Source organism: Aedes albopictus, chromosome 3 (genome assembly GCF_035046485.1).
Source record: "Aedes albopictus strain Foshan chromosome 3, AalbF5, whole genome shotgun sequence".
In the NCBI taxonomy this organism is placed as follows: Eukaryota; Metazoa; Arthropoda; class Insecta; order Diptera; family Culicidae; genus Aedes; species Aedes albopictus.
This window is the reverse complement of record NC_085138.1, coordinates 219,211,906-219,464,291: the sequence shown is the minus strand read 5'-3', so window position 1 is coordinate 219,464,291 and position 252,386 is coordinate 219,211,906. Positions and strand designations below refer to the sequence as shown.

General features: G+C 40.4%; 8 protein-coding genes and 2 long non-coding RNA genes across 13 annotated transcripts; 5 read left to right on the top strand and 5 right to left on the bottom strand.

Annotated features, from left to right (window-relative positions):
• The first annotated feature begins 14,494 nt into the window (after nt 1–14,494).
• On the top strand, nt 14,495–63,324 carry LOC109406730 (metabotropic glutamate receptor 8). 2 transcript variants are annotated; one of them, XM_062858959.1, is made up of 14 exons: nt 14,495–14,850; nt 33,164–33,978; nt 37,001–37,171; nt 37,260–37,404; nt 37,463–37,714; nt 37,773–37,947; nt 38,005–38,261; nt 53,719–53,852; nt 53,906–54,096; nt 54,153–54,287; nt 54,501–54,663; nt 55,133–55,346; nt 62,745–62,896; nt 62,970–63,324. In XM_062858959.1, exons 2-14 carry the CDS (start codon nt 33,223–33,225, stop codon nt 63,165–63,167), a joined length of 2,943 nt encoding a protein of 980 aa, XP_062714943.1. In that variant the 5' UTR covers nt 14,495–14,850; nt 33,164–33,222; the 3' UTR covers nt 63,168–63,324. The 2 variants fall into 2 exon arrangements, with proteins under 2 accessions (XP_062714943.1, XP_029733036.2); XM_029877176.2 differs by lacking the exon at nt 14,495–14,850 and adding an exon at nt 14,998–15,262.
• A 142-nt stretch (nt 63,325–63,466) lies between these two features.
• LOC115268955 (myotubularin-related protein 10-B) lies at nt 63,467–74,780 on the bottom strand. The gene is made up of 10 exons (XM_062858960.1): nt 74,626–74,780; nt 74,468–74,538; nt 72,154–72,205; nt 71,889–72,037; nt 71,669–71,824; nt 71,467–71,591; nt 71,171–71,399; nt 70,755–70,985; nt 69,939–70,691; nt 63,467–64,073 (listed from the first exon to the last, which is right to left on the bottom strand). Exons 2-10 carry the CDS (start codon nt 74,519–74,521, stop codon nt 63,657–63,659), a joined length of 2,166 nt encoding a protein of 721 aa, XP_062714944.1. The 5' UTR covers nt 74,522–74,538; nt 74,626–74,780; the 3' UTR covers nt 63,467–63,656.
• A 947-nt stretch (nt 74,781–75,727) lies between these two features.
• On the top strand, nt 75,728–92,277 carry LOC109406732 (V-type proton ATPase subunit D 1). Its single transcript, XM_019679775.3, has 5 exons — nt 75,728–75,887; nt 75,961–76,078; nt 76,150–76,513; nt 91,694–91,788; nt 91,849–92,277. The coding sequence occupies exons 1-5, from the start codon at nt 75,847–75,849 to the stop codon at nt 91,969–91,971; spliced, it is 741 nt and encodes a 246-aa protein (XP_019535320.1). The 5' UTR covers nt 75,728–75,846; the 3' UTR covers nt 91,972–92,277.
• Nucleotides 92,278–101,898: 9,621 nt separating this feature from the next.
• Nucleotides 101,899–141,105, top strand: LOC109411942 (ras guanine nucleotide exchange factor Q). The gene is made up of 5 exons (XM_029877177.2): nt 101,899–102,107; nt 102,181–102,249; nt 133,149–133,680; nt 137,582–139,876; nt 140,811–141,105. The coding sequence occupies exons 3-5, from the start codon at nt 133,475–133,477 to the stop codon at nt 140,887–140,889; spliced, it is 2,580 nt and encodes an 859-aa protein (XP_029733037.2). The 5' UTR covers nt 101,899–102,107; nt 102,181–102,249; nt 133,149–133,474; the 3' UTR covers nt 140,890–141,105.
• Nucleotides 114,588–116,706, bottom strand: LOC134289476 (uncharacterized). Its single transcript, XR_009998540.1, has 3 exons — nt 116,453–116,706; nt 116,161–116,394; nt 114,588–116,006 (listed from the first exon to the last, which is right to left on the bottom strand). It is a non-coding gene; the product is annotated as an uncharacterized LOC134289476 (long non-coding RNA).
• Nucleotides 117,073–117,762, bottom strand: LOC134290612 (uncharacterized). Its single transcript, XM_062857780.1, has one exon. It carries the CDS (start codon nt 117,760–117,762, stop codon nt 117,073–117,075), a length of 690 nt encoding a protein of 229 aa, XP_062713764.1.
• On the bottom strand, nt 125,240–125,965 carry LOC134289475 (uncharacterized). Its single transcript, XR_009998539.1, has 3 exons — nt 125,703–125,965; nt 125,553–125,645; nt 125,240–125,483 (listed from the first exon to the last, which is right to left on the bottom strand). It is a non-coding gene; the product is annotated as an uncharacterized LOC134289475 (long non-coding RNA).
• A 31,522-nt stretch (nt 141,106–172,627) lies between the features above and the next one.
• LOC134289468 (uncharacterized) lies at nt 172,628–174,760 on the top strand. Its single transcript, XM_062855315.1, has 2 exons — nt 172,628–174,513; nt 174,574–174,760. Exon 1 carries the CDS (start codon nt 172,790–172,792, stop codon nt 174,302–174,304), a length of 1,515 nt encoding a protein of 504 aa, XP_062711299.1. The 5' UTR covers nt 172,628–172,789; the 3' UTR covers nt 174,305–174,513; nt 174,574–174,760.
• Nucleotides 174,761–177,036: 2,276 nt separating this feature from the next.
• On the top strand, nt 177,037–197,479 carry LOC109406738 (ubiquitin-like modifier-activating enzyme ATG7). Of its 2 annotated transcripts, XM_062858962.1 has the most exons (14): nt 177,037–177,052; nt 177,135–177,214; nt 177,273–177,503; nt 177,564–177,759; nt 192,880–193,235; nt 194,744–194,938; nt 195,003–195,147; nt 195,213–195,371; nt 195,435–195,623; nt 196,534–196,698; nt 196,759–196,874; nt 196,938–197,106; nt 197,182–197,298; nt 197,356–197,479. In XM_062858962.1, exons 3-14 carry the CDS (start codon nt 177,307–177,309, stop codon nt 197,386–197,388), a joined length of 2,037 nt encoding a protein of 678 aa, XP_062714946.1. In that variant the 5' UTR covers nt 177,037–177,052; nt 177,135–177,214; nt 177,273–177,306; the 3' UTR covers nt 197,389–197,479. The 2 variants fall into 2 exon arrangements, with proteins under 2 accessions (XP_062714946.1, XP_062714945.1); XM_062858961.1 differs by lacking the exon at nt 177,037–177,052 and having other exon boundaries at nt 177,062–177,214.
• Nucleotides 197,480–199,317: 1,838 nt separating this feature from the next.
• LOC109406727 (probable ubiquitin carboxyl-terminal hydrolase FAF) lies at nt 199,318–251,412 on the bottom strand. Of its 2 annotated transcripts, none has more exons than XM_062858958.1 (19): nt 250,967–251,412; nt 225,882–226,018; nt 225,670–225,818; nt 224,616–225,601; nt 215,347–218,553; nt 213,065–213,511; nt 212,883–212,977; nt 212,493–212,808; nt 212,277–212,430; nt 212,060–212,210; nt 211,550–211,855; nt 210,199–210,316; nt 210,026–210,135; nt 209,610–209,961; nt 208,379–208,638; nt 208,072–208,301; nt 203,187–203,533; nt 202,832–203,119; nt 199,318–199,674 (listed from the first exon to the last, which is right to left on the bottom strand). In XM_062858958.1, the coding sequence occupies exons 2-19, from the start codon at nt 225,962–225,964 to the stop codon at nt 199,495–199,497; spliced, it is 7,779 nt and encodes a 2,592-aa protein (XP_062714942.1). In that variant the 5' UTR covers nt 225,965–226,018; nt 250,967–251,412; the 3' UTR covers nt 199,318–199,494. The 2 variants fall into 2 exon arrangements, with proteins under 2 accessions (XP_062714942.1, XP_062714941.1); XM_062858957.1 differs by having other exon boundaries at nt 212,883–213,019; nt 213,086–213,511.
• Between the last annotated feature and the right edge of the window lie 974 nt (nt 251,413–252,386).

Here is a 252,386-nt window from a genome sequence, read left to right as displayed (position 1 = left end):
ATGCATCCAAGTGCATTTGTTGGCCAGAAACATTAGTTTCGCGGACTTTTTCAGGGAAGTGACTGCAAAAAGCTCGCTGCTGCTGCATCCCAGTAATTGTCTTTCTGTTCATCGGCTCGTGGTTTTGCGTGTTTGTATTTTTACGGTTTATCAGTCGTTGGACGGTCTGAGACTCAGCGAGTAGTGTGAACGAGTGAACATTCAATATGGTTTGGAGGGCATTTTAAACCTATTGGATTAATCCAAAAAAAACAGCTGCAAAGGATTATCATGTGAGTTCATTCCTTGCTATTGTCTTTTCATATTTAAACATGACATATAAATCCTGTATCCGCAATAACCGGGACACAGAAGTACGTCTGTAGCTCTATAATGAATCGGTAAAATTGGCCAAATAAATGACTGAGAACTCTTGGTGTATGTTTATTATTTGTACCAAATTTCATAAAAATCGATGCATTACTGTGGATGAAAAACAAACAGACATGGTTTTAAGCATTTTGTACAATCATAACCAATTTTCATTCGCATAGGAGATGGTTCATTTGCGCTACAGTTCAAAGTTCGGTGATGATAAGTATGAAATTGTGTTGGCAGTTGTGATACTTACAGAGACACTTTCTTGCAAAATTTCATCAACTTTAATCAATTCTTTTAAAAGCCACTGGTGTTGATAGGGGTGAGTATTAGTGAAAATTGATCGTGTTTTTCATGTGCGATGTTTGGCTATTCATAACTTTTGAATTTCTCTGCTGATTTTCATGAAATTTTCGTAGAAGGTAGTTGATTATGTGACACATTATACCGTGACGTTACAACGTTTTGACGTCTTTTTGGTAAGACGTACCACTATAACTCGTAAATTCGACGGTAAAGTCTCATTTTCATGATACTTTTCCAATGAAAACTAACTATTCAACAGATCATACTCATTGGAAATTTTACAAGGAATCCAAATATGCAAAAATATTTGAGGGTTTACGGTCGATTTTACGAGTTATAGTAAAAAAATTGACCGCAAAGGCGTCAAAACGTTGTAACGTCACGGTAGAATATGTCATGTCATGTGTATATTATGTCTGCAATATTTGATGATTGTTTGGTATACACCCAAACCTTATTTTACGTGCACTATTGGCTTAGCGAAAAAAAATTCTACCGACAAAATAATGATCAAAATACACATTTTTATATTTTTGTACACTTCTCCCAATCACGAAGATGTTTAAAAAAATATAAAACTGTTGAATTTGCTCATTGTCTTAGCGGTAGAATTTTTTGTCGCTTAGCAAGCATGGACGTAAAAAAAGGACGAGGTGTAGTACTTTCAATAGTACAATCGATTTTTTTGAAATTTTCAGGGCTGTTACAACAGTCGCGGATTTCGCGGTTTTCGCGCAAATCGCTATTTTCGCGGATTTGTTGCGGATTTATGTGCCACGACGTGGATTTCGCGGATCCTTCAAGTTTGGTCGCGATTTTCGCGAATTTGTCTGAATTTCATCGAGCATTTTGCGCATACTTATCGGTATGGCTTTTAACAATTTAAAACTGCATCGCAGACGCGTTCCAGAAAATGTAGTTATAGAGCTGTTTTTAATTTCTCTCAAACTCATTTCCTTCGAAGCTTCTGTTAAACATCTTTTGCAGCTTCTGTGTAGTTTCTGCTTTAAGATTTTAAGGTGCTCAGGGCTTTTCAGACTCATAACATCTTCGATTATACTGCGTATCGTGAAATCAGGCCAAGCATTTCTAAAGGTCCAATCTGCAGAAGAGAGGCTCTCTTTGGTATCCCTTCTTCTTCCTCTTGGCGTAACGTCCTCACTGGGACAAAGCCTGCTTCTCAGCTTAGTGTTCTATGAGCACTTCCACAGTTATTAACTGAGAGCTTCCTCTGCCAATGACCATTTTGCATGTGTATATCGTGTGGCAGGCACGAAGATACTCTATGCCCAAGGAAGTCAAGGAAATTTCCTTTACGAAAAGATCCTGGACCGAGCGGGAATCGAACCCGTCACCCTCAGCATGGTCATGCTGAATACCCGTGCGTTTACCGCCTCGGCTATATGGGCCCTTTGGTTTCCCTCTCTTTCGTTAATATCTCAGCTATTTATTTGAATTATGATTGTCTCCTTGCATGGAACGATGGTCAAAACAATCGTCTTTTGATTTGTACTGCAAAAGTAGTTGAAAAGTGTACCATTATATTGCAATAATTGAAAGAGAAAGTGAACAAAGAGAGCCTCTCAAATACAGATAGGACCTATTGAAATGTTTGGCCTGAAATATCGGTATTTTAGACCCAAACTATTTTAAAAATTTGGCTCTGAGACATTCCAACTTTGGAAAAAAAAAGTTATACCGAACAGATCATTTGGCAAAGTTGAACTCGTGTGATTTCAAAATCATTTTTATTTCCTAAAAATGTTATGATTAAAAACCCTCCCCTGGATATTCGATCTTGACGCGATGGGAGGGCTTAACCCATTAGCACTTTAGCACCAGTTCATTCACCACCGCTTGGACTTTGAGCTAGATATATCTAGTTTACGAGTTGAGCGCAAGTGAAGGAATCGCCGTTAGTGCTAATGGGTTTCCCCTGGACGAAGCAAAATTTGCTCCTCTTTGACCGACGCTGTTCAACCTAGAGCGGTAGCTGTATACCTTCATTGGCTAACATGCTTCAGAAGCATGAGCATGAGCAATTAGGCCGTCCCTTATTTTTCAAAAATTCGAAATGTTATAAATTCGTTGTTGGAAAATGATCGTTTTAGCTAAGAAATGATCGTGTCAAAATTTGAAGTCCGTATCTCAAGGCTAAGTGGTCCCTCAAGGGGCCTAAAGTTGTCAAAAATTGTATGGGACCAAAAAAATATGAAATTTTGTTCCACCAAAAAAATACATTATTCTACTGAAACCGGTGATTTCAGGACCCTAAAGGGCCAAAAATGTGCTTAGAATTGCGATTTCTCCACTCGTTTTTAAGTTATTTAGCCAAATATGGTAAATTTCCTTCGGGAACTAATAAAACGATCAAAAATGCTGATTTTTCGATCGTTTTTTCTCAATAACTCAGAAACGAGAAGAGATATCGCAATTCTAAGCACATTTTTGGCCCTTCAGGGTCCTGAAATCATCGGTTTTAGTAGAACAGTGTATTTTTTTCGTCGAAAAAAATTTCAAGTTTTTTTGGTCCCATACAATTTTTGACAACTTTAGGCCCCTGAGGGACCACTTAGCCTTGAGATACGGACTTCAAATTTTGACACGACCATTTCTTAGCTAAAATGATCATTTTCCAACAACGAACTTATAACATTTCGAATTTTTGAAAAATAAGGGACGGCCTAATGAGCAATCAATTTTATTACTGAGAGTGAGAAACGGTGGGGCGTGGTGGCTCTCTGAATCTTTCTCTTCGCCGGCGTATACGGCAATGAATATACTTAGTTTTTATCCCGTTATTACAATGCAAATAACATAAACTCAAATTAAATCGATTACAATAGTCACGTACAACATTCCCATACCAACAGAATGATTGTTTTTACAAATTTTGAGCAACAAATAAAACCACTGAATCATTTCCCCATCTTCACACTCACCGCAGCAACTGAGCATGAACGATCACCAGTTAGGGGCTGTCCATAAACCACGTGGTCATGAGGGGGGGGGGGTTCGGACAATGACCATTTTGTATGGACAAATAAAATTTTTTGTATGGACTAATGACCATGGTGTGGGTGGTCTGTTGAAAAGTCCCAAAAAAATGACCACGTGGTTTATGGACAGCCCCTTAGTTTGCTTCACAAGCGAAACGACCGATGAGGAATAGCAGTCGCAGTTGGTTCGGGTTTTCTTCGCTCCTTTTACGTATTCGTTCGTAGTGGGTGCTGGCGCTGATAACTGGTCGTTTTCTTCATATTCACTCAATTTCAAGCGCTGATGGGAACCAATGGAGTATCCGTTGTGCATTTATCACAAGTCAAAAACAAGTTATAATTCAGCTTGCATAGACCTAATCTTTGCATTCTTTAAATATTCTCAAATTTAACAATAATTGTTAAATTTAACGTAACGTAACGTAATCATTCATCACTTGAATTCGATAGTACACAGGACAGGGAACGCTAGGATGACATACATACATTACAGGTTCCATTAGACGTGACAAATATTTGGCCAAACAAGCCCAACAAATGACCAACACAACGTGAATCATAGCAACCTTGGATAAATGTCAGACTTCAACGGCAAATGACAAACAGTGTAATGACCCTTTTACAGATTATTTTTGTATTTCTTATTTTTATAGACGGTATTATATCACTGTACAAAAAAGCAGGAATTTAGTTCATGTTTCTTTAGGACTTAGGACGGTTGACAATGTAAAGGGTTACGGTGGATATAATATTACTACGGACTGAGATGATCACAGATATGCAGAAGACGACTAGCGAAATTAGGAACACAATTTGACACTTTATAGACTATATTTTGACATAAAGGGTTTGCCTAATTTCTTTACAACATCGAATGGAAGCTCAAAAAGTGTTATCTAACACTAATATGAGAATTATTTGGGGATGATGCTGGTACTGTCAATGACTAACATCGGTTATTGACACTATTGGTAATCAGCTTGAAATAATTTTCAGAATGTATTATAAAATAACTTAGGATATTATCTGATTGTTGTTTGGGGAAGCTGTCAGAAAAACTACAGGGGATAGACAAAATGATCGGGACAGGCAAAATTTTCACTTCTCAAAAAATGTTCAACTAGCTGTAACTTTTCGAAAAGTGCATCGAATATTTTCAAATTTTTACTGTAAGTTCATCAACTAGTTGTGTATCAGTGTTACAAATTTGGGAAAGATTGGGCCATTTTTCACGAAGTTATAAAGATTCTTGAAAAAGGTAAAATTATCCGATAGCCAATTTTGAGCTATTATATCTCCGGATTCAATGAACCGAATGCAATGAAATTTTGACCATTTATGACTTATATAATGAACTCTGAAAAACATTTGACTCAACTTAAAATTCTCAACAAGAAAAAAGGTTATAGCGATTTTATTTTTTTCACGATTTTTTTAGCAAATTGATCTATTTTTAATATGTCTTCCATTACTTTTTCAATTTGTTGGTGGCTATGTTGTTACTTTCTTTGAAAACACATTCATATATATGTGATTTAGAAGGAAGTTAAATAAACTATAAGGGAACGTCCATAAATTACGTCACGCAAAAATTGACCATTTTTAAGCCCCCTCCCCCCTATGTCACACTTTTTTGTATGAAACCTCTGAAATGTGTGTATGGGTCGTCACACTTTGCTGAACCCCCCTCCTCCCTTAAAGCGTGACGTAATTTATGGACGTTCCCTAATTTGCATCTTGAATTTTGAAACGATGTTGAAGTTTTGGATAATTTGGCGTTTTATTAGAAAAATAATCAAATCGTTGTAATTTTCTTCCGTGTTAAGAATTTTAAGTTAAGTCAACGGTTTTTCATAGCTCATTATATAAGTCATAAATGGTCAAAATTTCATTGCATTCGGTTCATTGAATCCGGAGATATAACAGCTCAAAGTTGACTAGCGGATAATTTCACCTTTTCCAAGAATCTTTATAACTTCGTGGAGAATGGCCCGATCTTTCCCAAATTTGTACCACTGATACACAACTAAAGCCTGTATCCACAATAATCGGGACACAAAAGTATGGCTGTAGCTCTGCAATGAATCAGTGAAATTGACCAAATAATTGACTGGGAACTGTTTGGTGTATGTTTATTATTTGTGCCAAATTTCATCAAAATCGATGCATTACTTTTAACTGTAGATGAAAAACAAACAGACGTGGTTTTAAGCATTTTGTACAAACATGACCAATTTTCATTCGCATAATAGATGGTTCTTTTAAGCTACAGTTTAAAGTTCTATGATGATAATTATGAAATTTCGTTAGCAATTGTGATACTTATAGATACACTTTCTTGCAAAATTTCATCAACTTTGATCAATTGGTTTGAAAGCTACTGCTGTTGATAGGTGTGAGTGTTAGGGTAAATGTATCGTGTTTTTCATGTGCGATGTTTGCCTATTCATAACTTTTGAATTTCTCTGCTAATTTTCATGAATTTTGACAGAAGGTAACTGATTATGTGTATATTTTTCCTGCAAAATTTTAAAATTATTGGTAAAGTACTTTCAATAGTACAATCAAAACAATGAAGGGTGCTGACTAATTGCTTTCGGAGGGGCTAAAATCACGTTCAGTCCCAATACATATTTCGACTATAAAATTGTTGATAGTGCATCGATTTTTTTTGAAATTTTGCCTATGCAACAAATGCAGATTGAGACGTTTGTGTTCAAAATTTCAGCCATTTCCATTGCAAAATTCAAAAGTTACAGCGCTATCAAGCTAAACTAGGGGCTGTACAAAATTCATTAGCGCACATTCTACTCTTTTATTGCTACAACAAAAAGTACTACTCCAATTCACATGAAATTTTGTAGGTGAAATGAACACATCTTAATATGTTTTTAGGCCAAATTTGAGAAATTTTCATGTATATATTGCAGAGTTATAGCTGTATTTCTGTGTCCCGATTATTGCGGATACAGGCTTTAGTTGATGAACTTACCGTAAAAAATTGAGAATATTTGATGCACTTTTCGAAAAATTACAGCCAGTTGAACATTTTTTGAAAAATGACAATTTTGCCTGTCCCGATCATTTTGTCTATCCCCTGTAGTTGCCCATATCGGCTAAAAACGCTAGCTCTGACACATTGTTTTTTCTCTTTGCATATTTCTCAAGAATAGTACTCTGAAGACGTTAGCATAGACAGCCTTTATGCTCTCTTGAATGTTGTCCAGTGACCTCGGAGATTTTCGATTTTTGAAATATTGTTCAATTATCCAATCATCTTTGGTGCTCCCATTCGATCAAAACACTAGTGCTATGGGAATAGTTTAAAAAAAAACAGTATTTTTAAAAACTACTACGACCCAATGCTAATTACTACACACTTTGCTCAAGTTGACGACATCGTCTAGTCCATCGTGAGTATTGGTCCTAGCAGGGGGAAAGTTGGGAAAGGGTCCAGGCTTTGCTATTAGCTGTTCTGCAGCTCCACCTGGCCACTCTACAAAAAAAAAAGAATGTTATGATTAAAAACCTTATTTCGATAAACGTAGCAGTAAGATAGCACAAATTTGAGGATCTGCTTAATTCCAATGATCATTACAACTTTAAAATGTCCTCCTGTGACTAAAATTGCTCCATTCAAAATACCTTCTTCTCGAAAATAAGTTTTTTTTGCCCAGCAACGTCCTTATCGATTTCTAGTTAACCAAGGTTAAAAAAACGTTGTCCTTATTCAAACTATGACGACTTTTTTGAATAAGATCGCTACACTGAAAGGCGGCTTGCAGTAATGACAAGCATAACAATGTTTTTAAATTTACCATGGCAAAACATGATCATCGAACCACCAACGCTTCTTGTGTGCGTTTTGTTTCTTCTCACTTCAACCGGTTCGATAGCCGAGTGGTAGCGTGCGAGCCTGGTGATGTCAAGGTTCTTGGTTCGAATCCGGTTGCCAACAGAAACTTTTTTAAATTGAAAATCTAGTCCATGGTAAAATTGAAAACATAATTCTGTTGAATTGAAACGAAAATCAGTCTGCACAAATTTAGTGGCGTTGTGTATTTAAATTGACCCTCAGAATAGCAATTTTCACCACAAGCCGCCGTTCAGTGTAGAATATAAAGATGACCATTACATTGGCCGCCTTTCGGTTTATTCTTTAAAATAATCTTAAAATACTACTCGTTGGTTCTCTTATTTTTCTTTTAGCTTAACCAAACTCAACCAAAACACTGCGTTTCTTGTTTCTGAAATAAGATAGGTATATGGTTTTTCCTCGGCCCTGAGCCCTTCTTTGGTATCTCAACAAACTGCTCTTTAAAAATGGAGCTAAACAAATATATGGGCAGTCAAATCATATCCAACTGGAATGCACTTCCCTATACGAGCCTGTCCAAAAGGCTCGTCATGATAAATCCCAAGAAAACACAAACACTTTTAGGTATCAACAAAAGAGATCTCAATACCTACACTGAACGGCGGCTTGTGGAAGAAATTGGTTCGAAAATTTCGAAATTTTTGATTTTTTTTTCCTTTGGTTCCCCCTTGGAAGGAATTGGTCCGAAAATTTCGAAATTTTTGATTTTTTTTCCTGTGGTTCCCCCTTGGAAGGAATTGGTCCGAAAATTTCATTTTTTTTTTATTTTTTTCCTTCGAAGAATTTGGTCCGAAAATTTCGAAATTTTTCAAATTTTTCCTTTGGTCCCCTTACCTTACCTTACCTTACCGGTCAGGCTAAGGCCGGGGTGGCCTCTGCTGTACATAGTAGCCGCCTCCATTCCACTCGGTCCATGGCTGTTTGCCTCCAGTTCCGCACTCTGCGTAGGGTCCGCAGATCGTCCTCCACTTGGTCGACCCACCTAGCTCGCTGCGCTCCACGTCTTCTTGTACCGGTCGGATGACTCTCGAGAACCATTTTAGTCGGGTTGCTATCCGACATCCTGATGACGTGACCCGCCCACCGTAGCCTCCCGATTTTCGCGGTATGGACGATGGTTGGTTCTCCCAGCAGCTGATGCAGCTCGTGGTTCATTCGCCTTCTCCAAGTCCCGTCTTCCATCTGCACTCCGCCGTAGATGGTACGCAACACCTTCCGTTCGAAAACTCCAAGGGTGCGTTGGTCCTCTGCACGTAGGGTCCATGTTTCGTGCCCATAGAGGACGACCGGTCTAATCAACGTTTTGTAGATAGTTAACTTCGTGTTACGGCGAACTTTATTCGATCGTAGAGTTCTGCGGAGTCCAAAGTAGGCACGATTTCCTGCCACAATGCGCCGCTGAATTTCTCTGCTGGTGTCGTTGTCGTCGGTCACCAGTGAGCCCAAGTACACGAATTCTTCAACCGCCTCGATTTCATCACCGTCGATATGAATTCGGGGCGGCGGGCGCGGTGATTCCTCCCTGGAGCCCTTTGCCATCATGTACTTTGTCTTCGACACATTAATGACTAATCCGATTCGCCTGGCTTCACTCTTTAGTCGGATGTACGTTTCCGCCATCGTCTCAAATTTACGAGCAATAATATCAATATCATCGGCGAAACCAAGCAGCTGAACGGACTTCGTGAAAATCGTCCCACTCGTGTTTATCCCCGCTCTTCTTATTACGCCCTCCAAAGCAATGTTGAACAGCAAGCACGAAAGACCATCACCTTGCCGTAACCCTCTGCGAGATTCGAAGGGACTCGAGAGTGTCTCTGATACTCGAACTACGCACATCACTCGATCCATCGTCGCCTTGATCAACCGTATCAGTTTATCCGGGAATCCGTATTCGTGCATAATCTGCCATAGCTGTTCTCGATCGATTGTATCATACGCCGCTTTGAAATCGATGAACAAATGATGTGTGGGCACGTTGTATTCGCGGCATTTCTGCAACACCTGGCGGATGGCGAACATCTGGTCCGTTGTAGCGCGTTCACCCATAAATCCAGCCTGATATTGCCCCACGAACTCTCTTGCAATTGGTGATAGACGGCGGCATAAAATTTGAGAGAGTATCTTGTAGGCAACGCTCAGTAGTGTGATCGCGCGGTAGTTCCCGCAATCCAACTTGTCGCCCTTTTTGTAGATGGGACACACGATACCTTCCATCCATTCCTCCGGTAATACTTCCTCCTCCCAAATCTTGGTAATGACCCAGTGTAGTGCTCTCACCAGTGCTTCTCCACCGTATTTTAGAAGCTCGCTTGGTAGTTGATCTGCTCCAGCGGCTTTGTTGTTTTTCAACCGGCCAACCTCCTCCTCAATCTCTTGAAGGTCAGGGGCCGGAAGTCTTTCGTCCTGTGCACATACTCCTAGATCTGTTACCACGCCACCTCCGGTACTTGCAATGTCGCCATTGAGGTGCTCATCGTAATGCTGCCGCCACCTCTCGACCACCTCACGCTCGCTCGTGAGAATATTCCCGTGATTATCTCGGCACATGTCGGCTTGTGGCACAAAGCCTCTGCGCGAGCGGTTCAGCTTCTCGTAGAACTTTCGTGTGTCCTTAGCGCGGTACAGCTCTTCCATCGCTTCGCGATCTCGTTCTTCCTGCTGGCGCTTCTTCATCCGGAAGACTGAGTTCTGCCTGTTCCACGCCTGTTTGTAACGTGCCTCATTCGCTCTCGTACGGTGTTGCAGCATTCTCGCCCATGCTGCATTCTTCTCGTTTTTCAACTGTTCACATTCGCCGTCGTACCAGTCGTTTCTGTGATTCGGAGTCGCGAAGCCTAGTGCTGTAGCCGAGGTACTACCTATGGCGGATCGGATGTCCCTCCAGCCATCTTCAAGTGTAGCTGCGCCAAGCTGCTCTTCCGTTGGTAGGGCCACTGCTAACTGCTGCGCGTAGTCTTGAGCCACTTCTACGTTACGCAGCTGCTCGATGTTGAGTCGCGGCGTTCGACTTCGACGCGTGGTGATAACTGTCGAAAGTTTCGAGCGCATGCATACAGCAACTAAGTAGTGATCCGAATCTATATTCGCACTGCGGTATGTGCGGACATTGGTTATATCCGAGAAGAATTTACCGTCGATTAGAACGTGGTCGATTTGGTTTTCTGTTTGTTGGTCGGGTGATCTCCAGGTGGCTTTGTGGATATCTTTGCGGGGGAAGAAGGTGCTTCGGACTACCATACCACGGGAGGCTGCAAAGTTTACGCATCGCTGGCCGTTATCATTCGATACGGCGTGCAGGCTGTTTCGCCCGATTACCGGTCTGTACATTTCCTTCCTTCCTACCTGCGCGTTCATGTCGCCGACAACGATTTTCACGTCACGCGGCGAGCAACCATCGTATGTTTGCTCTAACTGCGCGTAGAACGCTTCTTTCTCGTCATCGGGTCTCCCTTCGTGTGGGCAGTGGACGTTGATGATGCTGTAGTTGAAGAAACGGCCCTTAACCCTCAACATGCACATCCTTGCGTTGATCGGCTGCCACCCGATCACGCGTTGTCGCATCCTGCCCAACACTATAAATCCTGTTCCCAGTTCATTGGTGGTGCCACAGCTTTGGTAGAAGGTAGCCGCTCGATGCCCGCTTTTCCACACTTTCTGTCCAGTCCAACAAAGTTCCTGCAACGCCACGATGTCGAAGTTGCGGGGATGTAGTTCGTCGTAGATTATCCTGTCACATCCTGCAAAACCTAGTGACTTGCAATTCCATGTTCCAAGTTTCCAATCGTAGTCCTTATTTCGTCGCGTGGGTCTTTGCCGATTGTATCGAGTCGTATTTTCTCCTATGTTATTCGCAATGGGGATTTTTACGGGTGGCTTATTGGGCCTACGCCAACACTCCTGTCTCGCCGGAGGGCCATCGTGCCAGTTCTGTTTAACGTCCCAACCAACACTGGGACGACCACGCTGATGGGGCTACCACCTTGGATCTAGCTGGGCGTGGTGCAGCGTTTCTTACTCAGCCGCTGGATGCCAGAACAGACGCTGTTTGAGCCGCACCTCCTTGGTGAACAGACACTCGGATCGTACCTCCTCAATCTAGCTGAAGTCAGAAGGACAACAGTGCCCAGGCTGCACTACCAGCAAAGCACACAACTCTTAGCTGGCGGTCTTTGTCATCGCTTGACCCGTGGAAGCATGAGGTAGGAACTTGTGAGGACCAGAGCTATATTGGATGCTCTCCTTATCGACTCACCGTTTTGCAGCCCATCGCTTCTCCTTTGGTCCCCCCTTGGAAGAATTTGGTCCGAAAATTTCGAAATTTTTTGAATTTTTATTTTGGTCCCCCTTGGAGGAAGGAGGTCCGCAAATTTTCAATTATTTTATTTTTTCCCTTTGGTTCCCCTTCAGGGAAAAGGGGTCTACAAAATTTTGAATTTTTACCTTTGGTCCCCCCCTTGGGGAAAGGGGGTCCGCAAATTTTCAATTTTTTAATTTTTTTCCTTTGGTCCCCATCTTGGGGGAAGGGAGTCCATAAATTTTCAATTTTATGAATTTTTCTCTTTGATCCGTTGGGGGAAGGGGGTCCGCAAATTTTCAATTTTTCTCTTTGATCCCCCCTTGGGGGAAGGGGGTTCGCAAATTTTCAATTTTTTGAATTTTTCCCTTTGGTCCCCTCTTAGAGGAAAGGGATCCGCCAATTTTCAATTTTCCAACTTTTTCCTTTGGTCCCTCCTTGGGGGAAGGGGGTCTGCAAATTTCCTTTTTTTTATTTTTTTTCCTTTGGTCCCCCTTTGATGGAAGGGGGTCCGCAAATTTTCAATTTTCGATTTTTTCCCATTGGTCTCCGCTTGATAAAAAGGAGGTCTGCAAATTTTCAAGTTTTTGAATTTTTCCTTTGGTCCCCCCATGGGGGAAGGGAGTCCGCAAATTTTCAAATGTTTGAATTTTTCCCTTTGGTCTCCCCTTGGGGGAAGGGAGTCCGCAAATTTTCAATTTTTCCCTTGGAGGAAGGGGGTCCGCAAATTTTCATTTTTTTCCTGGTCCCTTCTTGAGGGGTCTGCAAATTTTAATTTTTTGAGTTTTTTTCCCTTTGGCACCCCCTTGGGGGAAGGGGGTCCGCAAATTTTCAATTTTTTTCCTTTGGTCCCCCCTTGGGGGAAGGGGGTCTGCAAATTTTCAGTTTTAGAATTTTTCTTTTGCTCGCCCCTTTCAAAATTTTTCAATTTTTTCCTTTGGTCCACTCTTGGAAGAAATTGGTCCAAAAATTTCGAAATTTTAGAACTTTTCTTTTGGCACCCCTTTGAAAGAAATGGGTTCGCAAATTTCGAATTTTTCAATTTTTGGTCCCCCCTTGGGAGATGGGGGTCTGCAAATTTTCAATTTTTTTAATTTTTCCCTTTGGCCCCCTTTTGGTGGAAGGGGGTTCGCAAATTTTCAATTTTTTGAATTTTTCCCTTTGGCCCCCCCCCCCCTTGGAGGAAGGGGGTCCGCAAATTTTCAATTTTTTCCCTTTGGTACCCCCTTTGTGGAAGGGGATCCACGAATTTTCAATTTTTTGAATTTTTCGAATTTCGGTCCACCCTTGGTAGAAGAGGGTCTGCAAATTTTAAATTTGCTACATACTTCCGCAAATTTTCAATTTTTTCTTTTTTTCCCCCCTTGGGGGAAGGGGATCCGCAGATTTTCAATTTTTTTCCTTTGGTACCCCCTTTGTGGAAGGGGGTCCGCAAATTTTCAATTTTTCCCTTTGGTCCCCCCTTGGGGGAAGGGGATCCACAAATTTTCATTTTTTTCCTTTTCCCCTTGGGAGAAGGGGGTCCGCAAATTTTCAATTTTTCCCTTTGGTCCCCCCTTGGGGGAAGGGGATCCACAAATTTTCATTTTTTTCCTTTTCCCCTTGGGAGAAGGGGGTCCGCAAATTTTCAATTTTTCCTTTTGGTCCACCCTTTTGGAAGGGGGTCTGTCAATTTTCAATTTTTTTGAATTTTTCCCTTTGGTCCTCCCTTGGGAGAAGGGGGTCCGCAAATTTTCAATTTTTCCCTTTGGTCCTCCCTTGGGGGAAGGGGGCCCACAAATTTTCAATTTTTTTAATTTTTCCCTTTGGTCCCCTCTTGGAGGAAGGTAGTCCGCATTTTTTTTTTATTTTTCCCTTTGGTTCTCCCTTGAGGGAAGGGGGTCCGCAAATTTTCAATTTTTTGAATTTTTTCCTCTGGTCCCCCAATTAGCGAATGTTATTTGTTCGTTGCAAGATAAAGGTGTTACAAAGAGCGAACGGCCGCTGTAGATGATTTCTTATAAAAATATAACGACTGGCCGTTGGATTTGCATCTCTAAAACGGTAAGTGTTTCCATTTTATCGTCAAAGAACGAAAGAAACAGCATTAGTTTTTCAATTTATAAATGTTTTGTTTTTAATAATCTATGATACAGACGGTACATTTATCAGCGTTTTTAGATGTTTTTTCACGTTGTATTTTTATTAGATTGCTCGGAGGCGTCGATTTCACTTAAAAAAGTTCATTCTACAATGCATTGTTTTTTGAGAAATAATTTAGTGAAACATGAGATGTTTTGTTAAATTTTGAAAATTCTTGTAATTTCATCTACTTCCGGGAAAATAGTCAAGTATATTTTTTTTAAGTCCATATATGATGATATATCCCTCACCTCTAGCTCCGGTGAAATTTTCATAAAAATCGGAGACCCTTCGGCCCAAACCTGTTGGGTAATGAAAAACAATTCCCTTTATTCTGTGCAACCTCTGGTTGAACACGGTGTTCTTTAAATAGTAGTCTCCTGTCAAAAATAGACGTAGGCCAAATTTTTGTCATTTCAGACCTCCTGCCTCTACAGTTTCAATGGACGTCGTGCTACGTAGAATGCGACTCTGTGCATTGCATTGCTTCCAAACGGCTCAACACAAGAGTAAGCTGTGCCTTTGTAGGCGAAAGCTCGTATCCATCACGTGTAAGGATTAGAAAGCTCTGCTTTCCTACTGATAAAGTGTGCGTAAAAGCCTATATCCTTTATCATCATATCGATCAAAACAACAATTATTTCCCTTATCGAGTGCGGCGGTGTTCGGGCGTAGAGATATCTTTTCTGAAATTTTAGTGTAGTAATGCTGGGAAAGGGTGATTATCCTTTATCAGTGGCCCATTATGCAAGGATAAACTTGTTTTTCATGTTATTGCATACACTGGTGTGAGTGATAGAGAGACTCAGTGATAAGAAAGTGGTACGAATGCTGGAAGAAAAAAATATCATCTGCATTCCATATGCGGTATTTGCAGTGCTGATAAGCCTAAGGTATCGTAATGGGTTGGACCATGCTAGTTCTCGATTTTTCAAATGATTTTTTTTTGTAATAAAGGGCAATAGTTCTACATTGTTAAATAGATAACAAGTGAGTTATTGTTAAGAAATAATAGAAAATTGCAATTTTTAAAACTGATAAAAATTGCATGCACATAATACTGAAGAAAATGTGAGCTTGTCCGGGCATGCGTCCTGCGTGTCCTTATTGTATTGGTGTTTACACATAGGACGAAAGCGTTTTTCATGCTGTGGGTGCTCTTATGTACTAGCAAAGATGATAAGAACATATAAACTGGGAGGTGATCGGTCTTATCAGTTCACAAATTTTCGGAAAATTTTCTCGCATTGAAACGCATTTTCCTGTTCGGCTGTTGTAGATAAATGTATTTTAAAGTTTTAGTTGGTGAGTACTGCGGAAGCATGACTAATTAGTTTTGTAAGAAGTGTGTTATCAATAATCACGCGGAAAAGATGCTGCGTTCATAGTTTTCTGCAGCCACAAAGAAAATTAGGTGACAATGATATCAGCAGCGACATTTTGGCGTGAAAAATTGTGATCCCATTGGGAAAGTGTGACGTCGCGATAAGAATAAAACGACTTCCTGCGGTAACCGTGATAAGGAAACGCACTGGAATATGAATGTTCAATGTTCTATGCAAGGATATGACAAAATCGTATATTAGATTTTTACGGTATACTGCGGTAACAAATCCGTTCTTTTGATTCTTATCAGTGGGAAAATACAAAGGCAAACAGATGCATCGTCCGAATGATTTTCGCAACGCGGCTGGTTGTGCGGATATCTAGTGCTATGATACTAGCACGAGAAGAAATCACTTGAGAGCTCATGAAATCTTCTTTGATACGTATTTGAAACGGCAAAATGTGCTTACATCCTTGGCACGTTTGTTAAGATACACGCATGAAGTGAAGAAGAATAACAAAAATAATGCAATTTATGGTCAGTGACCATTGGTCAGGCATTTTAAACACTCAACAGATAAGCATTTTGCATTATATAAATTTGTAATATAATTGGTTTGGAATTTCCTCAAGCTTTACAACAGTAATCATTTCACCAGGTGCGCATTCAAAAAATCAAAAACAGCCTATTTCTCAACCGAATTCTATCAAATTGTGAACCCCTCATCGCTAAATACTCTAAGTTTTGAAAATATATGGGATCAACATTTTCAACTTCTGGAGTAAGGCCTGTGGGTCACTGGATCAGGTCAGATGAAAAAATGACAAATTGCGATTTGCAAGTATTCCCGGCTATCCCGAGTCGTTTTCTGAGGTTTACCAAACATATATCTGGCGCACGAAATGCTGCATAAAGCTAACATTTTGACTGATTGCTCAACAAAGTCGGTATGACAAAATGTCAAAATCTTAGCATTTTTTTCGCCAGATATTCGTAAGGAAGCTTCCGAACGTGACTTCAAAGTATTTTATCGAGAGTTAGCATAAATATTGAGTTGCTAAATATGCTGGATTTGCCAGAGTTAAAAAAACTACTCTCTTGGGTTTCCCAAAACATCTGAAAAATCGAACGTATACTGTTATTATTTTTAAATGGCATGCAACACGAGACATCATAGATATCTTGAGAACACCTGTTATCACTTTACCTTCTTTCTTACCGGTCAGCCTATGGCCTGAGTGTCCACTGCTGTACGTAGGCGTCGTCTCCATTCTACTCGTTCCATGGTTGTGTGTCTCCAGTTCCACACTCTGCGAAGGGTCCGCAAATCGTCCTCCGCTTGATTGACCTACCTTGCTCGCTGCGCACCACGTTTTCTTGTACCGGTCGGATGGCTCTCGAGAATCATTTTAGGGCGTGACCTGCCCACCATAGCCTCCCGATTTTCGCGTTGTGGACGATGGTTGGTTACTTCAGCAGATGGTGCGCAACACCTTCCGTTCGAAAATCCTAGGGGGCGTTGGTCTTCTGCACGTAGAGTCCATGCTTCGTGCCCATAGAGGACTACCGGTCCAATCAGTGTTGTCGAGGCCAACAGCTTACTACCGGGGTGAAGTGCACCGAATTAGTAGATACCATGCCTTATGCTGCCAGGCTACACTACAGCTCCGTCCCGTTTAAACTTACTTTCCTCTATTATCGCTATAGATCAATATTGCTATTGTTTATTCTCAGTATTGTTTTTCTTTGTTTGAAGATCCCATATTGAGATATTGTATAACAGTTTATAAACAATCTTCTATTCAACATTTCTATACAACAATACGGATCCAGAGCATTGTAAACCATGTCAATAGGGTAGAGCCGCATATAAATAGGACACCATGAATCGTATGAGAAAAAAAAAAAAAAAAAAAAACTGAAATAAACTGTTGAAGAGAAAGTTTATCTTTTTTGTATTCCTCCGGATAGCATCAGCAACAACATTTCTAGACGAACATTTGAAAAGGGCCTATTTGCTTTGCGTAAACAAACATGTTTTTGTCTCTGTAGGGCCTATCTGCATCCACCCACGCACAACAACACCCTTATCAGAAAGAGTGTTCTTCAAGCTATCTGTTAAGGGTGTTGATGTGCGTGGGTGGATGCAGATGGACCCTGCAGAGACAGAAACATGTTTGTTTACAAAAAGCAGATAGGCCCTTTTCAAATGTTCGCCTAGATTTGGCGCTGTAGACAGGATGCTAGTCCGTAACTAACATTCTAGTGAATAGGTGAAGTGAAATATCGATCAGTCAACGCGTAGTATCAATTGTGTAAAATCGCGTGAAGCATACGAAGTTCGATTCATCATGCAGACCCACCAACCGGAGCCGATCCCCAGTAAAGCTACAACCAATATCGAACATTCGGCTGCACAGCAACTTTGCTCATCGCTACGCATCGACTACTCCACACGACCAGCTGGCAGTAGTGTAACGCGGAAAATAAAGCCATCATTCATCACGCTCTAAGTAAATCACCATCCTTATACCACTAAGCCGAGCATTGCCGAAGCGACTGCAAGTACGTCAACGCAGTTATTGCCTTCGGGTTGGCTATTACAACTACTGTCTGCGGAGCGGTTTCAATGGACACAACAATTCGTTGCCAGAAACTGCTGCCTACAAGATTGTCCATCACATCTCATCATTGCCATCGCCAAGCAGGTTCGCTCTCGATAATTCGTCGTACGAAGCCTCTGCCTTTGCATGGTATCCGTCATCTGCCACCGAAACGTTTGCCATCGTCGAAGCAACTGCGACAAAACCACCAATCTATTGGTTGTAGTTACTGCCTTCGTGATGAACTGCAATCGAATTGCATCTCTATCCTTTCGTCGGAGCAGTTTCGGTGTGTGCAACATCCCGTTGTCCGAAACTCTTGCCTCCGAGAGTACCACTCACATCCTTCGTGCACCACGTCGAAGCAGCCTGAACAAGCGCTACTGCCTTCGACTTGGACACAGCTGCATATTTCCTCCTTCCACGGGGTTTATCATATAACGCTCGCCATGCAAAACCACTCGCCTCAATCGCCAAAGCGATTTCTGTCAACTAGTGACTATTGCCTTTGGGATTCTTCATCACCGCCAGCATTGGTCATCGCCGAAGCAGACGTCAACATCCAGCATCTGAACCTTCAGGATCTGCAGGCTCCCATTCGTGCATGCACACAATCCATTGCACAAATCATCTACTCGACGTTTGCCCATCAACATCAACCATCGCCGAAGCGGTCATCAACGAAGAGTGGCTCCTGCCTTCGGGAATTACGTAAAACCATCAACCACTTCTCGTCAACAAATCGTTTCAACGCATCAGTGCATCACGATCAGTGCAGAACGTCTTATGGTGGGCGGCATGCCAGTTCATCTCTAGTAATCATCAAGGAAACAGTAATCGTCATCAGAACAATTTCCACCTCATCATCGCTCAAGTCAACTTCTGCCTATCAGCCAGTCAAGGTGAGCGGCACTATACCAGTTTGCCCAATCATCACTATGATCAAGGGTCAAATTGTGACCAATTTGGTGGGCGGAATGTCGAGGCCAACTGCTTACTACCGGGGTGAAGTGCACCGAATTAGTAGATACCATGCCTTATGCTGCCAGGCTACACTACAGCTCCGTCCCGTTTAAACTTACTTTCCTCTATTATCGCTATAGATCAATATTGCTATTGTTTATTCTCAGAATTGTTTTTCTTTGTTTGAAGATCCCATATTGAGATATTGTATAACAGTTTATAAACAATCTTCTATTCAACATTTCTATACAACAATACGGATCCAGAGCATTGTAAACCATGTCAATAGGGTAGAGCCGCATATAAATAGGACACCATAAAATGTATAAGAAAAAAAAAAAAAAAAAAAAAAAAAAAAAAAAAAAAAAAACTGAAATAAACTGTTGAAGAGAAAGTTTCTCTTTTTTGTATTCCTCCGGATAGCATCAGCAACAACAAGTGTTTTGTAGATAGTTAACTTAACACGACCTCCTTAACCGTCTCAATTTAATCACCGTCGATAGAAATTCGGGGTGGCGGGCGCGGTGATTCCTCCCTGGAGCCCTTTGCCATCATGTACTTTGTCTTCGACACATTAATAGCTGATCCGATTTGCCAGGATTCATTCTTCAGTGTACGTTTCCGCCATCGTCTCAAATTTGCGAGCTATGTTACCAATATCATCAGTGAAGCCAAGCAACTGAACGTGAAAATCGTAGTTAAGGCTACGGATCGAAAATTCGTAGACGGCGGGTGTAGTGTATCATTGTACTTGCCTCACAATATACTCATTCATGCAATGGCAGGCAAAGAAAGTCCTTCAATTAATAACCGTGGAAGTGCTCAATGAACACTAAGTTGAAGCGAGGCAGGCCAAGTCCCAATGGGGACGTAAAGCCATAACGAAGAAGAAGTAACGTCCCAAAAATCCCACGAGCGCAGCCATCATTACACTGCCCCATGTAAGGACGACGGTAGTTCTGCTAGCCACCACCAGGTTGCACAGGACTGCACTAATGGGCGGCCATGGGGGTGGCGAAATGGGCGGCCATGGGAGGCGAACTGGGTGGCCATCATGATGGTCATTGGCCAAAGGTTCGGGGTCAACGAACTTGAATCCAACAGATCATTAGCCTGTGATCTTCGGTGATTCTACGGCTTTTCGGGCCCGTATGAAGTTGATCACCAATATTAACTTCTTTTCCCGATCAGCCTAGATAGCTGTGTAGTGTCGGTAGCGGTTAGTTCAACTGGCTAAGAATAGCACTACGGACCGCCTGTTCCAGTGGTAGGAGTCCACTAATCAGGTGACCCCTAATTCAAGGTGTTATGCGGCTTTACGCTAGCCGTGCCTAGGAATGAATCACGGGGGTGAATCTTCATCACGAAAAGATCCGCTCGTTTGATTGCTGGACACTAGCGAACCTGGTGGTGGAAAGCAAGCTTTTTTGTACAGCGAGCATAGGGCGGGAGCGAGGCACGCTTTGATGTTTTTTTTATTTCTCCAAGGAAATTCATTCTAGTTCTCCAAGTGCAAATTTTACGACTTCCACCTCGAAACTTCAAATTTGTTCGAAGATACACATCTGTTCTGTGAATGAATGGTTAGGGGGGTCTTATAAAAACCTAATCGCAAACGGAGCCTGTGGAGGACCAGGGTACCCTCCACAGTATTTGCCCTTACTGTGCTAACCGGAGCAATAGCGCGGTGGACCTTGTGTTTCTCCGAGCAATCAGCTGCCCTTCTTCAATCTCATACTTGAGGCTGAATATGGGCGGGATTATGAAGATGTTATTAATTAGTTCAAATTTTCACCTATATGGCTTCGCATTATGCGTTTTACACAGTGTATTCTGTGCATCCTCGCCTTTGGCGCACTCAAATCGATACCGATTTGGCTTTATTGTTGCTGTTCTTTTTTGTGCTGTGATTGTTAAGAGTTTAATCTTGCCTAGTTTGGGTAATGGCTACAGTTAGGATAGTTCAGATCAATCTTCAGCATAAAAGAACAGCAACGATCAATCTTTGTAGACTTATGCAAAATGGTACAGCCCAAGTGGCGTTAGTCCAAGAACCTTACTTCTGTAAGGGGAATTTCTATCTAGGAAACCTTGTGAATCCGGTGTGTGCTACTTTCAGTAAAAATGAAATGGCAAACTCACGTGTCATGCCTCGAGCATGTGTGCTTGTCAACAACGCAATCGTTGCTACACTCATTTCTGAACTAACTACTAGAGATGTATGTGCTATCACAATCGATGTATCTGTTGGAAACCTCAACAGGAAATACGTTTATTGTTCGGTTTATTTACCGCATGATAAACCATCCCCTACGGATACTTTCAAGCAAGTCATTGCATACTGCACTTCAAAAGGCCTTCCGCTAATTGTTGGCAGTGATGCTAATGCTCACCACATAATCTGGGGCAGCTCAGACATTAATTTGAGAGTTTCCAGTTTGATGGAATACTCAAGTAGTACAGATCTTGGATTACTTAACATAAGCAATCGCCCAACCTTCATGGTAACTGGTAGAGAGGAAGTGTTAGACATAACGCTTTGCTCTAGCAGAATTAGTCACGAGCTGAGCAATTGGCATGTGTCATATGAAGAATCTTTATCTGACCATCGCTACATCTTGTCTGAACATGGGAATGTTACTTCGCAAACTTTGCGTTTCAGGAATCCCCGGTCAACCAACTGGGATCTCTTTACAGATTTGGTTGCAGTCAAATTTCATGGATACTCACCATCAATTGACACTCCAAGTGATTTAGATGATGCCGTTGATACTACAACGGCCTTCATCATGGAAGCTTTTGAAGAAGCTTGCCCTCTGCGGTCTGTAAAGACCATTGTAGTGTATGGATGCTAATTATTATGAAAATTTTATAAAACGTGATGTGTCTATTTGCAAATTCAGTATTGATTTTGGTGTAACCGCTTAGTCGGGATACGTTACACCAAAACCAACCATGAACAGCTCGCGTGCTGTCTGGTAGTCCACGCACACATGCATACAGGCGTCTTCGGTACAGCATTGTGCGAATGAAACTGGGTTGATGTATGATGGACGAATGAATGAGGGAAGAGTTTCGCCGGCAGAGATGAATGTTTGTGTTGGTGTGTATAGGTATGGAAAAAAGCGGGCTCGGAGCTCTTTGAATACAGGAGTTCAGTTTGTTAACGACTTTTAGGACGAACGAACGTCTGTTAGGAAGGGTCAATGTTTTTGGTCGGATTTTTGCAATTTTTGCTTGATTCGGCTTGTGTAAACCTTGAGTTTACTATATGGCGCAGCTGGTAGGTTTGCATAGGAAACTATTAATTGATTGCATGTTAAAAAATAGAATGTAGAGCGAGCAGGACTCTACGTAAAACGAATTCCAGAGCGAGCAGGTCTCTGAGGCATTTTTGTTTGATCGAATGCTAAAAAAAAAAGTAGAGCGAGCAGGACTCTACGTGACAAAAAAAATCCAGAGCGAGCAGGTCTCTGACGCACTTTTTTTCGGTGATCGTGTGATTTGAAATAGAAAGTAGAGCGAGCAGGACTCTACATGACACACATTCCAGAGCGTGCAGGTCTCTGGGCCATTTTTTTTTTCTTATGAGATCGATTGATTAAGAGTAATAAGTAGAGCGAGCATGACTCTCTACGTGAAACGAATTCCAGAGCGAGGAGACATTTTTTTCTGTGATAGAATGCTACAAAAAAAGAAGAGCGACTCTACATGTTACAAAAAAAAAATCCAGAGCGGGCAGGACTCTGAGGAAGTTTTCTTCTCTGTTTGAATGCTATACAGTAGAAAGTAGAGTGTTCAGGACTTAACGCAAAGAAATTAAAAAAAAAACAGATCGAGCAGGAATCTCAAGTTTTTTTGAAATTGAATGTTATAAAAAAGAAAGTAAAGCAGGACTTTCCAGAGCGAGCAACATTCTGGAGTTTTAATCGTTTGAGATAATAAAAAAAAGTCAACAGCGCAATTTGTTCGTGGTGGAATATTACAGAGACAACAGTACTGTGACCAAGATTTTACATAATGAAATCTACAGAGTGATAAGAGCTCTGCGAAAAAGCACACTGGAAATAGGAACGTCATGTAATAAATGTCAGAGTTAGACTTCGAATCTTATTCTGGACCTGACGCTTGATTGGAGACATTGAGCCTGAACACCTCCATCCATGATAGTGTAGTTGAAGTCATCGCACAAAATCTCTTATCAGAAAATTATTCTGAAAAATAAAAGATGGGGTGGATTTATGACTGGAATTCTGTTGGATTAAATTTCAATTTGATTTGAAGTAATTTTGTTTAGGTTTGATTATTGATTTGATTTCAACGGGATTGGATTACCATTGAATCTGAATTAGATTTGGAATGGATATTGATAAGAATTGGATTTTGAGTGGGTTTAGATCGGATCTGGATTAGATTTGGAATTGATTTGTAGTGGATTTGGATAACCTTAAGAGAAGGCTAGATTGGGATTTGGAATGGACTTAGATTGGATCTGAATGGGATTTGGATAGGATTGCATTTGAATTGAATTTGAAGTGGATTTAGATTGAATCTGCATTGAATTTGGAATGGATTTGGTATGAATATAAATTGGATTTGGATTCGGTTTGAATTGGATTTGTATAGGAATTGGATGTGGAACGAGCAACCCTCTGATGTATTTATGTTGTGGTCGGCAAGATTCGAGAAAATAAAAAAAAAATGATGATATGCTCTTACCGGGAAGAAAGAAGAGTGAAATGGATGAGTGATGATTGATGAAGATTGCGGGATTTTTTCCTGTTGGAGTGCGACAGTTGTAAACAAAATATATCAAGACTTGATGAAGTTCCAACTGTCAAGTGATAATCACGTAGTAATATTAATCGTGGAGTGTGTATTGTACAAATTGTATTCCTGAACAATTGAGACAGCGTATTTTTTTCTATTTAAAAAAAAAACTAGTGGAAGGGCTAAAATAAGCTTCAACATGGTTTAAGAAAATAATAGAGAAATAAACAACCAAGAATGCAAATTTTGTGAGGATCAAAATAGTTCAGTTTTATATCTAAACCAATTTGAAAAAAAAAATCATTTTGGAATTTCATTGTTTTTGGATTTGCTATGGATTGAATTTTATTTGGATTGATTGTTAATTAGATTTAGACTGAATTTGCTTCAAAAGTGGATTCGAATTGAAATGGATATAGATTATATGTATTTTGATTTAAATTGTGTTGGAATTAAATCAAAATTTGTTTGAGATCTAACTTGGAAATATTATTTTTGTATAACTTTAGATTTTAAATATGTTTAAACCGGGATTTCAGCTGGAGCTGAAAATATATTGGATTTGAAATGGATTTGGATTGGATTTGTATTATATTTGGTTTGGATTAAGATAGGATTTGGATTGGATTTGGATTGGATTTGGATTGGATTTGGATTGGATTTGGATTTGGATTTGGATTTAGATTGGATTTGAATTGGATTTGGATTGGATTTGGATTGGATTTGGATTGGATTTGGATTGGATTTGGATTGGATTTGGATTGGATTTGGATTGGATTTGGATTGGATTTGGATTGGATTTGGATTGGATTTGGATTGGATTTGGATTGGATTTGGATTGGATTTGGATTGGATTTGGATTGGATTTGGATTGGATTTGGATGGGATTTGGATTGAATTTGTTTATTTATTTATTTATTTATTTACCATCATCTTCAACACTAGGTTGTACAGACTGTTACCTAACTTATAAATCTTATCCTATTACTAAAAACACTTTTGGAGATGTTAAAATCGAACACATCAGCAACTTCGTTAAATAATCTACAACTAATGTCAAACGGATCAAAATACGCATAGTTCGTGCGATGAGCAGGAATCCACAAAAACGAACGATTACGGAGAGAACGCACAGGAGCATAAAAACATAGATTTTGCAACAAATAATTACAGTCAATACGGTTAACAATTAGGTCAAAGATAATCAGTCTACGTAATTTTTTCCTGCGGTCAGCTAAAGATTCAGGTTGATCAGTCTACAGCGATTTTCATAGGCAGATAGTTCAGTTGGGTTAGACCAAGGAAGGCGACGCAACGCATATCTTAAAAATGATCTCTGAATGCTTTCAATTCGGTTTATCTGTTCGTTGTGATACGGCGCCCAAACCTGGACCGCGTATTCCAGTGTACTACGCACTATTAAACAGTAAAGAGTTTTCAACGCATATACGTCTTCGAAGGCTGCTGTGTTGCGCCGGATGAATCCAAGTAGAGAAGTTGCTTTAGCGGTCACGGTTGAAATATGTTCATTGAACTTGGCTTTTGAGTCAATCAATACCCCAAGGTCCTGGATTTTATCGACTCGTTCTAGGACTTCGGATCCCATTTTGTACGAGAAGGCGGTCGAAGACTGTTGTCGAGTAAAGGATATCACCTTACATTTCGAGATATTCACCTGCATACCATTTCGTTCTAATTTGGATTGGTTTTGGATTGGGTTTGGATTGGATTTGGATTGGATTTGGATTGAATTTGGATTGGATTTGGATTGAATTTGGATTGAATTTGGATTGGATTTGGAATGGATTTGGATTTGCATTGGATTTGGATTTAGATTGGATTTGGATTGGATTTTTATTGAATTTGGATTGGATTTGAATTTGGATTGGATTTGGATTGGATTTGGATTGGATTTGGATTGGATTTGGATTGGATTTGGATTGGATTTGGATTGGATTTGGATTGGATTTGGATTGGATTTGGATTGGATTTGGATTGGATTTGAATTGGATTTGGATTGGATTTGGCAATCCAATGATTTGGATTGGATTTGGATTGGATTTGGATTGGATTTGGATTGGATTTGGATTGGATTTGGATTGGATTTGGATTGGATTTGGATTGGATTTGGATTGGATTTGGATTGGATTTGGATTGGATTTGGATTGGATTTGGATTGGATTTGGATTGGATTTGGATTGGATTTGGATTGGATTTGAATTGGATTTGGATTGGATTTGGATTGGATATGGATTGGATATGGATTGGATAATATTTCTATTGGATTTGGATTGAACTGGGTTTGGATTGAATTGGATTTGGATTGGATTCCAATTTGGATGGGATTTAAATTGGATTTGATTTATATTTGAATTGGATTTCTATTTGATTTCGATCAGGTTTTAGTTTGATTTTTGGATTGGATTTGAATTGGATTCGCATTGGATTTGCATTGGGTTTGGATTGGATTCAGATTGGATTTCGATTGGATTCCAATTGGATTTTGATTGGATTTGGTTTCTACTTGGGTTGAATTTCGATTGGATTTCTAGGATTTCGACTTGGATTTTGATCAGGTTTGGTTTTGATTTGGATTGGACTTCAATAAGATTTATATTGGATTTCGATTGGATTTCAATTGGATTTGGTTTAGATTTGGATTGAATTTAAATTTAATTTGGATTGCATTTCGATTAGGTTCTGATTAATTTGGATTTGGATCGGATTTGGATTGGATTTGGATTGGACTTGGATTGAATTTCGATTGGATTAAGATTGCATTTCGACTGGATTTGGGTTGGATTTCGATCAGGCTTGGATTTGATTTGATTGTACTTGGATTGGATTTGAATTGGATTTGCATTGGGTTTGGATTGGATTTGGATTAGATTTTGAATTGGATTCGGATTGGATTTCGATTGGATTTCAATTGGATTTCGATTGGATTTGGTTTGGATTTGGGTTGGATTTTGATTCGGTTTGGATTGAATCGGATTTGGATTGGATTTCGACTGGGATTTTGATCAGGTTTGGATTTGATATGGATTGGATTCGAATTGGATTTTGATAATATTTCAATTGGATTTCGATTGGAGTTGGTTTGGAATTGGATTGGATTTTGATTGGATTTGCATTGGAGTTGTATTGGATTTGTATTGAATTTCGATTGGATTGGGAATGGATTTCTATTGGATTTCGAGGAGGTTTGGATTGGATTGGACTTGGATTGGATTTAGATTCGACTTGGATTGGATTTGGTTTAGATGGTGCTTGGTTTGAATTTTAAATAAATTCATATTTGAACTCTACGCATCAAAAGAAATTGACTTTTGAATGAATTCCAGTTAACTAAAGGTAATATTGGTAAAGCGCATGAAAATTCTGCTCTTTGAAGCTACACCATCAAGCACATCATAAACTAGAAATATTTCCATCTTATCAGATAGAAGGATGTTAAAATATTGTAAATGTCATTTCGAACTGTCAAAAAACCGCACCGCAGAGCCACACGGAGCGCCCAAAGAGATTTTCACCCGGGTGAAAACACTCTAGTGAATTTCACTTTGAGCAGCCCGTGCGGCGCTGCGGTGCGGTTTTTTTACAGTTCGAAATGACATTTACAATATTTCAACATCCTTCTATCTGATAAGATGAAAAGATTTCTAATTTATGATGTGCTTGATGGTGTAAATCCAAAGAGCAGAATTTTCATGCGCTCAGTGCGGACAAGCCTGACCACAAGAGGAACCCCTTGGTGGAACTCTGATCTGGCGAAGCTCAGAAAACAATATAGAAAGAGTTGGAACAGACGACGTTCGGCTGGATCGGAGGCATTCAGGTTGGCTCGCAAGGCCTACCAGAAAGCTCTTCGGTCTGCTGAACAATCCGGCTGGAAAAACCTTTGTACAAATGTTTCCAGTCTGAGTGAAGCCAGTCGATTGAACAAAATCCTTGCAAAATCTAAGGATTTTCAAGTGAACGAACGTTTGCCAAATGGTGATTTCACTTCCTCTGATGAGGAAGTTTTGGAATGTTTATTCAGTACACACTTCCCCGGATGTGTGGATATTACATCTTCGGATGAACCTGATGTCTTTTCTTGTAGTTATGATTCTTTAGCTTCGGCTAGGAGTATCATAACTTTAGTATCGATTGAATGGGCACTTAATAGCTTTGCTCCTTTCAAATCTCCTGGGGCATATGGGATTTATCCTATTTTGCTTCAGAAGGGATTTGATCATTTCAAACATGTTTTGAAGCAACTACTTGTTTGCAGTTTTGCTACAGGGTATATTTCCAAATCCTGACGGGATATTACTGTAAAGTTTATTCCGAAAGTGGGTCGCGCGTCGTATGAAGAAGCAAAGAGCTTCAGACCTATCAGTTTGACCTCTTTTCTTCTGAAATGCTTAGAACGTATTGTCGAGGTTCATCTGGCCAATGTGCCTCTTCATGTGAACCAACATGCTTACCAATCTGGAAAGTCCACTGTGACTCTTTTACACAAAGTTGTTTACGATATCGAGAAGGCATTCGCTCAAAAGCAATCCTGCTTGGGTGTTTTCTTAAATATCGAGGGTGCCTTTGACAACGTGCCTTTCGATGCCATATTGGAAGCCGCACGGGGTCATGGTATATCACCAATGATTTCCAATTGGATTCACCAAATGCTCAAAAACCGACATCTCTTCTCGACATTGCGTCAAGCGGCGATTAGGAAATTGAGTGTTTGTGGATGCCCCCAAGGGGGAGTCTTATCACCACTTTTGTGGAATCTCGTAGCAGATACGCTATTGAGGCAACTCAATAATAGCGGTTTTCCTACTTATGGTTTTGCCGACGACTACCTAACATTGTTAGTCGGTATGTGCATCAGCACCCCTTTCGACCTGATGCAAAACGCTCTTCAGGTAGTTGAGGGTTGATGTCGCCAATATGGCCTATCGGTAAATCCGAGTAAAACATCTATTATTCTTTTCACGGAAAAGCGAAACCGTAATGGTGTTCGACCTTTACGTCTCTTTGATTCTGAAATCAATGTGACTGAACAGGTAAAGTACGTTGGAGTCATTCTTGATTCCAAGTTTTCCTGGACACCTCATGTTGAGTTCAGAATCAAGAAAGCTTGTATGGCCTTCGGGCAATGCCGGCGAACCTTTGGTACAACTTGAGGTCTTAAACCCAAGTATATCAAATGGTTTAACACAACTGTTGTTCGTCCAATATTGGCCTATGGATGTCTTGTGTGGTGGCAAAAGGGCGGAGTGAGAACGGTCCAATCAAAATTAGGCCATCTCTAAAGGATGTGCTTGATGGCGATGTCTGGAGCGTTCTCTTCAACTCCTACGGCAGCGTTCGAAGTGCTCTTTGACGTTGCCCCACTACACATTCATCTCAAACAAGAAGCAGTTTCTTGCACCTACTTGCACTTACCGCAGTTCAACACACACCTCGTTGTTTCCACTTTTGGTGAATTGGGATAAAGTTGTCCTTGCTCCAAGTGATCTTACAATTGCTTGTAATTTTCCATATAGGACATTTACCACGAAATTCCCTTCCCGGGAAGAGTGGACATCTGGTTATCTGGAGAGAAGTATTTCAGACGGCATCGTATGTTACACTAATGGCTCCCTTCTCGAAGGTCGAGCAGGTGCTGGTGTTTATCATCGTGAGCTAAGGCTGCATCAGTCTTATTCACTTGGTAGACACTGCACCGTTTTTCAGGCCGAAATCTTGCGGAGTGAAATCAGCACTTCAGTAGCACGTAATGGGCAAAGTAATATACTTCTGTTCAGATAGCCAGGCTGCTATTAAAGCACTTGCTTCGGCCAACTCCAAGTGTTGGGTGAAGCTTCAGATTGACACCTGGGCGGCCACTCAGCACAAACAATACAGGAATAGTTTGGAGTCATGTCGTCAAACAAAATTGTCTTGTACTGAGCCATCTCTAGGGGTGACAAAGTATCTAACAAATCTATCAAAGCAGAATTGCAGCATGCTGGTCAAAGCATTGACTGGCCACTGCCGACTCAGTGATCACATGGCGAATATGCAGCAAGCTGATTCATTTGCCTGTGATAGCTGTGAATCCGATTATGGAACTTCGTATCATTTAATATGTTACTGTCCAGTTTTTGCGCAATTGCGTTTCCGAGTACTCGGGAAACATAAGTGAAACTGACTTCAGAAACTTGCATCTTCAGGACGTTCTGTTGTTCTTGACCCGCTGTAGTAAAGAGCTATAGGCTCTCTTTACGCTTTATGCGTTATCACAGTGCCCTTCTCAGGGCGATGTTTGAACCCATTGTGGTACGCTTATGCGTTATTACAGTGTCCTTTTCAGGACGCTATGTGAACCCATTGTGGTACGCTTTTGCGAGTATGACGATCCTATTCCCTTACCTGTCCTTTCCCATGTCCTATCCTTTTTCCTTCCCTTCTCCGTCAGGTGAATGATGAATAGGCTCGTGTTCATGGCGATGGCACAAATTTCCCAAATGGAGGAGAACGTGCCTCTGGAGCCGACCTACTGATACCTGATACCAGGCAGCACAGGACTGCACGAATGGGCGGCCATGGGAGGCGAACTGGGTGGCCATCATGATGGTCATTGGTCAAAGGTTTGGGGTCAACGAACTTGAATCCAACATCTTCAGAGCCAACAGTCGAAGTTTTGAAAAGTTATTAAAAGCAGAAGAAAAGTGAAGAACGTAAGATATGACTAGTCCGTAAGAAAGTGGGAGGCGTCGTCCAGTGTTGAGGACGGGCGCCAGGAAGTTAGGAAGGGAGATGATAGGATCAGAAGGCCGGCTCCAGAGGCACGTTATCCTCCATTTGGGACATTTGTGCCATTCTTGCTGGGAGTAACGCGGCCCTTGCTCAGTTACAATACCTTCCATTGTTCTGGTAAAACTTCCTCCTCCCAAATCTTGAGAATGACCCAGTGTAGTGCTCTCACCAGTGCTTCTCCACCGTATTTTAGCAGCACGCTTGGAAGTTGATCTACTCCAGCGGCTTTGTTGTTTTTCAACCGGCCAATCTCCTCTTCAATTCCTTGGAGGTTAGGGGCTGAAAACATTTCGTCAAGCGTACGTACCCCTAGATCAGTTACCACACTACCTTCGGTGCTTGCAACGTTGAGGTAATGCTGCCGCCACATCTCGACCACCTGACGCTCGCTCGTGAGAAGATTCCCGAGATTGTCTTGGCACATGTCGGCTTGTGGCACAAAACCTCTGCGCGAGCGGTTCAGCTTCTCGTAGAACTTCCGTGTGTCCTTAGCGCGATAAAGCTCTTCCATCGCTTCGCCTTCTCGTTCTTCCTGCTGGCGCTTCTTTCTCTGGAAGACTGAGTTCTGCCTGTTCCGCGCCTGTCTATAATGTGCCTCATTCGCCCTTGTACGGTGTTGTTACATTCTCGCCCATGCTGCATTCTTCTCGTTTTTCAACTGTTCACTTTCGCCATCGTACCAGTCAGTGGTGTCATTCGGAATCGCGAAGCCTAGTGCCCAGCCGAAGTACTACCTATGGCGGATCGGATGTCCCTTCAGCCTTGAGCCTTTCGTAGTCTTGAGCCACTTCTACGTTACGCAGCTGATCGATGTTGAGCCAGGCTGTTCGACTTCGACGCGTGATAATAACCGTCGAATGTTTTAAGCGTACACACTAAGAAAAAAACACCGACTTCGGTAATGTTTTACCGAAATCTCAACAGTTAAGTTTGTTTTACAGGAAAAATTTGGTAAAGCTTGCAACTTCTACCGAACTTCATTAGAGTTTGACAGATAAACGATAACATTTTACCGAAATTTTGTAATTTTTTACAGAATTTTGGTAAAAATCCATTACCGAACGCTCAGCCACAGACAAACAGACGTAATACTTGCGAAATTTCCATTGACCACGCTTTTAACGATCAATTTAAAATTTCATAGTTGTGGCTTTCACAACCAGAGGCGTGTGCATCGTTTTTCTATGCGTTTGACGTTTCACACTAGCGCCTTCTGTTGACGATATTGCACAACACAGTGATTCGTGCAACTTTTCCACCAGATGATGGTAGTGTGAACTGAACGATGGATTTCCATAATAATCGTTCAAGGTGTTACGTCTGTTTGTCTGTGGCTCAGCGGTTGAGATTTTGGTAAAAATTACCGAATGTGATTAGCTGTGTATGCATACAGTGACTAGGTAGTGATTCGAAAAGATTTTACCGTCGATTAGAACGTAGTCAAATTGCACTTTAGCAAATTGGCTTCTTTAGCGGTGTTGAGATAATTCCATATTCTGAATCTGCTTGCGAAACTGAGCCGAAATCCAAATTTTCATGAATTTTGGTGACCGGGAACCTATTTAAAAATCAATTTGAAGTTTGTATGGGAGCGATTTGTCGAATCACCCCTCGTCGCATTTTGTACTGGGTGGAGCTGTCAAACAGTTACCCAGCTGTCAAAAGGTGATTTAAAAAAATCTCTTTGAAATTAATTTTAGGTACCAAAATAAAGTTCTAAAAATCTGAAAAAAATCATAGCGGCTCAGAAAAAGGTGCTCTTTCGTATAAAATCAAAAAATCAATACATTTTTCTTAATTTAAAAACCCAATTGGGTTTTCTGTTTGATGGTCGGCTGATCTCCAGGTGGCTTTGTTGATATCTTTGCGGAGGAAAAAAGTGCTTTGGTCGGACTACCATACCACAGGAGGTTGCAATGTTTACGCATCGCTGATCGTTATCATTCGATATGGCGTACAGGCTGTTTCGCCCGATTACCGGTCTGTACATTACCTCCCTTCCTACCTGCGCGTTCATGTCGCCGACATCGATTTTCACGTAACGCGGCGAGAAACAATCGTTTTTTTGCTCTAACTGCGCGTTAACGCTTCTTTCTCATCATTAGGTCTCCCTTCTTGTGGGCAGTACGCGTTGATGATGCTGCAGTTGAAAACTTTAAACCCTCTGGAAGCTTATTGAGAACACCCTTCAATAACCGTAAACACCTTCCAAATTCCCCAGAAATCCCATAAAACCACCAGAAAAGTCTTAACATGTCTAGAAACTCCTCTGAAAACTCCGTGAAACTTCCTTAACCTTTCAGGACGGCCGCAATCAAACAGCTGAAACTGCACCGCGCTCGCGCTGCATACGATGAGTGAGGTTTTTTGGAAGTGCTGTACTTTTTTACAACGGTGTGCGTCCTGAAGGGTTCCTTAGGTTCCAATGGAAATCCCTTCAGAACTCTCCTGAAATTCCCTGAAATGCCTCGATACGCCTCTGAAACATATCTGGAAACTTCCTGAAACCCTCGGAAACGCTTCTGATTTTTTTTACGCTAACCTTTTGGTTCAATCAGTATCGATTGAAAAGCGTATAACCTAGTTTTATTTTTAGTTTACTTTATGATGATAGTAATTACTTATTAAATTACTATATTTTTAATTGGCTAAGTAAGATTCAGCAGTGTAATAAAATCGCAAGATTATTATGTAATTTTCACAACTTAAAAAAAACATAAATTTTTACAACCATTAATTAATTTCTTGTTTCAGATTTTTCTGCATTCCAGCAATGTTTAACCAAATAAACGTCTCCCTAGAGTAAAAAAAAAATGAAGCAATTGGTGTTGATCATCAATGTTGATTTTATTTTATGTTTGTTGAGCTATTTGACGCACGTCGATGGACGTGAATTGTTACATCACGGATATGGCAGAAATCGTCAGAGGTACCATTACTACAATCTTGATGATTGCGGCCATGAGATCAAATTTGTCGAGAAACATGGCAACAAAAGCAGCAGGCATGCTCAGAACTATCGATGTCAAAACATGTTTTCCCTGAAGCACAAACGGCACGGCTTCCAACAATTCCACAGAAATCGGTACTTCGTGCGCCATAGTACGGGTCCCGTCGCTGAAGAGCGTAATAACACCAAACTTCCCCATGTCATCCATTGGCCAGTTAAGCGCGAGGCAGTTGTGGAAGGTGACCTTATTCTGGGCGGCCTAATGATGGTTCACTCCCGAGAGGACTCGGTGACGTGTGGGCCCATAATGCCCCAGGGAGGCATACAAGCGTTGGAGACTATGTTATATACTTTGGACAAAATCAACATGGACAATCTTATACCCAACGTTACTATTGGAGCCCATATTTTAGACGATTGCGACAAAGACACGTACGGGCTAGAAATGGCGGTGGATTTCATCAAAGGGTCAATCAGCAATATAGACGAAGCAACCGATTACAACAACTGCAGCAGCAAAGGACACAAGAAGAAGGTCATCTCTGGAGTTGTGGGAGCTGCTTCATCAGTGACTTCCATCCAAGTGGCCAACCTGCTACGACTTTTCAAAATCCCACAGGTAAGTTATTGTAATTCAAGCGAAAACCAACACACGTTTTTAGTGTTGAGCGATAATGTTTCCGTATGTTGTATGTTTGAAATAATAAATGTTCCAAGTGTTATATGTATTCGTTTGAGCTTACCTAAACCATTTGGCTTTCTAGAACTAACTTATTGTTCAAAAGGTTCAAAGTAAAGTGCTATATCTCATGGTTTATCCATTATACCGGTGACGAACATATCCAGGGCGAAGATGCACACTAATGAAGGCATAATAATAATTTATCATAGGTATCATATAATGGGAGCCCTAAATTGATGGTAACTACCTGCGACTTTATTTTTGGCATTCATTGAGCCAACTTCAAACTACTCCGAGCTTTAATGGCTTTAAGAAGCTTAAATTTCCTACCTCGATTACGGTCGATGCTCGCCAGTGTAGTGTCTACCTAATTTGTGTACATATAATATCTACCTACATGAAATACTATTCATGAAGTACCTAAATGTCTAGGTATGATTCATTTTGTCTACCTAAGGTAGTATAAATACTGGCGGTCATTGGACCACACAGCAGAGACTGCACAAGCCTTGGACTTGTTAACATCTTTATTATTCTTCTTTTGAAGGATATAAAAGTGGCGACGAGGATCAAGGAACGTGTGATTGAGTTATTCGGAGATTTTTCCTTTTGGTTTTCAGGTTGTTGTAATAACGAATTGTTATTTTGCGGAGAACGGAATTGTTCTTTTATGGTAGAATTGCCATTATGTTGTGAACAGAATGTTCTGTTTTTTGGCCGATGTTGCATTGACGGAATTGTCTTTTTGTTTTGGTGATAACGAATTGTTATTTTTTTTGTGGTGAACGAAATTGTTCTTTTGTGGCGGAATTGTCATATATTATGTTATGGTGTATGAAATTGTGTTATGTGTACTTTTTGATAAAGTTGCGATAGCGAAATTGTCTTTTTGTTTTTGTGATTTTTGTGTTTATAAATTTTGTTAGTGAACAGAGGTAGTGTTTGAAAGTGACAGACTCGTTATTATGTTATGGTGTATGAAATTGTGTTATGTGTACTTTTTGATAACGTTGCGATAGCGAAATTGTCTGTTTGTTTTTGTGATTTTTGTGTTTATAAATTTTGTTAGTGAACAGAGGTAGTGTTTGAAAGTGACAGACTCGAATTGAACAATTTGTTTTTAGTATTGTTATGCTTTTAGGAGTTTTCTAAAGGGAAAGGACTGTAGTGTCTACCTAATTTGTGTACATATAATATCTACCTACATGAAATACTATTCATGAAGTACCTAAATGTCTAGGTATGATTCATTTTGTCTACCTAAGGTAGTATAAATACTGGCGGTCATTGGACCACACAGCAGAGACTGCACAAGCCTTGGACTTGTCAACATCTTTATTATTCTTCTTTTGAAGGATATAAAAGCCAGATCACGCTCTAACAATTGGACTTAAGTCCACCCATTTTGATCGCGCTGCTCCTCTTCTGCACTTTCTTCTGCAGCCCATAGTATGCACGACTTCCACTTAAAATGTGCATTGGCATTTCCCTACTTACTTACACCGTCTGCCGTTAGTAAGGATCTGAGATAGACGCATTCCTCCACAACTTTAAAGGTATCTGCCTCTACCGCTTGACATTACTTCCTAGGCTGTTCGGTTTCCCAGATCCTGATTACCAAGACAGGTGGTCAGGTTTCTGGGCCCATCGTGATACCATCCATCTAGGATTTCCGCGCCATTCATTCAGAGGCTCATCGAAGAGCTGCTTCCACATTTCAATCACCTAACGTCCGCCCGTCAAAAGGCTTTCGTTGTTAGCGGGACGCATTGAGCTATTGGAAAACTTGCGCGTTTCTTGGGAACGATACTTACACGCCGCTTCTTCCAGGTGGCATTACTCGGAGTCTATGCTTTAACATTACCGCCCGCACTGCGTTTTTCTCCTTCAAAATTGCTCTACACTCCTCATCAAATCATTCGCTTCGTCGACTCCATTCCACGTCGTTTATGGCTGCTTTTTCAGCAGTCCTCTGAAAGACCGGGGGGAACTCGCTGTTATACGGCGATTCAGCTTTGAAAATCGCTCTAGGTTGTACAGTGACGGTCGCCGGTACCGCAAATTGTTGATGACGGAGAATTTTTGGGTGCAGCTTGACCATCACCATGCGGTGGCGAGAGTCGATGTAAGCGCCACGTCCTGACGTCGACAATGTGGAAGACGTATCGTTCTGCAATCAGAACGTGTTCGATTTACTATTCCGTTTGCTGTACTGATCCCCAAGTGTAATGATTTTGGAGACTATGTTGGAAGAAGGTGCTACGAGTGGCCATTAGTCATGTTCTTAGAGGCGGTAAAATCGATGAGTCGTAGGCCGTTTTGTTTGGCAGCCGGTGGGTGCTGAACTTACCAATCGTCGTTCTGAATTCCTCCTCCTGGCCTACCTGAGCGTTTGGGTCTCCGGAAGCGGTCGTACTCGCGTTCGAGCTGCACGTAAAATGCGTCCTTGTCATCATAAGTGCTTCTGATGAGGGCTGCGCATGTTGATTGTGGTTAAGTGAACGAATGGGCTATTGATTCTCAACCTGCAGATCGGCAGTTCCCGGTATCGAGCTCCCATTTGCAAGTCCTCTTTGTTCGCTGGAGTTATTGCCGATGATTTCAGTTCATATTTTTGTCTTGCTGACTTACCGCTGCCATTATTTTTAACGATTGACTGGTAGGGTCGGACTTCGGACACTAACCACCTAACTTGTCGGAGGATCTTGGTGCATAGTCTAGCTTAGAGTTCATCACTGGCTCTCGAACGTCGATCATTCGCCTCTAACCAGGGAGAACACACGCTGTTGTAAGCCACTCCTAACCTGTAGAACAGGCGCTCAGCCTTGCATAAGCAAACCCTTTTTTCCTATCAGCCCACGACCAAAGTTCCCACCGTCCTTTCTCGCAGCCTTCTGTAAATTTTTTGTAGAAATTATAAGCAAAACTTGTTACAATACGACATTTATTTTTATTTCAGGTGTCATATTTTTCCACGAGCCCTGAGCTGAGCAATAAACAAAGATTTGAGTACTTTTCTCGAACGATACCATCTGATCATTATCAAGTTAAGGCAATAGTAGACATCGTCCGGCAGCTGGGTTGGAGTTATATATCCATAATTTACGAGGAGAGTAATTACGGCATAAAGGTAAGGCACAAATTTGTCAAATGGACTACAGCAGTGTTGGTATTTCTTGGAGAAAAGGTTAATTGATGCATCTCAATTCTACATTTAGGCCTTCGAGGAGCTAGATGATTTACTTTCCAAACATGGTATTTGCATAGCGATCAAGGAAAAGTTGGTAAAAGATTCTGGCGTTGCAGAAAAAATAGCTTATGATAACATAGTTATCAAGTTGCTAACAAAACCAAGAGCTAAAGGTATGTGAATTTTCAACTATGTGGTCCACCATTACAGTTTTCGTGTTTTCCTCCACAGGCGTGATAATATTCGGCTCTGACCAGGAAGTAGCTGAGGTTATGAGAGCCGTTCGACGACAGAATGTCACGGGTGTGTTTTCGTGGATAGGATCGGACGGTTGGAGTGCACGGAATCTAGTATCTGATGGCAACGAGGCCGAGGTTGAAGGAACGTTATCCGTTCAACCTCAAGCTAACTCCGTAATAGGGTTCGAAGAGTATTTCTTGAACTTGACAGTCGAAAGTAACTCACGAAATCCTTGGTTTATCGGTGAGTCCATACAAAAAGTTTTGATTGCTGTGTAGTGAAACTCTTAATTTCTCTGCAGAATTTTGGGAGGATCACTTTCAATGCAAGTACCCCAATTCTCCACCCACACCATTCAACAAAAACTACACGAAACTTTGTTCGACGGCGGAAAAGCTATCAAAACATGCGCTGGATTTTGAAGATCAGCTACAGTTTGTAAGCGACGCAGTCATGGCGTTCGGATATGCATTCAAGTATTGGCCCATAACGCAACAGCTAGGTTCATTTCCATAACTCGTTCTTAATTTCAGGAACATGCATCAAGAGCTGTGTGGCAGTAAGCCAGGACTGTGTGATGAAATGAATCCCACAAAAGGAGCCGATTTGCTAAAGTACCTAAGGAAGGCAGATTTTATCGGTCTCAGTGGCGATCGGTTCAATTTCGACATCAACGGAGATGGTCCGGCCCGGTATAATATAATTCACTTCAAACAGTATGAGCCCGACAAGTACAAGTGGATCAAGGTTGGCGAGTACTACCAGGGGGAACTACGATTAAACATGGAAGGTAAGACCAACAGTAAAACTATTTGTTCTTATATTCAAGTCACGGTAAAGTTGTTATGTAGTACACAACGTCAAGTATTTAACAAGAAATGAATCAAGGAGTGAATGAAATTCTGATTACACAGTTTACAGCCTTTTTGAGGTCGATAAACTGATGATCCTTTTCTGCGTATCATGAAATCGTGCCCAAGGCTACATTTGAAATCGATTTTTGTTCTATTTGAGCGAAATTGATCACCTCATACATCTCATTCTCATTTATTTTTGGCTCATTTGATTAATAAAAAACTTTACAGAGCCGATATTCGAATAGAACAATTTGTTATTCTACAGGTTCAAAGAAATTCAATATAACTAATCATTTCATTCGCGCGCACTTTTTCTTCGGTCCTAAACCGGATCAGCCGGTGGATTATCCAATACCTCCTTAACCGCTTTAAGGTGATACGGGACGCCGTGTTATTTTTCTTATCTTCGCTCTCTTTCTAACAATTTGCCTCGCGATTTTGAAGATAATCTAAAGGTAATTGAAGGTAATCTCTGTTTCTATCGCACGGCAGATGCTGAAAAACATAAGCACTGCAAGTGAGCATACACAATGATAAGTTTTTGTTGCAAAATATGAAGTAGAATCTGAGATTACCATCTTAGTAGGCAGTAGCAACAGAGCAATGGCGGATATTTCCTCGGCCGTCCCGTTCGCCTTAACTGCGTTCTCCACTTGTTTCGCTGTTAGCTTCCAACTGGTACTTCTGAAGTATGGTCCTCGTCGATCAGTTCTTCTTCTTCTAATATCTCAAGGATTTCTGGGTCCTCCATTGATTCCGGCATAATTTGCACAGCTGATACAGGTACCTTTCCCGCCACGACCCCGGCATACGACGTTGAGGACAAAAATTCTTCCAGTGTCCCTCTGTGTTGCATAAAAAGCACGTGTCCTTCAGATCCTCGTAGAATACTCTACCTCCCAGACCAGCATTGGTTTTCGTCGGTGGAATTCGCTTCTTGACCTCCATATACACACCACGTATTTTTTTTTTTATAGAATGAGAAAATCTGCAACAGATACCCAAGAGGTGGTTCCTCGGGTTATGTGGGGATCGACCCACTAAAAACTCATTCTCTCTCTTTCTTACCTTCGCGGTACGCCCGTTAGGGATGACTTCGAGAAGGGGGGGGGGGGCGTACATGAGTACACTCTAATAGTAAGCGTTCCACCAGCTACCGCCTTAAGTTGTTCACTCTCCCCTGGAGGCTCGGGTCCTGGCTAGTACTTAGACTACCCGTTGAACTGAAGCTCCTGGATGGGGAAGGGGGGCCAACTCAACTAGCTGTTGTTCGGCTCGCCATTTTCTCTGTAGTTCAAGTACGATTCGAGAAACCGTGGAAGTAACGGAGTCCCACTTGTCCGCCCCCGTACACATCCTTTCAACAATGTTGTCACCAGTGTTGGTAAACTCACACTCAAAGCACACTCATGAACCGCTTCCGCGTGAGCAAACTCGCCCGCGATTCTGAATAGTTTTCTCACGCGCGAGAATTTCATGCAAAATCTCGCACTCACGAGTCAAGCGCCGAAATCTCGTTCGCTTGTAAAACGAATCCAAATCAATTTGAACGGCATTCAATGTTGTTGTACGCTAGATTTGCTTTTGTTCTATCATACAATCCTAAAAACTTCGATGTAAACATTAAGAACACCAAGAAATATAGAAATGAGTGAAATCATGAGTCAACTCATGCATGATTTTTTCGGCGGTGAGTTTGGCGAGTCAAGAATCGCGCGTGAAACAACTCAACCATGAGATTTGAGAATTTGAGTTTTTATCAACACTGGTTGTCAGGCGTGATATCTCTACCGCATACCTCCTGCATACTCGACCTTTGCTCCACGAAACGTGGACATTCAAGGAGCACATGCTCCGCAGTCTTGTCGTAGTCTGCACACTCCGGAATCTGTGCAGATACCACCTAAAGCACCCATGGCCTGACAGAAATTGAGTCAAGTGAAAATTCACCTCGCCATGGGGCCTGCTCGTTTACTTGGACACGCTCGGTATGAACCTGTGTGTCCATCTACCCTTGCTGGAGGGATCCCATTCTGCCACTTCAGCATAGACGAGGTTCTGGCGATTCGCCTCGCGCCTCTTATGCCACGTCGCTCGAAGCATTCTTCATCCTCTGCCACCACTAAAGCTATGGGCATCATGCCCGCTAGCACACATACCGCGTCCTTTGAGACCGTGCGGTATGCGCTCACCACCCTAAGGCACATCAGCCTGTGGGTACTCTCAAGTCGCTTCACGTTTGGATTAACCACTAGCGCCTTCGACTATGCAGCGGCGCAGTATGGAGACCGCTACTGCCGCGAGCAGCTTACGCTTACTCGAGACTATTGCCGAGCTATTTAACATTATCTTTGACAATGCCATTATCGCCATGCTTACCCTTTTGCATGCATATTCTACGTGGCTTCCGAATTTCAGCTTATCGTCGATCATGACCCCCAATTGCTTCAGTGAGCGCTTAGAGTTGATCGTGCATCCGCCTGTGGTGACCACTGCCCGCTATTCAGATTTGCGGTTGTTTACCACCACCACCTCCGTATTGTGGTGCGCGAGTGCCAAATGTCTCGACCTCAACCAGTCCTCCACTACGCCAATTGCGTGAGTTGCAGTCAGTTCCACTTCCTCTATCAACTCGCCGTATACCACGAGGGTAATATCATCGGCGAAGCCGACCAGCTTTACGCCCGGTGGAAGTTTGAGCCTCAATACGCCATCATACGCCGCGTTCCATAGTACCGGGCCCAGGATGGACCCCTGAGGTACCCCTGCGGTGTTGTAGCTCCTCTCGCCTTCCTCGGTGTCATAAATTAACACCCTATTCTGGAAGTAGCTCTCCAGTATCCGGCATAGACTAACCGTGACTCCTAGGTGGTGTACTGCGCACTCGATGGCGGCCCAGCTGATGCTGTTGAACGCATTCTTAACGTCCAGCGTGACGACCGCGCAATAGCGGATTACTGTTCGCTTTTTTTTTTTGAGCGCTATCTCGGCCGTTTTGGTTACAGCCCTAATAGCATCCACCGTCGATCGACCCTTCCGGAAGCCGAACTGGTTATCCGAGAGACCAGAATCATCGGGTTTCTCGGTATAGACCATCAGCCTCGACAGAATGATCCGTTTCAACAGTTTTCCGGCGGTGTCCAGCAGACAGATAGGTCTATATGCCGACGGGTCGCCAGGTGGCTTCCCGGGTTTAGGCAGTAGAACCAATCTTTGCCTTTTCCACCTCTCCGGAAACTTGCCTCTGTCTAGGCACATCTACATAGCCATTCTGAACATGTCAGGGCTAGCCTCGACGCGGAGCCTTGTTCAACTTAAGCGATTTCGCTATTGCAATGAGTTCGTCGTTCGTCACCGGGACTACCTCGCTATGGCCGGTTTGGCTATAGGGAACGGGGGCCCTTGTATCGTGGCGCGGAAACAGCGTTTCCACGATCTTCTGCATCATCTCTAGGGAGCGTTCTGGGGGGGGGGGGGGGTGCGGACGCGCCCTTTGTTTTGGCCATGACTACTCTGTAGGCATCACCCCATGGGGACGTGTTGGCTGCCTGACAGAGATTTTCGAAGCACGCCCGCTTACGTGATTTAATCTCTTTATTCAGTGCCAGTTTAGCCGCCCGCCTCACTTCGTTCCATTCTATCCTCATCGGTACGAGCCCTTTGCATCCTCCTTCTAGCTCTTAAACAGGATGCGCGGAGTTCTGCGATTTCTGGACACCACCAGTACACCGGTATGCCAATGTGCATAATGCATATGGTCCAGACCCAAATCCGCAGGGAATTTCTCGCGGACCACTCGTTCAACCTTTCCATATTCTCCTAGCACCGCTGATAAACGATCATCATTCAGCTCTGGCGGCAGATCGAAGATACGAACGTACCGCATATAGGCACCGGCAATTCGCCTCCAAACGTCATCATCCCACCGCAAAATCGCTAGCGTAGAACGATCGACGTGCCACCATTTTTCGAATGTTGGAGAGCACAGCTGTACCTTTTTCGCGGTGTTGCTTCACCGTAAACAACACCGCGAAGAAGATACCTTCACCCTCCACTATTCGAAAGATGGTGACGCGTCGATCGTTGCAGTTTATCGTTTGACAGTCAATTGCACCGTGTTCAAAAACATCTCATCCATGATGATGATGATTGCACATCGAGCGATGAGAAGTAGCACAAACAACCGTCAACAAAAACGTCCGGAAACAATGCAAAAGCGCGAGGCGCGGCACAAGCTAACAATAAAAATCGCCGATGAGCGAGCACATTTGCACGTCTACAATCGACGGCCGTAGCGACAATAGAGTTAATAAACGGGCTTGGTTAAAAGACGGGCTTGGTGGTCTAGTGGCTACCGCTTCTGAAGCGGTTCTGAGAAGGTCATGGGTTCAATCCCTGGCCCGTCCCTTTCATCCTACTTTGTATCTTTCTATCCACTTCCTCTCTCTCTCTCTCTTCTCTACATATACAACTCATGGCAGCGAGCACGATCAGAGGAAGAGCGAAACGAACGGCGGGTGGTGTTCGCCGCTGCAAAAGCCGCGCTCAAGACCGAGATAAGAGCAAGCAAAAAGGCCTGCTTTGAGGGTCTCTGTCAGAGTGCCAATACGAACCCGTGGGGGTGACGCCTACAGGATCGTTATGGCCAAGACGAGAGGTGTGATGGCTCCTACAGAGCAATCTCCAGAGATGTTGGAGGGGATCATTGGAGGACTTTTTCCGCGTCATGATCCTAGTCCTTGGCCTCCTTTCGTAGGACAGCCGGGGACTGGGGCTGGCGATGAGGAAAGGGTCACCGATGTGGAACTTGCGGGGATAGCTAAGTCCCTTAGCGTAGGTAAGGCCCCAGGTCCGGACGGAGTTCCGAACCTGGCCTTAAAAGTAGCTATTGCAGAAGCTCCCGAGATGTTCAGGTCTGCTATGCAGAAATGCCTGGACGAGGGAGTTTTCCCAGAAGCTTGGAAGAGGCAGAGCCTGGTACTATTGCCAAAGGCGGGGAAACCACCCGGAGACCCGTCGGCATATAGACCAATATGCTTGATTGACACGGCGGGGAAGGTGCTCGAAAAGATCATCCTCAATAGAATGTTGAAGTTCACTGAGGGCGTAAATGGTCTCTCGAGCAACCAGTATGGCTTCCGGAAGGGGAGGTCCACCGTAGACGCTATCTTGTCGGTTACAAAAACCGCCGAGAAAGCACTCGAGCCTAAGAGGAGGGGAATTCGCTTCTGCGGGGTAGTGACTCTGGATGTAAGGAATGCATTCAATAGCGCCAGTTGGGCTGCTATTGCCGATGCGCTCTTGCGTCTGGGGATACCGGAGTACTTGTACAAGATTCTCGGAAGCTACTTCCAGAATCGCGTACTGGTTTACGACACGGAGGTGGGTCGGAAGTGCTTTCACATAACCTCAGGAGTCCCGCAAGGTTCCATCCTGGGTCCGGTGTTATGGAATGTCATGTACGACGAGGTGTTGAGGTTAGAGTACCCAGTGGGAGTGGTGATTGTCGGATTTGCTGACGATATTACGCTCGAAGTCTACGGTGAAACGATCGAGGAGGTGAAGTTGACTACCGACCACTCGATCAAGGTTGTGGAGGCGTGGATGCGGTCCAGAAAACTGGAGCTGGCTCACCACAAGACAGAGGTGACGGTTGTTAACAACATGCAGTCGGCGCAGCAGACGGAGATCAGTGTAGGAGAGTGCACTATCCTGTCGAAGCGCTCTGTCAAGCACTTGGGCGTGATGATCGACGATAAGCTTACCTTCGGTAGCCACGTCGATTATGCCTGTAAAAGAGCCTCCACAGCTATTGCGGCACTGTCCCGGATGATGTCCAATAGCTCAGCGGTGTACGCCAGTAAGCGCAAGCTTCTGGCTAGTGTTGCTACGTCCATACTTAGGTATGGCGGCCCGGCGTGGGGTACCGCGCTAAGTACTGAATGCTACCGACGGAAGCTGGAAAGTACTTACAGGCTTATGTGTCTGAGGGTTGCAAGCGCGTACCGTACCGTGTCACACGACGCTCTCTGTGTCATTACTGGTATGGTGCCCATCAGCATTCTTATCAGTGAGGATATGGAGTGCTTCGAAATGCGCGGCACAAGAGGCATACGCAAGACTGTCAGGATGGCCTCTATGGTCAAATGGCAGCGCGCGTGGGACAGTTCCACCAAAGGAAGGTGGACCCATAGGTTGATACCGAGGGTAGATAGTTGGATTAATAGGCGCCATGGGGAAGTTTCATTCCACCTGACACAGGTCCTTACAGGTCATGGTTGCTTCCGACAGTATCTACACCGTTTCGGGCATGCGGATTCTCCCGAATGCCCAGTGTGCAATGGTTTAGAGGAAACGGCGGAACACGTTTTGTTCGTGTGCCCGCGTTTTCGCACAATGCGTGACCGCATGCTTGCCACATGCGGGGAGGACACAACTCCGGACAACTTGGTCCAGAGAATGTGTAGGGATGAGATTAGCTGGAATGCCGTTTCAACGGCTATCACCCATATCGTCTGGGAGCTACAAAGGAGGTGGCGCGTGGACTCGGAGAATGGCTAGTCCAGATGCAGTACAAGAGGTGGTCCAGGGGTTCGAAGTCGGCTTCGTAGGTCATACCGGTGCCCTGCGGTCGAGATCGACCCTTACAGCGATTAAGTGGCCGCGGAGAGGAAGTCCCGGTAGCGGTGCTGTCGTGGCGTCGGTCTACTGGGTTGGATCTGAGCCCGCGGTTGGAAAGGGGTCCCCGGCAAGGGTCGGGGTAGGTGAGATCCTGCTGTCTGCAACCTACGGGTGCATCTGATAGGGCCTGAAGGGTAGTGATACCCTTCCTTTGCGGGCAGGTCAGATCGGGTTGCACGTGGGCATCAGTTCTTGATGTCCGCTCAGCAGTAGGGCGCGGGCGGGGTTGACCCTGCCCGCCTTCCGAGGACAAAGGGAGTGGCGAGGACCACTCGGGAAACTGGCTAAGCGCCAGCATGCTATCGTGATGGACTCTCCAAAGCGAGTCATCGATGTTCGTTGCTGCTAGGCTACGGCAGCTAACCTTGAGGGTGCGATATGCACTAGCCCCTCTCTGAAGCAATACCTTTTTGGTGGTTCCGCAGAGACGTAGGGTTTGGCGACCATAGGAATGTGTTTTAGTGGGTCGAGGAAAGAGTAGTCCTGGCTTCTACCGGCACCGTAGAAGACGGCCTCATCCCCACACTACCCTAACCTTCCTGTTAGGGTGTCTGATGAGCAGATTTATCCCCCTATGGTTTAGAAGGAAAAAAAAAAAAAAACAACTCATGTATATTCATATGTTCATAGCCATCGCTAGAACCAGAAACGAATCGTAAAAAAGTCGTTTCCCTTCCTTCCAACTTCCACTCACAGCACAGTGTATATAACGCCTACAAGTTATGCAACCAAAAAGCGTGCTGTGCCGCTTGACCTTATTCACCTTATTCACCACACAATCTATCACCTTACGAACACTATAAATAACCCCTATCCATGGATCGCATCACCGACCCAACGGTGACTCCCAGATCTCCCATCCTTTCCGTCTAACAAATACCCCAGTCCGTGCTGGTTGTGGGGATGCAGAGGTGATCTCGGTCTTTAGTAGCAACAACCAGCACACTCTAACATTCCTCTCCCTTCCCAACTGACTATAAGGACGTGGCCGGCGCCGTTATTGATCCAAAATGTATGAGCTTTTTTTTTTGTTTTTATTTTTGTGTATTTTAACTAGTTGCTAATTCTACACTCTGTGGAATGTATGAGCTGCTAGAATTGCACTTTGAGAATAAGTGGAGTGTCCCAGCCCTTATTCAATTGGATCTCAGTGCAATTGGTACCAGCTCAGATCAATCACGGAGTAGCAACCATTGACATGTGTAGTCAGATTTGATCGTTTGATCGTTGATCGTATAGAGGACGAAAGTCGCTACTGCTCCCTTTGTTCTTGTTCGCAAACATGCCGGGTATCTATTTGTCAAACTGCATACTTTCTCGCTTTGACACTTATATCCCTCCCTATCTCCGCCAGCGGCCCTAAAGGTGCAGCGGCGACGCCAGCGACATTCGTCCTCTATAGTTTATTAACTATATTGTAGCGACAGAACTAAATTAAGCTGAAATTGCTGAAAATTAATGTTGGAAAACAATGTTCTACCTAGTTGTGTTTTTGTCTTAAAAAAATACATGTCTCCTTATTTTATTTTATTTTTTTTGATAATTCTGAAAATTTTAGGGAGATCGTCTTACTTTCTCGCCAATAACACACATTTTATTATTCATACGCAAAACTTAGATTCAGATAGTCCAAAGATTTATATTCAGTTTTCTTTTCGCTCTAAAAGATTTGAAATTGTTTCACTACAGCGCAAGATATTTGAATGATAGTAAACTCCAAACTTTTGACGAACGCTAAACTTGATTCTCAGCAATTACTAAAAAACTGTTCTATTAGAAAAAATCGGGGCGAAAAACGCGATATTTCAAATTTTGAATTATGATCTAAATATCATTTATCATCATCTAAAATCGATTTAAACATGTTTTGGATGACGATTCTTTTTAAATAGCATTTTTTTCTTTTCTCACTAATCCATGAATATTAGAGAGAGTATTTTACATTATTATTTAGCATCGGCAACAAGAAAATCTCTTTTTGATGGGTTCCGGGTCACACAGGAATCAAGGGAAATGAAGAGGCCGATCGAGCTGCAAATAGAGGAAGATCTTCGCGATTATCTGTACATGACGTTCCAGCATCGGATATTGCCAAATGGGTTTCAGAAGAGCTTTGGAAGAATCACCAACATAAATGGACTAACGAACACCACCATCATTTAGCGTCTATTAAAACGCAAGTTAGGAAGTGGAAGGATCGACCGAAACGGAAGGAACAAATAGCTTTAACAAGATGTCGTTTAGGACATTCGAGAATAACGAAAAGCCATATTTTCAGAAAGCTTACACCAGATGTTTGCGAAACATGTAATGATGAACTAAACATAAACCACATATTAACGAGATGTAAAAAGTTTGATAATATAAGGGAAAAATTAGGAATTAGGTTAAATCTACAAGAATCATTAGGAAATAATGAAAAAGCTGAAACCAAAATGCTAAAATATTTAAAGCTAACTGGATTGTTACAGGAATTGTAGAATAGTTTGTTGGAGGCGAATGAATTAAAATTAATAAATTTAAAACCACAAAAAAAAAATAAATAAATAAAAAAAAATAAAAAAAATATTATTTAGATACGAAGCATTCTAGGTACTAGGTACTAGGTACACTATCGCAATAAATGTCGACTTTTGACCGTACGCCAAGAAATTTGCTACATTTGAGAAGAAGTTTTCAAAGTTTCAAGTACTATTCGAAGAAAATAAGTAAATATCTTCATTTTAGTACACAAAGAATCAAAATTGACAGCAAGAGCCCGGAAATATCGTTCAACGAAGTTCAAAAACCGCGGTGTAGAAGTGCGGGCAATGTGTTATTTGTATATCCATGTCAAGTAGCATATGAATTCATTAAATACAAAACTAAAATCTATACATTGGCCAAACATTTCAATAGGTCCTATCTGCATTTGAGAGGCTCTCTTTCTCTTTCAATTATTGCAACGTAATGGTACACTTTTCAACTACTTTTGCAGTACAAATCAAAAGACGATTGTTTTGACAATCGTTCAATGCAAGGAGACAATCATAATACAAACAAACAACTGAGATATTAACGAAAGAGAGGGAAAACTAAGAGAGCCTCTCTTCTGCAGATAGGACCTTTAGACATGTTTGGCCTGATTTGGAATCAAACGATTGCTATCGCATGGCATGACAGATATAAGTTCCAAGGGCTGTAAAGGCGTGGAAATCTAGTATGTATCGGCAATGACCATGCTGGGGGTTCGATTCCCGGTAGGTCCAGGTAAAGCAAATATCCTTGACTTTCTTGGGCATTGAATGTTTTCGTGCCTACCACACGGTATTCACATGCAAAATTATCATTGGCAGAGGAAGCTCTCAGTTAATAACTGTGGAATTGCGCTTAGAACGCTAAGCAGTGAAGCAGGCTTTGTCCCAGTGAGGACGCTACGCCAAGAAGAAGAAAATATGCGTTCCACTCATGACACGTCTTCGAATTACACGGTTCTCGTTGTTGTAAGTCGTTCGCCAAGATCCGAGAAAGATAAATCCTCCACCAGCACAAAAGTATCTCCAGCGTAACACCTTTCCCAAGGCTTGGTCTGTCTCGCCCTGTTTTCGAAGTACAAGCAGTCCAATTTATATGCTATTGCTATTTCGATGAAGACGAACCGTTATACAAATCGCTGAGCTAGACTGGCTGATCGTGCGGATTTCGTAGGGTAATTCGCCAATTGTTGAACGGTTAGCACTGGCATTTTTGTTTTCGTTTATTTTTCCGTGCATAATTTCACTTTAGTTGAAAAATATCCAGTGAACGTCTAGATCCACTCGTTCCTTATACTTCCCAATGAATTCAAATTCCCTTAAATTCCATTTTCTAAGAGAAAATAGAACATTTGTATGGGAAGTCTGTTACCCAAATGTTGAACGCTTCCTCAAGCTAGCTCATCCTAATGTTGGACGATTCTCGTTAATTGTTGAACGATCCAAGCTTTGTTCGAAATTGATGACGTATAACCCGACATCAACCTATCATTGACCTGTTTTTATTTTGGCTACCAAACCCAACATAGACTCTACAGTTATCCGATGTGGGTCCAACAGTAGTCCAACATGTGATAAATTTTGACCCGACTTTGACCCGACATCCGATAATTTTTCACTCTGGCGGTTTTTTTCCGGGTTTTTCGTGTTTTGTGGCCAGTAAGTCATTTGAAAGGCAATTTATTCAAATGACAGGGAATCGCTTCTCATTTGAAAGAGCTCTAGTGGACTGAAATCGTTTTAAATATGACTAGATGTTAAATATGACTGAAAAGATTTGACTAGAAGCGAAAACGATTGAAGAAAAGAACGCCTTTGAAAGTCCCTGAAACACTCCTGGATACCCAATACCCATGGGACCCAGTCAACCCCCTAGAACACACCTGCAACGACTCTGAAATCCTTTGCAAACTCGTGGATCGCTCCTAAACTCTCTGGAACGCTCTGAAATACTCCTGGGATCACCTTAACACTCTGAATCCCTCTGGAACACCTCTGGAACGCCTTTGAAACCCATTGAAAACCCCTGGAACCATCCCGAAGCCCTCTGCAACACCCCTGGATCATCCCTGGAACGCCCTTGAAACCCCATGACATGCACGATTAGGTAAAGTGGAACAAAAATCTGGCAGTCATGCTAACATTGTAGGTTATGTCAGTGTTCAACAATTGGATCCTAGATGCATAATGATGGTGTGATAAGAAAAATATTTTTTACAAATCAAATTACAATGAAAATGTGATTTAAAACAATGTTAAACTGTTAATGACATCCTTCCAGTTCTTGTAACTATTGTGTGACTTTGATATTTGTGGTCGATTTGCCAGCAAAGCTTATTTCGTAAGATCAATTTCTTAAAATTATCTTAAGAATTGTGCAGTTTTCGTGTCATCAGCGGTACAAAATTTACAATCAATATTTTTGACGTAAGATATGTATAATTTTGTAACTTAATTGGATGAATATCGTAACACACATGTATACGCATCTACATCATACGTTTACGTTAGGCAAAAATCACTTAAGTAAGATTTATAATCGAATTTTCAGAAACTGTTCAACATTTTGGTGGTGTTCAACAATTAGCGAATTACCCTATGTAACATCGATTCAGAGGGTTTCGCTGCACTGAAATAAATTTTGTTGTCGTTTCCACCGAATCCATGGTAGAATTAAGAACTGTACCAACAATTTTCAACCGAATGCAAAATTCTGTTAATTGTACTGAAACATTGTCAATATTACCATGCGTGTATTACTGTTGACTAAAAACATTCTTGGTTCTACTATTTGGGCATTGTAATTTCGACCATGTAGACTTGAATGTTGCGCGTCTTAGATAAACATGGTCAAAAATACAATGTCAAAATAGTAACATCAAGAATGTTTTTAGTCAATGGTACTTCACGCATGGTAATATTGACAATGTTTCAGTACAATTAACAGAATTTTGCATTCGGTTGAAAATTGTTGGTACAGTTCTTAATTTTACCATGGATTCGGTGGAAACAACAACAACATTTATTTCAATGTGGGCTTGCTGTCGATCAACTAAACACAAAAAGGGCGGCCCGCGAATTCCATGTGTGGAATCGATCCGGAGGAGTTTGCTGTGTTTGTAGTACGGAGCGGATTGCGTGCTGGGCGTCAAAATTAGGTTTTTTAGCACAGCACAACCAGTTGGCTGACTGAGCGATTCCATTTGTTGTGCCGATTTTCCGGGCTAGACGTAGAGTCATGCTACCTCTAACCACAGACCAGACGTAACACCTTGAACGATTTTCATGGAAATCCATCGCCCAGCTCACACTAACATCATCTGGTGGAAAAGTTGCACGAATCACTGTGTTGTGCAATATCGTCAATAGAAGGCGCTAGTGTGAAACGTCAAACGCATAGAAAAACACAACTATGAAAATTTAAAATGATTTCTATTTATTTGCCGTCTTTAGTTAGAAAAACTACACAGACCGATACTTAATCCTATTTTTAAACTCTATTCTACTAATATTAAAATCAAATTCGTCATAAACAGCATTAAATAATTCACAAGACCTGTCCAGAGGGTTATTACGTCCATAATCAGTTCTATGTCCGGGAATCCATAAAAGGCTAGCAACGCGGAGTTGTCGGCTGGGTGCACGGAAACTGATTCTTTGGAGCAAGCAGCTACAGTCGATGCGGTTGGTCAGCATGTCAAAAATAAACATTCTCCGCAGGAAAGTTTGTCGTTCCGTTAGAGTCTGCAGTCCAATTAGAGCGCACCTGTGTTCATACGGTGGTAGGTTTCGGGCATCAATCCAGGGCAGTCGGCGTAATGCAAATCGGACGAACCGTTTCTGAACATTTTCGATTCGTAGTTCGTGAACACCGCGATACGGGGCCCAGATTTGAACTCCATATTCAAGGCCGCTGCGAACCAGCGAACAATACAATGCTTTTAGGGCGTAGATGTCATCGAAATCAGCGGTATTACGGCGCAAGAAGCCAAGCATTGAATTGGCCTTCGCAATCGTCTTGGAAATGTGCTCATTAAACTTCAGTTTGCTATCTAGAGTTATTCCAAGGTCCTTAATGGAGTAAACTCTCTGCAGCAAAAGCCGGAATCACCCTACGCCATAGGGGCAATGTCGTTCAGCAGTCTCGGCATCGTGATGACATTTTTTGTGGTTGGAGTTTTCCTGAAGTATGATGTGTTTTATTGCTAGAAGAAAACCTGATTAACATAACTTAATTTTTCAGGAACAACGATACTCCCATAGTTAGAGCATCAGGTAGAGAACTAAGTTATGTATTGTTAAGCGGCATACTTCTATGCTACGGCGTCACATACGCACTAGTGTTTAAACCGAATGATATTGTCTGTGGTGTCCAGAGGTATGTATAGGATCTGTTAGAAATGGATTTAAGTTATGTAAAATACGTTCCAGGAGTAAAGGTTTGATTCATATTACGACCACTTCGAAATACGAATCAGACCCATATCAAGGATCAACAGATGGAATGATCGTTAAAAGCGTGGTGGATGAAAATGCGGCAAGTGTTACGTCTGTTTGTCTGTGCTCTAACGTTCGGCGGATCAAAGCTCACTCTTTCCGCTTGGTCTTTCAGTTCCGGTACGACGTTTACGACATCGAACGCTGTTTTGGTCCGCTTTTCATCGCACTGAGTACGGTCAGAACCATCCTCTTGAAAGGTGTTTTAATCTGTTAAATGAGATCGATTTTACGTTTGACTTCCATCATAGTAGAAATAGTTTTAGAAATAGTATTAGGCAATTAGATTAAGATTATTTAGTCTGTGCAGCATAGCTGAAGACGGTGCAATAAAAAAATAAATCTTCGTTCGGTTGTTCCCAGGTTTCCCTCCTTTCCCATAACGCTCCGGATAGTAGATCTCGCAGTTTGGCACATCCATTTTGCGTCTACTATTGATCTATAAATCTTGTGGGTTTTCGGGAAAATCCGTTTTCGTTCATAAATGTCCATGATACGGTCCAGTCACGGTCGCCATGTAATGTTTACATCAACATCAACGGATAAGGCACTGCTCACGACTCGAAGTACACAGTTTGGTTGTTGGATATTAAATGATTTTTTATTAATTAGAAAAGTTGCGCAGATTACACACAACCTTAGGACTCAATAAGGCATGTCCATACGAATTAATGCTGCTTGGTCAATTTAAGCTGCGCGTGGAGTGTTATAGTGACATCATCCAATCAGGTAATCAAATGTTGTCACGTTGTCGTTTTGCAGACCGCATATTGTAAAAAATCGTGGGAAATAATGAATTTGCGATACAGAAAAAGGTGTTGTGTAAAGTTCCACTACAACAGCTTGATGACAGAAGATGATATGGAATGGCTCTTTGTAAGCACCTTCGTCCGGCAACGCTGCTTTGAGATTCTGCGCGAGCAGTGAGTTCAGTCGTTCTCTTGGTCATAACGAGGCGATCGTCTGTACCGTACTTTATTGATGGCGGAAAGTTTTGGGAGCAGTTTGACTATTACCGGGTAGTCTTCAGAGTCGTTGATAGCGTCACGATTGGTCCTGGCGGCTATAATGTGAGAGAAGTCCCGGTCATCAATGCTTTTACGACAGATATGGTGATCTTCATGTGTAACAAAAAGGGATGTCAATGTATCGTAGGCCGTTTTCGTTTGTCAGCTGGTCTTCCTGGCCTACCCGAGCGTTTAGGTCTCCTATGAGTATCTTGATATCGTGGCAGTGATCGTATTCACGTTACAACTGTCCATAGAATGGTAGAGTTTTGGGAGCAGTTTGACTATTACCGAGTAGTGGTCAGAGTCGTTAATAGCGTCACGATTGGTCCTGGCGGCTATAATGTGAGAGAAGTCCCGGCCATCAATGCTTTTACGACAGATATGGTGATCTACATCTAGGCTGTTTTCGTTCGTCAGCTAGTCTTCCTGTCCTACCCGAGCGTTTAGATCTCCTATGAGTATCTTGATATCGTTGCAGTGATCGTATTCGCGTTCCAACTGTGCATAGAATGCGTCTTTATCATCATTAGTGTTTCCTTTTTGAGGGCTTAAGTTGAATAATATGATCCTCAACCTACACATCCTCAACAACGCAGCCAAGGGCTGAAAGTCTCTTAAATAAAGACAAATCAATGAATCAACCTCAACAACCTGGCTTTCCACTGTTACCACCTATCTTTTGGTTCTAGATATTCAATTCGGCATAAAGAACCCCAGCGCACCAGAGTCGGTGTGCAGTCGGCCGTGCGAACGTGGTCAAGCGAAAAAATATGTCGAAGGTGAAGGCTGTTGTTGGCATTGTTTCAACTGTTCTCAATATCAGGTAAGATAAATCTGCAGGATCGTTCAATCACTACAACTCCGCACCGTTTTCAGATTAGCAATCCTGCCGATGAAACACACTGTATAAACTGTCCCAGAGGAACCATACCGGATATTTATCACGAAAACTGTCAGCACATTCCCGAAGACTATCTGAAGCCGGAATCACCCTACGCCATAGGGGCAATGTCGTTCAGCAGTCTCGGCATCGTGATGACATTTTTTGTGGTTGGAGTTTTCCTGAAGTATGATGTGTTTTATTGCTAGAAGAAAACCTGATTAACATAACTTAATTTTTCAGGAACAACGATACTCCCATAGTTAGAGCATCAGGTAGAGAACTAAGTTATGTATTGTTAAGCGGCATACTTCTATGCTACGGCGTCACATACGCACTAGTGTTTAAACCGAATGATATTGTCTGTGGTGTCCAGAGGTATGTATAGGATCTGTTAGAAATGGATTTAAGTTATGTAAAATACGTTCCAGGAGTAAAGGTTTGATTCATATTACGACCACTTCGAAATACGAATCAGACCCATATCAAGGATCAACAGATGGAATAGTCATAAGAAGCACCTTTACCTCCTGATACTACCTTCTCCGATCACACCATTTTCATCACATTTCATTGTATGTACTTCCACAGATTTTGGTCCGGCTTTTCTTTCACTGTAGTTTACGCAGCGCTTTTAACCAAAACTAACCGGATTGCACGAATATTCAATGCAAGCACAAAATCCGCCAAGCGACCTTCCTTTATTAGTCCCCACTCACAACTAGTAATATGCGGCATACTCATATCGTTTCAGGTAAGTCTGTTTCCGACAGTCAGATGAATGAACATTGTTCCAAACATTTCCCTTTCCATATGTTTATGATTTACACAATACTTATATCCTTTTTACCAACTCCAGAAATGTCAAACTATGTCTGTATAAAATTTGTTCAAAAACACTGTACAAATATCAGAAATTCTGCAAATTTGGTTGTCTCGAATAAATCTTAACCCTCGAGTAGTCGCGTCTTCTACTACCTGCAATTTCACACCACGTTCACGCTGTGTATCACAAGCGTGCATTTTTTTTATGGTGCTTGTACTCAGTACACGACGCGACCGCTCCCGGGTTAAGCTCGATTGGAATAGGTCGTAATTGGGGCAAATCGAGCTTCAGAAACAATAGATTAAAGAAAAAAATCTTGAAAATTATGAGCGGGAAAGGATTTCACAGAAACCTAATAGACAATTCAAATTGCTTACGAAACTCTTCTGCCTTTCAGATATTGATCAACGCCGTTTGGATGGTGGTTTCCCCGGCCCATGCCATGCATCACTATCCCACGAGGGAAGATAACCTGCTAGTTTGCAATTCGTACACCGATGCGTCGTACATGGTTGCGTTCTTCTATCCCATATTCCTGATCATAGTTTGCACCGTGTATGCGGTGCTTACTAGGAAAACACCAGAGGCTTTCAACGAATCGAAATACATAGGTAAGAATCATTGTGTTGTTGAAACAACAACAGTGGAAATAGGGCAGCGCCGACATCCATGATCGCTCCTTCTTCAACCCTCCAATCCTAATGGATACCCAGGGTCTATTGGACCCTAGTTTGGACCCCATAAAAAGTTTGGATTGACATATTGATCACATTTTCACAATACCTTCAAACTACATTACGATGAGTAAAAATAGCAATATTTTCATAGCGTACTATGGATCATTTTTTATGTCAAAGTTGAACCGGGCGATTTTATACCCATGGGGTCCATTGGACCCCACGACACGAATGACTGCATCTTTTGATCGTGACTTCCTATAATAGTGCTGTCTTCAAAAAATTGTTCAATAGACTAAGGGCGAACTAATGACTTCAATGACGAACAAATTGAATCTGGATTGGCTCAGTAGATGGCGCTAGTGTGTATTCAAATTATGGGTATTTATAGAAAGTTAGTGGCTTCAATATATTAAGGACTATTTTGTAATGAAAATTATTTTGAAGTTTCTCTACAAGATGGCGCTATTTACTGATTGCCATGCATCTTTAATATTCCGAGCGACGAGTGTCGTCCAATGAGGACAGTTCTTTTTACGTTAGAACTAACTCACCAGATGACACCATTTAAAAATGTGATGTGTATCTTACATTTCTTACGCTGAAATCTCGATCAAGAGAAAATATTTGAAGTTGAGATCTTCGGATGATTATACGATCACATGTGATACGATGTGAATGTGAATGTTTCGGGTCCTGAGTATCTGTACAAAATTTGAGCACGATCGGTTGCGTCTACACTTTGCGCATTGACATTGAAATTTGTATGGGACTTTGTATGGGAAAACATACTTTTTAGCATTTTTATCATAAGTTGAAAAAGTTTGTCTGAAACTTTTTAACCGATACTGTAAAATGATAGCCTAGGATGTTCTGAAAAACTTTGTTGAAGACCGCAAAGCGATCCGATGCTTGTAAAAATAGTTATTACCAACGAACTGCATGCATGTGTTTATGTTTTAACATGTAAAGGAATAACAATAGCAACAAAATCATGCTGTTTCGCCAAGCAATGCCAACGCAACTTTTTTTCATAAGCATCAAAACACCTCGCGGTCTTCGACAAAGTTTTTCAGGACACCCTAGGCTATGTTTTCACTTTATCGGTTACATGGTTTTAGAAAAATTCGAGCTTGTTATGAGAGAAATGCAAAAAAGTGTGCTTTCCCATGTAAAACCCCATACAAACTTCAAACGCGATGCGCAAAACGTAGACATAACCAATCGTGCCCAAATTTTGCACACTCATTTGCGTCCTGAAATAGGATCAAAAAAGCTTTGATCTGATGGGATACCATTGAATTTTTAGTTTTTCCATATAAACGATGATCCAATCTAGTGGGTATTATGATTCCTTGCCTAATTTTATGCTGTTTGAGCAAAACTTTGGATAACTACCCGCATAATAAAATACAGTTTGTGTTAATATCCACACAGTATGTCTCCTTTATCTGTTACTGTTACTGTATCTCAAACAGGTGCTTTGATGTTGAAACTATGAAACTCGAAGTATTCAATCATAAAGAATGGTCTATGTAACGCATACAAAGCTGTAACAATATGCTATATTGTACAGAAGTTGTTGAATAATATAGTGATGCAAACTCAGGAGGCATGGTGGCAATATAGAATGACCTTTTCTCAAACGGTTTGTGATTTTTTTTGAGACGCACTTAAACATGTGTATATCACTGTATGCCACTTAAATTGAACAGTTTGCCATATTGTTGCACACATTGGTATTTGTGAAAACCGAACATTTCTGTTTGCAGCTTTTTAGAAAAAAAAAACGTGAAGTCGCTCGCGAGCTGAGTGAAAAAAAAAAACAACTAAAAACTTGCTGCGGTAAACGAGCTGTAGTGTCTGGAGCGGTCTGGTTTAGTCAGGGGTAAGTTTTTCACGATTATTCCATTTTTTGTAGTATAACTAATCGAATGTAAATTATATTGCAGAATTCGCGAATTTCCCCTACCAACATGAGCCTTATCCCGCCTGAATCTTATTGCCTGCGAGGGATCCCGCAAAATGAAAGTGAGAAGGATCCCTCCTGTTATATGCAGAAACTGCATGGAATCCGCCCCATCCGGAAGAAGACCCGGTAATCGTCGTAGGTGCCTTCACCGGATCAAGGATGCCTTCAAGTCGATCAATTCCGCCGCGGGAAGGTCGACAAAGTAATTTGCTTTTAAGATAAAGTAGAGGTTATATATTTATTAAATAAAAGAATCTCCGGTGAACGCATAACAGACTTTTTATTTTAACGGTTCAAATGCAGTAGAACCATATATCATAAGTTGAATTTACTATAGATGACCATAAATCAAAAATACCACATACATTGTTCATTTTCAACCCAGATTTATTGTTTTACTGTTCTCTAACCAATTGCCATGCAGTGAATTGTCTGAAAAACTGGATAATAAATTGATTATATCCTTTACTGTTTTGCGAAAAATTTGTTCGAGAAAATGAGCGATTTTTTATGGTAACCTATCTTAACCGCCTATTCCACATACTGTAATTTGGCGGATTACCATTTGTCAAACTGGCAAATCTGTACGTGGCATGGTTAGCTTATTGTTATCTCGGACAGCTTGAAAAATGGTTAAATTACTATTTTTAATACTCATATACAGTATGAGAAACGCTGCATTTACAGTTTGTGATTATGCGGGTATGTTGTTAATGTTGCATGAAATGGAGAAAACAACAACATTGTTGCCCAAAGTTTTGCTCAAACAGCATCAAATTAAGCAAGGGATCATAATACCCACGCTTTTTGCACCATTTCATTGCCGTAACGGAGGATTGACCTTCTCACCATACTAAAATTCAGATCATTACTACAAATCTAGTACTTCACCGATATGTCCTATGGGGAACGTTCAGTGTGGTACTAGATTTGTAGTAATGAGATGAATTTTAGTATGGTGAGAAGGTCAATTCTCTGTTTCTGTAATGAAATAGTACAAAAAGCGTGGGTATTATGATTCCTTGCCTAGTTTGACGCTGTTTGAGCAAAACTTTGGGTGGTGTTTGTCTTTTGACAGTTATACTAAAGATGATCGTTATTATCACACCGCCTACTCAGCGGTCTGCGTAGTTTTTCAAAGGAAAATGTTTACTTTAGCATCAGTTACTTATAATAGGTACTTTATTTTGAGACAGTAAGGCTCCATGTGTGCGACTGGTAGAAGTGCGTATCGTATTTCCGTTTCTTTGGGTTTTATTGCATGCTAAACCAAATGCTACACGCTAAGAAAATGTTACTCTAAAATGAGTAAGATTCACACAAAACTGAGCTAAACTGGAACAGCTCAAAAAATGAGTAAATTGCATTTCCAGCGATAGCGCTGGCCAAAGTGCAAAAATCCAAACAATTTAGGCCGTATAATATTCTTCACATCAGCAAGAATATTATACGACTTAAACTGATAAGATTTTCGCACTTGTGCCAGCGCTATCGCTGGATAAATAATTTACTCAATTTTGAGTTGTCCCACTTTAGCTCAGTTTTGTGTGAATTTTCTGACCGTGTAAACTATATGCTATTTCTTACTACGGGAATGAAATTCCGTAGCTCCCTTCAAAAGACGAACTTCTCAAAATGTGGAGTTTCTGATCAATCAAATCGTACCGCCTAGTCGGTGGAGTCGGAATTGCCATATCTCCATTTGTTTTAAGTTGGGCCGACTTCTTAACAAAATTCCCAAGGTAAACATTTCTATAACCGGACCCACTGTATTCCGAGTCACATTCCAATCTTGATTCCAATCAGCTTCGATTTCCTACGCTGGGTTCTTGTTTCTCGTCGCCAATGTGGTGTTTGTCTCTTGACAGTTATAATAATAATGATCGTTATTAGCACACCGCCTACTCAGCGGTCTGCTAAACTACCACACTTTGGATAACTATGTTCTTTATGTTGCAAGAAATGGAGATATTGTGAATTGGGTTTTTAAATTTTGGAAAATGTATTGATTTTTTGATTTTATACGAAAAAGGAACTTTTTCTGAGTTACTATGATTTTTTTCAGATTTTTAGAACTTTGTTTTGATACCTAAAATCAATTTCAAAGAGATTTTTAGAAATCACCTTTTGACAGGTGGGCAACTGTTTGACAGCTCCGCCCAGTACAAACTGCGACGAGGGGTGATTCGACAAATCGCTCCCATACAAACTTCAAATTGATTTTTAAATAAGTTCCCGGGCTCCAAAATTCATGAAAATTTGGATTTCGGCTTAGTTTGACATGCATATTCAGAATATCGAATTATCTCAACATCGTTAAAGAAGCCAATTTACCGGCTACTTGTATTCTACCGGTCGCTTCAGTATGGCCTTCAAAGTAGCCGTTTTATAAAAAGAGCAATTTAAAAATGTTTTTAAACTTTTTTATTGTATGCGCTATTCCTCGTTGCCACTAGCTACTATGCGACATTCATTTTTTAACAATCAAGTTGATTTTTATATGAAAACGGCTACTTTGTAACGGCTGCTTGGGTAACCGGTAGAATACAAGTAGCCGGTAAATCCACAATAACATCAACACTGTTGCCCAAAGTTTTGCTCAAACAGCATTAAATTAGGCAAGGAATCATAATACCCACGCTTTTTGCATCATTTCATTGCAGAAACGGAGAATTGACCTTCTCACCATACTAAAATTCAGCTCATTACTACAAATCTAGTACTTCACCGATCTGTCCTATTGACTTATTGACTTTCAAGGGCAAAACAAAACATACTGTTACCCATCTTTGTTTCGGTAGCGCAACTACCGAACTGATGATGTTTACCTTTTTTACATACCTATCAACATAATCTGTTGGGGGAATCATTTTATTTTTCCTACTTAGGGGGATTAGGGGCATAATGGACACCCTAAGCAAATGAGTGCGTTAGACCTGTATAACGAAGAAAAACTCAACATATTATCAGTTGACTTACAATTTTAACCTGTTTCCTCCGTATTTCAATCATTTACAGCAGGTGGAATGTCTTTATTGTGAAGAAATAACGAATTTTAAATCGTGTGTTTTTTAGGGCTGGCATTAAAGGTACGGGGCGAAATGAACATCCATCGGGGCATAATGGACACTCCTGCATATTTGATGCTTATTCTTTGGTTACATCGATCAGTTAAGTAATCTGCCTACGGAGATCAATGCCACAGATGTAATACTCCATCTTAGACGAGTTTACATAACATCAAAGTTAATTAAGTAAACTTTAGGCTAAAATAATCGGATTGATTTTTTCCAAACTATCTAAAACGCCTAACAGTATGCAATGCACGTACATCCATTTGTAATTGCCGGGGTTCATTTCGCCCCGACCCGACTACAACATTAAAATTGCTATTTTAAGTAAATTCTGATCAAAAATAAAATACTTCATCCATTGCTAAATCTCCGTATACATGTAGATAAGGTAACAATTCATTTGTTTTTATGGTGGACTCACTCCAACACTCGTAATATCTTATTTGCTGCTGCTTCGAAATTATAAGAATTTCACCATATGACGAACATATATCAATTTCAATGATATTTTGATTATTTTGGAGCAATATAAATGGTACTTTTGAAAAATAGAACCATGACTTGTTGCTTTGCACTTATACATTAAAAGTTTAACATAATAGTCAACGGTTTCGGCAAAAACAGGGGTGTCCATTTCGCCCCGGGTGTCCATTATGCCCCTAATCCCCCTACAACCCACATCCGACATTTTTTTTAAGTGGGAATGGTAGAACTTTCAATTCCCTAGGTCGCACGTACATTAGTTTTGCATTTTGTTCCACCATTTCCGTGAAAAATGAGATCCGGCTTGTGCAAGTGAGGAGTTGAGGTTAGAATTGTAGGATATTCTAGGTTAGATTTGCTACCCACTTCGCCTGAACGATTTTCAGACCCAGAAATATCGTACTTTTAATTAGTTTTCACTGCCGTAAAAAATACTGTTATGCTCAGAATAAACAGTTATACCTTCGGATCACACTTATTTACTCGTAAATCTCAATCTGACTGTAAAAATAATGAATTTCTTTTCAATGTTTTGAAACCCCGAACGAATTTGACATTGCTTTCGGGAAGCATCATCACGACGACGACAACACTCCCAAGCGGTCGAATCGTCGTTTTGGGGGTGAATTGCGCCGAATTCTCAATCCAACGACATAATTTTGGAGCCTCATGCAAAGATACTCGTCTGGCTTAGCGTTGCCCGTTGATAGTTATTGGTGATAAATTCTCCTACCAGGTGGTGTTGGGAGTGAAAATAATGGATCATTGAAGCCGACTTTTCCGCTACTCACCGCATCAAAACAAAAGAGCCACCGTATTTGGACGATAGCACAGTGACAGCACTCGAGTTACGTCAAACACACAAGGCTACGGTGGCGCTATCTACTCATTTCATAGCGACCGTTATAGTTATTTTAGTGATCCATTACCCTCATTCTTGTTTACGGACGTATCGTCTATCGAAAGTATTTGATTCGTTCGAAGCCGTATCGCATTTAATTTTGTTGGCGTAAACGGGAATGCGAACGATTCACGTTCGAAAGTAATTCGTTCATTCGTTGAGATTTGTGCGTTTGAATTTCTGATCTGTTCTGATGTGCTGTTGAAGCGGGATTTCAAGACGTTTGTCCTTAACTAATGTCATAAATAAAGTATGGTCCACTGCAAGAATTTATGCTAGCCTGCTTACTCGCACAGAAAATTTTACGTTTGGGAGGTGCGGGCACCGCTTAAACGTCAAATTTTCGGTGAGAGTAAGCAGGCCAGCATAAACTCGTGCAGGGGACCATAATGCATCTATTAAAAATATCATTTGCGAGCTTTTTAGTCGAAATAGTGTTTTTTTTTGTTTTTATTAACGTGTAGGGTATGTATTGTATCAGTAATCTCACGCTCCTATATTAATCCTATTTGAAAACAAGCGATTACGGCACCGACTGATTGCGTTCTTTTTGTTTCCATGGGTACTCACTTCTAACATAAAATACAAAAATAAGAAACAAACAAACATCCTTTGTTTTTCGTAGGATGAAAATGGGAGCCACATGCTTAAGAAGGGAACCAATACCCTATTTTTACATTGAGCTAATTCTACACTTAATTAGTGTTAAATTGTCACTATCACCACTATTGGTACTACCTCCACTAAGGGAGCGTTTACCCTATAAAGTTATTTAAAGCTTCATTAATACATCAAGAGTCACCAGAATTTGAAAAGTAAATTCGTGAAAAAAATAATATTACTTCAAACAATAAATCAGATGCATTAACTCATGTCACTCATCTTCTCTATCTTCCATGTAGGCTTCACGATGTATACAACTTGTGTTATATGGCTTGCATTCATCCCGTTATATTTTGGAACCGGAAACAATGTTCAGCTCCGTATAGCATCCATGTCCGTAACGATAAGCCTATCGGCTACGGTTACCCTTGTTTGCTTGTTTTCACCTAAGGTAATCATAGTATAGTAATAAACTCATTTAAATGTAGGAACTAAGTTTATTTTGTTTTTTTTTTTTCAAACAGTTGTACATCATTCTAATTCGACCGGAGCGTAATATACGGCAAAGTATGATGCCAATACGATACAGCACCATCAACAAAACAACCGGATCGGCACAGTCGTCGGTGATGGCCGCAGTGATAGTTACCGCAGCAACATGCAATGAAAACGAAAAAGTGATAAAAAATGTTTCAAACGAAAATATTACAGCCGCGTACTAGGAAACTACAATAAAAAAAAAACAAGCATTGCACTATAATAACAAAACAGGGCCGAAAATTCGATACAAAAACAGCGAGGAAAACAAAACGACAAAAGAGTTATTTTAACAGACTTGTATGCCACGTCATACATTGAAAATAAAATTGAATACCGAAACTGTGAGTTGTGGCGAAGCTATTGAAAAGCATGGAGGAAGATGAATGAACTTGACGGGTACTTGGAATATTTATTGTCTTCATATTTTTACTATCTTTGTCACTACTGGCGTTCTCTATATTATCCGAATTTATTTCATGTCTTGACTGTAATAGTAATGTATTTCCACTTAACTGGTTCTGCGGTTTAAATATTTACATTTAAAATAGTAAAATGTTTATCAAAATTAACTGCATAACAATGTTTGGACTTTGATTTTCTAGTTGTTTTACGTGTGCACACGTATAAATTTGCAGTGATGACGCGTAACGATGCCCCGAGGCAAACAAAAATCAGTAATTCAACGAAGCTGAATCAAGAATCGAACCGTCCGGCAAAAACTCCCCATTGGTCACCAGAATATCCAGCAGCTCTTCGTTGTTGCTAACGTTGCTGGTGAACGGGAAAAACGAGTTAATAACGGGTATTTTAACACCATCCAAGTCTTCGTTGGCGTTGGCGGCTTCCTTGTTCAGCAAGTTCTCCTCGCTGTTGGCTCCGCCTAGCAGTATGTTTTCGTTAGAAGCCGTCATGGTGCCCGTGTTTATCACTTTCATCAGTTTGCTTATGTTGTTCAGCACCGATCTATTGAAGAGATCAACTTGCGGATAGCCACCGTTCTTTATCTCTAAAAATGGTATCCAACGGAAGTAGCACTGGTGCCAAATCTCCATGTCCCTCACTGTACATTGTGGTTCCAGGAAAGCAGTCTGCAAAGAAAATGATATGTAATAATTGTAAGTATCTCTTGTGGAATTGACGGGACTCGTATTTCTTTAACAACATATGGTAAGTGGGGGCAGGATGGGTCACCTAAGAAATGGATCCCTATAACTTTCTGAATATAAATCGCATTTCTCTGTATTCTACCACGACTCTAAGATACACTATAGTCAGCTATGGTATAAGAGCATAAAAAGGTTATAAAGTTTGAAACCTGCGTCTTGACAAACACTTTTCAAAACATGACCCATCTTGCCCCACCTCATTTTAACGGGGGCAAGATGGGTCAGCTATAAGAAAACTCGATTTTCCTCCAACAAAAAATACTATATCTTCTAGTTTTTCTCTATACATCTAAGCTTCATAGACGTACAGATTACATGAAGAAAGTGTTGAAACATATCTGTAGATTATTCTCAGAACTAGAAGATTTTTGTTCGGGTAGCCATAAACGGACTTTGAAAACCTATATTTTTTTAAGGAAAATTTAAAAAATATGTTCTCAAATTTTCAGTGCTCCAATTGCTTCGATAATGTAGGTCACAGAATAGCCTTTCCATGAAAAATAAAACATTTTCAAAAACTATGCAAACATACCGAAAAATTAGGGTGACCCATCTTGCCCCGTCTACACAATACACGTAGTCATATGGAATGTATAGCATAAGAAGTTTAACGAAAAAATATTTTATTTTTTTCTGTGCGAGGAACGTATAGAATATTCAAAACAATATATGCACCACTTTTTGTGTATCCCCGTCGTTCATCTGGGAAAAATATTGAAAGATTCAAAACTTATATTGTGCGATTGAAAACGGTACTGACCCATCTTGCCCCCTGACCCATCTTGCCCCCACACACCATAATTATTATGAATCGGAACTATATGCAGAGCTTTAATGCAACTGCCAATGGTGCGCACCAGAAAACTGCGACAATGCCCGCCACTCACAATGATCGGTTAGGACAGACAAAACAAAGGTGGCAGCAAGGATGAAGGCGCACTTTGAAGATGTCTTCTGTTTCTTGGCGTAACGTCCCAACTGAGACAAAGTTCTTTTAGCATTTCCACAGTTATTAAATGAGAGCGTGTGGCGAAGATACTCTATGTGCAATGAACTGACCCTGTTCGGGCAAGGTGCAGATCTCTAACCGTACCATTACTATTACACAATAGCTATACTGCCCCCACTCGCATAACAGTCCCATCTTTGCTGGATTTCCTATCCATACGGGACTGTTTTGCGAGTGAGGGCAGTATACATGTATCAAGAAATGTATTCAGTAGTAAACACAGCGTAGGCCAATCCACTGCATCCGCAGTGCTGTTAATAAATCATGTAATACTTATGACACACATGTGATACAGGAATCACTGTACAATTGCGCTTGAAATGAGTGCCATACTGAAAATTCTTTCAGTTCAAGTCAGTCTTGTTAGAATTTTCTTGACACTGCGTACCGTTGTACAGGAATCACACTCGTATCACATGTCTGTCCGGGGTATAACCATTTACGAAGTGTTTCAGTTCTGAGAAAAAATGTCGTTCTCGAGCCTTGTGAACTTGCGCGATCATACCTAAATGGTGCCGTGACCTAACGCGCGACAAATCTTCGATGGATTGAAAGTTAAACAGTTCAATATGTTCCGTTCTACAACCAACCTCTTCAGTCTTCACTGATTACAACACTCTATTGTTCAATGCAATGGAATCAGTACCGAACCAACTAGCTGCTTTGTTCAAATGTTTCGTGTGCTATCGGTGTTATCCCGATCCCAGCGTTCATCGTAGCTTCGCCCTGGTATTAGATGTCACTGATTGGAGGTGAATGTTTAATTGTGCTTCCTACAGCGTTATTCCAGAGCAGTCTTCACTCTCTGGCGGTACACCCCGTAGTCTCCAATCATCGAAGAACAAGACGGCCATGTTGCATGAAGTTCCGTTGCGGCAAATGGGCCCCCAGCGGCAAAAAATCATCGGAATAATAATCTCATCGGGTTCTTGCGTGATCTGAATACAACCAGGCTGCAGTGCATGATCGTTACATTTTATTCTGTTGAAGTAGTTACTTCAAGGTAGGTATGTTCGGGCAACGGTGCAGATCTTTAATCATACCATTACTATTATACAATAGCTATATGTATCAAGAAATGTATTCAGTAGTAAACACAGCGCACACTAGGGCAGAATGCTGTTATAGACAGACAAAACCTCTAGTGCTCTGGATATCCAATATAGAGGTTTGGTGTCATCAGAGACACCACATTTCAGGGGCCTCACAAAATTTCATTTCACGAAAAAAAATGTGAAGCGAGAAAAAAAGTGCAAGAAACTGCTGTTGATTTTCTTTTGCCATAAGAACTTCAGATTAATGCCTACTAGCAAGATGTGTGTGATATTTCGTGATTCCTTTGAGAAAGACTACAGTGATTTGTCCAGCTATTTATGAAATTTTAAATGTTGCCCCCTAAACATATTAACATGGATGTTTTTATGTGCAATTTCATAAGAAACTTACTGAAGATCTTGAATAGAATATTCGACTGAATTCTAGAGGATCTCCAAAACTATATAAATTGCAGAGTCAAAAAGTTCCTGCTAAGGTTGTTTGTGTCTCTTTCTGTTTGCAACTGGTAAATTGAAAATGGTGGGTTTTGTCTCTATTACTGTCGATGAAGCTTTTCTCCAATAGTGTAAGTTGCAAACAGAAAACTAAACAGTGCCTAAAACAAGTTGAAGAATTTAGTGACGAGAAATTAACAATTAGCAACGAATCACTAATTCATCACGTTACGTCCAAACCAATATGTGTAATCGACCAAGATACATTAATTGCTTTAGCTCGATGTACAAAATAGTTAACCAGACCCCGACAGTTCTATGCAGAACATTTGACGAAAAACGATAATAGCGATTGTAAGTTAGATTCATTAATTTCAAAGTACAAAAAACTATACAATAAACTTTCCAGAACCCCTGAAAAAGACCAAAAAAGTGGTTGAAACGTTGGTTAAAATCAAATAGTATCGTTTGATTTCCTCGAGACTGCTTAGCCGTTTCCGTAGCATAACTATCCCATTCAGTCGAACCCTACCAATCCATTCAAATATTTTTGTATGGAACGTAAGATTTCTCCAACTCCCCCCCCGGCGCTATCCACGGGTTGCAACGGATTTTCAACAGAGTCGCATCAATCTTCGATTTCCATCTGGCCCGGGAAACTCTTCGCCGGAGATTCTCTTCGTTTTTTAACAGTAGAAACTATTGACTACGTCTGTGTTAGAATTTAAGCTTGTATTTTATCTTTTGACATGTCTTTTGTTTCGTTTGCTAGCATATTTCTCTTTGTATTATGTATATAATTTTAACACCAAACATCATTGGGGCAGGTTGCTGCCTGTTGATGCACACACAACAAATAAACAAATAAACAAATAAACAAAACCCTTACGTAATTAACCTTCCAGGACGCGCGCCATCAAGCAACCGAAACTGCACCGCGCTCGCGCTGTATACGGAAAGCGAGGTTTTTTGGTGGTGTTGTACTTTTTACAACAGCGCGCGCGCTGAAGGGTTAATGGACAGCCCCTAAGTCAGTATTACTGTTGAAGCTTACAAACAATTATTTAGTAATTATTTGTTCATATGCAACATTGTAAAGACGTAGGGTCCAAATCAATATAAATAGCATATCTAGATATACATTATCATAAAATATACTGGCCGAAGAAGCACCAAATATTATTTTTATTATGTTTGTGCCAAGGTTTGTGGTGCGCCTGAGGCACCCTACACACCTGTCAAACGGTTTGACCAACATTGACTCCGCCCCCTGGTTGGTGTTGAAGTTGGTGCTAAGTTTGACCGTGTGTGATACTGTTTGACGAACCGATTTGGCAGTTCGTCAATCCGATTTGACGGTTGACGGTTTGGTCGACAAAAATCAAACCAGTTTGATTTTACCCAATCCAACGGTGGGCGGAGCCAATGTTTGACGAACCGATTGTACCGTGTGTAGTGTTGTTGCACAAACATTGACTTATCCACCGGTGAAGCGAATTCATCGCGGTCCGAGAATTTTGACACTAGAGCGGGGCCGTTTCCAATCATAATTGGACGATTCTGATTGGAACAGACCCCGCTCTAGTGTCAAAATTCTCGGTCCGCGATGAATTCGGTTCATCGGTGGATAAGTCCATAGTGCGATTTCATATGGGAAAGTATGTTGAAGCAACCAAAGTGACATGTTGGTGCAACACGATTTGGCAGCTCGTCATACGGTTGTAGAAACCGTAGAAACATTCGCTGGTTCGACCAACCTGGAGGCGGTGGCAATGTTGGTCAAACGGTTTGAGTAGTGTGTAGGATGCCTCAGTTATTAAACAGGCATGTTACATTGAAAAATAGTCAGAAAATTGTTTCACATCATGTTTGGAGTTCAAAAAATCGATTTCAACTGTCAATTTTCATTTATTTTTGTGATGATTTCATACTAGTGTATAACAAAAGCCCCGAGTTAGCCCACTTTCTTTTCCCCATAATAAATATCGATGCTAGTGGTATTGACATGTGTTGGCCAAAAATTTAACTGTCTCCAGCTGCTGCTTCATGAGTTATCAAATAAATTGTAGATCACCTTCTTTAGCTATTTTAATAAGAAAAACCTGAGCCACGTCCACGTGTCAAATCCATCCGATGCCCATGTCGATCCAGAAAGTATTGTACGAACTTTCGATCCGACTCATTCGCGCCGATCGGTGGGTGCTTATCGAAAATAATTTCTGCTTCCCGAAGTGATCCTACATCGGACGACTTGCACACCTCTGCTGCACACTCGTTCTGCTGAGCGTGTTCGAAAACCTCATCACTACTGCCGTCGGGTGGTGCAGGTACGACAATAGGGTTTTTTATTGCTTGCTTCTGCTGTTGCTGATGCTGATGCTGTTGCTGATGCTGATGAGGATGCATTTCCCCGGGCCATGACGGAAATGACGAATACAGCCGCTGATCCACCTGACGCTGGTGCAGATCCTGTCCAGCCATTGACGCTGAATGCTGGCACTGGGCTTGTTCACTCCACCCGAAGTCCATCGTGTTGCCGTCGGCCATCTTCTCCGCCGCGGAAAACTTAACGTGTCGCGGGTCCTCACCGCACGCACGATTTCTCGTCGCCACTGTTACGACCTGGAGTTCGGGGTGGCCGGGAGACATGACAGTCTATTTAAACTCCCAGGTGTAGCGAAAAAACACATTAAAACATACTTTATTTACACTATAAAATATACATTACAACTGACGATACGTTACTACTACATTACTTCTAATTAATCTCTGCGTGCGATTGTGCATCGACCAAAGGCATAACGAAATGCTATCGGCGAGCACGCAGAACGACGAGAGCATGAGACCCAATCCAATGGTTCTCAACATTTGCATAAGGTTTTATACGCTCGTGAGCGATTATTGAAACACGAGCGGCTTCTCTTACAGAGGGTACCACGCTAGAACTTAATTCAGTTGCCAGCAGTATCAGCCATCGGAAGGGGGATGAGGATGTTTATTGTGTACCCTCGTTTTCGGTGCAGTACATGTTTGTCGTTCGAAACTTGCGCCTGAAAACTGTATACAGTAATGGAGCAGCGTTATTTTCGATTTCAACAACTGACGAACATATTGTCTAACTTCATCGCGAAGTTTAGAATATTGCTACATAGCAGGGTACGTTCGGCATTTTGCTTTCCTGGACTCTTACCCCAATTAATGGGAGTATGGAGTCAATGTTGAAATAGATGATTTGTTTTAGACATGAACAAATTTTACAACTAAAGGAAAATATTCAGATTTACTTACCGAAGCAGTATTCTGCTGCTGAGAGTCAGATGTTTTGGTGGAAGGTCTAAGAGCTGACGCAATCGTTTCCGATGGATGATGCATCGCCAAATTATTGCTTTCTTTCAAATCGTCGATACAAGGAAGACGAAACGCCGTCGGTGGTAATCTTAGCTTCTTCTCAAGCGCGTGTCCCGTGTCCGGAGGTTTTTTATACAGCGGGTTAGAGAACAGTGCTATGTCTCTGTCGCTGAACTGTTCACCCCAGTCCCAGACAGGCCTCAAAATAATACGGTCATTCAGTTGAGCAATCTGCCTTTCAGTCTCCGAATTGAACATGAATGTGTCGAATACAGGAAGGAACACTGAGTCCCACAAACTTGTGAGAAAAGTTTCGGAAAACTCGAATTCTTCCGGGAACTGTTGCAACAGTTGCCAAACACAGTCCAGGAAAAGTAAAAACAGCGGGCTCCGCTCAATCGAGTTTCCGTTGTAGATGTGCCCGATACGATCGCTGAAAGGATGTCCCAAGTTGACCCATTCCTTTTGAATCAATGTCTGAAAACCGGTGATTGTTCGGAAGCTATTATCGAGCAACAGTTGCACCAAGCTGGATATAACACTGCACATGTCTCGGCCACTGATTTCCTGTAACACTACGGTGCGGCCACTAATTAACATTTTAGCGGCTTCTACCGAATTCTTCAGGCACACCGATACATATAGGAGCCAGTAGGTTTTGTCGAGTAGTGAATGAAACCTGGAGTCTTGTTGCTGAAATGATGAAAATAAGTCATGCGTTTATTGTTCTTGATCACCTGCATTAAGATTACTAACCATGAATTCCCGGTCGTTCTCCGGTATGCACAGTTTTCTCAGATTGAGGTAACTCAGGTTCACATCTTGAATACTGGGAAGTAGTTTGGTAAGCTCCATTAAATGTATGGGCTTCTTTGAAGGATCACATCTGCGCACGTGTTCCAACATTGTGTTTTCAATGGTAGAGCTGGCAATTTCCGGGTTCAGTTCCGCCATCCGTACCAGTGCAGCATTTTGAATACTCCAAACCTAAAATAAATTATTGTGTTTAAGTATTGCCAGTTTCGATTAATGTTTTTGAAATGATAGCAAATAATCATACTTTTGAAGAATGCTGTATGAACAGAAGTCTACGAGGGGAAAGGGGGTGTCTAAGATGACCAAAAATGTGTCTACATGGTTTATGGACAATGCCAAAGATAGATCTTACTTACCCATATTGCACAACGACAATTCCTAAAGCTCTTGGAATTGTTGAGGTATTCGATATCCGTTAAATGCTTAGGTATTACGTAATGCATGGGCAGGGTGCTGTTGACTTCCATGTTATCCTTGGAAAATACTCTCCATCCGGACTCGGCGCCACATCGTTTCAATTCGTTGACCCAGTCACATTTCTTGTTAAACATGCAAACCGATCGGCTCGAATGATAATACTTCTCTCTACAAAACACCAATACAGGTTAGTGGAGATAGCTGAGGGTTTGACAAACAAATTTTCTTTTCATACTTGTAGTTGTAAAGGAACAGAAGACTGTGTTTTGCGGGGAAAGCAAATTTCACTAATGCATCAGCAACGTATTTTCCCTTCCCTACGCCAGCTTTTCTGAACCCAAAGGTAAATATTCTAAAATTCTGTGAGGAGAAAATTTTAGGTTAGTTAATAATTATATTCAATTTCAAGCCGTTCCAGTTCCAGGGCAGTTACTAACCTTACATACGATTTTGATAATCTCAATCTTACTGCTGTTTTTTGACTGTGGATTTACCACACGCTTTTTCTTGTCTGTTACCTGATATATTTTATCTATATTCAGTAAAGACACATCGTATTTACCGAGGAATGTGTTTTTCTGGTAGGCTGAGAGCTGTAACAGAACAACACATCATGTTTGAAAATTATGTTCTATGCTACTCTATGGTCATTATTACCTCTTCAGCCTCGCTTTCAATGCATAAAAAGGAAAGGCGAAAGTTGGTAATGATGATGGCTCCTTCCTTCTCATCGATGTTTTTATTATCTTTAATGCAATGTGTTGTGTACATGCACACATTGTTAACTCGGGCAGCCTCAATTTCACCTATGAAAGACATAGAGTTCCTTATTCTAGGGTGACGGATTTTGAACCGGTTGAACCGGTCAATGTGAAATTGGCTAATTTGAATTTATGGTTGCACAATGTTACAGGCGACTTACCTGACAATAATTTTGGTTTGAATTCGTCCGATGCAAAACTTTCGTTAAAACCCTGTGGATGTTAAATAATGTTCAGTACCAAGTTTTACTCAAGTTTTCATTTTTCATTTTCATTTTGCAGCATTTGGTGGCGCAATGAGAGCGCAAGTCAGTCCAAAGCCGATGATAAGGAGGGGTAATGAATAGTCTTTGCTGACCACACAAACGCCATGGGATAGGAAAAGGGTATTTTGGTGTGGGATTAGGGTATTGGTACAGACTTGACAATATCAGTGCTATTCGGATGCAAAATAAAAAAAATAAGGCATAATAGTGAATCGTATAGGTACCTTCCAAAACCAAAAAGTAATAATCCACAAAATAACAAGCAAGTCATAGAAATAAGAGCGTCCGACTGTTTGTTTTGTCAGTTATAACACTTCTACCCTCTCCAACTCGCCAGCCACACCGGAGAAAATGTTCGTAAGAATCAGTCATTGCCATACGGTTGTGCTACTTTCCCCGAATGTCGATTCCCCGAATGACGTTTCCCCGAACGCCAATTCCCCGAATGCCATTTCCCCCGACTGATCCTTTTCCCCGAATCACACTCTTCTTTATTTTATAGGCGGTTCTTTTAAGTTCTTTTGCTCCTCGGACCTGCTGGAACTCTGCTGAATGAAGAATGGTAATATGACTCCTTCTTTCATTTCTGCTCGTTGTAGCCGAGATAAACTAGCCTAGGGCTAAAAATCTCGTTAATACATATAAAAAAAATCTTCTCGTTCTTTCTAGAACTAAATTGACTCTAACGACTTGTCAAATTATGCTCAGTTAACTTTTGGAATAACCAAGTCCCCAGGATCACAAACACGTTGTGGCAAGTGATCATTTCGAACAAGAATGTAATGTAGTCTTTTCGGGGAAACGGGTCATTCGGGGAACTGACGTTCGGGGAAACTGGCCTAATCGATTTGCGACGAGTTCTGACATAGGTGGGTAAAGGAGTACGCACTGGTCATTACCCGCAGGAGCAAATGGTTTGCGGAAACGCGGGACATGAAAGTTGGTGATCTGCATGGTTCTTTTTGTTAGTGGAACGGCGCGTCATCAGTGGGTTCGCGGACGTGTAGAAAGCGTTATATCCGGGAGAGACGACCGAGTACGTCAAGCACAAGTACGTACAGCATCAGGAGTATTCTGAAGATCCGTGGTGAAGCTGCCTGGTGGCTAGGTATGTGGAGTACGAGAGTAAGTCTCGGCTTCATAAAAATAATTCGCTCTCACTTGTAGTTAGTGGGCACAAACAGGAGTGTGTTGTGGATTGACATCTAAGCCGAAAGAGAGATGAGTTTGTGAAATAGGAGTGTTCACGGTGCGGCTTCGGAGTCAGTTTGGCTTTCTATTCCGCAGAACCATTACCTGTTATGTGGCTTAGTTGGTTAAAGCGCCGATCTAGCGAATACAGATTCGTGGGTTCGAATCCCACCAGAACGCGATTTTTTTTCACAAATTTCATCTCTCAATTTGTCAATAATTAGCAACATTTCGTGCCTTCTAATTACAAGTTTTTCCAGTATGTTTTAGAAGCATAGGTTGGGTGTTTTGGTGATAGTGCCTTGCAATCTAAATCAGCATAAATTATTTTTTACTACAAGAAAATTAAAAAATATTGAATAAAACTGTAATCAAATTTAAATATGTATTGAATTAAATTGTAATTGTAATTTATTAGAGAACGATAGCCTGCTAGATACAAAACTTTAGCTTAGGTCAAGGAACCGGAAAAAAACATTTTTTTTCACACGTTTGATGAGTTTAACAAACTATTGAGACATTGCACGCCATTTTAATTATAGTAGGTAGGGCCTGTCCATAAACTACGTAGACTCTGAGAGGGGTGGACGGGGGGGGGGTCTGGTCAAAGTCTACTGTCCTTACAAATTTCGAAAATTTTGTATGGACGAAAGTCTACGAGGGGGGAGGGGGTGAGATTGCCAAAATTGAGTCTACGTAGTTTATGGACAGCGACTAAGAAGTTATTTTTAAATAATAACTGAGAAAAACCCAGCGGGGCAGCAAAAGGGAAAATCAGTAAGGTACTCAAATTAGGTCAATCGTTTACATCTAGGCAGACCCCCCAGATAGGCTCTAGACTAACTAAAATTCATATCAACTCCAATGAAGATATTGAACTGGAATGTTTCTTCTAGATTGAAACCGAGAACGATTTTAATGTTCAATTTTTGTAGAGTTAATCGATTAAATTATCAATCAACATTTCATTTTGAGTGCATTTCCAGGGAATAATAAACCATAAAACATTTTTGTTTACCTCCTTGACGTAACTGGTGAAATTTTCCTTCGGCTTGTGACGAAGCTCATTCATCCTGCTGCAGTATTCCTCTGAAACGGGGTCACGCGACAATAATGAATCCAGTCAATTATCACTGTTGTTCATCTGGCCGACGAGGAAACAAAAACACAACTTACCAGCTGTTTTCTAAATGAAATAAATACAAATTTCACGAATTTCACTTTTTAAAACACGTCCAACATTCTCCGAACAAAACTTTTGCGAATATGGCGAAAGGTGAGCGATTTCGATTTTCCTTCTAATCAAAACATGTCAAACTAAACACACTGATTGCGTTTTAGTCCTTTTGGGCGGTTGGTTGCGCAAAACTTCAATCCTGCCACTGCACGAAAATGTGGCGCTAGTTTTTAAGTGGATTTCCAAATCACAGATAAAAGACGATAGCACAGAACAAACGAACATGAACATTAGAGTGGGTCATCGTTTATATGGAAAAATGAAAAATTCAATAGGTAAAACTAGTAATCCTACATTATAGAGATATGCGGAAGCGGCCATAGACAACTCCAACGGAAGCTAACGATCCCTGCGCATCTGGTGGCAGGAATGAGAAACCTATGAAAAGAGGGGCTCCGCCAAAATTTGCAATTGCGCAGCATAGGCAAACTGCACTTTTTTCACTTTTTCATATCGAATTCCGCATCGTAGAGAAACAAACGAGCACTTTTTGAAAAGAAAATCTAATTCTCTTTCAGATGCGCTTAGATCCGGTAGGTACTTACGAACAACTTATGTGATTAATTTGAGGAGCTCTTGCTATGCCTCCGGCGGGCAATCTTCCGGATTTTTTGTTTGCTGGCCAATCCGGTGTCTGTCGGCGTGGGCATCAAGAATGATGATAATGGAAGCCGTTGCAAATGGAAAATAGCAACTTCTAGAGCAAAAAATGAGTAAAATTTGACGACTTGAGCACTTTGCCTATGCTGCGCCATGTGAAATTTTGGCGGAGTCACGTTTTCATAGGGTTCTTATTCCTGCCACCAGATGCGGAGGGATCGTTAGCTTCCGTTTAATTTGTCTTTCGATTTCGATGAAGTATTTTTGTTCGTGCATAAACGTCTGTTCTCTGTGGCATTTACTAAAAGCTAGTTTCTGATTCCACCACGACATGAAAATGTGGCGCTACTTTACAAGCGGCTGTTCACCGAAGTGTGTCCATACTGTAAACAGAAACAGCGCCTGTTTGGCCTTCAGCGTCAAGTTTCAAAAGTAGCGATCCATCAAAATCACATGACATGTGTCAAACATTGAAAACACAAAAATTCACTTTGATCTTGTGACCCGTTTTGCGCTGGTTGGTTGATTGGTGTTTCAAGAACCGAGGAAAACTTGCAAAAATGTCGTCCAAGGATCGAATTCCGATTTTCCCATCCCGAGGGTAGGTTTCCGATAGTTGAATACATGGAATGTGGATGAGAGCGAATTGAATAATGTTGTTTATTTTTGTGCAGTGCCCAGATGCAGATGAAGGCTCGTCTGGCTGGAGCTCACAAAGGTCACGGGTTGCTGAAGAAGAAGGCCGATGCCCTCCAGATGAGATTCCGTATGATTCTCAGCAAAATTATCGAGGTATGTATTCGACAGCAGCTAGGTTTCATAGTTTAGGTATGTTACCGTTCCTGGTGTTCCGTCCATTTCAGACCAAGACGCTGATGGGTGAGGTGATGAAGGAGGCTGCCTTTTCGCTGGCCGAGGCCAAGTTCTTGTCCGGAGATTTCAATCAGGTGGTACTGCAGAACGTTACCAAGGCTCAGATCAAAATCCGCACCAAGAAGGACAACGTCGCGGGTGTAACTTTGCCCGTGTTCGAGTCCTACCAGGATGGCAGCGATACCTACGAGCTGACGGGTCTGGCCAAGGGTGGTCAGCAGATGCAGAAGCTGAAGAAGAACTACCAGAGCGCCGTCAAACTACTGGTAGAGCTCGCGTCGCTGCAGACGTCTTTCGTAACTTTGGACGAAGTCATCAAAATTACCAACAGAAGAGTGAATGCAATCGAGCACGGTGAGTCCTATATGTACTGTGGATTCTTTGTTTTACCTACTACAGTTAATCATCAATGTTATTTTGACTCGCTTTGAGAGCCTCTGGTCTGCTAAAAATCTGGCCGCAATCTATGTCCAGTTTCTGGGAAGTTAAAATCCCACTACACAAAATCAAATACATATTTGACCTAAAAGAAAGCAATGCTCAAACATCTTGTTTGACTTGATCGAATTTTCATTAGTGCAAACAGATGTTGGATCCTTAGGGTGTCATTAGACCGTTCGTCGTAATGCCAACTATTTTTCATTGTAGTCCGTTGTATTTGCCTTTTGTTGGGCTTGCTTGGTCAAAACATGTGTCATGTGTAATAGGACCTTTAGTTCATTTCTTGTCAAATATTTGACCCTGTGTAATTGAGGTCTTAGCCGGTCTTAGCGAAATTTAAGCGAATTACTTTGAATGTTTATTCAAATTGCTAAAACTTCATTCAATTCATATCAATTCAAGGTCGAAACGGTCTTAGGATTTTGGGATATTCAATTTATAATCCCAACATGTGTATAGTACACACAGAAAATTTTACGATAAGATTAACCAAAATCAAAAATAATTTGACTTTGTTTTTGCATTCCGGTATTGTTGTTCCTCTACTAGTTTCAAAAACAGTTACATTTGATTTGCGACAGCCTTGCATGACTTGAAAATGATCCCTTTTCCAGCATTTGCAAAGTATAAATCAGGCCAAACATTTCAATAGGTCCTATCTGCATTTGAGAGGCTCTCTTTGTTCACTTTCTCTTTTAATTATTGCAATGTAATGGTACACTTTTCAACTATTTTTGCAGTACAAATCAAAAGACGATTGTTTTGACAGTCGTTCAATGCAAGGGGACAATCAAAATACAAATAAACAGCTGATATATTAACGAAAGAGAGGGAAACCAAAGAGAGCCTCTCTTCTGCAGATTGGACCTTTAGACATGTTTGGCCTGAAATGTTTTGCAAATCATACACTGCGAAAACTGATCTTAAGAAGGTCATAAGTTTGTCTTATGAAATTTCGACATAAGAAAAAGTTTTGATTTCCATAAAAAAAATCTTATGATATCATTTTATAAGACATCTTATGAAATCTTTTTTGCGCAATATAAAACAAAATCGTAGGTATGTCATTTTGATTGTCTCTTATCAATCCTCACCAGTCTGAGTTGTCAATTGTTTCTTAAAACTGCTTTTTAGGTTGACTAGGTACATCCAGTATCGTTTTAGGTGTAAATTTAGGCAGCTTTCCAGAAGAAAATTTATTGTCTTCTTAGCAAATGTTTCGATAATTAATCAAAAAGTATGAAATTTGATCTTCAATATCTAAAATCCTCTCATATTAGGATCAAGCAGACATTTCTTCAAAACCATCCATCGGCCGCAATGACGTCAGGAGGACCAAACCTTGCCAACAAGCCCATGAATTTGCTTTTTACGTTAGTAGCATCGGTACCGTATCTTATGTAATCCACGTTCAGCTGTTTCTAAATGGCTGACGACTTGTAGGGAAACTTTTTGCTGAAGGTAGAATAAATCTGCATGGATCCTACTAAAGGCTAGAAGGACGACTTGTTGGAATCCAGCTGGTTTTTGATGAGTTCTTTGAAACAACAGACATTTTACTACAAATTCGGCAATGGTTTACACAATTTTTCAATATCGGTTTGATTTCCAACCAGTAAACCGACCTTCTAGCACACTGTTTTAACTTTAAACTTGTGTGAAGAAGTTTTAATACAGAGTGTTGCAACTTTGCCGGAACTACTGTGCGATCTTGAATCAACATAGACCGTTCCAGAAATTATAAGCAGTGCCCCCATTTCGGAATGTATGCAAGAATAAACTCTATTTTCACACATATCCTGCTCTAATATATATATATAGGGTAGGTAATCATGAATTGAACCAAATTGCGGCTTTCTGAAGCAGCGGCACTTTTGATCGATTTTTTCATCCACATGGAAATAATTTACTACGGTAAGGTCTCACGTATATGAAAGCCACGGGTATAAGCTTTCCGTAAAGTGGCAAAAAGTTAATATTTGCACCAAATTTCATTGAGAAATTCAATTATTTGTCAATAGTGATTTTAATCTTAATTTGAACCATCGTAATCATAATTTGAACCAATTTTAATCTAGATTTGAACTAGTGGCGGCAGCAGCTCGAGCAATTCCCGCAACAGCCAATTTCATGCTAAACAACTAAAAATCACATGGATCTGCTAATTCTCATAACTCTTTTTCATTAGGCAGTGGAATTTCAGCTCAGAATGTTCGGAATCCTTCAGGAATTCGAAAACTAAATTTGGAATTTTCCATCGCCCAAGAGTAAACAAAGCAACCACTAGCGCAGTCTGCAGGCCAACACTGGAAGCTCGCCCCCATTCACTAGTTCAAAGCTAGATTTCAAATGGTTCAATTCAAGATAAGATTCTCAAAGTAAGAATTGCTTAAATTTGATAATTTTATGACAAATAATGCTGAATATTATTCGGTTGGTCGATTCTACGATAAATAAGCTTTCATTTGACGTGTTCACTTATTGCGTGTGATACAATGCATGAGCTGTACGAGTGCACCGAAAATGTGCTTTATCTGGGGGGAAATGGGTGGAATCTAAGTGATTTTTCAATTGCCTGTTTTCCATGACAAAAACGCATTTTACAATGCTTTTAAAGTCCATGTTATCAGGTTATATTACGGGAAGCTGTTTACCATCTTTTTCGGGACAATATTTGCCTAAAAATACGTCGTTTTAATGAATTTTGAAATGGTTCAAATTAAGATTACAATTTGACTAGTTCAAAGTTTGATTTCTTACCCTACTAGCTGTACCCGGCAAACTTTGTCTTGCCTACTGCGTTTTTTGACGTTTCAAGTCCCTAGCCAAGCGCCCAAGTCCCCGTTCAAAATGTATGAAAACCCGATTTTCAAAAACTCTCAATTTTCCCATGTTTTAGGCCTCATAAACCTTCCTTGGGTGAAAACTAACAGAACAAAACTTAGACGACCCAAATTGGACCACCCGTTCGCAAGTTATGCGCGGTCCCACGTATGCCACTGCATTTATATATATATATATATATATATATATATATATATATATATATATATATATATATATATATATATATATATATATATATATATATATATATATATATATATATATATATATATATATATATATATATATATATATATATATATTAACATCAAATTACGGCGATCAAAAGTTACATTTGACTCTTGGTTTGTTAGTGGCGGAACATTCCTTACAGCATAGGTTCCCAAACTTTCAGGTCGCGCGACCCCCTTTTGCCAGCACACGTATTTTTCGCGACCCCCCATAGCAATTCCCTCATTTGATCTCTGTTACAGTTAAATATTTTACTGTCCCTCGCGACCCCCTAGATAAAGGCCGGCGACCCCCCTGGGGGGTCGCGACCCACAGTTTGGAAAACCATGCCTTACAAGTACCTTTAAACGTTTTGCACAAATTGCACTATTTTTCAAAAACCTTGTTTAACAATTTTTCTTCTATGTAAAAAATTACAGCAGATAAAAATTTAAAAAATATATATTCATGAATGTAAATAATAAATATAATAATATTATACGTATGTATCAGACAATCAATAGTTTTAGTTTCAAATATTGACTTTTGGAATCCATTCAAATTAAAAAAAAATGTTTTCCAAAAACTATTTTTTTACAATAGCCGAAACAAGTCGCACAAATTATACTAGGATATGTTTGAAGCAACAATTCAATTTAAGTATAATTAAAAGTAATGCCTAAGCTTTATTGTGCGTAGAGTGAAATATTTTTATTGTTGTAGGACATGTTTGAAAAATGCAAAATCTATGGAGTTATTCCTTAAAAAATGAAAAAAAAGCTGAATTTTCAAGTTTTCTCAAAATTTTTAAGTGTCCGTAAGCACGGACACAAGATTATTTTCTAAAAAAAACATCAATCAAGTATATTAACCCTCGAGCGATCGCACTGTTGCTCCATTTTGAAAGATGTGGGTCATTTCCTGAAAACGACCCCTAAATATCAGTTTTTTCATTGTAACTTTTTTCAGACATTCTTAAGAATTTTTAAATGTTCTACGAAGTTATTATATATGATAAAATACATGTTTTCTTTAAAGGTGACAAAGTTCTATTTTCAATACTTTTTTATTTCTTTGAAAATTTCAGTTACGAACTAAAATATTTCACAGCTCAATTTTACTGTCAAGGAAGCAAGTGTCCAGCTTGAGTTGAAACAAATTATTGAATATCTCAAAAACTATCAAAGATACTGTTCCCGATCGTCAGAACAAACACCGTTCTTTCAGTTGCAAACTTAGCAGCTACAAAGCTGTAATTTTATTTAATCAAATTCAGTCGAGTTTGGTGGGTTGTCAGTTATCAGTTAACAGTAAATACTTACAATTTCGGTATTTTTCGGTCACTTTTCTGGTGTGTCGGTAACCGGGAATAACGTGGACAGTACAATCTTGACTAACTGGATTTTTTCCTTACTGTGCGGTGCTGACTTTGTCCGAAACTACTGTAATTTTACTGATTTTAACTATCGAAATAATCCACTGAATTCACTTGCTTGCCAAAAACGCTGCCTAATTGTGTACTAGCAAAATCTAAATGAATCTGTCTGTCTTTGTTCTATCAGCTGCTGTCTGATCTGTCAGTCCACTCGGCGAAAGCCGCTCAGTTACGAGGGAACGGACGGTGGTTTCACCATCGTTTCGCGGTCAACAGTGTTGCCGGTAACATTCCCCGCCCCGTGAACCACTTTCGTTTCCGGTGCGACTCCATCCGCCTTCTTATCGTTGCTCGCCACATCCAGGACTGCCAGCTTCACTGCCGGTCTGGCGAAGACTCCTCGAGCTGTCTGTACTACTGCACGTCGAACTTGGCCTGATTTGTCCGGAAAGACCTCCAGAATCCTTCCTCTTTCCCAACTGTTTCGTGTCTGTTCATCTACTATCACGACTAGATCACCAGGCTCCAAAGGTTTCACGTTCTCGAACCACTTCGTCCTCCTTGTTAACATCGGCAAATACTCCAACACCCATCTGCGCCAGAATTCGTCAACGATGTTCCTAGCGACTGACCAGCTGTCTCGAAGACTGACTGACTGATCGACTGTAGGCTGCTTTATGCCGCTCGAACCGTACAGCAAGAAGTGATTCGGAGTGAGCGCTTCTTGATCGGCTACTTCTAAGGGAACGTAGGTCAGTGGACGACTGTTAACGATCCCCTCTGCTTCCAGCATTATGGTTTCGAACACCTCGTCACTCGGATGATGCGGACTGTCGGATATTGATGCCATTGCTACTTTTACAGACTTCACCATCCGCTCCCACGGTCCTCCCATGTGCGGAGCTGCAGGAACGTTGAAGTGCCACTGCGTACGGGCGTTAGTAAACGTAGCCGCACAATCCTCGTTGATGGTTCTAATCCTCTGGATCTCCTCTGACAACTGACGACTGGCTCCCACAAAGTTGGTACCGTTGTCCGAGAATACTTGCAGCGGAGCTCCTCGCCGATTAACGAAACGCCTGAACGCCATTACGCAAGACTTCGTTGACAGACTGTGTGCTAGCTCCAGATGAACTGCTCGAACTGTGAGACACGTGAACAAACAGATCCACCGCTTCACAATACTGCGACCGACTTTCACTTCGAAATGACCCAGGTAGTCAACGCCGACGTACGTTAACGGACGAATGAAGGGAGTCAAACGAACCTTCGGAAGCGGTCCCATGATCGGTGGAACTGGTGCTGCTTTCTTAATCTTGCAGTACTGACAGCTACGACATACGCTCCGCACTACTGTTCGCATCCTCGGAATGTAGAACCGTTGCCTCAATTCGTTGCACACTGTCTCGGTGTTCGCGTGCAGGAACTGCTGGTGGAAGCTGAGCACAACGAGGTATGTGATCCGATGACTTCTCGGTAGCACGACTGGATGCTTCGCATCGCATGAAATCGATGGAGCTTGTTCGATTCTGCCGCCAACCCGTAGAAATCCTTTTTCGTCCAGGAATGGAGACAGCGCACGAACTGAACTGCCTTTTGTCACACTTTGTCCTTCTTCCAACAGCTTAACTTCTTCCGGATACGCCTGTGCTTGCGCCTGTCGCCAAAGTGTTTCTTCAGCTTTCGCAAATTCACTCTGGCTCAGAACTTTAAGCGATCTTGTCCCGCTCGTTGAATGCTTCCATACTGCTACAGCTCGGTGAACATATGCTGTCGCACGTAGCAGTCGGTTCCAGTTGGAAAATCGTTCAATATCTATCACTTCCGCTACTGTTCGGTGTACTGCAACGAGGCGAATTTCTTCAGTTGTCACATCTGCTTCCGCTGTATCTCCTGGCCGTTCCGTAGGCCACTGACTTTCCGGATCTTGTAGAAATGCTGGACCCTGGTACCAACGGCAACTCGGGTCGAATGAAGGCCCCCTATTCCATTTTTTGGCATCGTCCGCTACATTTTCGCGAGAAGGAACGTAGCGCCATTCATCCACACTAGTCAGCGACAGGATTTCACCAACACGGAAAGACACGAACTGATAATACCGACGAGTATCGGAGCGAAGCCAAGCAAGAATTGTTGCTGAATCTGACCACAGGAAACGCCTCTGAATGTTGATGGTTAGGGCCGAGCAGATGTTTTGTAGTAAACGGGAACCCATCATGGCAGCCTGTAATTCCAAACGTGGAATAGAAAGTGCTCGAAGAGGCGCAACTTTAGTTTTTGCTGCGATCAGCGAACACTGACTTTCTCCATCTACTGTGATTCTAAGGTAGGCCACACACGCACAGGCGGACACGCTAGCATCCGTGAACACATGGACCTGAATATCGCTGACTTGCTGTGGGCAGAAATCTTTGAAGAAGCAGCGCGGAACGTTTACTTCTTTGATCTGCTGATACTGCTCCATCCACCTTGTCCAAAGTTCGCGTGGTTGCTCCGCAATAGGCTCATCCCAGTTTGTACCTGTCCGCCAAATCTCCTGCATCAGAATCTTCCCTTGGACGACGAAGTGTGCGATGAATCCCAAGGGATCGTAGAGCTTCATCACAATACGCAGGACTTGGCGCTTCGTTGGTATCGCCCAATCGTCACCTAGAACTTCCTCTAATCCCTGGCTATTGAATGTGAAGGCATCTTCCGACGGAATCCATGTGACGCCCAGAATACGTTCGTATGTTCGGTCTTTGTCTACTGGCAGTGGTTTACTGATCGCTGTACTCGTCTCTCCTAGTCGGTCTAGCACTTCCTGCTCGTTGGACAGTATCTTCCCAAACTGGAAACCGGCTGCTGCATGGATATCCTTAACTTGCTGTACCAACTGTACTGCTTCTTCCACCGAGTTGACGCTGTCGAGGAAGTCATCCACGTAGTGGTTCTTGGTCACTGCTTCCACTGCTCTGGGGTACCGTTCGCTGTAGTCAGAAGCATTCCAGTTCTTCACAAACTGCGCTGTACATGGCGAGCTGGTTGCACCGAACATCGCCACGTTAATCACGTATACTTGTACTTCTTCCTCCGGACTACTTCTCCAAAGAAAGCACTGCGACCATCTGTCTTCATCACGGATGAGGATTCGGAGGGACATTTCCCGAATATCGGAGCACACGGCGACTTTCCCCTGTCTGAATCGCAATAAAACGTTTACTAGCGGTACGAGAAAATCCGGACCCTTCAGCAGCATATCGTTGAAGCAGACTCCATAAGCTCTCGCGGCCGCATCCCAAACCATCCGAATTTTGCCTGGCTTCTTGGGATTGATCACCACTCCCAGCGGCAAATACCAGACTCGTCGAGGATCCAGACTGCTAACTTCTTCCTGTGATGCTTTACTGATGTACTGCTTTTGCTCGAAGCTTTTGATCTGCTCGTTCACTCTCTGTCGAAGTTCCGAATCTCTGGACAGGCGCTTCTCCAACCCCAGGAGTCTGTTCATCGCCATCTTGTAGCTCTCGGGAAAGTGGATATTGTCCTTTCGCCACAGTAAACCAGACTCGATTCTTGATCCTCGGCGAATTGTAGTTGTCTCCAAAATGCTGCGCGCTCGTTGATCTTCGTCGGACTCTAGATGCTTCGTGACCACAGCTTCTTCGATGGCGAAAAACTTCTTCATCGAGTCGTACAGATCACTATTACTCATCTCCTGTTCGACGTGCAGATTTAGCTGTTCCACGGATCCTTCACTTCCAGAATTTCTTCCGTAGACGCACCAGCCGAGACGAGTTTTCGTTGCGACTGGATCGCTTCTGCCGCCTTCGCGAAGCTTCAGACTGGTAAGGAGATGAACGTGCTCGATGCCGATGATCATTCTGGGTTTCGCATTCGCATAACTGCTGACGGGAAGACCTTGTATATGTGGATAGGATGCTGACAGATCGGAATAGTTCAACGTTTGACTGGGAAGTCCTAGCTCACGCACCGTCCGTACGTTGCTCAACTGGAAGGTATTTTGTTTCCCAGCTCAGGAAATCTCCACGTTGACCCTTTTGGAGCTTTTCTCTTGTCTGCTGATCTTCCCTGTCCATCCTAACCAAAGGTTGTCCGGCTCTCCATCAATCCCCAACTGAACTGCAACTGCCTCTTCCAGTAACGTCGACGATGATCCGTCGTCCAGAAACGCGTAGATTTCTACTTGTTTTCCGTCTCCGTAAATCGTGATTGGCAGATAACGGAAGAAAGAAAACGACTTCGTGTGGTGGTAGTTGTGCTGTACCGCTTCTGTTGGCTTCGTTGTCTCAGCGGATTCGCCTCGGCTAAACTGGTTACTATGCAGCAGCATGTGATGACGAAAACGACAGCCATCTACGCCACACTCCTTTTTCGAGTGGCATGGCCATTTCCGATGCGGTACTAAACACAGACGACATAGATTCTTCTGACGCATTGCTTTCCACCTCGCTCCAATATCCAAAGACTTGAAACTGGAACAGTTCAGGATCTGATGATTGTCCTTTCCGCAATACGAGCAGGCTTTTGAAACAGACCTTTCTGTCGACGTGTCCTTTTCCTTCCTAGCTTCATCGGACGATTCGTTGGCGTGAGTGAACAACTTCTCCCTTGGCTTCGGCTTCTCCGCGCGAACTTGTTTATGCTGGTTCTGTGCGCAGTCCACGTCGATAGTGAGCTCCGACGCTAAGTTCACAAGGCCTGCCATGAAACCGTTGAATGTCGCCAGGTTGACATAAGCAACGCCTTGCTTGTAGGTTCCCCACTGCATCTTGAGAGATGTGGGCAACTTATCGACCAACTCCTGAAGCAGCATTGGGTTTGCCAAATGTGCTTGCTAATCGGCCAAGATGATGTGGTCGACCAAGTTCTGAATGGCCAAACCATAAGCCACAATCGAACTCAGGTTCTCCGCTTTGGGGGCTGGCACGTTCCTCACTTTCTTCAGAAGCGAACTGATCAGAATTTCCGCTCGCCCGTAGAGTTTGTGGAGCGTTTCAATCACATACGGAACTGACGCTGGTAACAGCAGGCGACTTCGTACGGCTTCCAATGCAGAACCTCCCAAACTTCGCTGTAGACGGGCCAAATTCTCTGCATCGGTATATCCGCATACCTCCGTAGTGTTCTTGAAGGAACTGTAGAAGATAGGCCACTCCTGGGGATCGCCATTGAACTTGGGCAACTCACGGGGCATTACCTGTCGCGCCGCAAGTTGGGCACTAGTTGGTCCCACTGCAGGACTCGATTGAGTTGCATTCGGCAATCCGGCTCCAGCCGATGATGGTCCAAAGGCATTCATTACTGGAGAGGTCGACGAATAACCTAAGGGTGCATTCCCGTGGAGAACTGCTAAATTATGCGGAACTCCTGGATGTGGAACACTACCGAAACAGCTTTGCGATGAATTCATTCGAACAAAATCTCCGGAAGCTACTGCATTCGTTGGTGCTAGATGCGCCATTAGAGCGGCCGTGTAGTACGGATGACCTCCGTAAACTGTTGACATCAGACCGCTGGAACCAACACAGGATTGCGATGCTGTACATGGAGCTGAGGACACTACTGTATCCCGTGCAGCGAAAGTGACTGTGGGTAACGTCACCGCCACAGAATTGGTGTTTCCGACTCGAATATCCAACAATCTCGGAAGAATTGCGCTGATATCTGACGAAGCTACTGGTCGTTGCGGGACTGAAGAAACGAAACGTTCCGCTGCTGATGCCTGAACAGACGACACCATGGAAACTCCTTGCCCAGATAACAGCTGTTCATAGGATTTCGCCAGCGTTGGAACATTTCCAATGGTTCCCGAAGCAGGACACAGTGGATTCACGTTCGACGGAACAGAAAACTGCGACGAACTATTCGGCAATGAAACTACTGGTAATTCCGACTCTCTAGTCACAACGACCGGCTGAACTGATTCACAAACTGTATGAACCGGCAGGGCAGCTTGATCTCCGGACGACGATGGCTTCGACTGTCCAACTTCATCCACCACAGCTCCCTTCAACCACTTCTCCAACTGGTCACGTTTACTTTTCACGCTTACTCCGGTTCGTCGACTTTTTCCGCTGACTCCACTTCGCTTACTAGATGCATCCTTTTCGTCCGCTATCTGCATCAACAGAGTGTACCGCTGCTTCAAATATTCCTGCTCTTCATCCAGCTGCTTCAACTTCGCTGCTTCTTCCATTTGCAGCTTCTTCAGCCGGGCTTCTTCATCTTCTTCTTTTTGTTTCATCTGCAGTTCCTCTTCCGCCCGCAACTTACTCAGCTTACGTTGCTCTTCTAGATGCTGCAGACTGAGCTGCAATCGTTGAGATGCACGACTACTACTTTTACTCACTGACGATTCATTAAACGACACTCCCGATTTTGATGTTACATCGGTGCCGTCCCAATCGGCTAGACAGTCACCGCACTTCCAGCTCTTATCCGCGATTGACTGATTTACACCCGCGCACTGAAAATGTACCCACGATTCGCACACATCGCAACAGACCCAATTATCATCTCCCAGTATTTGATTGCATTTTTTGCATGGGTTATCAATTCCCCCCGTGTTGGTAACATTCTTGCTCTTTTTCGACATAATTTAAACTAATTGCCCTAGCTCAACTGTCTACCAAACAAGCTTACTAAACTGCCAAACTGCACGGGCCACTACTGTGGTGCGGGATCCGAGATGGTAGCAAAAAGAAAACTGTATACTGACTTGTTTCACTGCAATCAAACCCCCGGCGGCGACGACGACGGCGGCGGCGGTGTGATGTTGATGGTCTTCAATCGTGGGTCGTTCAGGCGGCGGACGTCTTCCCGGTTGTTCTCCTCGGCAGGGACCAGCGATGATAACAAACGATCATCCAACTTCGGACGAAATTCTTTGTAGAATGTTCCCGATCGTCAGAACAAACACCGTTCTTTCAGTTGCAAACTTAGCAGCTACAAAGCTGTAATTTTATTTAATCAAATTCAGTCGAGTTTGGTTGGTTGTCAGTTATCAGTTAACAGTAAATACTTACAATTTCGGTATTTTTCGGTCACTTTTCTGGTGTGTCGGTAACCGGGAATAACGTGGACAGTACAATCTTGACTAACTGGATTTTTTCCTTACTGTGCGGTGCTGACTTTGTCCGAAACTACTGTAATTTTACTGATTTTAACTATCGAAATAATCCACTGAATTCACTTGCTTGCCAAAAACGCTGCCTAATTGTGTACTAGCGAAATCTAAATGAATCTGTCTGTCTTTGTTCTATCAGCTGCTGTCTGATCTGTCAGTCCACTCGGCGAAAGCCGCTCAGTTACGAGGGAACGGACGGTGGTTTCACCATCGTTTCGCGGTCAACAGTGTTGCCGGTAACAGATACAATGTTGCCGTCTTCAGAAGAAACACGTATTCTGTCATACTAAATAACTTTGTAAAACATTTGAAAATTCCCAAAAATGTCTGGAAAAAGTTATAACAAATAAACTAGAAATTGCGCAGATAGAGCAAAAGTTTGTTCGGCAAGTTTTCTCATAATGACATTTTCTGCAACTTTGCTGAAGACATAAACACGCTATCTTCACTTATGAAAAAAGTTGAATTTCTATCTCACTTTCAGGTGGATTAATCACATTAGTGATACAGTCGGAACTCGCTCGTTGAGCCACAACCTCCACCCAACCAACGAATTCGATTCGCTAGTTGGGTGAAGTGACATCAGCACAAGGGGCGTGCGCATTGTTTTTTTTAAATCATGTTTAGTTTGGAAGTGTAAAGTAATTTTTTTTACATTTAGAGCAAAACTGATACGTTTTGCAAGATACATATATGGCCAATGCGAGAAATAATTATTTTCACCCATTTTTAGCCGGTGAAGTGAAAATATAGATGTTTATGAAACCACCCGGACCAAAATGCAAGCACAAAACTCTTTCATTGATCGACAAAATAAAGATTGCCGATGTTTTGCATTTGTTTCGAAGTAATTGTACTTATTGTTTTTTTTTTAAGAAATATGAAATAGAAATTCTTCTCGATTATCAGTAAAGTTTAAGAAACCAAAACTCATTAGCTCGCCCCTCGGAATTACAGATTGGTTGTCATTTTCAGTTTGACATTGAATTATGACATCCAGGTGCTTTTTAGTTGGCTGACAGCTCAACTAACGGAGCCCCAACTAAAAAGTCACCCAACTATTAAGCCCCCAACCAGCGGGTCATGACTGTACTTCCAAAAGAAGGGCTCTGATATACCAAACAACTTCTTCGAAAATCTCTAAAATCAATTTTTCATGCCCAAAACAATTTCGATCACGAAATTGGGCCTTTGAAAACAGTGTGCGATCCTGAGAAAAAAAATGGAAAAAAAATATTTACAGTACACGAATTCAGCACAAATATAAAAAAGTGGTTTGTGCAAAGAGTTAAAAAGTAGATTTTTTGTAATAAACATTATGGATATAAAAACTCGTTTTGATGTATAACCCTGGCCAAGTTTGCAGGGGTTGGCGGTATTAAAGTGAAGGAGTTTCATTTTGATTATTGTAATGTAGTGTTCTTTAGTGAAACATATCACCTTTTAACACTTTAATGCGCCTCCAACGGTTCATCACGAACCGGCGGCCGCAGATGGAGTATGGCTGATCATATGTATCAGACATGCTCGATAAACATGGAGGAACCGCCGGGGCTCATTAGAGCCTATTCCCAAGCAATTGTTCCAAGTCGGTTGGATTTGAGAAGGTTTTGATGATCGTTACAAATCCTAATAAAAGTTTTATAGGATTTCTGACAAGTTTTGGAACCTTTTACAACCAGCTGACTTCACTTTTTCATTGCACTGACCACTGCAAGTGCCTCTAAGTGCAAAACTGGATGCGATTTTTGAGCATCGTTTAGTGAAACCGAAGTAAAACTTATTGGTCATGCATCTTTGTCCCGGAATCCCTATCAAAAAACTTAGAGTACAAAACACTTATACATCTTCCTTGATCACCAAATCTGCTTCAAAACTTGATATGGGAACAGGTAAGTTACTGCCAAAAACCTTCGAGTACTTACTTTTGATATCTTCAACAACCCTGTCCTCCTTCATCAATATATGCCTGCCGCATATAATTCGTGCATGATGGTCTCACACAGGGTTGCCACTATATTTTTGAAATTATCTGGCAAATCGGTAATAAAATAATCTGGCAAAATCTGGCGCTAATTTGATTAGCTGAATGTGCTGACATTACGAACATATTCAGCTTTGATTAAATTTTAATAACTATTTTTTAGTAATTCTTGATACATTAGGTTTGAATACGTTTGAAATAACTTAATAGAAAATAAATTTTAAACAACTAATATTTAAGAATAGTTACAATTATTTTTAAATATTTTTTGGCTTATAAGGTTTGAATTGTATTCAAACAAAAACAACTACATGAAATGACAAAAGATAACTAGACTATCCAAAATTTCTACTTCCATATTTACTTCGAGAAGCAGACGTCTGTTTGACGTTTGCTTATTATTGCCATCTAGTGAGCGCTTGAGCAAAAATATCGTAATTGGGTTGTTTAGTGAATAACATAAAGCCATTTTCTTTAACCTATTCCAAAGAGCTCATTTTTCTGAGTATAAGGTGATTTTATTGCGTTCCAATTCCTTTGGTTAAATAAACAAAACAGTTTTAATTTCCGTGGACAGAATAACAGTTCAATCGATAAAGTGACAGCTCACCCCGAACAAAAAATGTTCCCCATACAAACTTTAAATGCATTTTAAAAATAGTTCCCGGGCACCAAAAATGATGAAATTTTGTAACGAAGATTCCGATTATGCAATAATCTGGATACCCTTAAAGAATCCAATTAGGGCAGTTGATGACCTTTTTAATTGTTATTTGTGTAAAGCGTTTCGTCTGTTTTTCTTTGTGGTAAAACACACAAAATATAATACATATCATTCAAACTTGCTAGAAATCAACAAGATATGTATAAGTTAAAAGAAAATCGTGTTAAGTACTGTTCCTTTGAATTCCACTAAGAATTTGCATCCTTTGACAGATACGTATTTCGACCTCAACTGTAAGGTCGTCTTCAGTGTCTTGCACTTGACTCGACTGAAGACTGTGATAAAAGTTTTGATAACCCAAGAAAGAAAAAATACAAAAATGCTTTAATTATACCCCGTCTAAAGGCGAGGTTGGGTATTAGAGGGTTAATGGGGCACGTTCGGTGTAGTACTAGATTTGTAGTAATGAGCTGAATTTGAGTATGGTGAGAAAGTCAATTCTCTGTTTCTGCAATGAATTGGTACAAAAAGCGTGGGTATTATGATTCCTTGCCTAATTTGATGCTGCTTGAGCAAAACTTTGGATAACTATGTTGTTTATGTTGCAAGAAATGAAGAAAACAACAACACTGTTACCCAAAGTTTTGCTCAAACAGCATCAAATTAGGCAAGGAGTCATAATACCCACGCTTTTTGCATAATTTCACTGCAGAAACGGAGAATTAACCTTCTCACCATACTAAAATTCAGCTCATTACTACAAATCTAGTACTTCACCGATCTGTCCTATTCAACTGTCAAATGTTGAATATAGACCATTTTTAGGTATTATAGTCATAACCGTACCACACGTCTGATAATGAACGATTTCTACCCGTTTCCAGTCATTATTCCTCGCATTGACCGTACTTTGGCTTACATTATTTCCGAGCTGGATGAGCTGGAACGTGAAGAGTTCTACCGTTTGAAGAAGATTCAGGTAATTTATACAAAAATTGAAGTTTACAGCACCATGTGATACAAATCTTTTTAATTTTAGGACAAAAAACGCATTGCAAAGAAAAAGGAGGAAGCCCGCAAGGCAGCCCTCTTGCAGGAAGGAATCGACGTACGAGTTCACGCCAACCTTCTGGACGAGGGTGATGATGACATTTTGTTCTAAGATTTCTGTTTCCCAACGAACAGCGTACAAGTTTGGTGCAAAACAAATACTGCAATCGCTATTTCCAACAGAGCTGATTGTTAATGCTTTCAAAGGAAAATCCATTCCCCTAAGAATAGATCAACAGTAAACGGTTTTGAGTAGGTCAAGAAGCTTAACGGTTTGGAGGGCGTATATGTATCTATCATGTGTATTTTTTGTTTTCTTTTTTCAAACTAGATTAGTAAATTCTAATTTGCCTATTATGCGCAATGGTACACCATATAAAATATAAACGGATTATGAAATAAATGTTATCGATAAACATGTTTGTTCTATTATTTCAAAGAAATTTCTACATAACTTTACATTTATTTGCACAACTACATCTTACATATTTAAATTAACACAATGCTCGCCAAATCATGTCCCACCTGACCCACCCGGGAAATACGATCAGTGGTTACGGTAGAGGCTGGGTATGCTGCGCAATTCAGATCCCATTGTGATTCACTAGCCTCTGCCCAGCAACTCCTATCCCTACCTCCGCGTGGTACCGCAGCCGTACAAAAACCATTGTACCGGAAAATCAGCAACAGAATAATACGAACCGAGACCAACGGCAACGACCCCAGACTTGCGATTGGAAACTCGGTACGTGGAAGTCTCAACTTCATTGGGAGCACCCGCATTCTCGCCGATCTGGATCTACTGAAGGACCGCGGGTTCGACATCGTAGCGCTGCAGGAGGTGTGTTTTTTTTTTGTAGGGTTACTTATCACTGCGACCATTTCTCTGATCTATTGTGATACAACTCAGGAGGTGTGTTGGACAGGATCCATGGTGCGAACGTTTTGAGGTAATCAGACCATCTACCAGACAGAACTGTGCAGCCTAGTGTGCAGCACACGCGAGCTGGGAACAGCTTTCATCGTGATGGGTGATATGGAGAGGCGCGTGATCGGTTGGTGGTCGATCGGCGAAAGAATGTGCATGTTGAGGATCAAGGGCCGATTCTTTAACCGTAGTGTGGCCAGCAAAAAAAAAAACACCCGTAGAAGGCCGGCAGGGTACCCGGGTACCCACGAAATGGAAATGATCATATCTCAGCGATTTTCCACCGATTTTAAAAGTTTTTGCCTCATTCAACTCAGAAACTCATTATCTATCGAGATCGTATTTGGTTAGGGCCCATATAGCCGAGGCGGTAAACGCACGGGTATTCAGCATGACCATGCTGAGGGTGACGGGTTCGATTCCCGGTCGGTCCAGGATCTTTTCGTGAAGGAAATTTCCTTGACTTCCTTGGGCATAGAGTATATTCGTGCCTGCCACACGATATACGCATGCAAAATGGTCATTGGCAGAGGAAGCTCTCAGTTAAAAACTGTGGAAGTGCTCATAGAACACTAAGCTGAGAAGCAGGCTTTGTCCCAGTGAGGACGTTACGCCAAGAAGAGGAGAGAGGAGGATCGTATTTGGTTGGACCGGTCCGATCACCATAGGTACCGGAAAATCCAGATTTCCGGATCCGTGTTTTTATACAATACAATATACGGGATTTTCGGTAGGTTAGTAGCAATTTCGGTACCAAGCATCGTACAATTGCTTTGGCATATTGTATCTGACCGGCTTGGAATCATAAAACGTGTTGACTTTGAAACTGTGATTTCGGAACACGCTTCCCGTGAGGCCATGGTTGACCATAAACACTTTAAGGTATCCTAGCCTTAACAATGTGGGTTTCAATATGGTATAAGGACATGCTCCCAAAAATATGGATTTTCCAAAAACCACGGTGATTATGTCGGTCTAACCAAATATTTTCCCGATAGATGATGAGCTTCTGAATTGAATGAGCTAAAAATTTCCAAAATCGATGAAAAGTTGACGGAGATATGATCATTTCAATTTCGTGGGTACCCGGGTACCCTGCCGGCCTTCCACGTAATAAAAAATGCAGGAGCCTCTCCCCCTGCCCCTCCTCACCTTAAAATTTGGTCAACCCCAGTAATAGCTGTATATTCACGAGTTCTAAGATCTAACAGAGTTCCAACATCCTAGTCTCAATAACCATTAAAATATCGAGATTTGAAATTGAAAAAGGTACCCGGGTACCCTGCCGGCCACATAAGTGTTAACTTCAGTAAAATTGGCTTCTTAGCGGTGTTGAGATAATTCCATATTCAGAATCTGCATGCAAAACTGAGCCGAAATCCAAATTTTCATGAATTTTGAAGCCCGGGAACCTATTTAAAAATCAGTTCGAAGTTTGTATGGGAGCGATTTGTCGAATCACCCCTAGTCGCATTTTGTACTGGGCGGAGCTGTCAAGCAGTTGCCCAGCTGTCAAAAGGTGATTTCGAAAAAAATCTTCGAATGCGATTTTAGGTACCAAAATGAAGTTCTAAAAATCTGAAAAAAAATCATGGTGGTTCAGAAAAAGGTGATCTTTTTATAATATCAAAAAATCAATACATTTTTCTTAATTTAAAAACCCAATTAACGTGCATTGTCCAAACTCCGAAAGCACTGATGATGACAAGGACGCATTTTACGCACAGCTCGAAAGCGAGTACGACCGCTGCCCAAGCCACGACGTCAAGATCATCATAGGAGATTTATCGTTACACCTGGAGATCACCACAGCAGACGGAATCTCAAATCGACCCTGTTCTGATTGCCGGACGGCATTTCTCCCACATTATCGACGTCAGGACCTGTCGTGGTGCCAACATCGACTCCGACCACTACCTAGTGATGATCAAACTGCGCCCAAAACTCTCCGTCATCAACAATGTACGGTACCGGCGACCGCCCCGGTACAACCTAGAGCGACTGAAACAACCGGATGTCGCCTAAGTATACGTGCAGAATCTCGAGGCCGCGTTGCCAGACGAGGGCGCGTTCGATGAGGCCTGCTGTAGTACAGTGAAAGCAGCCATCAACAACGCAGCCGAGAGCACCATCGGGTAAGTGGGACGGAATCGACGGAACGAATGGTTCGACGAAGAGTGCAGAACGGTTTTAGAGGAGAAGAACGCAGCGTGGGCGGTAATGATGCAGCAAGGGACCCAACAGAAAGTGGAACGTTACAAACAGAAGCGGAAACAGCAGACCCGCCTTTTTCGGGAGAAAAAGTGCCGCCTACAAGAAGCGGAGTGCCAAGAAATGGATCTGCTGTGCCGTTCTCAAGAAACACGGAAGTTTTACCAGAAGCTCAACGCATCCCGCAACGGCTTCGTGCCGTGAGCAAAATATGCAGGGATATTTTTTTTTAATTCCTTGTTGGGTATATAAGTCACTGCGACCAGTTTTTAGATCTATTGTGACAAGTGCTCCAGTTTTATTTTGCTATGTCAAGTTTAAGTATAACCATTGGTATTAGCAATAATCAAACCTTGACTGTTAGCGTGATCCCAACACGGTGCTACAGTTCGAATGAAGGGAAGCCGGGATAAGAACGGAGGCCTCTTGACGGACAGACGTGAGGTGATCGAAAGGTGGAAGCAGCACTTCGATCAGCATCTGAATGGCGTGGAGAACGTAGGCACGGGAAATCACGGCAACGGAGGAAACGACGACGCACAGTGCTGCGCCCCATAGACAAAAGTGAAAAAATCGACTTCAAAATTTTGTTCAATCTAGTATGCCATGCTGTTCATACATGCTTGAATTATGTTGCTCGATCATCATAAGCTTGAATATCGTGTTTATTATACCAAAATAACCTAGATTACTAAACAGTGTTTTCTTTGTCTAAAGAAAAATCATATTTTATAAAACAGATTCTTCTTTGGCCTAGCTCAACATTATTAAACGTTTAAGTTTTCAGTGAAAATCAAAATAGAAGGTCTATAACACATCAGTAGAATCTATTTTTTCGTTTAGGATGACAACATGTTTTGATATTTGTGAAAATAAAATGTCATAATGTAAGTACTATTTGGCGTAGAGGAAAAACGACCCCAAAATTCAAATTGATAAAACAAAAAATGACCTCAAAAGACCTCTCTGAATTTTTCACCATGTTTTCTTTATAGTATCCGCTGAATACTAAATTCGACTCCAGCTGCTTTTATTTGCTAATTTATTAGTGATCGGTCTTTTTCCGAGTGATGTATTTATAGTCAAAATCGAAGATATGTTTGACTAAGTGTTTTTTTCTGATCCATTCAAACGAAAAGTGTATCAGTTTATATTATTCCCTCGGTTTCTTATGAAACTGCTGATTTCTAAGTAGAATTTCAGGGTAAACTTCAACGATTTCACCATTTTTTAAGTATGCAACTGGACAAGAAATGGTCAAACGCACGACCTTTAAGAAACAAAATGCTCGGTGAGAATAAAGTTTGGTGAATAAGTCATTATTGCTATTACCTATTGATGATGATCTATATGTTTATACAGTTGCCTAAACTGCATTCTAAAAAAAAACCAGCAAGATTAAGATAAATTGGCGTTTAAGATACTTAAGCGATTATGAATTATACATAGGACATTTATGCAAATTGTAGCTTTTATCAAGTTTGTCAACTTCACCGAAGACCGAAGACACTATTGAGAAAAAATGTATGGTACGTTAGCTATGATTTTTGTCCTGCAGTTCCATACATTCGCAGCACTGTGCGACGCCGATGCAGCGGAGGTCAGAAATGAACCAACTCCCACGCCGAGGGAAGTTGAGGATGCCATTCACCAGCTCAAAACCAACAATAGTGTGGGGCGGGGCAAGATGGGTCACCTAAGGATGGATCACCATAACTTAGTAAATACAAATCGTATTCGTTTGTATTCGTCCGCTACTCTGTAATACACTAGTTAGCTATGCTAAAAGTTGATAAAAAGTTCATTCAATACAGAATATGATGTTAAACAAGCAGTTTTGAAAAGTGATCGATTTTGCGCCGTACAAAAAGTGCGGGGCAAGATGGGCCACCTTTTAAGTAATTCACATTTTCTCAACGAAAAACGTCAAAATATAATATTTGTTCCGCATTCATATATGCTCCATATCCATGCAGAGTAAACAAGAGCTACTACCCAAGTAACCACAAGCATTATATCATTGAACGAATTAGACTGAATATCAACCTTTGCAATGCGAAATGCAGTAATTCCACACTTGTTATGCAATAATCCATTAGATTGGCATTATCAATGTAATGATGCATTACATTTTTCTTTACATTAGGCGATATTAAAAGCTGATATACGATAATTCAATAATTCAACACTGCAAAAACTAAATAAATGCAATGTACAAACTAGCAAAGGTTGCTCTAACAATAGTCCTGTTCAACGACGCAGGTTGAACTTGCTCGAAGTTGCTGCAGCTTGCTCTTACCCATTTGTCATCAAACGCGTAAGAGTGGGATGCAACAACTTCGAGCAAGTTCAACCTACGTCGTTGAACAGGACTAATACAATTATAAATGCTTGACTCTAATGGTAAACAAAACATTTAATGTATTCAAGAGGAGTGAACAACTTTACTCTAGCCAGCGGTCATCAAAACTTCTGGTTCGACTCCCGACCAACTTAATCCCCGTTTGAACCACCGATCGACGACTTGGAATTGGTTGACTGTTATTGAAGAGTGATAGTGACAGTAAATCTACCGAAGTCATAAGAACCACGTGAATATTCCTCGGAAGTGTGAATGCGCTATCGGGTGCGTGACGAAATTGGCTAAAGTGCATTAAAAGCGAAGTTAACGGAATACTTCCGAAATACCGTAATTCCCGCGTATACAGTGTGGCGAAGCGACCTACTACACCATTAGAGTAAACCATCACTCCATTAGGGTAAACTGTTGTGAACCAGGCGTCCAGCATCCGACTGCAATTGGGCCGTCATACAGTTAGGAAGTTCAGGTTAGGCAGCCCCTGGGATGAGACGAAGGTAAGTGTGCATGATTTGTACTAGCCTTGGCAAATCTCAGATTGTAATATTTGGCGTGTGATGTCTTCAAAGAAGTTGTTTTCATATGTTTGCTGCAAAATGTTTCAAAAAAAAAATTGATTATGGTGGTCCTCATCTTAACTCAAATCTGGAATGGAACTTCTAATTTTAAGTCATATGCGATCGAGTACTTCATCAAAGTTGTAGGTAATGCTATTTCGAGTAACTCTTGTCATTCAAATGTTATGGGCAATTTTTACTTAAAAACAATGTGAAGTTATTTAAGCGGCATTTGGAAAGTCAAATATGTATGTATGTGTGTGTGTGTGTGTGTGTGTGTGTGTGTGTGTGTGTGTGTGTGTGTGTGTGTGTGTGTGTGTGTGTGTGTGTGTGTAATCTGAATTTTGTGTAAGGAGTATTTCATCGGCAGCACGAGTGGCAATAGCGTGGCGCTGCAATCGGTTAGTTTCCCATACTAATTGAATTCACCACTTGAAATGTTTCAATTCAACAATATGTGGCAATATGGTGTTTGGCGGCGTTAGTGTTGTCATCGTGTATTGGTTTCTATTCTATTCTATTCTATTCTAGCGCTTGCACAGCCAGTATTGAAAAGCATCCTGGAAATACCAAAAATTCTTCCGGTATTTTCTTGTCAGCATTAATATTTGCAGCATATCAGCGATATGATACAAATATTAAAATGGCCAGGCCCACTGTGCAGTCTAATTGGGTTTGAAGGAAATTCAAAAATATACGGCATTCAGATTGTCCACGTATGAATAACATGATTGACGTAATGTTTTGAATTTGATAAAGGAAGAAACGGGGACAACCGTACCAACCGTTTCATTTTAAGGGAATGCATTGTGTTAATAGAATCGTTGGAAGTGGCGTCGCTAAGAAGGTTAATGCGCACTCCTTTCTTGCTGGTGGGTCTTCTCCTGGGATGGGATACAGGTATTTTGGCCATATATCCTGGCTATAATGCCTAGGCTAGAGCGCCTTTGCTCGCTCTCTGAAACGAGATTGAAAAGAAAAACCTATACACGCACTAAGCGAAAATTTGTACATTTTCAACGTTATAACCACTACATAGAAATCCAAACAACATATAAACATGATACAAAAATGACAACGTGTTCAAAGAAGTGCACTACAATTTGATTTTCAAATACTATCTTAATACCGGAACGAACTCACCAGTTACATAAAAATGGTTCAATCATCCGAAGAACAAACAAGCGACTTCCTTTTCAATAATCTCCGCACAAGTCGCCAATCATCCCAAGCACGGAAGCTGATGTATGGCGAATTGTTATATCATATACAATTTCCACAATATGTTTTTTTCGAAAATCACCACGAATATCACTCTTTCCTCCATGATTAATTCTAGAAATTATTTTACGCGACAACTTCGAAAGCACTTTGAAAACCAAACCCCTTGGGCGATTCATTCTTTCACCAACAAACCAACTTTTACAACACAAATAAATTCCTCCCGGATTTTTTTTTTCGCACTTGATGGTCCTAAAGCCGTTTTCACTGGTTTATCTGTAATTCTGTAGTTCTGTAATCTCAACGAGCCGTTTTCACTAGTTTATCACTTAATTTTTATTTACTAGTGATTTTAGAAAATTTTCACTTTCAGTTGGGACGCCACCATCCAAATCTCACATCGCTCCATGGTGAAGCGCTCCCAATCTATTAGCCAAAATCTTCATTTCACTCAAATAAACTAACACCACTTGCGCTGGTTTTGAAATGGATTGTCAAAACAGGTTAAAACTATTTCTCAATTGACTCTGTTCACCATTTTCACAACATTTTAATTTTGTATTCCATCGACCGAATTTGATTTTTTCCGTGACAGCAAAATTTTAGAGCAGCCGCTCGCGCGCGTCGCTTGCTGCGATCTCCCGTGTTGTCATCGTGTATTGGTTTGCAACTTTACTCAAGTGAAGATACAAATCCTTACACAACCTTCTGAATGAAATTTATTCTAGCCTGGATGTCCGTTCTCTGTGCTTTTATCACAGAGAACAGACATCCAAGTCCGGTTCTGAAACTGTGTAAGGAATTTAACGGCCATTTGAAATCGGCAACACAAGTGGCAATAGTGTGGCGCTGCAATCGGTTAATTTCCCATACTAATTTAATTCACCACTTGAAATGTTTCAATTCACCACTGACTGTGGCAATATGGTGTTTGGCGGCGTTAGTGATGTCATCGTGTATTGGTTTGCAACCTTACTCAAGTGAAGATGCAAATCCTTACACAACTTTCTGGATGAAATTTGTTCTAGCCTGGATGTCTGTTCTCTGTGCTTTTATGGAAGAAAAATGTCTGCGACTATTTTCTGACATTAACTTTTACCCATCGACGCAAACAGTTTTAGTCCTGGAGGTGACAGCTCTACTGCACATCCAATGACCCATTTCAAGTTTGCCTGGACTTGCACGTACATTTTGAAACAGTAAGCCCCGCAACAGCATTTGGAAAGTCAAATATGAAGCCAAATTTGGAGTAAAAATTACGAGCACGAGAACGTTAAATTGGAATAAATAGACTCCAAAAATCCCCTTAAAAATCGAAAAACTACATATAACTCATACAACTTTGAAGATAGCGTCAAACTGTCTTCGGAAAAAAATGTAGGTTTCCCATACACGAGATTTTTTGTAAAACGTGAAACAGAAGCTTGAAATTGATAATTTATTTCTAAAGAATATAATCGCTCTGATTTCCAAGAAAAACATGGCATGTACCCCTAAGAATAAAATGTAAATAAACGTAAACAAAAGTGCACAATTGCATCAAATCGAGTTTGACGTCTTCGGCGCACTATTTCTTCGATCAATGCTGAACAAATGCTCTGAAGACTCCGAGTTGAATTGATGCGTACCGTAATCTGAGGGTGGTTTATCACTTTTCCTCTATTCTTTTCAATAAAATCAGGCACAATGCATTTGATTCTCAACAAATATTTTTAAAACATGTACTGAGTGGACCAGTATCAAGTTCCGTAAACGGAATTCTTACAAGACACTGCTACATTTTGTAAAAATGTTCAAATGGCCAAATTTGAAATCTTTTAATCCGGGGTTGAGTTGATCAACCAATGACAGAGCATTGTAAGATTGGAAAATTGTTGAACAAACAGTTACTAAATTAATCTAAGTTCCTAAAATTCGTACGACTGGTGTATTTTGTGTGTTAAAAATAAAATAGTTTTGTAAGTTACAGAATGACCTACATTATGATTTTTTGAAAGACAATCTTTTTACCTAGTGTTTTAACACATCCAAAAAAGTTTATATTTTTATGTAAGATCTGACACAATTTGCATGAAAGTCTTCAAAAATTCTCCAAATAGGGTACGAGCGCCATGAGCAATCTCACGCTCCCATATTCATCCTATTCGAAAACAAGCGAAGCGATTACGGCACCGATTGATTCCGTTCTTTTCGGTTTCATGCCTGCTCACTTCTAACAAAAAATACAAAATACAGATACGCGTATTTTGACTACCACTTGTAATCTTCCTCAGTGTCAGTTATACATTGGATAAATAACTGATACTGAGGAAGATTACAAGTGGTAGTCGAAATACGCGTATCTGTCAAGGGATGTTGGCGGAAAAAGGTATAACTGAATACACTCATTTGAAAAGGGAAACAGTTGTTTTAATCGCATAAATAGTTAAACCTTTTCAAAAAATTCTGGCGTTTGATTTGAAAGGTCGTGTCTGCATAGGCATCGTAGCAATCTTACGACCTATTCAAACGAACGCCAGAATTTTATCCAGGTTGAAAGATTTGAGAGAAGATGATGATAATTTTATTAGCTTCATTTTTTTTTTCAATAATTCCCAATTGTTTTTTTATTTTCAATTGAAAAAAAAAGAAGTAAAACTTTGAATATTTGAAGTTATGCATTTTTTTTATTTAATTTTTTTAATGTTTTATGAATATTTAAATCATTGTTCGAAGTTACTCTTACCATATCTACCTTTCGATGTATGTCTCTTGACGCGCATGCGCTTGCTTTTTTTCTCATATGAATTGTTGAGGAGTAAAGTTTTGGAATTCTAATAGCTTCGATTTATTTGTATCAAAAATTGGTTTAACAGAAGTAAAAATTGTAGAAAAAATGTGTCTAGTGGAGAAACAATTGGTGGGAAACCGGATTTTCAACTTGCTGTTCATTCAAAGCATATGGTTTATTGGAATTGCGAAAGTTGCAGAAGGTAGGTTTTATGCTTCAAAAACCACTGTATTGCTATGTTCAAATATATATATTTTTTATTTTTTTTGACAAAGGAGCCTACGGGAATGTTGTTTCCCTGCCTGGAGAGTGCCGTGATATGAACGGGAAAAAAGTGGAGCAAGGTAAGTATCATCGCCCAAAATTTATCGAATGTTTATCAATCTGGAGACCAAACAGCTGTATGTGACAGGGGAGGTCCCCTATCCAATTGGAATATTTTTGCAGTAGCACCAGGGTCAATGTTCAGATTGAGCATAGAAATGTTATAGGATGACTACTTGTGCAGTGAACCTCAATTAGTGGATACATTTGAATCTGGTATGAAGTTATTAAAATCAATCTGGGGTATTCGTCTGGATAAGTAGTGCATACATAACACTAATTGAGAGAACACTAATCACAGAATGACGGAGAGGAAAAGAAAAGCGTTGTATCGATCCATATTCAGCTTCAATATTTGGAACTCATGTTTTAAAAAATGCGTCAGTGATATACGATGTACTGCATTGTACTTAGTTCTGTGGGTCGTATTAGCATCATGCTAGTTTTAAATATTGTAAATTATTTTGATAATTAGCTTCTTTAGCGGTGTTGAGATAATTCGATATTCTGAATCTGCATGCCAAACTGAGCCGAAATCCAAATTTTCATGAATTTTGGTGCCCGGGAACCTATTTAAAAATCAGTTCGAAGTTTGTATGGGAGCGATTTGTCGAATAATCCCTCGTCGCATTTTGTACTCAGAACAAGGTGCTCTTTTGTATAAAATCTAAAAATCAAAACATTTTTCAAAATTTAGAAACCCAACTGAATTTTTATCTTTTTTTTGCGTATTATATTGAAAATTTAACTCTTCACAATAATTTGCTATTGTTTGTTAGTATCTAACCAATCTTTAATACACTTTAAAACTGATTTTGGGCTTTCCATCATAGCCAAGATAAATAAAATACGCCAAACGAGCAAAGGATACTGAGGGGGATTAGGGGCATAATGGACACCCTAAGCAAATGAGTACGTTAGGTCTGTATAACAGAGTAAAATTTAACATATTATCAGTTGACTTACAACTTTAACTTGTTTCCTACGTCTTTCAATCATTTACAGCAGTTCCCAGTGCATTTCGTAAGCTTGACGTAAGTCTGACATCAGTCTTACGGTCAGTCTTACAGAGCTTGACATCAGACTGATGTAAGACTGACGGTCAGTCTGATGTCAAACGATTCTGCACCGTTTGCGTCAAGCTGTCGGGCTTCGAACATGCGAGCTGGAGTTCGACGAATCAGACTGGCGTAAGTCTGATGTCAAGCTAGAACGTCGAACCCTTGTCAAGCTCGTTTTTACGGGGTTTCTTCTTCTTTTTTGTATTGATTTTGTGATTTCAGCACCAACATTTCAAAAGCACGTAACTGTTTTTTGTAAACAAGAGCGCGATTACTCTTGTTTACAAAAACAATTACGTGCTTTTGAAATGTTGGTGCTTAATGATTAAAAAAGCAAGAAACCTGCAAGAAACTTTATTTTATTTATTTATTTATTTAAAATAATATAATAACATTTAGGTGAATAAGTAACTTAACATTTATAGATATACCGTGAGGATCTCGAGAGAAGAATTGGTAATTCTTTGAGATACAGGGGGAATGCACATAAAGATTCCACGAATAAACTGGAGATCTTTGGCAATATTAAAAAGAATCCTTACATATCTGAGCATTTCTAGAGAATATAATAATTCTTGGGTATACCAAAATGATTCTTAGGATTCCAGAAAAAGTAAGCTTGCCATTCTTGGGAAAAGCTGAAGACGTTTGTTCCCGGCCATTTCTATAAACTCCCTCGAGAATTCCTCGAAAATTCTTCAAGAAGTTTCTCTAGAATTCTTCCAGAAGTTCCTCGGGAGTTCTTCCAGAAGTTCATCGGGAATTCTACCAGAAGTTCCTTGGGAATTCTTCCAGAAGTTCCTCGCAAATTCTTTCAGATTTTCCTCGGGAATTCTTCGATAAGATTCTCGGGAATTATTTCAAAAGTTCCTCGGGAATTCTTCCAGAAGTTCCTCGGGAGTTCTTCCTCATATTCCAACGGAATCATTCCAGAAGTTCCTCGGAAATTCTTCCAGATTTTCCTCCGGAATTCTTCCATAAGATTCTCGGGAATTATTTCAAAAGCTCCTCGGGAGTTCTTCCAAATGTTCCTCGGGAATTCTTCCAGAAGTTAGTCGGGAATTCTTCCAGAAGTTCCTCGGGAATTCTTCCAGAAGTTCCTCGGGAATTCTTCCAGAAGTTCCTCGGGAATTCTTCCAGAAGTTCCTCGGGAATTCTTCCAGAAGTTCCTCGGGAATTCTTCCAGAAGTTCCTCGGGAATTCTTCCAGAAGTTCCTCGGAAATTCTTCCAGAAGTTCCTCGGGAATTCTTCCAGAAGTTCCTCGGGAGTTCTTCCAGAAGTTCCTCGGGAATTCTTCCAGAAGTTCCTCGGGAATTCATCCAGAAGTTCCTCGGGAATTCTTCCAGAAGTTCCTCGGGAATTCTTCCAGAAGTTCCTCGGGAATTCTTCCAGAAGTTCCTCGGGAATTCTTCCAGAAGATCCTCGGGAATTCTTCCAGAAGTTCCTCGGGAATTCTTCCAGAAGTTCCTCGGGAATTCTTCCAGAAGTTCCTCGGGAATTCTTCCAGAAGTTCCTCGGGAATTCTTCCAGAAGTTCCTCGGGAATTCTTCCAGAAGTTCCTCGGGAATTCTTCCAGAAGTTCCTCGGGAATTCTTCCAGAAGTTCCTCGGGAATTCTTCCAGAAGTTCCTCGGGAATTCTTCCAGAAGTTACTCGGGAATTCTTCCAGAAGTTCTTCCACAAAGTCTTTCACAAGTTCCTTGGGAGTTCTTCTAGAAGTTCTTCGGGAATTCTTCCAGAAGTTTCTAAGGAATTTTTCCAGGAGTTCCTCGGGAGTTCCTCCACAAGTTCCGCTGGAATTCTTCCAGATGTTTGTCGGGAATTCTTTCAGAAGTTCCTCGGGAATTCTTCCAGATGTGTCTCAGGAATTCTTTTCGTAGTTCTTCGGGATTCTTCCAAAAGATCCAAAGTAATTCTTTTAAGTGTTTCTTCGGAAATTCTTCCAGAAGTTCCTTGGGTATTCTTCCAGAAGTTCCTCGGAAATTCCTTAGGGAGTTCCCCAAGGATTCTTTCTCGGAAAATAATTAAATAATTCCTGAAAATTCCTAAGGATTCTCAGAAATTCCCAGTCATCTGGGATGTATCCTACGAAATTAAGAAAATATTCTCAATCATTTATGTTAGTCAAAAGCATCCCGGAAAATATTTAAATAATTCCTGAAAATTCCCAAGGATTCTCAGAAATTCCCAGTCATCTGGGATGTATCCTACGAAATTAAGAAAATATTCTCAATCATTTATGTGAGTCAAAAGCATCTCGGAAAATATTTGAATAATTCCTGAAAATTCCTAAGGATTCTCAGAAATTCCTAGTCATCTGGGATGTATTCTACGAATTTAAGAAAATATTCTCAAAAAAAGCAACTCGGAAAATATTTAAATAATTACTGAAAATCCCTAAGGATTCTCAGAAATTCCTAGTCATTTGGGATGTATTCTACGAATTTAAGAAAATATTTTCAATCATTGATGTGAGTTGAAAGCATCTCGGAAAATATTTGAATAATTCCTGAAAATTCCTAAGGATTCTCAGAAATTCCCAGTCATCTGGAATGTATTCTACGAATTTAAGAAAATATTCTCAATCATTTATGTTAGTCAAAAGCATCCCGGAAAATATTTAAATAATTCCTGAAAATTCCCAAGGATTCTCAGAAATTCCCAGTCATCTAGAATGTATTCTACGAATTTAAGAAAATATTATCCATCATTTATGTGAGATAAAAGCAACTCGAAAAATATTTGAATAATTCCTGAAAATTCCTAAGGACTCTCAGAAATTCCCAGTCATCTGGAATGTATTCTACGAATTTAAGAAAATATTCTTCATCATTTATGTTAGTCAAAAGCATCCCGGAAAATATTTAAATAATTACTGAAAATCCCTAGGGATTCTCAGAAATTCCCAGTTATCTGGGATGTATCCTACGAATTTAAGAAAATATTCTCTATAATTTATGTGAGTCAAAAGCATCTCAGCAAATATTTAAAGAATATCTGAAAATTCCTAAGGATTCTCAGAAACTCCCAGTCATCTCGGAAAATATTTGAATAATTCCTGAAGATTCCTAAGGATTCTCAGAAATTCCCAGTCATCTCGGATGTATTCTACGAATTTAAGAAAATATTCTCAAAGAAAGCATCTCGGAAAATATTTGAATAATTACTGAAAACCCCTAAGGATTCTCAGAAATTCCCAGTCATCTGGGATGTATTCTACGAATTTAAAAAAAATTCTCTATAACTTATGTGAGTCAAAAGCATCCCGGCAAATATTTAAATAATTTCTGAAAATTCCTAAGGATTCTCAGAAATTCCCAGTCATCTGGGATGTATTCTACGAATTTAGGAAAATATTCTCTATCATTTATCTGTGTCAAAAGCATCTCGGAAAATATTTGAATAATTCCTGAAAATCCCTAGGAATTCGCAGAAATTCCCAGTCATCTGGGATGTATCCTACGAATTTAAGAAAATATTCTCAATCATTTATGTTAGTTAAAAGCATCTCGGAAAATATTTGAATAATTCCTGGAAATTCCTAAGGATTCTCAGAAATTCCCAGTCATCTCGGATGTATTCTACGAATTTAAGAAAATATTCTCAAAGAAAGCATCTCGGAAAATATTTGAATAATTACTGAAAACCCCTAGGGATTCTCAGAAATTCCCAGTCATCGGGGATGTATTCTACGAATTTAAAAAAAAATCTCTATAACTTATGTGAGTCAAAAGCATCCCGGCAAATATTTAAATAATTTCTGAAAATTCCCAAGGATTCTCAGAAATTCCCAGTCATCTGGGATGTATCCTACGAAATTAAGAAAATATTCTCAATCATTTATGTGAGTCATAAGCATCTCGGAAAATATTTGAATAATTCCTGAAAATTCCTAAGGATTCTCAGAAATTCCTAGTCATCTGGAATGTATTCTACGAATTTAAGAAAATATTCTTCATCATTTATGTTAGTCAAAAGCATCCCGGAAAATATTTAAATAATTACTGAAAATCCCTAGGGATTCTCAGAAATTCCCAGTTATCTGGGATGTATCCTACGAATTTAAGAAAATATTCTCTATAATTTATGTGAGTCAAAAGTATCCCGGCAAATATTTAAATAATTTCTGAAAATTCCTAAGGATTCTCAGAAATTCCCAGTCATCTGGGATGTTTTCTACGAATTTAGGAAAATATTCTCAAAAAAAGCAACTCGGAAAATATTTAAATAATTACTGAAAATCCCTAAGGATTCTCAGAAACTCCTAGTCATCTGGGATGTATTCTACGAATTTAAGAAAATATTTTCAATCATTGATGTGAGTTGAAAGCATCTCGGAAAATATTTGAATAATTCCTGAAAATTCCTAAGGATTCTCAGAAATTCCCAGTCATCTGGAATGTATTCTACGAATTACGGAAAACATTCTCAATCATTTATGTTAGTCAAAAGCATCCCGGAAAATATTTAAATAATTCCTGAAAATTCCCAAGGATTCTCAGAAATTCCCAGTCATCTAGAATGTATTCTACGAATTTAAGAAAATATTATCCATCATTTATGTGAGATAAAAGCAACTCGAAAAATATTTGAATAATTCCTGAAAATTCCTAAGGACTCTCAGAAATTCCCAGTCATCTGGAATGTATTCTACGAATTTAAGAAAATATTCTCAATCATTTATGTGAGTAAAAAGCAACTCGGAAAATATTTGAATAATTCCTGAAAATTCCTAAGGACTCTCAGAAATTCCCAGTCATCTGGAATGTATTCTACGAATTTAAGAAAATATTCTTCATCATTTATGTTAGTCAAAAGCATCCCGGAAAATATTTAAATAATTACTGAAAATCCCTAGGGATTCTCAGAAATTCCCAGTTATCTGGGATGTATCCTACGAATTTAAGAAAATATTCTCTATAATTTATGTGAGTCAAAAGTATCCCGGCAAATATTTAAATAATTTCTGAAAATTCCTAAGGATTCTCAGAAATTCCCAGTCATCTGGGATGTTTTCTACGAATTTAGGAAAATATTCTCTATCATTTATGTGAGTCAAAAGCAACTCGGAAAATATTTGAATTATTCCTGAAAATCCCTAGGGATCTCAGAAATTCCCAGTCATCTGGGATGTATTCTACGAATTTAAGAAAATATTCTCAATCATTTATGTGAGTAAAAAGCAACTCGGAAAATATTTGAATAATTCCTGAAGATTCCTAATGGTTCTCAGAAATTCCCAGTCATGTGGGATGTATTCTACGAATTTAAGAAAATATTCTCATAAAAAGCAACACGGAAAATATTTAAATAATTACTGAAAATTCCTAAGTATTCTCAGAAATTCCCAGGCATCTGGGATGTATTCTACGAATTTAAGAAAGTATTCTCAATCATTTATGTTAGTCAAAAGCATCCCGGAAAGTATTTAAATAATTACTGAAAATCCCAAGGACTCTCATAAATTCCTAGCCATCTGGGATGTATCCTATGATTTAGGAAATATTCTCCATTATTTATGTTAGTCAAAAGCATCCCGAAAAATATTTAAATAATTACTGAAAATCCCTAGGGATTCTCAGAAATTCCCAGTCATCTGGGATGTATTCTACGAATTTAAGAAAATATTCTCTATAACTTATGTGAGTCAAAAGCATCCCGGCAAATATTTGAAGAATATCTGAAAATTCCTAAGGATTCTCAGAAATTCCTAGTCATCTCGGAAAATATTTGAATAATTCCTGAAGATTCCTAAGGATTCTCAGAAATTCCCAGTCATCTCGGATGTATTCTACGAATTTAAGAAAATATTCTCAAAGAAAGCATCTCGGAAAATATTTGAATAATTACTGAAAACCCCTAGGGATTCTCAGAAATTCCCAGTCATCTGGGATGTATTCTACGAATTTAAAAAAAAATTCTCTATAACTTATGTGAGTCAAAAGCATCCCGGCAAATATTTAAATAATTTCTGAAAATTCCTAAGGATTCTCAGAAATTCCCAGTCATCTGGGATGTATTCTACGAATTTAGGAAAATATTCTCTATCATTTATCTGTGTCAAAAGCATCACGGAAAATATTTGATTAATTCCTGAAAATCCCTAGGAATTCGCAGAAATTCCCAGTCATCTGGGATGTATCCTACGAATTTAAGAAAATATTCTCAATCATTTATGTTAGTTAAAAGCATCTCGGAAAATATTTGAATAATTCCTGAAAATCCCTAGGAATTCGCAGAAATTCCCAGTCATCTGGGATGTATCCTACGAATTTAAGAAAATATTCTCAATCATTTATGTTAGTTAAAAGCATCTCGGAAAATATTTGAATAATTCCTGGAAATTCCTAAGGATTCTCAGAAATTCCCAGTCATCTCGGATGTATTCTACGAATTTAAGAAAATATTCTCAAAGAAAGCATCTCGGAAAATATTTGAATAATTACTGAAAACCCCTAGGGATTCTCAGAAATTCCCAGTCATCTGGGATGTATTCTACGAATTTAAAAAAAATTCTCTATAACTTATGTGAGTCAAAAGCATCCCGGCAAATATTTAAATAATTTCTGAAAATTCCCAAGGATTCTCAGAAATTCCCAGTCATCTGGGATGTATCCTACGAAATTAAGAAAATATTCTCAATCATTTATGTGAGTCAAAAGCATCTCGGAAAATATTTGAATAATTCCTGAAAATTCCTAAGGATTCTCAGAAATTCCTAGTCATCTGGGATGTATTCTACGAATTTAAGAAAATATTCTCAAAAAAAGCAACTCGGAAAATATTTAAATAATTACTGAAAATCCCTAAGGATTCTCAGAAATTCCTAGTCATCTGGGATGTATTCTACGAATTTAAGAAAATATTTTCAATCATTGATGTGAGTTGAAAGCATCTCGGAAAATATTTGAATAATTCCTGAAAATTCCTAAGGATTCTCAGAAATTCCCAGTCATCTGGAATGTATTCTACGAATTACGGAAAATATTCTCAATCATTTATGTTAGTCAAAAGCATCCCGGAAAATATTTAAATAATTCCTGAAAATTCCCAAGGATTCTCAGAAATTCCCAGTCATCTAGAATGTATTCTACGAATTTAAGAAAATATTATCCATCATTTATGTGAGATAAAAGCAACTCGAAAAATATTTGAATAATTCCTGAAAATTCCTAAGGACTCTCAGAAATTCTTAGTCATCTGGAATGTATTCTACGAATTTAAGAAAATATTCTTCATCATTTATGTTAGTCAAAAGCATCCCGGAAAATATTTAAATAATTACTGAAAAGCCCTAGGGATTCTCAGAAATTCCCAGTTATCTGGGATGTATCCTACGAATTTAAGAAAATATTCTCTATAATTTATGTGAGTCAAAAGTATCCCGGCAAATATTTAAATAATTACTGAAAATCCCTAGGGATTTTCAGAAATTCCCAGTTATCTGGGATGTATCCTACGAATTTAAGAAAATATTCTCTATAATTTATGTGAGTCAAAAGTATCCCGGCAAATATTTAAATAATTTCTGAAAATTCCTAAGGATTCTCAGAAATTCCCAGTCATCTGGGATGTTTTCTACGAATTTAGGAAAATATTCTCTATCATTTATGTGAGTCAAAAGCAACTCGGAAAATATTTGAATTATTCCTGAAAATCCCTAGGGATCTCAGAAATTCCCAGTCATCTGGGATGTATTCTACGAATTTAAGAAAATATTCTCAATCATTTATGTGAGTAAAAAGCAACTCGGAAAATATTTGAATAATTCCTGAAGATTCCTAATGGTTCTCAGAAATTCCCAGTCATCTGGGATGTATCCTACGAAATTAAGAAAATATTCTCAATCATTTATGTGAGGCAAAAGCATCTCGGAAAATATTTGAATAATTCCTGAAAATTCCTAAGGATTCTCAGAAATTCCTAGTCATCTGGGATGTATTCTACGAATTTAAGAAAATATTCTCAAAAAAAGCAACTCGGAAAATATTTAAATAATTACTGAAAATCCCTAAGGATTCTCAGAAATTCCTAGTCATCTGGGATGTATTCTACGAATTTAAGAAAATATTTTCAATCATTGATGTGAGTTGAAAGCATCTCGGAAAATATTTGAATAATTCCTGAAAATTCCTAAGGATTCTCAGAAATTCCCAGTCATCTGGAATGTATTCTACGAATTACGGAGAATATTCTCAATCATTTATGTTAGTCAAAAGCATACCGGAAAATATTTAAATAATTCCTGAAAATTCCCAAGGATTCTCAGAAATTCCCAGTCATCTAGAATGTATTCTACGAATTTAAGAAAATATTATCCATCATTTATGTGAGATAAAAGCAACTCGAAAAATATTTGAATAATTCCTGAAAATTCCTAAGGACTCTCAGAAATTCCCAGTCATCTGGAATGTATTCTACGAATTTAAGAAAATATTCTTCATCATTTATGTTAGTCAAAAGCATCCCGGAAAATATTTAAATAATTACTGAAAAGCCCTAGGGATTCTCAGAAATTCCCAGTTATCTGGGATGTATCCTACGAATTTAAGAAAATATTCTCTATAATTTATGTGAGTCAAAAGTATCCCGGCAAATATTTAAATAATTACTGAAAATCCCTAGGGATTTTCAGAAATTCCCAGTTATCTGGGTTGTATCCTACGAATTTAAGAAAATATTCTCTATAATTTATGTGAGTCAAAAGTATCCCGGCAAATATTTAAATAATTTCTGAAAATTCCTAAGGATTCTCAGAAATTCCCAGTCATCTGGGATGTTTTCTACGAATTTAGGAAAATATTCTCTATCATTTATGTGAGTCAAAAGCAACTCGGAAAATATTTGAATTATTCCTGAAAATCCCTAGGGATCTCAGAAATTCCCAGTCATCTGGGATGTATTCTACGAATTTAAGAAAATATTCTCATAAAAAGCAACACGGAAAATATTTAAATAATTACTGAAAATTCCTAAGTATTCTCAGAAATTTCCAGGCATCTGGGATGTATTCTACGAATTTAAGAAAGTATTCTCAATCATTTATGTTAGTCAAAAGCATCCCGGAAAGTATTTAAATAATTACTGAAAATCCCAAGGACTCTCATAAATTCCTAGCCATCTGGGATGTATCCTATGATTTAGGAAATATTCTCCATTATTTATGTTAGTCAAAAGCATCCCGAAAAATATTTAAATAATTACTGAAAATCCCTAGGGATTCTCAGAAATTCCCAGTCATCTGGGATGTATTCTACTAATTTAAGAAAATATTCTCTATAACTTATGTGAGTCAAAAGCATCCCGGCAAATATTTAAAGAATATCTGAAAATTCCTAAGGATTCTCAGAAATTCCCAGTCATCTCGGAAAATATTTGAATAATTCCTGAAGATTCCTAAGGATTCTCAGAAATTCCCAGTCATCTCGGATGTATTCTACGAATTTAAGAAAATGTTCTCAAAGAAAGCATCTCGGAAAATATTTGAATAATTACTGAAAACCCCTAGGGATTCTCAGAAATTCCCAGTCATCTGGGATGTATTCTACGAATTAAAAAAAAATTCTCTATAACTTATGTGAGTCAAAAGCATCCCGGCAAATATTTAAATAATTTCTGAAAATTCCTAAGGATTCTCAGAAATTCCCAGTCATCTGGGATGTATTCTACGAATTTAGGAAAATATTCTCTATCATTTATCTGTGTCAAAAGCATCTCGGAAAATATTTGATTAATTCCTGAAAATCCCTAGGAATTCGCAGAAATTCCCAGTCATCTGGGATGTATCCTACGAATTTAAGAAAATATTCTCAATCATTTATGTTAGTTAAAAGCATCTCGGAAAATATTTGAATAATTCCTGGAAATTCCTAAGGACTCTCAGAAATTCCCAGTCATCTGGAATGTATTCTACGAATTTAAGAAAATAATCTCAATCATTTATGTGAGTAAAAAGCAACTCGGAAAATATTTGAATAATTCCTGAAAATTCCTAAGGATTCTCAGAAATTCCCAGTCATCTGGAATGTATTCTACGAATTTTAGAAAGTATTCTCAATCATATATGTTAGTCAAAAGCATCCCGGAAAATATTTAAATAATTACTGAAAATCCCTAGGGATTCTCAGAAATTCCCAGTCATCTGGGATGTATCCTACGAATTTAAGAAAATATTCTCTATAACTTATGTGAGTCAAAAGTATCCCGGCAAATATTTAAATAATTTCTGAAAATTCCTAAGGATTCTCAGAAATTACCCGTGATCTAGGATGTTTTCTACGAATTTAGGAAAAATATTCTCTATCATTTATGTGAGTCAAAAGCAACTCGGAAAATATTTGAATAATTCCTGAAAATCCCTAGGGATCTCAGAAATTCCCAGTCATCTGGGATGTATTCTACGAATTTAAGAAAATATTCTCAATCATTTATGTGAGTAAAAAGCAACTCGGAAAATATTTGAATAATTCCTGAAGATTCCTAAGGGTTCTCAGAAATTCCCAGTCATGTGGGATGTATTCTACGAATTTAAGAAAATATTCTCATAAAAAGCAACACGGAAAATATTTAAATAATTACTGAAAATTCCTAAGTATTCTCAGAAATTCCCAGGCATCTGGGATGTATTCTACGAATTTAAGAAAGTATTCTCAATCATTTATGTTAGTCAAAAGCATCCCGGAAAATATTTAAATAATTACTGAAAATCCCAAGGACTCTCAGAAATTCCTAGCCATCTGGGATGTATCCTATGATTTAGGAAATATTCTCCATTATTTATGTGAGTCAAAAGCATCCCGGCAAATATTTAAATAATTTCTGAAAATTCCTAAGGATTCTCAGAAATTCCCAGTTATCTGGGATGTATTCTACGAATTTAGGAAAATATTCTCTATCATTTAGCTGTGTCAAAAGCATCTCGGAAAATATTTGAATAATTTCTGAAAATCCCTTAGGATTCTATGAAATTTCCAACTGTCTGGGATGTATTGTAAGAACTATGAACACAATTTATAATTATTTATAGGGGTCAATAGCTACATAGATTTTTTTTAATAATTCTTGAAAATCACTAGAGATTCTCAAAAATTTCCAGTCATCTGGGATGTATTCAACGAATAAAAGAAAATATACTCCATCATTTATCGTCAGTTAGTCAGTTAGAGATATCATTGGAGGAATCTCAAAGGGAATCTTATCTTAACCTTTTTCTTCCCACGATTTTCAACAACTATTTCTATGCCAAAAAGCATTTATAAAATAAGCGCACGAACAAAAGTCAATGCAACTTGGTTCAATTTATCAAAATAAGAACTTGGAAAAGACGTTTATTTGCATTTGCAAAAATATAATCTTTTTTATCAACGGTAATACACAATATGCATGACGACACAGATGAGGATTCGTTTAAATATAACGTAACGCTAAGAGGAGAGGGAGGGGGTCCAGCGCTGCGTTACTCTTCATAAAATAAATTCCATACGAAAGTTGTTACGTGGAAAACGAAGGGGGTCTAAAACTGGCTAATTTTGCGTTACGTAATATTTGAATGAACCCTGAATATTTCCAAAAATATTGCTGCATACCTATTTATCTTTATTCCGTTTGTCCCGAGTTCGTCGAAAATCGATGAAGCTCTAGAGCAAGCATGGTAAGTAGAGAGTTGAAGCTCGAAATACCTTTAGAAATCTTTTGCGAAGAATTTTTGAAAGGAATTTCTGGAGAAATCTTTGGAAGAATTTCGGGAGTATTAACAATACAAATTTCAAAAGAAATAATCTCTTATTTATCCCGGAGATAATCCATGAAGAACTTCCTATGGAAATGCTAGGAGAAATGTAAAAATTCCTGAAGAAATGTTGGAATAGTGTAATCTTGCTCTGAGTTGAAACTCAGGAGAAAATACTATAAAGAATACTGGGACAAATCCCGGTAAGAATTCTCGGAGGAATCCCTTGGGAAATCATTAGAGGAATCACTTCATAAAAAAATGCCACAAATTTTGCTTCCTAAAAGAAGTTTCACCCTGCCGCACCAATAAACCATGAAAGCAGAAGTGCAATTATTCATGGTTTATTGAATCCAAATAGGGAAAGTGACGTATTCCCGGCAGATTTGATTTCTTCGTCATCTTTTTATATCGATTAAACTCAAAGTTGGCGTCAAATCTTTCCTAACCAAGCTGAATTGTACAATCAAGTTTCAAGAAATTTGGCCTGCAAAAACCCCCCTTGACGAAGAGAACAAACATGCCGATAATACCCTTAGTCACCCTACATAATGTACTGTCACATGCATACCATTTCAATACGTACGTTTAAAATACTTATTCTAAAGCCTCCTTCCTACTTCTCGATGATCGAGATTTTCATCGCTTGCGTCGGCGTGAACGTGAAGCCCTCTTGCATCGCAGGCGGCCCCGTTGTAAATTTCACAAATGCATATCATGCCGGTTGGGCATCATAGTACTGGCCGCTTCATCGGCATCGGAATTCTGCTTTCAAGATTTCTTGTCCTACGGGTGGACCGGCTTGGATGCCCTTCGGCTGTTCATTTGTCTTGGCAATCACGTCACTGTCGATCTTGGTCTGTCGCTGTCAAGCTGGTTAATGCGCAATCGTAGTTCATAGAACGGGAAGCCTGCATGGTTCGCGTTGCGTTGGTGGCTCTTGCGATTTTCTTGAAGACGAGGCGACGATGTCAAGAATTTGACCGAACTGACAAAAAGAAAGCATAAAGCAACTTTTTTAACTTTGGTGCATCATAATCATCAGTGATCTTTACCCGACAATCCAGAGGAAACGGATATTGCTCCTTCGGCTTGGCGGGCGCTTTTGGTTTCAGTTTTTTGTAAATTGTTTCACCACCTACCTTTTCATTCGGCCCGGAGGCAACTTTCCATTCGGGTTGCGCCGCATCAGAGGGAATCGCATATGTGGAGACATCACCGTTGCCCGCATGTGTGGCATTGGCCAAGGCATCATCGACATCGGACCTATTGGTGGACCTCCGAATCGGCCATCCAGTTGCAGTCCCGACTTGAGGGCCTACAGCTCCCTTACGACGACCGGCCAGCCGGATTAGAAATTTATTATTTTCCTTGACCTGAAAATAGTTTAACTGCTAGGCTTACGTTAAATCTAATAAAAACAATACAACTTACCCTTCTTTAGGGTCTTGCGGATGTTGCATTTGTGGTTACGGAAGTTGTTCTAATACCGGTACTCGTACGGATGTACCTACTTCTAAAACCGGTTATTCGTCTCCACTTGGTACCGCCGATCTTCTTCACAACTAGGCAGAAAATTTTCTCGCACGTACTGCTTTCGCTGTCGACGCCCTGCATCCGACAGGGACTTTCCGGCGGATTTTTTTTTTCCACAATTTGTTCGCCTTTTGGGACCACAGCGGTGAATATTTTATGGGCCTTTTCATTTGACGTCTTAAATCAGCTGATTTTTCGGGCGTTTGACAGTTCTTCTATGAAGATGACACTTTCTTGTTAGCATCTGTTGTTCAAGCTTTGTAAACAAATGCATGCACGGAACTGTCACATGAAAAGGCCTATTACACAAATTCGCGAAAATTGAAAAAATAAATCAAACAAAATATAATAATTATTATTTTGCTTTTGTTTCCTTTTGTTGCAGCAGCGACGCAGGCTTTCTTCTTCTTCTTCTTCTTTCTGGTCTCAGGCGCTCGGGCCTGACGGGTATAGGGCCAGTTGCTAAGACTATATGCCCTACTGTTATTGTCACCGGTCGACTGACCACAGCTGGGGTTTCACAAATCCAAAGCTGCTTCCTTCACGAAATCCGTAACTTCTTCATACATCTTCAAGTTTTTTGTTTTGAACAAATCGATTAGCTTGGTGAAATGTCCAAAAGTGTATTTGGCACGCATATTTTGATACTTTGTACAGTGCAGAATTAGGTGTTCGGCTGTTTCTAGTTCACCACAAGTTTCACAGTCAGGGCTATCAGTTAGTTTCATCTTGTGTCTCCAGAATTTTGACCAGTCGTGGCCAGCCATTAATCGATTAAGGAGGCGGATCTGTTGGCTAGTTAAGTTTAGCCCAACAAACCATGGCTTTGGCTTGAAGTCCTGTTGTATTTGGAAGAACTTCTGCCCTTTGTCCTTAGCATACTCTTTATACCACTCGTCTGTTCTTGATGCTTTGTTACTTTTCAGGATCCAGTATGCGTCCTTGTACGATATTTTATTTTGAAGAAAGACTTGGCCGTCCGTGGTACCTCTTTTCGCTAAATGGTCCGCTATTTCGTTGCCGTTCACTCCAACGTGGCTGGGTATCCATTGTAAGGATACTCCCCATTGAATCGCCTTTCTCAGGATGTCGTCCAGTAGTTCTTCTCGCTCATTCTGTCCTCTCGCTAGTTCCAAGATCTCACACGCGGATCGGGAGTCCGTGTAAATTACCGCATCCGTCAGTTGGTCATCCTCTACGATATCCATGGCCACTCTGATTGCTATCAGCTCAGCTCCTGTGGTGCTCACCTCGTTTGCGAGCCTAAAGGAGATCCTCTTGTTTGTTCTTTCTACGTATATGTACTCCGATTCCGCATTTCCGCCCTTCCTTAGAAGCGTCGGTGAAAATCCTTGTTCGTCCTTTGTATGTCCCGTTGAATGCGTAGAGTACGAGTTGTTTGAGTCGTTGTGGATTTGTGTTTCCCTTTGACATTATCAGTCCTTCCAAACTTGGACTGATTGTGACACCGGGGTATTGTGGACATTTTCTTATTATGGGCATTATAGCGTCAAACATCTGGAAATGTTTGAAGAAAACTTTTTCCATAAAGCTGATCTTATTTTCTTCTGTGTTATTTCTGATTGCTGTTCCGATAAGCTGTTGTCCAACTGCCGTTTGTTGTGCGATGTTCCGTGCTATCTCTTTTCCCGCTATGTAGTCGTGTCTAATCGCCAAGGACTCCAGCCCAGATATAGCCAGAAGTGTGTTTAATGGTGTACTTTTCGTGCATCCTGTTGCTTTTCGAAGGCTCTGATTGTTGATGACTCCTAGTCCAGTTAAGTTCGTTTTTGCTGCATTGTTGTACACCGTAGATCCATACTCCAAAGTGCTTCGAATTAATGCTTTGTGGATGTTCAGCATCGTTTCCGGATGTCCGCCAGCCTTAACTCCGCTGATCACCTTAACCATGTTGAGTCTGTCGTTAACCTTCTCTTTTAGCTCCTTTGTGTGTCGTCCAAATGTGAGTGATCTGTCCAGTACTACACCTAAATAACCATGGGACCTGACAGTTTCTATAACTGTCCCGTTTATTTTATAATCGAGTGATTTGTTGCTTGCTTGGAAAAGAATTGTTTTGGTTTTTTCAGGGTTAATTGTTAGGTTGAGGGTAGTTGCTGTTTCCACAAAACTGTCCAGGTATGCTTGACCTTTTGTTTCCAACATTTCCAATGATTTAGCCGTGACAATAATGCCGAAATCATCGGCATATTGGACCAACTCTACTCCATCGACTTGAATTTCGTGCATTTGGGCCGTATATACGTTGAAAAGCGTGGGAGACAGGACATCCCCTTGTGGAAGTCCTTCGCTTATGATTCTTGTCAACTTTTTGTCATTTGTTTGGAGCACTATTTTCCTATTCGTAAGGAAATTCGTGATCCAACAGTTTAATTCCGAGGGGACTCGATTCTCCGACATGATCTTCTGCAATGTGTCCACCTTGACGCTGCAGAAAGCGTTGCTGAGGTCCACAAATATGATACTCGTCAGATTTCCATCCCTCCTGTTTCCCATGATCTTGTTGATGACATATGACACACATGTGTTTGTGGACAACCCTTTTCGGAATCCAAATGATTTTGGTGGAAGTATATTCCTAGCTTCCAAAACGACTTTAAGCTCTTCCAATACCGCTGTATTTACAACTTTGGTACAAGTTGGAACCAGGGATATTGGTCGTTTTCCCTCTAACGTCGACTGATCCTTTCCGATTTTTGGAATGGCTACGACCTTTATTGTTTTCAGCATTTCTCCAGGATAACCTCTTCGCCATTGTCCGTTGAGATCCTCCAGTAGTATCTGCACTACCTCAGGTTGCAATTGTCGAAGCATTCCGTGCGTAATCTTGTCTTCTCCGGGTGCAGAGTTCGAATTTTTAGATTCGATAATGTTTTTCCACCTTGGTTCATCGAGAATGTCGTAGGTAGCAAACGATCCTCCTAGACCGCTCATATCTACCTGGTTGTTTTGACCAAAATGTAGATCCAGAAACTTTTCTGCTAACTCCGAGTCGTCCAAAAGCAAATTATTTTCCTTCCTGTGGGCTTTTTTGCCTGTTAGCCTCCCGATTTTCTGCCAAAGTTCTTTGGAACTGGTTAATGGACTTATTTGTTCTACGAATTCCTTCCACTTGGCTTCCTTTTCCACCTTCTTCCGCCTCTGGAATAGAGCCGACGCTTTTTTGAATTTTATCAAATTTTCCAAACTGCCAACTTTGTTGAATTCTCTTCTTGCTTGGGTTTTCGTTTTCCACGCTTCCTCTACCTCCGGTGACCACCAGTATTTCGGCGTCCGTTTATCACGTTTTCTGCTATTCTTGTAGATTCGTTGCACCTTTCCAGTTAGATCTTCCCAGGAGCGAACCTCCGTGTGGTCCAAGGTCGTTAGTTGGTCGTAAATTTTCTTCCTGTTGCATATCCATTTGTCTCCTTTTGATGACTGCTCGTGATTCGCAGCGATTTGTATCGCCATGTGCTCGCTACCCACTCCATACTCCAGTACCGTCCATTGGAGCTCTCCGTACAGATCGGCAGAGCAGAGTGATACGTCAATTGCTGTGCTTCGTCTGTTCAGTTGTACGGGTACAAATGTGCTCTGTCCGTCGTTCAGAACCAGCCAGTTGTATTGGTTCACCAACTCCATAAATATACCACCTTTTCTATCGCAGCTTGCGTTTCCCCATGCGATATGGTGAGCATTCCAGTCACCGCCTATAATAACTTTTCTGTAGTTTCTCAAGGATTCAAAAATTTTTGTGATGTCTTCTTCGAAATCTTCAGCTGTAACTGATGGAGCTAGATATACGGATACTACTACGATTTGGCTCTTTGGTATAGCAATTGCTACTGCCTGACTATTCCCTGACAAATTATCGATTACCACCTTCCTATAGTTAAAACTGTTTTTTATGAAGATCGCTGATCCACCATAACCATCCTCTCGCGAATCAAAAACACTATGATATCCTGATATTTTATAACGAGTACTAGTCTCATATAACTCTTGAGTCCACGTTTCTTGTAACAACGCTACTGAATAGTCTTCCCCTATCAACACTCTTTGTAACTCCTCTCTATGTTTTTTCAAACTTTGGATATTACACTGTATTATTTTGATTTTACCCTCCATTGAGACACTTATTTTCTTATTTATTTCCCTAGTTGATACGGTTTTCAATTAACTCTAAATTATCGTTTGCTTTAGTTCAAAATGCTTCTGTACTGCTTGCTTTACTTTTTCCTTCATTTCGCAGCTGACACTTTCGTCACTGATAAGCTCCGAATAGAAGCTCATGGCTTTGTTTTGGTATTTGTTGGTAACACTTGCTTCAATGTTCCTTCTGTTGTCCTGCAACATGGTCTTCCATTTCTCCATCTCGTACACCTTGTGCGGGTTGTGCAATGCAACTCCGTTCTCTTCTTGGTTGATTTTCGACGTGCCTGACGGTCCAGGCAATGGCTCTGGGGAGTCCATCGTTGATTCCGTAGTTGATGATCTCTTTCGCTTGTTCTGGGGTTTCTTCTTTTTCTCCGTGTACAGCTTCACCGCCGGTGTGATTGGTACTCTTGGGTTGTTCGTTTGTTGCCATTGTGCTTCCAGATCGCTGCTTCCCGATAATGTTTCCGCCAATGTCGGCATATCTTGCAGTGAGTTCAGTGGTTCAAAGATGTTGTTCGAGGTGAACGATACCATCTCTCGTGCTTCGACGAACGTGTAGTTCTTTTTCGCCATTATGGATTTTATTTGCTCCTGTCGTAGTCGCTCTGGGCAACCAACGCTTCCTGTGTTGTGTGGTTTTTTGCAATGCAGGCATTTCTTCTGTTGTTGGCAGTTGTCGTACGGTTCCTCTTCGTGTCGCTCGCTGCATGTCTGACATCTGCGGAAACCCTTGCAGTTTTCAGCTTTATGGTTGTACCTCAAGCACTTTTTGCAGAAAACAACTTTCTGCACAAACGGTTGGATTTTGCTTACACAGCAAAACAGTCTAACTCTTTCTGGCAGTCGGCTCGCTCGGAACGTGATTGAAACTCGGTTTGACGGTTGTTTCTCTCCATTGACGTAGCGGTTTAGACGGTAAACGTCGACGACAGGAACTTCGCTCTGAAGGTCCGTGAAGATCTGTTCAGTGGTGATGTCGTTCGGGATTCCTGCTATTACTCCTGATATGCAAACGACATGCTTTGGAATGTACGCCGTGTACATACCATTTTCGTTGTTGATGAATTCCACGATAGCATTCGCCTTGATGTAGCTGTTGAACACAACCATGATTTTGTTTCTTCCGATCTGCTTCATGTCGATGATGTGGTTCTTGTATCCCTGCAGTCCACGCAGCATCGATCCCAGCGAGAATTTGTTAATTCGTCCTCCTTGTGGTCCTTGTTGTGGTCCACCTCGCAGCTCGAAGTAAACACGGTATGGTGCCTCGTCCCTGATGGTGTATTCAAACTTCACTCGTTGTTTGTTTTGCCTCCCATTTTCGTCACTCCTTCCACTTCTTCCTCCGGTATCCGGAGGGTCTTCTATCTCCCCCATAACCTCACTTCACTCTTCTTCTTCTTCTACCAAGATGGCGCTTTTTTTTTCACGGGAAAGGATTGATTTTGTTTGCTTCAAAATCACTTATTTTTCTTTTATATCACTATTTCTTCACGTTTTGTATCCCTGCTACTACTCTCCTGATAAATTTCAACACTTTTGGTAATCTTCACAGCCTTTTCTTCCTCGCAAAAATCCGGTTTTGTTCTAGAACAGCCGCTTCGCTTGAAAGATAACTTTGGAATGAGCGACGCAGGCAGCTGACGGACGGGATGACTGAACGAATCGAAATGTCAAACCGAGTTCGAATTTCAAATGAGTGAGAGAGGATGTTGAATTTCAACATTCAGTCTCTTTCTCTCACACGCCGCAAAGCCAAATGTCAAATTGATCGAAGCTTGACGGTTTGATTTTTTGTCGATATATTCGGCACTGGGTTATTGCGGAGATTCCACCTGTTTAGACTCCTGCGCGAAAATTAGTTGCGTGGATTTTTCTTGCGTGGGCCCACAGATATAAAACCAGACCGCGTCCTGGTGAATATTTTACGCTGTGTTGTTAGGTAGGGTAAGGGAGGTATTTTGGACCCCTTTAGGAAGTGGATGAACAATTCAGCGAAAAAAGAAAGTTCCCACTTCAAAATATGGATAATTTCAGTAGGCATCACGTAGAGCAACATGTTTTCTGTCGAAAAAGGCCAAACAGAACTCAAAATTGTTGAAGTAAATACAAGAAATATCAAAACTTCTGAAGGATCTCGGGCTTCTATTTTGGACCACCTGATTTTATTTTGGACCACCAAGTGTACATATTTTGGCCCACCAAATTAAACTTCAATTGATTGATGAAATGAAAGCCACCTCAGCAAAAATTTAAACATAGTTAAAACTACGTGAAGTTTACATCTTTTCTATTCATTTTTTGAGGCAGGGAACGTTTAAAAATTACGTAACGGTAAAAAAGATGACATTTTGTTGCAATTGCCAGTTTTTACGCATTGTAGTATGATGTTTCATAAAAAATGTTACGCAAAACGTATATTTATTAACTATTGCATGACGTCAGTCGCCATGCATAAATTACGTAACGCTTCACATAAGTGTGAAAGTCTAGAGATTTTGCTAAACATAAAGGCGTTCCACACATATTGTAATGAGTGGAAGGGCCATCAAAAATAAAGTAATTTGAATGATACGTAAATTGTCACTGACATTGTCTCAGTCATCAACTGATTGCCGAGAAGGACAACTTTTCTAAACTGGATGACTGAATACCTGAAAATTTCAACTTGTCGAAAAGTTGTTAGGACACAAATCGAATCGAAATTTTTAACTAGGCGAAAAGTTGCTAGAACAAATCGAACCCACAACATAAACGTATACACGCAGAAAAATCTATGTTAAAATCAAAAATATTTAAGGCAAATTCAAATAAATTGTCAATTTGTTCTGGCCACAAAAATAAAACTGTTTGGAACAAATCGAACGTCACATTTGAAGCTAATAAAATCCATGTTTGAAACAAAAATGCATCTTCTGACAGATTATGTTAGAAATAAATGTAAATATTTTTGTTTTTTTGTGGCAGGTCGGCCCTACGGATATATTTGTTTTCCCATTGAACTTATAAAGTCATTTCCTTCGCTGGAAAAATCTACCTCCCGTGTTGTATTTTCAATGCCAACATCATGTATACATCTATTAGATAACATACGCTCCCGAAAACAACGAAATTTCGTGAAGACTTTCGGTGAATCTTGCCTTTTTTGCAGGAGGAAATTTTGTTTGATGTTGCAGCTGGAACTTGTGAGTTTTGTTTATGTTCTCGACGGCGGAACGGGGGGCTCCTCAATGGATACTGTCGCAATAAATGTGTAATTGAGTTAGCTTTAAAAATTAAAATTTTAGTTTTAAACATTTTATCAATTTACCGAATAAACATGAATATTTTTGTTTCAAACGAACGAAATTTGTCTCCGTGTAACAACCCAGATCACGGGAGGTCCAAACTTATTCTATTTATCTGTTTCTAGAGTACATTACATTGGCATGAATATTTTCTCTCTTTAGAAGGAACTGGAGAGATGGATCTGACAGGTGGTCCAAAATATATTCACATCTGATTATGTTGAACATATTTTGGCCATACCTCAAACCACCATTTTAGTAAATAATATCGCTCCACCGAGGTTAAGAACAGTTTATTTTAAGTTCTTAGAAGGCCCTAACTACATTCACATGAAATAAATATTTATTTTTAAAATTTAATACCTCTTCGAAGCCGACTACAAATTTGTCACCTTCTCTGTTTTTGGTGATTTTCCGTGCGTTTCATTGGAAGTGAAAACATTTTCTCTATTTTTGATACTGAACAGCATATTTAACTGACATCCAAAATAAAGGTCATCACATAGTTGAATGCTTTTCGAGTTCCGATAAAAATTTACCAAGATTTAGTAGAGATTATGTGATAAATATCATAAAACTCCCTAGGTGGGCCAAAATACCTGCCCGGTCCAAAATACCTTCACTACCCTACAGATTTGGTGATAGTTTTGCATTGTAAACAAACATATATAATGCACCTACGCTGAAAATGAGCCTAATCATTTATTTGCGTCGGAATCTATAAATCTTCACAACGGGCAATAGAATGCCTTTATTATGAAGAATTGTTAACCGTGTGTTTTTCAGGGCTGGCAGGAAAGGTAACGGGGCATAATAAACACCCCAGCATATTTTATACACGCTCATTGAAATCTACTCAAAAGTGAGTAGAATTCGACTCACTTTGGTAGAAAGTGGAACAGCTCAAAAGAGAGTAATCAGGCTTTACTCTCTTTAGAGTAATTTGCGAATTTGTCCAAAAGTGAGTAGAGAGTGAGTAACTTTAAAACTGCGATTTGTAAAAGTGGGTAGATTTCCAATATTATGAATTCGACTGGAAATCAAAAAACTTTTTTTAAGAAAAATATTTTTGCTAATTTTGAGTTGTTTACAACATACATCGGAAGTGACGTATATGATAGTGCATCATTGAACGCACACAGCGCACCCCACCCGGTACTGAAAAAAAGTGTCGCTAGTCGAAAAGTGTCGCTAGTCAAAACGTCGCTATTCGGTTTGGTGCTGGCGCTATAATAAATTATTTTGGTAGGTTTTATTCGTAAAATTAATAAAAAAAAATACAAAATAATGAAAGAACATGTTTATTCATATATTTAAAAGTAATTTTACAATTAATGATTTGTTACACTAATTCGAGCACTAATTCCAAATCTGCAAAAACATATTCCATTTCGATGATCTATGATGAAGGGGATGGTATGGAATGGTTCTCGGTTTTCGAGCTGGTCGGCCTCATACTGGCTGCGGTGGAGGTTCCGGAACTAAAATCATTTGCATATTTATTAGTTTTCGTTGCAAGGCACAATTTTCAACAATTTTAAACAACTTACTTAAATTTTGTTGCCATGATCATCACTTAGCAGGAAAAAATAAGTGGCATCTTGTCCGTCAACTTGGATCCGCCGCTCGACATCAATAACAACCTTGAATATTTAAAATTATGTTTCAAAACAATATCAAATTTAAAGAAAACTACTAACCTTGTAATGCAGGAGTGGTTATCGCAAAAGATGACAACAAATTCTTTAAATAAATTAATCCGCAAATTTCATTTACGGCAAACTGCTGACCGTTACCGAAGATGAATTTGAATGATGCTACTCAAAAGTGAGTTCATCCCCAAACTAATGCAACTGAGTAGAAATCTACTCTCTTTGGAAAAATAATGTCACTCAGTTTTTGACATTTTCGATTAAATACAAAACTGAGTAGAATCCTACTCACTTTTGAGTATGTTTCAACGAGCGTGTACTAATTCTTTGGTAACATCGACCAGTTAAGTAATTTGCCTACGGAAATCAATACCGCAGATATAATACTCCACCTTAGACGAGCGTACATCTATTCGTAATTGGCAGTGCTAATTTCGCCCCGAATCGACTACAACAATAAAATTGCTATTTAGTTGAAAAATTGAATTTAGTTAATTCTTATCAAAAATAAAATACTTCATCCATTGCTACATCTTCGTTACATGTAGATAGGGTAACAATTCACTTGTTTTTATGATGGACACACTCCAACACTCGTAATACCTTATTTGATGCTGCTTCGAAATTATAAGAATTTCACCATATGAAAAATTATTTAAATTTCAATGATATTTTGGTTATTTTGGAGCAATATAAATGATACTTTTGAAAAATAGAGCTCCTTTACACTTTGCATAAAAAGTTTTTCATAAAAGTCAACAGTTTCGGCAAAAACAGGGGTGTCCATTTCACCCCGGGTGTCCATTATAGCCCTAATCCCCCTAGTTACCACCTAATTGTCTGTGGATTTCTTCCAAACAAATACTGTTTGTACATTTGTTTTTGTATATTTAGTAAATAATTACACTAGTTTACAGCATTTTTGAACTCGGTAAGCTGATGATCATTTTTGGTGTAGAATCATGCCCTGAGTTCGAAAGCGCGAAGGAAAAAAATTACAGTAGAGCGGAAATTTTTTCGACTTTCCATACAAGGTTGATGATTTGAAATCGATTTTTGTTCTATTTTTAAGCAAAGTCGCTCACTTCAAACATCTCATTCTCCGTAATCAATGCTCCGATTGAACTGAAATTTTTACTGTAACTCGCCTACATATGATATGTCAAATAAACGTCGAGAAAGAATTTTTAAATTGTTTTTTTCTTACTGAAAAAACTACATTTTTTCAAAAATTTTTGGGAATTTTGCTAAAATTTAAGGAGATCGTCCCTAAAACACGCCAATATCTTGAATTTCATCAATCTGACGCAAAACCTGTATTCAGATGATCGAATGGTATTGTATTCAGCTTTTAATTTATGGAAAAAGATTTAAAATTGGTTGAACAAAACGCAATATATTTGAATTTTAGTAAATTACATATTTTGAAAAGTTGTAAAACTCGATATTGAGCTAAAACTCAAAAACTGTTCTACTTAAAATTTTTTGAAGGTCGGTTTCTAAATCATCGCTAAATTGTGCTTCAAAAATTTTGGTCGTAGACAGAAGTTCACGACTTTCGTTTTATTTTGTAAACTAGTGTTATTCCCATTATAAAATGCGTTAATATCTTGTGTAATTTTCTCCGCTTTAAAAAAGGCTCACAATAATGAATTCTTTATTAAACAACGAAATTGCCGCATCCGTCAAATTTCTACGCGGTTCTACTTTCTGGCTCTTTATGGAGATTACGAGAAAAAAAAAGTTGTACAATGTTTGAACATTGTTCGAACATTGTTTTACTTGTTCTGTTTATACTTGTGAAAAGATTGCCAATTTTAACGGTCATTACAGACATTTATAGCGTAAAAATTTGAGATGCAGTCTTTTTTAGTTGCCTACTTTTGGACCTATTTTTTTTCAATTATTTGCTAAAGATTTATGTAAACCGTTCCCTTAACACGGCCATCACATTATAGAGGTCGAACAATTAAACCCGAATTCGAATTATGATTACAAATCCTAGTCTAGCCAACTACGAATGCAGCAGCAAAGACTGTGAACAAAAGGATGAATAAAACACAATTCCAAAATGGACAGAAGAATCCAAAACCAAAATCAATAAAACCTCGTAATCATGTGATCGGAGTTGTTATTGATGTGGGGAACAGGACACAATTCACATTTGGTATACCGCATTTAGTTCACTACTGGACTGCGAACTGCGACTTTATAAGTGCGAAAACGTAAATAAAAGTGCGCGATTGCATCAAATCAGGTTGATGTCTTCGGCGCACTATTTCTTCAATCTATGGAGAACAAGTGCTCTGAAGACACCGAGTTGATTTGATGCAATCGCGCACTTTTATTAGCGTTTTCGCACTCTTGAAAACTTGTGCGATAGTCCAGTGGTGAACTAAATGCGCTATATTGTGTATTGCCAATTTGTGAAGCTGTTTTTTATCCTGATATTTAGAACGTATCATGCACCGTGGTCATTTCATTTATTTAGTTAACATCAAATTCATGATAATACTAAATCAACAATTTGCCGCCATAATACTCGATTTGCAGCTGCAGCTCTCCAACGTCCGTCACGCCCAACACTCGCCAGATCATGCTCCACCTGGTCCGCCCATCGTGCTCTCTGCGCTCCACGCCTTCTTGTACCAACCGGATGGTTAGCAAACACCAACTTTGCAGGGTTGTTGTCCGGCATTCTTGCAACATGCCCTGCCCACCATATCCTTCCGGCTTTGGCCACTTTCTGGATGCTGGATTCGCCGTAAAGTGCAGCGAGCTCGTGGTTCATCCTTCTCTGCCACATACCGTTCTCCTGCACACCGCCGAAGATCGTCCTTAGCACCCGTCGCTCGAAAACTCCGAGTGCTTGCAGGTCCTCCTCGAGCATCGTCCATGTCTCGTGTCCGTAGAGAACCACCGGTCTTATTAACCCTAAAAGGGATACCTGGGGTCCATTAGACCCCAGGCGCCTTTCAGAGCTCGTCTTTGATGGAACACACTCAGCGAGGTGACGAAACTGAGGCCATGAAGGTATCCCTTTTAGGGTTAACGGTACATTTGGTGCGGGGGTGAGTCTTTTTTGACCGCAGTTTCTTCTGGAGCCCATAGTAGGCACGACTTCCACTGATGATGCGCCTTCGTATTTCACGGCTCACGCGTTATTGTCAGCCGTTAGCAAGGAACCGAGGTAGATGAATTCTTCTACCACCTCGAAAGTATCCCCGTCTATCGTAACATTGCTGCCAAGACTTATCCTGTCTCGCTCAGTCCCACCTACCAGCATGTACTTTGTCTTAGACGCATTCACCACCAGTCTGACCTTTGCTGCTTCACGTTTCAGGCGGGTGTACTGTTCTGCCACCGTTCCAAATGTTCTATCAATAATATCCATGTCATCCGCAAAACAGACAAATTGGCTGGATTTCGTGAAGATCGTACCCCGGCTGTTGAGCCCGGCTCGTCGCATAACACCTTCCTAGGCACCAAAGTCCATCACCTTGTCGTAGTCCCCGTCGAGATTCGAATGAACTAGATAGTTCACCCGAAATCCTTACGCTGTTCTGCACAGTCCATCGTTGCTCTTATCAGTCTAGTCAGCTTCCCGGGAAAGCTATTCTCGTCCATAATTTTCCATAGCTCTGTGCGGTCGATACTGGAACCTGGTATTCACGGCATTTCTGGAGGATTCATCGTACGGTGAAGATCTGGTCCGTTGTCGACCAGCCGTCGACGAAGCCGGCTTGATAACTTCCATTTTAAACCCCCTCCCTCTCCCACGTAACAGCTTTTGTATGGAAAATTTTGAAATTTTGTATGAAGCGTAACACAGCGTTAGACCCTCTCCCTCCCCCCTCAGCGTTACGTAATATTAGATCCAGTCCTTAGGTGACAGACGACGGAAGATGATCTGGGATAGCACTTTGTAGGCAGCATTCAAAATAGTGATCGCTCTAAAGTTTTCACATTCCAAATGGTCGCCTTTTTTGTGAATGGGGCAGATTATCCCTTCTTTCCACTCCTCCGGTAGCTGTTCGATTACCCAGATGTTGACTATCAGACGGTGCAGGCAGGTGGCCAACTTTTCTGGGCCCATTTAGCTGAGTTCAGCTGAGATACCATCCTTACCAGTTGCTTTGTTGGTTTTGAGCTGATGAATAGCATCCTTAACTTCCCTCAGCGGTGGGAGGTGGTTCATTTCCGTCCTCCGCTGCACTGGTGTCTCGTTTCCTCCGTTACCATGGTCTCCCGTGCCTACGTTTTCCACGCCATTCAGGTGCTGATCAAAGTGCTGCTTCCACCTTTCGATCACCTCACGTCTGTCTGTTAAGAGGCCTCCGTCCTTATCTCTGTACATTTCGGCTCGCGGCACGAAGCCGCTGCGGGATGTGTTGAGCTTCTAGTAGAACTTCCGTATTTCTTGGGAACGGCACAGCAGTTCGATTTCTTCGCACTCTGCTTCTTGCAGGCGGCGCTTTTTCCCGAAAGAGGTCTGCTGTTTCCGCTTCTGTTTGTAACGTTCCACGTTCTGTCGGGTCCCTTGATGCAGCATTACCGCCCGCGCTTCGTTCATCTCCTTCAAAACCGTTCTGCACTCGTCGTCGAACCATTTTCTCCTTCAAAACCGTTCTGCACTCTACGTCGATTCCGTTCCACGTGCCCGATGGTGCTCTCGGCTGCATTGTTGATGGCTGCTTTCACTGTACTCCAGCAGTCCTCTAGGGGGGCTCATCGAGCTCGCCCTCGTATGGCAACGCGGCCTCGAGATTCTGCGCGTAGGTTGAGGCAACATACGGTTGTTTTAGTCGCTCTAGGTTGTACCGTTGAAGGGCCCCTATAGCCGAGGCGGTAAACGCACGGGTATTCAGCATGACCATGCTGAGGGTGACGGGTTCGATTCCCGGTCGGTCCAGGATCTTTTCGTAATGGAAATTTCCTTGACTTCCTTGGGCATAGAGTATCTTCGTGCCTGCCACACGATATACACATGCAAAATGGTCATTGGCAGAGGAAGCTCTCAGTTAATAACTGTGGAAGTGCTCATAGAACACTAAGCTGAGAAGCAGGCTTTGTCCCAGTGAGGACGTTACGCCAAGAAGAGGAGAGAGGAGGTTGTACCGTTGCGGTCGCCGGTACCGTACATTGTTGATAACGGAAAGTTTTGGGCGCAGTCGATGTTGGCACCACGATAGGTCCTGACGTCGATAATGGCGGAGAAGTGCCGTCCGTCAATCAGAACGTGGTCGATTTGAGATTCCGTCTGCTGTGGTGATCTCTAGGTGTAACGATAAGGGAGGCTGTGTTGGAAAGAGATGCTACGTATGGCCATGTTTTTGGAGGCGGCGAAATCAATGAGTCGTAGGCCGTTTTCGTTCGTCTACTGGTGGGCGCTGAACTTTCCAATGGTCGGTCTGAATTCCTCCTCCTGGCCTACCTGAGCGTTTAGATCTCCTATGATAATCTTACTCGCGTTCAAGCTGCGCGTATAATGCGTCCTTGTCATCATCAGTGCTTCCGGAGTGTGTGCTGTCCACGTTTATTATGCTGAAGTTGAAGAATAGGCCCTTGATTCTCAATCTGCACATTCTTTCGTCGATCGGCCACCAACTGATCACGCATCTCTGCATATCACCCATCACGATGAAAGCTGTCCCCAGCTCGCGTGTGTTGCCGCAGCTCTGGTAGATGGTATGATTATTTCTAACGTTCCCACCACGGATCCTGTCCAAGACATCTCCTGCGGCGCTATGATGCCGAACCCGCGCTCCTTCAGTAGATCGGCGAGTATGCGAGTGCTCCCAATGAAGTTGAGAGATCAGCAGTTCCACGTACCGAGTTTCCAATCGCAAGTCCTTTTTGTTCGCTGGGGTCGTTGCCGTTGGTTTTGGATCGTATTATTCTGTTGCTAATTTTCCGTTACAATGTTTTTTACGGCTGGCTCGTAGAGCTGACACCAACCCCCTACTTTCTGGAGGACCATAGTACACAGTTGAGCTTAGAGTCCTTCCCTGGTACTCTGACGTTGATCCGCCGCCCCTAACATGGGGATCAGACGCTGTTGTAAGCCGCTCCTCCTGGGGAACAGACGCTCAGGTTTGCAGAAGCAACCCCCCCCCCTCTTCCCTGACAGCCTACGACCATAGTTCCCACCAGGGTTGGTTACCCGATCTTTCCTAAGGTTGCTTGTAGTTTCCGGCCGGTACCACGAGAAGGTAGGGATAGGAGTTGCTGGGCAGAGGCTAGTGGATCATAATGGGATCTGAATTGCGCAGCATACCCAGCCTTTACCGTGCCTTCTAATATAAACAGTGCCGGAATTAGAGGGGGCAGCGCTCCGCACACACCCCCCTCCCCACATTACAGGGGGTCCTATAAAATTTCGTTTTACGATAAAAATGTGAAGGAAGAAAAAAATAGTGCAAGAAACTTCTCTTGCTTTGTTTTTTTGTCATTAGATTTTCTTCTGAGTAAGACCGCAACTATTTGTCCAGCTATTATTTATGACATTTAAAATTTTTCCTCCAAACGTTTATTTAAGTGTGCGATTCCTCAAGATAAATTACAGGAAATCCCGAAGAAAACTTCGACTGAAATCTACAGGAACTCAAAAACTGCATAAATTGAAAAGTCAAAAAGTTTTTGCTGAATATGTTCGTTTTTTTCTCTCTAAATTTTTGAAAACATTTTGAAAGAATTAAAGTATTTAAAAAAAAAAAACTTGTAATAGTTTAAGTACTCTTGCGAAAGATTTTACTAAGGCATCTTACAACTTAATTAAATTGGAGAGCACCAAAACCGTTGATATTTTTTTTTAGAGGAAATCTGGTATAAATTTAAGGTTTTTTGGAAGAGATTTAGTCCGAATTTCTTAAGCTGAAAGATTTGCTTACTGAAATAAAGATGATTCTATGAAAAACTCCTGATAAAATTCATAGCTACCCTGAAAAACTTGCAGAGAAAATTTGTGGAGAAATTGGCTAAACATTTGTCTGGTTTTTCCGCTAAAGATTTTCAAGAAATTCAATATGTAATTCTATGTCGGAGTGTTGGTAAGCTATGGTTGGCAATGGGCTCGCCCATCGGTGCATGCCGCATGGAAGCCAGGCGTAAGGTCATAGATTAGCGTATTCATTACTCTGTGAAGAAATTGCGGCACAGTTCGCATGATTGCAGAACTCGTAGGCGTTATATGATAGATTGACATTGTACTAGGAAAGTTGGAAGGAAGAGAAACGGCTTTTTCAACCTGTTTCTGTTCTAGGCTCTGAACTTATTAATACACAATACACATGAATTGTATATGTAGAAAAGAGGAAGAGATAGAAAGATACAAAGTAGGAGGAAATGGACGGGCCAGGGATTGAACCTCGGATTGAACCTAGGACCTTCTGCGTATGAATCAGAAGCGGTAGCCACTAGACCACCAAGCCTGTCAAGTGTATATAATGTATGGTAAATTATTTTTAACTAACGCTACTCGCATTTTGTTCACAGATGCCCACTACGTTCCACCGGGAAACGATCCTTGCCGGCTTTGTCTGTGCGACAACGGCCATCCGAAAGCATGCAAAGCTGTGCTGTGTACTCCTCCGCACGATTGCAAATCATTTCAAATCGGAAGCTCGTGCTGTGAATTCATCTGTCTCGACGACACGCTAGCAAACTCATCTGATAAGAGCTATGACTTCGGAATGTGACTAGTCGCCAGCGGTGTAACCGCCACCCTATCGTTGACTCTATTATTCTTCCTCATCAACCGGTTGCGTCGAAGGAAAACGCAACTGCGGGAAGTGCGGCAGACTATCGAAGAACAACGAAACATGGGCAGCATCGGTTACATCGGTGGCAACATCGGCTACCTGGGAACAGGCGCCCTGAACATGGATTATCCCTACGAACACGGGACAGCACATTACCAGCTTTGGAAACCACCGGGTAACTATTTCACCAGAGGAGAGGCGCCACCACCATACGAAGAGGCTATTGCGTTAGCACAGGCTGAATCTCTGAATACTTGTACAGTGAGGTAAGTCGGTCGTTTCCAAGCGCCCTTTCCCTATATACACTTCGAAATCCAAAGTGATTTCCGCAACATTCGAATACTCGTAGTGTTCATAGATACTCCTCAATAATCAGCAAGTTCCAATTATTTAGTAGAAAATCTTTGCAATGATAAGACTGAGTCAATAATTCTGCGTTACACAACACGGTTTGCAGATGTGCTTCCTTTCAACCTCGCGTCCAACACTCGTTACATTGTTCTTATCCGTTATCCTCCATGTTATCTTGAACATCCGGATCTTGTTACAAGTTTTATTTTAATTTGTAAATATGTCCCTGTTCGCTAATCGCTATAAGAGCATTTGTAGCGCTCTGGCGTAAGATATAGGCTCATGAGAAGTAGCCTCAACATAATTGCCAACTTTTGGGCTATTTCGGAAATCGATCAACCGTTCCCTGTCACTGACATCAAAATGTAGATGTCTTATAATTAAAATTAGAATCCAATTGTCCTCTTAGAAATTCCTTGACAAAACTCAAGCTATGAATGCAGCTAATGCTGCGAACTGCCAGAGAAAAATATGATTACATGATAAACTGATGGACCAACAACAATTATGAAACCTCGTTATCCTGGGATCGGAAATTGGAGTCTTAAAGAGAACCATTTTCTGAGCCACTATGATTTTCTCAGATTTTTAGAACTTTATTTTGATACCTAAAACCAATTTCGAAGAGATTTTTTCAAATCACCTTTTGACAGCTGGGCAACTGTTTGGGGTCTCCAGTTAGCCTAGCGGTTAAGGCTATGGATCGCCAATCCGGAGACGGCGGGTTCGATTTCCGTTACGGTCGGGAAAATTTTCTCGACTCCCTGGGCATAGAGTATCATTGTACTTGCCTCACAATACATACACAAATTCATGCAATGGCAGGCAAAGAAAGCCCTTCAATTAATAACTGTGGAAGTGCTCAAAGAACACTAAGTTGAAGCGAGGCAGGCCAAGTCCCAGTTGGGACGTAGAGCCACAAAGAAGAAGAAGAAGAAGCAACTGTTTGACAACTCCGCCCAGTACAAAATCCGACGAGGGGTGATTCATCAAATCGCTCCCATACAAACTGTAAATTGATTTTTAAATAGGTTCCCGGGCGCCAAAATTCATGAAAATTTGGATTTTGGCTCAGTTTGGCGTGCAGGTTTAGAATCTGGAATAATCTCAACATCGCACAAGCCAATTGTTATTCACTAGAGTAACAGGGCAAAATACATATGTGTTCTGTGTTGTATATGTCCAAATGTGCTATCCTACACGGTAAAAAATCTGCACTGTGATATGAACTGATTGACACTTGAATTCGCACTACTGTTCAATCAGTTTGTTATTAATTACATATCATTTGGCAAAGAACATCCAATGCCTCTTCAATTTTAATGGAACTTCACATCAATTTGTTGTTGACAATGTTTTGATTTCAAAACTAGAACTAAAAAAAATGTGTTCAGCCACAGCCAGATTCGATACCAGGACCTTCAGAGTCACGATCAACTGTTTTACCACTACACTACTTCACATCTGTTGGAGAGGTGTGAATCGAAGCGAAGCACTTTCTACCACCTGTCATCTATATTTACTTTCATGCCCAAAACAGTCATCACCGAATCAACAGCTTTTCACTTTGGATCGTATTGCTTTTTACAGTAGTGCAAATCGAAGGGATTTTCAGTTGATTTCTCCGGTGGGTTTATTTTGGTCCTCAAATCAACACTGACAGCATTGCGATCTCAAAGGAAAAGCCTTTCTGATCATGTTGATTAGGACATTGAATAGTTAAGGGATTTTTCCCTTACATCGAGCGTGCAGATTTTTTACCGTGTATTTTTATTACAAATAGGGTGCGGGCACCGGTTTTGGCCAGTCTAAGGGTAATCATTTTTTATAAAAATAACCAATAATCCAATGAAAACTACCAATGTGTTAAATGAAAGGTTTTGATCTATACTTTATTAGAAAAATGCAGAAATCAAGCTAATACTTGATTTTTGTATCAAAAGTGGCACTGGCCAAAATAGAAGCCTTGCCGCAGTTTTGGCCATATTCTCAGGTTTGGTTTCTGTTTTGGCCAATCACGTGTATTTCTTATGGGAGTGGCCAAATTAGAAGCACCCTGGCCAAAATAGATATATGGGAGCTGATTTTTTTAAGGAAAATTATTTTTTTTCTTCCAGTTTTTAATCAAAATGTATGGTTGTAACAGCTGCAATCATATTATTATATTAGAATCTACTAGTAAAAAATAAATTTATGCCAATTAAGATCGTTACAGGCTGAATACCGCACGATGGCCAAAACTCCGGGCTGGCCAAAACTGAAGCTTCTACCCTAGTGCTCCGTTATACAGATCCCAATGCTCAAACATCTTGTTTAACTCGATCGCATTTTAAGTAATGACAAACAGATGTTGTTTCTTGAGTTTGTTGACAGACGTTGTTTTTGAGTTTCTTGACAAGGAAAGTAAAATATTTGACCCTATGTACTTTATAACCCAAGATGTCATATATTCTAAAATGCATTTGTAGTGTTTAATTATATTTTTCGTAATAATCTCTTGTTATAATTGGTTTGCAGGGTTGCTATTCGGCATTCTTGCAACGTACCCTGCCCACCATGTTCTTTCGGCTTAGGCGACCTTCCGGATGCTAAGTTCAAACTGGCGATCTCTCGAAAGTCTTACACTTCAATTTGATGCCTTTCTTGTAATTAGGGCAAATAACAACGCAGTCGCCGGACATTCGGCAATTCAGGCCAAACATTTCAATAGGTCCTATCTGCATTTGAGAGGCTCTCTTTGTTCACTTTCTCTTTCAATTATTGCAATGTAATGGTACACTTTTCAACTATTTTTGCAGTACAAATCAAAAGACGATTGTTTTGACCATCGTTCAATGCAAGGAGACAATCATAATACAAATAAACAGCTGAGATATTAACGAAAGAGAGGGAAACCAAAGAGAGCCTCTCCTCTGCAGATTGGACCTTTAGACATGTTTGGCCTGAATTCTGATATTTGACGGCGGTCGCCCGTTAGTTATGGGAGCAGATTGTTGTCATGCAAATAGAGCTTTTCGCTGAAAATGCATGTGTATTAAGTTGTTGTTGGTACACTTTTTGCTGTGTTAGTGTGTAATTTAGCCATTTGCCGTATTGCGTAAGCCTTTGTTGCAGGAAAACGTCATGTTTTTCAGCGGAGCAACGAAAGCTTTCAGTGAAGAAAGCAATATGATTATGCCTAAACCTTCGTATGGATTCCGTCCAAAACATCCCCATAGCGCCCAAATCGCGGTTCTGCAGTCCTTTTTCATCGCTATGATCTGGGTCGTGGGGTCTTGTACCATTTGGGCAGGTGTATCTATTTTGGGCACTTGCCGCTATAACTAAGTCAATTTTATACCTAATCACTTAATTTTTGGCTCGAGGTGAGATGCGTACAGTATCTAACCCTATACAAAAATTCAAATCAATTGGTTTAAAATTGACTTAGTTATAAAGGTGCCCAAAATAGGTACACCTGCCCAAATGGTACTACCCTATTCTTCACGTTCTTTGTTTTCTTTTCGCTGCTTGTGGTTTTGCGGATGGCTAGCAGGGCCTGATATCAACTGGAAAATAAGCTTACCTTCCCGCTTTCCTTCCTAATGCAAAACCCTTAGCTTCCGCGGAAGCTAAGGGTTTTGCATTAGGATTTCCTCCAAACGCAGTGCTACATAGCCAGCCTCAAGCGCGAATCTTCTACCCTACTAGCTTTTTAATTTCCGCTCAGTAGTATTTTACTTGGGCTTCCACCGCCAATGAATATTCATGAATGTCTAATCTTACACAAGTATTTGAACCAATCAGGAATAATGTTCCATTAATGTTTGATTACAGTGTTGCCACCTCAACCCAAAGACAGTATCCCATCGGTATAGCAGAAACGGAGGCTTCGCAGACTATTACTGCAAATACAACGAACCTGATTAATATTAATATCAACAATGGAGGAAATTTGACTGCAATCGCAACTGGCGAAAACCACGTAATAGGTAGTGAAATTACCCCAGAATTGCAAACCGAGCAAACTGATGCTGCATCTAATGCTAACGTCACTAACACTAATGCAAATAGTTTGGAGAACCACGAGTCATGTGTGTCATTTCCTACTAATTACTACACTATCCCCTTAATTGCATCCGAAGTATGCACAAATCAAAATTGTGATTTAAATGTTGGTAGTAACTGTAATTATTCGATGCCTCATGCTCCGAATGTTAAAGAAGTTCAAACGTACCCTAGTCATAACGCTACAATAATGTCCAGCTCAACAATACCGAAAGATCATAGATCTTCGGAAAGGATGATGGAGAATTGCGACAATGTGATCAATCGTACGATTTTGCCACCGCCGATATTTGACAGTATTACAAATGAATCAAGCACTGCCAGTGAAAATACAGTCTCCACAAGCAAGTACCGCACTACTGCCGGAAAGCGTCATCATAGAACTATTCCAAGACAGTTTGCGGCTGTTGATCCGATCATAAATCCACTGAAGAATAATCGTAACAACATAATACCATCCACTGCAGGACATCTTGCATGTAGTGGTACCGATAACAATAACAAGGCTGATCGCGTAGATGGTGCTTATAATGGACCTAAGAGATTAGCTTGTCAATGCCCAGTGCAGCATATGCCCATGAGCTATTTGTCGTCACAAACGTTAGGGTTGGCCCAGAACAGTAATGACACGGTATCGACAGCGTTGATCAATTCTCAAACGCCGATTCAAATGCCTACAATGAAGAAAAGAATCTCCAACGATGTGAGTAGGCATATTAATTTATCACATCATAATGCAACAGCTCAAATCAAGCCCGTTCAAATCTCCAGCGCTCACTGTAAAGGAGGAACACTGAAGAAAAATCATGAATCCAGTGATATTAGCGAAAGAAACGTATATTCTAATAGCAACTACAGTAAACAGCAGCATTTTCCGACCAACGACAAAGTCTTGGTTGATGACCAACCACGCGTAGAGAGTCAGATGAATCTGAAAAAGCAAAATTCTTTACCGAGAAAAGCTACTTTCATTGATGCAAATTACGGGGTGAGCTCTATGCACAAAACAGGATCTGAAAGAGGTGAATTGCAAAACTCGAATACTGCTGCGATGGACACAAACATGCATATTTCCACAATTATTCAACAACAATCAAGTTCTTCAACGGATCGCGACATATTGCATCGTAAATCATACAGTTCGTCAAAGTCTGAAATGTGCATTGAACCAAATCCAGAACTTCCACCGAAGATGTATAAGCATAATACCAGCCGTTTATCTGGTGGAGCACATCAGAAGTCATATTACAGCAATTCCAAAACGCATGCCATTTCCAAACCATCCAGTGATGGCTCAAAGTTTTCAATTCCCGCCACATCGAATACTTCGAACAATTATAAAAACGCGAGTAAATTGCAGAAGAATAACTATTCCAAATCATTGCCAAGAAATGTTATTTCAGCCAGTCACGAATATGCACAAACTTCTAGAAGCACAACACAGTTTAACAGTGGTTTAGAAAATAGCAGCTCAAACATTAACTTCAATACTTTGCCAAAGAAAACTAACAAAATAAGTACTCGTAGTTCTAATTTACTAACAGAAGTAGTGAATAAGGTACCATCAGTAATTAACATTCCATCGCCATTGCAACCACCGCCATTAGCGGTTGGCCCAAACATTGATTGCATACCAGTGCAGCATCTAACGTCTATCATTTCTTCAACCAACAAAAGAGTCCAACAGGTGTCATCGACCGCAAAGAGAGCATCCAATCAAGATCAGCCGTCGCGCAAATATCTTGAACAAATGAGTAACAATATTACTGACATTACTAACAGCAAGAGCGAAAAACCGCTGCCCGTTTTGACCACCTCCACTAATTGTGCTAATCCAAAGGAACATTTTCTTCCGAACGATAACAGCCTCGACGATGACTACTTAAGCGAGTGCGAAAACTGCAAATCGGCTCATGGTTCACGCTACTATCTGGAGGAGGAGGTTGACGATGCTCCCCAGGAAACCATGACCCTTCAACGAAAGATGCCGGAAACCGAGGAGGACCAGCAGAACTACTACCGTGTTTCATCCACCCTGCCGACCAACACTAGCAGGAAAACACCGTAAGTATTAGCTCGTTGGATCTTCTTTGTAGGATTTATCGTGGGGACGATATTGATTAATACCGGACCAGTCCAGTCTTACTACCTTGCCGGTAGCGACATATCTCTTCAAAGATATTGGTGACTCTTATGCCGATCATTATGCTTATGCACATCTTTTTCAATCTAGAGATATCCAGCAGAGACTGCTTCAAATGGAAGCTCACCTGGCCATGCCTACTATTTACCCACGGCATAGCGCACGAATAGTTTAGGCTCCTCTCTGGAGCCACCAATGTTGCAGACGAAACGTTCAAGTTATTTCGCTTATTGTCCCAACTGGAGCGAATGCTAAATGTACGTGACTAATAGTCTTTCGCGATCTTCTTCTTTGTAGCTTTCGAAATCAGGTCTATAACACAGACAAACAGGCGTAACTAAAAGAATAATTTTCGTGAAAATTCAATGTTCAGTTAACACTACCAACACTTGGTGGGCATGTTGCACGACACATTGCGTTGTGCAATAACGTCAACAGAAGGCGCTGGTTTGAAACATCAAACGCAATGAAAGACTATGCGCGTGCCTCTGGTTGTAAAAGCCACAACTATATAAATTAAACATGATCTTTAAAAGTACGGCTGATGGAAATTTTGCCAGTGTTACGTCTGCTTATTTGCGTCTATTCCTTTGAGTTCTGTTTTGTCATTTCTTCCTCTATAAAGTTGAACTTAAGCTGTTATGCCTGTTTTCGTTGGGTGTGGCGTTTTTAGATAAACGTTACTTTGATTGATTGATTTGTCTTTATTTAAGAGACTTTCAGCCCTTGGCTGGCCATAAACGTTACTTTCCAAAGTTACTGCACATCGTGGGTTTGAAAACCATAAGTCCAAAACCAAAACAGGCATTCGTTACTGTTTGTAAATATGTTAATATTTATGTTTGAATCTTTCAGGACCACGAAAAATCGCGAAACATGGTTTACCACCATTCCGGCAAGTTCGTCATCCGAGGAGGAAGAAGCAGTAGAATAAATATATTTTGATGACGATCTCGATTTACAATTTTTCAGTCAGTGTACATCTTATATATGTAAGAAATGTTTTCAGTATTTTACTTTTGTGCTGGTCACGTATATTATATTTTACGTTTATTACTTAATTTATTACTACCTTGTTATGCCACAATTCTTAGTCATAGTGAAATGTTACTATTATAAATGATAATATATGTGACAATTCGACATTCCACTCAGAGTCACGGTGTACTAGAAAGAAAGCCGCGTACAATAAACAAGTAAAATTAATTTATTTTACAAGATGTCTACATGATTCTATAACATTCGCCAAAAACCATTCTCCAGAAAACCAATCCCCAGAACTCCATTCCCCAGAAAACCATTTCCCAGAAATCCATTCCCCAGAATGTACCATTCCCCAGAAATCCATTCCCCAGAAAACTATTTCTTACAACGCGTCATTATCCAGAAAGGAAAAAAAACTATTAATTTATTTCTAATCGCTAAAAATCAAATATTTATTCGTAAAAATCATCGGAAGAAACATCCTGACAAAAATTCTCATTTGAAATGAAAAACATTGGAATAAGCATGATTTTCCTTCACAATTTAGGCTATTAGTATAATTATTGGCATCGCAACTGCTTACTTTTTCAACAAACATTTTCCCCTCTTTTCTGAATAGACTGTTCTTTCGAATTGCACTTAACAGAAAATTATCGGCATCAAAACTTCTTACATTTTCAACGTAGATTCTCCCTTCTTTTCTGCATAGGCTGATGTACTTTCGAGTTGCACTGTTCAGGTAATTATCGGTACCACAAGCACAGGTGTTAAGAAATTTGAAAAAAAATATTTAATACATATTTTAGCAATTTTAACACCGGTGGTGGCTGTACTGCTGTGTGAAACATAGTTGTCCCATGTTCTATGGGAATACCTATTAACATGGGACAACTATGCTGCACAAGGCAGTGTATTGCTCATAATTTCCTGAAAAGTGCAATTCGAAAGAACATCCTATGCAAAAAAGAAGGAAAAATTTATGTTAAAAAAGTAAGCAGTTGCAAGGCCGATAATTTCCTGATAAGCGCAACTCGAAGGAACAACCTATGCAAAAGAAATGGTTGATGAACATAAATATAAGCAGTTGTAATGCCAACAATTCTTATAACGACTCAAACATATTTTTAACGAAGAGCATGAGCATTAGACTGGCCCAATTACAAAAATGTCGAAAAAATCCACGGGGCACCCTCTAGAATCGTGCCTTTGTATGAGAACAACAATCTGTGAAAGATTCAGTTCAATCGGTTAAAAACTGAGCTGGCGCAAATGTGTTGAAGATTTGTATGGGATGTTCAGTCCACATATATGGAAATTTGGATGAACTCCAGTCTCCCATTCAGCACGCCGGTTTGGTGAGTTCGATTTGGCTCTGAATTGAAAGAATGTTAGTTGAGACCCTAAGGAACATCTTTGTAGAAGACCATATCATGATAAAACTTAATTTAGTTGCGGTTTCAGCTATCGAAAGCAGGTTGTTATATGCAGCACGTGTTTGTCGGTCGAAGCTTGCGCGCTACATCATAGGCAGCTATGTAATTCCTAATTGGCGATTTGTTGCTGCATAAAGAAGAAGAAGAACGATTGTGTTTTGAAAAAAATCCTATCCCTACAACACAGGGGAAGTTTTTAAAATGCCTCTATAAAATCTAATGTCGTTTTCGTTTTTGCGGCGGTGCTACACCGCTTCGTGCTACACTTTTCACTGCAAAAACGAACATTTTTGGTGCAGTTGCATTGGTGTGCGTGAATAAAAACCAAAATATTTACAACTTTGCAAACGTTGATTGGTGGACACGGTGTACACTCGCTACACTCTCGAATTTTTGAGTGCTGCACTATCTTGAGCGGTGCAGAAAAAGTGCTACACCGGTGCAGCACGAAAATCAAAAACGAACACTTTCGGTGCAAAAGTGCTACGCCGGTGTAGCACTACCGCAAAAACGAAAACGACATAAAACAAAATCTAATTAAAAACGGTTTGATGTACGGTGTTAGACTTTGGACGGACTACATATTGAACGTATGTAAGTGTTGGTTATTTTGTGTCGTGAGTGTTACCGAGAACTTCGTGATTTGTGATGCGTGAAATGTACAAATGTAATATGGCAGGTAATACTCGTGGTTAGTGTAGGTGTCACCCAGCTAAAAAGCTCCCGATAGGCTAGACAGGATAAAGCCAGGCTCCACCACCCTAAAAGCAACCATCAGCACGCTACACATCATAGTTCGAAAACCCACCACCAGATGGACTGGTTACCAACCATTGAGCGGCCATGAGGGGTGGCGTAACGGGGCCATTGAGAAATGGGATGGCTGGAGAGGGCAATGACCGAGGAACGAGGTCATGAACCTCAAGGCAGTCAACGATTCGGTATGCTAGCACTTGCCCAGAGTTCGTCGACTAAGACAGTAGTAAAAGTTTGGAAAGTTTGGACAGAAGTAAAAGTTTGGAAAGTTTTATGCAGAGTTATTGGAGAAAGTTGAAAAGTGGAAGAAGTGTCAGAGAAGTGGACTACAGTCCGGATTCGCTGGTTGGGTCACGACTGCGCCCCGATTAGCGAATCATGTTCGTTCGTTGGGGCAACTGACAACTTATCAAAATGCTTTAGACACACGCAAGTGACGAGAAATACGTCACGGAACACTCACATACTTGCGCAAACGTTCTGTATACAGGAGCTGTGATGCGACGGCGGTCAGACGTCAAACTCGTTTTGACATCTATTTTGACATTGACAGTGCTTTTTAGTTGGATTTTGCCCCAACCAGTGAACATTCAACCATCGAGACAGCCCATCTAACGAGCTCTCAACGAACGAATCGTCACTGTACAGGTAATAACAGTAACCGTAACATTTAAAACCTGTGAGTAATGCCCTCTCTGTACTACAGAACCTCGCCGTTTTTGACGTGAAAGTGCACGACCGATTTCCCTACGTCGTCTCAGTGACCATCTGGGCGAATTCCGGCAAACAACTTGCCGAAGGCCGATCCGTCACCATATCGGCAGGACCGAGACGCGTAGGAGGTTCAGGAACCCGTGTAGTGCCACCCCAAACCCGTAGGACGTCGCCATCGCTGATAGCGGTGTGAGAAGTACCGTGCGCCGCCATCGTGTGCGCCAGCACCAGGAAGCTGTCCGAAGGCCTGTGCGCCGCCATCGCGCACAGTATCCAGGAATAAGCAGTGGAGGACAGGTGTGGTGGAGTGTTGCTGACAAAGAGGCCCCCAACGATAAGGTCAGGTTAGATTAAGAAAGTGGGAGATAGAGGGAGTGTAAGGAAGTGCCAGAAATACAGACCAGTTAGACCGAATAAAGCGTAGTTGTCCGTGAAGTGCTGTTGTGGTTCCCTATTTTAAGTGCGAGAGTTCCCTGCCCGCGAGTTCCGTGACGTGAGCGTGCCGACCCTGAGGCTATTGTGTCGGGCAGTCTCAGTACCGCTCCCGACCGACTTACCCGATAATTACACGTATAAATTTAAATTTAACATTTTTTCCATGATAAGGTACAGTGACCCCACAATTTATGAATCGGCAAAAATGACCACAGTTTATGGATCACTCATTTGATCGACATGGTGATTCTGTAAGTTGGCTATTGGCCTTTAATAGTAGATAAGGAGCATGTGACTTACCTGAGTCTCATCCCAGGGGCACCTAGCCTGATGAGAGTGAGTTTGGGGAGCTACGATGGCCCACACCGTCGTTGGTCGCTGGTCGTCGTTTCGCTGGCTGGAACACACCCACTTCGCGCACTAACCAGGCCAGGGTTCGGATAGGCTTGGATCTTAGGATTTCCTGAGCACTCGCGGATCACAGGCTTTCGGGGGTCTTGAAGCTCACCCGTATGAAAACTGTCGCCCGATTTGCCGCCACTGATTCACCTGGCCCTAATCACCACCACGTGGGAATCACTTCCACTCCCCCGAGTCGCGGGTAGAGGATCACTCCGTTTCAACGGTTCACTCCCACACTTTCGCGCCGCGGGGACTAAACACGTCCACTGGTCAATCACGGATTCGCGGGACAACGATAGCCTCTTCGTCGCACTACAAAATTACTTGACTCTTTTTTGGTTTTAGAGTACTAATGGCTTTTTCTCCAACACTCGGAGCACACACCTGATCGCTTTCAGCGCACAAACCAAAGAGGCCCGTTTCGCTGCCTCGGGCTCGGACCCGAATCAAGCTGGCTTCACTCGTCTAATCTTTTCTCCTTTGTGCCTCGTCTAATTGAATTTTTATTGCACTCTATGGGCGCATGTGGGGGGGACTGATGCAACGACGGTGTACAAATTGGGCGTTTTAAGGGGAAAAGTTAACAATAATAAATCTTGCTCCTAACAAAAAACAATTTACATAATTTATATATTTATTTTTAATTTTATGGGACATGCACATGTTACATTTCCCCCGGGGTACAATAAAAAAATGTATGAAATATATTTTTTAACGATAACAAAAAATAACCAAAAAAAACAAGAAAAAAAAACGGAATAATGAAATAATCAACAACAAAGAAAGTTTAACAAAAAAAACTACAGTTATTACTACAAAATTGAACAAATGCAACAACCAAAAATTTATGGATTTATTGAGTGCTCGAGTCGGGTTCGCGCAATTGGGGGACTCCCGTGATCTGGCACGCCATCACGGTGGGTCCTAAGTTGGTATTCTCGGACTCCTCGAACTTTCGTTTGGCTTCGCATGTAACGAGAGCCGTGCTGGGTAACTAATTATCTTCGTCCCATCTAAACGACCCTAGTAAGTCTCATGTAATCCATTCAACTATTTCCTACTGAGTTTACCCGGTGGACCACAACATTTTCTTTATACGCGATTGGTTCTCACAGCTTGTCTTTCGAAGGGATTCGCAAATCATTCCATTAAACACTTATGGAGGGCAATAGGTTAAGTTACACGTCTTTCCTTGTGAAAGACACACCTAGTTCCTATTCACCTGTGTTCATCTCAAATTGATGAGATATTACTTTTTCGGCCGGCCTTAATGGTCATTGATATTGAAATCAATGGGAAGTATTCTACTCAATGAGTATTGATTCTCCTAGGCTTTCCTATTCACCCTACTCCACATGAGAGGGACACTGGACACTACAGGGTAGAATCAACACAATCACAACATGCAATTTTACTCTCTCTGTGCACTCGAGAGAGTAATTTACCTGTGGATGAGAGTAAGCGGAATTTAAACTCTCTTCGGAGACAATCATAATCTAACCAACCGGAGACAAGAACGATAACAGTGATACACATAAAAACAGAGAAAATAGGAGAATACGCAAGAGAGTCACATGATTACGGTTTTAGATGCTCGGCAGGCCATACGCCTATGTTTTTGCCATCCTCGTCCTCTAACTCGTAGGAACTACTTCCTCGCTTAACCACTACACGACAGGGCAGGTACATGGGGGCAAGCTTCGCATTGTAGTACTCTCCTGCATTTGAAGCTTTGAAATTTCGTCTGTAAATTAGCTGTCCTGGTTGGAAGTCCTCTGGGCGAGATCGTTTCCGCAAATTGTAACGATTTGCGCTCGTCTCGTAGGCTTTCAACAGATTTTTCTTTACCAAATCGTAGATCTCTTCGCTGATCTGTTTCTGATTGTCGGCACGCAAATCCTCTGTATAATCCTCCTTTCTGCGCATCCGCTGATGATCTTCGCCCGCCAGAGCGATTTCATGGTTGCGTGTGATGAAAAAAGGTGTAAATCCGGTTGCGGCATGGACAGTGTTGTTAAAAACGTGTTCGATTTCCGGAATCCTGACATCCCATCCCCGTTGATCCTGCTTGCAGTACGTTCTAATGGCCGCGCTGAGGGACCTATTTAAACGCTCCACCGGGTTTCCTTGACTGTGGTGTCTGGCTGTTGTCCAGTGTTTGATTCCATACCGTGTCAACAGGGCCTCAAACTCTTTGGAAAGGAATGTCGATGCGTTATCGGTCAGAACTATTTCCGGAATTGAATTTCGCAGAAACCAACCTTCTCGTAGCGTCTTGCATAGGCTTCCGGATTCTATCCGGCGCATTGGATGGAGTTGACACCACTTACTGAAGAGGTCCTGAATCACGAGAATATGCATATATCCGGCTCGACTTTTGGGCAATGGGCCCACGTAGTCCATGGCGACTATTTGCCAAGGATGATCGGCTAGTTTCTGTTTTCCCATCACCGGAATGGTTGGCACGTACGAGGGTTTGCATTCCTTGCAAACTGTGCACTTCTGGATCCACTTCCGGGTATCGGAAGCTAGGTAAGGCCAATAATACCGCAGTTTTAGACGGGCTACTGTTTTCTCAACTCCCAGGTGAAAACTATCCAGGTGTTTCTTCTCGATGATCTGGTCGCGATTTTCCGGTGGAGGAACCAACTTCCACTCAAATCTCACGTCAAATGGTTCATCATCGACGGCGACGTATTTCCACAATTGGTCGTCCTCGAACCGGAAATCGGAATATTCCTCGGGATTCTCCTGTACCTTTTGTACAAGTTCATCATACGAAGTCTTGGAGTCGGAGGATCCTACGGCGCAGATGCTACGGGAGAGTGCATCCGGCACAATGTTGTCTGATCCTCGTCGGTGCACAATAGTCATATCCAGGTGTTGGAGGTCTAAGCTCCACCGGCTTAACCTGGACGATGGGCGCCATTTGTTGTTTCGGATATATTGAAGAGCCGACGCATCGGTGATCAACGTGAAGTGTGATCCTTCAATATATCCACGGAACTTGTCGATCGCCAAAAGCGCCGCCAAAGCTTCCTTTTCCGTAGCGGAATAATTTTGCTGGGCGGAATTTAGCTTTTGCGAGAAAAAACTGATTACACGCTCCGTTCCGTCTTGAATCTGCGTCAAAACTCCTGCCACAGCTCGATCGCTGGCATCGGTTTGGACAACAAACTCCTGGTCGAAATCAGGGTTTGAGAGAATAGGAGCTGTAATCAGGCGTTCCTTTATGAGACGAAAGGCCTGTTCTGCTTCTTTTGTCCATTTCACCGTTTTCGGTTTTCCGGACAAAAGATCCGAGATGGGAGCTGTAATGGCACTGAAGTCGCCGATAAAGCGACGGTAATAATTTACCATCCCTAAAAATCGACGAATTTGCCGAACAGTTTTAGGAGCTTCGAAGTCTAGAATGGCCTGAACCTTGGATGGATCTGGCTTGAGACCTTCGTTCGACAAAAGATACCCGAGAAACGGGACTTCTGAGCGGCAAAACTGAGATTTTTGGATGTTTATAGACAAATTTGCCTTGCGTAGCCTCCTAGCTAATTCCTCGAGAAGTTTAATGTGTTCTTCGAAGGTTTCGCTAGCTACGATAATATCGTCCAGATAGACGAATATTTGAGGCTCCAAAGCTCCCGCTCCTAAAATCTTGTCCATAAGTCTTGAAAGAGTCGCAGGGCTATTGGTCAGACCAAAAGGTAGGCGAGTGTATTGAAACATACCTCTACCCTGGATACAAAAAGCGGTTAACTCTTTCGACTCTGGGCTCAGAGGGATTTGGAGGAATGCGTCCTTGAGATCAATGGTGCTCAGGTAACGCGTTTTCCCCAACCGACCCAATATTCTCCCTATATGCGCGAGAGGATACGCATCACGCTTTGTGCGAGCGTTCAGCTTACGCGCGTCAAGGCATAAACGAATCGAACCGTTCGGTTTCTTGATCGGTACCGCGTTCAGAGCCCAATCGGAATTCGACTCCTCGATAACACCGAGAGCGAGAAGCCGATCGATCTCTTCGTTTAACGATTTATGAATGGCGGGAGAATATGGGAAGGGAGTAACACGAATTGGAGCGGCACTCTTAAATTCGTCTTTTAGTTCTATGGTGTGTTGGACCAGCGAGGTTACCTCGAGCTGGTCTGACATAGCTGGTTTGAATAGTCTTTTAACACGGTTTATCTCTCTTTCCTGCTCGGAGCTAAGCTCAACGAGTTCAGGTGGGGCTTTTGGACACTCTTCTGCGTTTATTTGGAACAAATACGCATTGTCCATTGAAATGTGTATGTCGAAAACATCAAAGAAGTCGATCCCAGCGATGCAATCAACTGGTAGATCGTCAACTATCGTTGCTTCTATGACTCTGGTTTTTCCCTGCATAGTGAATGGAAGATAGACTTGACCAGAAACTTGCAATGGGTCTCCAGAAGCGCTTGTGAGTTTTAAATCTGAAGGAAAGACTTTCGTGTTATTCAATCTCCAAATAGGAGAGGTGCAGTTAGCAAGGAGAGTCTTCTGACTTCCACTGTCCAGAAGGGTTTGGATTGCCCGACCAAAAATTGACACATCAATGAAGGGCCTCTTATCCGTCAGAACAGACAAGACTGATGTTGGTTGGATCTCGGATTTGGATAAGATGTCGCTATCAGATCTTGGTTCGTACCCAAGAGCGAACAGAATATCGGGTAAATCCGTTAGTTGGTTTTCGGCTGGCCGGACTCCCTCCGGCGCGCAGAGTTTTTTGCGCAAAATGGACAGCGATGCGTCGGGTAGGCTCTGAACCCGCAAACCTGGCAATGCACCTGGTATGGTTTCGAGCATTGGTATGTTAAATGCTCCTGACTGCGACAGTTGAAGCAAATAAATTTATCGTTCAATGGCACAAAATCCTGGATCTTGCTCTCCACTGTCGTCGTTTTATTTTCGTTGGTAGCTGTATTGGGTTTTACTTCATGTTTCGGTTTACCGGACTCCTTCGGTGGCTGCGAACCTGACTCTGGTTTCTTTGGATGTATCTGCTTTCCTCCTGGACCTTGGCGAGCGTTAAATTTTGAGTTGTTGGGCTGCCCTTTCCCGCCAAATCGTGCTGGACGACTGTCTCGAGGGTTGCTGGCGTTGAATCCTCCTCGGTTTTCTGCTACCTGGACTGCATGACTTTGTGAGGGTGCTTGCGGTTTGACAAACAGGTAGGTGTTGGTTGCATCTATCTCTTGTCCGGCCATTTGAAGAGAATACAAATCATTGAGCTCTCGTCCAATCAGCGCTCGCTTGTATTCCGGGCGGAGGTTTCTTCTCACGGCCTGCGCAATTTCCGTTTCCGGAATGTGTACCGTAAGGCTTTTGAATTTTTTCTCGATGTCGAGGAAAAATTCTAAAAAGGTCTCATTTTTCTGCTGCCTCTTCTGGTAGATGTCCATCAACACAAAGTGATCCAGATCTGGATGTCGGAAGGTCAGCTTCAGGTTGTCTATCAGTTCCGAGTATGTGGCAAACCTATGCTTGTTGCTGGTAAACCACATTTTTGCTCGACCAGCAAGCAAATTTCCAAAGGAACGAAGTAGTTCATTTTCGGAAATCTGTTCGGATTTCGTCCAATCGCTCACTTCCCATAGAAAGTCATTTAGACCCATGCCGCGATCCTCGCCGGCGTATTTCATTGGCCATTTCACTACGGGAACTGTTTTCACGCGATGTTGAAGTGGATCGAAATCGAAATCCTCAAAAGGATTTATGCTAGGCGCTGGGGCTGGAATTGAGACTGGGGGTGCTCTCGAGCCACCACCTAACCAGTCGGTCGTCGGCAATCGACTTTCCCCAAGGCTATGCTGTGGTATGAGATGCCTCGAAGGAGAGACATTTCCTGCCGGCACATTGTAATAATGCTGAGAAGCATTAGAGACAGCCGGAGGATAATTCCTAGGAGCCACATATGGTTCAAAGGCACTAACCGGAACTCTTTCAAAAGTTGATGATGGGCAATTAGCAAAACTCTGCTGAATGGGTACGTGACTCTGTGTCCCTTGCCAAGGATCTGACCAGTGAGTCACTGGTGGAGGTGCATCCATCGGACGAACACCTTGAAGTAGTGGGCGGGTCCAGTCCACGCGGACAGCCGTCTCTGGTACAGGCACAAACGATCTCGGTTGGCTGTAATTCATATCGCCGGCTCCCGCAGATGTGTATATCACCGATGCACCACTGGTACACGACACTGATGCGGCACTAATCAACGGAATGTCAGCAAACGATCGCGCGGAATCAAATCGCACTTGTCTGGACTGCTGTACACTAGTTGACACTCGATACCGTGGCGTAGACCAGATGGGAGGCATCGGTCCAGATGAGGAAACACTGGTGAACGTACTCGATGACGTCACAACCGTAGGAAAGCTCACTGTCTTCGTCACAGGCACATCACGACTGCTTACACGCGGAACTGCTCCTAAGCTGCTAGACACCACCGATTGTCCGTCTTCACCCACACGTGATACACTTTCACTAGCACTAACCGCATTGATCGACACACTAGAAAACAAATCAGCCACATTTTGCACAGACTGACTTTGGAATGTACTCGCAGGCAATGGAATTTCATCGTTGGGAACCACTGGTTGCGTTAAACTAATCAAATCGCTGGCCGTCGCTATTTGAGCTTCATGGCTGGCCGCTCCCTGTAACTGCACCAAATTAGGAGAGCAAGGCGGAGTCGGCAAAAAGACTCGCCCGGCAAAATTGGCCAAATAAATCTGGACTACGTTTGAAAAAATCCAATTTGCTTCATTGATACAATCTCGCGTGGCATAAGTTTTTTTAAACAATTTTAGGCGGTTGTACAAATGTAGCAAACCGGTCTTGGACGTATCCTTTAACACATCGTCCAGTACAAGCTCAGACCGCACTCTCTCTAGTCTACGCTGACATAAGTTCAACTCCTCTCTCGGTTTACGATGATACGAATACACCCGATGTACCCCCTCTACCTCCTCTCGCAACGCATTTTTCAATTTTCTGCGAAGGACCGTGATCGAATGATCTCTGTGGTCAATCAGATTTCTGATCTCCAGCTCGAATTTGAGCTCTTCATCAGTGAGGAATATTACCACCATCTCCTCTAGGTAGGCTTTCTCTAAATCGACAGTCATCTTTCTGCCGTACTGCCACAAAACCGATTTGTAATCTATAATGTGGATTCTCGATTGCGTATCGTGAGGCTCAAAAACATGCAAGGAAAGAACATGCAAAGAGGAATTGAAAAAAAGTATCTAGAAATTTAGGCACGGCCTTGCAAAGAAAAAAATGTTTTTTAACGGTATAGGCCTATAGGCACTCGGAGTGTACAGAAAAAAATTGGTTATTCTATTGATATATATCTGCTGTGTGCAGACCGAAATTGCTATCTAGCAAAGCACGCGCTCTAGCACTGCCTATTGCTTCAACCAGCAATGTGTGGAACGCCGCTTTGAGACAAAAGAGAAGCTGTGTGAACACAATTTTTACCATTCGACTGGAGAGTTAATTTTTTAACCTCCTTTCGTCAAACACCGTCGAAACTCCCCCAACGACCAATGAAAAAATTAACTCTCAAGAGCCTTTTTTCCGTTAGATCGCCAGAATGTAAGTTGGCTATTGGCCTTTAATAGTAGATAAGGAGCATGTGACTTACCTGAGTCTCATCCCAGGGGCACCTAGCCTGATGAGAGTGAGTTTGGGGAGCTACGATGGCCCACACCGTCGTTGGTCGCTGGTCGTCGTTTCGCTGGCTGGAACACACCCACTTCGCGCACTAACCAGGCCAGGGTTCGGATAGGCTTGGATCTTAGGATTTCCTGAGCACTCGCGGATCACAGGCTTTCGGGGGTCTTGAAGCTCACCCGTATGAAAACTGTCGCCCGATTTGCCGCCACTGATTCACCTGGCCCTAATCACCACCACGTGGGAATCACTTCCACTCCCCCGAGTCGCGGGTAGAGGATCACTCCGTTTCAACGGTTCACTCCCACACTTTCGCGCCGCGGGGACTAAACACGTCCACTGGTCAATCACGGATTCGCGGGACAACGATAGCCTCTTCGTCGCACTACAAAATTACTTGACTCTTTTTTGGTTTTAGAGTACTAATGGCTTTTTCTCCAACACTCGGAGCACACACCTGATCGCTTTCAGCGCACAAACCAAAGAGGCCCGTTTCGCTGCCTCGGGCTCGGACCCGAATCAAGCTGGCTTCACTCGTCTAATCTTTTCTCCTTTGTGCCTCGTCTAATTGAATTTTTATTGCACTCTATGGGCGCATGTGGGGGGGACTGATGCAACGACGGTGTACAAATTGGGCGTTTTAAGGGGAAAAGTTAACAATAATAAATCTTGCTCCTAACAAAAAACAATTTACATAATTTATATATTTATTTTTAATTTTATGGGACATGCACATGTTACAATTCATAAATAGTGTACAAAATTAAGGTGATTCATCGGTGTGGGGTCACTGTACTTAATTTGTAGTCCGTTCAAAGTCTAACACCGTACATCAAACCGTTTTTAATTAGATTTTGTTTTAGATTTTATAGAGACATTTTAAAAACTTCCCCTGTGTTGAAGGCAGGGTTCCTGATTTCCACTTTTCATCTTCTTAAGAATTCCACATTCGAAGACAGTCAGCAGCGAACGGTTGTCGCTTTAGGTGCCAGCCAGAGTGGACGCGTCACGCGGCGCGGCGCGGTGCAATGCGGCATTTGACAGGTCGCGCGTCGACGCGCGGCAGAACTCCGTTCATTAGAATATAGGGAAAACAATCATAACATGCCAGAGTGCGCGCGGAACGATGCGAAGCGGAAAGCGTTTAGCCGCGCGACGCACGACAAAACAGTGCATGTACTGTTTTTGATGCGGAAGTCACGCGGTTCGCGCGGAGAATTTTGTATTTTTGTGTGAATTTCGTTCGTTTTTATCAAATCATGGCGCTAATTTCACGAAATTGTTTTTCAAATGCATTCAAATGTGAATGTAAAAAATATTAAAATGAATGATACCACATGTTTATTATCCGGTGGCGTCTCGTAACCTCACTTTTCACCTATTCTGCGAATCAAAATCAGTAATTCCTTCAAATTTATGACTAAAGAATTAACGGAAATAATCAAAATCTCTGTCATTCTACATCCATTACAAGCAGAGCTTTCACATTACCCTTATCCATGTTTCATGCACAAAAACGTTTGGCACCCTCTCGTTTATTTTACTTTCTCAAAGTATTCTACTAGGGCTGTAAGCATAAAAAAAGTTTCAAAATAAAAATATACTATTTTTGAGTTAACAAACTTGTTCCATTGCATTGCTGTTTAAAAATAAACGAAGGGGTGCCATTTTTTTACGTATACAACCCTGTGGTAGCTCTGACTACAAGCTCACTTGTTCACAAAATTTCAAAATTTGTACCTGCAGGACGGGTAGATTTGAGGTTAGGGAATCATCATTGTCACAAATGTATACCTCTTCTGAATCATCTGAAATAAATAGCTGTTGAAGGTAAATTTAGATAAATGGTTCATTTTTAATTTTAGGTTGAGCACAATAATCACATATCTCCTAGAAATTTTTCATCAGATAACTCTAGACAACTGTTGAAATGTTATGGCTTTTAAACCGATAGAGAGGAGACAGCTCGCTTTGATTGTGTGCTACTGGTTGTCAAGGCAAACCTGTCACAAACTATCTCTGCAACCCGAGTTGGAAAGTATACATTGATGGTGTGAAGTGATCCAATGTACAAAAAATCTTATCAAAACTTCCCACCGTGTGTTGTAATTTGAAAGATAAAATAATTATGGTGAGTTTAATAAAATAATTAATAAATAAAATAGTTATGGTCAGTATTCATGTGCAAAGATGGAGGAAATTATGAAAACTTTTAAGTTTGCTTTACGAATAGGCGCGTTGCACCGCGTTCACTGTGGCTATCAAGCCGCGTTGGAAGCCGCGTCAAAAACGCGCCGCACCGCGTCGCGTCGCGCGACGCGTCCACTCTGGCCGCAGCCTTAGTTCGTGTGTATGCTTGTCAGCGACGATAGCAAACTCCGGCGAACGGTGGGAAGCCACACTTGGAAATTATTCATTCGTCCTCATTCGCATCGCAAGCGAATGCGATTCGTGAGTGTTGCGATTGATCCCGCTCAGAAATTTCAACTAGAAATCTAGTAGGTATCTACTAGACAAACCAAATTGTCTAGTAGATATTTAAGCAGATATCGAGTACCAGTCTTATAGAAATCTGCCTCCAATGCAACATTTTGTCTACCTCAAAATTTTCTTGACAGATAGAGTCTACTAGATACCTGCTTGAGATCTACTAGACATTGGGTACTAGAAATCTAACAGACATCTACCAGACATCGATACGTCAAAAAATCTTATTTTTATTTAAATTTTTCAATAAAAAAAAAACAAAGAAATTAATTTTGTTATTCATTTAGTATATTTATTTTCTTATAATTTATATAAATATTTAAATAAAAACATGTAAATACAAATATAAATGTATACTTACAAATAAATACATAATTTATTATTTTTTGCTGGAGAACTTACTGCAGAACTTACATGTGTAAACCACCGACGGAATTCCAAAACTCTCTGAAAACTGGACGGATTCCCTTACGACGCCGTTTGGATAACACTCAGGCAACATCCGGGCAGATTTTTTTTGCGATTGGCGAACTCTGGGATTAGTGGCAACTTCCAGATGGATCACTTTATGACGCCGCTTGGTCGACACGCTGGCGGATTTCCTTTCACGAGAGGCACGATTCTTGGAGGACTGTCAACCCGGGCGGATCTCTTTACCACTCCTACCCTCGTTCCTACCATGCCCCAACTCCCTTTCCCTATTTATTTTTCAACAAATAAAACACATTACATTAACTTATAGGTTAAGAAAACTGGACAATACGCAAACTCATACTGGCGATGGCAGGCTGCCACCAGACGGAAGATCTAGGAATTCCTTCGGGATCTTTGGCAGCTTCATGATGCAGCTTTGGCAGCTAGAGGACTCCTATAAATGCATTCATATTTGCCTGAAAATTAATGATTTCTAATGAAAATCTCAATCGTCAAGAAGGTTAAACCACTAACAAACTTACCAGGCAGCAATAAGTTTATGACGGCAATTCCAGAGACCCCCATGAACCTCCACAAATCCAGCAGGAATTGGATACTTATGACTGCAACAAAGAAATTTTATTAATTTTCACTTAAAAATCACTAAACTCGTTAAAAACTTACTCGAAACTTACAGTTTTTTGGCACGCAATTCTTAAAAAAAAATCTCTTTGCAGAACTTGATGAACCGCGTCAGTAAGTTTTCTGGCGCAAAATGATTTTGATTTTGACAGTTATGCGAATGGTCAAATGTTATGTGTAGTCAAGGTAAGAACCAGATGGAATTTGTAACCAAAATTAGGGTGGGTGTCTTGACGAGGTAGAAATGAACTCGACAAGTAGAAATCCTTCCGACCGGGATATTGAGGGATTTGCACAAAAATGCACGCGGCCTATCGTTTCCGAAAGGTACAACCGCGATTTTCACCCCCTGTTTACTTCATGCTTATGGGAAATAACATTGCGGCGTTTCCTATGGTGCGGCTGTTCCTTTCGAAAACGATAGACCGCGTGAACTTTTGTGCAAAGCCCCTTTTTGAAACATTTCAACGGCCGCGCGGTGTTTACGTTTCAAGAAATCTGACAATACTGTGCATACGATTTTTTGCTGTTTTCGAATTATTTTCTTTACTAATCTAGCATTTCAACAACAATACAGTAAAAATGTATGCATTATACTTATGACACACATGTGATACAAGAATCACTGTACAATTGCGCTTGAAATGAGTGCCATACTGAAAATTCTCTCAGTTCAAGTCAGTCTTGTTGAAATTTTCTTGACACTGCGTACCGTTGTACAGGAATCACACTCGTATCACATGTCTGTCTGGGGTATTACATGCAGAAATTCTCTTCTACTTATGATAATAGCCGCTTCGATCGCTCACCAGCATTCTTCACCATTCGCCATTCATTCATTCGCTTGCGATCCAAACTGCGACGAATGGCAACGAATATTCATGTCAAGCAGTTGGCTCACACGCTAAGATCAGTTTACCTATTTTTCTAAAATATGGGTAAATTTTATTCAAATATGCGTAAACTTTACGCAAATATGGGTAAATAAAACTCATATTTTGGAAAAGTGCACAACCTCATTTATAGGTAATATTAACCCATATTTGGGTTACAATTACTCATATTTGTGTCCACATTACCCATATTTGAGTTTTGTTTACCTATATTTGAGTATCATTTACGCATATTTGCGGTTGTGCACTTTTTGGAAAAAAGGTAAACTGATCTAAGCGTGCATCGCTTCCCACTGGTGATGGGGTTGCGTGTTTGATCACGACGATCCGTTTGCTGCATCTTTTTCGATTTGCTTCAGCAAAGAGGAGTGAATATGAATGGAGTGAGGCGAATACAGTCGGAACTCGCTCGTTGAGCCACAACCTCCACCCAACCAACGAATTCGATTCGCTAGTTGGGTGAAGTGACATCAGCACAAGGGGCGTGCGCATTGTTTTTTTTAAATCATGTTTAGTTTGGAAGTGTAAAGTAATTTTTTTTACATTTAGAGCAAAACTGATACGTTTTGCAAGATACATATATGGCCAATGCGAGAAATAATTATTTTCACCCATTTTTAGCCGGTGAAGTGAAAATATAGATGTTTATGAAACCACCCGGACCAAAATGCAAGCACAAAACTCTTTCATTGATCGACAAAATAAAGATTGCCGATGTTTTGCATTTGTTTCGAAGTAATTGTACTTATTGTTTTTTTTTTAAGAAATATGAAATAGAAATTCTTCTCGATTATCAGTAAAGTTTAAGAAACCAAAACTCATTAGCTCGCCCCTCGGAATTACAGATTGGTTGTCATTTTCAGTTTGACATTGAATTATGACATCCAGGTGCTTTTTAGTTGGCTGACAGCTCAACTAACGGAGCCCCAACTAAAAAGTCACCCAACTATTAAGCCCCCAACCAGCGGGTCATGACTGTATACCGATCCTGTTAAGGGATAGGATTTTTTTTCAAAACACCATCGTTCTTCTTCTTCTTCTTCATGCAACAACAAATCACCAATTGTCTCGATACCCATCCACGTGCATGAGCAATGGAAATAATGAAGGACAACATAGCCGCCTATGATGTAGATTGTAGTGTGCAGGTTTCGAATGGCAAACACGTGCTGCATGTAACAACCGAGAGTAAATGGGGGAAGATGTCCCTGTAGGGTTTGTACTGGCATGCACTCTCTATGTTTACATTGAGTGTGCAGATGGTGCGAATTGGGCAGTTACGAATGAGTGTGTAGAGGGACAGATGCGATAAAGTGGAGCGTCGGCGGACGACGGACAGCGAACCTGTGGGAAGTCTGGTGAATCCGAACGACCGGAGAAAGCTTCTGAAATGGAGAGCTGGAGTTTGCCGTTGCGAGAGTTGCTTCCGGAAATGGGCCCTACAATTGGCGACGAGGATAGGATGGAAGGCCTCGTATACGGTGAATGTTTTTTTGCCCCTTGAACGTGTTTGTTTTCAGATGGATTGCAGGCAGGTTGGTTGGTGTTGTGAGAAACGGTGCAACAATTCGGCAGGTGAAGTTAAAAGAGGAAGTGTAGAGGAAGTGTAATAATTTTTGGACAGCTCATTGAGAGAGCATGCTTGTATGATGTTTCAGTAGAGAAGTGTGAATGAGCGTGGTACAATCGCTTTTATCTGAACATTTTTTTTCAACCGTGGCGGGTTGCCGGTTGAAGAAAATTTTAACCGTGGCGGGTGCCGGTTAAAAGAATACATGAGACCGTGGCGGGTGCCGTGCCGGTCGAAGCAAATTTAACTGTTGCGGGTGCCAGTTAAAAAGGAAAAAAAGATCGTGGCGGGTGCCGGTCGAAGGAAATTCAACCGTTGCGGGTGCCGGTTGAAAGGACAATTGAGACCGTGGCGGGTGCCGGTCGAAAGGAATTTAACCGTTGCGGGTGCCGGTTATAATTGAGGCCGTGGCGGGTTGCCGGTCGAAAAAAAACATTTGATCGTTGCGGGTTGCTGATCAAAGAGAATGATTAACTTTGAAATTCCCTGCAAGGGTACTTGGGGGCGCCTGGAAAAGGATCCGTAAATTCCTGCAATCAGGTGACATCGAGGTGTTGTGTTGTCATGACTTGAGGGTGCGTTGAATACACAATAGTAGTTGGTAGTGGTTTTGGCAGTTCCTATAACCACAACATGGTAACATTTCCATGGCTGGGGGGCGCATGGAAATAAAGTAATTTGCTTTAGAAGCTCCTTCCTTCAGGTATGGTGCTTGGGAATTGGGAAGTGCTTTCATTACATCTTGAAGAAACCCAGGGTATATTAGTGGATCCATTAATTGGGAACAGTGTGATGATTGGCTGGATGATGGAGAGGCGATACCTTGCGTGTTGTGTTTGAGGGCAATGTAGTGTTTTCATGGTTTGAGGATGTCTCTAGGAAGATTGGTCTGACTTAGAGATTCCAAGTTGCACTTGAGACTTTGAGAGCACTAGAAGTAAATCGTATTATCGCCTGATAGTTCTTGCGAGAGACGTACGGGCGTGAATCATTGTCTCTCTCTCTTCTTGGCGTAACGTCCTCACTGGGACAAAGCCTGCTTCTCAGCTTAGTGTTCTATGAGCACTTCCACAGTTATTAACTGAGAGCTTCCTCTGCCAATGACCATTTTGCATGTGTATATCGTGTGGCAGGCACGAAGATACTCTATGCCCAAGGAAGTCAAGGAAATTTCCTTTACGAAAAGATCCTGGACCGACCGGGAATCGAACCCGTCACCCTCAGCATGGTCATGCTGAATACCCGTGCGTTTACCGCCTCGGCTATATGGGCCCATGAATCATTGTATTCCATGGTTTGAAAGTACTTGGAATATTACCCATTGCCATTATGTATATTATGTACACACCAAATTTTTCGATACGCTTCCAGCACAAAAAAAATCAGCAAAATAAATTGCTGATCAACTGTCAAAATTGCTGGATGGTTCAGCAACTTGAAAAATAATTGCTGATATTCAGTAGATTCGCATTGCTGAAACAAATCAGCATAAAAAAAATCAGCAAAGTTTGCTGAATACCAGTAAACAAAATTTGCAGTGTATGTATATAATTATGTATATAATGGATCACTAAAATATAACTAAAACGGCCGCTATGAAGCGAACAGAAAGCGCCACTGTAGCCTTGTGTGTTTGACGTAACTCAACTGCTGTCACAATGTTAATGCCCATATACGCTGGCGTCTTTGTTTACATGCGGTGAACACTAGAAAAGTTTGCTTCATTGATCCATTGATTCTGGCTTGGAAGAGGAGAACAGGGTTTTCTTAGTTCGAAGGATTTCATACAACAGTTGTCACAATTACATCAAGCAAACGTGTGATGTTTGATGGTTTGTGCATGGAGTGGAAGGGAAAGCGAGACATGTTTTGTTTACTGACCCGGATGCTGGATTCAAGAATGGATTGTTGATTATACCAAGGGTTGCTGAAACTTGGTTGTTGAAGATTGGCTAGCTATCTGTACGCGGATGGTTGGGATTAGAATGAGAAATTTGGCTGTACTTTGTGCGTCATTGAATTGCGCACTTGAGAACTTGGCTGTAAAATAAAGTATCTAGTGTTGAAAGGTGGTGACGTCTTTGATTAATAAATCTTACACCGACACACCGTTCACTGAAGGGTTCAGCAATATTATGAAAATCAGTGTGTAGTTCGAATGAAGCATAAGTTCGGAGAATGACACACGTGATCAAACCAAGTGAGTATAAGGCACAGACAGAAAACGTGGCTAAGAAGAGAAAATAGTGACTTCAAGGTTTGGGTTCATTGTGGATGGCCAAGATGTGTTGTACCATGAAAACTGAAATTTTTGTTTGGATTTGTTAAGTGTGGGAACTCACATCGACCCGGAAACCTCTGCACCAATGGAAAAAGTCAGCTGGTTGAAGAGTTAAAGCATTTGGAGTGTTAAAACAGGCATTGTCCTATGAATTTAGGCATTTTGTCTTACTTTGTCTAGTTTCTCTCATATACATTATTTATATTCATTCATTCACTTGCTTGACGCATTGGTGCAGTGCGGCTTATAGAATTATTTTGAACTTTGACGAATAGTTTGGTTTCTCTAAATTATTTCCTTGTCATGGAAAAGTGAACATTATGTGGATATTATGGAAAGTGAACAAAGGTGGAATTACAAAAGGTTTGAAAAGCCAAGGAAATGTTATTCGGAAATAGTTGAACCCAACTGATTTTGGGAAGCATGTGGGCCGGCATGCAAAGATGAAAGGAGGTTTATGGTAGCTGCTGAACACAGAGTCTTGTTTTGTGGATTGTTCTGATAATTTGTGTGACGCGGTTTGATAATTAAGGCGGGGAAGGTTATGGATAATTGTTTCTGGTTTCGTGGATGTGTTTTCGTGTTTGACAGATGTTGGATCTCCAGTTAGTCCAATGCAGTGGTGCCTGGGCTGAAGCAAAGTTCGCGCTAAATTGAGATTTAGCGTTTTAGCCACGGACCGCAGTTTGAGCAACACTGGTCTAATGGATAGGGCTTGCAATTTCTAACCCAGAGAAGCTGAGTTGGATTCCCGATCGTAAGGTATTCGAGACTTCCTGGATGTGATATATCAATGAGCTTTCCACAATGTGCAAGTTCGTCCAATAGCAGATGGGGAAGGTCCTTGATTTTAGATTGCTTAAGGAATGTTGCGAATGGGCAGGCCAAAGTCCAGCGGAGGCACTGTGGATTGTTGTTTTCAAGTATTGTCGGGCCGCCACCAAACCGGACTTCGCACAATCAAGTCGCGACGCGACCCAACTCGCGACGTTTTTTAATCATGTCAAAAGTAGTGCGCATCCTTCCCGTTGTTATCAGCAACACAGCGCACTAAATGCGAAACAGTTGCGACACTTGTGGACCAAGAAAATAGCAATTTTTGATTGAATGTCGGTCTTGATTCTAACCGGATAGACAATATTGAGTTGCATAGCGTAAATGATGGGTGCTGAGTGATAATAAAGCTGGTACAGTAGACGTTCGATAAGTGCAACATGTTTACGTTTCAGTTACCGAATGAAATTCGCTAACTGCAACGACTGACAGCTGTCAAACGGTTGCCAATTGTTGTTGGACGCAGCCAGAATGCAGCCGTAATGCAGCTGTAGTGCATCCGGAAAACATCGCAACTCTGTTGACGTTTTGTTTTTGACAGATAGCGGTGCGATAACTGCAAAATTGTTGCATTTAGGGAACTTGCAGTTAAAAAGCATTGCAGTTAAACCGTTTGCACCGAGCGAACGTCTACTGTATTGTATTTCAGAGCATGTGTTAAATTTGCTGAATTCAAGGGAGTCTGTAGTTTTAGTGTTACATAAAGAGAGATTTTTTAGATGTCAGGTTCATATCATTTTTTAAAGAAAGATGGGGGTGTAGGGTTTGTACTGGCATGCACTCTCTATGTTTACATTGAGTGTGCAGATGGTGCGAATTGGGCAGTTACGAATGAGTGTGTAGAGGGACAGATGCGATAAAGTGGAGCGTCGGCGGCCGACGGACAGCGAACCTGTGGGAAGTCTGGTGAATCCGAACGACCGGAGAAAGCTTCTGAACTGGAGAGCTGGAGTTTGCCGTTGCGAGAGTTGCTTCCGGAAATGGACCCTACAGTCCCCACCCTGCTTTCGTTAGCTGAAACCGCAACTAAATTGAGTTGTATCATGGTATGTTCTTCTACAAAGTTGTTCCTTAGGGTCTCAACTACCATTCTTTCAATTCTGAGCCAAATCGAACTCGCCAAACAGGCGTGCTGAATGAGAGACTGGAGGTCATCCAATTTCCCATATATTTGGACTGAACATCCCATACAAACCTACAACTCATTTGCGCCAGCTCAGTTTTCAACCAATTGAACTGTATCTTTCACAGATTGTTCTTCTCATTCAAAAGCACGATTCTAGAGGGTGACCCGTGAATTTAAAAAAAAATCGTCTTATACAATTGTGGGCCGGTCTAATGAGCATGAGCATGAGCATAGATGATCGCACAATTCGTAGTTGCTACTCCGTGATCAAACATATTTTTAACGAGGAAGGAAAAAAGTGACATCACAGACAAACAGACGTAACACTCTGAAAATTACCATCGTACATCGATTTAACGGTTTATTTGAAAATTTGAGGGTTGACCAATCCGCGGCGCTCGCATCGTTAAACATCGTTAAACATCGTCAAATAAACAAAACCATTTGATGGTTGGCCAAATTCAGTCCTTTTAGAATAGTCTATTTTACGAGCCGATTTTATGAATGAATTTTGACAGGATATTTATCATCATCAACACAGACAAACAGACGTAACTCTTAGAGGAAATTCATCAAAAACTTTTGCCCGGTGTCATTTTCATGAGCACACTGCCACCTGTTGGTAGAACCGCGCGCGACACTGTCGGCATGATGGATTTCGATTTGACGTTTAGCTGACACGTACACTACTACACAAATTGCCTGTAATTGTCATTTGCATCGTTCAGCAACGTGTACACTGGCAAACGTCAAAGCGATCGAACACTAGCGCATCTGGTGGAACGATCGCGCAAATCAAATGAAATTTGAATTGTTCGTTAAATGCATGTGCCAAGACGTTTTGAAGAGTGTTACGTCTGTTTGTCTGTGTCATCAACATTGTTGTCATTTCGTAAAAGGGCTCATTAAGGCGAAACTGGATCCATTTCCTCACTTTTTGGTTTTTGATTTTTAATAAAATAACGAAGCAATATTTTCAAAATCGGTTTTCGTACACATTTAGAGTGTGGATCAAGGTATCTCCTGAATTTTTCCCTGGTGGAAAAAGTTTTTCGTTTTTGCAGAAACCATTTTTAAACAAAATTGCACAAAAAAATGGTTTCTGCAAAAACGAAAAACTTTTTCCACCAGGGAAAAATTCAGGAGATACCTTGATCCATACTCGAAAACCGATTTTGAAAATATTGCTTCGTTATTTTATTAAAAATCAAAAACCAAAAAATATGAGAAAATGCTTCCAGTTTCGCATTAAGCGAACCTGTTTCCGAGACTAAAATTTGAATCGAAAAAGGTTCGAAGTCAAGGTTTGTTTGTCTGTGGTGACAGTTTTTTCCTTTCGGTATTCGAAACCCCAACAATGTTCCTTCGTTTTAAACATTTTTTTTTTTTAATATTTCTTAGTACTTGAAATTTTAGGCACAGACACAGTCTGTGTTTTAGGTATGCATTCATTATTAAAATAACAAGACTTGTTATTTTCTAGGTGTATTTATACAAAATTTTGGTATTTATTTTTGTTATTTCATGGTGTTATGCGGCTTTATGCTTACCGTGCCAAGGAATGAATGGTTAGGGGGGTCTAATAAAAACCTAACCACAAACGGAGCCTGCGGAGAATTAGGGCGCCCTTGCGTTTCTTCGAGATAACCAGTTGCCCTTCTTATGTCTAAAATTTGATGCTAAATAAGGGCGAGATTATTCAAATGTTGTAAATTAGCGTACATTACTACCTATATGGGTTCATTTAATGCGTTTTCGCCATTGGCATTTTTCAATTGACACCGATTTGGTTTGTCGTCGATGTTTCCTTTTTGTGCTGTGATTGTGAAGAGTGAAATCCTGTCTAGTTTGGGTAGTGGCAACGGCTACGAAACCTCATCAATTTTCAGCGTAAGAAGCGTGTGTAGGCCAAGTGGCTCTTCTTCAAAAAGTTCATTTTCGTAGGGTAACTTTTGTATAGGTTACCTTGAGAACCCAGTTTTGCTTCTTTCATTATAAAAGGAAGTGTCGTGCCTCGAGCATGCTATATTTTAGAATTACGTTAACAGTATGTTTCAACCATTCCTTATGCCTTTAAGCAAGCTCTTGTTTTAACCATCCATTCGTCGATATTTTGCAGTATTTCTACGGTGATTATATCATCTGAAGTAGCTCAAACATTAATTTGATATGCTTCAGTTTGATGGAATACTTTGGTAGTACAGTTCATGGGTAACATAGATTAACATAGAATTGCACCTAACCCCACTCTGCATGAGCAGAATTTTTCATGAATTGACTGATTCGCATGTGTCAGGCCAGGAGTCTCCATTCGACCTCCTGTGCACTTTTGAGTGTTCATTCGCAAACTTTGCGTATTCAGGCATCCCTGAGCGTGCCTGAAATTGTCTTATTTATAAAGTCAAATGATTGACCTATTGGAGACTGTGAGAATAGAATTGTGGAATCAAAAGTGAAAAAAGTTATTGAGGAAAAAAACCACTTTCAAGGGGCCGCCGGTAATAAAAACGTAATAAAAAAGTAATAAAAATAAAAATAAAAAATAATAAAAATAATAAAAAAATAATAATAAAAACTATAATAATAGTAACGTATCGTGAAAACTAACGGAGTTACGAATTTGGCGTCCTCGACAAAGTTATTCAGAACAGAATTTTCTACAACTTTTGTGAAGACATCAACCTTGTATCTTGAAAAATTCAAAAAGTAAATTTTCTATCTCACTTTTTGGGGGATTGGTCATTTTTACCAACAGGTTAAAAGTTGTAGTGAAAAACTTTCTCGAAGACACCATGATGCTAAATGGCATGGTTAAATCAGCAATTGTGCCATATAGTAGGGTCTTGTACCATTTGGGCAGGTGTACCTATTTTGGGCACTTGCCCCTATAACTAAGTCAATTTCAAACCAATTGATTTGAAATTTTGTCCGGAGTTAGGCACGTACAGTATCTAACTCTGTACAAAAATTCAAATCAATCGGTTTGAAATTGAATTAGTTATAGCGACAAGTGCCCAAAATAGGTACACCTGCCCAAATGGTACAATATCCTAGTTGGATTCTTGGCGTGCAATATAAGAAACCTTTAAAACATCATTTCGAAAAAACACCGTTTCTCGAGAACGGCTTGACGGATCTTCGTGAAATTTTGTTGGTAGTTGCACAACCCCTAAAGCTCCGTGGTCAACCTTTTCTTTTTTTGATATCGTGCATTTAGCTGAAATGGCGATCGAAAACCTCGGAATTTTTCGAATTTTCAAAATTTCAAATCAATGCCCCTCCCCTCTCCCAGGAGGGGGAGGGTCAAAACTTCCGATTTATGAGTTTCTAGTCGGGAGCAATCAGAAAAAGTGAAATTTGGAGCGGGACAAAAAAATTATCGGACCGTGTAATTGTTTCAAATGGGTGAATCTTAAAACCTCCATTGAGTGGCAGGCGATTCTAACGAATACGTTCGTAGATTAAACTCATCCCATAAGTTAGTTGATGTTGGTAGAGAAATATCAGAGCTACTCAATGAAGTATTACGCAAATAAGGACAAAATTGGACAAGCAGAAGCTAGATTGGTAAAACATTTCAGGCATTTTGAGGATAATAATAACCTCAAAAAATGTAGAGTTTACGTCATGCTTGTCAGGCATCAATGCTAGTTTTGTTTCAGTTGTGAACGAAGTTTGAACCACCTTAATTTTAATTTTTAAGGCAATTGATTGTTGAAATATTAAAAGCATTTTTGCTAGGTAGATTTAATTGTTAGGGTTCTTTTGAAGGCTGTAGAAAAAAATGTTTATGAGTATGTCTCACTTCTGCGGAAAGTTCACAGCGCAGAAAAATATGCGTAGTAGCAAAAACGAGTGTTTCGTATTCTACAAACTTTTTCGTAACCAATAAATAAATGGAATAACAAAACCTATGTGTGCGAGTTCATGATTTCACCTTATTATGCATCTTTCCAAATTAATGTCCTGCGTTGGATCATCTGGTCTTTAGCTTATTTTTTTTTTAAATTTTGGCTGAATAAGCCGATATTCAGCTACACAGAAAGTCGGCTTGCGATTGAAATTCCTATTCTGAGGGTCAATTTGAATACACAACGTCACTAAATTTGTGCAGACTTAGTTTCGCTTCAATTCAACAGATTAATGTTTTCAATTCTACCATGGACCCGATTTTCAATTGAAAAAAGTTTCTGTTGGCAACCAGATTCGAACCAAGAACCTTGAGATCACCAGGCTCGCACGCTACCACTCGGCTATCGAACCAGTTGATATGGGAGTGTTAGCCGCAACAGCTCCTCGTATGGAACACCCTGTAGCGAGCCAATGTGAGCCACTACCTAGACCCAACGAACTGTCACGAACGACGGTCGATGGTCGGTACTGTCATGAATGAGGGTCGACGATGACAAACGAAATTGAAGTCAAAGTAATAAGTAATCGTGAATTGGAAAATCTTGTTTTGCTAAATAGTGGATTATTGTGAATTATCAAGGTAGCCTTATTAGAGTATAATAGAGTGTAGATTTTATTTCAATCATGTCTTTATTTGTAGTATTCGAAATACAATTTGAATTTCTCTGTGCGAATTGATTGTGAGTGAACTATATAGGAGACTAAAATGTAAGTCATAAGATTAGGGAGCTAATAATATCCAACTAATAAAAACATTACTTACAGCTTGAGCTGAACATACTCGAAACAACGAGTTTCTGCTTCGAGACCTCCGAAATATCTCTTCGCAACAGAATCTCAAGATTTTACCACGAGAAAGATGGACCTTCAGTCTAACGTGCGACAGACTCGGTCACGGACCAGGGCAATCCAGCAGGAGAATGCTAACCCCACTCCACCGGGTGACGAAGATGAGTTGTCGCAGCAGTCGTCGGAGGATTTATTCGTTCCTTCGGTAATAGATAGTGACGGAGGTGAGTTACGCGGCTGTGTCGGTTGTGATCGGCCGAATAACTCGGAAAAGTACATGGTACAGTGTCAGAAGTGTGCTCTGTGGTACCACTTTTCATGTGCTAACGTTAGCACGACAACGGTACGTACGACGAAGTTTGTATGTACCAAATGCGTTCCTAGTGGTGATTCCCTTGTACCGGAGCAGACACCGAGTATTATGAGTGGGATTTCGAGCTCGTCTAGTGCACGCCGGGCAAGAATCGATCGGGAATTGAAGCGCTTGGAAGAGGAGAAAAGGCTCATGGAAGATTTGAGTCGGCAGAGAATCAAAATGGAGCGAGCTCTGCAGGAACGGGAACTTCGAGAAAAGTTGGATCGCGAGAAACAATTCATCGCTCGCAAGCATGAGTTGTTGAGCCAGCAGGATGGAGAAGAAGGGAGTGTGCGGAGCGTGCAGAGTAGCCAGAGAAGTGTGCAACGCACGGTAGACTGGATCAGACAGACCGAAGCAGCCAAAAGCTCCGGTCAGGTTGGCGTAGAAAATACAATTACGTCGATCGCTACGATTTCGGACCTACCAGACGACGCACCGGCAGCCAATCCGCAGGTTGTACAACACTCTTCAACACCACTGAAGGCTACAGCATCCAAAGTTTCTCAGGTCATCGGGGAAAACCGACCGTGTGCCGGATCAGAGGTGAAGTCGATCCCTCGCACATTGGGGAGCATCACGATTGGAGACGAATCAGAGGATTCTCTCGAAGGTGCAGTCGGGGTGGATGCGGATAATCGAGATGAACAGTCGTCCGATTTGCCGTTAGTTGACCTGCAACCCTATACCGATCTATTGAAGGTCGAAGAAGTAGCACCAGCTGGCGCAATCCCGAAAATAAATCGTTTTGGGGCCCACTGCTACAAACGCTGGAGTGCCGAAACCGGCGAGCTTCGAAGGCAGAATGCACAACAAATGGAAGCGGAACACCGAGTGATCCAGGAGCTTGTGGCGAAACATCGAGTGGACGTTGACATGAGAAGGAAAAGGGAAGTCGAGCTGGTGCACCAGATCAAAAGCCTTCAGTTGCAACATTCCAACGAGCTGAAGCTAGTGCGGCAATCAGAGGATAATTTGCGTTGTCAACTCAGACAGTGGGATCGTGAACGAGCGGATATGAAGTCACAAATTGAAGACCAGGAGAAACGGCTGAACGAAGAGCGGAAGCAGGCGCGCCTTTCGGAGGAAGATTTGCGCGGCCAGCTCATCGAACGAACCAAGGAATGTGAAGCGCTTCGACTTCAAATGGCGGAACTGGAGAGCGAATTGCAGTGTCTGCGTGAGACAGAACTGCAACTGCAGTCCCAAATCGAAGCGGGACGTCAGCGAGAGTACGAAGCCATTCGTCTGCGGAATGTAGCAGAGAAGGAATATTGGGATCTACATGATGAGGTACAAGAGATTATAAATCGAGAGAAAGATCGCGCGACAAACGATCATTGTTCTTCTCCGTTGCCTCCTCCTCCGGGGTCGTGGGTTGAGCCCTTGGATACGTCTCACAGAGGTGATTTCAATCTTTGCGATGTAGATGGTTCCCCTTTTCCTCCTCCTCCACCACCTATAGCGGTCGACGTTGAATTATCCAACAGTCAGCGGAATTCAATGGCGCACCATGGATCCTCTGGTTGGGAAACAAACAATCCACCTTCAGTTCCCTTCGCTTCGAATCTCTATACTTCCGCACCAACTATCCATCCGCACACGTATTCTCAGGCATTGCGATCGCCTTTGCCAGGTGATCAGCTTGGACCATCGTCGCAACAATTAGCTGCAAGGCAGGTGGTGACTAAAGAGCTTCCCATTTTCTCTGGTGATCCGATCGATTGGCCGCTGTTCATTAGCAGCTACCGGCATTCCACGGACACTTGCGGGTATACCAATTCCGAGAATCTTCTCCGCCTACAACGAAGTCTGAAGGGAAGTGCGAAGGATTCCGTCAGTAGCTTCCTACTCCACCCTTCTACCGTGCCCCAGGTTGTGTCCACCCTTCAGCAACTGTATGGGCGCCCGGAACAGATCGTCAACAACATGATCGCCAAGGTTCGCGCAACACCTCCACCAAAACCAGACCGGTTGGAGACTCTTGTTAGCTTCGGTCTAGTGGTCCAGAACCTCTGCGGGCACTTGAAGGCGGTTGGTTTAGAAAGACATTTGGCAAACCCGATCCTTCTTCAAGAGCTGGTTGACAAGCTACCGGCGACGGTGAAGTTCAGTTGGGCTCTCTATCAGGAGCAAGTTCCGGTGGTAGATTTGAATGTCTTCAGCGAATACATGGCGAAAATTTCCTCGGCGGCGAGCGGTGTTACTCCGCTTGTCAGCATCCCGCAGAAAGCAGTGAAGGACGAACGAAGTCGGCAGAAGGAGCGCTCCTTCGTGAACGCACACGTCTCAGCGAACCAACCGAAAGGCAACCGACGAGAAGAAACAGAGAAAGCTGCAACGAGCAGTGGAAAGCAGATTGAGAGGGAGATCAGCAAGAGCAGTGGTAAATTGTGCCCAGTATGCAACGCTGAGAACCACCAAATCGAGAACTGCTCTTCCTTCAAGCGACTGGATTTGGATGGCAGATGGAAGGCAGTGAAAGTGCATAAACTTTGTGCTCGTTGCCTAACATCTCATGCTCGTTGGCCATGCAGAGGTGAACTCTGTGGAATCAACGACTGCCCTAAGCGACATCACCGGCTGCTTCATTTTGAGCCGCCATCGGAGACGAAGGCTACCAATGCTGTTGTAACAGTTCATCGTCAACTATCCTCCTCGACGCTCTTCCGTATTCTTCCGGTTACCTTGTTTGGGAAATCTGGTCGGGTCAACACGTTCGCGTTCCTCGACGATGGATCATCGGTGACGCTCATTGAACGATCGATAACAGACGCTCTTGGGGTCAATGGAGAGATGGAAACGTTGCACATCGAATGGACCGGGGGCAGCAACAAGACAATTACGGGTGCGGAAGTAGTTGAGATGGAAATATGCGAAGCCGGCGGAAGCAAGCGATACAAATTATCCGATGTGTACACCGTAGATAATCTTGGCCTACCGACACAGACGATGGACTATTCAGAGCTGGCAGCAAGGTACGCGCACCTCAATAAACTACCGGTGAAGAGCTTCAGATCCGCGGTACCTGGAATCCTGATTGGTCAGAGCAACTCTCATCTCCTAGCAACTCTGAAACTGCGAGAGGGAAAACTGAACGAGCCTATAGCTACGAAGACAAGAATTGGATGGGCAGTATGCGGCAGTTTGCGGAAACCTCAAATGAATTCGATGCATTGCCAGTTGCACATCGCGGAGCCAACGGTCGTTGATCTGCACGAGTTCGTTCGCCGTTTCTTCGACATCGAGAGCATGGGAATAGCGGTTGTACCAGCTGTGAAGGGAGCAGAAGAACAACGGGCACTGGAAATCCTAAAATCCACAACACGACGATTGAGCGGCGAGAAGTTCGAGACGGGACTGTTGTGGAAACATGACTACGTGGAGATGCCGAACAGTTGGCCGATGGCAGAACATCGATTCAGGTGCCTGGAAAAACGTTTAACCAAGAAACCGGAGTTGTATGAAAGCGTTCGACAGCAAATTGCGGATTTTATAAGCAAGGGGTATATCCACGTAGCGACAGCGGAAGAAGTTGAAGGATTCGACCTCCGGCGCACATGGTTTTTACCGATTGGAGTTGTCTTGAATGAGAAGAAGCCAGGGAAGATTAGAGTCATCTGGGATGCGGCAGCGAAGGTTGACGGCGTTTCATTGAACTCGATGTTATTGAAGGGACCCGATCTTCTTACGCCGTTGTTGTCCGTAATGTTTCCATACCGGGAGCGACAGGTGGCAGTTTCTGCTGATATCAAGGAGATGTTTCTGCAAATCGCAATTCGTCAGCAAGATCGTAGCGCTTTGTTGTTTCCGTACCGGGATTCCCCTGAACTTCCGATGAAAATCATGGTTTCTGACGTGGCAATTTTTGGTGCGGCTTGCTCACCAGCTCATTCGCAATACATAAAAAATGTGAACGCGCAAGAGCAAGAACATGAGCTACCCCGTGGAGCTGCGGCAGTCATCAAAAAGCACTACGTGGACGACTACGTAGACAGTTTCGACACTGCGGAAGAAGCGTGTGAAGTAGCGAGAGAAGTGATCGAGGTGCACAAGCGGGCTGGATTCTACATTCGGAATTGGATGTCAAGTGACAAGAACGTGTTAGAGAAGCTTGGAGAAGTAGACCGGAAACCGCCGAAGGACATGTTACCGGAGAAGGAAGGATTCGAGCGAGTGTTGGGCATGGCCTGGTTACAAGAAGATGACGTCTTTTTATTTTCGCTGCAATCTTGTGATAAAGTACGAAGCCTGCTAGAAAGTGATCAAGCTCCTACGAAAAGAGAAATGCTGCGACTGGTCATGAGTATATATGATCCCTTAGGACTGGTGGCATCGTTTGTAATCCAAGGAAAGATTCTAATACAAGAAGTCTGGCGAACCGAGACCGATTGGGACAGCCGAATTCCAAACGAACTTGCTGCAACTTGGTCGCAGTGGATAGCTGTACTGAAGAAGCTGGGTGAATTGCGTATACCTCGGTGCTATTTCCCGGGGTATGAGCCGAAAAGCCTTGAAACCCTAGAGCTACACGTGTTCGTCGATGCAAGCGCTCAAGCCTTCGCAGCAGTAGCATACTTTCGAATCATTGATCGAGGCCAGATCAGGGTAGCACTTGTTGCTTCGAAGACGAAGGTCGCGCCGCTTCGAGGACTTTCTATTCCTCGACTGGAATTAATGGCGGCGTTGCTAGGAGCTCGGTTGCGGAAAACTATCGAGGAAAACCATTCGCTGAAGGTCCAGAAAACTTACTTCTGGAGTGATTCATCTACAGTTTGTTCGTGGATCAAGTCGGATACACGACGATACCGCCAGTTTGTCGCCTTCAGGGTCGACGAGATATTGAACCTTTCATGTCTAGAAGAATGGCGATGGATTTCAACGAAAATCAACGTGGCGGATGAAGCAACGAAGTGGGGCAAAGGAGCTTCATACAACACAGACAGTCGCTGGTTCCAGGGACCAGAATTTCTCTACAACAGCGAAGAACATTGGTTGAAGATTCCGGATGAAGGTATCGATGAAAGTGATAAGGAGCTACGGGAAGCGTATGTGTGCAGCCACCTAGTTAGACAACCATTGGTGAATACTGAAAGGTTTTCGCGGTTCGACAGAATGCTGCGCTCAGTGGCGTATGTTCATCACTTCGTGGATAGTCTACGGTCAGCGAAAAGGAAGGAAAAACCTGCTGATGTTATGGGGCTGACTAGTGCGGAAATTCAGAAAGCGGAAAGGACGTTATGGATGCTAGCGCAGGCGGATGCGTTTCCGGACGAAGTCGCAACCCTCAAGCAAAACTTGGAACGTTGCCGGGGAAGCCAGAAGTCAGTGGGATCGACCAGTTGTCTTGCGAAACTTTCACCATTCGCTGATGACTTCGGAGTGCTGCGAGTAGGCAGTAGGGGCGCAGAAGCTCATGTACTGACCTTTGATGCTAAGTTTCCCATCATTCTGCCAAGAAATCATCGGGTCACCGAGTTGCTGCTGGATTTCTTTCATCGGAAATATGGTCATGCCAATGATGAAACCATCGTCAACGAGGTACGTCAGAAGTTCCACGTGCCACGCCTTCGAGTGGAAATACGTTCAACGAGGAAACGCTGCATGTGGTGCCGCATACACAGAGTCATGCCTGTGGCTCCAAAAATGGGACCGCTTCCAGCTGTACGGTTGGAACCAGGTGTTCGCCCGTTCACCTTTGTAGGCGTCGATCTTTTTGGTCCATATTTGGTGAAAGTCGGGCGGAGCGTAGCCAAACGATGGGTATGCCTTTTTACCTGCCTTTCGATCAGGGCAATTCATCTAGAGGTAGTTGCTAGTTTGTCCACCGATGCGTGTAAGAAGGCCATCAGAAGGTTCATAGCCCGGAGAGGTTCCCCGCTTGAAATCTACTCCGACAATGGGACCAATTTTGTAGGAGCAAGTCGGGAACTACAAGACGAAATCAAGAAGATCCACACCGATTTGGGAAGTACCTTTACAAATAGCCACACTCAGTGGCGGTTCAACCCCCCTGCTGCTCCTCACATGGGGGGCTGCTGGGAACGTATGGTTCGATCGGTAAAATCGGCACTACAAGCGGTTCCTATAGAGCGAAAACTGGATGACGAATCGTTTGCGACGGTGCTTGCCGAGGCAGAAAGTATGGTCAACTCTCGACCGTTAACGTTCATCCCTTTGGAAACGGCGGACCAGGAATCGTTGACCCCGAACCACTTTTTGTTGTTAAACTCAAATGGTGTGCGCGAACCGGTGAAGTATCCAACGGATTTAGGGACGGCGTTAAGAAGTAGCTGGAACATGGTCAAGCACACGTTGGACAACTTCTGGCGACGATGGGTGGTAGAGTATCTTCCGACCATTATTCGCCGCACGAAATGGTTCAAGGATGTACGACCGATCCAGGTAGGAGATTTGGTGCTCGTAGTCGATGAAAATGTCAGGAACAGATGGATACGTGGACGAGTCATCCGAACGATTCCGGGTAAAGATGGCGTGACACGTCAAGCGGAGATAAATACTATAGGAGGAGTTTTGAAGAGGCCCGCTACCAAGTTGGCTGTGCTGGACGTGTTGGGATCTGGTGACGCTGAACCGGAAGTTAAGGCGACACGGGGGGGAGGATGTTAGCCGCAACAGCTCCTCGTATGGAACACCCTGTAGCGAGCCAATGTGAGCCACTACCTAGACCCAACGAACTGTCACGAACGACGGTCGATGGTCGGTACTGTCATGAATGAGGGTCGACGATGACAAACGAAATTGAAGTCAAAGTAATAAGTAATCGTGAATTGGAAAATCTTGTTTTGCTAAATAGTGGATTATTGTGAATTATCAAGGTAGCCTTATTAGAGTATAATAGAGTGTAGATTTTATTTCAATCATGTCTTTATTTGTAGTATTCGAAATACAGTTTGAATTTCTCTGTGCGAATTGATTGTGAGTGAACTATATAGGAGACTAAAATGTAAGTCATAAGATTAGGGAGCTAATAATATCCAACTAATAAAAACATTACTTACAGCTTGAGCTGAACATACTCGAAACAACGAGTTTCTGCTTCGAGACCTCCGAAATATCTCTTCGCAACAGGAGGAAACAAAACGCACACAAGAAGCGTTTGTTGGTCGATGATCATGTTTTGCCATGGTAAATTTGAAAACATTTTTATGCTGGTCATTACCGCAAGCCGTGTTTCAGTGTATCCTTGTTAGTTGGGTTGCCCTCAAACAATTTTTGAGGGCAATGTTTACAAAATCGTATGAAGTTAGGTTTTTACTCTATGGACCGACGGCGAACGAGAGAAAGAGAAGGAGATAATGATGACGTCACTGTGCAAGCTCCCATGATAACAATAGTCCATTTTACGAGCCGATTTTATGAATGAAATTTTGACAGGAGCATGTGTCCGTTGTTGTCAACATTGTTGTCATTTCGTAAAATGGCTCATATACGATGGATCGGACCGCACTGAGAGACCAAAGTACTCTTTAAAGAGTAAAAAAGTACCCTTTTCGAGAGTAACTAGGTGAACTCATAAAAAGAGTAAACGGCCTTTACTCTTTAAAGGGTAAACCGCTTGTACGTCAAATAAACGAGTGATTTTTACCCTTTTTCTGGAATAATCTGAAATTATGAAAAGAGTAAAATTTACTCTCTTTATCATTTTATGGGGACTTAGTAATAAATAATTGAATTTTTAAATGCAAAAATTGAATGACAAACAACGCACAAAAAATAGTTCTAGCGAAATTTTTATTCATTCCTGTTAAATATTTTACTTCTTAATTATTATTAATATGTATGTGGGTTTTGCCAAAGAGCCGCGGATAACCTTTCTTCCAGCATCTGGTTGATTGAATCCTGTACCCAACTTTGATCCAGGTGGAGGCTCCAGCGGAGGTCCAGAATCACACTCGGAGCTGTCGGCATCCTATGAAATAATAAAATTTCCCATAGTGGTTTCGCAGCGTGGCGTCACGAACACTAATGCAAATCTACTGGTTGAAAATATGCCCATTTGATTTTGCTGGGAACAGCTGATTTTTGCTTACTATTTTCAACCAGTAACTCAAGTAGTGTTCGTGTAATGCAACGTGTACGTATACGCACCACCACTAAAAGCAGAAACCACTATAGAGATAAGTGACATTTCAACACACGAACACTAGCGCAAATTTTTCCTCACACAAAAGTGCACGCCGATTGAAAGGCTACTCAGATCGCATATGCAAATATTACCCAATCGATTTGGGTAAAACGGGTAAATAATGATAAAACTAACGTCCGGGGCAAGAGTGCAAATATTTTCCTCGCAGTTTCACAACGACATCTACAAAAAAGGCACGCATACTTTTGAACGTGATTACCTCTATTAGTTCGTCACTTTAAAACACAGTTGAATAAATATTTAGTTGAACTTACCCGCAAAAATCAGCAAATCACAAGCATCATCTTTAGACGCACCTCGAAAATGTTTAACAAATTTTTCACTCATCACAACGGTCGGAATTCGAAGAAGGGAAAAAATTACTCTTTTTCAAAAATTGACAAGTACCCTTTATTTTGACAGCTTCATATACTAGGAAAAAGAGGGTACTTTTTACACCTTAAAGGGTAATGCCGGATTCGCAGTGCGGTCAGACCTGTGCAATAGAAGACATTGAGTTCTCCAAATTTTATCTCACGAAACCTAATGCAAGCCTATCCGTATACGTGAGAACAAAAGATGTTTACAAAGTTCTTACAGATAGATTAACACGGGAAATCTGAACACAAACCACTACCACACAGGAATTTGGATTGGTCAATTGACCAATCCAAATTCCTGTGTGGTAGTGGTTTGTGTTCAGATTTCCCGTGTTAATCTATCTGTAAGAACTTTGTAAACATCTTTTGTTCTCACGTATATGGATAGGCTTGCATTAGGTTTCGTGAGACATTTTTTGGACAACTCAATTGAGCCTATTGAGGCCTATGAGCAATGAGGCACAGATACAGGTGGCGCAGATAAACATTGCGAATCACTAGTTGTCTCTTTTATTCTACCGCTGATCTTATGAAACTCAATTAGTGACGTCACTAATTGAGTTGCATAAGATCAGCGGTAGAATAAAAGAGACAACTAATGGTTCGCAATATTTATCTGCGCCACCTGTATATGTACCTCATTGGCCTATATGAGGCCTTTTCATGTGACAGATCCGTGCATGCATTTGTTTACAAAGGTTGAACAACAGCTGCTAACACAGACTTGTCATCTCAGTCTGTCAAAGACCCAAAAAACATTAGCTGATTAAAGACGTCAAATGAAAAGGCCCATTCTTTGATGCGGTCCTGCTCTCTCTCACAGGAAATTTTACGTTTACTGAAGATTAGGTACATTGTGAAAATATACATTGTTATCATTCTTTTGTTTTGATCACGGAAAGTAAATCTCATTTTTGTTTTCATGGTGCAGCAGTGTTTCGGAGTTGTTGACAGAGTGCAGCTGATGATATCGATTGTTTGTAGACGATCATCATCAATCTGCAGTAGGGCGTAAAGTATAGCACCATACAGTGAAAACTCAATTACTGAAATCTGGCCTGTATTCCAGAAAGTAATAAATTGTATAAGCTTACAAAGTGACAATGACATCCAGTGAACGGAAGCAGCTAAAATTCATTCCTCCGAAATCGTTCGTTCACCATGACTTTTGGTATAAATTGGCGGATATCAAATTACACATTGATAGGCTGACCGATTCAGCCAAAAATATCAATGCTTTTATTAGCGATTCTGAACGATCGAAACTATTGGTGGAAGTAGATTGTACATCGTTTAATAGGTAATTATTAGGTAAATTTGTTAAAATGAATTTAGTAACATATTTTTGTAAATCCTTTAGTCAACCGACCACTTCTTCATCCCATTTCAATTGCCATGGCGTATTGCTGAACAAGAACACCATTGAAGAATTCAAAGCGACGGATAAGAATGATCTCATCAAACGTATTAGTGATGGCTATATACATCAACTGTTCTCCAAGGATAAGCTAGATAACAGTTCGGAGATATTTTTCTTCATACTCTTCTCGTATGCGGTATGTATGTTCATGATCCCTTCGTAGGTAATCTCGGGAAACGTTGATCAATTTTCATCTATTTTTTATAAAATCAGGTACAATGCATATGATTCCAAACAAATATTTTTAAAACATATACTGAGTGGACCTGTATCAACCTCTGTGAACAAAATTCTTACAAAAAAACTGCTACATATTGTAAAAAAAATGTTTAAATTTTAAAATTTTAAAACTCTCAATCCGGGGTGATTTTTTAACAAACATTATCGTTGTAGGGTGCGGGCACTGGTTTTGGCCAGTCTAAGGGAAATCATTTTTATAAAAATAACCAATGATCCAATGAAAACTACCAACGTGTTAAATGAAAGGTTTTGATCTATACTTTATTAGAAAAATGCAGAAATCAAGCTAATACTTGATTTTTGTATTAAAAATGGCACTGGCTAAAATAGAAGCATTGCCGCAGTTTTGGCCATATTCTCAGCTTTGGTTTCTATTTTGGCCAATCACGTGTATTTCTTATGGGAGTGGCCAAATTAGAAGCACCCTGGCCAAAATAGATATATGGGAGCTGATTTTTTAAGGAAAATTATTTTTTTCTTCCAGTTTTTAATCAAAATGTATGGTTTTCACAGCTGTAATCATCATATTATATTAGAATCTACTAGTAAAAAATAAATTTATATCAATTTAGATCGTAACAGGCTGAATACCGCACTATGGCCAAAACTGAAGCTTCTACCCTACAACAGATGAATTAGCCGCTCTTAAGCTTGACTTTAATTTTTCGGCTAAATAAGCTGTTATTCAGCTGTCTTTGTTGCTTGGGAAGTTCATCAACCAATGAAATAACATTCTAAGATTGGAAAATTAATATTGAACAAACTAAATTTGATGATGTTGGATCTGAATAAGTTTTTAAAATTCTTAGAACTAGTATAGGGTCTGAGACCTTTTGGGCAGGAGCATCTATTTTGGGCACTTGCTGTTATAACTCAGTCAATTCCAAACCGAATGACCTGATTTTTTTTATCATAGCTAGATACTGCGCCTTCCTGATCGTGTTTCAAAAATTAAGTCAATCGGTTCAAAATTAATTGAGTTATAGCAGCAAGTGCCTAAAATAGGTGCTCCTGCCCAAATGATCCCAGACCCTATTTTATATGTGTTAAATATAAAATAGAGTTCAGTAAGTTACCGAATGAACCACACTAAACTCCTAAAGGTAGGCAATTTCTTAAAACATCGTCTTTCACAAAAACGTGCTAGGTATGTTAACATAAATTAACGCAAATCTATGTTCAATAAGCCTACGGGAACGGGTGTAGACAGCTTAAATCATTAAATACAAATTGGTGGATTGGTGAACCCAGAAACAGCCTTTGCGCTATGTATATGATACATACGTGATACTGATACCAATGCAGCAAACGCACGTTTAATACAAAAGCGATCGGGATTCTTGTAGAAATCTCAAAAGGAATTCAAAGATTTTCTCCTGGTGAAATCACTCGAGGAATCTTTAGAGGAGTTTCTGAAAGGAATTTGAAAGAGATTTCTGAATCACTAGCAAAACCGCTGTAATTCATAAAATATTCCTGTAAAAATCTCTAGAGGAAAATCCATGGAAAAAATCCTAAAGGGCTACATGTAGGAGTTCCGGGAGAAATCCCTAAGAGCCCCTGAGAAATATCTGGAAGAAATACAAGCAAGAGTTTCTGCAGAAATTCAAGCAAAAGGCATTCTTGGAATAATCCTTGGAGAAATTGCAGTAGTACTTCTGGGACTTTCCTCCTAAAGAACTTCTGGAGAAATATCAACAGAAAATTGAAGGAAACTTTACATAAATCCTTGAAGAAATCTTTACAGGAATCGCAAGAATAAGTCTTAGAAAATCCGTAGAGGAGTCAACGACCACATCTCGAAGCGGACAGACGTTCTGTTCACTCGCTTGTTCGTTTTTGTGCTCGCAGTTAATTGGTTATAATAACAATAGAATCGTACGATCAAAATGTCGGGTGTATCGGTAAAAAATACATTGGATTTTTTTTTCCTGGAGATGCCGCGCAACCAGCCGTGATGGATATGATGCGTTCTATCACGTGAAGTTCGACTGTTACCTAATTTGTATATGATGCCAAAATATATCAACTGACATTAACACTTATGTGGCTGGCAGGGTACCCGGGTACCTTTTTCAATTTCAAATCTCGATATTTTAATGGTTATTGAGACTAGAATGTTGGAACTCTGTTAGATCTTAGAATTTGTGAATATACATCTATTACTGGGGTTGACCAAATTTTGAAGTAAGGAGGGGCAGAGGGAGGGGCTCCTGCATTTTTTAATTACGTGGATGGCCGGCAGGGTACCCGGGTACCCACGAAATTGAAATGATCATATCTCCGTCAATTTTTCATTGATTTTGGAAATTTTTAGCTCATTCAACTCACAAACTCATCATCTATCGGGAAAATATTTGGTTAGACCGATCTAATCACCGTGGTTTTCGGAAAATCCATATTTTTGGGAGCATGTCCTTATACCATATTGAAACCCACATTGTTAAGGCTAGGATACCTTAAAGTGTTTATGGTCAACCATGGCCTCACGGGAAGCGTGTTCCGAAATAACAGTTTCAAAGTCAACACGTTTTATGATTCCAGGCCGGTCAGATACAATATGCCAAAGCAATTTTACGATGCTTGGTACCGAAATTGCTACTAACCTACCGAAAATCCCGTTATTGTATTGTATAAAAACGCGGATCCGGAAATCCGGATTTTCCGGTACCTATGGTGATCGGACCGGTCCGACCAAATACGATCTCTATAGATAATGAGTTTCTGAGTTGAATGAGGCAAAAACTTTTAAAATCGGTGGAAAAATCGCTGAGATATGATCATTTCCATTTCGTGGGTACCCGGGTACCCTGCCGGCCTTCTACGGGTGTTTTTTTTTTGCTGGCCACACTACGGTTAAGATTAATATTGATTGCCGGTAATGGCGAATGTAAAACACTTCTATTTTCTTGTTTAAAAAGGCTAACATAATCGGGCCAGAAAGCCGACAAAATCGGGAGAAAACGATATCGGGCCTTCCAAAATCGGGTCAGCAGACTATTATAATACTAAATCAATTTTCTGCATTAAGGTTGAAGGATTCGTCATTGATATAATCGTCATCATTAAAAATTCCAAAGCAGTTTTCGCGTCCAAAACCGAAAATTTCCCAGTGAAAATGTATTCACTGTATTGTAAGTGGAGAATGGAGTACAGTGAAAGCATTTTCAAAGCGCAATTTTCAGTTTTGAACGAGATAACTGCTTTTGAATTTTCAATGATGACGATTATATCAATGACGAATCCTTCAACCTTAAAATATAAAAAATCTTAATCAAAAATACTCCATTTAACACATCAAAAAAAGTCGATATTTTATGTAAAATCTGACAGAATTGGCATACTAACTTTTAAAATATCTTCAAATATATTCACATAACTAGCTGGCCCGGCAAACTTTGTCTTGCCAAGTTGTGGTAGTTTAACAATTGGGTTTTTAAATTAAGAAAAAAGTATCGGTATTTTGATTGTATACTAAAGAGCACCTTTTTCTGAGCCACTATGATTTTTTGCAGATTTTTAGAACGTCATTTTGGTACCTAAAATCAATTTCAAAGAGATTTTTCAAAATCACCTTTTGACAGCTGGGTAACTGTTTGACAGCTCCACCCAGTACAAAATGCGACGAGGGGTGATTCGACAAATCTCTCCCATACAAACTTCAAATTGATTTTTAAACAGGTTCCCGGGCACCAAAATTCATGAAAATTTGGATTTCGGCTCAGTTTGGCATGCAGATTCAGAATATGGAATTATCTCAACAACGTTAAAGAAGCCAATTGTTAAGATTATTGCAGCATGGCACTCTAGATTAGTATCAAAATGATCATGTTGATTTGACCGGGGATTTATAGAAAATCAGTACTTTATAAATTTCCTGACTTTTTCAGTTCATTTTCGTAACTTTTTTCACTTATAAACACAGCCTCAATGAACACGAATCAAACCATGCAAGAGTCATCCTCATCGGTACAGCCGTTCGTGAGTTTTGTTGCTTCAAAGGAATTTCAAACTCATTTTTATATATACAGTCGAACCTCCATGAGTCGATGTTCCTTGACTCGATATCGACTCATGGAGGTAAATTTTTCTATACTGAAAAATAATTTCTGGGTTGCTATGATGGTCCCTCTAAAATGCCTCCAAAAGGATTTCTGTTCCACTACTCGATATTTCCATGAGTCGATGGTCCCTTCAATATCGACTCATGGAGGTTTTACTGTAGATTGATTTACGCCAGAATTTCGTTCGAAAATGTAGCGTTCTCAGCAATTAAAGGACGTGGATCAACTAGTGATCAACGTCACCCCGCTGATTACGGTACAATGCATATGATTCCAAACAAATGTTTTTAAACATAATTAAATCACGTAAACAAAATTTTTACAATAAACAGTTTATTGTAAGAATTTCGTTAACGTGATTAGTTACTGCAACATTTTGTAAAAAAAAACGTTTAAAAGGTTAAATTTAAACACTTTGATTCCAGGAGTTGATCAACCTATGACTAATATTCTAAGACAGGGGTTTTCAGACATTTCGGCTAACGGTGCACTTTTTGGAAATAAATCGCTCCGCGGTGCACATGTTCAATATAGTTATAGGGTGCGTGTACCAATTATGGCACTACCTACGGAAAGCTATTTTTACAAAAATAACGAGAACACCAACGGATGTCATCAATAAGTTTAAAGACAGCTTAGTTTTCATACTTTACAGGAAAAATATAGAAGCGGAGCCATAACTACTTTTAGTATTGATTGCAGCGAGTGGCAATGATAGGAACCCTGTACCAGTTATGGTTACATTTTCTAACTTTGCTTCCTTTTCGCACTATTTGCATGCATTCCTTATGAGGTTAGCCATAACTGGTACACTATGGCGAAAAAGGGTGCAAGGAAGCCGAAATTTTAAGGAAAATGATTTATTTCTACCATGATTTGAGGGAAATGTAGAGTTTAAATGAGTGCGACTATCTTTTGTGAACGAGATCTGTTGTTCACAAAATTTTTCTTGTTGATTTACATCGTAAAAGGGTGAAAATTATCTATGGCGAATAATTGGTACTAAGGACTGTTCAATTTATAAAACGGACAACTTGCTTGTGTGATATCTTTTTTATTTTTCAATAAAATCATTATCAGTTTTTTTTGCATAACTTTCTGTAGCTATTCTGAAATGTGGGAAAAATATAATATTAAGCAAAATGTTCTTTATTGTGTAACTGAAGTGGTTTTCGTAAAACATCAATAAAAACCCATTTCTCAAAATTCGACATAACTTTCCACATACTTAACATGCACAGTTTCATGAAGTTTTTAATGTATTGGAATCTTATACTATTCTACTTAAGGTAAAGCTCAATAAATGGTCAGTTATAATGCACCAAGCATTCTCCGGCTTGATATAGTGAGTTGCCTTGTTTTCATAGAAAATATTAAAAAATGTTCATTTAAGTCCTGTGTTGCAATAGCATCACGGATTCGGCTAAAAATTTGTCCAGAGTAGTACAATATTGCTCTCTGAATGATACAGAAGAAAAATTTACTTTTAATTGCATTTTTCATCAAAAATTTAATCCATAAAGATGGTCACATTAAAAAAAAATCATACTTTTTGCTCCATTGATGCAGATTTTCGACTCTAGCGAATCCTGTTATTATTTATTTTCAACAAAGTTGGCCCTATGTTATCGTACACCTTATTAAATAATAATCGGATGCAAAGTTTTTATTTCCAACATCATTGTTATGCAAAATTTGTATTAAGTTGCATGGTTATTTGGAAGAACCTTCAGAGAACGAAACTGTTTTGATTACTGTGTCTGTAATGGCGCACAGTAACCAAACCAGAAATGTTATTAAGAAGCAGTTTTCTGCATTTAAACCCACATTATTCCCACTTTCGACTGGATGCATAAAAAAATTGATTATTTAATATTTTCATGCCCTTTTTGCTTTACAATTGAAATTTATTCAAAAAATCGAATCTCACTTGAGATTTTAATATCTCAATACTTAATTTCCCAATTGAGTTTAAATTTTGCCAGAATGTTTATTACTCATGCTGCTGCAGCATGGCACATACTTTTCTGGTATTAAAAATGATTTAACATATGTGAACAGTAATTTTATATATATTTTTAATTTTCAGCAATCAAAAAATTCACCTCATTTAACACCTGGCCGATTTTCTATAAAATAAAACTATTTTTATTCGATTCAAAAATGATTACTATAATGAGAGATGACGTACTGAACAACGAAACAAGGGTGGTTAAATTTGAACTACGCGTCTTCTTTTTATAGCCTTGTTAAGTTGTCCGTTTTATAAATTGAACAGTCCTTATAGCCATAATTGGACACTTACCCTAGTCAACATAAACATGTTGACACTGTTTTTTGTTTTTTTCGTCACTTATCGGAGCATAATGAAGTGACACAGTTATACGAGAATATTTCTGGAAACTTTCAAACAAGATCTTTATAACTACTGAATGCAATCTTGAGCCGAATTAGTGGTGTTTTGTTTTTAAGAATCTTGGTGAAGTCCTTCCATGACTACTGAGTTATCTCTACTCTAGCACGCGTCTCGTAACCCCACTTTTTACCTGTTCAACGAATCTAAAACTGGAATTTGCGGAGTATTTAGGATCAGAATCAAATTGAAAATGGACGAAAACGATAATTCTCGTGATTTTTTACAAATTTCGAGCTAATTTGAAGACAAAATTCAAGAATTAACGTTCATTGGACAGGTAGGTTTAAGGTTGGGGAATCGCTACTAGATTTTTTTTTGATGTACGTTTTTCCAAGACTTTTATTGGATTTCTTAAAATTTCTAGCAATACACTTGGCAGCTTTATTTTCAGAACTTTGTGATATATTGACAATATTTTTGATAAATTCCTTCCAGGCAGTGATAGATTCCTTATCTGGTATTGAGAAAAGCCACAGAAAAAATAGTAAGATTTCTTCTGAGATTTTTTTAGCGCTTTCATTGAAGATACGTTGCGAATGTCTTGTAGGGTAGGTACTTGTGAACATCCATTACGAGCTCTTGGAAAAATATGATATTTATTAGGAGAGTTTCGGCAGACTTGTTCCATGATTCTTCGCGAATATCTGAGAAGGTTTTTGCTCTATTCAAGGTTAACTCGCCGGCTGGAATTATGGAAATTTCACTCTCAATCCTTTGGAACACTTTACAATTCGAATTATTTTTCATGAAATAGGTAATGAATTTAAATTTAAACTTAAATATGCAAGACATTTCCGAAGTGCTGCGGTGCACTTGGCATGGCTTCGCGGTGCACCAAGTGCACCGCGGTGCACGATATGAAAACCGCTGTTCTAAGATAAGAAAATTATTGAACAAGGTTCTACCATTTTCACAGCAAGTGTATTTCGTATGATAATAATAAAAAAAGAGACGGACACGTTTAATGCTTCCAGTGAGTTTCGCTCTATGAAGGAAGCACGACACTAGACAACGGACTAGCATGCTACGCCCAGTGGCACAGCCGAAAACTTTTCCTGACAGCTTCAATGTCTCGTACTTACAGGTATTCCACTAAGACGCCCAGGCTCATCATCATTCCATGTTTTGAAATATAATTCAACCAGATGTAGTCTACACTCAAACCTCCATTTAGGTAGGATCCATTTAGGTAAAATCTATTTAGGTCCCTCCATTTAGGTAACGTTACCTAAATGGAATTTGATTGTGTTCAGATCAGATGGAGTACTTAAGATTAGGTATAAGGTTCGTTTACGGGAAAGAAAGTAGTGAGTGGTGTTAAGGGGATATAGGGGGAGGGAGGGGGGATGTAATGTTGAGATATGCCTCCTAACTACCCCCCCCCCCTTCCGTGCAGTGTTGAAAAGTGTCAGTATCCAGCGTCATTTCCAACTGAAATTGAGATAAGCAACCATCCTTCCATCATTCAATTGATATCAGCTCCAGCATTGATGACGTCAAACCCGACATTAACCTATCATTCACCTGTTTTTATTTTGGCCCCCAAACCCAACATAGACCCAACAGATGTTTGATGTTGGTCCAACAAGGGCCCAACATACGATAAAAATTGACCCGACTTTGACCCGACATTCAATAATTTTTCAGTCTGGCGTAAATTTGACAATTCTGATCTAAGACCCTCCAAAACCCCTGAAAACGCCTCTGAAGCCCCTCCCCTCCTGAAACCTATCCCCTCCTAAAACTTCTTAAAAGCCATCTGAAACTCTCTCCACATGACCTCCTTTAAATCTCCTAGTAATTCACCTTCTTAAACTTCTTTGCAACCTTGTACTCCATTTAGGTAATGAACTGAATCCATTTAGGTAATGAATCCATTTAGGTAAAAATTCTATTTAGGCAGTCCCGACTCGTTACCTAAATAGAGGTTTTGGTGTACACGGCTTCTCCACTTATGTTTGTTCTACTTCATGATTTTTTATTCATGAACAATATGTGGGTTTTATGGTGTTATTCTGGGCACTTTCAAAGTTACATCGTAAACATAATGTGTTTTTCGGCCACATAAAAAATGATAAACCACCCAAAAAAATTTTTTTTCGATCTATCAATTGTTATTTAGAATCATGTACAAAACTCTTCAAAACATAACACAGGAGGGATGAGCATCCCCGGTAGAAATCCCTGAAGGAATCCCGGGAGGATTTACTGAAGGAATTCTGAGAGGCATATTTGGTGCAATTCTGAGGGAATCTCAGCTGAAAGCTTGATAGGAATCCCTGAAATAATCACAGAAGAAATACCGGGAGGAATTGCTGTATAAATCACGAACGAGGATCTCGGCTCGTAGAAAGAATTCCATTAGGATTCTCTGAATATTTTCGACAGAACACTTTGGAAGTATACTAAAATGAATCTGTGAAGTAATTCCAGTAGAAATCCATAAAAGAACGGTGGTTAAAATTTCTGAAATATTTTTTTCAGTATTTTCTCAAGCAATTCTGGCAGAAATCTCTGAACTTATTCCTGAAGGAATCCCGCAAAGAATACCTGATGGAATCGTTAGAGAGATCATGACAGGAATGCCGGTCAGAAACTGAGCAGGTATTCCTGTAGATACCATAGAAGATATTTTTTTCGGAAGGAATCCCTTAAGGTAACACAGCAGGAATCCTGGAAAGAATCTTTGAAGAAATTCCAGCACAAATTCCTGAAGGAATGCAGAAAAGAATAACTAAAAGAATCCTTTCAGGATTTTTCAAAGCGATCCCTACAAAAATCCCTGAAGAGAACTCCCGAGCAATCCGTACAGCAATTTCGGAAGCAATAGCTGAAGGAATTTCGGGAATAAACCTGGGAAGATTCTCGAAAGGAATGCCTGAAGAAATCCTGGAAAGAATTCCTAAAGGTATCTCGAAAAAAACCTCGGCTCATCTAATCTCATCTCAATTCTTCACCCTACTCTCTAGCCTCTACCTTACTGTCTTCTCTGCCCTCTATTCCAACCCTCTATCCTACGCTATATCATAACCTTCAACCCTACCATCTGCCCTACCCTCTACCCCAGTGGTGCTCAAACTGCGGCCCGCGGGCCGCATGCGGCCCTCGAAGCTCATAAATGTGGCCCGCGGAGTACTTAAGAAAAAAGTTGCATTAAAATATTGCGGATATCCCACCTGTTTAGACCCCTGCGCGCAAATTAGTCGCATGGATATTTCTCGCGTGGGTCCACAGATATAAAACCAGATTGCGTAATAGTTAATATTGAACGTTGCATTGTCGATTACACCTTCAATGTAGTAAACAAACATTTATAATGCATTTACGCTAAAAATAAGCCAAAACCATTTTTTGCGCAGGAGTCCATAAATCTCCGCAATGGACAATAATACTTGACCGCCATTTTAAGCAACTACTATTTTAATGCAAAATCTTTTATAAGAACTATCGATAAATTGTGAAAAGGTCAATTATGAATAACATCATGAACAATTAGTTCCCTGATTCAAGTTTCGAAGAAGAAATCAAACAGTACTCTTCCAGTACTCTATAATCTGTTAAATAAGTGTTAAATATTTATTTGTTTCTAATGATTGATGCTTAATATTGTATTTTTTTTAAGATAACGCAGTCATGTAGCGACACGTTTGCTACTGCAAATGCTTAAAATCAAACTTCATAAATTATTACAAATGGATTGAATTCTCGATGTTGAGGGTGGACCATATAAACCATAACGGGTGCTGTTTTGGTGTGGTTTGGAGTTATGCGGGCACTGCTCTACCCTATATTCTACCCTAACCACTGCCCTGTCCTTTACCGTACCCTCTAGTCTATATTGTGCTTAATCGTATCGTCTACCCTACTCTCTACCCTAACCTTTTTCCTACCCTCAACCCTACTGTCTATCCTACCCACTTCCCTACCGTCTACCGTATCCTCTACCCAAACCTTCTACTCCACTCCTTCATCCAAACCCTCTACTCGACCGTCTGCTCCACCGTTTACCCTACCTACTACCCTACCATCCATCATGACCCTCCACCATTTTTCTCATAAGCCCGATCGATAGATACCCATATTGAATGGTATCATTGCTCAAATTACCATACTGTGACCGCAATCTTAGATATAATCCGCCTTCTTTAATTTCAAAATAGGATCATATATCGATTTTTAACATCTACTAATGAAGCCCGATCAATAGATACCCATATTGTATGGTATCATAGCTGAAACTATCATTCCATGGCCGCCATTTTGTGATATGGTGCGCCATCTTGGATTTCGAAATAGTCAAATATCGATTTTTGACTTCTACTCATGAAGCCCGATTGATAAATACGCATATTGCATGGTATCATAGCTCAAACTAGCATTCCGTGGCCGCCATCTTGGATATGGTTCACCATCTTGGATTTCAAAATGGCGTTGAATATCGATATTTGACTTTTACTCATCTAGCACGATCGATAAATACCCATATTGCATGGAATCATAGCTCAAACTATCATTCCGTGGCCGCCATCTTGGTTATGGTCTGCCATATAGGATTTCAAAATAGGGTCAAATATCGGTTTTTGACTTCTACTCATGAAACCCGATCGATAGACACCCATATTGCTTGGTATCATAGCTCAAACTATCATTCCATGGCCGATATCTTGGATATGGTGCGCCATCTTGGATTTCGAAATAGACTCAAATATCGATATTTGACTTCTACTCATCTAGCCCGATCGATAAATACCCATATTGCATGGTATCATAGCTCAATCTACCATTTCGTGGCCGCCATCTTGGATATGGTCCGCCATCTTGGATTTCAAAATGGCGTCGGATGTTCATTTTTGAGTTCTACTTATGAAGCCCGATGGATAGATACCCATATTGCATAGTATCAGAAGCAGAATTGCCGTTAAAAAGCATATATTCTGGAGTTTTGACCGCAATCTTGGAACCTAAGCCGCCATCTTAAATTCCAATACCCCTACTATCACCTCCACATCCTAAGAAATGTGCATGCCAAATTTGATTGAAATTCATTGACGCATTCCAGAGTTATGCCGGAACATTCATACATATAAACATACGTACATTCATATCAACATACAAATAGACAAACATACAAATGTATAACCCTTTCGTGACGAACCAGCACAATTGTGCTGTTGAGCAAGAACAGTTTTGCGTATTTTTTCAGCTGTTTAGTCTTTGGTTTTTCTGATGTAAATTGTTTTATATATTGAGCCATTACATATACTTGCATGTGTGCAAATAAACTTTTGTTTATGTTGTGTGTGAGATTTACCACAACAAGTAAACAAAAAATGAGCAAAAATTGTAAGCCATGAAAAAGTTTTATCTGTCGCAAATTTAAAATTTCCGATTTACCTAGGTGGACAAAGCTAGGAATCGAAAGCTGAATAGTAGTAGTTCTTACAAATGCCAAAGAAAAAGTGTGATATATTAAAAAGTCCAAGAGTTCTGGAGAGCCGCATTCGAGCAATTTGTATGGAAATTTCAGATGTTTTTGCTCCGTCCCGAAAGGGATAAACATACAAGCATATAAGCATACACTCATGCAAACATCGACTTTTGTATGTATTGATTAACAACTCTGCCAAAGAAATGAACTATACATTATTTACCACTGTCAAGATTCCAGGGATTTTTTTTTACTTTTGAAAAGAAGCTCATAGATCGTGACCATATGTATTAATCTTTGCAGCATTGTTTACGCCACCTAGTGAACCAGCTACAGACTATATTGTCCACTATGAGCAAGGTATGGATGTGGAGAACATCTTCTCTGAAGAAAGTATTCTAAAATTTTGCATAATTCTGGAGATATTCACATCAAAAGAACTGTCCTATTTATAGGACGCTGGGCGTTCGAGGCACCTATAAATAGGACGCTGGGCGGATATGGGTTAATTCGACATATGTCGAATGAGCGGGGTACGAATTTAAAAGTGTCGTACCGTGACTGTACCTAATTCCGTTCACTTAAGGCGATGAACTAAGTCTAATAGCTGTAGAAAATACATGTTCTGCATTTAGTGACTGTAATTGTGCAACGCTGTTCCATTATGTCTCTATACTGCTAGAAAAATATAATCAAGGTTGCAAGCACTTCACTTTTTTTGAAAATGGCCGCTATTTAGAACAAGTTGTTGTTCCTTATTCCAATCAGTATGCTCCTAATTCCGTTCACTTGTGTTCCTAATTCCGGTCACTCCAAGTAATTATCAAGTTGACAAAATAATCATATTATCATAGGTTGTTATAGTTATATTTATATTTTATATGTCGAAATACATTTATTTACTTATCAAAACATGTTATAGTTCTATAATAATTTGAAGTAATAACATTGGATTGTTTTAATGTTGTTGCGTTTTTGAGAGCTTTCTGGGAAAACTACAAAATTCCACCAGACTGAAACAGTGTCGAATGTCGCGTCAAAGTCGGGTAAAATTTTATCGAATGTTGGACCAATGTTGGACCACATCGCATAACTGTTGGGTCTATGTTGGGTTTGCAGACCAAAATAAAAACAGGTCAATGATAGGTTTATGTCGGGTTTGACGACATCTATACATTTTAAACCTACGACACCACAATTTATGCTTGCTAGCTGAGGTTACCAATAAATGATATGAACCAAACATCAATCGTCTGGGAGCCTTGACTGATGCTGGAGTTGGTTGTATCGATTGTACTGCAGATTTTTTCATAGTTTCCTTTGGATTTATATGGTGATTGGAATTAGGAGCAAGTACAACCTGTAGTATCCTAATTCCGGTCATGTGCCTTTTTCATTTCTAGCATCAGGAGTCTTCTTCGAAAAGTTGATTTGATGTTAAATTTATAAAAATATGTCCTTTATTGTTCTGCTTTGGTGCTATTTTGATTGATTTTGTTAATATTTCAATGAAAATACTTTAAATGTATAAATTGATGCAATTCACAGGTCCGCAAAAGAAAAAAAGTAGAATGGCAGCCGATTGGATAATTAATGGCATTTAATGTGTTTTCACATTAATACACAAGAAACCCTTTAACTTTTTGATTATATTCTGGCGTGGACATACTTATTGAAAATTACAAAACTCAATTTGCTAAAGACTTGCGACAATTTCGGCAAATACTCGGTGTTTTGATTCGTGTGAACGGAATTAGGAGCTGATTGGAATTAGGCGCGGTCACGGTATAAACGGGGTAAGATTGATTTTTTAAAGTATGGGTGTTTTAGAAAAATTTAAAAAAAAATGTGAAATTTTATGTAGCGTTTTCCGGGAAAATAGCCAACTATGATTTTTTTAATTCCATATATGATCACATATCAATGACCTCTACCACTGGTAAAATTTCAGCAAAATCGGAGACCCTGCGGCCCAAACCTGTTCGGTAATAAGAATAAAATCCCCAGTAAATTTGAGATTGAAATTCAGTTGAAAATTGAGAATGTTACAGGGGATGACACATGTTTTCACAGCCCAAAAAAAGTTGGAATATCCTACAGAAAGTCAGCATGTCCACTATCCACTGAAAAAAACGACAAAAACTAGTATCAAACCAACCCCTCAGGAAAGTAATTACATTTAGTGCAAAAGTATCTTTTTATTATTCGAATAGGGTGCGGGCACCGGTTTTGGCCAGTCTAAGGGCAATAATTTTTATAAAAATAACCAATAATCCTATGAAAACAACCATTGACACATGAAAGGTTTCAATATATATTTTGAAGGAAAAATGCAGAAATCAAGCCAATACTTGATCTTTGTATTAAAAGTGGCCCTGGCCAAAATAGAAGCACTGCCGCAGTTTTGGCCATATTTTTAAGTTGGGTTTCTATTTTGGCCAATCACGTGTATTTCTTATGGGAGTGGCCAAATTAGAAGCACCCTGGCCAAAATAGATATATGGGAGCTGATTTTTTAAGGAAATATATTTTTTTCATCTAGTTTTTAATCAAAACGTGTGGTTTTCACAGCTGTAATCATCATATTGTATTAGGATCTACTAGTAAAAAATAAATTCACGCCGATTTAGATCGCAACAGACTCAATACCGCACTATGGCCAAAACACCGGACTGGCCAAAACTGAAGCTTCTACCCTATGTATACAACTTTCAGGCGTTTGCGACTCAGAGGATTCTCTTTTTATGTGATTTATATCATAAAAGAGCAAAGGAATTCCATTTTTCAACAAGGTTTCGTTTGAAAAGTAAGCCGCACAGTTGACCAGGTTGAGTTCAGTGGGATCTGACGAGCATTGGGCATGACCGGAGACGGCAGCCGCATACCCAGTATTGTGGCGTAATAAATATTGTAAAATTTTTATTCCCAAATAAGATGCAGTAGAAGGCGTTTGGACATTATAAACATCAAAATTGTCCTAAAAGTTAATATGCAAAAAATCAATATTGATTCTTAATCAATTCATTCAATAGAAATCGTATTCAAGCCATACCCGTTAATTTCTGTTCAAGGCTATATTTTTTAAATGTATTTCAAATTTTGTTTCAGGATTTCAAAGCACATAAATACTACTATTGGTTTGCTTTCCCTGTGCTCCGTGATGTTGTCTACAGCTGCCCGAAGGAGCAACAGATGCTGTTGTCTCACTTTTCCGAAGATCTGCTTGATAAGTTTAAGAATCAAATGCAAACCTTCAAGCGGATTGCCGCTGAACCAGTATTTGTGTACGATAAGTCGAACGGTGCAATACTCAAGTTGTCTGATCTAGTCAGCCACAGTCATCGAGACGAAAACTTCAGTGATATTAACCTAGATGATGTGTACATTTGCTGCGAGGACCGTTCCGTTGATGAAAATCTTTGCTGGTTGATAAGGCAACTGCTCGGATATTTGGCGTTGACCTGGTAAGTATATCAAAGTACAACACAAAAAATATACCAGTCGGGGTGACATTGGGCCTGGGGGGTAACTTTGGGCCAAAAATCAAGAAAGATGTTTTGCTCAAAATACAAATATTTATCAAAGTGATTATCAAAAAGTGGATATTATACGATAAATATAACTTGCGTTGACTATCCGATTAAGGAAAAAGTCACATTTAGTAAAATTTTCATTGAGAAAATATGATGTGAATTTTAAGATAAGGCGTACTGCACAATATCGTTGTTTTAAAATGCTTAGTAGAAAACAACTGAACACCGAACATGTAATGAATTGCTGTTTTCTAAATGTATTAAGTAATTGTTTTGAAAAGTTATATGAGTTTTCTTGATTTTGTATGCTATTTTGCATGAAAATCTTATTTATTCGAGCTGTAGTACAAATAATTCATTTTACAGGTGACTTTGAGCCATATAAAGGCAATGCAATCAGTACGAGAATCCTACAAATGTGAATTAAAACAACTGAGAGTATTCACATTATTGTATGCATAATACAGTGTAATATTTTGGAAATAAATGATAGATTCATGCAAAATTAAAATGCACGCATCTAGAATCTGATGTAGATGATAAATAGTCTTTTGAGAATGCTAGTTGGAGTTATATTTAAGGGATAGCGGATTTATTATATTGGATCATTGATTGTTTACATTGAATGTGGTCAAACATTCACGTTTGTTTGTCTGTGATGTTATTTTAAAGTGACTAGATACTGATAAATTGTGCGCAAGTATCTATATATTCAATAGTTTTGCTTTGTAGGCGATATTTGCTAACATTGAACTGTTTTGTTTGATTTTTAGTGTTTGGCCCAATTTCACCCCTCTAGAAGGGATGAAATTAGGCCAATTTCAATTAAGCTATATCATTGTCAAAATTAAAGTTGAAGCATTTATTCTTTGAATCATTCTAAATAATATAAAAATAAACGTGTCTCCCAAATTCAACATTGCTTTAGAGCTAAAATATTGTTGTAAAGACCTACAAAGGGATGGTCTATGCAATTTTGGCCCAATGACACCTCCACTGACGGTATGTAATCTTCGATGATAACTGACCATTTTAAAAAGTTTTTTTTCTTTTCATTTGTGAATTTTACACGTTTTTTAAATGATCGCAATTTGACCTTGGGAGATGTTATTTCAAATGTTTCCTAGATTTTCGTAAGATTCGATCAATTTGTTTGCTTCACGGAAAATATGAACATTATGTAAAGTTAATTATAACATTTTTACAAAATTTACAAAGGTAACTATTCGCAAAACAATTTCTTCGAAAATCCAAAACACAATCTAATGAGTTCTTGTGGTATAGTCGGCTGCTAAACGAATATTCGGCAAAATCGTAAATTAGCTCGGAATACGCTACTAAAACCTGAGTTTAGGCTTCTCTACTTAAATACTTTGTATGAATATTCAAGTGCGTGAACTGTGCACTTACTGTAACCTAAATTATTAACATGTTTTCAGCCCACAACTTTCAAATAAAGATACCAAATTCATTTGCTTACGAGAAACGCTGCAGTCGAGTGTGGTTCTGCATATTACTATCCCCGATACAGAAAACAGTATTACGAGCAGCCCTTGGACTGGATGGGAAGCAAACGAGAATGGGAGGTTCGTCCCGCGAATGGCAGACATGTCCAAAGTTATGGATCCACAGATGTAATTTTCGTTGTAATAACAGTTAAATGCTTAGTTTTTATTAACATTCGCTTTGTAATTTCAGTTTAGCGGAAAAATCAATCACTTTGAATCTCACCTTGATGAAATGGAGATTACTGCCAAATTTAGATTTAGACGTTATAAGTCGAACTAAATATCTCCTGCTGGGAGCCGGTACATTAGGCTGTGGAGTTGCTCGGTCATTATTGGTATGTATGCTATGTCTAACTATAAAAAAAAAACTAAAATTCTATATGCTACGTTCCTTCCGAAGGCATGGGGGGCACAGCACGTTTCATTCGTCGATTGTGGCTATGTTTCACTCTCAAACCCGGTTCGCCAAAGCTTATACTTCTACGAAGATGCGTTACATGGAGGAAAACCAAAGGCCGCAACAGCAGCTGCGAGATTGAAACAGATCAACCCTTGCGTGGTAAGCTACCTACGATTGAAAACCAGTATGATTGATGTTTTATTCGATTTACAATTTTCTTAGCAATCTACAGGCTATTGCGTAAAGATTCCAATGCCAGGACATCCTGTTGGCGACTCTCAACTTGAAGAAACTAACGCAGCGCTGGATCAATTGGAGGAGCTTATAAAAAATCATGATGTGATTTACCTATTGACGGACTCGAGAGAAAGTCGTTGGCTTCCCACCATGTTAGCCGCTTATCATAAAAAGGCAAGCTATAGCAACAATATTTTCTGTCCTGGCTACGGTGTTCGGGTTAATATTACAAAGAATACTGTTTTGAGGTATTACATTTTTTTATCAAGGCATGGTCTAGGCTGGGCAACACATAAAACAGGCCCCATAAGTCTCTTCTCAGCAAGTTCTATCATTGATTCTTCCTCTTCTTCTTAGCGTAAATCGTCCCCATTGTCACAAACCCTGCTTCTTAGTGTTCTATGGGCATTTCCACAATCGTTAACTGAGAGCTTTCTCTGCTAATGTCCATTTTGCATGTGTACATGAGGCACAAAGATACTCTGCCCAAGGAAGTCAAGGAATTTTTTTTATGAAAAGATCTTGCACCGATCGGGAATCGAACCCGTCACCTTCAGTATGGTCATGCTGAGTACCCACGCCTTTACAACTGTGGCTATAGAGGCCCTTCAACTTCTATCCCTACCTCCTCATTGCACCGGCCGGGCTGTGAGCAACCTTTAGGAAGATCGATGTAAATTTTGGTGGTCAGGAAGCCAAAAAGGTCATTTGACAAAAAGGTTATTCGTATAATTGCGGCAGTTCTCAAAGAACGCTAAGCTTAGAAGTAGACTCTGGTTCCAGTTTGTAACTGACTTTTGTTTTTTGTAGATTGTACTTATGAGTAGTATAGCCTAGGGTCTGGGACCATTTGGGCAGGAGCACCTATTTTGGGCACTTGCTGCTATCACTCAGTCAGTTTTTAACCGATTGACTTGATTTTTGAGACACGATCAGATACGCACAGTATCTAGCCATGTTCAAAAATTCTAGTCAATCGGTTTGAAATTGACTGAGTTATAGCAGCAAGTGCCCAAAATAGGTGCTCATGCCCAAATGATCCCAGACCCTATATAGCGTATTGTTTGATACTGGCCCATTTTAGATGACGATCAATGCTGCTCTTGGATTCGATTCGTTCCTGGTCATGCGACATGGAACTCGATCAGCTTCAGGTAACCCACAAAGTGTTGAAGTGGAAGGCTTCAAGGAAGTTCCGGGCTCTCGTTTAGGCTGCTACTTTTGCAATGATGTCGTTGCACCAGGAAACGTAAGATTATCATATTAATTACCTTCATTGTTTGTTATATCAACGCTATGTATTCCTTAGTCTCTGAAGGATCGTACTCTGGATCAACAGTGCACCGTTACGCGACCTGCAGTTGCCTGTATTGCGTCTGCCCTTGCCGTTGAGCTAACCGTTTCGCTATTGCAAAATGAAGCTAGGTAAGTATTTGAGAAAAGTTGTAACCTGTTGTAACCATTTTCACAAATCATTTTTACTTTTAGAGACGGAGCTTCAGCCTATTACAAAATATCCAATACTGCTGGCAATGTGGAAGACATTCCGGAGGGCATTCTTGGAAGAATTCCGCACTCGATTAGAGGAAATATCAATGCTTTCGATTATCTAATCACTGCTACTGAACGATTTTCGCAATGCATCGCTTGTTCAGATGTAAGTTACAATTATTAACAACTTTGATATATTTAAAAAAAAACAACATCTAATATATTTGTCTCTTCTTATCAGCAAATATTGGAACAGTTCGACCGGGAAAAAAGAAAATTTGTTATAGACGCTTTGAATTCGGCGAAAATTTTGGAGGACATTGCAGGTATATCGGACTTGACATGCACTGTGGATGAAGTAAGTTCATTGTCAACTGTCCTATTTAAAGTTACAATAATAATAACCCTTTTTCAGATGATCGACTTCAGCGGTAGTGATTGTGACTAAATTACATCATTTAAAAAGGTTTATTACTCGTGCAGCGTGCTTTTTAAATTGAAAATATATAAATATTAATTTAAAGTTTTCTCTCAAACAACTTTTTGTGTTGTAGACGTTTTTGTTGATGATGACATGCCCGAAAGCTAGCCCTATGTGCTAACATTTTGAGCGAAGGAACACCAAAGCCGCGATAGAGCGAGGAGACGGAACAAGAGACTCCGTAGTCGAAGAAGGCGACGATATCTCACGTCATCTTAGTGGGACTAAGCAGCTATTTCTTCACCCTGGCTTAATCGTTAAACCAGATTGAACTATATGGGTAAGCCTGATTTACCGGTTATGACGAGTTGTAGAAATCGACCCTAAGATAAACGCTACGATGTCCGTAAAAGACACGTCTGGACTGATCAGTTGAAACGCTGGTTCGAGCACTTTGGAAACATTTTTCAAGTGTCGACCACGCCATCAACACCTCAGCATGATCCGCCAAGGGTGCGACGCGTGTCAACACCGAAGTGCAGGAGATAGAAACAGCCATCCGTAGCATGAAATCGAACAGGGTCCCAGGAGTCGATCGCATATCAGCTGAGATGCTCAAAGCTGACCCCGTAGTATGCGCACAACTACTGCTTCAATTTTACTGCAACATATGGGGAATCGCGACATTTTCCGCTGACTAGATGTAAGGCGTCTTAGTTGAGGGGCTGTCCATAACTCACGTAGACCGAAATTTTTCAACCTTAGACCCCCTCCCCCCTTGTGAACTTTTGTCCATATAAAAAAAATAAAAATTTATATGGAGCGTAGACTTCAATCAGAGATTGGAACCCAGCAGGAACATCGCAGCAGAGGCAAGCCCAGAGACTGGTGGCGGCGCAGTCTAACAACGAAATAAAACAAGTCGACAGAAATTTGACCTGGGCACGGGTTAAGGCGATGGTGGTCAATAACCCAGGATGGAGATCTTTTAATTCGGCCCTCTGCACCACCGTGCATGCTCAGGCGAAGATCAAAGTAACGAAAAGAGACTGAGCGATTGGAATCTGATCTCTCAACTTTATCGGTAGCATTCATGTTCGTGCCAAAGATTCATCCTGATTTGATCTCATGTTCCCGCACTTCTCCATTTCCAATTAAAGACACTATAAGCAGACACGAGATGTTTCAATTGGAATTCCAAATCTACTGTCAATGCCATCCAATCGAACAGGAGACCTGTCAAATGTGCCTTAACCCTTTCCTTCCCACGACTATAAAGGACAATTTCTATGCCAACAAAGTGTTTCCGAAAAGGTTCCACTATTGAAACAAGCCGTTGGCACTTGGGTTTACCTAATGAGATAACAATCATATTCTAAAAACTATTGCTTCATATTCTTCTAATTCCGTTTGTCTCGAGTTCGTCGAAAATCGATGGTGCTTTAGACTCTAGAGCAACCATGGGAAGTAGAGGGTTAATGGCGCGTGGCGGACGCATCATCGTCATGATATGGCAATCATCATCATCAGCAACAATCATCACATTTCGTGTCTTTGCTTAGAGTGTTTTTATTCCTAACCAATAAACAATAAAGATAGGTATCTGCGCGTTCTATGCGCAGATCAAACGGGAGCTCAGCCACTACCCAAAGCAACGACGTCTAAATCATCATAGAAGATCCAAATACTTTTTTCCTTGGTCCTCGAGTGTCGCAACTATTTCGCGTTAGTGCGCTCTGCTGTTGACGAAAAGAATATAGATGCACACTACTTCCGACATGATCCAGAAATCGTCACGAGTTGAATCGTGTCACGCACGACTCAGTTGTGCGACGTCCAGTTTGGTGGCGAAGCGACAATAACCAACCTTACGGCAGCGCATGAAAGCAAACCGGCAGACAAATAATGGTTCAATATCAAGATGTTTCTCTATAAAACAAAAATACGCAGTAGAAATAAATTTGTATTACAGTATTATTGTATTTTTTGGTTTTGAATTTAAATAATTTATATAAATAATATTATTTATACACAGTTTTTCTTGATCTCATATTCCGGGTTTATGAACGTAAGCAATATGACGCGATCAATCGTTATATGAACATAGAAACATAATTTAGTTTTTAGTAAATCCTATGTCTGCTGTTCCATGCTAGGAGTTATCGAGCTATTGGATGTTGTGCCGGTTATTGGAGAAGCGGGAGAAGATGTATTTCGAGTCGGATTGCTACACTCGGTTGTATGTTTTTCGGATGAAATCACTACAGATTCACTATCAGCAACGGACGCCGGATGAGATTTACTCGTTGAATTCTTGGAATTAGAAATGGACACAAGAATAGTTTTTTTTTATCACAGTTTGCATGTTCAGAAGTTTAAATTGTTTTATTGGAAAATAACTGAACTAAATATGCTACATGAACTAAGCTGAATCATTGAAAAGAATTTTAAGTTAGAACAAAAAGTATAGGAATCGTGTAACCAAGTTCTCCTGTCCCCCAATAGGTACGTCTGCGATGTGACGTCAAAAATCCAAAAGAAATAGATGTTTAAAGAAGTGCTTGTTCACAAATCAGGCCAAACATGTCTAAAGGTCCTATCAGCAGAAGAGAGGCTCTCTTTGGTTTCCCTCTCTTTCGTTAATATCTCAGTTGGTCGGGGTTCTGCTAAACCGAACCAAAGACCATTTTTTGAAAAATTTAGTTTTCTTAACCATTGGATGAAGAATATGATGATCTTCTTTTCGTGTAAAAATCCAGTAATTCTGACAGCTCTTCGTGGAGTAAATTCAAAATTTCTGTTTGGCAGAACATCCAACCAGAGTGAACTGTAAACCATTCCATAGAATCAGCGAAATATTTTAGTTTTGGTAGAAATGATGAACATTTCAAGTTTTTCTCATCGCTGTCAGATTTCTAACTTCTAACCGACTCATAGTAACAATCTGTGAGAGAATTTAACACGTAATCAAAAATACGGGTGTTGGAGGATCGATTTGGATTTCGATGGCGTTGATCGCCATTTTTCCAAATCACAGTCAGCCAGACCGAACCAAATCCACTGCATTTAAAAATCAATTTATTCTCAACAATACAAAGATGAACTGGCTTTGAATACATGCGTTATGTTGATACACCTCATACTGATTATTTAACCCAGGAGCCGTCATTGAACAACAAGGCTAATAAGGATAATATAGCTTGAAAAAAATCAAACACTTGGTTCGCTTTGGCTGATCGAAAAATGGCGTTTTCACGAAAACCATGCTAGAGAAGAATGTTTAGAACTTGATTCAGACTTAACAACTGACCTTCAGCTAAGTAAAATGACCTAGAGGTAACGTGCTTCGTTATCACTTAAAGGACCCAAGTTCGAATCTCTTTAATATTTTCGATTTTTTTTTTGTCTTAGTTCACTTTGGCAGATCATTTTCATGGTTTTCTTCGACCAGTATAAATTTGAAGTACACAAATTGCTCCATTTTCACATCTCAGGACCTCAGGGCATGCAAGGACATCATTTGACATAACCACTCTTGTTCTGTGCCTGCACATGCACCGCCTATAAAAAAACATAGATGGGAAGCGCTGAGCTGGGAGGGCTTCTGCCGTTTACATTTCACACTATTTTGAGACCTTTGTGCTACCATACTACGCGTCCTCTCTGATTCATGTAAAGGATTGTGAGTGATATCGATTGCAACTTCATAGACACTGAAAAATCGAGATTTTTTTTATCACATTCCGACTGGTTTTCTCTGAAACAAAGAAACACAGTCAGCCACACTGAACTATAAACCATATTCCAATGTTTTTGTTCAGCCAGAGTGAACTGAGTGCAAAGTACTGAGAAATTAAATGGTATTATATCAATGATTTTAAATAATTTACATGTTTTCTTCATCTCTGATGGTTAATAAAGGCTTGTAAGTTACATGTGTGCGAAAAAGTTTCAAATAATCTTAGCTGTTGTTTATTTCTGAGTGGTTGAACTTGAAGCTTAATTATCTCGGAATAAACTTTTTGGCGCTTAGTTCGGTTTAGCAGAACCCCGGCCAGTTGTTCATTTGTATTATGATTGTTTCCTTGCATTGAACGATGGTCAAAACAATCGTCTTTTGATTTGTACTGCAAAAATATTTGAAAAGTGTATCATTACACTGCAATAATTGAAAGAGAAAGTGAACAAAGAGAGCCTCTCAAATGCAGATAGGACCTATTGAAATGTTTGACCTGAAATGTGATAACGCTGGAGAGGGTGGGTGGGTGTCCTTCATGGTATTACAGCCCGAACATTTGCCCAAATGTTACGAAGGGATGGGTGGATGTCAAGATAGGCCAGTTTTGGCGTTTCAGAAAAGTTCACCATAATGGATTATTCTGTTTTCTGTAAGCGAGCAAGATCAGAATGTATTTTCTAAGATAAGATTTGTACATTCAAAATTGTACCATTAGTGTACCATAGTGATACTTAACTGGAGGATACTGCGGGTCAAACTTATAGCTCAGAAGAATACTGCAAGTGGTAATCGGAATACGCGTATCTGTCACGCATCAACGGTGGGAAATAACAGGTACAAAACTGGTAATAATTAATCAAAGAGGGTTCCATAAAAGTCGATACAAGTACAATTTTACAACTTCATTAATAAAAAATCTAAAAAATATGTGAGGATAATAGGATATGTGTGCCATCAGTAATCACACGCTCCCATTTTCATCCTATTCGAAAACAAGCGATTCCGTTCTTTTTGTTTTCATGGGTGCTCACTTCTAACAAAAAATACAAAAATAAGAAACAAAACAAACAGCGCTTCAATCCTTTGTTTTTCGTAGGATGAAAATGAGAGCCACATGCTTAATAAGGGAACCAATACCCTAATTAGAATTGAAGGAAAAATTGGTTTTACACATAAAAAAACTTGACAAATAAACAATACTTTGTACACGATGTAAAAATGATCAGTCTTATATAGATGTCGGTTTAGCATGGCAAATATTTCCCATGTGTAGTGAATCAGTTGTTTTAACTTTACCACATTGTGACAGGATTTTTGTCAGTGACAAAAAAAAACAAGGTGAAATTGTTGCCATCGTTAATTACATTGGAAATCTGGAAAATTTCTACGCGCACGGTGCACGATATTTGTCATGTTATGTTCAAATCGACCCAATTCTGTGTTGCATTTTGGGATTGTCTCAATAAACGCAAATTGACATGCTTGAAAATTAATTCGCCACCCATGTATAATGAACTTTTCGATGATTTTCATCTTGTAACCAAATGCTTCTATCTACCTCTCTCTTAAGAATAACAACGACATGCTGAGGCAGCTTGAAATAATATCTCACATCAGTTCAAGCATATTTTTATTTAAAGGTTGCCTTTATAGCGTTAAAGTTTTAACGATCTTCAATCGCAGTGAGACACGTTTTTGCGCACTACTGAATCATCGGTCACATAATCTTACCACATTTTGAGCTGGCGTTTTGAGCTCTGGCGAAGTCGTCGATGACTCATATCCCACATCCGAATGAATATTAACTTTAGACATTAGTTTACTGACGTTAGTAATAGGAGACGGACTAGAATTTAGGTTTCCCTCGTACGACGCAAACAACAATGCCGGTTGTTGTTGCTTCGGCGGACAAGCCTGTTTCGTTGTTTCAGTAGTTATGGCTGTTGTGGTTACTGGCGATGCCACATGGTTATGTTCAATGTTGTTTTCAATCTCATTCTCATTTGGTTCTTCTTGGTCCTGCAATAAGTGTATTTTTTTCTGTTGATATAATCACAGTCTATAAACGAAAAAATAGATACATTACCTCTTCGGGACAAAGCTGAAATGCCATTTGCAGAACGTTTTTGGCAGACTGAGATCTTTCCAACACAAAGCTGTTCGTGTTGTCGTTGCTCTGCGCCGGTGGTGACCAGGAGTTGTAGTTGTACTGTCCACCAGACCCTCGATGCCTGTCTAGTTCATCCTGCAGCCATTCGACGGCATGTGCCCACTGGCGTGCCACTTCAACCGTGCTGTGCAGCATATTCAGCGCCACACGACTTTGGTTAAACAGCTGTACCAAGCATTTGATGCACTGGTAGGCTCGTTTTTGGTAGTCCATTTTATTCCTCTGAATAATATCCAGTAACCCTTCTCGGTCTTCTGAAAGACCTGCGGAATACAAAAAAATAACTAGTTCAATTGGCTGAAAGCTGATATAATAGTAGTGTTCGCGAAATCTCGTTTTATTTCAAACTAGAAACATAAGTATGAGTAATACTACGCCGGACGTTTCGGTTCGCCGCTGATGCTCTCCAACCTCGGGATCAGCTTTCACTCTCGACCTGGTCAGGCCACTTTGCCCACTGTGCTGCCTATAGGACACGATCGGTGAAGTACTAGATTTGTAGCAATGAGCTGAATTTTTGTATGGTGAGAAGGTCAATTCTCCGTTTCTGCAATAAAATGGTTCAAAAATAACTAAACAGTTATCCAAAGTTTTGCACAAACAGCATCAAATTAGGTAAAGAATCATAAAACTCACGCTTTTTGGACCATTTCATTACAAAAACGGAGAATGGACCTTTTTACGATACAAAAATTCAGCTCACTACTACAATTCTAGTACTTCACCGATTGTGTCCTATTGTCTTAAATAAAATCCGGTTTTCTTGCGGACACAATCTTTGCAGGGTTGCTATCCAGCATTTTGAAACATACTATGGCAGCCTTCTGTATTATTTATTTATAATTTATTGACAAATCGACATTATCGATGGTTTTTAGACGCAATTGCGAATAACCGATAATTAATAAGCTAATTAATTATATTGTCAACGAACTCACGTTCCGTAACCAATCGACCACCATTCCCCACAAACCGAATCCATCGTATTAAGACACCGTCATGTTTTTGAAGAAATTGCTTTCCTGAGAAGCTGAGGGTTCATTCAAATATTACGTAACGCAAAATTTGACAATTGTAGACCCCCTCCCTCCCCCACGTAACAAGTTTTGTATAAGGGTTTGTGGGACGTAATTCGGACCGAGAATCGATTACACGTCGGATCAATAAAACTCTAAACCAACTACTGACATTTATTCACTTGACGCAACAATAAATGACAATGACATTGAACAAACTAGGGGTGCACAAATGGTGGCACCACAGGTTTTTGAAATTTTGTAACACAGCGTCCCTCCCCCCCCCTAACGTTACGTAATAATTGAACGAACCCTGACCAGACTGATCAAAGCAACGAAGGATGGTATGCAAAGCTGCGTAAGGGTTTCGAATGAACTATCCAATTCATTCGTATCTCGCCTGGGACTGCGACAAGGTGACGGACTCCAATATCCCTCTGGAAGGTGTAATGCGACGAGCTGCGGGGCTCAACAGCCAGGGTACGATTTTCACAAAATCTAGACAATTTATAAAATTTGCGGACGACATGGACATTATCGCCAGAATATTTGGAACAGTGGCAGAACTGTACACCCACCTGAAACGCGAAGCAGCAAAAGTCGGACTGGTGATGAATGCGTCAAAAATATGCTGCAGATTGGTAGGCGGAACCGAACACGATTAGACCCGTATCAAACATTGACTCCGCCCCCAGGTTGGTGATTGAGTTGGTGCTGTGTTTGACCGTGTGTGATGCTGTTTGACGAACCGATTTGGCAGTTCGTCAAACCGATTTGACGGTTGATGGTTTGGTTGGCAAAAATCAAACCAGTTTGATTTTACTCAAACCAACGGTGGGCGGAGCCAATGTTTGACGAACCGATCGTACCGTGTGTAGTGTTGTTGCACAAACATAGTGCGATTTCAAATGGGGGATGATGTTGGTGCAACCAAAGTGACATGTTGGTGCAACACGATTTGGCAGTTCGTCATACGGTTGCAGAAACATTCGCTGGTTCGATCAACCTGGGGGCGGTGGCAATGTTGGTCAAACGGTTTGAGTAGTGTGTAGGGTGCCTTGATGTGATGCCACGATAGACCGGGGTAATTTCGAGGTGGTGGATGAATAGTATTCAATGAATACTGACGGCTGATAAGAATGTCAGTCCAAAAATTTGAAGGCACATCATCAGTGGAAGTTGTGCCTACTACGGGCTCCAGAAGAAGCAGCGGTCACCTCCGCAGTTCTTTTCGTCACCATGAATAGAGCAGAGTACGATCTTTTCAATGCAACCAAGAGATGGAAAATCAGTTCGCTCCTTTTTGAGATATGACTTTTTGGAAAAGTAATTTCTTGAAGAAAAATGTAAATAACTTATGCGAGATAAAATAAGTAAGAGAGATAGAACATTGAGCACTTTGGAAAAATATGTATCGTCGATTGTTCTGAAAGTGCTCTGAACAAAGGTTTTACGAGAAACGACTGAAATTAAAGTTATTGTAAGAAAACTGACTTTCATGGATCACCCTAACATAATTCTTTCTAAAGAATCGTAAGTTTGAAACCAAACGTGCTCCAAATTAGTTCTTTTACAACTTTGTAGAACAATTAGAAAACGTATAAAAAATATTAAACAGCAGATGTTTAGAACCACCCTAATTTCACAAAGATGAGGTCAAAGATCTAAAAATAAGAAGAAACTTTTTCAAAGACATCTTTTTTTTTTTTTTTTTTTTTTTTTTGCTAGGTTTCTAGCTGCACTCTGAATAGAGTTGAAACCTCTACACTAGACCCGAAGATAGAAAAGAGTACGTAGTCTTTCAGAAGCAGTTTGCCAGCCGTACGCGGAAAATGATATCCATTAAGACACTGTTGCCTACTGACTCAGAAAGTTACGGTAGAAGGTTGGAAAGTTTTCAATTGGTCAGTCAGTCAGGATTTGCCTATGTAGTGTTATGGTCACACGGTTTGTGTTTGTCGTCTTGTTCGATTTTGTAGTATGGTTCAATATGTTTTTCTTCTCGTTAAGTCAGTTGTCGTATGTTTGTTTTTTTTTCATCGAATGAATCAAACCCTGTATGTTAAAATATAGTCGATCCTGTGTCAAATTGTTTTCTTGATTTCGCTAATCGTTTTCTACTTCTCTGTGTTCATCTCTTGTGTTCTTAAATTGTCATCGTTCCAAAACCCACAGAAACATGCAACTGAACTTCTGATATTTTTCTGTTGGTGTCAAAATACCATCTAAGGGCCGATTTCTTCACCTCGGCTTAACTCGTAAGCCAGGCTTACCCATACAGTTAAACCTGGCTTAACGCAAGCCAGGGTGAAGAAATCGCCCCTAAGAGATAAACAAAAATACGTCAAGTTGGTCAGTTGATTGCAATAAAATTTTAAAATAATAAAGATTGCTTGTCAACTATAACAAATACTATGAAAAATGTTCAAATTCGTTCAATTGTCCTATCGGTCCTACCTAGATAAACCATGTCATTTTCTCAAGCGTAGCGTAGAAATGTCAACCTAGTCATACACAAGTAACGTTGTACAGTTAATAGTCCTGTTCAACGACGTAGGTTGAACTTGCTCGAAGTTGCTGCATCCTACTCATACCCATTTGTCAACAAATGAGAAAGAGCGGGATGGAGCAAGTTCGAGCAAGTTCAACCTACGTCGTTGAACAGGACTAATAAAAAGCAGTCAGTTTTTGTCCAAAATGTCACGTCGAACGCATTGACGTCAACAATGCGTTTAAGTGTTCGCACGTTAGCTTCGAATCTATCAGCACAATTAAGTGCTGCAAATCTCCTTCCCACTATTAATTCTTCGGTCGATTTTAATTGCTTTATTTAAAGAAAATATGACCAACTAACATTCTAAAAATTCGAAAAAGCGACTATGACATTAATGAATTACTAATCAAAATCAACCGAGAAACGTGGGAAATAGAGCCCAAACAACATTTTGAAGTCAGCTGGCTGTAAAAGGTTCCAAAACCTGTCACAAATCCTACAATACTTTTATTAGGATTTGTAACGATCATCAAAACCTTCTCAAATCCAACCGACTTGGAACTATTGCTTGGGAATAGACTCTAATGAGCCCTGGCGGATCCTCCATGTTTATCGAGCATGTTTGATGCATATGATCAGCCATACTCCATCTGCAGCAGCCGGTTCGTGATGAACCGTTGGAGGCGCATTAAAGTGTTAAAAAGGTGATATGTTTCACTAAAGAACACTACATTACAATAATCAAAATGAAACTCCTTCACTTTAATACCGTCAACCCCTGCGAACTTGGCCAGGGAAGAAGAAACTTTTTCAAAGACATCAAGTATTTAAAACTAAAGGTTTAGGCACAAACATTTTTGTCTTCGTAAATACGGCTCCGGACCCATTGTACATCGATTGATTGCGCATTCAACGAGGTATTTCACAGGAACTTTACCTGTACCTACAGAAACTTTGCATGTAATTTCTTCAGGGATTCAACAGATATGGGGTTAAAATTTTTATCATTATTATCATCGCAAGTTACTGCAAGAAATGCTATTATAATAAAAAGTGTACCTCGAAAAAGGATACTAACAACATTCATGTACCTTTTGCTAATCTTGCTCAGATTGCTTTTCGGAACAAAGCCGGGGAGTTAACTTTGCTCCAATCTTATGCAAGAATACCAAATGCACAAATGTCATTATTCTATTATTCTATTCTACTTTCAATATAGTGGACTAGTGCGCAATAACACACTGAAAACAGGAACACTTTAGAATAAACTAATTTTATGTTGTGCACTTACCCATTATTGCATTGTGTATCCTGTGGTGTTGCCAGGAATCCTCTATTAACAACAACTGTAAAAGCAGTTCCGTATGGTGCCTCATATTATGCCAGTAGGCATAGCCGCAGTGCCATAACAGTTCTGCTAGCAAAGTTCGGGAAAAATGGGGATTTTCCCAACTACAATACTGTAACAGTTTCACTCCTTCTTCGCCAATGTTGGTATCTTCAATTAATCGCTTGACGTAACTGAAAAAAAAAAATGAGAATTAGAGGGTAATTAAACCGAGCAACTGTTACATTCATTTTTTGACGCGGATATTTACCTTACTTTAATGAAGAGGTAATCGTTGCACTCCGGAGAGAGTGGCATCAACATATCATGAGTTATGTGCGGATCAATGTAGATATTTGGTTTCGCTGGCGCGTTATTGATAGAACTGTGACACCGACTCGAAATGTCACAGGAGCGAATTAAATGCGATACCACATGATGCAGTTTGCTCAGATCTGGATACTGATACTTTATTTGAGGTCCAGGACCTTCGTCTAGTGCTACTTTCATAAAGATGGCAGGAACGTTAAGCTGTAGAAGAGAGATAAAAAATTACCAAAATGCAAAAAAAAAAAAATATTTTGAGGATTATTTCTCAAATTCGGTTTTTATTGAGTGAAACCACAAAATCAAGAAGTAAAAATATAGTATCGTTGCAATCTAGACACGATCGTACATCTGTCGTTGAATAGCGTGAGGTTGTACCACAGATGTCACACTCTGATCGCTTCCCATCGATAACATTTTTAACGAACGATTGAAATATTCAGTAGGTGATCAATTTACCACTCGCGGCGCTGGCATCGTTTTTGCTCCTGTTTGACACTTGCTCTCTACCGCCATCTAGTGGTGGTCCGGCCAAACACAGTATATTTAGCATTGGGTGCTTACGTTTTCGTGACGTTTTTCAATGAAGTTTGTTCGAAGTGTTACGTCTGTTTCTCTGTGGTTGTACGTTACTTTAGGTAAAAAAAATCCAAAAATAAGAAACAAAGCACAGTGCTTAAATGCTTTATTTAGAGTAGGATCGAAAGGAATTACTTTGATTTGTTTTCATAGGGAAACATTTCCCTATGAGAACATTTAACAAAAATAGCAATCTTATGCCGTTGCTTGAGAAGGAGGGTGATACACGGAAAAAACGCAGTTTTATTTCCCGAGCTCGGCTGTGCAAATCTCGGGTTCTGAATTTTAGTCGAGACTCAGCTCACAGATGGTAGGTTGCTTAGCAACAAGGCGTGTTATACTGACTCTCGGCATTTGTAAGCTAAGATCTCATGAAAACATTTAGCTCACTGCTCGGCTGTGCTTTTGAGTTTTCTCGGCATTCGTAAACCGAGATTCGAGATAAGGTATGAAGATACCCTTATAAGCGTACCGATGCCCCACAACTTCAAAATCAACAACATGTCAAATTTTGGCGACACTCAATAAAAAAAATGTAAAGTAAACAAGCAATTGCGTAGAACCGCAATAGAATAAGTAAAGAAAAATATGCATACCTTTATTAACTGTTGTTTCTCATGGAGCCCCAAGCTAGCATACAGACTAAAAAGATTGAAGTATTGCGGAAGATGTTTTCCATTGTCAGCGACCTCTCCTTTCAGTAACGATAACACGGCAATCAGGACCTGTTCACAGAGGTTGCTGCCCTCATACCCTGGCAGCGGGTCGTCGTTGGGGGCGCAATGACAGAAAAATACGACTAGTTTGCCAAACATCGATCGAATCTCCGGCGATGGTGCTACCAAGATGTACTCGCTCAGTCGGGTTGGAGGGTTCAGAAGGACATTGGCTGCAAACCACTGCCGGACTGCCGCCGAGATACGAATATGTTGAGACAACGTATCATACCTGGTAGAGACAACAATTATAGTTTGATATTTTTTTTAAAGAGAGGAATAAATATCAGACGTACCAATCAGTCGCTATACCCCGTATCGTTTTCTTCGTACGAAATCCTGAGTGGAACAAGAATTGAGAAGCAAGTTGCATACTTAACAGAGATAATTCCTCTGCCGCTGGTGGCTGAAATAAAAAATATATACTGATCGATGACTGGGTTTGCTTGTTGGGTGCAATTATGCTTACCAGTTTTTCAATTTTATCGTTCCTTTGATTTTGGGGTAAGCTAACTAACTTTTTGATGAAAGCAAAAAATTCCACTGCAAATAAACTTTTTGCGTGTAGAAATCGTATGTTCTGTGTCCTGAAATGGTAAGAAATAAAACTTATTAAACGTGACAATAAAATCCAGCTAAAAATTGTACGTTTTACGAAGTGGGAAATCAAGCAGCTACAACTCGCAATTCGCTAGACGGGCGCTTCTTTTCTCCAAGCTACGGAGAAGCTGGAGAATAGTAAAAGCAGCAGTCAACGACGCAGCCGAGAGCACCATCGGGTACGTGGAAAGGAGTCGACGAGGAGTGCAGAGCGATTTTGGAAGAGAAGAACGCAGAAGCGGAAACAGCAGACCCGCTGCTTTTGGAGAAAAAAGCGTCGCCTGGAAGAAGCGAAGTGCAAGTAAATAGAACAGATGGGCCGTTCCCAAGAAACCCTGAAGTTCTACGAGAAGATCCACGCATCTCGCAACGGCTTTGTGCTATGAGCCGAAATATGCAGGGATAAGGACGGAGGCCTCTTGACGGATGGATGTGAGGTGATCGAAAGGTGGAAGCAGCACCAAGCATTTTTTTTTCCTTTAAACCATAGGGGGATAATCTGCTTAACAGACACCCTAACAGAAGGTTAGGGTAGTGTAGGTCTGACAGGCCGTCTTCTACAACAAAAGTAAAATCCAGGACTACTCTCTCCTCGTACCCACTAAACCATTCCTATGGTCGCCAAACCCTACGTCTCTCCGGAACCACCAAGAAGGTATTGCTTCAGAGAGGGGCTAGAAATGAATGATTTTTTCCCATCCTTGAGCAGCACTTCGACGAGCACTTGAATGACATGGAGGACGTAGGCACGGGAGTTCACGACAACGGAGGGAACGACTACGCCAATGTAGCAGAGGACGAAAATGAGCAAACTCCCACGCTGAGGGAAGTTATGGATGCCATTCACTAGCTCAAAACCAACAAAGCAGTTGGTATGGATGGTACCGCAGCTGAACTCATCAAGGTGCACCCAGAAAAGCTGGCCACTTGTCTGCACCGGTTGATAGTCAGAATTTGGGAAAGCGAACAGCTATCGGAGAAGTGGAAGGAATGGGTAATCTGCTCCATTCACATGAAAGACTATCATTTGGAATTTTAGAACTTCAGAGCGATCACTATTTTGAATGCTACCTTCAAAGTGCTAGCCCAGATCACCTTCCGTCGTCTGTCACTTAAAGCGAATGAGTTCGTGGGAAGTTATCAAGCCAGCTTCATTGGAGGCTAAAAATTAGACCAGTAAAAACTCGTTAAGTTGGATACGAATAAAAATCATAACTTACCTTACACTTCGTTCGATGGGCGCCGGCATTGGCAGTATGCAGTATTTACTCTCCGCCAGCGATAACTGTTCCACGCAGTTCGTGTACGTGATAGGTGTATGGTCGTACCGAGTGTAAAACAGCATGTATGCATTCCACCATCGTTTCTGGCGCCTGTATTGCATCCTCTTCAGGTTGTTATCGTACACCTCGCCCATGTAGTCGCCGCCGAAGCACTGGGCCTTCATTTCTTCGTCTTCGTTCATTTTGCACTCCGTGACTTCGCCGTCGTCAAATTTGTACCACTTCTCAGTGCCGTCCGGTGCCCTAAAAAACAGAATGATATGGGTAACTTACTATACACTGATACAATGGAGTGAACAGACGGATGCCACTAAGAAAACTTTAGAGCTACTAAGTGACGGCAAATCAACGTCCACTAAACCAAAACATCTGTTTACAAAATAAACTATTTAAGAGTCTAAATAACGACTGATTACAGCTAGTTTTACTCATTGCTCTGTAACTTACTTTTGAAGAATGTAGCTAAAATAGTGACCACCAGACGCCTGTCCACTGTGCACTACGATTCCCGTGAGCTGGTAGCGTGTTTCAGTTGATTCTTCAGATTTTTCATCATCGACGTCTATCACTTCACCTTCAATTTTTGCAAGACCAGATACTGCAAAGAATACAAGGTTCGTCATGAACATGTCTCACGGCAAAGGTTCGGAATTATACGTTTTACCTGTATATGGTTCCATATCTAACCTTCGCGGAAATTCAAAGTAGTCGTTAAATTTGATCGCGCACACTCTCTCGTAGTCATACTCAAAACGCTTAAGTTGAATAGCTAGAACAGGCGGTAGCTTCCTCACGCACAACCGTTTAACGGTTACCACCTGTAATGGAAACAAGAATTAGTTAGTTGTTCATTACGTTTTTGGCAATGTCACTCGATCACCTTTTTATCACATTTATCACAATGGTAAGCATCAGCGCCTTCCAAAATTTCTCCCTTGACGTATTGCTCCAAGGAGTCAGTTAACGAACTATGATTCCTAATATCTACACTGAAAACACTGAACGGTTCCTCTTTGCTGTAACGATGTGGACAATCCTGACAAATTTTCTGATCACTGAAACACCCTCCGAGTGTAGCACCCATCAGCTGAGGATAGCCCAAGGCTTTGAGACCTTCGTCCAGACTTTCGAACAGCGACATGAAAAACTCAACGGCGTCCTGTTGTTCCCGCAAGTTAACTGGTTCGCCTTGCAATCTACGGAAAAATGTTTAAGATTTTGTAAATTAAACAAAATTAAAGTTGTATGTACATCATATTTAAATACTCACTTGAAATGGCTCCACAAACCACGAGGCGTATAGTACTGCAGAGCGCTATGACCCAAATGAGCGAAAATGGCTTGAACGTACTTCAGAATCCCAACATGGTAATTTTTCCTAACCGATTCATCACATTCTTGAACAGTCTGAAGAAAAAATAATAGAATTACATTAAATTACAGATACGTGTTGCCAGCGAAATCAATACTAACATGGGAATCTAATTCCCCGCTAAAGTCCTCATTGGGATCGACTGCAGCTCCCTGCGCCTGCAGTATTCCGATTCGCAGTGATGGCACCATAAAAAGCTGCTGCAGAACCGAGTTCATGTAGCATGTAGCACCGGCATTCTTCAGGCCGCAGAATCCTTGCTGCGGTCGGGGTCCCACCGGTGGCAGGTATTCCCATTCCCGCAGCGGTTCAATGTCAACGCAGAACATGTCCAGCAAGGTTTTTACTAAGATCATCATGTTGTCTACAGTGTTTTGGCATAAGGCAACCAGCAGGTCACACGCAGCGGAAATTGTATGCGGATTTCGACACACCGGCGGAGGAGCATTCGTTTCTAATATGTGACCGTTGCGGCGTAAATGTAGATACTGCCGGGAAGCACTGAAGAGATAGTCATCCGTGATTTCCTGTAATGATGAAAAATAAGGATGAATATATGTAAGCTACCTATACGATCCTTCATCGCATACCCCTATAACAAAAACTAGCTTGATTGACCGCCCGTAGTTTCTTTATTAACGTAACGTACATATGTACAGGTGAGGAGCATATCAAAAGACGGAAACACGAAAACCGGAATTACGAAAGGTAAAAACTCGAAAGGCTGTCCAGCCTAAACCCTAGTAGAATGTTGGGGTCAACATGACCTAGAACACGCTGAACGTGCACAACGTCATCATAGTGCGCAAAACTTAACATCTTAAGAGAGTTAAGAGTGTAACATTAGAACAACTAGCCACAGAATGTCAATGTCGCAAGTGTCCGTATGACTAACATTCAACCACAGCCTTTTTGAAGGCTTAGATTCCCTCCCTTCCTTTCGAGCTACCGATCCTGTGTTGTTCCTCCGACGGAACATGTTTTTTTTCATATTTTTTTATGATGAAAACAGTGATTTTTTTAATCGACTGTAATCATAGTCACGGCATACCCTTTTCTAAGAAAACATTCCATTCAAAACTCCAACTTTAAAAGTCAAGCAAACATTTATAATTACGTGTTTGCCATATAATACACTAATACGTAGGACACCCGCACTGATGTATGAAATTATGAAATCAAAAATCACATCTCAGGTGTGAACGTTAAGGTATAGGCAGACCGAAAAGCTTCCGGATTTTTAACGGAAAGTGCTACGGTAAATTTGCGGTAGGACACTACATTATGTGTAGCACAAATCGTCGTTTTTTTATATTTTTTTTATTTTACGTATCCGAAACAAACAACCATGAGATATAGTCTAAAAAATGTAGAGATTCAATACTGCCATAATTTTCGCTGACGTCAAACTACTTCTACTTGACGTAACGTCCCAAGCTAGCCAGGAATGGATCTAATGAAAGGTTCATTGGCCCTGAGCCCTTCTGCGGGATCTCAGACTGCTCTGTAAAAATGGAACTGAACAAATCTATGGTCAGTCAAATCACATCAAACTGGAATGCACTTCCCCATACGAGCCAATCCAAAAGGCTCGTAACGATAAACCCCAAGAAAACCCAACAACTATTAGGTCTCAAAAAAAGGGATCTCAACATCTACACCGGTCTAATAACAGGACACTGCCCCTGCAGATACCATCTACAAAAGATCGGAGCAATCCAAACCTCAAATTGCCGCTTCTGTGACGAGGAGAGGGAAACATCAGAACACATCCTCTGCTATTGCAGTGCACTCACTCAACGTAGGTTCAAAGTTCTCAGCAAGCCCTTTTTAGGGCCTGCTGACATATGGATCTTATCTCCCAAGGACGTGGTTGGCTTCATAAAGCTAGTCTCGCCAGAATGGGGGAGTCACATACTGTAACTCAGGATCTCTATTCATCAATAATAGATGGTCTTGAGTTCAGTCGATACCAAGGTATTTCAGTGACAAATATGGTACTGAGATAACTTGCGTACCTCACAGCAAAAGGGTATATCACAATAGTTCTAAAATCTGGACGCAGTGATCTTCACCCGACAAACGAGAGAGAGAGAACGTCCCAACTGTGACAAAGTCTGCGCCACAGTTTAGTGTTCTATGAGCCGTTCCACAGTTATTATCTCAGATATTCCTCTGCCAATGATCATTTTGCATATGTAATGTATCATTATGTACACTATGCCCAAGAAAGTCAATTATTTTTTATAGCGAAATGTTCCAGGAACGACCGGGAATCAAACCTGTCACCCTCAGTCACCCTTCAGCATGGTCTTGCTGAATACCCATGCGCTTACCGCATTGGCTATATGGTCCCACTTACCGTAATCAAATCGGTGCGTTGAGCTTTCACCTCCGGACTAAGGTAGCACATTAGTTCCTTGGTCAGACAAAGATGGCCTTCCAGCAGATCGTCGTGCACTTGAATGCCGCCGGTGGTTTTAACGCTGTCCCTTATAGACCTCAGCCAGTTGATTTCCTGGACCAGCAGTTCCTCGCAGTTGGGGAGCGGCCAGCTGTATGAACATCCGTAGTTCAAAATGCGACAAAACAGTTGAAAATAGTCGGCACACGTTTCCTGGTGCTGCGGGATGATTGTGTGTAGAAGCTTTACCAGCAGTTTGACCATAAACAGAAATGGACGCCGATCTGAGGCGCAGTAAGTACTGATGAGAAACAGCTGCTCGTATGCCGTTTGGCGAATATGGCGCGAAGGATTCGTCAGCACCAACGACATGATGAAACTGGACCAACAATTGTCACGGCTGAGCGTCTCATACGCACCATAATGGAGCACCAGCGAAATACAGAGAACCTCCAACGCTTCCTTACAAACGGCATAGTCGGTTTTCTCTGGAATGCTAATGTTCTGACTGAAATCTACCGCTGTTCCTATCGAATGCAGATTGTTACCGGACGCTGCCCAAGCCAGATTAACAATTGCTTTGATGGTAGGCATGTCCGGCAGGCTCCACTGTACTGCTGATTTGAAAAGATTGCGACAACGATCTCCTTCCACGCTAGCCGACAACATCTGGTCTGCAATGCTTTCGGTCAGTTTCAGAGCCATCGATCGTATAGTCAATTCGGCATTGCCAGTAATAGCTTGAATGGCTTGTTTTAGGATTTCCACCTGCGATCGATCGGCGTCTGCATAGGAATTCAGCGGATCTTTCCCGACTGTGTTCAGCACGCATCCTACTATGTAGAGGAAGAATTTGACTAGCTTAAGCACACAATGAAAGGCAGCACGTTTGGTGTGCATGTCGGCAGTTGGGAGAAAGTTGTTCTTTGTCAGCAGGTCGAGAATAAAATGGGCAGCGCCGCAGTGCAGCCACGAAGACTGCAGGCGCAGAGTCATTTCACTTCCCGGATCCAAAGCGGGCAGTAGCATGGCATGCAACACTTCCAAATTGTACAGGACACGGGCCGGACTGGGATCGATGAAGAGGGATTCCGGTGTCGGCGTACTGGTACTGTTGGTTACATCGGAATTGAAGCCACACATATCCTGAATGTTGGTTACCGTCAGCACGTCCATTGGAAGAAGGTGCAACAGTGAATCACAACAATCCCGAAGCAAATCATGCTGCAGATCACTTCCCAGTTGGTATATTTTGAGGAAAAAGTCCACATACAGAGGTTTCCGTGAAATGATTACGCCGGGCAGCATTTCCTCTGATTCTGACCGTAGCATGTCCGGGCAGGGCCGAGGTGGTGAACCGGAGCTACTATCGCTGGAACTATCTGGAGAGCTGGCTAGTCCAGATCCGCTAGGCGTCAGCTTTACGGTGATGAGCGATTTGTCGCGTATATTGTAGTGAGATAAAGGCTTCCGATCGTCATGTACTTCAATTAGTTCTCCGTTGCAGTTGAACAGATCTATCTTTAGGTTGTTTGTGGTGGCTTTGATTTTTTTCAGCAGGTTACGCTTGAATGAAAATATCGTTTCATTGCTGTGCGTGACCACCACTAGATCCTCCAGTTGCCGACCCGGATTTTGAAAACGAATAGGCAAATTAATGTACTTTCCCCGAGAAGCTCGGCTCAAGGGGAGTAGCATTCGTTCTCCGGTATAATTTCTATCACATTCCTTTATGTATTCCTGGAGGGCACTCACCACTCGGCACATCTTCTCCGCCGTCAGCAGTCTTCTACAAATAATATCATCTTCTACTATCTTAGTGCTTTCATCGATTATATCATTTTGTACAGTCTCGTAGTAAATTTGGAGCCTATCACAGCATTCGCTGATAAAATTTTCGTGGAACTCGCAAACGTTGGCCTGTAGTCTCGGTCCCAGAGCCGTTGAAACTTCCTTCAGCAAATCGATTGCTTTGCAGGCGATTTCCTCATCGGCATCCGTTATCACTCGCCACAGATAGTCCTTGCCTATTAGATCCTCATTGTCGAGCACGTAGCCTCGTTGTTTACCCTTCAAGCGCTCCTCTTTCGAGTTGACTGCCTTGAAAAATCGCTCGAAGCACTTGATTCCACTCTCGGTCAGCAGCACGGGATCCAGTTTGAGTAGGTTGTTCTCGAAAAAGTCTTTGTTGATTCCCGGATCCAGATCCGGTTCATCACCCATCAGTTTACCAAACCAACGGAAGCATTCTTCGCGATCACTTGGAAATGCAGCGTTTACCGCCAAACATTGCCATATTTGCTTGGCCTGATCTGCGCACAGCCATAGCTGTCCATCCTTGAGGAGAAACTTCAGAAACTCCAACCTCTCCTGAATCTGCTGCGGATGCGGATACCGCTTGTCCAATAGCAGGTGCATTGGATTTATCGATGGGTTTAGTTTGACCTGCGCTCGTACCTTGTCCATGTACTTGGTCAAGCTGGTGGTCACTAGAATAACCAATGTGTGATCGTTCTGCAGCCTATCGATGACCTGCTGCCTGGTTAACACTTGGTGCACCCTCGGAGCATGGCTTGAAGTTGTTTCGTACAAAGTGCAAATTTCTCTTATCAAACGTAACGCTGGTAACGCCCACTCGTCACCAGTTTTCAGCTCCTCCACGCACTTATCTAGCCACATGGTTTTCTGGGCATCCCTCTCCTGAGAACAGCTGTAGTCCAAAATTTTCACATGTGACGCCAACGCCTGGTCTAGCACTTCAGGAGGAATATCGGCACTGTGAGCCAAAGTCCAGAACAGTTTCAACACTTTCTGTGCCATTACTCCGTTTTTGTCGTCCTCAGCAAGGCGACGGTTCAGCTCCAGTAACCTTTCTCTTTGCTTTTTGTTAGCCGTTTTCATGCTCGCTTGGAAGCATTTGAAAAGATGGTCTAGCTGCTCCGCGTTAAAATCCCACGCCAGCTTTGCCAGGAGATCATGTACATTTTTAACAATGGCTTCGTGCTTGCCGGCTTGCGCACGCCAAACGGCATCCAGGTCGTCAAAGGTGAGCGCCTTCTCCTTAATTAGGAATCGTAAGATTTTTTCCAGCTTCTCGACGTACTGCGGTTGATGTAGAGAATCGCGTAGTACTATGCCCAGCACATCGTTGTCCCGGATCCATTTCTGAAAGATAAAGAGAGGGAAATCGTTATTTTGATTGACATGAACAATAAATAATAAAAAAAAAACAAGCATGGACCCATGAACTAAAAATAAGGCCACCCCGTATGCATAAAGTCATTTGACAAAGTTGTATTACACCTGGACATCCCCAAAATACACATTCCACACGTTACGTTTTGCGTGAGATTCAAACTTTTTCTTCCATAAATGATTTTGTTGTTAAATACATGTCAACCAGTATTATCAAACGATCAGATTTGATTAGAAGATTCAATTCATGCTCTATGATTGAAAATTGAGCATTTTACTCCAAGAAAATTTAAAATCAAGAATAAGAGCGTCGTGGGACACCAAAAATGACAAATTTGACTAAACGCCCAGAAATGTGCTACTTTCTCGAAACAGTTAAAGTTTCAAGCACTACAATAGTTCAAAATGCAGATGGGACTGACTTGCGATTCACGGCAGTATTAGAATAATAAAAGTAATTGTCTTCATTTTGGTGCAAAAAGTGTCAAAATCGACTGCAAAAAGTATCAAAATCGACTGGAGGGTTCGATTCCCACTCCGAGCGATGAAACTTTCGCAAGAAATGTTTCTTTCTCGTATCCACTGGTGCTCGTTAGAAATCCTCTACATAGAGATAAGCGGAAGTTACATATGTCGATTCGGCAACGCTGTTCATTTTGTTTACATCAGCTGCCAACACTTGCTGCAAAGCTAGATGTTCAAACTTTGTGCGTGACTTCGTAGTGGTTCAAGTTGTTTTGTTTACATTTTCTAATTATGGTAGATTTTTTTTTCAAAATTTTGAAAAAAATAGCGGAGCAATCGATGAAATCTGAAATTTATTGCAAAGTGTTAAGCTAAACATATCGGCAGAAATGAAGCAAGAAGCAGCAATGAAAGTTTTTTCGAGAAGTGCAGCAACAAAAGTTTCGTCATAAGCTTGAGCTTTTGAAAGCAGAATTAATTAAATTCTATCTTTTTACTAAACTTACATATACCGTCAATTTCTCGATATTAAAAATAAATAATTTTAATTTATTTAGTTCGGATTGCAATACCGTTCAATCGACGCCTTCTTACGAACGATCAGCCTGTTCATTTGGCTCACACTTTGACAGTTCTTTCTGCACGATTGGCTTACAATGGCCGCCTCCGCAGATCTCTATAATGTAGGATTACTAGTGCTCGTAATATGTGTCGTGTCCGTTATCTTAAGTTAAGTTGTGTTAAGTTCGGATCAGTCTGAACAGCCTCTGGCTGAAGACGGTGTTCGTGCCTTTTTTTTTTAAAGAATTTAAAGAATTGACAGGCAGGTTTATTCTCTTCGTCATGGAGGGTTTTTATTGGCCAAATTGTCTGAAATTTGGTTGTATAATTCTGCTTGGCTGGGAAGGATATGAGGCCAATTTTGAGTTCAACAGGTTTCAAAAAATCCCCACACAACTGCCGAAAATACAGGTATCAGAAGGCCGCCTCCAGAGGCACGTTATCCTCCATTTGGGACATTTGTGCCATCGCCATACATATAAACCTATTTCATCATTTACCTGAGGGCAGAATGGGACAAGGGATGGGAATTTGCAAAAGGAAAGGTGATGAAATAAGAAAGGGTGCCCTGAAAACAGGGTGGCCACTCAATTTTAGTTTTGGAATTCTCGTCTTTTTCCCGGTTTTCCCGGTACGATTTTTCAACTTTTCCCGGTTTTTCAAAATGGACATTTTTGGAGTATGTAACATCCAATTCTCGTTTTACGTAAAAATTGGAACAATGAAAAAAAACACTCAAAATTATGCATTTAACTAGCAAATACTAATACTTTTCCTCAATAAACCATATTTAGAAACGATTACAGTTGAAAATAACAAAACTGTTTTAGCACTGTCTTGCAACAATGTTCTAAATGCTGATAAAATTAATCGTCGAAAATGTTAAATATTCTGATCGAAAGACACAATTCTTTCTCTGAATTTGAACTTTCAATATTTATCCCTCTACTTCCCATGATTGCTCTAGAGCATCATCGATGTTCGAGGAACTCGAAACAAACGCAATTAAATAAATATGATGCTATAACAAAAACATTGGAACCTTACAATTGCAGCATTTTCTTTTGCGTATTGGGCCCCACGCTGGGCGCCAATGTAACAAAAAAAAAAAATCGGGAACCTCCTTAATGTACAAAACACATCACGGTCTACCAACACATAACATAAATTGTGCCCGATTATCTAAATAGATAACGAAGTCCAAACCCAGGATGACGAGGTTTCATAATTGTTCTTGCGGTCCGTATAGTCCGCTTTTAGTTCGCAGCATCTGTTGCTGCATTCATAGCTTGTTTTTGATCTAGGCATTTTTAATCGTAAGGGGCATCCAAATTCGGGCAACAGCACAAGTCCGTCTGCCGTTTGATGTCCGTGTTAGGGGACAGCTTGCGTGTTTTGTACTGGATCACTGCCCGAAATAACTGGAGCGCTGCAAATGCGCATTAAAATTCAGGGACAAATGTACAAACCATAGTAACCTATAACATACAAAATAAGCTGAGAAAATATTCACTACAATTTATAAACGTAACACACTCCATGCAACCAATCGAAGAATGTTCCATGAATTGGAGAATGCAATTCATGGAAAATTCTTAAATTTAGTATACAACGTACACAGTTGACTATATAACAAACTTAACAATGCAATAGCTTTTACATTACAATTGTAATCTCATTAGGTAAACCCAACTACCAACACACGTTTTAATAGTAGAATTTTTTATGAACAATCAAACAACTAATGATTTACAACTGTAAAAAATTTTCATTGTTTTCGAAAACTTTGGTCAATTTAGATTAAGTTTTGTTCGAGCACTTTTTTCGGAAACGCTTTCTTCACATAAAAACAGTCGTTCAAATCATGGGAAAGAAGGGGATAATCCTTTATGAAATTGTGTATGTTTGGAATGATGCTGAAGTTCTAAATTTAGTCGCAAATTCGACAATGAATTAGCAAAATTTCGAGGTTGTACAGGATCTAAATCAATAATTTGAGCTTAGCTTGCTTATACAGAATCGATAAGTTGTATAAAATTCAAATATGTTCACCAAATTTCTCTCAACAATAATTTTCCCGGTAATCATCTCAAATTCCCGGCTTTTTCCCGCTTTTTTTCCGGTCGTTCTGAATTCCCGTCTTTTTCCCAGTTTTCCCGTTTTTCCCGGTTCGGTGGCCACCCTGTGAAAAGGACACTGTAAAACGCATAAGCGTAAAGAGGGCCTATTGCTAATTGATGATAGCTTGTGATGTCATGCGACTTTCAATGTGACATTAAAAGGCACGTCATCGAAAGCATCCTCAATATTCAAAAAATCACCCAAGCAAACACTGCGAGTGCTTTCTTGAAAACGTATACAACTTTGTGTAAAAGAGTCACGGTGGACATCATTAATTGGGAGGCATATGAGTTCACATGAATATGCATGTTAGCCAGACGAACATCACAGATGTGAAAAGCGACAATGCGTTTCAAGCATTTCAGAAAGAACGAGGTAACCAGATAAATCCGGAACTCATTTTTTCTTCATACAACGCACGCAAGGTTTCAGGATAAAACTATCGAGTAATTTCACGCCATGGAAATATTAAATAGAAAACTACAAGAGCTCAAAACATGTTTGACATACAGTCGGAACCCGCTCGTTGAGCCACAACCTCCACCCAACCAACGCATTCGATTCGCTAGTTGGGTGAAGTGACAGCAGCACAAGGGGCGTGCGCATTGTTTTTTTTTTAATCATGTTTAGGTTGGAAGTAAAAAGTAAAATTTTTCAATTTATTTTACATTTAGAGCAAAACTGATACGTTTTGCAAGATACATTTATGGCCAATGCGAGAAATAATTTTTTTCACCCATTTTTAATCGGTGAAGTGAAAATATAGATGTTTATGAAACCACCCGGACCAAAATGCAAGCACAAAATGCTTTCAATTATCGATAAATTAAAGATTGCCGATGTTTTGCATTTGTTTTGAAGTAATTGTACACATTGTTTTTTTTTTTAAGAAATATGAAATAGAAATTGTTTTCGATTATCAGTAAAGTTTAAGAAACCAAAAACTCATTAGCTCGTCCCTCGGAATTACAGATTGGTTGTCATTTTTAGTTTGACATTGAGTTATGACATCCAGGTGCTTTTTAGTTGGCTGACAGCTCAACTAACGGAGCCCCAACTAAAAAGCCACCCAACTATAAAACCCCCAACCAGCGGGTCATGACTCAAATCCCTCTGGAGAAAAATAGGACAAAACCCCATTTGCTCCTGGAGATTTGAGGTAAGCAGAGCTTGGAATAACTCTTGCAGTCCGCACAGACCGCGGAGGACAAGCTTCTTGCAAAGCAATAGTTATGGCATACCACAATGGAGGGCGTTGCAGTTACAAAACCACAATGAAACTCTCATGGAGTAGCAATGGAAGCGAGTTATCCATACAATGTGATCGCAACCAATTAGTACAGGTTCCCTAGTTTGTTGAGCAGGGACGCCTTAATACGCAAAGTTTGCGAAGGAACACTCAAAAGTGCAAAGAAGGTCAAACGGAGACTTTTCATGTGACACATGCCAATCAGTCAACTCATGACAAATTCTGCAACATTTGAATAATCTCGCCCTTATTTAGCCTTAAGAAGGGCAACTGATTATCTCGAAGAAACGCAAAATCCGCTGCACCATTGCTCCGGTTAGCGCAGTAAGGGCTTAATACTGTGGAGGACGCCCTAACTCGCCACAGGCTCCTTTTGTGGTTAGGTTTTTATGAAACGCCCCCCCCCCCCCCTCCCTAACCATTCATTCCTTGGCACGGTAAACATAAAGCCGCATAACACCATGAATTAGGGGTAACCTGTTTAGTGGACTCTCACCACTGGATCAGGCGATCCGTAGTGTTATTCTTAGCCAATTGAGACAACCGCTACCAACATATGCAGACCGAGAAAAGAAGTTAACATGGTCAACTTCCAAACGAGCCCGAACAGCCTAAAACTTAACTCTTCGTCATTGAGGGTTTCTATCGGTCAAAGTGCCTGAAATTTGGTTATGACACATTCTACCGTGACGTTACAACGTTTTGACGCCATTTTGGGCAGATTTTTCACTATAACTCGTAAATTTGACCATAAACCCTCAAATATTTTTGCATATTCGGATTCCTTGTAAAATTTCCTATAAGTATGATCTGTTGAACAGTTAGTTTTGATTGAGAAAGTATGTTAAAAATTAGAATTAGTAGCGTGACGTTACAACGTTGTAACGTCACGCTACTAATTCTAATTTTTAACATACTTTCTCAATCAAAACTAACTGTTCAACAGATCATACTTATAGGAAATTTTACAAGGAATCCGAATATGCAAAAATATTTGAGGGTTTATGGTCAAATTTACGAGTTATAGTGAAAAATCTGCCCAAAATGGCGTCAAAACGTTGTAACGTCACGGTAGAATGTGTCTATATAATTCAGCTTGGCTGGAAAGGATATGAGGTCAATTTTGAGTTCAACAGGTTTCAAAAAATCCCCCATGACGAATACAACAAAACTGTAAAAAATTCACAAGTTCCCCTATATCGAACTGGTTTCCCTAGTAGTGCTTTCCCTTTTTCACTCTGTCCACGATAGAATGACGAGCAAGAGGATGTTGTTTCTTTTCCAATCCGACCAACATCGAAGTGTCTGGGTCCGTTAGAGATTAGGTACCTGTGTTCAAATCGAGGCGGTTGAAGAAGATTCCTCAGAACAATGAAAAGTTGAAACTTCCAATCCTTGGAATGTTTATATAATAAGAATCATACAGGTTTGTTCTCTGAATATCTAAATTTAACTGAACCATGTTCCAAACGTCCCATAGTAGGGCGACCGAGCCAAGAAGGTATTTTCAAATATTCATGGAAGTTCTGATAAATTTCGTCATGAATCAGTTTGTAATTTCAGTAATATAATCATCTGCACTACATCACATTAAGATGCTGGGTTTAAGTACTATACAGTTTGAAAAAGTACTTACCGCCATTTTCTCGGCATTCAGAACATCCACTTCATCCTCCGCCATTTGACGGTGCGGATAGTACGAGACGTAACCCAACACTTTGTTGATCTCGTTGAGGGCATTCATTTTCCCATTGAAGCTGGAAATTTGCAGCACACGCAATATGATCCGCAGTCGGCACATTTCCAAGGCGCGTAACAAATTTTCCTGACTCGGAACGCGATTGATCAAGGCACGGGCATACTTGACAATGCCGGTAATAATATCATTTTTCCCTTCGAATTTAGCCTCGCGCTTCAGTTCATCGTCGGAAAGCGTTTCTAGGATTTCCAGCAGCACGTCCCAGATGGGCATAAAGTATTTCTCTACGGTGGCCACCGTTAACAGTTCGGCACATTGTCCAAAGGGTCGAAGCAGCGTGTGCAGCAAGAGCAAAGACAGTTTTCCAGTTTCATCGGCACCGGTGCTGGCTGCCGTGGCAGATGAGGTCGTGGCACTGCTTTTCATCCGAACGGATTCATCAAACGAATCCAGACTCTTACTGGATGCAATTTCCCGTTGTTTGCGAAACAGAGCAATGCCGACGTTTATCCGTTCCAGAAAGTTGTCAAATCCGTTGCATTCCCCGAATCGGTTGATCAAATCGACTAACCAACCGCGCGGATTCTTTGGCTCTGGAGGAGGCCTTGCGTAAATTTTACCCTCCTGCAGTGGTTCCTCGGATTCTCCTAGGGAAAGATGCAGTTCCATTTGGCGGGATGCATTTTGAGTGTGGAACTTGTTTTCCGGATCGAACACTACTGCTAGAAGGCTTAGCAGGTGAGGATTATCATGCTTCATGTGAAGAGCTATCAAATGCAACAACTTGCTACATGACATTAGAATGCAGTGGTGAATGTTGTATTTCCACGAAGAAACGGCTTCGTCGGTGAGAATCTTGATGAAAGAAGTAGTCAGACCATCGCGGTAGAATTTCAAACATGGCTCGCATTTGTCGTCGATTCCTAAAATAGATGAAAAATTGTTCCAATGTTCTGATAATTTACTGAAAAGGAAATAGTTCGTCACCTACCTGCTTGGGATAGACGAATCGCTGCATTCAAAAGACATTCTAGCTCCTGATTCGGCAACACTGGAACAACCCAACGAGAACTGGATATTTTGATGTTTAATGACGAGAGCTTCTCCTCTGGAAAGCTGGCTAATAGTTCTTCCGGGCTTCTGTAATGAATTCGTCCAACAAATCAATTGATATCAATATTTAGGTTGACTATCGAAACTTACGGTTCATGTTGTTCAACGTTTTGAGCCGCGTCATTCTGCTCCTCCGGTGGCTCTACTGGTCGTCCACCAGTGTCGTACGTCATTGTAGTAAGTAGTTTGTAAACCGATTGAGTCCAAATTAAACTAAACAATCATGTCTGAAAGTAGATTAGATGATAGTATACAAAATTAGTACAACGATAATTGGATTATTAAACATTACACGGTTGTCATACAACAATACTGCCTATGATCGCATATCAGTCCCATATTTGCTGGGTTTCCTATTCATATGGGACAGTTATGCGATCATGGGCAGAATATAAATTAGTCAGATTATGGCTCAATCAATGAAACTAATAAGAGTCCCGTTGTTATTACTGCAACCAATTAACGGCCCGTCTGCGCATAGGCCAGATGTGGTCTTACCTAGTTTCCTTCGTTAACATGTCCTAGGCATGCACTCAGGCGGACCGGGAGGCTTGATGAGGGATCCCCATTAAGTACGAGCTTTTAGTTTGTTCGTCCAATATTTTCTCCATTATATTTAATACAGTGCGAGAAATGAGTATAAAGACAGAGCTGATTTCCATACAAAATAATCATGTTTGAGGATCAAAATCTCTGTTTCCAGCGATACGATTGTGATGGAATTTTGGTTGCAATCTGCAACCTACTTATTTCTCGTACTGTATAACGGATGGACTCATAGGTATGTAGGGTATTGGTTCCTTTATTAAGCATGTGGCTCCCATTTTCATCCGACGAAAAACAAAGGGTTGAAGCGCTGTTTGTTTTGTTTCTTATTTTTGTATTTTTTGTTGGAAGTGAGCACGCATCAGTACGACGCAGCGATCGACACGCTCGGTCGTGTTCGCGGCGTGCTCACCAGAAAGTAAACTCTAATTGAGTATAAACCAAAAATTAACTGGCAATATAGCGCTAGTTCGCTGCGCCATTTTTAGCTCTTTGTTAGTACAAAGAGCACCCAGCCAGAAGTAAAAAGAAGAAGAAGTGAGCACGCATGAAAACAAAAAGAACGAAATCAATCGGTGTCGCAATCGCTTGTTTTCGTTTCATTCGAGTATTCGGGATATGTAGGTACAATCGTACGACAACACGAGATACAGCATCCGATTTTATTATTCGATTTTGCGGTGAATTGATATTCTAATATCGAGCAAACTATATCTCTGGTAAAGTTTACGATCGCCGTTACATTTTTTTTTTGGGAAGTGCACATAGGAATCGAAGTGAAAGTCTAGATGAACATTTGAAAAGGGCTTATCTGCTTTGCGTAAACAAACATGTTTTTGTCTCTGTAGGGCCCATCTGCATCCACCCACGCACATCAACACCCTTATCAGAAAGAGTGTTCTTCAAGCTATCTGTTAAGGGTGTTGATGTGCGTGGATGGATGCAGATGGGCCCTACAGAGACAGAAAAATGTTTGTTTACAAAATGTTAGGCCCTTTTCAAATGTTCATCTAGAAGTGGTAAAATTTGCCAATTTTGTTTGTGAACATATCACGAGGTTGAGTCGTCTGAATTGAAAGAACACTAACACACGCATAGCCGACGTGTATTAGTAATCCTACATTATAGAGATGTGCAGAGGCGGCAATTGTGAGCCAATCGAGCAGAGAGAACTGTCAAAGTGTGAGCCAAATGAACATGTTTATCGTTTGTAGGAAGGCGTTGGTTGAACGGTATAGTCCATTTTACAATCGGCTCGTGAATGAATGAATTTTGACAGGAGGTAGCGTCCAATAACCCGTGAAGATCAATATCATCATCAACATTGTTGTCACTTCGTAAAATGGCTCATTGCAATCGACAATAAACATATTACAAATATTTATTTTTATTATCGAGAATTTGATGACATATGTAAATTTAGTAAGAATTCTTAAGATAATATTTAATTAATTCTGCTTTCAAGAGCTTATGCTCACGAAGAAAAAAACTTTTGTCGCTGCTCTTTTCGAAAAAACTTTCATTGCTGCTGCTTGATTCACTTCTGCCGATTTGATTCGCGCTATTCTTTGCAGTGATTTTCAGATTTCTTCGATTGCGCTGTTATCTTTTTCAAAATTTGGGAAAAAATGTTCGAATATAATTGGCATACGTAAACAAAACAATTTACACCACAAAAAAGTCACACAAAAAGTTTGAACATCTAAGCTTTGTGGCAAGTGTTGGAAGCTGTTGTAAATAAACAAAACAAACAGCGTTGCCGAATCGACATATGTAACTTCCGCTCATCTCTATGACATGTCGAATTCGTTTTTGAACCTGGGTTGGAACTGGATTGGCGGAAAATGTGTAAACAAACAAACGTCAAACAAACTCAAACAGTACAAGCGAAACCGAAGTCGGGTTGGGGTTGAAACTGTGATCTCATCCAGTTCCAACCCAGGTTGGAACTGAATCAAAAACGAATTCGACAATAGAGATATATTGTAGAGTATTTTCTAACTACATAGGGTAATTGTTCCCTTCGTTGTGGTAGTACCTAATGTTGCGGTAGTGGCAATTGAGCACTTTTTCGACTGAAATGTTACCGAAAGGTATTTTAATAGATGTATTATGCTTAAATTATGAGATTGCACCATTTGTGTGCTAAAGATTTGCCCAAAAACCTAGGGTAAGAAATCAAAATTTGAACTAGTCAAAATGTAATCTTAATTCGAACTATTTTGAAATTCATTGAAATGACGTACTTTTCCACGCCGCATGCGTTGGAGTCTCTACACTGCGAAGCATATTGCGAAGGAAGGACTATACGATCAGCAAAAACTCTTAACAGAACAACTGCACCAAAATACGGAAATTGTTCATAAGCTAAACCTACATCAAAATAAGCACATCGGCGATGAAGCTTTTGAAGGTTTGGAGATTTTGATGACTGCTATCAAAAATGAGCTTGCCGCCATAAACAAAACCAGCAGCTTAGCTGGAAGTGTCTCGGCAATAAAAAACCACATCACCACAGTTGTTGATGTCGTTGCCAAAAAAACGAATGAGTCCATAACAAATTCATTACAATCTGTAACGACGGGCATATCTACCGAGCTGCGTAGCATCAATAACGACTTATGCCAAATTAACCAAAGGCAGCTGGATATGGCGGCTTCAAGCGCCATGTCATCAAACCCCAATTTGTTCGTTGATGTTGTTGACGAATTAAAGACTTGGTCAGCTCAGCACAAATTATTAATTCAAAGAACACTGAGTATTCACCGGCATCACTGGAATCATATTCCAGTTTAGAAGCAGAATTAGGTAACGTTTTATCCTCGAAGAAAACGGATTCAGGGTGTCGACTCAATTTTGAAAATCAAATTCCCTGACTTTCCCTGACTTTCCAGTCACTTTCACTGAAAAATCCAGGTCATGTAAATCATAGCTTAAGGGTGTCTGCTCATGAGATAAAATAAAATTGCCTGAATTTTCCTGGTTTTTCTAGGAGTGAAAACAGAAAAAAAAACAAGTAAACTGAACCAGATTTTTTTTCCAATAGATTTAAGGCATATTGGCAGTATTTCTTCAGAATTCTTCTATCTGATACACTGTGTTGGAAATAACTTTTGGCACATCCACCAAAAACTCCCTAATTTAGATGAAAATCCTTTCAGAAGACCAACAAACAATTCTTTTAAAAACGCCAAAATTACAACTAGGATATTCGTAAGACATACCCTCAAAACATTATTAGGGTGACATCTTGATTTTGTTTTATTAGTTAGAACTACTCTATAAGCTAATCCAGATGGTTGCAATTTTGCCGCAAATTTTGCATGTGTGTACATTTAAATTTCAAAATGAAAAAAATCTTAAAAATAAAATCCGCCAAGCACTTTTCATAAATCCTTCAGCACGAGATTCATCTAAAAGTTCAGCAAAATTATTTCTGGTACTGATACTGATGTGAATAATAATTATAATTATAATTATAGTAATTTACAGTAAATGTATTGGCAATATCTGAATGTAGTTCATAAACTTTCCTAATTTGTCAAAAAGACCTTCATGAATCGTGTAACTTTTCATGGAATATTCTCTAAGAGGTCTGCCACAATGCTGACAAACTCACTTAGAACTCATTTAGATTTTTTTTTTTATCAAAAATTCGTCAAACTTATTTTGTAGAAATTATGTCCCAAAAATACTTTTTAAAATCTCCATCAAACGCTTTCGAAAAGTCGTACGGATTTTCTTGCTAAACTTTCTTATGCCTCTAAGCATTGATGGAAAATCTGTTGAATCCTAAAATAAGATTACAGGATGTCTAGCAGGGTTGGTTTCGAAATTCTTCAATAACTAGAAAATGCAACATGAATTTCACTCGAAGGACTTTTAGAAGATTGATAATCCCGTCTTCGTTACATATTTATCATTTTGAAATAGCTGAAACTTTTCAAATGCTTTTCAGGAATGGATCAACCAGCATTAAAGAGAATGTCTTTTTGTTTTGTGTTTTTATCTTCTTGAGTTTCAATAAATTTGCATTTTTTTTTTAGATCTTAGGCAGAGTTGCTCTCTGTCACTATCAATGGTAGGCAAACTGCCGATTTTGATAGGCTGACTGCGATCCAAGTCAGCGTGTGCTCTGTTGAGTCACCGCGTCACCGTCATTTTTCTTTTCCCATCACAACTGGACTGATTGCGATGGCGAGTAGATATCACTGATAGACCATCTTTCTAATTCGTTTAAATAATCAAAATAAACACTTAAAGTGATGAAATTTAAATATGTGGTACAGAATAAAAAGCTTCGTATGATGGTCACAAAACATTTTGATTTTTGGCTAAAAACGCAAAAATATCAGTTCAGTTGCTATGATAGTGCTCTAGTGTGTGGGTCAGTATCAAGTCGTTGCCGGTCACTATCGTTTTGATATTGATCGGCCTACAGTGATAGTGACGATGGTGCAAAATCAGTAGTCAACTGACATGACTGATACTTGGCAGCTCTGATCTTAGGTAAACTCGTTACATGATTTTTCCATATTCTCATCGAAATTCTTGATGGTTCATCTACGGTAGACTTAGATCTTTGAAGGATTTCTTGCAGAACGTTAAGATTCTGTGTTATTTTTTCAGAACTCACATCTTGTAAAATATTCCATTAGACTTCACATAAAACCATCAAGAACCTGAACCATAGTTTTCCACAAGGCCATTAATATACCAATACACCAAGGATCGAAGAAATTGCTTGTATTTTTAAACCAGACTTGTAATTTTTACACGAAATAAGTATCCATGATAAAATTCAGAACAGCATCATGTTAACTGAATACTACAAAAATCAGGATGAAGTTCATACATTGATTTGATCGTAAATCAGAATCATGGATGTAACAGTTAAAGGGGAAACTGGATCCATTTGCTCACTTTGTGGTTTTTGATCTTTATAAAATATTTTCAAAATCGGTTTTCGTGCGCATGTAGAGTATGGATCAAGGTATCTCCTGATTTTTTTCCTGGTGGAAAATGTTTTTCGTTTTTGCAGAAACCATTTTTTAACAAAATAACACAAAAAATGGTTTCTGCAAAAATGGAAAACATTTTCCACCACAAAAAATTAGAAAATACCTTGATCCATACTCTACATGTGCACGAAAACCGATTTTGGAAATATTGCTTCGTTATTTTATAAAAAAATCAAAAACCAAAGAAATGAGAAATACCTTCCAGTTTTGCCTTAAAGAAACAATTTAACTAGTTTTTGAAATTCCTTTGCTGTAGGAATATGTATAACTCAAAAACATCCTTTTATGATAATCATTAAAAAATTTCCCTGACCATCAACAAAATTCCCTGACTTTCCCTGATTTTCCAGGTCCAAAAACAAATTCCCTGACTTTCCCTGACTTTCCAGGTTTTTCCAGGTAGTCGACACCCTGGGATTCATCAAAAATTTCGCCCAAAACAAATGATGGGTGGCGTTATTTGGGTGCCAGAAAAGTATGGAAGGTCGATTGCAGGGCTGGTAGCAGGAACTGATGGTCAAAATAGTTATTTTAGTGACCAAAATCTTTGAAATAGTGACCAAATACTGACTTTCAGATGGCAAAAAAGTGGCTAAATACTGACTTTTGGCACAAAAATATGCTTAGTGAGGAAACATTGTAGAACGAATTTGATTCTGAAAAGCCTGGAGTACCGCATAATGAAAATGTTCAAGAAAAACTTTCATCTTCCATTCCTAAAATTGTACAAAGCTGCATGTATTTACAATTTTATAGAATACATTGTGCAGAACTAGATGAGCATGGCATGAAAATTCTGTCAAAAAAAAATAAATAATTTTTGAAACTCTTGGAAAACTTGTTGGATGTTTTCTGTCATGAATTTCACCTTGATGGAAACTTAGATAGACAAATGCTTAAAAATGTGCGAATGAATTTGAATAAGAATTTTTCAAATATGATTTCTTGAATATTTTTGCAAAAATTCTCTCAAAATAAAATAAAATGAATAACAGAAAGTAATTAAGTAATTTAGATGTAATACTTGAAATATTTCTCTACGTACCCCCTTGGAAATTTTCAGAGGAATTACAAGAAGAAAACAACTGTTTTTTTTGAATAGCCTATGAATATGTAATAGAACTTCTTTCTTCAAAATGTCCCATATTTACTAATTTATTTGAATTGTCTCATAGTTTTTGGTTAAATTTTCATAATATGTAGTTACAAGCATTCTGGGAGAAGTTGTTAATTTTATTTGGGGACTTAAAATAATGACCAAGCCACTAAATAGCGACTTGCTATTAGGCCTGCACTCTCACCGACGCATCATGGGGCGGCCTCATATAAAATATGTTTGCGTTAGTTTATAAAACTCTCCAAACTTTATGGAACTCAATTTTCCAATATGTATAAAAGTTGTTTCGATACACACGTACAGTGATTGGATTCCTTTTAATACAAAGCGCTGAGAAAGTTTGAAGTGAAGAACCCATGAGAAATAAAAATCCATCATCAAGTGAAAAAAATATTGCGTTTCTGTACAGTACAGCTTGTTTCACGCTGTAAGGAAAAAAGATACCGGACGTTTGATTATTTGGTGAGATCTTTCTAATTTCTATAAGATGCCTTGATGCTGAAAGTGTAAAGGGCTGGTAGCAAAACATGATGGTCGAAATAGTTAATTTAGTGACCAATTTCTCGAAAAAAGTGACCAAATAGTGACTTACAGATAGCAAAAAAGTGACTAAATAGTGACTTATAGCACACAAAAAATATTAATGACTAAGAATTATTGGACGAACTTTATTCAGAAAATCCTGGAGTATCGCATAATGAACATTTTTTAAGAAAACTTCCACGCTTATTCCAAAAAAAGTACAAAATCGCATGTATATTAAATTTTCTAGCATATATTATGCAGAACTAGATTGATCCAGATTGACAAGAGGCTGAAGGTAAGTAGATGTGTTGATCACATTGACTCTTAAGTCGGTACCGGCAGAAATCCTCGGGCCACATTGATGGAATTTCTCAGAAAATGCTTGATGAAGTTTTCAGAAGAAGTTAAAACGGATGCCATTGAGTGATTTTTTGGCCAAACCCTGATTGACAAATACATTCTTGGCGATTTTATCTTAGGAATTTGAGAAGAAACGCTCAGAGGTTTATTGAACGAGTTTCTGAATAGATTTCTTTTTTTTTTCGTACTTGTGGCCTGATTTCATAGGAACATCTTGGAGGGATGTTTGCAAAAATGTCCAAGAATGAAAAAAAAAAAAAATATTACAACTTCCGTAGTTTGTGGTAGTGTGTACTACGGAAAGGCGATGCTTCGAATGTGTAATTTTTTTGAAAACTTGTTGGATGATTTTTTGGCGAAATTCATGACGAAAGCATATACATAGAAAATGAGTGAGAAAATTTCTCAAGTATGATTTTTGGATAATTTTGCAAGAATCCCACTCAAAACAAAAAAATTATTGTGGAAACCAATAATAGTATGGAATAAGGCAATTTTGATGGAATTTTTTAAGTATTTCTCGGCGTACCTCCTTCGAAAATTTCTGAAAAATTACAGGTAAAAACCAACGATCATTTTGAATATCCAAAGTAATGTTAGATGAGCTTTAAACAGAATTCTAAATTTCTTTTATATATCTCATATTTAAAGAGTCAATGATGAAATTCTCAAAATATTTACAGACTTGATCATGCCTGGGGCCCCTACACGTTTCACAGTTTATTCACTTCAAAGCTGATTTTCTTAGTACAACCGGCAAAAAGGTCACAATATTTTTTCTCGTTTCAGAGAGCGAGCAATGGCGCTTAAACCTAGGCTTCCGAGCCTGGGCAACGTCACTCCCAACGTTTTTGCTTAACTTCTATACCACTTACTATACGGAGCGGTTGGTACAAGATGACCCCGTTCTATGGATTTCATTTAATATTCAATGACGCTGCACAGTAGGCCTGGCCGCTTCAATGCTTGTAATGTATCACTGATTCACTGCAAGCATTGATAATGACAAGAAAAATGATAGAAGTAGTCGATTCAGGTCGATTCTATCATTTTCCAGGATTCTTCCAAGTGATGGCTGTGTATGTGTAGACTAGACTAGACTAGACACGTACAGTGATTGGATTCCATTGATGTTGTTTTTTAAGGCGAAACTGGAAGCATTTTCTCATTTTTTAGGTTTTTGATTTTTTTATTAAATAACGAAGCAATATTTTCAAAATCGGTTTTCGTACACATGTAGAGTATGGATCAAGGTAACTTCTGATTTTTTTTGAGGTGGAAAATGTTTTCCATTTTTTCAGAAACCATTTTTTTGTGAAATTTTGTTCAAAAATGGTTTCTGTAAAGACGAAAAACATTTTCCACTACAAAACAAAATTCAGATGATACCTTGATCCATACTCTACATGTGCACGAAAATAGATTTTGAAAATATTGCTTCGTTATTTAATAAAAAAATCAAAAACCAAAAAGTGAGGAAATGCTTCCAGTTTCGCCTTAAGGCATATGTTTTGAAGATTTCAATAACAGTTTTTCTACTTTTAGTTCTACATATGATCTAGATCGTCCCAAAACTCCATGAAATGTAGGGCGCTGTCCATAAACTACGTAGACTTTTTTTCGACCACCTCAGAACCCCCCCCCCCCCCCTCCCCCCTCGTAGACTTTTGTTCATACAAAATTTTCGAAATTTGTATGGAGCGTAGACTTTTGCCAGATCCCCCCGTCCCCCCCTAAGAGTCTACGTAGTTTATGGACAGCCCCTAGATGCAGGATCTACAAGCAAAACTAGTATTATACGAATGACTAATCTATACGCCCCAGACCAATGACCCTTCTAACAAGTAAATGGAGTATTATATTGAACTGTATACATGGTACAGATCTTACAAGATCTCCATGGAATATAAGCCTTTGTGTCCAGTCCACAAAACAACCAGTGCTTGTGCAGGTCTGTGAAGGTCCGTAATGTCCGTAATGTAATAATGTCCGCGAAGGAATTTAGAGGTCCGCAAAGCGCTGTAATGGTCTTTAAAGATTTTTCAAGTCCGTGCATGGTTTACTCTCATTATTTGAGGTGTTGTAAACATTTGAATAAACAATTTTAACACAACAGTTTCAACACTATGAAATTACAAGGGCATTGCTTACTTTTAGGCGTTTATCTGTGCATGAAGATGGCTGTTCCAGTTTACAAAATAGATTCCAATTCGTAAAACACGCTTCACTAAGAAATCTAATACCAGATTTAGATTCTGCAATGATTGATCTACCGAGAAAAGCGGTCATGATGACCAACTGTTTCCTCAGAGGTATTTAATGGCTATGGTAATTTTATGTTGGAATATTTCAATCATCGCCGACAACTTGATTGAAATTGCAGGATAGGAGCAAGTACACGAAAAAAAATTTCCATATGGAATATATAAGAAAATGTTATAAATTTTTGCCATTTCGTTTTCCTAATGAAGCTCATCTGAGTGCGTAATATGAAACATAACATGCGATGAATAAAAAGTATAAGTTTGAACTTATGAATGCCATTCGCTTTTTGTTATAATTTGTATTAGAATTTCCTAATTGTAGGTATGTAGGTAACCTAATAAAATCCATTACCGCATATTTTGTTTGATATTCCTAATTTTTTACTTTTTTTATTTATTTTTACTTAAACAATGAAGTGTTGTTAACGATTCGTACATAATTTATTTACTCATACAATAAAATCAACATAGCTACTGTAGCACATACTAAAACAAAAACAAATCGCTGTCCCGGCAACGGATTTCGCCACCTTTTGCCAGCCGGTACGCCGAGCAGCAGAGAAGCCAACCAGAATTTCTCCTCCGGCAGGAAACAAGCGGGTGGTAGATAGTGTCGAAGGGCAGCTAAGCAGCAGGGATTCTCTTTCCGACAATGGGTGATGCAGCCTTCTGTAAGATCCGGCTTACAAGGAGTAGCAGTGAAAGCCGGAATCTCCACTCCGGCAGCAAAGAAGCGGGTGGTAGTGCTCTTCGTTTGTCGGGCTATCGAGGAGAAACGGAGCCAGCTGGGATCTCCATTCTGGCAGCTGGTGGCGCCACCTTTGCAGGTGGAGCGAAGCCAGCCGGAATCTCCGCTCCGGCTGCGCCCAAGCGAGTGGCTCCGCCGTCTGCCTGCCAGTGTGTTGAGGTGTTGGGAGGGAATTTCTATATTTCAGGCTGTGGGGTTAGTAACGGCAATGTTACCTATTCTGTAGAAAATAAATGATGAATAAGTTATCAGCACAAAAAAAGTAGTAAAACACCTACCGTGATCTCCGAGCGTTGTTCCGCAGATTCATAAAACTCCTTTTTGCTGGCGAAATACAACGCGCCACGATGACGATGACGTTGAGAAAAAATTGGCGCCGTTTTGTTTTTGTCTTTCAAAACAAAACCTTAGAGAATTTATTAGTTGAATCTTATACTTCTCTAGCCATAACACAAAACTTATACATGGTATAAGGAAATGTTATGGCTATTATTAAGTCATTGTATGAACACAATTAGTTGACTTTATAAAATCAATAACGCCGTATCTAATAACAAACATTATTCAATCTTCATGAATAAAATCATTAAATTATTTTTCGTGTAGTAACCAATTTTCTTTCAATGTCTCCCATGGATCCTAAAGAAAGACATAAAAGTAGATGCGAAGCGATTTTTTTTTGTATGGAACGGTTTGTATAGGGAAAATTTGATTTTTTTAATGTGGCATCATTTGATGGTTTAATATTTCTGAATATTTTTCAATCCGTATTTTATGAATTTCCCAAAAAAGTTGAAAAAAGTGACTTTGTAGGTGAAAATAGTGACTTTAGTGACCTGGCCTTGAAAAAAGAGACTTTTTAGTGACCAACCCAAAAAAAGTGACTACACACTTAGAATAAAATACAGTATTCGGTGAAAAAAATCACCGAAACTAGGCTGTAAACAAGCAAACTACAGTATTACGGCGAAATCGATGAAATTGCAGGAGAAAATCGGTGAAATCTGAGAAATCACCGAAGAACCGGCGAAATCAGACAAATTTACAGGAGACCTGTGAATGTTTTACCGAACAGATCGGTGATGGGACTGTTTTACCGTACTACTGTAAAATGCGTTTGACAGCCACGCCGGCAGCTTTGAGCATCAGTTCTATTAGAATTTGCGCATCATCTCCAAACAAGACTCTCTTGTACAGTGGTAGTAAGTGTGGTTCCTGATCAGAAGGTCATGTATTCAATCCCATCATCGACGTTTTTTATGAAAATATTGTTTTTTTGTGCTCGCATAAAATCGCCGTAGATTTGTAAAATTTACCGTACGTTCAGTGATATTGAGAATTCATTCGTAAACAAACATACCGAACGTTCTGCGATTTTTACGGTAAATTTGTAAAAAGTACCGAACGTTCCGGTAATTTTGACAGATGCATTTTCCTGAGATTCACAGTACGTTCGGTGGTTTGAAAAACCGTACGTTCAGCTATTGAGATTACGGTAAAATTTTGCCATAATCCGTCATTTTTTCTAAGTGTGTAAGTCACTAAAAAGTGACTTGCTACCAGCCCTGCCAATACTAAACCTTGAGGGATCCACAATATAGGATATTGCTTTTTTCACTGAAAATTTTCCTTGCTTCGCTGAACAACATGACGTTTTCTTCCAGCGAAGGCTTACGCGATACAGAAAATCGCTGAATTTCACACTAACACTGCAGAAAAACTGTCAACAATAACTCAATACACATGCATTTTCAGCAAAAAGATCTATTTGCGTGTCAACAATCCACTCCCATGACTACCGGGCGGCCGCCGTCAAATATCAGGATTGCCAACTGTCCGGCGACTGCTGTCAGTTTTCTTTGTCGCCGAATCTGGCGCTGGGTCTTCGGCGCGGAAACCTAAAGGTGGGAATAAAATTTTGGGGTTTGCGCGCAATAATTTGTGCCAGATTTGAAATGATTTATTTATGAGAAATATAAGTTGTTTTAGTAGATACGATCTTTATTTGCAACAAAGGCATAGTACCTGTTGCGCAATCATTAATACTCAGTTACTTTTTGAAATAAACGCAATCCTATTATTATACGTCTTCCGAAAAAAAAGTGTTATTGCAAATCGGGTATTTTTTTTTTCAAAATAATAAAAACAATTATTGTTTGTAAATTATTAAGTTTAAGATTGTTCTTCAATAGTTCCACTATTTATACAAGTAGTTAGCAGTTGGGTAACCTTATAAGATTTTTTTTTTTTTTTTTTTTTGCTAGGTTTCTAGCTGCACTCTGAATAGAGTTGAAACCTCTACACTAGACCCGAAGATAGAAAAGAGTACGTGATCTTTCAGAAGCAGTTTGCCAGCCGTACGCGGAAAATGATATCCATTAAGACACTGTTGCAACTGACTCAGAAAGATACGGTAGAAGATTGGAAAGTTTTCAATTGGTCAGTCAGTCAGGATTTGCCTATGTAGTGTTATGGTCACACGGTTTGTGTTTGTCTCCTTGTTTTGATTTTGTGGTATGGTTAAATATGTTTTTCTCCTCGTTAAGTCAGTTGTCGTATGTTGTTTTTTCATCGAATCAATCGAACCCTGTATGTTAAAATATAGTCGATCCTGTGTCAAATTGTTTTCTTGATTTCGCTAATCGTTTTCTACTTGTGTTCATCTCTTGTGTCCATAAATTGTCATCGGTCCAAAATCCACAGAAACATGTAACTGAACTTCTAAACATCTAAGAGATAATCAAAAATACGCCAAGTTGGTCAGTTGATTGCAATAAAATTTTAAAATAATAAAGATTTCATGTCAACTTTCATCCCGCTACAAATACTATTAAAAATATTCAAATTCGTTCAATTGTCCTATCGGTTCTACCTAGATGAACCATGTCATTTTCTCAAGCGTAGCCTAGAAATGTCAACCTAGTCATACACAATAAACATTGTTCAGTTAATATAAAGCAGTGAGTTTTTGTCCAAAATGTCACGTCGAACGCATTGACGTCAACAATGCGTTTAAGTGTTCGCACGTTAGCTTCGAATCTATCAGCACAATTAAGTCCTGCAAATCTCCTTCCCACTATTGATTCTTCGGTCGATTTTTATTGCTTTATTTAAAGAAAATATGACCAACTAACATTGTAAAAATTCGAAAAAGCGACTATGACATTAATAAATTACTATGTAATAAAAATCAACCGAGAAACGTGGGAAATAGAGCCCAAACAACATTTTGAAGTCAGATGGCTGTAAAAGGTTCCAAAACCTGTCACAAATCCTATAATACTTTATTAGGATTTGTAACGATCATCAAAACCTTCTCAAATCCAACCGACTTGGAACTATTGCTTGGGAATAGACTCTACTGAGCCCCAGCGGTTCCTCCTGTTTATCGAGCATGTCTGATGCATATGATCAACCATACTCCATCTGCAGCAGCCGGTTCGTGATGAACCGTTGGAGGCGCATTAAAGTGTTAAAAAGGTGATATGTTTCACTAAAGAACACTACATTACAATAATCAAAATGAAACTCCTTCACTTTAATACCGTCAACCCCTGCGAACTTGGCCAGGGGGTAACCAGTTGGGTAACCTTATAAGATTATACTTGTTACAAACGCAATATAATTAAAATTAATTTTTCAAGATTTTTCATTTATGACGCAGACGGGTCTACCCGACGCAATTATCAGTCTATCTATCACCTCAACATTGTAGGATTAGTCATTACAAGAGACTGTCGCCTCTGTAGAAGTAGACGAAAAGGACAGAGAAAAAATAACAACTGATAAAGATAGGGCCCTAATCTTGACCCTACTGCAACGGGCAAACGCAGGTACCGCACATGATAGAGAAATGCAAATAATATGATAATACGTCATTCTTTTAGACATAGGCCTAGTATATAAGGATGTTTGAAATATATGAAGAGAGGTCAGTTGAAATTTAGTGTTTCATTCAGAAAGTTATCCGTCCCTTTGATCCTCGTCAAGACGACCCTTGTTCAAGGTAGTTACCAAACTCTCTAAAGAGGCCAGGACTTCTGCTGCAAGTAACCAGCCCTTAGGTTTTTGGAATCTCACCCAACAAGTTCACTTGGAACTTGTAAAATATTTAATCCAAAACTCCCTCAGTAAACCTTACGCTCTCAAACCATTAGAGCAATCGGTCTGAGGCTTAGTGAGGAAAACAATATTTTACAAGAAGAGGTTTCTTCTGTTGATCAAGTTTCACCTCAGACAGTATCGGCACGGTACGCATCCCTTCGCGCGTTTTCCGGCCGAAACATTTGGTGGTTATTCCAGAGAGGAATCCAAAATCGCGAACTCAGTAAAAGTAAAAAGGTGTTGCTGACGCCAGAAGAGCAGCAAGTGAAAAGTCGACGAGAAAAATCCGACGAATATCACAAAAATCACACCGACCACCAGGATCAGGACCAGCATCGTAAAAACTGCGGAAAGGCAACAAATTGAACCGTCTTTCCCGGCACGGAGACAGGTATTTCAAAACTCATCTATCCCAACCACGGAGGCAGGTATTTTTTAACTGCGGAAGGGAAACAAATTGAATTGTCATTCCCGGCACGGAGGCAGGTATCTCAAAACTGCGCCGGGGCAATAAAACCCAAGAAAACCTTTAAGATGGCAAAAAAGAGTATCGCTCCTGAAGATTTGTGGAGCTGCGGTGCCTGCGAAGAACCCAACACTTACGATGACTTAGTTGCATGTGATTTATGCGACACTTGGTATCACAAAAAGTGTGCTAGCCTCAAAAATTTACCGGACGACAAAGAAAGCTGGGTATGCATGAATTGTTATAAAAAGAAAATCACCAAGATGGAGCAAGAAGTCGATCACATCAAGAAGACGGAAGACTTGATCAAAAAACTGCAGGGTGAATTGGCACAAATGAAATTGAATTCAGCATCAAACGTGAAGCCAGAAGTAATCGAGAACAAGCAACAAGAAGACTTCCAACGCAACATGTTTTTGTGGAACCAGAAACAAATATTGATGGAGTTACCGCACTTCGACGGTAACCCAAAAGATTGGTCTAAATTTAAAAATGCATTCGATGTCACAACAACTCAAGCCGAGTATTCAAATTTAGACAATCTTTCACGACTGGAAAAAGCGTTGAAAGGGACAGCAGCAAAATCCGTGCAGCCGCTAATGATAAGTGCAAATAATGTTCCACACATTATGCGGAAATTGGAGGAACAATTTGGCCAGGCTTCTATGATTTGCAGAGAGCTGCGAGGAGATTTAGAAAGAATAAAAAAACTCGGCAACAAAACCATTAATGAAATAGCGGATAAGCTAGATTGCTTCATCATAAATATGAACACTTTAAATCGAGCAGATTTATTAACAGATCCGCGATTATTGGAAGAACTCATTTGGAAACTTCCATACAATCTACAAGTGAATTGGGTTGAATACACCCAGAAATATGTGACACAACATCAGAGACAACCTGCATTGACAGAATTAAATACTTGGATTAAACCACACGCTGCCACACAACTAGCAATGAACAACATGCAAATGTGCACATCGGCACCGGAGAAAAAAGGACGAATGAATGTTCATCACGACAAAAATAGGGAGCAGCCACGAGAACATTGTCGCATATGCAATTCGGCGCACAAAATAGAAGATTGCTATTTTTTTACGAAGCTATGCCCACAAGAAAGAGTCACCAAGGTTTTCAAACTTAAGTTATGTACAAAGTGCCTTAAGCCACATAACTACAAAAAATGCTATTCACAAAAAAAATGCGGAATAGACAATTGTCCTGGTCGACACCATAAACTGCTACATGGAGGATTTGTAAAAACATACAAGGAAAGGCAACCATCGGAAGAAACAATAAAAACAGTCACCGGATCAACACATGCTCATCATAGTCGTGATCAGGTATTCTATCAAATAATACCTATAACTTTGAAAAACGGACCGATTAGTGTTCATACAAGTGCTTTCCTCGACCCTGGATCATCTTTAACGTTAATCGATAATGAAGTGGCCAAGGAATTGAATCTAAAAGGGTCCAGCGAACCACTCACATTGAAATGGACGAATAATGTATCAAGAGAAGAACGCGACAGCAAACTTGTAAAATTCCAGATAAGCGGAACAACAGATCGATTTTATAGTATGGCTGAAGTGAGAACAGCCGAGGATCTGCATTTACCGATCCAATCCCTCGACTATGATGAACTAGCACAAAAATATTCGTACTTAAGAGATCTGCCTATAAAAAGCTATCTGAAGGAACAACCAAAGTTATTAATTGGATTGAACCATAGCCATTTATTGGTTCCATATGAAACACGTATTGGTGGACCCAATAATCCAATAGCCATCAAGACTTTGTTAGGTTGGTTGATATTCGGGAATATTAGTGAAGTGGTAAAGGCGAAACACCTGATGGTGATTCAAGAAGACACTGAACTATCAGACCTCATCAAAAGACATATTTCTATTGAGGATTTCGGTGTAAAGATCCCGCTGAATTTACCACAGTCGAAAGAAGTGATTAGAGCCAAATATTTAATAGACGAAACGTTGAAACGGAAAGGTGTACGCTATGAAATAGGTCTGCTATGGAAATACGATAATCCAAAGTTCCCGAAAAGCTTCAACAACGCATACAAACGATTAGAAAACATGGAGCGAAAGTTAAAAAACGAGGAAGCAACCAGAGAATGGGCCATTCAAACGATGAAAGATTATATTAACAAAGGATACGCTAGAAAACTCACACCGTCAGAAATTAAAAGTTGGTCCAATGATGCGTATTATCTTCCTCATTTCATAGTAGAGAATAAGAAAAAACTCAGATTAGTTTTCGACGCCGCCGCTAAGATAAATGGAGTATCTTTTAACTCTATGTTACTAGCTGGACCAGATGCTACTACCTCATCATTTGGCATAACGATCAGATTCCGAGAAGGAGCAATTGCAGTGGCGGCCGATATAAAAGAAATGTTCAGTCAGGTCGCCATAAAGAAAGAAGATCAGCGTAAACAATGCTTCTTGTGGAGAAATTGTGATCAAACTCGTAATCCAGAGATTTACTGCATGCAAGTAATGATATTTGGATCAACATGCTCACCGGCATGCGCACAAGCAGTAAAGAACTACAACGCCAGTTTATTCAAGGATTCGAATCCCCAAGCATCTGAAGCAATCATCAAGCAGCACTATGTGACGACTACATGGACAGTTTTGACTCAATGGACAATGCAATCAAAACAGTTAACGATGTAATCTCTATACATGATCATGCTAGTTTCTTCATTAGAGATTTTGTATCTAACGAACAAATATTGCTTGCATCGTTACCAAGCAATCGCATTAAAACTGGAAAGATACGAGTTCTGAACGACAAAGATTCACAAACTGAAAAAGTACTCGGATTGTACTGGAATACTAAAATGGATTACTTCAGTTTTGAGTTGAATTTTGAGAAGTTACCCTTGGAAGTAAGAAATTCAACACGAAAACCTACTAAACGCGAAGTTCTTTCTTTCATCATGAGTATTTATGACCCGTTGGGACTTATTTCACATCTTACCATTCATGGTAAAATCATAATGCAAGAAATGCATAAGGAGTCTTCCAACTGGGATGAAGACATTTCGGATCATTTGTACAAAAGATGGAAACATTGGCTCAGCCTAATTGAATCTGCAAAAACTATTGTAATCAACAGATGTATTATGGATAAACAAAGCCGGAGATTTGAACTCCATGTGTTTGTTGATGCATCAGAATACGCCTTTTGTGCTACCATATACGTTAGAGGAATTGATAAACTAAATAATACAACAAGTGTAAGATTGCTATCAGCCAAATCAAGAGTAGCACCGATTAGAAAGTTATCAATTCCAAGACTAGAACTTATGGCAGCCATTCTTGGAACCAGATTGGCAGAAACTATCCATAAGGAATTACGGAAAAGGCCGGATAGAACCATATTTTGGTCCGATTCACAAACTGTGCTTTCTTGGATTAATTCAGATCACAGAAACTACAAGCAGTTTGTAGCACATCGCATCGGAGAACTACTTGATACAACAACGATGGATCAATGGCGATATGTTCCTACGGAAATGAATCCAGCTGATGAAGGCACAAAAATGGTGAAAAATTCTAAGTGGATTTCAGGGCCAAAATTTCTTAAGGATCCAGAATCATGTTGGCCAAGCTCCAGATTTTCACGAAATACAACGGAGGAACTTAGAGATGTCACTCTTATGTTTCACACATCGGATGAAGCAGATCTTGACTTTATCGAAGAAATCCGATATTCTCGTTGGGTCAAGTTGCTTAACCGAATGTGCGTGATAAAGAAATTCGTGGACTGGGTCAAAGATAAGAAAAACTTCCAGAAACATATTAGTGATGACGACAGAGAGGTAGCGGAACAAATACTGATACGAAAGGCACAATGGGATGTTTTCACCGAAGAAATGAAAGATTTGACTAAAAACGGTAGGCTGACAATACGCAGCAAAATTGCCTGCCTCACGCCAGCATTAAACGAACGAGGTGTAATGATATTTTGCAGCCGTTTGAGTCAAACGAACATCGTACCAGAAACTACTCGACAACCATTTATACTACCTTATAAACATCACATCACTAGACTCATCATGCAAAGATACCACGAGAAATTTCTGCATCAAACCGATGAAGCAGTTTTGGCAGCAGTGTATCAGAAGTATTGGGTAATTAAGTCTCGGGCACTATTGAAAAATATCAAGAGCAACTGCCAGGTATGCAAGATTAGGAAAGCTATACCTGCACATCCACAAATGGCCGCATTACCTGATTGTCGTTTGAGTCTAATGAATCCCACCTTTACTCATACTGGAGTGGACTACTTCGGACCGATAGAAGTTAGGGTCCATAGATCTGTGGAAAAAAGATGGGGAGTTATATTTACATGCATGACGACTCGGGCAAGTCATATTGAACTTGCAGAAAACATGACTACTGATGCATTTATTATGTGCCTGCGGAATTTCCAGAATAGAAGAGGAAAAATTTCGCATCTCTACAGTGATAACGGCACAAATTTTGTTGGTGCAAACAAACAAATGCAGATATTAATCAAGGAGATAAACGACATCATGGGAGAACGGCAAGCTGCAGCAATGGAAATTAAATGGAGATTTAATCCACCCGTGGCACCCCACTTCGGAGGATCTTGGGAACGACTTATTCGCATAATTAAAAACTGTTTAAATAACATGCTACACGCCAGAAAAGATCGTCTTCCATCAGTCGAAGTATTAAGATCATCACTTATCCAGGCCGAATATATATTGAATTCAAGACCGCTCACCCATATACCATTAGACAATCCTAATGACGAGCCTCTAACTCCTTTTCATTTCTTGATTCTACGTGCAGGCGAATACGTCCCACCACTTTCACTATCCAGCAACAGCCTAAGTAAGCAGGACTATAGGCTTGTTCAACATTATTCACAGTACTTCTGGGATAAATGGAGAAAGGAGTATCTACCTACCATCATTAAAAGAAATAAGTGGACCGACAAGGTGGAACCTATAAAGGTAGATGACATTGTTGTTATCACCGATAAAAGTCTTCCACAAGGTGAATGGTTGAAAGGAAGAGTGGTCAAGGTACACACGGCTCAAGACGGACAAGTGAGATCTGTCGATATAGAAACTTCAAAAGGATCCTATACACGAGCATCGAGTAACGTTGCAATTTTAGATGTGAAAGGTGACTCATCTTCAACGGAAAAAACACCTAAGCAACCCAAGACCACATCTCAACTTGCAAGGTTGCATCATCATCGTGATGAGAAATCGTCATTGAACAGTTGCAAGACAAGAGTAGGATCTTGTTTCGACTCCAAACAACTGATTATAAACCCAGAAAAGGAGATAACCGAGATGGACGAAAATCTTTCCATTATCACGAAAGCTGATATAAACTTTTCCAACTGGGGTAAGCGGCAGAAAATTGACATTGATAAGGTGAAGCAAATAAGAGATAAACTTAATGCTCAAAACTCTTACAAACCCAGAAGAAAGACAAGAATAAGAACACCAATGTGGACCTTCACTATGTTAGCATTCTTCTATCTCATCTGCGCGATATTGGGTTTGGAAACGTCAGGACTGATAGGTTATGATTGCGCTAGTCCCGAGGTCAATATGACCAGTTATTCTTTAACAGATGTTTCATCTTGCCTACCTGCTATTAAGAACTTGTCAATAACCGAAGTTCCCATACAAGTTCTTCAAAGAAGTACCAAAAGTTCGGTAATGGTCTATCAGTGCAAGGTGATCCTCAAAAGATCAATACGATACTGCGGCATGCACTCACACATTTCAGACTACGAGCATAGCTACTCCTACATCGTAAAGGAATTCACTTCTGAAGAATGTAAAACGACACACTTACTAGGAGCATTAGCTCTTACGCATGACAAGCGGATTGGTGAGCTAAAGAGGAATAGTACCACCAGAGGTGAAACATTGATTATTGGCAGTATCCGGTCCAGTTCATGCAGTGGAGGAACTTACAGAACACCGGAATATACATGGACTAACGCACTGGTGTATTACGAATATGAAATTTCACTTTATAATTATGAAGCCATGATTGATACAGAAAATGATCAAATCATTCTCAGACATGGTGTAGTATGTCCATATTCTCATGGCAAATGTTTAGATTCCGAGGATGGGTATTCTACCTGGGATATCAGTTTGAATCAAAGGTGCGAAGATACAGAGTTCGAAGTTATATTCGAAGGATCTGTAAATAAAACAATTAATATCGATACCCAACGAAAGGATAACCCTGCCGTGTATACGTCAATATCAGATTCCCACTTGTTTTCCATTCGAACGAAAGGAACATCGAAAATATGTGGATACCAGGGTTATAAAACTGATCACCCGAGAATATTTATACTAGAATCAGTTGGATTTTCAACACCATTCCATAAGAAACCCACCAATGCCAGGAATCATGATATTTTCACTTACTTTAACTCCAAAATAACACTGGTGGAAAACTACATAGGACAGAAGCTAGATGATGTGTATAATTCAGTAATGGTGGAGATGTGCAAAATTGATAAGGCGTTAATGGAGACGAAACTTACATTAGCCCGACTTAATCCAACTGAATTCGTGAATACCATCATGAAGAGATCAGGATTCACAGCAGTAGTTGCCGGTGAAGTGCTGCATGTTCTCGAATGCAAACCGGTCTATGTCAAACCAATAGAGTCAGAAATATGTTATCAAGAGATTCCGGTGAAGTTTGGGAATCAGACAATGTTTTTAGCACCAGTTACACGTACACTACAATTACGAGGAACCGAGATCGACTGTACACCATTACTTCCGGCCAAATTTCAAATCGGAGGACGCTGGTATACCACTGATGGCAGGATGAGAGAAACAGTTGCACCCCATAAACTCACCAGCGATATCATCACTAAATGGACCTACACTCCTCTACCCAACCTAATGGAAAGTGGAGTATACGACAGTGAAAGTTTACAGAAAATGAAAACCATGATCTACGACCAAGGAGACCGTAGAATAGCATCAAATGTTGTTCACAGACTATTAGCAGGACAAACACCAAACCGACAGGGATTTTATTTTGATGCTTTGGTTTCTGAGAAAATAATCGACAACGTGGTCAGCAAATACTGGAGTAAATTGATATCTTGGTCCACATGGATAGGCAATGTAACATCGACAGCTATCGGTCTATATATGATCGGACGATTCTTCAAGTTTATCATCGACACATTGATGCATGGACGCATCCTCTATGAAATATATGGATTCGGCTGGCAACTCCTTGCCTCGTTTTGGGATTCGCTAACTACCTTGTTGACACATCGCAACACCCTCAGAAACATCAACAGGACGGCGACCACTGATTATGATAACATGACCACTGATTATGATAACAAGGCCAACCCAGGACCATCCAGTCCATCCCAGGCAGCAGTGGAAGACAAACCAGATGTACCCGGTGTGCGACTTCCCCCGGGGATGTATCCTCACGTAGTAGTATAACGATTTAAAAAAAAAAAAAAAAAATGCTTTTCACATTTTAAACAGATACACAAAACAATCACATATTTAAATACATTTGAAAAATCAGATTTGTTTGAAATACTTTCTCTTTTATCAGATATTGCTTATTATTTGTGTAAATTAGTCCATTTACAGGAGCCGGTGTTACAAACGCAATATAATTAAAATTAATTTTTCAAGATTTTTCATTTATGACGCAGACGGGTCTACCCGACGCAATTATCAGTCTATCTATCACCTCAACATTGTAGGATTAGTCATTACAAGAGACTGTCGCCTCTGTAGAAGTAGACGAAAAGGACAGAGAAAAAATAACAACTGATAAAGATAGGGCCCTAATCTTGACCCTACTGCAACGGGCAAACGCAGGTACCGCACATGATAGAGAAATGCAAATAATATGATAATACGTCATTCTTTTAGACATAGGCCTAGTATATAAGGATGTTTGAAATATATGAAGAGAGGTCAGTTGAAATTTAGTGTTTCATTCAGAAAGTTATCCGTCCCTTTGATCCTCGTCAAGACGACCCTTGTTCAAGGTAGTTACCAAACTCTCTAAAGAGGCCAGGACTTCTGCTGCAAGTAACCAGCCCTTAGGTTTTTGGAATCTCACCCAACAAGTTCACTTGGAACTTGTAAAATATTTAATCCAAAACTCCCTCAGTAAACCTTACGCTCTCAAACCATTAGAGCAATCGGTCTGAGGCTTAGTGAGGAAAACAATATTTTACAAGAAGAGGTTTCTTCTGTTGATCAAGTTTCACCTCAGACAGTATCGGCACGGTACGCATCCCTTCGCGCGTTTTCCGGCCGAAACAATACTCTTATTCTAAAATATAGTGCATCATATTCATCTAATTCCGGTTGCCCGAGTTCGTCGAAAATCGATGGTGCTCTAGAGCAACCATGGGAAGTAGAGGGTTTATAATACCCTACTTCCAGTGATTCGCTCTTTAAAGGATGCACGTCACCAGACAACGGACTAGCATGCAACGGTCAGTAGCACAACCGATAATTGTGCCAGGCAGCTGCAGCGGGAATCGAACCGGTGCTCCTTAGCACCAAGCAACTGAATGTTTGGTGACACTAGTAGCAATACCACGAAGCCACAACCGATTTAACCGATACGTTTGCGTGATGTTAATAAAAATTACAATTACAATGTAAAGAAACAATGACCTCAAAAAAGTCACCAAAACATCTATTTTTCGATGATTAAAAATAAGGTAAGGCACCACAAACTATTCTGAGATATCAGGACAATCCTAAATATCAGCCGAAAAGTTTTGATTGTCCAGGAAAGTAAAAAAAATACAAAAATGCTCAAATTACCTCAAATTACTTTGTCTGAAGGCGTGGTTGGGTATTACAGGTTTAATATTAAATATAATTTTGATAAAAAAAAACATGTATTCTCTTATAGGGTAATTGTTCCCTTCGTTGTGGTAGTACCTAATGTTGTGGTAATGGCAATTGAGCCCTTTTCCGACTGAAATGTTACCAAAAGGCATTTTTTAATAAATGTACATTTTATGCTTAAATTATTAGATTGTATCATTTGCGTGCTTAAGATTTGCATAAAAACCTATAAAAAAAATCCTTAATATTTTTGCTGCTGTGTTCTCAATGTTGCGGTATCCCATATGATTTTAATGGGATACCGCAACATTAGGAACCAAAATTACCAGTGTGCTTAATGTTGTGGTAAGCGATTAATGATCGAAATCAGAGAGAAACGATAGATTTGCTTGGAAAAATGCAAATTTGGATAGAAAACTACCGATTAACGTTTTGAAACCATTTATTAGATGATACGATCATTAACAATAAAAATGAATTCACCTTATTACCACAACGATGGGCACACATACCCTAGATATTTAGTTTTTGTAATTTGTAATTTTATTAGTGATAACGTAAACCTGGTAGTTACAAAACTATTTTTCAAGTCAAGGAAAAAAAACAATTGCTTAAAGTTGGAAAACATAAGGACTTGTTTGTTGTACCCAAAATGTAATGATATAAATACAAAAAACAAATAACTTTTGGATCTCATATTCCATTAAATTTGAAAGTTTCCAACAATCCTTGTTCATCTGATTTGATTAACACACCATGAAGTGCAATCATTATGCACCTGCATCTTGATCTCCATTTGCCCTGAAGAAAATGAGAAAAAAAAAACAAGCAATCGCAATTACAGTTCACGCAAGGATAATGGGCGGGGTTGAGCACCGATTGTGGAAATTAGCAGTCAAAATGCAAAAAAAAAACAGCAGAATCATCACTAATCAATTTTCCTCAAGTAAACATTTTCCTAGTTGGTACAGGTCGATGCAACATCATGAAATTGATTGTGTATTCAGCCGAACGACTGAATGGGACTAGGTGTGTGAATTTTTTCACTCTTCGTCATGTTGTCATATCCCTGCGACATTCAATAATGAAAAATTCCAATCGAAATAGACGACGACTCACCTCCACTCCAAAGAGCTCCGGATGCTGTTCTTTGCGCTGATCACGCAACTTTCACGATATCCGACAGGGATCCAGATCCGTACGTTTGATGGTTTGTCCGGGAAACACTGCGCTATTGTTTCTCCGTGGATTCGAATTTTCTTCCAACTTTTTTTTATTCTGCTGTGCAGCCGGTCTGACCTGACAAAATGGCCGACCCTGGTCCTTTTTGCCTTCTGCCTTTTGCAACTTCGCCAACAGATCGGCTCCACCTAGAACTTATCGGCAACTTTTGCTTCTCATCAGCACTGTGATACTCTGCGGAAATGCATTAATCGAATTAATGCATTCGAACTCGATTTTTCACGATATAACACTGGTAATTATATCAAAACTTTGTCAGTGAATGCAATCGAAAAGCCACAACTTCACAAAATTTCTGTGAATGTTATTGACTGACAAAAGGGTGATAAAAAAGTACTAAAAGTGTGTTGCCAAATTAATCGCTCAATGCGAAATGTCAAAACATCGTGCCGAGGTTCCTACAGAAGGTGGGAACAGTGTTTACCAACTTAAAATGTTCCGTTCTGAACTTGATTAGAACTTACTACCCAAAGTTCGGATAAGTGAACTTCGGCGCGAGCTTCGGCGACAACGGAGTTGGGGAGAAATTCTCATTCAATTGGGTTGTTTAGTGAATAAAATATTGCTATTTTCTATAGCCTAATCGAAAGAGCTCATTTTTCTGAGTATAACTTAATTTTATTGGATTTCAATACCTTTGTTTTGATGGTTAAATTAACCGAGGGGCGATTCACTGTACTGAGTTACTGAGTTGAAAATACACAAATGAAAGTAATGCACAAAAATACATAAATACACGATAAATAGGCTCCTAAAGGCCTATCTCAATTCCTGCATAATTCGATCAGGCATTGATTAAAACGACATGTTTACTCATTTTTTAAGTATTCCTATTAGGTAAAGCCCATAAAATATATTTTCAAAAATTTTAATAATTTTTGCAACACTCCTTGTTTAGCACTAAATTTTGGGTAAATTTTGTTTACCGTGTATGTCAAACAGGAACATTTATTGTCAAAAGTGAGCCAATGTGGTGTCTTTTGCAACCCGCCGTTTCACTTTCGTTACGTCAAGGTTGACCTCGAATGTCAAACAAGACCTGCTCATCATTATTTTATTTTCAAGTTTATTAACTATTCTGTTATTGTTTAAGTTCGGAAAAATTACCATTGAGATCAGAAAAGCATGCTCTTTCGTGTTATGCAGCAAAACCGGGGAAATATTTTTCATTTTAGGACCCTATTCAAAACTGAACGAAAAATACACAACATTCGAAAAAACTACACAAAAATACATCAATACACGATTAATTCGTAATTGAAATAAAAATACACAAATACACCATATTCAAAAAAAT

Excerpts from the sequence above, each read along its gene's own strand:
- LOC109406730 (XM_062858959.1), top strand. The coding sequence starts at position 33,223 with ATGAAGCAATTGGTGTTGATCATCAATGTTGATTTTATTTTATGTTTG. Across the intron at positions 53,853-53,905 it reads TCAACTGTTCTCAATATCAG|ATTAGCAATCCTGCCGATGA; the intron begins GTAAGATAAATC and ends CACCGTTTTCAG. Across the intron at positions 54,097-54,152 it reads GTGGTTGGAGTTTTCCTGAA|GAACAACGATACTCCCATAG; the intron begins GTATGATGTGTT and ends TTAATTTTTCAG.
- LOC115268955 (XM_062858960.1), bottom strand. The coding sequence starts at position 74,521 with ATGAATGAGCTTCGTCACAAGCCGAAGGAAAATTTCACCAGTTACGTC. Across the intron at positions 71,825-71,888 it reads TTGAAAGCGAGGCTGAAGAG|CTCTCAGCCTACCAGAAAAA; the intron begins GTAATAATGACC and ends GTTCTGTTACAG. Across the intron at positions 70,692-70,754 it reads AGAACGACCGGGAATTCATG|CAACAAGACTCCAGGTTTCA; the intron begins GTTAGTAATCTT and ends TCATCATTTCAG.
- LOC109406732 (XM_019679775.3), top strand. The coding sequence starts at position 75,847 with ATGTCGTCCAAGGATCGAATTCCGATTTTCCCATCCCGAGG. Across the intron at positions 75,888-75,960 it reads CCGATTTTCCCATCCCGAGG|TGCCCAGATGCAGATGAAGG; the intron begins GTAGGTTTCCGA and ends ATTTTTGTGCAG. Across the intron at positions 91,789-91,848 it reads ACCGTTTGAAGAAGATTCAG|GACAAAAAACGCATTGCAAA; the intron begins GTAATTTATACA and ends TTTTAATTTTAG.
- LOC134290612 (XM_062857780.1), bottom strand. The coding sequence starts at position 117,762 with ATGGATATCGTAGAGGATGACCAACTGACGGATGCGGTAATTTACACG.
- LOC109411942 (XM_029877177.2), top strand. The coding sequence starts at position 133,475 with ATGGGCAGCATCGGTTACATCGGTGGCAACATCGGCTACCTGGGAACA. Across the intron at positions 133,681-137,581 it reads CTGAATACTTGTACAGTGAG|TGTTGCCACCTCAACCCAAA; the intron begins GTAAGTCGGTCG and ends GTTTGATTACAG. Across the intron at positions 139,877-140,810 it reads AACACTAGCAGGAAAACACC|GACCACGAAAAATCGCGAAA; the intron begins GTAAGTATTAGC and ends TGAATCTTTCAG.
- LOC134289468 (XM_062855315.1), top strand. The coding sequence starts at position 172,790 with ATGCTGCGCTCAGTGGCGTATGTTCATCACTTCGTGGATAGTCTACGG.
- LOC109406738 (XM_062858962.1), top strand. The coding sequence starts at position 177,307 with ATGACATCCAGTGAACGGAAGCAGCTAAAATTCATTCCTCCGAAATCG. Across the intron at positions 196,875-196,937 it reads CTATTGCAAAATGAAGCTAG|AGACGGAGCTTCAGCCTATT; the intron begins GTAAGTATTTGA and ends TTTTACTTTTAG. Across the intron at positions 197,107-197,181 it reads AATGCATCGCTTGTTCAGAT|CAAATATTGGAACAGTTCGA; the intron begins GTAAGTTACAAT and ends TCTTCTTATCAG.
- LOC109406727 (XM_062858957.1), bottom strand. The coding sequence starts at position 225,964 with ATGACGTACGACACTGGTGGACGACCAGTAGAGCCACCGGAGGAGCAG. Across the intron at positions 212,431-212,492 it reads GTGATAAATGTGATAAAAAG|GTGGTAACCGTTAAACGGTT; the intron begins GTGATCGAGTGA and ends TTTCCATTACAG. Across the intron at positions 210,136-210,198 it reads ACGATAAAATTGAAAAACTG|CCACCAGCGGCAGAGGAATT; the intron begins GTAAGCATAATT and ends TTTTTATTTCAG.